General features: G+C 36.2%; 2 protein-coding genes across 2 annotated transcripts; both read right to left on the reverse strand.

The window, feature by feature from the left end:
- Positions 1–58,139: 58,139 nt before the first annotated feature.
- Positions 58,140–181,397, reverse strand: UNC13C (unc-13 homolog C). The gene is made up of 32 exons (XM_088172513.1): positions 178,421–181,397; positions 164,845–164,867; positions 164,250–164,314; positions 160,093–160,165; positions 158,855–158,860; positions 152,455–152,526; positions 147,730–147,949; positions 143,522–143,749; positions 141,468–141,609; positions 134,599–134,768; positions 133,687–133,802; positions 132,147–132,310; positions 125,562–125,712; positions 123,106–123,174; positions 121,760–121,849; positions 120,860–120,988; positions 112,021–112,154; positions 106,447–106,532; positions 92,593–92,719; positions 91,557–91,653; positions 90,981–91,124; positions 89,913–89,990; positions 87,191–87,268; positions 80,391–80,479; positions 78,035–78,184; positions 76,628–76,751; positions 74,043–74,099; positions 72,845–72,925; positions 69,158–69,305; positions 61,364–61,456; positions 60,462–60,621; positions 58,140–59,550 (listed from the first exon to the last, which is right to left on the reverse strand). The coding sequence occupies exons 1-32, from the start codon at positions 181,392–181,394 to the stop codon at positions 59,265–59,267; spliced, it is 6,624 nt and encodes a 2,207-aa protein (XP_088028639.1). The 5' UTR covers positions 181,395–181,397; the 3' UTR covers positions 58,140–59,264.
- A 12,656-nt stretch (positions 181,398–194,053) lies between these two features.
- Positions 194,054–226,337, reverse strand: LOC148222230 (protein unc-13 homolog A-like). The gene is made up of 8 exons (XM_088172807.1): positions 226,202–226,337; positions 224,921–224,950; positions 221,540–221,639; positions 218,439–218,556; positions 216,596–216,719; positions 213,114–213,228; positions 201,375–201,468; positions 194,054–194,245 (listed from the first exon to the last, which is right to left on the reverse strand). The coding sequence occupies exons 1-8, from the start codon at positions 226,221–226,223 to the stop codon at positions 194,054–194,056; spliced, it is 795 nt and encodes a 264-aa protein (XP_088028933.1). The 5' UTR covers positions 226,224–226,337.
- Between the last annotated feature and the right edge of the window lie 15,976 nt (positions 226,338–242,313).

Below are 242,313 nucleotides of genomic sequence, written 5' to 3' on the forward strand. Positions count from 1 at the left end.
GGCTCCTTCAATGCCTCCCTCTCCCTTTAGCTGCGGTGTGGAGCTGTGGCTCCTCCAGCTTGGGGAGTGACCAAAGGCGAAGTCTGGTGGCTGTGCTGTGTCTTGCTTGTCCCTGAGATGTGTCCTTTGCTGGCCATGCACTCTGCTGTGTAAGTCCTGCCGCACAGCCCAGCTTGGATCCTTCCTGTGGGCGCCGAGGCTGGGAGCAGGGACTGTGCAGCAGCGCCAGCGGCTTCTTTGTGTTGGCCACCACCAAACTGCGCCTTCTCCCCAGCGTGTTACCCACACACTGTCCTTTGGGTCTCCAGACCATACCTGGTTTAAATCCGCCCTTATTGCTGCACCGGTTTGGCAGCAAACTTTATTTACAATTTGTAATTACCTTGCAGCCTTATTACAGCAGACACCTGGTACTTGCTGCTACATTTAAGGTTGCAAAACAGTTTCCATAGTAACAGCTGTCTCTGCACACCATAATTTTGTAGCGTGTTTCCCTATTGGCTAAAAAACCTCCACAATTGCCTTCTGTCCAAGGTTTAATTTTCCCATCAATCAATTCTAAATTAATTTGAGGTGAAATAATGTATTTCTCATTAAAAAAGAAGACCCAACCCAACCCATTTTCTTCTGGGAAAAACTATTGCAAAAATAGACAGGCTGAGGACTATTAGTATTGCTTAGACTGAGAAGAAAAGTTTCACTTTAATTTAGTTTTAATGAAAGTAATATCATGGGTGTATGAGGCAGTGATTTTTTTTTTACCATATAGTTTTACTGTCTGTCCTTTTACTTGACTTGTTTGATAGCTTTAAATACTTCTATATTTTAAAAAAGTAACAGCTATCTACCTGAAAGATTAACTTTGTTTTTGACACATATTATACTTCGAATAACAGATGTCCAAAGAGTAAAAATGACCCGGTGTGTTCACGCTGTGTCCCTTTCACTCTGTGTATGTGTATTGTTAGAATCAGTCAAAGCTGAAGCCATGCTTGGAAGATTGGGAGCCTCTAGCTTTGAATTCATCCACTCTGACAGGTATTAGACCCAGGATTTGCTGCTTTAAATGTTTTTAACTTAAATTAGCAAACTGATTTTCTTCATTCTTAACTGACTCCTGAAGAAATCGACAAAACAAATCTAATTTGAAGAAAAATACTATGTTAGAACTAACATTACTTGCATTTAATAAAATGCATTGTAAACTGATATAATCTTATTACTGTTGTTTCAGATCTCATTCTATCTATGCTCAACCATTGTTTCTTAATTCTATAATTTGTGGATTTCTTTGGTTTCTCAAGCTTTATGCAAACTCTTTGGATAGTCTTTTTGGAATATTCTGCACAGTCTACTTTGTTCAGTTTGGTAGATTTAAATTAATATAAATCCCATTTAAAGCACTTGAAAGACTTAAATCACAGACATATGTAAGATCCAAATTTGGGGGGGTAGCAAAATATATTAGGAGTCAAGATAAATTTTTGTTCCTTTTTACAGTACAAATACTATAAATATAAATCTGGAAATGCATAGTTAGCACTCAGAGTTATTGACAATTTCTTCTGCATCGCCTTTGTGCCCACAGCAGCTGCAGCAGAATTCCAGACCTTCCATTCCACTTTCTGGTTGCCAGCATGACCCCAAAAGCCTTCTTATCCAACAGAAGGAGTATTTTTTCTTTGAAGAATGAAGTGCAGGTTGATTGCTTATTTGTATCTTGAGACATCAGAAGAAAATTACAGTGTTATGTTAAAATTGTATTTATTCTTTTTGTATATATGTTACAATAATTTTCAGTAATCTGAAGATATCAGTTTTATTGATGTCATGCAATAACTTCCTATTCAGGCTAAATATATTTGTATCAGTTTTTATGCTACCATAATTGTTGTGTGCTGGAGTAATTTCACGAAAATTACTTAATTATAAGTATAAAATTAAAAGCGTTAAATAGTGCAAAAAGTCTAAATACTAAAGCTGGTAACTTTAATGTCATGTGACCCTATGTTTTTCATTTAGCAATAACAAGATTATCATTGTAATTTCAATGCATTCAAAATAAGAGGCTGCAGAACTTGGGCTACAAGTCTGAGATGGTTTCAGTGTTTTTAAAAGCTGTTAAAATAATGATAGAGATTTCTGGAAGGAAATATATTTTTTAACATAGTGGTGGTTCGGGAATAAATTCTGCTTGTAAGAACACCAAAGTACATATCTACTTTTAAAAAGACAAGGGGTCCAAATCTTATTTGAAAAGTATTCAGTTTGTCATTGTCATATTCTATTCTTATTAATGAATGGTATATTTTGGACAGTTACATTGCACAGGAAATACCTACTTTTCCCATTGACATTAAAGAATATATTTTATAAAGTGTCAGAGATACTTAGTTCTATTGAAATGCAATTATTTTCACAGTTTTGAACCATACCCCTTTAAATTGGTTGTTCAGTAGCAGATTAGCACAAAGGCACATTTACATTCACGTTTTCACCCTTCTTTGCATCCTCATCCATCAAGTTCAGACCTCTGAGTTTTTATTATATTTTTATTGAAATGTTAATATGTAATGTGAGAGTGCAAAAAGCTCGAATATGTGAAAGGAAATAAATCACTGCCACCTAAAATATTATTCTGAGAAATTGAAAAGAGGACATGGATCTTTTGCTGTTTCTGTGCAGATGCTGACTGTTAGAAGCTGATGATATTACTTAGCATCTGCTGAATGTGTTTGTATCTTGAGCCTGGTGAGTTATTATTTTTTCATTATAGTGGTGTTCCTGGGTTGTTCTGTAATAGTAACATAGTTTTTGTAGACTGACACCTCAAATTATGCGGCAGTATTAAAGTATCTTTACTCTTGGTGTTTGAATAACAGAAGGAGGTCATAAAACAGATGAAAGTTGAGGTTTATGGAGACAGTTCCAGCTAGAAAGGCAAAATGATGTGTGTTAGATATTCAACAGCAGGCAGAGTGTTCCCATGAAAAGGAATATTCACGGGTGCCTTTATTAATGAGACAGGACATCAAGTTAAATGGAAAAGCAACACATTTCTCCTGAAAAAGAAATAATTTCCTGGGTGTGTAGGCAGCTTCTACAATTGCCTTTCTTTTCATTACTACATTTTCTGCAGTGTATTTCAAACACTTTTTGTAAGATGATTACTCTTGAAATGAGTGTCTCCTAACATTTGTGACTTGACACTAGTGTTTGATGTCTGAGGTTGCTTCAGAAAGTTTAAAAACTAAGAAATCCTCTCTTTTCAATCCTCCAAGCAAGCTTTTTGTTTTAAGCCAGGTAGCTTGGAGGAGTCCAGATGGACTGCACTGACACATCTGCCTTTATCAAAGTGCTGTGCAACTTTTTGAAAGGAGAGCAGACTGTTATCAGGACTGACTTGCTAGGAAAACATCAATTATTATATTTTGAGTGCTGACCGGCATTGATGATATTTGGATATGTATTGCCCAGTACAAGTTATCTATTCTAGGCTTTGCAGAATCCTGACCAGTTTCCAATTCCCCAGCCACCCCTTTTACTGCTTAGAACACTGTAATAACACTGGGAACATTTTTGTTCTTGGGATCTCCCTAGATTTTTGGGTTTGTAAAGAAATTGACAGTCGTCCAGAGAGCTTCTCAGCTGATTTTCTTTGCCTGTTGCCTTGAAACTATTTTCCAGATGCTGCCATGCATCTTCTTTCATTACAGGCCATGCAATTCTGTTCTGTTTTAAATGTAGCATAAAAAATTTAGAAGCATGTATTAATTTTGTGAATTGATATTTGTACTACCTGTATAAGGCACCTGGCATATGCCTTGCTTTCAGAATTTGTTTTTAAGAACATGTTCTTGATGTCTGTGACCCCATTGCCTCTTTGATTGATTCCTTCAATGTCTATTATCAGCCACCAGCATGATAAATATTGTAACGTGGGTATTAACCTTTTTAAAATGCTAGTACATTTTATTGATGATTAATAATTAATAACTGCCATTCTGTTATGTTTCCTTTGTTTTCAAATCTACTGCATTGCTGGCTTCCAGAAGGATTTTTTGCAGTGTTTTCAATTTGAAAGGTAGTATTCTTGGCAGGGATGTTTTTAATATTATACATACATAGAAAGGGAAAGAGGGAAAAGGTTTTGGGTGATGGCTACTTTACAATTCCTTTATTTTTTTAAATAGCTTTGTTTTTATTTCAGAAGAAAGAAGTTATAAAGTACATTGGATTAAAATAAATATTACATTAAATCAAAATAATACAAAGAAACACAAACCCCCAAAGAAGCAACTTCTCTATTAAAAGAAATATCTGAAAAATGGGCTGATTCTACAAGAAAGATTTCATTCAGGGAGAAAAGAGTAAAGTCAAGATTTTTCTTTATTTTTTATTTAAAGTTTCAACTTCCTAACTAAGCACAGAAGTTATGCATATAACTTTATATATGAAAGGTGAAGCAATCGAATAATTTGAAAGTGAAACATTATGTTTCATCTTGGAATCAGGAGGGAATTCAAGGAACTATTTGATATAGACTCTCTTTCAAGTTTATTAAATAGGATTTTTCCGTTTCAGAACTTGCACTGGAAAAAGTTCTAGCTGATGTTAAAACTATTTGCTCTATTTAAGGGTTTGTGCTTCAGCTTGGAGGTATTTAAGGCAAAGTCACCTGATTGGGAGCTAACCAGAGTTGATTTACTACATGGATTGTTGTCTTGTGTTTCGAGATCTGTAGAGAGCAGGATTTGCTAATTATATATCTTAACTTAGATTGAAAAGAAATATTTAATAATACTTCTACCAGAAATATCAGGTGAAGTTTTACAAAAAGCAATTAAGTTAGAATGACATTCTGTGCTATCAGCAAGCTGAAGTATGTGTGTGCCCATATGGCAACACCAGGCACTTATCAATATGAGGAGCACAAGCAATCTATTATTCATACTGGAAGCTCAGTTTGTTCCCAACTTTAAAATCACTCTTCTGGAAAACAACTTGGTCTTCCTGAGCTGACAGTTGTAGAGGGACTGGTATGTGTAAAAACAACGAATGGACCCATTTCTTACACATTTATTTAATTACTCCTTTTGGTCTTATGTCTCTAAAATGTACCTGGCCATACTTAAACTTGCTTACATTTAGCTTTGCACCATTAAAAAAGGTACTTGGCTTCCCTTGGCGAGTCACTCCCTGCAAACCTCCTATTTTTGTAGCTCTCTCTGCACCAGTATATCTGTCCTCATCTTCTGCCTCTGTAGTGGGTCTAGTGCTGACCAAATGCCAGTGCACCTCGTAGAATTATTTATTCATTTTCTGCTGCAAGATAAGGATTAGGAGGGTCTCAAGGGTATAAAGAGAACTTTATTAACAGAATTAAAAGAAAAATAATAAGAAATCAGAATCAACCTTCAGAACACTTATCCTCTCCCCACATCCTCTTTTCTTTCCCACTGACAACATAAAAAGACAAAACCTGGGACTTTCAATCAGTTTACCACCTCTAAAATAATCTTACTACAGTCGACTTAGGGAGAGGAGTCTCTCTTGCCATGCCATGGAGACTTCTCCACAAGAAACTGTTCTCTCGTGGTGTCAGTGTCACAGCAAATCAGCTGCCTGGGAAAGGAAAGTCTGTTCACCGTGTGAAAGTCCCTCCCATGCCTTGAAGCTTTCCCTCAGCTCCTCTCATGGGCCACTTCAACTTATTGAGGAGCTATTTTAAGGATGGGTTGTTCTAGCATAAAAGCAAAAGTTCTTTTCATCAATCTCTGGGAGCAGATTTTTTCTTCTATCCCTGGGACAAGGTTTCTCATCTCACTCATCTCACTTTGTTCAAAGTTCTCATTGGATCACATCTACTTCAAAATCTGGTCACTTCTACACTGGTACTTCTGTTCACAGCTGTAGTTAGAATGCTACATCCCCCCAGTCTCCTTTCTACTGCTCTGACAGGAAACACATTGAAATCCTCATGATAAGTTTCATATTTGCATTTTTTTAATCTTGTAAAGGAAAATTTTCTTATCCTATTGATTCCCCCCTCCTTGTTATCATTTCTTTCCTTTTCCTGTGCATTAATTCTGATACAATTTCTCACACTCTTCAAAGAATTGACCTGTGACAGGAACCCTCCACATGGTGACTGCAATGAAAAGCAACATGGATAATGCACTTAGTTTCTCTACTCAGAGTTCATCCATCTGGTTTTGGTCTAAAACCAGACCCACATCTAAATAGTATAAAACCCCTCAGGGTCAACTCATACAAAGCAAATGAAACATTTAGTTATAAAATACATGGTGGCACAATATTCCAGTCATGAATTATACCCCAAGAGAGGCTACGGATAGTCCTGTAAAAAGAAAAATGTAACTGTTTGTTGCTAAAAACTCTCTATCTTCATTCTTTGAAGTGTGTAAGTCTGGATACTTGGCTCTGCTTGGTTATTATTTTGGAAACAAGTCACCTGCAAACCATCAGTTACTAAGTTGCATAAAGGTTTACAGTGTGACAGAAACGCTGCTCCTTCTACTATTGCAAATAGCAGTTTCTGTGTTTCAGTGCTGAAAGGTTCTCTTTCAAAATACTTTTAGAAACACTGAAAGGAGAACAATCCCATTTGCTAGAAATTTTCCAAATGTAATATTTCTGAATAACTTCATGCAATTCAGAAATAGAATGGCATGTTTGTAATAGACTCAGGACAAGAAAATAATTTTTTTAAGATATTATGGGATGGGTGGAAAAAGGAGGGCTTGGTCTCTGTTTGGCATAGATATTCTCTCTGAGAAATGAGAGCATGAGGAATGCCATCTGGCCTACGGAAATCAGTCATTAAAATGATTACAGCATCAAAGAAAGCAACCTACTAACCTTTAGCAGTGTAATGAGTATCATTGATATCCCTTCAAATAGGGTGGCAAAGTGAAGGGGTTGTTAGAGCAAGAAAATTCTTGATTGTCAGAGGAACAAAACTCTCCTGTTTCATTCATGGCTCCTGATTTTCATCTGATGCAAAAATACTGGCAATGCAAAAGAGGTGCTGAGTTTCCATCCCAGCCTCCCCTTTGACGGAAATGTGTGTCTACAGCTGCAAATGTAAAACCTCCCCCAGACTTTCAGTGATCTGTTCCTTAGATAGCTGGGGGTTTTCTTGGCACTTAAAGAACTCTGTATTCTTCTCTGGAGATATCAAAATATTGACTATGACAGCAATACATACACCACAAGCTGTACAAACCGAATTTGTGTCACAACACGTGACAGAGGTGATACTCTGCCTAACCATACTGAGCATTTCCAGTTGTGGAAAAGCTTTTCTGCTCTGCTGAGAACAGAAAGTGGATGATCTGGAAATTTTTGGAAAATAATTATCATTTTTGAGTGCAAGGCTTTTAACTTAGCCCGGTGAATGTATGCCTGCCTCCCTCAGAAACGGGTGACAAACTTTAACCAAAGAGAACAAACTGATTCTGCTCATCCTACCACAGTGATGCATCTGTGCCCAGGAAGGAGTCTGACTGAATCCTTCTCTGCTATTTACCCTACCAATAGCCATTTCAACTGTGCATACAGAAAATATGGGAAGTGAACAAAACTGTTCTCACTCATTAATTTAACACTGGATTCTGGGAAATGGTTGAAGTTTTCAAGTGTGACCTTCATTTTTAGGTTGCCCATGTTTACAGCTATCTAATATTTGCCATTTGATTTTTCTGGATTCAAGAGAATTGAACACCTGCTTTTTCTGTCAATTACTACTGAAAGTAAACTCTAAATTTGTCTTGAAAAAGTACCCCTCTGAAAACCAAGTAATGAAATTTGAGACATTTTTGAAATATGACTTTTAATTTCCTGCACTTCAATGTCCCCGTCTGTGCAATGACCATCTCAGCTAAATGTTGAGGAGGCTTGTCAGCTTACTAATAAACTGGAAGAAAGTCATTAATACTGTTCTCAGATTGCACTATGAAAACTCAGGGAGTAAAAGTCCATGGTAATTCCATTTCCCCCATGGGACTCTTTTCTTGCTGCTCTGTCAGGAGAAAGACTGAATTTCTGTTGCCCTTCAATGGGCTTGCCTCCAAATCTCTCAGATATTGGGTGCTGTGCAGAAACTTAATGTCTGTGGCAGTTAAGTGCCTCAGGTGACTGTGTAATATTTGTCAGCACACCCTTAAGGGATCTGTACTGTCCACTAAAGGATCCAGTGGAAAGGATGGATATCTGCTCACGCTGCACATCTCCATCCTTTCACGGCCATCCATCAGCATGGGTGCAGACAGCAAGGAGTTTGTGTTAGCAGAGTGGCCTCTATCCATTACACAGAATCAGGGCTCTCTGTGGGGAGCTTTTCCAGGCCCACATTTGTCCCCTACAGAATGGTTGTGATGTTGGTCACGTAGCATCTACTGTGTGTCCAAAAACGTCCCACTGTGAACTTGCTGGGCTGGCTGTCAAATACATTGAACTCTTCTGATTGGAATACTTGCATTGAATAATAAATTCCTGGGTCTCTATTTACTTTTGCAGTGTCTAATCAACTCTGTGTGAGGGTGGTCATTCAGACCTCAGGTTTGTAGGAGCTACAAACCAATTCCTTCATTCTCTGTTAAATACAGGGAGTTTGCATTTTAAAAATGATCTTTTGTTTGTTGAAATTGAAATAATTTGAACTACAACTAACCTTTTTATTTTACATAATTTTCTCCCTGTGTTCTGATGAAACAGTGAGCCTGCAAAAAAAGGGTGAAATTGTTTAGCTGACCAGCCTGTGCAGGTCTGTTTTTGAATAAATTGTTCTTCTTCTTCAACAGTTGAAAGTTTGTGGGGATTTGGATGATACAAATGAAAGGCACCTTGTCCATGCACCAGAGAAGGTCACAATGCTTTGCTGGAAACTGCAGATGGAGGCAGATTGTTGTGCAATGCTGGACAGCTTCCAATGCATTTCCTTCAGTGCACCTGTGCTCCAGGTAGAGTGACCCATTCTTTGCCTACTTTTACACTGAGTTAATTTGTATGGAACTCCATTTATGAAAGATTAGGTTTTCACACTCTTGATTGATCAGTCTCAGGTCTCTCAAAAGTATTGCATTCTTGATAATGTATTTGCTCAAACTTACAATAGTTTAGTTTTTTGTTATTAATATTTTCTGATTGACAGGTTTGAATTTCTCTTATCTGAAATAGCCTGAATTTCAGATTTCTGGACTTTACAAGCCCTAATAGAAAACTGCATGGAGAAATATTTCCAGTTCTAAGATAGGATTAGAGACAGAAGAGGGAAAACAAACCTAAAAACGATTTGATTTTTTTCTATGTAAGGTTCTGACTAACTTATTTATTTTTACTTGTTCTATTTGAAGGCAGAGTATAGTACTTAGATAAATAAAATTTAAAAAAATAGCAGTAGAAGCCCTTGTCTTTTTTTTTATTACCTGTTTGCCATTATGTTATTGGCTGGAAATCAGCAATAATGGAGCAATATTGAGGGCAGTTTGATGCACATTTACCCTGTCATGTAGAGTGTCAAGTACATTTAAGTTTAGTATTAAGTATTTAGTATACTGATTCCTTGGGTTTATACAAGGTGATCCCCCCCACATTTCTTTATTGGTGACTTCTTCCATTGTCAATATCTAAGCATTGTTTATTAATTTCTGACTAAATTTCATGATCCTATCTCTATTGAGAACAGATATGCTGCAACTAGGGTACAAATGTAAAGATTACATGCTTGACCCTGCTTATGCATGTTTGGGTAAATGAGCTCCAGTGGGGTGGTGGAGCTGAACCCACCCAGTCTGACTATAATTGGTGATAAAAACCAGATAACTAGAGATATGATAATTGAGATGTGAAAACCTGTCTAGTAGAGGGACACATTTAAGTGGTTTGCCTTTGGCCTCTCTGAAAGGAAACTGCTTGAGGAAAGAAGACTGTATTCTAATAACATCAGATTTCATGAAAATAAAGAAAGCAATTTGTGTATCATGGAATAGAATGTTCTAATTCATATTCTGGGAAAACAATGCTGAATTTTAGATCCATATTTGGATCAAAATCTATCACCATCTATTTCCATCTTAAAGCCTGATTAGATACATAACCAGAGCAGCAGCAAATCTACTGATATTACAGCAGTTACTAATTTTTTATATTTGCAAAATTTCAGAATAATCTCAGGGACAATATAATGTGAAAAGAGAGGCACCATAAATGACTCAAGGTCATCATGGTAGTGCCAGTAAGGAAAAACAGACAGATGTTTTAATATTGCATTTTATACACAATTGAAAATGCTCTTGAACATCTTCTCTCATGAATACAATTCCCTTGTTTAATAACCTGTGGGCCTCCAGAAAGCAATGAGAACAGAATGGTTGTTCTGGAAATGCATTTTTAAGCAAAGTATAATGAAGTATTCTCACAGTATTTTTGTAACTGGGAAGAGCCACAAGAGAGTAGCACACGAAGATTGTTCTGACTTGCTTGTTGACTTGCTTCTCCACCCATGTCAGATTGAATGAGTAAAACAATAACACCGTAATTCTTTAAGAATTACTTCTGATTTGGATGATCAAAATAAGTTTTAAATTTTTATTTTTAATTTATAACTGTAGTTCAAACTTTAAGTTTATAAAAAAGGTTATGATGCATTGGTGTTTGCTTTATTCCATCTGTATCAGTGTGTAGCAAGTTCATTCTGAGTTTAGGCAGGAAATTGAGCCTACAGTGAAATCTCCACAGAACTTTGCATTTTATAAGTGGAAAAAGAAACTAAGTAAAAGCAAGTGCAGAGTAAGACCCTCATGAAAGAAATCTATTCTGAGGAGATCTCTGTTACCAAGTAAGGTGGCTAAAGGACATCAGTTGTAACACAAGTACTTATTGAGGGAATATCACAAATGACAGAATTTATTGACCAGGATCTTCTGCTTAGACTGCCAGTCAGCCTTGTCTAATGGTAATAAAAATGGGAGAACGAAGGCCCGAATTTAAAGGAGGCTTCAGCAAAGCCATTACAGTAGTCAATTACTTTAGGTGAAACAGAGTGATAAGAACCAAAAGAATGAATACTTGCAGGCTATTTTGATGCTTCAGAGTTGTATTTTCTTCTTTTACACGTCCTTCTCATCCAAACCCTTATTCACAGAAGACATTTTTAAGATTTTTTTCTTCATTCCTGGTTGGAATGAATCTTAATATTTATGTGAAAGATACATTTATATGCCAGAGGAAAGGTGGACTGAAACCTGCTTACAGAAGATTTATTTTCATAGCAAGATAAACCTTGTCTCTGTTTTGCAGACAAAATTAACAGAAGTTCTTTGTCTAGAAGATTCAAGTCTAGAAAAATCTCAAAGATTTTCCTTTATAATTAATGTGATGACTGTGTTGTATCTGTTATTGTATCAATAATTTATATAGTTCTGGGGTCCCACTCTATATTTTATCGTCTTTTGGGCAAAAGTAATAATTTTACAAAATGACAAACCAGTCAGACGGTTAAAAATCTAATTTTTTTTCCTATCTTAAATCACTCTGGATGCTCTGTAAGTCCAAGTTATGGCCCTTGACTCCACTGTCTCGATGCCAAGTTTGCACTTCATCTGTGCAGCCTCATTGCCCTGAGATTTTGCCTGAAAATTGTAACTGAAAAGTGCTGGATACCCAGCCTTGGCCCTGATTGTATGTGACAAGCAGGGTAGAAATGGGATTTTGCTCTAGATCTGTGAGCCAGTAAGAATAAAAACACACTACTCTTATCTTCAGCAGCACTGTGGAAATCACTGAATATTTAAAGCAGTTATACTGAATTTATAATTTTGGATTCCAAGTTTTTCTTTTAACTATTTTTTTCCCATAAGTGTTCTACTGTTGGAACACAAAAATTTTCACATTTCCAAATGGGAATAAGAAAGTCCTTCAAAGCAGGGCAGTGTCTTGACACCTGCAAAATGTGCATGCAGAGGTTTCCCTGCCCATGACAACTCAGGGGTTAGTCCAGCCCTGAAGCTGCAATGCACTTCCAAAATGGGATAATTCAAAATTACATCACCTGTCTCTTTGCACTCACACTCTTGCCTATTGGGAAACTGCATATTTTACATATTGTACAGCACAAACCCCTGGTGGTTGTGGAGGGAAGGCAGGTTAGATCACTGGCTGACCCACACACATTTTCCACTCTGAAGGTGCAGAGAGGCACTGGGATCTTAAACGAAACCCTCAGACCTGGTGCAGCCCATCCCAGGATGGAAATGCAGCTACCTGTGCTGGTTTATGGGGCACTGCTCCCACAAGTGCATCCTTTTGAAGTAACTGCTCTTTTCTACCAGAGCCACTAAATAACTATCAAATGGCATCATTCACTGTATGAAGGATACTTAAGGGAGTGGATCCTTATTCATCATACAACTTTGATTTTTAGATCATTATATATAAAGCTCATGAATCTTTACCAAACTGCATCATTCACTGAAACCCAGAATTGATTTCTTTTTTTCACCATGAGGCTTGTGCTGAACAGATCAATGTTTAAGCATGTCTGAAAAAAAGGGTCACAAATCACCTACTTTAGTGCAAACTCTTGGGATTTCAGTAGCAGGTTTTTAAAGCCTGTAGGACTAATGTTACATAAGGGGTATATCTAGTTATTATGCTGTAAAATATTTTTCTCTCCTAATATCAATGTGTGCAACTAGGAGAGATTTCATTTGTTCTATTATTTTGTTTTGGCTGAAGACATTGACTGGTTTTTATTAAAAAGAAAAACAATGGAAAAATACTTCAAACTTATTTTTTTTAATGTGGCGTTATGTATGTCCTTTATGAAATTTAGCATTTACCTTGTGTTAGTTTAATCAGTTACTTAATTTTTATTCCATTCCCTCCTAAATACTTTGCTTGGAGTCAAAGCTTTACTATATTAGATGTGATGGAAATGTGAAGGAAGAGTACAGTCTGCTTTTACCATCTGTTACTTGGTCTCGTGAATACGACTTATATGGCTCAGTTTATGCAGCATGTACAGTTCCTGTCATATTAAAAGCAGTGTTTATTATTAATTAACTACACACATGGAAGCCTTTGCCTAAAGTCCCAGAGCTACAAGTCCTTCTGGAATCATTCTTGGAAAGAGACTGTTCTCTGTGTAAGGTTGTTTTGTGTCTGTAAGGAAGAGCTGCAGGTTATAATACATTCTGGAAAGGAGAAAAAGAAATTACAATTACGTCCCTATGAATATGGACAAGCTTCATGTACAGCTGATCAATTTGTTTCTCTTCTGAGAAATGAGCTATAAAGAACAGATTTTGTAAGACATATCTACCACAGCATTCCCTACTCCAGGGTGGGAATGGCAGAGCTGCCCTTGGGTGCTGTGCTGCACGGGCTCTCCAGGCAGCTCTGCCATTGACTCTGTGAGCAAACTTCATTAGCAAACTTGTGTTTCAAGGTGCTCATAATGCATAACTTTGCTTTTTCTGGGGGGTAAATTGGGATGATGGTATCTTAATTTGATACTAGTGAACAGATTTGTAGGATTCTACATAATTTTGCAAATGATGCAGCTTACCCATTCTCTGGAATTGGAGAAGAAATTTTTAGTTGTTTTGAGATTCATCTCCAGTATTCACAAATTAGAGATTGCACTTAACTTTGTTTTGTAACTCCTCAACTGATGTCATTTTCTAGGACTGTCTTGTTTCATTTCTTAAGTTGTTATTTTATTTTACCCACGCTCCTAATAAAATAAGGTTTTACTTTCTAATAGAGCTCAAGTTACATAGAAAATCTTTAAACAATATGGATATCAAAAGTTAATTATGCAAATAATTCAAGTGCTCCACTGAGACCTTAGGAGAATCAGACTCGATTATACAGTAACAATTGAAACTTCATAGTTCTTATTTTGCTTGGTTTTAACTTGGGAAAATAATTTTTGAATGAAAATGGCAATTATTTAATATTTAGTTTTAATTTCCATACAAACATAATGTACCCAATTAGGAACTTGCAGGCTATGAATAAGCAAAATGAACTATGAACTTCACGAGTCTAAAAACTCAATAGCTTACATATTCATGAGGCTTTATTATTGTCACTGATGGATAACATTGCCCATTTAATTCACTTGCTACCTCTTTCTGTGACTCTCCAAGTCAAATCCCTTGTGATTTGCTCTGTAGGATATAGGGAGTGCTTTTCAAGTTTAATGAAGAACAGAATAACTAGCCTTTCATTTATTTGGCCCATTACAATGTCTTTCATATGGCTTATATTAGTTATTTACCAAGTACATTAACACATTTGTCCTCTGAGGATTAAGCTTAATAATTGGGAAATATGTTTTCTGCATAGTTTACAGAGTGTATAGTTTGCAGTGTATAACCTATAATTTCAGGGACTAGACTGATTATAGAGAATTACCTTCAATCCCTTGGAATAGAGAAGTATCAGTGTTTTTCTGAAGGCAGCATTAAGCATCATTGCTACCTAATGTAAACCCTGTATGTTCACAATGCTGATTGCAGGCACCACAAGTTCCAATGGATTATAGGATTCAGGTGTGAAAGTGGGATTATAGGATTCAGGTGTGAAAGTGGGATTATAGGATTCAGGTGTGAAAGTGGAGAGAGATCATTTGTAGCTGAATAGAGGTTAAAGTAGCCTGTCAACAACTTTGTATGTGTCATGATGGCAGTGAGAGGAGAGGGAATTCAGGAATGTTTGTTAGGAAGGAACTGCCTGATCCATAAGGCCAGGGAGCAATTCCATGCCCAGGGGTGAGTTACTTTTTGTTTTTTGAAAGAGAAGGGTCCTGAGAGTGGTACCAGCCTATTACTTTACTGAACGCTTTTTCTAATAATTGGGCCTGAAATAACCAGCTCCTCTGGATTGCCTGTGGGTTGGCACAATAAGAGAGACACAATTCCACTCCCTCAGAGAGTGGCTGAGGTTGGCTCATGTGAAGGTGTGCACCACCCTGCCCAGCCTGGAAACATTCTGCAGAATTTCCACATTGAAAAGTACCCATGTATGAACTTCAGGTACCCCTGGAGGGTTTTGAGTATTTCAGGTTTTGCTTCTGTTGCATAGATGCTTTTTGGATGTAGATTCACACTGTTTCCTTTAAAGCCTCTTTATTTTATGTATATTTGTCTAAATAAAACGTTAATCAGTTGATAAGTCTCTCTGACTCTCCTATTACAAAATGGCTTCACTGTGCATGAATAGATTCAGTGTAAAATTTTGAAGAGATTTAACTTGTATTTCAAATTGATATTTGAGAATAGCTGTATGTTTATTTAGATCAACAGACAAAGCAGAAGAATCACCAACTGGCAAACCAAGCACTGTTAGTTTGGTCTTCATGATACCAATTCTCCACCCCTTCCCCCAAAGTGTTGTTTCCACAGTCTGCCAAGATGAGAAATGAAATTGAAACTTAACTGGAAATGACAAAGATGCTCTTGGAGATGAAATCTGATGAAAATCCATCAGTGTGGCAGAGGGAGATTGTATTTCAGGGCAATTCACCTGTGTGTGCTAGAAGGACTCTGAGTCTGCAGAGAGTGACAAAATGCTGGGTCTATTATTTGCATATTTATATTAGAGCTGAAGCTTGCCAAATATTAAATGTCCTCCCAAATTACATTCCATGACAGAAAACCTGAAATGGGAGACAGTATGGTCTTGTGATTAGAGTGTTATTTATAATATGGTGACTTCTAGAAATCTCTGTCTGGGTATCTTGCAATAGGTGCATTTTTGTTTCAAATAGCAGTAATTAACTTCGATTAGCTATTGCTGAATATAGAACTTTCATTTGATGTGTGGTTTTTTACATAAAGATATATTCCAGTAGTGAATGGAAGGGTACTCAGAGAGTCATATTCAGCATGATAGCAATACTGATATTAAAATCACAGATTAAGGAATAATGTGGCAATTAAAATTCTGGATGCAACAAAACCGGAGAGATGTGTGTGTGTTCCTGCTCTGTGTCCTACCAGCGATTCAGATCCTTTTGCTCAGTCAGGGTTTCACTCTCACTGTTCATGGGCCTCACCTGTGTCTCCTCTGCAGGTGCAAACACAAAGAGGCACAGGTGAAAACGATCTGTGATGGAAACTCAATGAGTGTGAAGGGCTCAGGCCGGGCCCGTGAGGAGCTGTCGATGTGGCAGCGTGGCTTTGGCAGCGTTTGGGACAGGGGCTGCTTCTGCTCTGCACACAGAGAAGATCCACACGCTCCCCACTCTGGGTCCTGCTGAAGCGGGTAAGGACACTGTGTCTGCAAGAACCTGCACATACTGCACCTTTAATGTGCCTTTCCTTAAGCCCTGCTAAGTTCCCTTTGTGTTCACTTTCCAAATGTTTGCATACTCAAATCTGGTAACAAAAATAACCAATTTCATCAGAAAAAAATGACTGTAATATTTGATGATTCAGTCGATGTGTATCTGAGTAGTTTTTTAAATGTATGAATGTTATCAATAGATCAACTTAAACGTTTGCATAAATGAAGCCCCTTGATGACTGTATTTTTTTCTACCAAGTAACAAAATATTCATGTTCAAAATATTCACATTCAATTCCCTGAAAAATGTTTTTAATATTTTAAGTTGCAATGTAATCGGTAATTTGCGATCTGCCTACAGAGAGCGTCTTAATTAGTTCAAAAAGTTCATTACTCACTTATTCTGCTCTAAATTAAATGGGTTTTTATAATATGAGATATTTATATTAAATATAATGGAAACTGGGATGATGTTTAAGTAACTTAGCTTTAAAACCTAATGTGATGGGATGTGTAAGGTTACGCCTTAAAAATTGGACTCATTATTGTTTTCGTAGTTAATAATTACACTGATCCAAATGGATGTATTTTATTATAGACTTAGCGTTTCTCTAATGATTATGAGCTGAAAATTTAATCATGGCCTTTAAGCACAATATTATTGGTTTTCGGTTTTTTGAAAAAAAACCCACGATTTGAAAAGGAAAATTAAGGTGTGGTTCCTGTTCATACTGAGCAATGTTTGTGATCTCCACAGATATATTAAGTCTGTTTTATACAGGGTAGCTTTCTCCTCTATGAGAAGTAGCTCTAGATTAGACACACTATCTTGTATTTACTGCACAGATGCACTTAAAATTGTTCTTGGTTCAAACTTCACCTGGGTAACTCCAAATGGTGTCACGTTCAAATTACTTTATTTTCTTTCTTGTTTTATATCCTTTGCTTTTAGAGACTTGTCCTTTCAGAAAAAGAATCAAATATTCTGTTGGGGTCAGTTTCTGCACTCAGCTGTTAGTTAAGCAATATAGCTCAGGGCAGGTGAGTGATTTAACCAAAGACTAAATTTGATGTGATTTTCTGAGGATAGATGTTTTGTCAAGATAACAATAGAACTACTGACACCTGTATGGTTTAAAATAATCTTTCTTATGTTGTTATTCTATTCATGCTAGCATGTCCTAGCTGTCAGACATTTGAAACACCATCTTTCCAATCAGATTTTATCTATACAAAAGATCAAGTAGCAATGGTAATTACATCTCATAAGCAGTGACCAGATAGAAATCAATCTAGACACCAAAGTTTAGTGGCAGATGTGGCATCAGGGCTACAACTGTTTGGATGTGTGAGTTCATAGATGAAATAATTGTTCAAAATTCTACCAATATTACCTGATGTTCTTTGCATTTTATTTCAAAATATTTAAATATATTTCTTTTATGGAAAGACTCAAATATGCTTAAAGTGCTTTTAAAAAGTCTCCTTTTAAATAACAAACTATGTTAGTGACTGAAAAATGTAACAATAATTTTCTCCTGGATCTCACACATTTGAGAATATGCCAGCTGCAGACTAATCATTTTACAATCTGTTCTGTAATAAATAAGACATTGAGATTTAATAAAATATAACTTACTGAATGTTTCTTCCTTGGAAAGCATTTCAGACTTTTTTTAGGATTTACTTGAAATACTTAGTAGTTGCTCAGATATAATTCTGTAATATTAAGCAGGAGACGTTAAAATATATTTTCTGTACCTACAGAAACTTTATTCTTTTATTCATGCTCTGTAAATGAAAGAGAATGATATTTATAGGTCTGTAATGAGTGTCATGGGAGACTGTAAGACTAGTTTATATCTATTTCATATATCAGAAAATGCACTGTAGTTTTATGACACAATATAAAATTGAAGGACATGAACTGCTTTTTAATCTCGTGGTTGTCAAAAGTTTAGATCTTTGCTTATCAATCAAATGAGCAATAGATAGATTCCTAATTATGCTACATATCTCAGTAGGACAGAGACACAGGTATTAAGTTTCATTAAGAAAATTGTGTTTAATGTTTTGCAAATGTATATAACTGCTATGCTGAAGCACCAAATTGAGAAATTATATTTAAACTTTAAAAAGCACTGGGCACATGTGTTAAATCCTCTGTAATCCTGCCTGGGGAGGGTACAGACAGAGCTCAGTGTTTCATAAAGCAAGAACAGTATTTTCTCAGCTGATCCACCTAAATACTTCACATATAGAAAATTGAAGAGGAATTTAGTGTAATTCTAGTCTTCAACATTAAACTAAGAACACACCCCTCATTTTGAAAGTACAGATTCAAGCTGGAAAAATCTCATCTCTTCTCCCTCTGGCACAAAAATGTTCCCAATCAGACATTTTTAATGCATTGCAGTGGGAAGTGTTCAGATAGCAAGGGTGGTGATATGATCTCATTGTCCAAGAGGCTTTATTACACAAAAAAACTTTTAAAAAATTCTTGTCATTGTTTCATCTGAATATTCTCTTATCTAAACCCTACCTCTGTATCTCAGTTTAATTTCCTCAGATATTTTAGCTTTCAGTCCTCTACCCTCCTGTGTACCTGTATCATAAATGCTGATGAGCTGTATCCTTCTGGTGAGAATTTATAGAGCATTTATTGCTTTCTTCCAGCTTTCTATGGCCATCAGTGTTAATCTATTAAAATGTTGAAAGCAGTACATTGGAACATGCACTGCAAACAAAATGTAGACTAAAAGGAATGTGTGATTTTATGTGTTAGATACTTCAAATTGCTTTCATTATTTTTGGTGCATGTATGAAGTTTGAGAATTCAAAATCTTTTTATAATGCAGATATAAAACTTGTGCCAATGGATGTTACTTTGTGGGATAAGAACTCAAATCAATAATGGATTATTTGCTGCGGATATTCCATTGGATTTCATATTTAAGTATGCTTGAAAAGAAGGTAAAGTGAATGGAATGTACATGTACAGGGAGATTTACTGTTAATTTCTTTTTTATTTTAATTTTGTTTAGTGTATAAACATGATGCTGTCCAGACATAGAGGGCATGCATTTTGTGAGAGTATCCTGTTTATCTTATGCAAAAGATCTGTTCCTCTTCTAGTCAATTGCTAGAAATGCCTTCTTGCTAATGGTTGATTCCCGGTTATTTTTAAAATGCTTGACCAAGAAGACATCTTCTGGAGCTGTGTGTGCTTCAGATTAATCTTTGTATTACTCTCTGTCTCTTGGGTCAATGTTCAAGCCTTTGAAACTTGACCTGTGGAAGACACACTCCAGCAGTTTCTAAGAAAATAATCTGGTAAGAAACTCCTTTTCCATTTCAGCTGTGATCTGCTCACTGGAAATGGTCACGGACCAGAGAAATAAAAAAATGAAATTTTTTCATGGAAGTGATTAACAGAAACAAAGATTATATGTCTTTGAGCATAAGATAAATACTTTTTTTTTTTTTTGTGTAGTTTTAAAATTAAAAATGCTTTAGAAGCTTTTATTCTTAGGCAGTCTCTTGTACAATCTGCCTTTCATAGATTTATGAGCTAAATGCAAATTGATCCTTATTGCAATGAGAGGATAGGAAGAGAAAAGCTTTTTATTCTGCCGGCTCAGTGTAATGGCCAAGCAGGGTGGGCTCAGTAATTCTTCCTGGTGACATTGCAGTTGTCCTTCTCTGTTCTGTATTTAGACCCCAAGAAGCAGAAGGCTGAGCAAAGATCGTGGTAAACTATTCCTAATTAATTAAAATTATTTGAAGATTCCCTTTGGAAAGGGATAATTAAGTTCAACTTGTTCTTCACTGGTTCAAGAAAAAATGCAAATAATTCTTTGATTACTGTGACCTTTATGTTTAAACAGCCTTTTCCCCCCTGCCTTTTTATAACTGAAACATTTAGGATGTAGAAGTATCTATGCCACCCCACAGAAATGCAAGAGATCCTCAAATGATGTGGTGCATACCTAGTCATAGACATAGATAAAGCTCTATTGAATTTAAAATACAAATATAGTAAAGACATGGGCAACAGAGGAAGCTGTTACTGATTTCCATGCCTGATGCCCCACTGGTTTCTGACAAAAAGCTGATTAGAGACATCTGCTGCCCAGGGAAATCTCCTGATGTTTGCCTGGGGCAGGCTCAGGATGGTGTTGAGCTGTGTCAGCCTTTGTGCAGCACCCAGGCACTGCTAATGGATGGTGCCTGCCTGGGACAGGCTCTGCATTAACAACACTGCTGCAGCTGCTTGCAGTCACAGAAGTGTTTGTCTTCGCATTTTCCTATTGTTTGGGAAGTAATTGGGCAACAGGAGCTGGTAGAACATTTTCTTCTGAAATAAAATCCCCATCAGACGAGAGAAGTCAGCCATTTCCATTGCTGGGTGACAGTACTGGGCCGGTTATATTTGTGCACAATAGAAACAAAATAGCTGTGGCTCACAGCTCATTAGGGTTTTCCATAGCGACTTTGCCCCAGAGCGTGTCGAGTTCAGTCCTCAAGGCATAAAGTGACCAAGGCTGTCCTGAATCCTGCTTTTCCTCTCTGAGCCTGTGATGAGGTTGGGGTTTGAGCTCCCTGGGTCATGCCTGGCCCTCTGCCCAGGGAGCAGCATGGACCAGGGGTCTGCTGTGCTTCACTGGCCCTACAAGCACATTGTCATTACTGTCACCTCACCCCTGGACCTTCTGTTCCAGGAATAGTGCACTTCAGTGTTTTTAGGGCAAAATTTTCTCAGATTTGCTGGTTTCATGGATTGAAAATTGAGAGAGATTGATGCTAAATCAGAATTAAATTGTGTTTTTATGAAAAATCTATCCAAACTTTGAAGTCAGGTTTACTGACCACAGGGAAGACTCAGCTCCTGCCATCTTATAATTCAATTGGGATCAAGTTATACCATATTTGTAGTCTGAAGTACAATAAAAAAGTTTTTTTTTTTTTTTTTTTTGTCATTGCATGTATTCCTTACTAGATAAGTTTTAATTAAATGAGATGTCACCAGGTGAGCTACTCTAGTTATTTTTCTCTATCCTTATGGAGTAGTCTTTAGAAGATCTATAAATGAGAGCAAAGACTGATGTCTGTTCCCATAATGCCTTAGATTATTGTACCTCATTTATAGTCTAAAACTCAAAGATGTAGCAGGAACAAAACTGGAAATTACTTAAAAATTCACTTCCAGAGGATACTTGTTTATAGTTTTGTGTGGTTTTTTAAAATTGTAATATTTTTGTTCAGAGATACTGTGGGAGTCCTGAAACTTATTATATAAGCTTCTGAATTTGAAACATTTTAGTGGCTGTAATAGTTAAGATTGAGCTGCTTTAGGTAATTACAGTTATGACTGTATGGTATGGTTTTTCAGTCCAAACTCTTCATCAGGCTGAGTCTTGGGAATAAAATATGTCAAAATTATTCAAGATGGCTCAGTAGCAGAATGGAAGGTCCAGCAATTGCCATTAAAATGTTATGGATGTGGTTGCAAATGACAAGGGGACAACCTTGCACAAAGAAATCCAGACAGCACAGGAAAGCCTTTCCCAAAAGACTGCAATTATTTTGACAGAAGATATTATGTGCCAGATTTAAATCTCCAACTCTCAAATTGTTAAAACTTGTGTCGGAAGGGATTTTACAGTTCTTGGACAGTGGCACTTCTCGTGGTAGGGGTGACAAGTGATGGGAGCCTCCGAGTCAGAATGCAGGACTGTATGTGAGAAATTTTCCTGTGATTTGCTATTTAAGCTTGCAGTTTGATCCAAAAGGTCTTCAGTATCTTGCTGGACATAATTATTGTTTTGTAAAACTGTAGCAGAAATCACAAACTCTAGTGAGCCACATTCTGCAGCTTTGCACATTTACATTTATTCCGGTGTATGTACTCAGTTATTTTACTTTCAGCATGGTGCAAAAGCTGTCTCAATTTTGTCTTGGCTTTTCTTTTTTTTTTTTTCTGCTTTACTCTCCTCCTTTTAGAAAGGAGTTGAAGGAAGGTCAAAAGAAAATGGCCTTTTTTTCATGGTCTGTATTCCTTATTAGATAAATTTTCCTCTGAGATGTCATCAAGTGAGCTACTTCAGCGTTATTTTTCTTTATCCTTTATTAGCATTTAGATGTTCTGGTGTTTACTAATATTTAAATGATCCTTTTAGAAATGAGGAGACAGTAGAGAGATATTTTCTCTAAAAAAATACTTGAAATACCTTTTCTTTTAAAAATCTCTTTTGGGACTTTAAAGTACTTGTTTATTCTTCTATAGAACTCTTCAAGAAACTGAGATGATGTACCTTCTCTTTGAAAAGCACAATTTTTTCCTCTCTCTACCAAGTAAGAATTCCTGTGCGGGAATGTGTGCTTGAATTATGCAATATTCTGAAAGCAAAGCAGTTTATTCTGAATTTGTGAAAGTAAATAAAAACTCACAAAGTAGTTTCTTCCATTTAATCTTCTTTTTTCTGTTTCTGTCTCTTATGGGCAGTAGTTGATTATTCGATCTTTAAATTTTTTTTCTGCTTGCAATGACAAGTTTCTGTAAGGGACTTGGGTGGAACTGAGCCTGCCTGGAGAGGAGGTTATGAAGACTATAGTGGTAATAAATGAGAAGGCTCAAATTGGGACCAGCCAACCTGGCCTTAGAGGCATCTGAAGGACCTGTCCTGAGGCTGGATAGACTTTTTTGCAGCTCAGAAAACTTATAAGATTAGGAAAATCAATTCTAGAATGAAAGATGTGCCTACATGGACAGCAGGCTGACAAGAATTGCTTCTACTTCGTTTTTGTGTTCTGTTCTAATTTTCCTTTTTGTCTTTCTGTTTAAGATGACAACTCTTTTAGTTTAATTCCCATGAAACTTCTTTTTGGAGTTTAATATCCTATTGGTGCTCTTTCTGAGCTTGCTACAGGTGAAAACCTTTGCAGGTACCCTGCAAAGCCCTGAGTACCTCAGGGTCACTGTTTTTAGTAACTGCTGAGATAATTGTGCTTTTCTCAAGTTCTATATATTCTTTTCTTCTGCATGGCTTTTCTAGACTGCATGAATAGCAGTGGCACTGTAGCTGACTCTACTCTCTTCCCTTTATTGCTCATCTAGGGAAGCTCCAAACTCTGCATCCCTGATCCAGACAGCTTTTGGTAGTTTTTTTTAATAATGTTGGGAAAATATAAGCTTTGTGATCAATTGTCAAAAGCCAGCTTTGGTGTAACTTTGTAAAAGGTCATAGAGGATGATTGGTCACAAGGATATTTGGATTCAATTGTTTTACTTAATGTTGTGAACACTACACTAATGTGATAGATTTAAAATATAAAAAAATATAGGTTCATCCTGTGAGATGTTAAGCCAAATGTTTTCCAAGAGCACTGTTCTCTGCAGCTGTTCAGCCATGATCCCATTCCAGAAAACAGCAATTTTGGCTCTGAGGGCAGAATTTCTTTCCAGTGTGGGGAAATGCCCCTGGGTTAGTTTAGTAGAAGTTTGAAGCTGAAGCTCTGCTCAAGGGAGTTAATTCAGACTGTCCAGCTAATCTCCTCCACTGTTTGCTGAACTCATCTCTGATCCTACGTGCTCTCCTCCATGGCTGTCTTCAAGTCTGATTCACTTCTGCTAGAACTTGCCACACTTGGAGACAAGAGGGATGTTCAGGTAGGTTTCTATTCTATTTGATTCCAAGGTTTGTGTTTCTGGTCCTCAGGAAAGAGGAAAAAATTCTGTGTGGCTTTTAAACATACAAACCAAATACTTTGTCATAATGATCTTGTCAAAGTATGAGTTGTCACCCAAAATAACATCATCACTCTTTATTCGTTGTTTGTTTTACTTGTTGAAGATGTTTTTGTGGGAGGATTTGAGGGGTGTTTTCTCAGCTGATGAGAATGGCTGCAAAAATGTTTTACAGCTCTCCTGAGGGCATTTTCACTGCAGAGTGAAGTGTGAATCTCAATGAAGATTTATTGTTTTGAGATTCTGAACGGACATGTCCAGAGGACTCTGCAAAACTCTTCCATTTTCAGCAAGGTACAGCAAATTCAACAGCTGTAACATTATCTTGTGTCAAGTTTTCTCCAGGAGAGCTCAATGTTTGGGTGTTTGTTAAGTACATCCTTCCACACTGAGAACTCCTTCCTTCCTATTTTTTTTGCTATATATTTGTGTTGCAATTCCTTTAATGAAAGTAATGTCTTTTTATTAGTATAAATAACAGACTTATTCATTAGATCAATGTGCAGAGCTAGGTATATGAGGAGAGAGAAAATTATTTCAAAAAAATTAAATATTACCTTCACATTTTTTTTTTTGTCTAGAATTCCTAACTTTAAGCCAACATTATTCAATTGGAGAATAAAATTTGCCATTTATATGACTAAGCAGCAAATCACAAGCACAGAGTGATCTCTTCTCAAATGGCTCATAAACTGCAATTAGTTACCAGGAAATAATTCATCATACTATTACATAGTGAAAAAAACAGATAAATTCCAAGTTGTATTTTTTCATTTTAAAGTAGTGGAAGTTAAAGAGATGAAGTTTTTCTAGAAAAGCATTCATAGTGCACTGCTAGCCTAATTCAGGGCTCTGAAGGCAGGTGAACTTCTGGCTGATATGCTCAAGGGGAAAATTTTAATATGAGAGAATGAATGGTTACTAGAGGCTACATGGATATGTAATGTCAATTTTTGCTATAATTTAAAAAGTTCTGGATTTTTGAACATGATTTCCACTCCCTTGTAGTGTTTCAAGTCATGAGAAATAGTGGTTTTAGGAAAACCAATCTCCCACCTGCAGAGCAGGACAGTTTTTGAGTAATAGTTAAATAGCTGTGAGCTGCAAATCAGCATTAATCTTGAGCAGTATTGCTAAGGCTGCTGTCAGACTACTTTTTGTTCATTGACATGTTACTTGTATTATAGAATTTTTTTTTCTACTAGAAAATTGGTTATTGCTGGCAGAAATATTGGGATTATTTGGGATTCTGCTCTCATCACTTCTAAGAGTGACAAGAGCAATAGATGCACCTTTATGCCAAATCAGCAGAATTTTAAGGGTTTCCCTGAGCAGGAGACCTATTGCAGTGTTTTAAAATTATCTTTAAGTTATGTTGGTTTCTTTTCTACAAACATTATGGGAAGTTTCTACTACATTATCATCACAGCTTGTTTTCTGTAGCAAGCAAAAAGAACATTTTATATTTCACATCATGATCAGTGGCATTAGAGCTTGTACTGACTTGAATAGATCCATCTCACTTCTGTTAATCTCTAGCTGCTGTATTTGAAGCTGCATGAAGAGAAGCCATAGAGTTGTTCTGAATCTAAAATAATGCATGAATAATTAATCTCCTAGAATTCTCTGTCTGGAAAGAAGTAAAATATAAACTTCATTATTTATTGCAGCATGTTTGGTTATAGTCTGCAAGTAATAACTATAGAAAAAGATTACAGAGGAAAAGAGATGCTTTAAATAACAATAATTGATAAAATGATTATATAGAAGAGTACCTGAAACACTTCCAAAGTTGCAAAGATTTTGTTGTGAAGCATGAATTCTTACTTTTACTATTAATCAGTTTTTAGAGAGGAATGATTTTATCCTAGAGTCTTGATGAAATGTTCTAATCCTTTCTCTGAGGAAAGATGGATTTTACAGAAATTTGGCTGAGCATATTATATTCTGCTGCTATTTTGGATATACTTTTTCTGAGGTCTTTGCCCTAGAGGAGAAAACACTGTGTGTGAAGTTAATCAAGGAAGACACACTAAATAATGTTTTCTTAGGGGCTTTAATAACCACTTGTATGAATTTATTCCTACTATTAGCATATTTTTTTGAATAGTAATGTTAAGTATATAACAAATCACATAATGAAAATATACATGTTGTATATTGGACTACAAATAATGATATTTTGTATTTACTTGCATTTATTATTTACAATTATATATCAATAATTAATATGTGTGAAAATGGACACGATAGTAAGATTATACCATTATTACCAGTACAAAAAGGTCCTGAACTGGCCTGGGCAATTGGTTTCAGAAGCAGTGAAATGTTATTGTAGCAGATGGTTTAGACTGGCTTCTGGTTAATGGGGGAACTAAGAAAAGAAGTTGAAAACCCAAGATGAAAAAAGCTGTAAGATAGAAGTCACTTTTTAAAGGAAAATAATGTATTGGAGAAACAGAATAACACATTTCAGAGAAACAGACTTGGACAAATTGAGGGAATTGCTATACAGGATTTCTTGGGAAGATCAGCTGAGGGATAAAAGACTGCAATTCCTGAGGGTGACTTCATTTGCTTTTGTACCTGTCATACAATGTGGAGATGAAATAGAAATGAATGAAACAGACCATAATGGCTGCATCAGGAGCTCGTTGCTGACTCGAAGATCAAATAGAAATCATACAAAATGGGGGGGAAAGTGTGTAGGTAAGGGTGAATGCAAAGGAATGGAATGGATCTGTATGGATAGAATTGGTCAGGAATTTCTGTTAAGAAGACATACACGAAGTAACAGGCAACAGGGCTAGAGCTAGGAGGAAAGAAAGGGAGTGTATTTCCACTGCTAAACAGAAAAAGCATGAATTCTCTGATTCTGGGAAGACAAAAGTGTTTAATATATTTTTCTGCAAAAAATTTTAGTGTCTCAGTATTTATGAAGATCCATGCTAACAAGGAAATAGTTACATTGACCTAAGCTTCTAAAGCAAATGTTTTGGGATACTTCAGGGCTAAATGTTCAAGTTGGCAGGATCTGATTAAATTCTCATTTCAATACTTGGCTAAAGGGAGCTGAAGTCACATCTCTTTTATATTTATCTTTATCTTTTTGAGTGGATGCAGTGGCCTGCTCTGCAGAGATGTCAGTGGGGCATGTCCTGGTTGATCTGGCCTCTTCACACCAGGGTAAAATTGCCTTCCCTGGCTTGAGGGAAGGCTGATTTAGTGATCTTTCATATCGAGGCTTTTAAATACACCCTTCCAGTCTGTCTTTGGACATCCTCCTAGATTGAATATAGTTCAGGGAGTTCTGATTAAGTCCTGAATCTCCTTATTGGGAACAGGGGTCAATTTGTGATATTTGCTAAGCTGCCTGGCTACCTTCTGGAAATGTACTTCTTGATAGTACAGCTATTAGATAACGTTATTTATTTATTTTGTTTGCTATTTATTAAGAAGTGGAAATATTTCTTCTAGCAGTGAGCAACACTGCAGGTGTGTTAAGATTTTTACATTAAAATGAACTTGGAGAGAAGTAAAATGAAACATCCAAGTTCATGACAAGGACAGATGCAGGAATCTTCAGCAGAAGATGAATAAATTCGCTGACTCCTAAAACAATCAATCGAAGTACCAACTAAAGCAGAATCTTGTTTTCATGTAAAAGTGTCCTTTTACATAAGGACCTTTTCACAGGAAAGGTGAAGATGAATTGGAAGTTAATTGTAGCACTCCAGGGTGAGACAGAAAGAGGAATATAGACAAGCCACATTTTTAAGGTGTGTGTGTATAAAATGAGGGAAAAAAGAGGAGGCTTCAGTGTCTAAGGGGTCTGAAAAGAAGAACAGCCTGTGGTACAGCTAAGCACGTTCTCAGCTCCTGCAGATGCTTGTTCTTGTCAATTGGATGTTCCTGTGACTTTCTAACTGCATCCCAGCAGAATCTCATCACAGCTGAAGGGAAAAGTAAAAGTTGAGAGAGGGAACTAAGCTAAAAAGGGTGAAAACAAGAGTGTACATTACATTTTATGGAGAATGTATCTACAGTGAGCTATTCTATTTGCAATTCTTTTATCCCTTTTTTCTGAGCTTTCATGTTATTTATGCTAGGTGTGTATGCCTATTTATTTCTTTTTTTTTTTTTTTTTAATAAATGTTAAATGATATGGAGTTAGCTTCTAAGCTGTGGGAATGGGCCAAAGCACTTGGACCAAAGTTTGCCTTCTGCCTTCTTCCTGCTCTGCCTTCCTCATGATTCTTGATGAGAAAAATGAGGGAAATTCTTGTTTAGATGTGTTTTGCTTTTGGCTAATATTTTCCACTCGGTTTTTCTTCTGAGATCTCTCTGACATTGCTCAAGTATTTAAGCACTTCTGACTGGGTAAGGTGTAGATTATCTGTTTTCTTCTGGCAAACTAATATATGCTGGTAGAAGGGCTGCACATTGGCCTTCTCATCTGAGAGGCAATGATGGTGACAGATTGCCATTAATCACCCACACTTATAAATATTTCAGCTCAAAGGAGCTGGACTCCCTAAAATTCTTTTTTGTTATAGACAAGTTAGCTTGAAAATAGTTTCAAGTAAAAGTGATGCAGTTCTACATTAGGACTCCCATTGTGACCAAATTCCCTTGCAGTCAGTCTGTATATTTTCTTTTTCATTCATTTCTCAGTGTTCTGTGTAAAATCCAAATGTTCTCTGGATGCTGCACATAGCGTGAAATCTGCTTTGTACTGTGGTTTTGTGCCCTGCATTTGCACTTCTTAAAGTGATTTTGAGTTGTACATTCCAAACTTATTTTTCTATTTCACCAAATGAGGGTGGAATTTTCCTGTGGCAGAGTGGCTGTTGTGAACTGGGCTCTTTGGACTTGTTTTTGTGCTGAGGAGCCACATGGGTGGGCACCACAGTAGAATATACATTTTGTCTAAAATAACATGAGTAGGAGACTATTCCTTGTTAGTTGAATTAGTGAGGTCAGTGAGATTTTTTTCTACCAAGAGTAACTGTTCTTTGCATGATTTCACCTTCTTATAACCAATTATTCTGCATTTAAGAGCAACATAATTGTTTTTGGCTAAGAACTTCAGAGATTTAATGTTGAAATGAATGTTTTTACAGATAAAGTGAGACTTCCTGGAATTCGGTTTTTGCAAAAATTCAAGACCAGTAATTTAGGTTAGCAGCTTAACTGGGTATTTCCTGCAAATTGACTTAGTAATTTGCATGTGGTATTCAATAAAAGTAAGCAAATACCCCAATTCCTTTCTTCAAGACAAAACCCAGTTCCTATTTCTGCCCCCCTTCAGTACCCAAATCTGGTGTGGACTACTTATAAGTTTGGTTAGTATTTATTCAATGAATGCAAATTGGGAAAAAATATATGGGGTGAGAATCATTCCTTTCATTTCTCTTTGCATTTCTATAGAGTGATTTTTTTGTTGTTGTTGTTTATTTTGTATCTTACTCTTAGTAAGTTTTTTACCATTATATATGATTAAATAAAGGTATTTGCCCAAGAAGGATGATTTTCAGGGCAGAACAAACAAAGGGAAATAAAACTTACATGAAAATGTCTTTAATGAAATAGTCTTTGAGATAGAGGAGAAGTCCCAGTGAGATCTTGGAAATGCTACTTGGTACTGAGAGAACCTGATCAGGAGTGAAGGCATAGCAGAAAGTGAATTCTTCCCATGAGACAGCCTAGGAAATGGGGAATTTCAGAGCACTGCAGTGCATCTACAAGAATAGTATTTGTTTTTTAAGGGTGCTACGACAAGAGCAGTTGCTGTCTTCCCCTGAGAAATCATTGTAATTGCTTAATGAGTCTGACAGAGGTTTTCCACACATGCTGTGTTTCTAAAATGCCCCCATGAGAATTAAGGGCCGTTCATCTGTTGCCAATGAGCCTCAGGGTCACCTTCAGGCAGTGCATGTGTAAGGCTGGATAGAAACTACAATTCAGGAAAAAAACAAAGCCTGTTGTAATGATCTACTTTAAATTGTTCAGATATTATAGAAACTCTCCTAGAATAAGGCTAAAATGACTCCATAAAGGTCACCTAGGGGGATTTCAATAAAAATTATTTCTTAGAAGAATTTTCTCCAATCCTTCAGCATGAAAAAGAATTTGTGCCAAGAATCTGGAACAATTCCCTTTTTTTTCACAGCACCACTCACACTGGAAGATCTGCAGAGTAAATGGGAACCCATATGTTACTGCAGAATACGGTGCAAAATATTTGGTGGTTCCAGACCACCTTAATTTTATTTGTGATCAGCTGCTACAATGTTAACATTATTTGACATGCTGTGCACTATTGCCTTAGCTGTGGTGTGGAAGTATTCCATGCAGATGCCTTACAGTGAATTTTGAATATTTTTTCTTTTCTTGTTATTTCTGAATGTTTTAGAGCTAGAAATAAGATGAAAATTTGTGGTTCTTGGCATGTCAAAAAATTTGTGTCAGACCAAACCCCAAATATAAAATAAAAAGAGATATTTGAAGGGACATTTGTGTCCTTTGATTCCTAAGGCAATCTGCTCAGGGTGAAAGCCTCAGAAATGAGAAGGTCATTTTAAATGAAAATGTTCTGTTCTGCAAACACTAGGAGTTATTTTTTATAGCTCTTGAAAGTAAAGGACCCTTATGAAGTGGTTTACTTTGGGAATTCAATTGAAATCAAACCTACAGGGGAAACCTAAGGGTCATAAGCTGACAAGAAGTGAAACCAACTCCTGAACACTCAGATAGAGAACAGAATGCATTTTTCTTACTTTTAACGAGGTGGGATATTACAATTCTTCCCCATGAGTGGTGAGAAGTGCTGAAAATTAACTTAGACGTGGATGCAGGAAAGTAAATTCTGGCATTGCAAGTTGCATTTTGAATGTAGTCTATAAATTTTCTTACTCTATTCCCTGTTGCTCCCTGAACACTGCTGGGCCTTTGATGGTTAAAGGGTTATTTGCTGGTGGAAAAAAATGAAATGACAGGAAATTACTTATAGTGACTATCATCCAGGTGCCTGAATGGTCCACTGGGTTTTTAAAACTTGCTTTGGAGCTTCTAGGTGCTAAAAAAGGTTTTATTTTTAAAAGCTATGCTTTCTAATTCTAGAATATTAGATAGCAGGAACAGAAGTCTCCTCAGACTCATCAGAGTGACTTTGGTCTTTTGATCTAGAAACAAATTTGGCAAACATAGTAATAAATCTTCATTATAATTTTTAACTGTTGCCCTTAATCTGGGACAAGACTTTACAAACTATTACTCTATTATTAAATTTGTATTAGTACCTATTCATTGAATCAACGATTACTTGAAATTTCTTGCAAATATTTGAAAATGTGGAATTATAACCTAAAAAAGATGAGAGATAATTTTATAAGCTGAAACAGCCAACTGTAAAAATGTAAGTGCCAGCCTAATTTCAGATAGTGTGCTAATTTATTAATTTCAATGGAAAACTAAAGTTGCCACTTCTCAGTCTAAGGCTATGTTTATGAATACACATTAAATAATAATAAAATAAATTGCATCTGTCACAGCTTTACAACTTGCCCTGAAAGATGTATGACTTAGATTCTGTCCTCTCAACCTATCTCACCTGAATTCTCTCTGTGAGGGTCTTAATTTGATTTCTTTATTACAGTTTGTGCTGGGTTCATGCCAGCTTTGTGCTGCATCCTACCTCTAGTTTCCATCAGCCAAGGGAAGAAGTGAAAGGATAATGAATGAAGGTTATGATCTGTTGGTACAAAATCAGCCTTCTGTACTTGTGATTAAAATTATCACCTCACAGCTTTTAACTGATCTTTAATTTTTAAAAAGTTTTTTTTACCCCCTGGAGATCTGCAGTGGCTTCTGGGATTAAAAACTGTTAGTTGCCTTCTACTCTTGCTGCTTTAAGATGGTCCCCTTTATTGCCATCACTCTGATTTGTAACTGGAATAGTAATTCCTCTGTTAGGTTCTGATTGCATTGGCTGTGCTGCTTAGTTAGTGGCAATGTAAGAGAGAATAATCCAGAAAAACCACCAAACCCCAGAACAGCAATGATGGAAAATTTAGCTGCTCTGATTTGGTTGCTTTTTTGATTTTGTAAGTGGCAACTCCAAAATTCCGTTTGTGTTCAGCTCTGACTGTATTAAATTCCTGCCCGGGCTGTGCTGATGCAGTGGGGCAGGAACCCTGGAGTCTGCAGAGTGCATTTGCAAGGTGCACGATTCAAATCCGTGGTGAGGCTTTCAAGAGTCTGGCAAGATACAGATGTGTTATGTTGCAGGCATTAACATCACATGAATGACAGGTTGTAATGTGCTGTCATTCTTAATGGAGTTTGTGCTTCTCAAATTAGGGAGCCATGGGGGGCCTCAGCAAGGCCCTGCATGCTGAAGCATGAATAATGTGCTGTATTCATTCTTGCTTTCATTCAGGGCAGCCTACTTTCACAAAAAATTAATTCCTTCTGCAAGGCCAAGATACTCAACAGTTGAATCCACACTTAAACTGTGAATGTGTTTGGGTTCTGGAATAGTTAAAGCCCAGTGCAGACTTTATCTGGTACATAAAGTTGTAACTAGTCAGATCAATGCACTTTTGAAATGTATCATGTGCTGCTTAAATTGTTGTTGTATTTTCACTTGTCAGAAATCTTTTGCTTCAACTATCTTGATTTTGTTGTGACAAATCAGTCTTGGGAGCAGAAATGATGAACTTGCCTAGTAGGTCTCAAATAATTGAGCATTAATTATAAATATTTTATATTCCTAAATAAGACAAGATAGGTGTTCATATTTAAGTCATGTTGCTTTGAATCCTTTATATTATGCTGCTGTAATTTTATTATAGTTATGCATTATGCTAGTTCAATGTGGTGTTTATTTTTGTATGGAAGCTTAGTCTGTCAACAAAATTATAGGAGGATGAATGATAGCTTTACACATAAGTGTGCTTGGTTTTGTTTCTGTCATCTTCTAGCTTCCTTTCCTCAAACTTTGGACTGCTTACAGTAGTGCTCTCTAGAGGCAGAATTACTTTTTAACATCCAGTTTTAGAAGTGAGCTATATTTTTATTGCTCTGAGCTAACAGAGAAGCACAATTGCCCTAGAGGCTGTTCCAAACAACTTTGCAAGAAAAGAGACAGAAATATTTCAGGAAACAGATTATCCCTGACAAATATATACAGCTGTCTAATAGAGCAACCTCAGACCCATCCATGTCACAGGATTTTTTTGGTCTCTCTAATCTTCTTACTTTTACAGAATCCAGTTTTGTATTCCATTAGTATGCATGTGTATGTTCTAATAGTCTATAAAAATGCTGCATGACCTACTTACTGAGAACCTGGTTTTACATCCCATTAGTGGGCATGTATTTTTACAGTAACAGACTTTTAAAAACACTGTGTGACCCATTTATTCTGCTTCATTGGTAACTCCTGGTGTAGTGTGTATATACATCTCCTTTGCCATTGTTTAGGAAAATATGAGAAAACCTTGCAGTGCTGAACAAGAGTTCTGTGCTGTTTGAACTGCTTTGACATTAATATGATGCTTGAAAGCATTTGCAATATAAGAAAATGGGATGTAGATGAAACAACCTGTACTTAGAGAAGGATTAATATTGCAATGTATCCTGACCTATTTTTAAAGGAATCCTCGTTTTACTGATTTATGATCCCCTGTTGAACTCACTCATGCTTTGCTTGGTTTGGTTTTCTCTGAGATTTACGCAAGGTGTTGAACAAAAAGGAATTCCTATAAATGAAGAAAGCGTCCTTTTTTTTTTTTTTTTTTTTTTTAATCCTAATTGTAATTCCTAAATATTGCGAAGGGCCACATTTTTCTTTTTTGTTTGTAACTGCCATCTGCTTGTCACAACATGCTTTATTTTCCATGACACCCTTGATTTTCATAGACTTCTATCAAAATTCTTCCTTAATCTTGACTGAGGAGCCTTTGAGTCTAATACAAAACTATGTAATATCTTTGCTCATTTTTGTCAGCCTGCTCTGTACTTTTTATTGTTCTATTCTATTTTGAGGGCAGGGAGACCCAAAGTTGATGGTGTTTAAGATGCTTTGCCATGAAGTGCATAATGGTGTTTTGGTCTTTGTTTCTTTCTTAACACTGCCTAAGATTCAATTTACTCTTTTTTTGACTGCCATTGCATAGTAATCTCATGGTTAATTTCATGAAATTAACAATTATAGCCCCAGACCTGAAATCCATCTGAGTGTTTATCACATATATATAACTACTTTCCTATTTGTATGATGGAATGTTATTTGATTGTAGCCTGTTCTGCCATGGTGAGTACTTTGTTGGGTCTCTTTTGCTTCATACATTTTCAAGGAGGCAGACTCTTGTGGTACAGTGCCATCCTTGGAGTGTCCCCGGGGTGCCATGGATTTCCATGATCTCTGCAGAGATCCATCTGCTTTCAGACGTGCCCTGGAGTGTTTTACATCCTCAATCAGAAGCATATGGTTGTGGCTTTATAATATCCCTGTCTTTGTGTGCCTATACTGATGAGGAGATTATGCACTAGATGAGGTGGGGGACTTGGCTACTGAAGGTTAACCCTTGGAGTTCTCATCTGTCTGTGAGACAGGGGTATCCTGGCAGGATCTGAGCTCCTTACATCCACAGAGTGCCTGGCCCTGAACTGATTTACTCGTTGTCCTTCCCTACATATACCAAATAATAACTGGTTTACAGCCACAATGTAAAGATAAGTCCCAAAATTTGAAGAGGAATAGAGAGATTCTAGTGCCAGGACTAAATGTGTATAGCACGGGAGAGGAAGACAGAATGATCTAGTTCGAAGGATTTATAAAAATATGTGAACACTAGTAAGAGAGGGGACTGTAATCTTCTGGGAGTATTAAAGTGTCTTTGGTGTGAAGTTAATCCACAGAACTAATTGTATTTAATTTGGGGGTTTCACATAGTAGTTCTCAGGCTGAAGTAATTGCGTGGAGGAATTGCACAAAAGCTTGTGAACAGGTTGCTTTATTGTACCTCATCCACATCTAAATACTTTCCCTCCTATTAGAATAAAAAGGCTTATTTACTTTAAACATTACCTAGGTTCATTAATTCCAGTATTGGAATTTTTAGTGTAATGGGAAAGGTTGCTCTATCAACAGAGTGGCATTAAAAGATGAATATTGTAGCTAACATAGTTAATACATTTGATCTGCAGTTAATCACCTTCCACTAGGAGGGAATGGTACCATAATAAATAGTCTTTCTAACAACAATATGTGGCTGACAAAGGTCCTGTTTAGAAGACCTTTTACCTTGACTTTTCAATTTGGGAACTCAAAGTGTATAGAACTCAATAATTGGTTTGATTTTGAAGTTTTACATTAAAGTCTTGATGAAGTTAATTTCCTGTACATCAATAAAAGTGATGAGAAAATGCTTAGGAACTGCTGCTTTCTGAACTCCTCTTTTAGTCTGGCAAAGCATAGCACAGCTTCCCTCTTGTTACCTATAAATCATTCAAAGTACTGAACATTATATGCCATAAATAAATAGATGTGTGACCTGGAGAAAGATGCAAGATCGATTTTCAGTTTGACAAGGCACATGAGGTGAGGTAATTGATCCATTTGACATGTAGCAACATGAGAAATACATTTGGTTCCCTTAAACATTTAGGTATATGTGGCATTGTTAGTTTTAGCTTCCAAGTGCTTGCAAGTGCTTCTGCACTGAGTTCAGTCTTGGGAGACAGCTGCTGTTTTATACGAGGGGAATAAATTGAAGATGGGAGTAAGCTCTTTACTTGTGACATAGAAACACGACTGCTCAGAGACTGGTGTTTGATTATTCCACAGTAATACAAGCAAGTGTAAAAGGTAAAATGTCAATTGGGATGGTTTTACTTTTAGCCTTTATTACCTGTATTTAAGCTCCATCACTTCAGCTGGAGAACTTGGAGTACATCTAAACTTGAATGGTCTATTGTTTTCATTTGCTAATTGCCAATACATTTTAATATTATGTTTATTACATTTATCTTTTATTTTCAGAAGGTTCTCTCCGTGGTGTAAAGCTTTACTAAATGTCAGATAATGTTCCATAATATTAGCTGCTGACTAACTATAGTTCATGATGCCTAGGACTAAACAGGCAATTCTGTTGAAGAACACGTGATATCAGAATATTTTAAAGCTGTGGAAGCTCTATAAAGCATATAGACATCAACACTACTTATTGGCAAAATGACCTGTTTAGGTTTAAGAGTTACTGTGTGTAGGTTTCAGCAGAGTAGTTGGGCAATGTTTCAGTATTTCACTTGGTTCATCAATACTGGTGAATTTTTATTAGCTACTTTTAATGATCCAAATTGTACATTGCATAAGTCTGTTTATTGTTACCAAAAATGTTGCTGTTTTCATAATATAAATCAAGCATAGCATCTTATTTTGGATGCTATTGGAATAGCATCCTATTTTATTTTAAAATAAATGTTGATTTTTAAAGGTTTCTAAGAACAAAGATTTTCATAAATGAAAAGTTTAATTCTTGCCATTTCTATTGGTGATCAAAGCAGTGAGTATCTGTCTGTCTCCTGGGATTATATCTTTTGAATAAGAAATAATACGAATTAATTTGCATTACGCTGGCATGATTTGCAGTTGTAGGAAAAACCTGTTACACTGGTTGATCAAAAGACATTATTGTAGGGAGAGTGCCTGGCAGAGGAGACAGCTCTGGAACTCTGATACTGAGAGGAGGCTTGTAAACGAATCAACTTTATTTGAGGCTAAAGGACAAAACAAAGGCACACTCATCCAGCTGTTCATATCGCTTTCTATGTTATAGTTGTTCAATATGTAATGAGAAATAACAAGTCTTTCCATGTTCTGCACCTCCCCCTCACAGTGGTGCTTTTTTCAGTTTGCTATGTTGATTTTTCCAGAAAGGTGGATCTACTGTACTCCAACAGGGACAGGGATACTTATTAATCTCATTTAGGAAACCCCCTTGGTATTATAGCAGTTGTCAGAGTGGTAGAGTCACTGCAGTTATTTGTTTAATGTTTATTTTATTTCTAATCTCGACTGAAGGTGGTTCTGTATAACTCTGCAGCATAAATAAATTAAAATGGTGTGATAGCAGATTGCAATTTCAATCCACAGAAAGCTGGACAATTTTGGAGAACTTTAAGCATCTAAATTTCCTTAAAAACAAAGCAAATGAGATCTAAAAAATGTGTCTAAAATAACTGAAATAAATATTCCATTTTATTTATTATAGCGGTTCTTGAGCACCCCTGGATAGCCAAGAAGTTTTAAGAAGAGGAATGGCAATCTGAAATTTTATTAATAATTCAAGTTCTACAGGAAGAAAATATTAAGAGTATAAAGAAAGAGAACCCTACTTTTTTAAAATAAGAATTCAAAAAATTCAAAATTCAATTCTTTGCTTTACATCATGAATTACTATTCTTTGCTCTACATTTACATTTTATGAACGTGAAATTTTCATAATTTTTTATTATGTTCCATGGAACTAAATTACTGTTGTGGCTTAACCCCAGCCAGCAGCTAAGCCCCAGAGACCTGATCACTCACTTCCCACCAGTGGGCTTGGGAGAGAGCACTGTAGAGTAACCATTAGGAAATTCATGGATTCAGATGAAGGAATGGGAATGGAAAAGTTTAGTAGGGAATAGCAAAGCTGTGCACACAAGCAAAGCAAAAGAGGGAATGAATTCACTGCTGTTCAGGTGTTCAGCCCTCCCAAGGAGGGCAGGGCCATGTCACCTGCAGTGGTGACTTGGGAAGACAAGTGGCATCACCCCAAATGTGCCCCCCTTCCTCCTCCTTCCCCCTACCTTATATACTGGGCATGGTGTCAGGTGGTCTGGAGCATCCCTGTGCTCAGTGGGGTCACCTGTGCTCAGTGGGGTCACCTGTCCTGGCTGTGTCCCCTCACAGCCCCCTGTGCACCCTCACCAGCGTGGCCCTGTGAAAAGCAGGAAGGGCCTTGGCTGTGTGTGACCCTGCTGGGCAATAACAAAAACATCTCTGTGTTATCAGCCCTGTGTGCAGCACAAATCCAGAGCACAGCCCCACACCAGCCACTGCCAAGAAAGTTAACTGCAGTCAAAACCAACACTGCTACAAAGTAAACTCCTAGGAAATGTGTATTTTGTGGATGTTGGGTTTACTCTACAAATCTGCTGTGATTAGTCCTCACTGCTTGGTCATGTAGGCACAGCCAAAGCTGGGGCTAAAGTTTCATCAAATCTGATATCAAACTGAAATAATCATGTACCATGAGCACTATTACCAGCCAGAGATGCTCTTCCACAGAAAAAAACTTGTGTAAATGTGGAATGTTATGAAGATAACATATTTCACAGGAGTAGATGCCTATTGCTGATGGGTGTTTAACAATTGTGTGAGGAAGGACCAGTATCTTTAGGCTCCTTTGTGCTTTTCATGTAGCACATGGGCATCATGTGTGGCTCTCAGCAGCACCATTGGAAGCCACCTGAAATGTATAATTTGTTTCTTGCATTATCGTCAGCAGAGTTTTGCTTGAGATCCCTCCTGTAATCCAGTGTGGTTCAGAGTTTATAAGATTCACTTTTCTCTGGTCTTTGAGTAGAGTTGGACACTTGGTGTAAACATCTGTGAATATTTAAAAGCTGACATTCATCCCTGATGGATAAAGGACAAAGCAGTCAAGGACAGGAGGTAGGGATTAGACTAAATACTGAATAATGCAGCTGGGTAAAGGTAAAAGCTGGCCAAGAGACTGCAGCAAATAACAATTCCCTTCTAGAGGAGGGTAAGCATAAAAGCTGGTACTATTGCAGCAGTCCTGTGATAAAGGCACAAGGAGGTGGTAGGTTCTGTTCTCTTAGAGAAAAAATTAAGAGGACCACAGAATTTTTTGCTCTTGATTTGCATATTATATTTGTCATCAACCTGAGTAGCATTACTTTAATTTAAAATTAAATATATCTGTATAAATTACAACTCTTTGCCCAATTAAGCTTAGTGAATCTTAGTTCAAAGTTACAGAAATTTGTATTTTTAGTTAGGAAGCCAAATTGATTTTTTTTTTTTTTTTAAACAAAGGTACTGCATAATCTAGAGATTGCTGAGGTGCCTAGAATGAATTCTAGTGATAATTTATTGGTTAATGCTTCACTGTATTCGGACTATAAGTGTTCATATTTGTATAAATCCTCCACTTGCTTTTAAGAAGAAATAATTGCAATAATTGCAATTTTTTTCTGGAAAGAATCATTACTGCAAACATAATTTGAGCCACATTCACTTTAAAAAAAATTTTCTACATTTTGTTTTGTGAGAGAACTTCTTCATACCCTTTCCCAGTAATATCTTGGATATGGTTAGGCAAATGACATAGGAAAAATATGTCATCTAAAATATACAACTGGTACAATGCAAGTATTTAGTTTTGTTGTTTAGCTGAGATAAACTAATCTAACATTTTGAATGATCTCATGTGTCATCACATGATCTCTTCATTTAAAGAAGTAATTCTTTGTTTATGTAACTTCTTGAGAATGTCTAAATTTTTGGCCAGCGCTGTTGACATTCCTGCCTTTGAGAGCAATCAGATTAAAGTTTCTGGGAACCTACCCCTAAAACTCATCTCTTGGAAATGAGGAATGAGGGCATTTCAGAAATTAAAACTGCTTTAATGTGAAGTAGCTCAAGCATAGATTTTAGCATGGTTTTGCAAGTAGGAACTGTCACTTCTACCACCAACAGTGATAGCCTTTTGGAATCTTATTTCACTGTTTACTGAAAATACAGGGAGGTGTAAAATATCTTTATTATATCGTCTACAGTGTCTTCCATCTGTGAGTGCACTGCCACAGTCTTGCTCTCCATCTGTCCCTGATTCTATCATATGGTTGGCTCAGTAAAACCTATGGTTGTTTTCTTTGGAAGTCTCAAACAGAAACTGAGTGAACACAACTGAGTGAAATGTTTAAGCATATTGCTGTTATTTTAATGTTCCAAAGTTTAGCAGTAGTGATTTAGATTTTAAATGCTCTAAGTCAAATCCTGAATATAAATTGAGTTTGGATTTTTTTTTTCCCAGGGCTCTTAAAACATTTTTTGTTTAATAATCTGTGAAAAGAAAATGGATCATGCTTTACATGCTTGAATACTTTGAATCTAAACCAGCTGGGAATACCAGTTAGTAAGTTTAACAATAGTGGGGATCATGTGTTCTATAGCAAAGTATGACAAATAAGTCACTTATTCAGAAGGAATTCTGCTTGTGATTCTAGTCCATCTCCTTATTTGACCTTGTTTGTGTATTTTCAATGAAATACAGGAGTATTCAGTGAAAAAATACATATATTATATGAGTCTCACTGGAGACTCATATAACACTCGAGTTAATAACAATAAAATGTTAATAACAAATGTTTATGGAAGTGAACATGAAAATGAATGAATGTAGAAAATCTGATACTGGGTTTTCTTGACTCTGTAGCATTAGTTTTTAGTGCACAGTTCTAATTGTCAGTGAAATGTCTGGGAAGATAATTTTTCCTGCCTCTCGTGTTTCTAAAGCTGTATAGGTTAGCAGGCTATTACACCTCCCTTTCTACTATTTCCATAATGCTGCATGATGTTAAACGTTGTTTAACACATGTGGGAACTTAAAAACATGAATATATTCAGTGATCACATTTTAGGGACCAATTTAGTCTACAGATTATTTTAGGATACTAAAAAGAAGTGCTTTTTAAATCTGAAATCCAATTCATAAAGTTGTAGAGAGATAGAAATGTCTTGGATTTTCCCTTCTGGACTTGATCTAGAGTTGTTTGACTAGCATTGGCATATCATGAAGAAATAGTTTTACGCTTTTTAAAATTTTTAATAGAGCTCATTATAATGAGCTGTTTAATATAATCAGATTAGCAAAATCCAATAGCTTTGTTCCTCAACTGTATTTCTGCCTCTGTGGTCACTTCTTTCCCCTGTGCCCTGTCCTTGTTAACATAGCTCAGTGGATCGCTGTCATCTCCAGTGGATGCCTGCCAAATTTTCAGCTCAGCTACTGGCTGGTAATCTTGGCTATAAATACATCCCCCCTCTTCAGACAAGCTTGTAATAAATGAGGGAAATTACTACTTCACACAAATCTGAAATTTTAGCATGGATGTTGTGTGCTAGGTATCTAGAAACATAAAATCCCGCTTTGCAAAAAACACATCTGAAGAGCTGCTCCATCCAAACCTTATAAAAATGCCCTTATTCTGCAAGTCCTTGGGAACTGCTGGTGCTTCTGTGCTGTGGGTGGATGTTCAGCGAGGTTGACTGTCATGTGTGGGTTGTGTTTGCAGCAAGTCTAGCACAACAAAGCCTCCGACTTGACCTGTAGGGCTGTGTCTGTCAGTGGTGAGGAGCAGGGCTGTGTCGATCAACAGGCAGCAGTTACAGGCAGCGTTCGAGGAGGATTTTCCTCAGCCCACGAGCATGCAGTCATCGCTGGGAAGGCGTGCTGTGCTGCTGGAAGCACTGCTTATGCAAGTCTCGCTGGAGTGACAAGGCTTCTGGAGAGGGACTGTGAGAGCAGCAGGAGAGCTCGTTCTCTGCCCGAGGTTCTGATTAAATTCAATTCTCGAGGCAGTGCTGCTCTTTGAGCACTGTCCACTGCTGTTGGGCTTGTTATTGCAGGAAGAGATGGCCCAGAGGCAATTTGGTAATTTCTTTGTCAAATCTAGAACTGAGACCTTGCATAAATAGAACAAGTTCCACTTGAATGACACCCGGACTTGACGTCCCTGGTTCCTCTTCCATTTGGAAGCTGGCTTGCATGGCCCCAGACATCTGCCATCATTCAGAAGGGCAGTGTCAGAATACATGCTGCTGTGGGAAGAAAGGGAAAGTAGGAAAAAAATATTTTGCAATAACCTCGTGTATGTTATTTCATTCTAATGATCTGTCTGGCAAATTTGATGGGCTCCACTTCTATTAAGGAAGAAAGCAAAGAAAAAATAAGCAACTGAAAATGTGTGTTCTAGCAAACAAATTTAATTTCCTTATTGGCCATAGATACACTATGGCTTGACAACACAGATAAATATAGCCTGTGGTTGAGAGGTAGAGCTATCAGTGAAGGATAAAAATCCATTCTGATATTTAAAGTGCATGGAAATCCTGCTCTGTGTTCACCTGTACTTGTGCAGTCTAATGATCCTTTTGTTAATCCCTGAGCCAGGGACTGGATCAGAAAATTACCCTGAGAAGAAAGAAAGGTATTGCAGGAGAATGAAAGGATAAGTGGATGAAGTGTGTGTGTATATATACACACAACCCCCCCCACCCCTTATTTTCTATTTTTTTCATTTATTTTGAGCAATACTTGTTTTTGAATTTTCCCTGCACTTGTATGCTTATTCAACCTTATGTCACATCCTTGTTTGTGCTAATACAGCAAACTAATTGAGGTTAAAAATAACCTCTATCTGGAGCACATACTTACAGGCACAAAGCCACTGAGAAAAGAGTGAGAGCATCCAAATTTGTCTAGCTCCTCAGGCTAAATTCCAAATTTTGCAGAAGAATAAAGCTCAGGAAGGAAAGCTTGGGAAGATGGTCTCTGGAGAGATGAAATAAATGTTCACAGGTACTGTGAGAGAAGAGTTTTGACCAGGAGCATCTTGTAATTCAGTATTGTGTGAGCTGAGAGAAAAATATTAAATCATCAATATTAGTACACTGAAAACAAAAGGCTTTTTCTTTTTATTTATTTTTATTTTTTGTTGTTGTTTAAACACAGCACTGTTCCTTTCACCTAAGGAATGTTTTTGGTGATGATCCTAGAAGAGCCCCTGAACAGGCAGCCATCAGTAGTAAATATTTCACAACCTGATAAAGGAGTATTTGCTGAAGCTGATAGAGGCAATTGCTTATCATCGATACTTTGGATTGCTTTTCTTTAATTATTGTCTTGGAAGTGCTATTTATATATTGTTTGTTTGAGTACAAATTATGATACAGTTTAGGTGTATGAAGAAATGAAATAATTTTGTGGTAGTTTGCACGAAGTTCCATGTACAGCAATGATTAACTCTGCCTCTACTGTGCTGCTACACTGAATATTGCTCTAGTTTATCTTGAATTTTCAATATCCAGCTTTATGTTGGCTGTATCTAGAGCAGATGTTGTAACATTAAATTGAATAGTTTCCATAATAATTAATATGTAAGGTTCTATTTTTCAGAAATATTTAGTTTTATTCTTCCCTCTGCACTCCTGAGACAGACTTTGGAGAGGAGTAGGGGTCAAGAAGTTTCAGGATCTTGAGGTTGCCTCTTCTCTTTCTGTGGATATTTATGGTGATGTTTTTTTCCCCCCACATCTTTCCAGGAAGTACGTGAAGTTTGTCTGCACATTTCATCTTTTGAAATGCCTATTAGTCAGATGAACTGCCCTGTGTATAGGCCAGGAGAAGTTAAAATGAAGGTATATTTTGAAAAAAAAAAAAACCCAGAACTTGTGCTGCTTCTGACATATATATCCTTCCCACATACTGTACTAAAATAGTTATATATCACTCTTTCTGTATTTCAACTCTTGTTTATTAATATCAACACATTGGGATGCTCCAAAATGTGTTTATTTTTATAACAGCAAATCAGCATGCAGGAGAAGTAAACCATGCAACTTGGGAATTGCTTATCAGCTGTATAATGAAGATGAATGGCATGCTAAATCTTATCTGATTATGCAAAAGTAGCTTTTTATGATAGCAATGCTTTTGCTTTGTGGTTTGTAGAAAGCTGGGCATCATGCATCTGATTAATCATGTAAAATTATATTGAAATAAAGGAGAAGAGGATAAAAAGTGGTGCTGTGTATTCTGTGTCTTTTCCAAGCAGGTGGCATTTACCTGATGCTTAAAACCTTGTTTTTTGTGGGCAAACTAAGAATATAAAATGACAGTGAAATTCATAAGTTGTAGCGAGCCTAATTAAGAACTGGTTCTATTAATGTGACTTCTAGAGCAATTAAGATAATCTCTAATGGCAAATATTTGCCATTGGGTTGGTTACATCATAAATTGAATGGTAAAAAAGCACCAACAGAAAGATAGTCCTAAACTCCTAATCTTGACTTCCCTGTGGGATCTAATTGTAAAGCAAATTTGTTGATGGTATCTTCAATACTAGATTTCTGCATCCATCAGAATCCAGCTTTTATTTGCCTTGAGTCAGAAATTCAGACCTTGGAAATAAGTCTACCAAAATTCAGTTCCTGGTTTCTTGGGTCTGACTTTATTTTTTTTTTCCCCCCTCTGTGTGTGCTCTCTTATTTAGAGTTGGAAAATGCACAATAAAACTTCTTGCATAAATTTCAATTGTCCTTGAGATCTAAAACATTGTAATGAGAAATCTCAAAAGGCACAGGATGGCTCATCCTGCTGTGTTCCTGAGCCACTGTTTCTTCAAGGAGAATCATAAACCTTGGAAGATTCACAGGTGTCTTTTCTTGGGAGATTTTCAGATTGGTGCAGTTCAGAAATCCTCCTTCTGCAATTGAATGTTAGCACAGCAAACTGGGTCTGTGGAGGACAGGAATTGTTTATTGTCACAGCAGTAAGTGACAAATTGTACAGTAAGTGATTGGCACTGTTTTTTAGGGCTTAAAAGAGAGAAAAGTTTCAGAAAATAAGGGGGAACCGAGTCAGATAATATGGGTATGTCTTCTGTTCATCCCCAGACTTTCTGTGAAAATTAGAGCAATTAGACAGCAATGAATGGTAATGAAAACAAATTGTTATTGTTCAGCATCATAAAAACCCATAAAACCCCAAACCTAACCACTGATTGTGCTTTTTCATTGATGTGCCAGAATGTATCTTGCTTTTTTGGCAGGGATTTTTGTGTTGCGACACAGCAGTATTTTATGCATATTACTTTTGTCACCAGCACTAGAGCTAATCTCCTCGATGATGTCCAACTCCATCATCTCTGCATTATTACCTTGTTTATAACTGCACTGTTTCTACCATGCTGCAGAGAAGGGCGTCCTAATTTTCTTGAAATAGTGGCTGCTTGAGGATAGGAAGTTCAGGCACTTGCTGCACATTCAGTTTCTGGTGGTTGATTGAAACTAGAAGCTTTGTGCCACATTTCAGGGCTGTTCTGAAGTGATATGTGACATGAAAAGATAAGACTGGATTGTAAGAACTCAAAATGGATCTGAGTGGCTCATTGAGAGCAAGATGCCCACACTTTCCCCTCTATCACACAGTTCCTTCTTTTCCCAGCCAGCAACTCCACAAGAGCATTCAGAGTGAAGCATTTGTAACATGAAATCTCAGTCTCAGAAAGTGTTTTAATCTCAGGACTGAAATTCATTCTGTTTTCTAATGGGAAACTTCAGGCACACATAGGGAAACAATCAAGGACAGGCAGCTGAAAAGTGCCTTGGAATTGGTTCAGTCAAAGATCACTGCTTTGAAACCTATAGGAGATTCGTTCATCTCCAAGTGCTTTAATTACTTGAACTCAGGTTTCTATTGTCTTTCAAACAATATTGCTGTAGGCAGAATGTGACCTTGGTCTCTGGCAGTATTGCAGTGCCCCATGTTTCCATCTGAAGGGTGCACCCAGTTTGCCTGCTGATAACCAGGACTATGAACCTGCTGGTTTTGTGCAGCCTGAGGAGCTGTTCCCTGGGGAAGGCGTTTGCCTCACAGGGTCACGGGGAGTGAATCTCTGTCAGTGGCACGTTCAAAAAGAAACAACATCCCTTGAGCATGTGGAAAGATAAAGTATGAAGTTCCATTTGCATGGTGCAGGGGAAGAGTACTTATTCAAAATGCGGTAAACAGGACGCACCTCTGACAGATTTGCTGACAGGTCGCTGCTGAAATCCAGGTTGGAAAGTCACCTTTGTCTTTTGACATTAGTGTGAAAAGGATATAATTCCCTGCTGCTTTGGACCAAAACAGTTATCCATGCACAGAAGAGTACAAAAGGGGTATAGAAATTTAAGTGATTCTCTTACACATTTTTCATACTGCTCTTGATAAGTTTTGGTTGTCCAGAAATAGACAGTGTGTCCAGCAGCTAGGAAAGAAGTTTGTGATGGAAGCATTGTAGTTTTGTTTTGGGGAGCCTGAATGAGAGTGTTGGTTTCTTATGTGATCCCATGCCAGATGCTGATCCACCTTTTTGGATCAATTTTTGTCTATAAATAGCTGTTCTTCTTTCTAAAGCTTCCACTCTGGAGGATTTGACTTTGCAGAACTTCTCCTCAATGCTTTTAACACTTCCAGAAAGGCATCCTTCATTCTGTGGTTTTAATTGAACACTATTCATTGTAGCCTCAGTCAGTAAAGAGAAGAAAAGAAAGGTGACAGTCTGTTCTTTCCAGTATCACCTTTCTGTCTTCCACTTGATGAATGAATCAGTGTGTTTGATTTTTAAAAAATTCCCTGAATTTCATAAATGTTTAGTTTCTTTTTCTTTGAAAATGTTTTTTAGGCAAAGGTTTTTCTTGGAGTGAAGAGTGTCAAGGCAGACAAATGAAATACAGGTGAAAAAAGGCTCCTTGAAAAAGATTCAATTAAGCATCACTAGCAATAGTTCAGGCCTCGTATATAAAAAAAATTCTATCTGTATGATGTTTTCCCTTACCAGATGGAGATAGAGACATCCAGTCAACCTTCACTAAGAAATTGCTATGAACATTGAACATCTGAGCACGGAGGCTTCTCTGTGCTCCTCAGAGATTTGCCTTGCAGTTTCAGAACAACCTCTCATTGGTGTTAAAAAAACAAAAAAAAAGTTCCTCAGATGGTGCTTTTTCAGCTTGACTGTAGCTTGTAAACTTCACCTTTAAATGTCACTTCCTTTTCACATTTGCCTGTTACAGGTGGAAAAATTCCAGGATTAGTGTCTTGATTCTGATATGTTTGTGTTTTGTAGGAATGTTTCTCAGCGAAATCTGCTCTGAAATTCAGAGCATGCCTGCAAAATAACACTTCATATATGCCTGCTTCATACTTGGAAATGTGGACTCTACCCATTGATCTCAAGCTCATTGGAAGGGAAATCATGTCAGCAGTAGTGAGATGATTATGAATGTGTTTCCTGGTGTAGACAGGGGCTTGGTTAGCACTGCTAAACTCTCGATTCCAGCTGTTAGCAGGATGGCATGTGCAATTACTTGTGAGACTGACAGTCTGTATTGCCTCATTTATAGTTTTAAGAGTATGTAAAGTGCTTTGGCGCAGCTGAGCCAGAATTTAAAACCCTTGTGAAAACATGGGAATGCTGTGTTGTTGTGATTAAAGGAAACTGATGCGTGACCTAATGGCAGCTTAGCTGAGAGGAAGAAATGATGAACCCTTTTTTTTACAAAGCTAAAATCCAGCAGGAGGAGGAGCCTCATGGCTGGAGGCTATAGTGGTTGATGTGTGGTTTAGGTATTCTCTAAACAATTAGGAAGTAAGTGTTTGTGCTGCTGCATATTTAGAGAGGGTCAGGGAAATTACAACATGATTTTCTATAGGAATAATAATTAAACATAATAATTACTGAAGAAAATATCATTCTAAATTTAGAGCCTTTATAATTTCATATCTAATTTGAAGAAGAGTTGCCCATTTAAAATTATAGGCTTATAATTGGCTTCCCCTCCTTTTGAGTTAGTGTTATTACAATCTAGTAGCTAACTTAGCAAATATCTGTATATGAACAAGTAATTTGTGTAAAAATATATTAAAATAAGAATTATTAAATGTCAGTCAAGGCAATGAGAGTGCTTGGGTTTTTTCCTTTTAACTTTTTAATGTGTATCTGATAATTTTGTTGTTTTATCTCTTTTTTTTTCTCCTCTGTTTCTTAGAATGTTTGTATGAATTTCTCTTTAGCTGAGCTTGGTTTTCAGAACGTGTTTTTTCTGTGTTGAGGTGATGATGACTGCTTTTTCAAGTTCAATAGGAGTTCAGGAATGTATCCAGTTCTCCCCTTTTAATTGCTCTGGGTTATCTGCTGCAGGCTCAGCTCTTGGGGCTCCCCTGTGTTGGCCAAACTGCAGGAGCAGCTGTGAGTGCAGGCGAGGCTTCTTCCATGAATGGAATCTGGTACTTGTCACCTTCATCACAATCCAATGAGATTTGTCAGCTTTATGATTTGTGTGTCTGCTAGGAGCCATCTCAGTGTGTTTCTGACTCTTGATAATTAATGAGTTTTTGAAGGAGGGCTGTTAATACAAACACATTCAAAACAGAGCTACCTTTTTTTTTTTTTTTTTTTTGGCAGAAATACTCCTTTTCAGGCAGATGCAGAGTTCCTTCAGGGTTATTCCTGAGCATATTTTGGAACAGTATTCCTAAGTAAGTATTCTGAGTCATTATTTAGGAAAGAAATTGAGGGGTAGTCAAGACTTTAAAGCTAGCTATATACTAAATAATTAAGTACAGCTGGAAACAGGATGTTTTTAATGAATGTGTTTTGTATAGTACTTTGCTGACAAGCTTCTAACTTTCTTCCTTTCTTGGTATTTTCTTCTTTCTTCTTTCTCAAGTCCTTGGATTGACCACTTCTTGAAATTTTTAAATTTCTTCTCCAAGTTTTTAATCTAAAATAACTGTACCCAGACACCACATTACACACGCAGTCTTCTTAAAATGGGCTTAATCCACTTTGTGAAAAGACAAGTTGTGTTTCAGACATATTTTGTGAAAAAAAGCCAAACGACTTAAATAGTAGTTTGTAGCACTTATGTCAGTTCTTCAAGTGTAGAAGTTTACTACTTTGATAGTTAAAACTGGAGCTCAAATGCACCTCATTTTTGAAAAGTTTTTTTTTTGTGCTATGTGACTCTTGCCAGCTGACAGAATAACCTTGGCAGAGTGCAGCCTTTGCTTCTTTTTCATACATATTTATTCTGCTACCCTAGGATCATCCAATGGGAATTCATTGCTTCAGTAATGATTGAAGAAATCTTATTTTTAATCTAAGTAATTTTCTGTGAAGTTTAATTCATAATGGAAGAGCACCTCCTGGGTAATAACTAAAAATGATATATTTTTAATGAAAAGAATTGCCTTGAGTCCTCAGTGTCCAGCAGACTTGCCTCCCGCTCTCCAAAACTCACAGATCATCTTTACCATATAATGCTTAATATTTCATTACAATTTAATTACTGGACAGATTCAAGATTAACAATAAAAATTGTCTCGGTTGGACTTAGGGGCTTTTAGAGTTGTAGGGGAGACTCATTTCCAGTTGGTTCTCTTACACGAAGAAACACAAAATTGCTTTGGGAAGAGTTCAGGCTAATAAGACTTGCAGGCTCTGTTTTTCCAGTCTGATCACTGGCACAGATTTATCGACTCCCTGTGACTGTGTGTGGCCTTGTGGAAATGCTCAGTGATATTTCCTAATGGCCCTGAGTTCTCTGCGTTTTATGTTCCCAAATAATTTTCAGCAGCATCGTAGTTCTAGTTTGCATTGATCACCTGGCAATGAAGAGAAGCCCCCTCAGTTTGTGGCTTAGTCACTCAGAATAGCCCTGCAGAACTGATTGTGAAAACTGAACCTGCAGAGGGTGATGGGCTGGCACTCACCAGCCTGGCTCTGCTCCTGCTCCTGGCTTGGGCTCGTTGTGTGAGCTCAGGCACCAATCTCTGCTTCAGCTTCCCCTCCTTCTGCTGTGCCTGATCTACTTTGGGGCTCCCTTGTCAATAAAAATATCTACTTCTGATTGCATTTTTACACATAATAGCTGACCTATGCAAAGCATGTCTGTACCAGATGTACTATTTGTTGTTCTCTATGTTAAATGCTAAAATAAATAAACAATCCCCCCCCCCAAAAAGCCCCAAATCAAAAGCCACACTAAACCACAAACATAAGCATATAATCCTTTCTTCCTTGCCTTTTTTTTTTTCTGGAGGAAAATATTTTACACAGCTCTTTGGAACTTAATTTAAAATTCAGTGTAATCATAGATCAGACAGCATGTTAAATCTGAATTAAAATCTTGGCAGTTTTTAATTTTAAATTTGGATGCCAATTTGCACTTGCAGCTTAATGAATTTAAGTAGTTCCATGAATTTTGGAGAGTATTCAGCCTTTTGGGGTAATTAAATTTTTTCTTTTTGATATTCAGTGATGGCAAATATAGAAGTATTAGAATTTGGTGAAATAAAGTAATACTTGAAAATGATCTGAACTCTCATAAGTATTTTGAATTATTCTGTAATTTATTTGTTATACTATTCTGTATCTGGTGAAGAGCTCCTCATTCCTACAGTGTAATGAGATTTTGTTTTTGCAGAGTGCTCTTTCAGCTAGATGCCTCTAAAACACCCGGAGAATCATTATAGAGTTGTGCCACTTTAGAATTTCAAAAACGTATATCAAAAGCTTAAAAGCATTGTGGCATCTGCATAGATTGGCTTTTAAAGAATACATTAAAATTTATTAAATGTAAGTTATTTTGTAATGTCTTAGTGAAGCTGTGCACTAATTAAGTACTTGTAATCTTTTTATTCACAGTTTAGGACAAAGCATTGCTAATTGTCTTGCAGGAATTATTGATGGTGATGGTGCATGCAATGTCTTTAAGTTCCAGTGGTAGCTCTTGCATTTTTAGCTGAGAATGGGTATAAAATTACTGAATTACATCTTTCAAAAAAAGGTTATTTCTCTCCATGCTGTGTGAGAAAAATTCAAATACTTATAGACAACGTGATGTATTTTCACATGGAACAAAAATTAGTGCTTCAGAAAACATAAAGGATGTCTGCTTTTAATGGTGAAATCCCAAAAGTGCTGTTAATACTTTTCAGATTAATAGCAGAAAGAGATGAACTGAACATGTATGGACTGAATCAACAGGAAAATCAGTAAAAAGTAGAATTAATTTACATAGCTTTAAACAGTGCTAAGGCCTGATTCCTGCTATTGCTTATCAATCCTGGCAGCCTCACCAGTTGATAGAAAAGCAGATTTTATTCATGATTATTTTCTGTGGGTACATGGCATCACAGCTTAGCTGGATAAAAGTGGTAATTGTAGAAGGTTCTAGAATGAGACAAAGAGCTTCAGATTTTGCTTTTCTAATTAATTTGCCTCTTCAGTTGTGTGGTTTCTCTGTTTTTGTTTTTTTTTTCCCCGATTAGGAGCTGCCTATGACAGGTTGAGCTGTACATTTAAGGTTCATTCAGTGTGGGCTGTGCCAACAGTGCTCCCATGCCTTTGTTCATTGTAATGAGAAGCTCAGACGTTTTATTTATTACATTTACTTGTTGCTTATATCCCACAGAAAGGACTATCAGGAATTTAAGGTGTCTGCTAGTTGCACAATATAGTTGTAGTCAATTGAAGAATTTTAGCTCTCCAAAAGGTTGTGGGGTTTTGATTTGTTTGGCTATGTATATTGGATATGTAGGTACGGGAACATGATGAAATATTCATCCGTGCTGAATTTCAAATTGTAAATTAATGATTTATTTGTGTCTGAATATTGATGCCTTCACAATGAAAATGGATTTATTTTTCATATTGGTATGTTGATCTAGAAGTTTCAAGAAGTCAGCTTATTCATGGGGTTTTTTTGCTTATTATCAACAATTATAAGAGGGCAGGCTTGCTTGAAAAGTTGATTGTAGTCTTCCAACTTAGTCAATAAAGTAATTGAATCGTATCAACCAGTAAACACCCATAATTGTAGACAGAGATAGTGACAATCCCCCATGATGCGCCTTGGGTGGAAAACAAGGTGCAATGCTTAGAGCATAAATTTGCAATCTTAGGCTGCCTGAATTTAAATTCTGATGCTGTCGCTTGCCCTTTATAATTTAAACAAAAAAATGTAATATTTTAGATTTAAGTTTTTCTGTGTGTGAATGATGGGACATTGCTTGCCTCAGAAGAATATGACTGGGGTAAGTCACATAGGCTCAAAACATCATGTGAGCAATGACCTGGTGCCCCTGCAGTCTCTTCACTCACTGTTTGCTTTTACCTCTGACTGGACACAGTCAACTCACGAATGGTTTTGGGGGTGTGTATGTCCCTGTAATTTAGCCCTTTTTTTTTCCCCCCCTTGATATTATGGTATTGTCTGACTATAGTTTAAAGTAGTAAAAGTTGCTGTGCTGTGTTTGTTACTGATGACTTCAGATGCCATTTTTAATTTCTACAAAAGTGTTCTGACAGCAAACCTTTTATGAGCTTGGGGTGTGGACAGAAAGAATGGGAAAAGTCTCTTGCATCTGCTTGCCTATTATTTATTGGCTAAAGAGATGCTGAAAGTGTTCTTATAATGGAATTTCAAAATGAATCTAGAACTTTGTTCCTCCTGCTATAACTGCTTTCCAGGATAGTCTGAAGAGGTTTTCTGCTTTTTTTTCCTTTGTTTCTTTTTTATTGTTAGTCACAGTCACCTTGGTATATAAATGTGTGCTAATTATCCTCAATCAGTCTATTTAAATAATTTACAGTGTAAAGGTCTCAAAGGACTCTCTAGGTGGCAGGTCTGATTTAGAATAGCACAGTCTTTGTTACATGGGCCCTTTTCTTTCAACTCTGCCCTTCTCTCTCTGTTTTATTGAAATGACTCTTCTATTGGCTTTTAGGTATCTCTTTTTCAGTGATATTTTATTTAACACTGTCATCCAGATACAAGCTGCTACTGTAAATAATGATACTGTTCCAGATTTTCCTCCTCTGTTTGGCAAATTTTCTTCTCTGTGTTCACTTTGTTCTCTGCCCAAAAGCAGAGACTATTCTCTATCTATTCCAGTTAGCTGTGTTTGTTTCTATTAGCAAAGTCTGACGTGCTGGATTTTAAACCTGGTCTGTGTTTCAATAAGCTGATTCTAGGCATTGCATTCAGCCAGACAAGACTCTCTTAGCTGGCACTAACCTTAGCAGCTCACTTGGAGCATTTAACAAAGATTTCACCCCTTCTCACAGATTATTTAGCCAGCCAGTCTAAATAACAGCATTTGCCAAAATTACAAGCTGCTTAGGAGCATTTTTCTATTTATTTATTATTTATATTATTTTTAAAGATACTCAATTCATGCAATAAATGTTGTGTACAAATTTTATTTCCTTCTGACAGAGAAGGATATATACTCAGTTACATTCTTCATTGTTTCCATCTAATAAGTAATAAGTTATTGCTAAGTGTAAATAGCATTCTTCATTTCTATTTTTTTTTCTGCTGTGAAAAGCAGAGTAGAGCAGAGTAGTAACACAGTTAAGTTCCCTGCTGCTACTGACTCCAGCTCACTTTAGTAGTTACTGCAATGCTTTGTCTCTGCTGCTGAGTTGGGGAGAATGAAGGGCTTGACCTAATTTTGGAGTGGTCACCGTGCTGAGGAAGATCAGTCTGGCACAGGAGTTCCTCTGCAAATTAAGCAGGAAAAGCAGATAATGTTTTAAGGGCATATTGATTTATTATTGTCTCCTGGGTACAAATTCACATGTTGATACATTGATGCATCATTAGATCTAAATTGCTGTTGTTTCCCAAGCTCCTCAAGAGAATATTCCACCTTGTTGATGTTGTGTCTTGGATGTACATTATTCAGGGAAATAATATCCGCAGGCTCTGTAACTTGAACTTGTTTATGGTGGCTTCCAGGCTGGGAATATGTTTATCTTTTTGTAACAGAGGGTAGTGACATGCAGAGCACATTTGTTCAGACTCCATTCAGTACAAAAAGAGGGGAGAGACCCTCTCAGGGATCAAATTCTCTCTTGTACCTCTACTGAAATCAAAATTGACAGAAGTAACTCTTGAGCTAGACTAGAACATGACAAAAATACAGACAGATCTGCCTTTCTGTGACGTTATTGGTATCACACAGCCTTTTCTGTTTCTGCCATGAGTTAAGGAATGCAGTCTGAATCCACACTGTCTGTCAGCCCTCTTCTACATCCATTCCTTTTTTTTTCTCTTTCCTCTCTATCTTTTCCTCTGAGTATATTCCCATACAGTCCAGCTATTCTGGGTATCCAATTTGCTTGTGAAATGCTTTTTATATCTGACTGCTGTGTAATGCCTGGAAACCCTGGGTGGTTTCTATGGACAAAGCCCTGCCCCATGTTGTAAGTTAAAGTCCATCTAGCAGGCATCATACAAGGACTTTTATCTGGAGGAGGGGAATGGATTCACGCTGCTGCAGTTTTCCATTAGTGTTCTACTGTACACTGCATGTTTTTGCAATTCCTTTTCAATTTTTGTTTCTGCTAGTCAGTAATTGACATTTGTTTTCTCACTGTCATGACCTCAGGCCCAGAGGCTTAACTCACATTGCACTCAGTGCCGTCACTGGCAGGAAAAATCCTCTTGCTTAAAATGGGTAAACATGGTTGAACAAAATGTGTAGGCCCTGTTAAACCTGAATGGAACACAAGTTAGAGCTGCCTCAGTAACTGTAACTTGTGTATGTTGGGCCAGTGAAGATGGAGAGCTCTGATTTTTGCCTGAGTCTGGTCTGCTACACCTCCCCTTGTGCTTACCCCGGTGTAGGTTTGTTTCTTCCTTTGTGTATTTGGTCAAACAACAGCGTGTGTCCAGTTTACAGAGCCGAGCTGGAACAGCTCAGGAAGCTGTTTGTCCTCTCTGCCTGGAACTCCTGCTCAAAAACTCCTGCTCAAAAAGAGCAATGGCTGTTAATTTATGTGACACTCCAAGGCAATGCAGGTTGGAGCCTGGGACTGTGCTGTAGTGTGTAGAAAAAACAGAGAAATATGAAAGAGCAGACTTTACTTCCTTGGATTAACTGTTCTGAGATCTTGTATTTATTTAGTTGGAAATTAATCTGTGATGTTTTAATGGGTTTCACTGTGAAGTTTACAGTATGCCCACTTGCTATTTCATATTCTGCAGTGAATAATTCATTTTGCTCAACTGATAGTGAAGGCTTTCGGTTGTAATTGCTGGAGTCTTTGAAATACGAAACTGAATTCCTACAATGAAATCGTCACAGGCTGAGTAACTTAGGAAGTTTGTTTAGGTAAGCTGTCAGCTACAGAATCTGTTTGAAAATATACTTTTGTTCACTTGTTTACCTATTGGGTTGATCTTCAAATGAGATTTTATAGATTCATAATTTAGAAATGCATTTATAATCTGTAGTGTGTGTGCTAGCATTCATTCAGCATAGAACACCCAAGAAAAACAGATATTTTCCAGATACAAACTGTAATTTTTCTCTCAGCCAATGCTTCTAGTGGCATGTTTTTAGAATATCCCAGTTCTGCTTATTAGTCTCAGTCTAGTGTTTGTATCATATCTTGATTATAATTTTAAAATAAATTAAAATTTGTCTCCTGAAGATTCATTTCTATGAATTTTTCACAGTACAAGTCAATCACATAAATCTGGTGCCAAAATGCAAAGTGATATGAGAATACCATCAAAATAAGCATGTGTAAACAATTGAATGCTTTCCAACACTTGCCCAGCTGTATTTTACAAATAATATTTGAATCCATTTACGTTAATTTTGTCTGCTAGCTGAATCTAATTTAATACAATAACTTAATATTCTTCCCATATTTGTTCAGGTCTTTAGATTTCAAGGGATTTGTGAGAAATGTGTATTTAACTCAGACTAATACAGTAATGGTAAATTATTATTCTGTTTTCAGTATTTGTCTACAAATTTGATTTCTACAGTGACTAGCATGAGAATATCAATGAAAACTAGTAAAACAAATTGAGGGGAAAAACCCAGAAATTATTGGTCTACTATTATTATTCTTTTCTGTAAGCTTCTCAAGTAAATCACTAGAATCATGTCTACCTAAGCCAAATGGTGGCATTTGCACATGCCAGGAATTTATGCAAAGTCTCTTGATTCTTCCAGGGTACAGACAAAATAATTGGAAAAAATGTTTTGTATTTTGCTGCTGGGACTGGTTGACCCTCCTGGTGATGGCCCAATACCCATTAATTGATTATTTTGATGCAAATTTAAGTCTCCAGAAGACATAACAGGTATGAAGAACTATGTACATCCAGTTCCATCTCACAGATGTTTCTTTTGGCATTTTAGCAGTTTCCTGGGTTCAGTGTCCATATGCAGAGGAAAGACCAATTCCAGCACTGTGTTCTTAATTCACGTGTTATCTTAATGTGGCATTAAGGAAAAAAAAAAATAGGTAGGGTGTTTGAGATTCAGAATGGCTGCTAGTTTTAGTTTCTTTTATTCACACATTACTACTTCCCTTCTTTTGACAGGTATTAGCTAAAAAATGCATTAAGGAAAATGTAATTCAGTTTCTGTATTTGGCTCTTATATTTTCATCCTAGAAAACAAACTATAAAGGGCAGAAATCTTTCTCAGTCTTTATTGAACAGTTTTATGTAAAACTGTCAGTTCTGAGTATACAGGTTGACTTGAAGAGCTGTCATATGACAGATTTCTCTGAATGCATTTGCTCTTTTCAGGTACACATCAAATGGTTTCCATGTAGCAACTGCTCCTTAGAGAATGGAAATTTTTTTTTCTCAAATTGATCTTGCTGTTTTCTTCCATCTCTTTTTTTTTTTTTTCTTCCCTAAGTGCATATATGTATATTTGCTATCTTAACTCACCAATACAAATGGAATTCCATTTAGAATTTTGGTTGCATCAGTTGTCACTGAGAAGTGAAATTGCAGGAACAGCTGTCCGTTTGCTTAGGTTAGCTCAGCTGAATTAAGAATTTTCTCACAAGTTGAATTTTTTAAAATGAGGTATTTATTTCCCTAAAAGAGATTATAATAGATTTTTAAACAGCACTGGAAACTGTTCCATGTCAATCATTTTGACTACATGAAACGTGTGAGGTCCAACTGCTTGTGCTTCACCATTGCATTTGCTTTTATTTTGATTCGTAAGAATGTTTAAAATAGTCCTGTGCTGTAGAATTAATGCATTTTCCTCTTATCTTCCACATGACAAATTTTGATCTATAAATATTTCTGTGTTAAAAACAGTGAAACATTGAAGTGTACTGTGTAAAGCTGTGGATTACCAGGGATGGTTTTCCCAGCTTGCCTGATTGCTTCTGCTGTGTGCAGCTGAGGGAGACCCCTCGGAGCAGTAATTGACTGCCTTGACTGATTCTCTTGTTATTCCTTTATCCTGAATCTCGGGATAAACAGTTAAGTGGATGGTGATTACATCATGCATTAAAATGTGTGCCATTTTACAGTAGAATAAACAGCCACAGAAAAATATGATGAAAGTGCTCCAGGTAAAAAAATACCAGAAGCTGTTTACTCCAGCCTTTCTGGTTTAATTCACAGAGCCACAAATGATATATTGTGGAATTCTTTTTGCATTTTGTCCACAACGGTGTTCTATAGCAGGAACCACCTCATCTCTTGATTCTTCTTTTTTATTTGAAACTGAGTCTGCTGATGTTTCCTCACATCAAATCTTGTTAACAGTCTGTGCCTATTGTTGACACTTTGGCTACATTGCAGAAATACAATTTGGAATCTGTAATCTTAGAGGAGTGTTCTTAACTCTCTAAAGACTCTGCATAACATCCCTAAATGTCTAACTATTCTTATGACAAATCTAATTTTTAGTATTCAAGGAAGAACTTTGGGGATTTTGAAAGACCTTATAATCTCATCTAAATACCTCACAAATATCTCCTGGAAAGAACTTGGTTTGCCTGCATGGAATCACGTTTTTACAAGGCTGACATCAACATACAAACTGTGTCCTCCCTTCCCTTAGTTACTTTTTCCCTAAGCAAAGCTGAAAACTCCAACCTGTGTAATGAGAAACACTTGTGACCAAAACAATGACAAATGTGGAGCATTACACAACATTTTTTTTATGTGTGTGTATATATATATGTATACCTACCTAATTAATTGTGAGTTTTAGGACACTGACATACCAAATTTTACACTTATAAAACAGCCAGATTCCAGACAATGCAAACCATACTTTAATATATTATAAAGCTATATAGTCAGCCCACTCCATGGGCTTCACAAGCACATAAAACCAATAGTTACATAAATAATATCAAATGACAAAACTAGAAAGCAGTTTCTGCATACTTTATTTTACAATTCCTCACTAAATATATTTACAGGACACAGAGTTTGCTTTAGTGCAATACATAGTAATGTTGCATAAGTACAAACTGTTGAACTTTTCTAAAAAAAAATTAAAGAAATAAAGCACTTAACTGATGTTACAGCTAAGTATGTAAAGCAACGTCAATAACTCTGAGTGAAAATGCTAACAGCATCTTTTCTTCTCATAAACAATTTCTAGAAACAAACCACAAACCAGCATTACATATTCCAAACTACTACCCCTTGTACAGTACCATATCATTTAAAAAAATCACTTTTTTAAAGCACATATACTGTACTGTACAGCAACCTGTTTCTACAGATACTGACTTACTCTTTTAATACAAATATGATATTACCGTGGCAGTTTTGAAGAACAAAGTTATCTCAAGATATCAAACATCAGTAACAAACTCTGATAAGCACAGCTTCTTGAGAACCTGCTTTAACAGCATTTCTTCACAGTGATATTTATGAAAGGTTGGAAAAAGAGATTAGCATAAAATATTTCCATCCTTTTTCAGTTTTTATGCAAAAATCATTACTTTATATTGGTAATTATAAAATTACAAACACTTTCTATAAGTAACTGCATCTGTAGTAATGATAGAAAAAGTCATCAGTAAGACACCTAAAATGAGGCTTGCATAACATGAGAGTTTGAAGAAAACTAGGTACACCTCATTTTTAAAATAAGAGTAAGGGATGTAACTTAATTTAGAATAAGCAACACAGTTTAACAGAGATAACCTATTATCAATTAAAAAAGCTACTTATTTATTAATAAATGTTAAAAAACAATAAAATTGTGATGAGGTGAAATCAACATTTAAAAAGAGATGATGAAACACTTACTCTTAATCTTAGTTTTGGCACTTCATTGGAACAATTACTTTACCAAAGACCAAAATATGTATAAAAGATATACAGCTCCTTGACATACCTTGCAAATATAGTACATAAGTACTGGCAAACACTGAAAACATAGTTAGTTAAACATTCCCACAGATTTGCACATGCATGCACTAGTCAGACAACAGCGTTGTATTTATGTTCTTGGCGGTGACAATCTTGCATTATTTGGGTATTTTAGGCCGTTTCTTCAGCAGATCTCGTCTCTGTTTTAAGTCTTACAAATTCTTTAGCGACTTCATCATTGTTCCTTTGAGAAAGTATCCTAAGGATTGTTAAGCCAGTCTCATCCACGGCGAGGCTCCTGAGCAGGGGGTACCAGGAGGCGCAGCTGCCCCTGTCGGCGATGCCCTGCAGCTGGATCACGGTCATGCCGAGGACGCGATCCTCCCGGGCGAAGCAGTAATCCTTCACTGACAGGTGCAGCTCGTAGGCTCCTGGCTTATCTTCGTTACTCAGCAGGCTGTGTGGATTAACAATGTGAATTTAGAACAAGGAGCGCAGCTTAATTCCCCCAAGGAATTAATTCACTCTAGAAATCTTGGAAAAATTAAAGTGAGAGTGGTAGTTTAAATTTTGTAGTCCCATTTTGTTACAACAGATTATCTAATTTTAAACTTTCTATGCAGGTAAACCTTCAGATGCATTGGTGATGGAGCTTCTGTTCTCAGTAGCCTGAACAGAAACAGAATTCCTTCAATAGCTGGAACAGCAGTTACCTTTCCCTGGAAAGTACATTAAATGTTCAGCTGGCTCCCCAGCTGTCAGCACCATGACTTTAAATCAGCTTCAAAATATACAGGAAATCCCTGGCAGCAGGCATCAAAAGGGGCTTTGTGGTGAGACACAGACAGTAAAGTAATTTCCAGTCAGGGTTGGAGAATAAGGGAAGGAACATAAATTGGTTTCAGAAAAGGATGGAGAAGTACTGACTTTAAAACTCCGGGTTAGGTGAAGTTTCTTACTCATTTGAGGATTAAATGGTAACAGCATTAGATAAACAATGCTATTAACACATGAAACACCCCATACACATTTGCATAGCTCTACAGGCATGAAGGCCAGATATCTAGAAATAATAATTAATGCTTCTTTCCAAACAAATACCTAGGCCAACAGATTCCTAGGGATAGAAATAGTCACTCCTCTGCAGGGAAATTAATTGCACATTTTAACCAGGTTTTGTACGACTCAAAGCTTGGTAATTGCCATTCATCTTCATATACAACAAAGATACAAATTAGTAAACAGTTTTGAAATGGTGTCGATATATCTATGTTAGGATGGCTTTTTTTTGTTGTTAACGGTTTAAAGGCAAAAATATTTTAGGAAAATTTTCAAAAAATATGCAATTTCCAGACATAAAAGACTTACAATTGGAAAGTTTCATTGTACTTTGGTGACCAGGTGTTGCTCTTTGTCTTGGTTCCATGTTTTCTTTTCTTGTCACTTAATTTAGGACCCAATATGCAAACTTCCACAAAGGGCCGGAACATAGCTGTTGTTTGCCAATTTAGGTTATTAATTGCTACAACTATAAAGAGATAAAAGAACTGAAGTTAAATAAAATACCATTGAAAGAGTTCCAATTAATTACCCCTTATGACTTTGTATAGCAAATGAAAAGTGACCTGAGAGCTTTCCTGTACCAACATATCAATACCTGGTAAGCTTAGGAGGAGCTTTGCCCCTTCCCTGCCCAGTAATGACGTCTTAGATTACTTTTAGGTTCACAAGTATCAAATATAAATATGTGTTTCACAAATCCTTTACATTTGCAGCTTCTTTTTGTCTGCTACCTTCACTGCAATTAAAAAAAATCAGCTTATACTAATCTGAATGATCCTGTGCTTCTGAAATTCAGGTTGTGCAGAACAAATGCATTTTGTTAAAAATGCAGCTTCTTAAGGCTCGGTGCAGTCATTCACCACTCAGCTTTGTTATAGATTTTCTGAAAGTTAAATTATGTACCAGTAATTGAGAAGTATAATTTGACACTTTTTAATTTATAACTCTAGAACTTAGTATAATAACTTTAAATTATCTATACAGAGAAGCATAGACAGTACTTACTTGCCTGTCTTCTGCTGAACTTCTGCTGATATTGAGCAAGGAAAAAGTGCACTCTAATCACTGAAGTGTACTTAAAGCTTCTCAAGTACTATAATACTTATCATTTTTTACTTTAGTATTGGTATGTTTGACTTAGGATATAGTGCTAGGAGGTTTGGTCTTTATTGCTGCTTTCTTTTTAAAGTTGATTGTTTGAAACTTACCTTTCACAGTGACTTTGTGCTCACCAGTTCCAGGATGGGTAGAGATATCCACCTGTACAGATATCTCACCCACTGAATTATTAGCAGTTTGACCTGAAACAAGAATTACTGGTTAGCACATCTGGCTTTTGGATGCATCAAGAGAAACAGACAGTCAAAGGTGAGCAGTAATTTCCTTTAGAAACACTTATTTTTTGTTGTGTTTCACATTTAAGTGGGAATCAGTTACAGATACATAAATGCCACAAAAGAACTGGGTAATTGCAAATGGAAAGTGCCTTAGTGAAATAAAAAATCCTGGTCATCTGGAACTTTCCATTCTTGTCATTAGGGGTGTTTGCATCTTGAAATGAAGAAGTTGGGGGGTTTGTCAAGCTTTTCTTTTATCTCCTAAAAATCTTATTGCTCAGTGTGTATTTGGAAAGTTATTTCTATATCACTATTGATGAATCCTTTGCTGAAGGTTTTGTTTCAACAAATTACTGAAGTTCTGCACTATAGCACAGATAGAGGGGCTTAAAAATGAAAGAAGAAGGTTGAAGTGATGGCAGAGGAACCAGGTACTTATTTTTTTAAGTTTTGCTTTTGAGCACCAGAGGAGGTTGTAAGTCAGTTTGTACAGAATGAATCTTTAAAAAGATTTTAAATATTGTCTTGAAAGGTAGCTCAATATATCAAATTATAACAGTACCACATAAATTATGTTTTCTTGTTCTTTGATTGAATGACTGTGAATGTTGAATTCTGTGAACTGCACTTGCTCCCCAATGTAATCTCCTGTGAACCACATACTAAAGTAAATTGCTACCTCTGTACAACTGGCTGCTATTTCTGTGGGTAGCAGAGAAAAGATTCTATATTCCTCTTATTTATACAAAAATTCCTTACCCACTGGTTCACCATCCCTCTATATGTGAGGAGAAGCAAACATTCCTTTACAATTTTTCCAGCAGTTGATACAGGAATTAAGGAAGGGCTACAGAAAGAGGGAGGGGTGTCTAGTGCAATAATAATGGGGGAATGGATTTCCCCCCTTAAATGAGTTAATAACTAGAGTAGTTTTTTTCTGTTATCATGCATAGTGTTTTTCTTTCCTGGATTTCCTAACCAGTGGCTTTCTAGAAATGAGCTCTACAGTGATGTTTATTCATTGTTTTGATCTGTAATTGTGTTCTCTAGATGGCATGAGCATTGCAAGGTCAATTACTCATACCCCAACTGTTAGTACTTCAGAGAACAAGCCTCTTTTACCTGATTTATTAAAATGTGAGACTCAGTGATCATTTCACAAGCTCAGAATCCTTGGACATTATTGTGCATTTCCAAACTTTCAGGTGAGCTTGGCTTGGAATTATTGTGAATCTACTTTTGAAACACAGCAGTGCTTTAAAAATGCAGAGTGTCAATGTCTTACTCTATTTATAGATGCCACTTCTGAATTGCATGGAACCTGTACAAATTTTGCTGTTAGATGTATTTCATTATCAGTTAGAGGGCTTGGACCACTATCGACGTGTAAATAAGAAACTTATTAGGCATCAGCTTTTTAATTATAAGAGGTTTAGCTTCAGTGGCAGCAATTAAGTTTCTTGTATTTGGGTAATTACTTAAAGCTGTACTATATGGAAGCTCTGGTTATAAAAGAAATCTTATGGTTATAAAGAAATCCGTGCAAAACATAATCCAGTTTTATACTAAAAGCAGTTGACATTAAAATGACCCTACAGTCAGTATTGCTGAGAAAAACTTTGCAGAACACCTCAGCCAGCAGAGACAATTTCTAGTGGAGTCTAGAATATCAACTTGGTTTCTTTTAGTAATCATCCCATCCATCTTCCTCTTTCTGACCTGCTTAACAAACTAGAGATACAATTCCAGGACATTTACTATTTGCTTATAGAATCTCTTGTTGACATTCAAGAACTGGTACTTCGTTTAAAAGTCTCTGATCTATCTATTTCTGCTGTTTTGTTTTCTTTTTTGCTACCACTTCTTGTAGAGTCACAGCAGGAATTAGTGATTCTGATTGCACTATAGAAAGGTCCATTTATCCTACTACATTTAATAAGCCAATTTAGCTGACAATAAATCTCTCCATGCACTGCAGAGGATGATTGCACTTTTCTTCCTTTAGTACTGTAATATAACTCATTTGAAGGCTAAGAAACTTATAAATGATTCTGCCTTATGTTTGAAAACCCTATGGATGTTTAATTATTACTGCTTGCTCTCTAATATCTCCTTTAAATTTTATTTATTAGTGTATTTATATAATTCAAAATGCAGAATCCTCTTACTGGTGGGTCTTTAAAGTCGTCACCTGCATTTAAAGTGCAGTCATTCTTTTGAAGCAAAGTGTAAAGAAGAAAAAAATATCTCCTCTGGCCAAAGATACTTGTTCCTCAGGGACTAGAAAGGCCTAGAAATCAGGATTTTATTCCTCCGTATTTAGCACCTGGAATGGCATCAGTGTGAGAGCTCTTATAACACCGAGTTTGACAGAAGACAGACATTTTGGACCAAGGACCAAGTTAAACATTTCTTAGTCGTGATAGTCATAATCACGACACGTGCACACAGAAATTCCACTGCCGCCTATTCCTTAGTTGCTATCTTTGGAAAAGGTGAACTTGTGCACTCTGAGAAAATAGAATATGTAAATGGAAAAATGAGTCATGTATGTTTTGTAAAACAAAACAGCAACTCCCTATATTTTCTAGGATATTCCTGCTAAATAGACTCTACTAAATCAGTCTGTGTGCACAAAAGACTGCAATATGTTTCTGTGGAAGGATTCCTTTGTCTTGCTTGATCTTTTAGCAGCAAAATGTTCTAAAATGAGGAGGGCTCTGGAAACTAACTTCTAGATTTGCATGAAAAAAAGATCCCAGGAAAAATAAATGGGATTCACAGAAAATGAGTTAGCAGAAAATTTAAGAAGGTGGTGACTTGCCGTATTTTTGCCCCAAAGTAGCCAAAGATAATAAGCAAGACTCTGAAACTTTGTATGACTCTGCCAAAATTTGTGGAGGTTTTCATATGTTCCTCTCTCTCTTTTTTTTTTTTTTCTTTTAAACTCTGCATCTAACAGTTCAGGGTTTCAAGATCTTCTTTACTTCTCTGAGGAATAGAAATCCAGTTCAGAAGAAAAACAACCACCTGCAGACTATTAATCATGTGTGACATGATTTTATTACCCAAATATTAGAAAGCTGGCTGAACATTGGGAGCCAGGCCAGCTGACCAGGCACTGCTGCCTCACTGGCTGTTTCAGCACAAAGCTGCTTGTTTAAATACTGGACATGTGCTTTGGCCTTGTTTTCTAAACGGGACATAAAAATGAAAAAGTTCAACAAATACTCAAACTTTCTCAGTTTCCAGTGCTCTAGGAATTACACAAGTTATGAAATCAGCACTTTAATTCAGACAAGTATCTGTCATCTTTTGATTGATGATGCCAATAAAATACATACATTTGTCTGCTGTTGAACTGCTAATTTATTAGGAGAGAAAATATCAAGGTGACTCACTGAGTTATTTTTTACAGGAGCCTAAGACTGATTTGGAGGAAAACCTCACATGAATTTAACATTGTCATTTAATCCACAAAGAGTAAGTTAAAGCTGAATCGTTAGGAGATGGATGTAGCAAATGGTTGATAATTTTTGTTTTAGGTGATTCTGAGAAGCAAGTTCAGTTCCTGAAGGATGACTTCAGCAACCATTTATTCACCATGCTGCCATAGAAAGATTGAAAGGATTTAGGTTTGTATTTGATCAGCAGATGTAAATGATTTGTCTAAAGGATCACTTGTGATGAAATTAAGGGTGGCAGGAGAGCTGGGCTGCCTCTGTAAGCTCCTCCACTACTGTGCAAAGCCACACTACCAAAGTACTTTCCCTCCCGCTGGAATTTCTGTGGAGCCAGGCAGGGACCCGAGGCACTCAGAGCACAGCAGCAGAAGCAGGATGGTGTGGTGTGAGTGGGGGGTCCTGGTTTGAGTCCTGCCATGGAATCCCCAGCCTTTGCCTTCACCTCTGGCAGGGAAAGCCAGGGCTGCCATGGCACAGCTCAGGGGACCCCAGAGCTGCTGCTCTGTCCATGTGCTAAAGAAACTGGGGATGAGCCAGCTTTGGCCTGGGAGCTGTGTGTGCAGCTGGCCCCATCTACCCCCCTGTGGCTGTTTGTCTATGGTTTTTGTATATATTGATATATGGGCATGTGTTCTGTCCAGTGTTTACCCAGACAACACACAGGCCTCTCATTCTGTATGTATTGAATGCCCTGCTTCTAGTAGGAAGTTATTTTTAAAAATTAATATCATATAACTGTAGCTTACCTGTAGCTTATGTTTATTTTCTTGAAGATTTAGAGGAAACTGATGTAGAACTTGTTTCTAATTTAGGTCCTTTACTGTTTCATTTAAGGAACAACCAGAAATTTTGAAATGTGAAGCCTCTTGAGTGAATATTTTGTTAAGAATTTCTGCTTTACCAGCAGTCTGGTTTTATCAATGTGAACTTTAAAAATAATTATTTTTCTGCCACTATTCTGAGTGTATTTGCTTTTCTATTAGCATATGCTGGAATATTTTTATTACTTGTAATTCAACAAGTTTCTTCTTTGTTTGTTCTTATCTTTGCTGTTTGTAATAATGTGCTGATTTTGCAGCTTGTAATGCAGGTCTGGTATTTTTTTTTTCATGAAATAAGGTTGTGTAACACATGATTCTGACCTCAATTTGAAACTACAGTGGATGAAGCAGGGATTATTTCTTGAGTTAAATTCTGTCTGAAGTATGGGCTATGAGAGAACTGGAAATGCATTGTAGGATTTAAATTTCCTGATAGAATACAGGTATAGCTTTCAAAATATGACAATTAATAATACAATGGTTTTGACAAGCAAAAGAAGAAAAGGTCTTTCTTTTTCATCTATAAGAGCTGCTAAACAATTTAAGCAATTTTTATTTTCTGTAGTATGATGTCATCTATATGCTTGCTTAAACTATAGTTAATATCAGATTATTGTTTTAATGTAATTCCATATATTTATGAAATATTGAGGTTCTGCTTTGCTTGTACAATTACAGGTTGCAAAGGAACAAAGAATTGAATTTTGGCTTGGCAGTTGAAAATAATTTGTTTTCATTTTTGGTTGTGTAACTTCCTTCCCTGTGTTAGTGACTTCACAAGACAAGGATGGAGTTACTGTTAGAGAGAGCATATTTACCTAATGAGGATGAGTATTATATTTTCTTGTTTTCAGATACATCTTCCCTTTTTAGCTTTCAATTGTCTGCTGTAAGAATGAAGAAATCTGAATCAGACCAGCTGAAGCAAAGTCTTTCCTGCAGCCTTGTAAACACCCAGGCTTTGCAGTATGAGCTCTGTGTTGTGAGATGAGTATTGATTTTTCTGCTTAAGTGATACAAACTATTTTAAGTCAAACTGAAAAAATGTAGTGTTGAATCCAGCCACTATGTACTATTCTCTAATAACATTTCTGAACTGGAGCTGCTGTAAATTTCTAAGAAAAAGTATTTCTCTATATCCAACAGCTAACCATTTTAGATGCAAGAGTGGTGTTTACTTTGGAGAAATTAGTGGTAATAAATGAGAGCTAATTCAGAAAACTGTTTGAGACTCTTTTTATGCAGTTTGCTAAAATTAAAATAATATTTGTTCAGATGTTATTAGTGTTGATGTTAAACAAATATAAATATTCACAGCACTGGCTGTAGTTTATGAAATTACTGAGGATTCAAGGCATTTGCTAAACTAAATCACAGCCATTTAATTTTGATAACAGACTTGTCTGTTTTGAAAAGTCTTGAGAGTCTATAGTGGTACTTTGAAAAGAAAATGATCAGGGTAAGATTACAGCAGTTAATTTCATGATGCATTTGAAAAAGGCAGTAGGAATTGTGCTTTCAACTATTTAGTGTGGTGAAACCACCACGAGAAAAACTATGAATCCCCGAGTCAGCATTTTAGAAGTTAGGAATGGTTTTATTATGCAAATTTCTTTGTTGCCAAGATCTTCAGGAATGTGTGGACACAAAGGCTGAGAAACAAAATTCTGGTTCAAGCAATCATCTTTTTTAGAAATAGTGCAGATCATAGTGTTGGATAATTTGGTTATTCCTACTGAACGTGATCCTTCATGAATACAGGAAGTATCAAGGACCATAACACATTTCTACAGAGCATTATCACAGAATCAGAGAATCATTAAAGTTGGAAAAGACCTCCAAGATCATCAAGTCCAACCTTAGGCTGTTTGTGTGTTAACTCCCCCTTCTCATGGCAATCAGAGAAATTTTTGCTCTTCAGTTTCTTAGAAAAACTGCAGCTTAGTCTTGGTGAGAGAGAAACTATTTTAACCTGTGGGTAAAAGTAAGCCTGATTGTTATCTGATTCCTGTAGTCATTACAGGAAAACCAAGCATCCAATTCCATCTACAGTCATAGCTATTGTACAATATATGCTTTCTTTACATTTACAATATTTCTTCCATTGCTTTGAGCTTAATTATATCCAACTGTCTATTTTGATTATGGATCGGCAATGTGAAAAAAATTGGCCAAATATCAATCTGATTATATTCCAGAGAATTCCAGAATTCCCTTCTGATATGCAAACTGAGTTTTTAAATTTTAACTAAAAGCTAATGATACAGTTATAGCTGTGAGGCTGGAGATCATAGTAGATGAGGATTTAATCCTTTTAAATGAGGCATTAAAGGATAATGAAAAGTTATGAGTCACTTTTCCTTAAGTTTTATTCCCGGTGGCTACATTTCTAACAATACTGGTGTGCAAATATAGGCATGGTAATGTGTGCACAGAAATGAACACAGACCTCAGGCTGAAATCATTATGAAAATCAGAAAGTCAATTTTGTGGTTCAGGATTTATAAAAGATCATTAATGGCTATGACTTAACTATTCTTTGTCTCCTGAAGCTACAATGAAGGTATGTGTTAAAGAAAAGCAAAACACAGGGAAAAAAAAAAAACAACCAACCAACAAAAAACCCCCAAAAAGAAAAGTAAGTAACAATTTTCTGCCTGAATCCCTGTTGCTAATTTTTGTTTTTGAGAGGGGGGAAAAAATACTCTATTCCCTACATATTAGAGTTTTATAGCTATTTTCTCATTCATAATATATGAGTTATCAACAGAGATCTCAGTTTTAATATGGGAACAGCTTAGGAAATAATTCCTTGGCAATAATCTTGGGGCAAACTACAAAACTCATGTTACATGCTTTTTATATTGTGAGTAACATATTTTATATCAGAAATAAAAGCAATTGATTTCCAGCTTTACTGTCCAATTAAAACTTTCTGATTCTTATGAGCTGGAACGGGGTAATTCATTATACCAGCAAATTGTATTCTTTCCCAAAGACATGAAGTGGCAGGCAAGTCATTTTTACAAATGCTCTTTACATTCAAAAGAGATCTAGTAAAGATTAATATTATGCAAAAATGTGTAGTTTCTGGAATGAAGAAAACATTCAGCTTGGAATATAATGTAAAGTAAGCCTGGTGTTCAGGGTGCATCCAGAGCTCAGGGACTGTTCCTGCTGTGCAGCCACAGCCCCTAAAGGAACTGCCCTCAGATACGCTCCAACAGCAGCATTAGAGAAGGGATAACACCAATAACATCACATTTGTGTCAATAATCCCTAAAATACCACAGGGGGTGGAGCATGTAATCTGCAATCAATAATTTAGAACATTTAGAACATAACAGGATGCATTTCTATGTCCCTTACAGATGACTTACTCTGAGAAGTTTGTGTGGCTATAAACTTCTTTATCAAGGCGTCAGTAGTTTGTGTGTAAAGGCTGAGAGCGTATTTGAGGGACTGTAGGTCTGGGCTCTTTTCCAGGAAATTCTTTTTCAGCCCACTTCCTCCAGCATGGAAGTATTGCTAAAATGAAAAACAAATATGGTTGTTCACAGAGGAAAAAAAAGGCCTCAGTTACAGACATACAACTTTAAGTAAAATTCTTAAATGAATGTTTAGGAGTAGCAACAGGCATGTGTAGATTTATTACAGCATTTGAGATAACTGTCATCATCTCTAGTACAAAAGCTTCTTTCCAAAGGTGAAAAACAAGCATAAGGGGAAGAAAACCATATACAAAATTTTGATTTTCTTCTTCATGATCTGAAATATTCATTTGCCAAAACTGGACAAATATTTGAAGCATTCTTTTAGACTGCAGAGAGTGGAAGGAGTTTAAGTTCTTTATCTGAAAAACCTCAAAACATCACAAATCCCTCTCAAATGAAGGCCTGGTTTAAAAGCATAGAGAAAGGATATATTCCTTTTTATGGAAAAGGGAGTTTTGTAAAAAATTTCAGAGAGAATACTCCAGAGTGTGACTTTTTGAGTAGCAGTGTGAGGACTACTGTTCTACTGCCACAGATAGATTTGGAAAAACAAATATGTTTATGAATATGATGCCATGCTGACTATGTAAACTATATATATATATAAACCATATCTAAAAATGTATTATATTATGTTTTCAATCCCAAAGCTGAGTTCAGAAAAATTAGGGGTCAGATTCTTCCCTTTTCCCCCTCACAATGAAGAATTTCCCCCCAAGTTTTATACAGCATAATACACATTAGCTACAATGAAAAGATAAATGTGCTACATACCTTCACTTTGTTCAAACACCTTGCAAAGCATTTGGCAACTGCCATTACAGTTCTAGGTCTCAAGATCAATAAAGCTCCCATTAATGGCTAATCAGTAAAAATAAACAATGTTTTTCAGGAACACAATGGTTACTTGATGAGATGCAATATTGGCCCACTCAGTACAGGGAGTGTGGGGACTGCAGGCAGAACCTCCTGTCCCTGCCTTTCTGCAGAGTTGCCAAGGAAGAGATGCAATATCTCCATTCCAGCTCTCAAACACACATCTCCCCTAACTGCTGTAGCCCAGGCTTATCTGGATAGCTCAGACCTACACTCCACATCTGCCCTCTGCATTTAGTGCACACATTTCACTTTCCAGTTCTCATGATTCTGCAGGAGATGAAAAATAAATGTTTCATAATAGTTATTTACATTTCTGTATTGCTTTCTACTGACTGTTAAAGGGAAAAAAATATCTCTAGGAGCAAAATGGGATATGAAGTAATCAGACTGCAATATTTTAGATTGTTTTAATACTATGGGGACAGTTAGTATCAGTTTAAAAGGTTCTGAATAAATCTATCTTCTCATCATAACACACATATAAAATGTGTATCTTTCCAAGGAAATTATTTCATACAATAAGTTCCAAATAAATCTCTCATCTTAATTGCTCAAGAGTTTAGTCATTATTTCACTAAGAATCATAATCAATTTATAAGCAAGTGTTAAAATCTGTTAATATTTCTTGCTATTGGGACAATTTTTTTGAATTTGTGTCTCCCAGTAAAACGTTATCTGCAGCAGCAGCTACACATGGCTGAAAGCTCCATGAAAGCTAACAAACATATAATGAAACAAAGACACCTGACCCTTGTTTTCCTGAGTTTTGAAATTTTTTTTTGTTTTTCCCAAAGATGGTAAATTTTGGAAGCAAAACCAGCAGTGTGAACGTATCATTACTGCATGGAACTGAGTATAGAAAAATGAGTAAACAGGGTTTTACAGAGTCAGCTGGATCTGTTCCTTAGAGACAGAACCTTGAAATCTTTCCCCTGCTACTCCTGCTCCTCTCTGAGCAGTTTCAAGGTTTGTAGGTGACCCAAGAGGTTTGAAAGTCACGCTGACAAATGCAAGGGGCAGAGGTCAAGGGTATGGAAATCAGTGCTGGAGCCACTGCAGTCTCAGCCCAAACCTGCCAAGGGCCACACAAGCCCCTTTGGGTGCTGGATTCTCTTTGTAGAGGTCTCTGGGTGTACAGTGGCAACTAGGACAGTATTATCAATGAACATTGTCCCTGGGCTGACATAATGAGGTAGCAGAGAACTCAGTCTGAGGCCAGAAAGCCACGTCTCCTAACTGTAAATTCCAAATTAAGCTGAAAAATATTAAATAATTTTATATATATGTATATATATAAATTGCTATGGTTCTTTTTACAGAATACAAAGACTGATGCTATACTATATATATTTAAAATTAAAAAATATTCCTTTACTTTATATTTGTCAAAGGATTACTAACACCATCCACAATTAAATTATGATTATTTCTCAGTGAATTAAATGAAAGGAAAAATAAAAAAGACTGTAAGTAGAGGTACTCTTCCCTGAAAAGCCCTTCCTTAGCATAATCAGCTAACCCATTTCTGAACACACACGACATGCCATTTTTACCATTCTCCTATCCTTATCTGGGTAACCATGATTTCTGCTTTAAATAAACTGCATTTACTAAGCATTACCAAAAAATTTTATATTTTGATCATTAAACTTATGAAGTACATTCCCAAATAAATATAGCAGTCTTTTTTTTCTTGAGTTAACTCATAAAGTTTGTCTTCTTTCACTTTTTACCAGTGTAAGCCCAATTTCTGCATGATCAAGGTTATTTGTTAAGTATTTTGGAAATGATTTTGCCATATTAGCTTTTAAATACAGGCAGTTATAATGCACACAGGCATTGCCTTACAATTTGAAAAGAGGTTTCTCAGGAAGCATTCTTCAGCTCAGTTAATGAATGCTATGAATTAACTATTATAATTTAGCACACAGATATAAGGATGCTGAATTAGAAAAGGGATTTTTCCTATTTAATATTTTTCCTCCTAATCTAGATGTTTTTAGTAAAATGGCCAACACCTTTCTATCCATCTGTAAGAGTTTAACCACTGGAAATTTAGGCAAGGGTTGGAGTTTATTTTTTTCCCCAGATTCTATTTGTTTAGAATAAACATTTTGAAAGGAAAATGATTAGATTCACATACTTTACTTCACACGCTTACTTTAGGAGCATACTTACAATTTGTTCCATTTTTCGATTTGTTTCCACAACATTATTAATCCCCAATTATTTTTATTTCTGAAAGAAATGTCAATTGCACTACAAATACAAAAATGGCAATTGGTAGCCCTCTCTGTTGCTTTTTGCTTGCCTTGAAGACTTTTATTGCAAACCACTTGATCATAAGTATTTTCTCTTACTTATATCTTCAATTTTATACTTCACTAGCTGCCTCCTTACCTTCCTGATGTGCTGTCTCTTCCCAGCAGACAGGAAAATATGCTGTTATTATAGACACTGATTACTTTTAAGTTACTTACATCAAGTAATAATCCAGCCAATGTGAAAAAGACTGATAAGCAAATTAAATTATAATATGTTAATTAATAATATATTAAATATTCCTAATGACTACTTTTGACTTCAGAAAGCAAATCCATGAAGACTGTAGGGAAGTGTCCAGTCTTTTATCTAAACAGCAATCAGTCACTGTTGGGCATTCCAGCCCAGAGCAGAAAAGCACAGAAGCTGCACCTTTATAGTAAGCAGGGCCACGTCCATTATTGCACACTGCCGCAGGGTCAGGCTTTTGGCTTCCTCTCGGATCACATGGTCCTGCAAAGCAAGACAAGACTGCACTTGGTTTTGAAAGAGAGACAATATTGTGAATATCTGTTCTCTGCAAAACAAACAAACATCTGCCAAATGCCCCCCAAGGACTATGATTAACAGGGATTAATTCAGAATCCTTTCACAACAAATTATAACCCGGAGCAATGGTGTTGTTTCTTGAAAACATAGACTGAAGAGAACCAGATCCACTATTTAATACTGAGCATTACTTCTTTTCCTAAGGTGCATTATTTCTCTCTTTTGGGCGATGGGGGGAAGGTGAAATTTTAGCTTAAAATAATTATTTTAGATGATGTAGCAGTAATTAATTTTATTAATAAACCTGAAAGTTTAAGAGATGTTTGTTAATGCCGTATGTTTAAAATAAAGGGGAGTTCCTATTAGAACATGTTACACATAGAGTGACTACACTCCTGTTAAATCTTTGCCTAAATAAGCAGTCTGTGATTTACTTAGGTAATATTTTAACTCATCTAGCAAACTGAAAAGTCATTCATAGAGGGCCCCAAATACCACATTTCTGTACAAATCTGAAATAATAATGACAGAATTGACTGGCAAGCTACTGACATCAGTATCAAATGTCTCTGCTGTCCATCAAGTGGCCTCCAGCACTGAAGTGCTGAAGATTTTACTGCAGAGGTATATACTGTGTTTCAATGCTCATAAATAGCCCACAGAAAGAAAATTACTGGTATTCTCAACTTAAGGGCTTTTTCAGAGTTGGGAACTGGCTACAGAAGCAAAGATTTTTCTTTACTTTTTTTTTTTAATTTTTTTTTTAATTTTTTTAATTTATTTTTTTTATTTTTTTGGTGATGTTTAATGGTTGTAAGGCCTACTTGTGCAATATGGGAATGATGTCTTCTTGACCCATGTACTGATCACTTACCATGTAAGCATAGAGTCTTCTCTTCATAACTTGGTTTTCATGAAACTGTACAATAATTATTCACCTGTGAGTAGTTACTGCCATATTCAACTTATGATACTATATAAGAACAAGAATGAGGTATGAGGTTTGGCCTCACAGTCACTAATATTTTCTCCTTTTTTTTTGTTAGTGCAAACCCTTCACAGCTTCATCTGGCTCCATTACCTTGAGTTTTGACAGTTGTCCAAGGTCTTTGGCTGCACTGAATATCATCTGGGGCCCCTGTAATCACATTGAAAATTAAGGAAACAGACTCATAACAGCATGCTTTCTTTTTATGTCAACACAATCTTATTTTCTGCTAGGACATTGGCCAAAGTCATCGTTTTGCAAAGCTAAATAAAAGTTTCAGGTGCACAGGAGACACATTTTCATTCAGTTGATAAGGCCAAGTGGTTGAATGCCTGCAGCAAGATTCCCTCCAGTATCCTACAGCTGATACAAATATTGCACTTTCTGCTGAGAGTGGTTTTGTGTTCTCCTTGCTGCTGTCTCATTTTGTGTTTAATACTGAAAGCTAAGGCTGTGATTATTCTCAGTGTGTATCAGTGAGATGTTTGTCCATAACTGCAGCTCTCAGGTGCTGTGCTAACATGAACAATCACACTGGGAAGTGAGCAGCCCCGAGGAACCTGCAAAAGCCTGTGTAGCAGGAAACCTCAGCTAAGTAAAACACAGCACAACGATGTACTGCGAGCCAAAGCCTTTTTTGAAAGAAAAGATACTGAAGTGTTATGAAGTTAAAGCAGTATTTTACAATAGCCAAACACTGGCATGACACCAAAGGCCAATGCCTACACATTTGTCTCAGACAAACAGAATCCTACTGTAATTCCATCCTCATATCTTTTATCACTCCAATCAACATAATTACCAGTGCAGTTACATGGAGTTCAGCAAGACATAGTTCTGATTATCTGGATTTCAGAAAAAATGTTCGTCCAATTTATACTGGACTAATTTTTCATTAGACTTTCTGTTCCAAGTTTCATTTTCCAGAAATAATTTTGCTTCCTAAATGCTTCAATTGAAGAAAATGTAATCTAGAGCTACAGCTTAAATCTTCATTATTTTTTAGTAGCGAGAATGGTAAGATAAATATGTGCATATATATATATGTATATATATATATATATATAAAAAAGTGAAAAAATATACCCCGTTTCAAATGCCTGTGCCTCTCACCCTCAAACAGAAAGAAATATTCAGGGCTAGAAAATCTCTCACAGTATCCTACTTTTCAGTGATTTTCTTTAATTATGCTTTCAATAGTAAACAGAAGTACCAAAAAAATTGGAAATAGTTCATGATGCCTACCAGAAACACTCTATATAGAGGCTACCACTAAAGAAACTCACCTCTACACAGATTGTCCTATGAATAATTGGTCCTGCATAAAGCTTATAAATGCTCCTAACATGTGATAGAAAATGCAGTTACCCAATTGAAATGCTACCTATGTATTTGCAGATAAAATTTGCACAGAAAGTTTGAAAAGCAGATTAAAGATCTCAGAAATGTAAATTTGAAACTTATTGAAAGAGAAGTTGTTTCTAATTATGCATAGTTAACAAGGTCATGACAGTAAATATGAACAAATTCAGTGACTGGAGTCCTGGACACAATCAGAATAGAATTTTTAATAGTTCAGGAAATTCATTACTCTGCACGATTTATACATTTTATAGCAGAGTTTATCCTGCCTGTCCAGCAATATTCTTTCATGCATCTTCAATATATTATAATATAATTTAATGATATGCCTTTAACTTATGGGCCCTGACCAATAGCTTTTTAGCAGCTGAAGTGGTACCATGGGATGTGTAACAGCAAAGTTACCAAAGGCACACTGTGGCAACATCATGGTTATCTTGTCATAAAATGGTCAATTTATTTTAAACAAGATTGAAACCAAGAAGAATTAACAGTTATGTTATCCCAATCCCTCATTAAGAAAAACAAAACAACCACCCCCCCAAAAAAAACCCCCACCAAAACAACACCCACCAAAAAACGCAAAAAAGCAATTATGAAAAGACCTCCAAGCCAGGCTCTCTTTGTTGATCCTTTGACAGGATCCGATTTCACTGTTGCCCTCGGCTCAGCCACCAGAGTTCACATCAGGCCATGCCCCACAGGAGTCTCCTGTGCAGCTTGCAGTGTGTCTGCACAGCTCCCTTCCCTCTTCCTGCCGGGCTGGAAATGCAGCTCTGCCCAAAGAGGACCTCCTGTCAAGTCTGCTATTAAAATACCCCAAATCTTTAGTGCTATATTTGGCTTAAGCTTCCTGATGTTAATTAAGTGCTGCTTCAAGACGAGGAACGGCACAGCAGGCAGGGCTGGAGGATGGGATGGGGCATCCCTGGCTCCACAGAAATGGAGGTGATTGAATTTCTGATGTGACTAGGAAGGGCAAGGAACACTCTTCATGTTACTGTGCACAGTGGCACTGAGAAACCAGATTTTAAACCCCTTGTATGAGAGACATGACTGCATTCCTTCACATGAATGAATGAATAAAAGCTGCCCTGCGTTGGGGCAGGCAGTAAATGAAGGAGTGAAGTCTTCCTCACCACCTAAGAGCAAGCTGGCTGCACAACTCTGAGACACCAGAAACAACACACTGCAGCCCAGGAGTTATCCCTGTGGTCAAGGTACAAACAGGACAGTGTCACACCCCTTGGCAACACTGGATCAGGCACGTTATTACAATCCTTTATAGCAACTGAGAATTACTCTGCAACACTCACGGTTTGGTCTGTCAGTGGTGGAAGTACAATTTGTTTTTCTATTTTGTTTAAGACTAACTTCCAGAGCTCTTTCAAAACCCGTTTCAGAACTGTCTTCTCACAGATTTTTGCAGAGACACTTAAACTGGAATAAAACAAAACCACAAACCAGTCACCAAAACTAGCATTAAGGCTTCAGAGGTGCTCTATTATGCTTAGATTAATAGCCATTAAGATTTATATTTTCTTTACTAATAAAAATTTCTCAGTAGCTAAATTATTTTGCAATACTGTCAGTCAATATTTTTGATAAAAAGACTTGCAGATTACAAACTCATAAATCTCCAGTATCTAATTTAATGCTTAGTATATCACTGATGCATATTTATTGAAAATGCGAAATCATGATGAGTTATAAAGTTTGATGAATGATACAATTTAGCACTCCCACGCCCCTAAATTAAAGTTTTAGTACATAATTTGTTTATGTCTTAAAAATAAAGAGCAACTATCTCTCTTCTTTTGAATTTCCACTGGGACGTAGAACTGGTTGCTGACAGCTAATGCAAATTCTCAGCTACTGTTTGGAAGCATTTATTTCTATGTACTGACATGTCTGATCAATCTTGCAATCTATTACTTACAGTAGAATTAAATATTTGGAGCACCTTTTCCATCTTCATTATGAAAATTTCTGGCTGGGAAAACCCATAAGGAACCAAAGGGGTAACTTGGGCTGTAGACCTCGAGTCCAGGATCAGTGCCAGGCTGCTTGTCCTCACAGCCACTTCGAACAAAAGGCTGCTGGTGTTTGACAAGCATCAAGGACATCAATGTGCTTACAGATGTGCCTGTGCTGCACATGGCCTTTCAGAACTTGCCACTGCTGAATGATGATAGCATAAGTTATGCTTATTTACAGAGGCCAGAATGAGTTTGGAGGCTCTTCTCAAAACTTTGTATTTTACCAAATATAAAAAAACTCAAGCTGCTGTTTAGATGATGACCTGGTTTTTGGTGACACAGAAGTGCATATCAACGAGCAGTGGGACATTAGGTACAAGCCTAGAACAATTGTCAGACAATTTCAGTATGGGAATTACTTTTGTTCTTCTGTTCAGCACAATCTCCATAACACAGCCTGTGGATGAGAGACCGTGCACTGGCTCATTTTCAATGACTCAAAACATGACAAGACATGGAAAGACAAGCCTGTAACTTATGTAAAAATTGCTCAGTGTAAGTAAGCAGGTTAGGCATGGGATTCTGCACACAGTGAATACTAGAAATATTAAAAATACTATAGAGTGCTTCCAGGTATCAACGGTGCTTCAGAGTAAAACCAAGTGTGCCTGACTGCAGCATCCAGTTCCCAGTCTGCCACACAAACCACTCTCCCTGCCACACAAACCAGTTTGCCACACTCACGTTTTGTCCAGAGAATCCATGAGAGGTCGAAGCACAATCTCAGCATCAATGGCTGCGCTGTTCTTATTGGCTGCTGCATTCCCATTTCCTCTCATTTGATTCAGTTCATTGCTCATTTGTCTTACACAATCTTCAATAACAAACTGGAAACTACAGGATGAAAAAAAAAAAGGGAGAATGAAAGAATTCCGGGAGAGAAAACAATAATGATGATTTTGGACCAGGTGGATGATGGTGCAACAGGACTTCAATATTTTCTGCAATGACACGATGTTCAAAATTGAAGATAGTGTGGTGTTACAGTCTGAAAATAAGTCCTACTGAGGATCATAGCTCATATAAGTAATTCATGCCATGTTTTTTCTTTTCCCTGCCTTGCTTCCATTCTGCCACAATTTTCATACCCTTGTAGGTGTGCCAAATATTTATTTTCTGAAAGCAAAATATGTATCAGAATCTATAGGTTAGATGGGATTGACTACCAGCTAGGAACAACTTCTGAAGATTTTATTTTTGGTCTGAAAGACCGATACAAACAGGTGATGATTTTTCTCTTGATGGTTAATAGGAACCAAGCTTTAATGTTATTCTTGAGGTAAAATAAAAAAACTGCAACTGATTCTGCCTTTTTGGGCTCAATTGGACTTTTGCCAGATTTCACAGTCAGTGCTATCAGAAGGTTTGTTACTTCTTTGCAACTACACAGAGTTAAAACATTTGGATTGTTTAAGATATCCTTCTTCAAAAAACCCCCTTGCTTAGAAGTACTCAGACTCTTTCTCCTGGGAGGAATCCTTTTCACTTCAAGGTGACTGTGAACTCATCCTTCCTCCTCAAGTTTGTACCTGCTCAGCTTTTCTGAAAACTGTTCTGTTTCCTAACTGATCTGGTTGAGTGCCTGACAGTCTTAAAGTGCTATTGATGTGATAATCTTTGGATAACATATTGACACAAAGCAGAACAGCAATTAATCAGTCATCAGGTGAGAGGTAGGAAGAGTCTCTGCACACACAGTAACTTGGTTTATGGGTTCATTTGTGATGGATTGAAATGGTTTAGGATTAGTTTATGAACAGCAATGCAAAACAGAGGTCAAAAAATATACAAGGCCTGTTTAGGTAAAAAGATAAATTGGCAAAACTTGAGGAAAGTGAAAGAGAATTTACTGTGAAACAAAAGAAGCAATCAGTTGTTCCAGTGACATGGCTAAAAAGAGAATGCAAACCTCCATGTGAAATCACTGGAAAAGTCAGAAATGTTTCCAAATGCAATTGGAAGTACACTTACCTACACACTTTAAAGCCCTAGATAAAAACAACATGAGGCAGCTAGTGGAATTGCTCATGGAAATTCTTGGGACCTGTTCCTCCAACAAAAGCCAAAACAATGCAGTTCCTCTCTTGACATTAGACATCTTTCCAACATTGTTAACCTCACAGACCCAAGCAGTAAACTGACCCATGAGGAATGTTCTAGCTATCTGGAGCATATCCTACACTGAGTTATTCTGGGTTTGCTGCTGCAGAAACCTAGTTGGCTCATTCAGAAAGAAGCCCTGGAAAGAAATAATATTCATGCACTGTCAATGATCCGAGAAGTAGAGCCTGGGAGCAAAAGTACAGCAAGACTATACAGCAAACTCTGCACACTGAAATATGCAGACTGTCCCCCCACACCGCCCATCCATGCATTAAATAAGCAAATACAGACTTTGCTTAATGAGCACCACTACAGCACTAATCCCTCTTTCTTAGATTTCCTTCTAATTTGAAGCAAAAGTTACTTGCTACTTATACCACAAGCACTGCAGGCACAGCACCATACTCATTCAGGACCGCAGTGTGCACTCTGATTAATGAAAGGTTTTGAGAGTAAGGCTCAGTAGACAATTTTTGAAGAGCCACAGGCAAGCAAATGACCCAAGAATGCCATTCACAATGACCACTTGAAGCAGGCTAAACGCAGGCAGACATCCCTGGTTGAAGCAGGCCACTTGGAAAAAGCTGTCAGTCTCAGGAAGTAACATAAACATGGTCACAGAGGAAAGTTTAACACAGCATCAGGCAAGAAAAAAGCAGGGTTTTTAGTTTTGTTTTCCAACAAGCAGAACAAAAGCCATCAGCCTCACTTCTGTAACATGTTCATGCCCACAAACAAAATTCAGTTGTCTTTACAGCGAGGTTGCTGTTACTTGTTTTGGAGCCTAAACACATACACACACAAATGCACACCACTCCATCAGGGCAGAAGCAAGCCATGCCTCAGGACATCCAAATAACCACCCAGACTTCATCAAAAGGGAGATTTTTTTGAGCAGGAATATTCCTCTAGGTTTGCAGTAAAATGGGTTTGTTACCTTGCAGCATACGTTACACTGAGTTCATCCAATACATTGCTAAGTTTCACCTGAAGTTCTTTTAGAACAACACTAGCTTCAGGATCCAACTGCAAAGAGATAAATAACATTATATTTGATTTATAAACTAGGTTTCTGAGGTTTCCATTACAATCAATGAACTAGGAATTATGTTCAAAGATACACTACACTATGGAAAACCAAATGTGGAAACACCTGTTGTGACACAGAATTGCTTTAGTAGGCCTTGAAATACAATTACCATTTTAAAAAATGGAAAAATCTTTGATTACAGTATGGAATATTTATATTGTTAGAAATCAAAACTGTGCCACTGAAAAAATAACTTTCTGTGGGATTGTGGAAACTGTGTTGGCAGTCACAAGGAGAGAACTACAATTATCAGGTCAGTGGTATTCAACAAGGCACACCAAGAGAAGGATGAAGGAAAAGTCAGTGCTCATGTTAACAGTAATGCAGATGCCTTCATATTTTTATTATTTTTGTACATTTCACTACTATTGGTATTTTGTTTTGCGATTTGCACTGAAGTTGTTTCCATATTTCATATGTTTCCATAATGCAATGTAAAATTAGAGCAGCCAGTACTGAAAAAGATGGCTTAAAGACTGTCATGCCAATTCTACTGACAGAGTATGTGGGAAGGGACTCTACCAAATTTCAGTACTGCTGTTTCTAAAAGCCATTAGGGCATACAAAATTCAAGCACAGAGTAACACATTCTGACGCTCTGATACAGGTTTTCTAAACATAGGAAAAAAGTTAATGCAGGAGAGAAATATATTTTTACATTTACAGGAATGAGGATCCATGCCTAGATATTTAATCAAAAAGGTACCCTATTGATATTGATCAGTAAACTTGTTTATTTGCTATGGATTCTTTTTCAAATAAAAAAATATTTTTTTTCTCTCCCTGATCTTTTGTACTCAGGAAAAATAGTTACAGCCCATGCTGGGATATGATAGATGATCACCAGGATCAACAGCTGAATGTGAATTAATAGCTGATGTTCCAGATCTTTCAGCTGTCTACATCAAAGTGTTAAGGAATGATTTTCAATGATAACCCTTAATTTGTGGACTCTGTTCTGCAGGAAGGTCAGGTACAGATCTTCTGACAATTTCAGAGGACACTGCACATTTAGAATACTTAATCAGGGCTGTTTCTACTTGTGATTTTCTATTTTTCAACTGCATGAGTAGTGTTCAGCACTTATTTTTCCTCTGGTGCTTCAGAGCACTGTGGTGGAGCAGGTCAGTTCTTTTAATCACACTTCAGAGACAAGAGGAAGTTGTTGCAGCACACTGGGTAATTTACATGAGACTAGACAGGAATTCTACAGCAAAGCAAACTGAAATAGATGCAATGATCTATTGTGTTTTAATCTTAGACCATCCTTTATCGCCTTAGAGGTTATGTGTGTTAAAATCATAGAAAATGCAAGATCTTCACTACAGGTTTTGACAAGAACCTGAAATAGGTGACAAGGGGGAATTACCACACATCCTTTAGGAGATACTCAATCGTGTGTAGCACTCTTCTAATCTGAGAAGCTCACTCATATTTTACTTATTACTCTAAGTACTTACTGTGACTACTTACTGATTTAATTTTGAATTACTTTGCATTGAGAGAACTTCTGTTGCTTCTGTATGTCTTAGTGTCCCTGGCAGATACACTTTGAGACAGTTCATACACTTAAAGTGATTGCTTTCCTTCATGTGAAGAGCAGGAATTAAAAAGCTAATTTTACTGCAATGTCTATATTCGTAAACAAATTAAGACTTCACTATCAAAGGCAAAGATTTTTCCAGAAAATGCATTTCACTAGGGAATTATACTGTCTCCTTTGCAGGGATACATACAAACCCCAGATTTACGACCACTAGAATATAAACATTTAAAAAACACTGAAACACAAGCATTCACACTGAACACGGTACATGTCAAGGAAAACACAAAATACCAGGCAAGCAGAAGACTCAGAATTTCTTAGCAGATCATGCACAAACTAGAGAATCACCTTGTTACTGGGCCTACAGAGGTCAATGGGGTTACTTTCTATCAGAGGTGGTTGTGATTACCAGAAAACACAATGCATAGGCTAAATTCACCTGGAATTGAACTTAGTCTGGCCAAACTAGGATTAAATGCTAATGCCAGATTGTGGACATTACACACATTATAGAAGGGTGCATGCAACTATTAAACATTTTAGAGGCTTTGTGCTCACAAATTGCATGAACAAGTTTGTGTGTGCACAGCTGGAGGCATCTGGCGGACCCCCAGCCCTGTGTGTACACATGCTCATGCTCATCGATGCGGTGGCACGGGGAGGAGTGTGACACAAAGAGGTATGCGGGCTGCCCGGCCAGGGCTCCACGCCTGGCCATGGTGGCATCACTAACAAGATGTCAGCAGGATTTTTAAAGCCTACTTCTCTTTATTGGAAAATATGATTTGAGTGTCTCACCAAAACTAAAATGTGCACTTTTCATTTATTTTATCATGTGCATTCTATGTGCTAATGATTGTCCTCAGGCATCATCCAAATATGCCATAGCATGACCTGCTTCTTCTTCCTGATATGGCAGAGCCTGGATGGAAGCATGAAGTGAGGCAATGCTGCTCAGCACCTGAGATGATGTCACAGAGGGAGATACAGACGTGAAAATGAAGAATTTATGGTACTGGGAACTTCTCTTTTTCTCTTCAAGTCTCGTTTGCTTCATGGAGTTTGACGAAGAAGGAATGAAAACTAACAAACTTCTCTGAATGTAATTCAGAAAAATAAAAGGAAAAGGCTCTACTTGAGCAGATTATTTTTGGGAAAAAACCCCAACAAATCAACAATAAAACACAGTTATGAGTGTCATTAGTCTACCATATCTAATTTAAGCACCAAAAGAAAAAAGACAATGCATTTGTCCCGTGGACAAACGTATTCTGGATTCCTTTTACAGTTCCCAGCATATGTGGACTAGCCTTATAATACATCGGGGTAGATTGCTCAGGTTTCCAAACTGGATTTTTTAAAGGAGCAAGCTTATTTAATTAATAATGTATAAATCTTACTTTTCTATCAATTCCTAATGTTCTTGGCTTTTCTAGGCTCATATTTCTGTTATTTTACCATGTTTTTAAATAGCAGAATTAATTTTTACCCACAAGGGAATATACTCATAAATTTGTTGGCACACTACGTAAGCTCTGCTGATTATGTATTATCAAAGAGATAATTAGAAGTTTGACTTTTTCTGAATGCTACACAAAAACTGAGAACACATTTGCTGAACAGCTGAAAAAATACACATCGTAGTTTCCAAATTCTGCCTGTCTAAAACTGAATTTTTTTATACAGACAAGACTTGGAAAACAGTTAAAAATCTGATCAATTTGGCTACTTTCAATATGTTAGATTGAGGTATTCCCTGCTGCAATTTAATGTGTGCTAGTATGGACATAATCTTGGTAACTGCAAATTTGGTGGTGTTTCTGCAGGAAACTACAGAGATGCAAATTACTTTTGCATGAGTTAAATGGAACCTCTCTAATCTGAGTTCCATTTATCTGCAATTTCACAGGTCTAATTACTTATAGTTTCCTATTGGGACAGCCTGGTTACTTCAGTTTAGAAAATAGTTTTACATATTTTCTGTATATCTAGCAAAGATACAGGTGCTTATCAGCTCCACCACTTTAGTGGTTCTTTCTGTCTCTGACAGACATCACCCTCCCTCCACCCACACCCTTGGGACAGTGAGATGGGAGATGTTTGGCTCTGAGTGCACTGAAAAGCACTTGGGGCTCTATACAAGATGTAGAGATGGACACTTCAGAACGATTCTGCTGGAGTCCAGTCCTCTGTCACCCCATTGAAGTCTTTAAGGCCACATATAGATTCCTATAGGAGTTCCTAAGCTTTATATGTAAATTTGGAGCTGAATTTACCAAAGTGGGAATATGATTTATCTGCAGTTAATATAATGTCATACATAAACAACGTCCTTTTGCTTTACACCTTGTTTTTGATCCTAATTACTGTAACTCATTTCTGCCATGTTCTGTCATCTGGTGTAAAGCAACACAAACATTGGCTTATCTTCTTTCTCTTTTATCAGCTTGTCAGACAGGAAAAAAATATTTAGTGTAAATGTATGCATTCCCTTTGGATGAAAAAACAGCAGATAAACCAAATTTCTATTATGATGATGTGTACTCATGTTTTTGGAGTCGATTTAAAAAAACCCAAACAAACAGTGGCTTGGATGCACTTAACTACTCTTTCTCAGGGCAGACTGTTCTCACTGATATGATTTGTAAGTACCTTCCCTGCTTTGCTGCAGCAGAAGAGGACAGTTAATAAAGAAGCTCATCTTGTTCAGACTATTTTATTTTAATGGTGGGGGATCTTAGAAACCAGTTTTTTCTCTATTTATAGAGCTCCCTGCCTGCAATGTGCAATAAGCCTACTCTGAACAGAGGGACTGCTGCTTGATTGTGGTTATTCTGACTGCACAGTTTGAAAGACATACTGCTCACAGTGTGACACTGAGGAGATTAACAGCATTTAATTTTTCTTAGAATTAGTTTTGCTTCAACTGAAATAGGTCTCATTATTTTGCTGAAAATCATCTGACTTTTATGCCCTCCACAAGTGAAATATTAAACTGGTTTTTTCCCTTCAAGGAAACTGCTTACAGATTTTATTGCTGGCTTTGTTTCTTATAAGTACCAGTTCAGTGAGCCAAATTGGCCATTAGCAGTTGTGCCTTTGGAATAGCGAGGGGAATAAGTATTCCAATTGGAGGACAAACATTTTAGTGGCATTTTGATATGGGTGAAGAGAAATTGAACATGAATGTACTTTTCTTCAAGAAATTGCCCTAAAAGTCTGAATGTATTTTTAAGATCTTTTCTCTTAGACTGTGACTCAGAGATGCACTCAAGGCACCTAATGAAGGGATTATAGAAAAAATTATCCAAATTGTCTCTGTGGGTTGTGTGTTGCATCATATTTGTAGGAAATTCTGCTTTGATACTGTAACGACCTTAATAATTCATTCTCATTAACATCAAAAGGAAACCAAAAAGGATGAGAAGTCATCAGAACTTTTGAGAGAAAATTGCTATGAAAAATTCCTAACTTAAAAAAAATGTTATAGAAGGCATTAGGAGCAAATGAAAAGACTAATATTTTCTTGCAGAAAAGGGACATTTTAGGGATTCAAGCAAATATTCTGGTTGAAAATAATTTGAAAGAAATAGACATAAAATGTGACTCAGCTTTCCTCTGCCCTTGTCATTATCCCGATTTATGGACATTTACCTGTTTTCATGAATCATGACATTCAAAATTAAGATTGGATTCAAGACCTAATACAAAAGTACTTTGCACAGAACATAAAAGCATGGAGGACAAGATTGCTTGTAATATTCAGAAAAGGAAAAGGGTATAATAGGAACCACAAAACCAGCCACTTCTGCATGATGAATATCTATTTTCAAAGTTTGGTAAGAAATTTGCAGTGACAAGGCTGCAGAAGTTTATTTCCTGTTATCTGGAGCAGGAAATATTTTTGCTGTGGCAGCTTCAAGGAGCTGTTCCTGGCTCAGCAGAATCTCCACTCCCTGGAGTGGCTCTGTAGGTGCATCTGGAGGCTGCAATTCCTTGCATGGCACAGAGGATCCATCTCACCTCTGCAGGGTCACACTGAGGATGTGGAAATGTGAAATGCTGTGTTTTCCAGTTTTCTATAGTGTGGCCACATTAGATCAAAGTTTTGTGAATCTATCAAGCTACAGCCTCAAGAAAAAAGAGGATGATGTATGCATAACTTATTTTTAAAAGCCAGCTACTGATAAAATTGGTAGGATAGTCATGTTCTAAACATTGCTTCTCAACAAGTAGACAGGATTTTTTCTATGGCTTGAAGATACGTTAATTTCTTCATGATGTTTCAGAACAGTAAAAGACTACAGTCAGGAAGGTATTGAAGCACTGTTTATGTCCTTTTACTGTTGGACAGGACTTCAGGCACTTTTAAATCTTCTGAAATGAAAAAGGGGGTAAAGCTGAGGGTGTTGTGAACTGTTGAATAACAGCTCTTGGTGAAATGGTATCTTGAATATAAGCAGACCCTTAGATACTGAAAAGTGCACTTAAAATATTTTATAGATTTTTTAAAAACTCTGAAAGGCTTTACACTATCTGCCTGGTAAAACTTTTCAGTTTAGTGTCAACTGAATGCCCAAGCATAGCTCTTTTTGATTTTAGATCATAGGGAATTACACAAATGCATCAATGGAAATAAGTAGAAAATGTGACTGTTCTTAGCCTTAAAAAAGTATGGTCAGGAATAATAAAAGATGCTTACTATCACAAACCTCATAAGAGAATCTCTCTCCTTCTTTCTTCTGCTCAGTGGATTGCAAGTCAAAGGCATTAGACAAAGACAATGACACATTACAGACAAAACGTACCAATACATAGAAAGCAAAGTATACTCCAATACAAACATTAAAATAAAGCTGCCACTACAGATTGCAACACAAAACACCCAGTGCTGATAGAACATTACAGATCATTAGCATGTGTCTGTGAAATAGCATTATGTCATTCCAGTATTGTCAGGACAGTAAATAGGTCTTGTAGACTTTTTAAAAACATTTTGATTTTCTTTGCAAGTAGAAGTAAAAACTTTGACTAGGTTGCAAACATGGTGCTAATGATCTCTAAGGAACTCTGAATGAACCAGGAAACAGATGCAACTCACCTCCTTCCCTCCCATGGACTCAAACATTTTCTCAAGCTGGACTCTTAATTGCTGAATGTTGTTCATCAAGATACAGGCCTACAGAGAGAGCATGAAATGTGAGATCGTGCACCACCAATTCTTCAGCAGCCCTACATTAATAGAATTATAGAACCATTAAGGCTGGATTTCTAAGACCATCTTCATCTATACAGCTGTGTTTTTAGAGGAACTTCCTGTCCACTGCTTTCCCCTTTACTGACCCTTCCCTCTGCCTGCTCACTAAGAGCAGAGCTGCCCCACAGGGAACTGGACACCATCTCCCACTCAGCTGGACAGGTTTCAGATCTCAGAATTTCACATCCTGACCTATCCCAGGTAGTTTCTAGTCATACCTAATACAGTTACATCTGGTGCATTAATGCAAGTAGCACATCATCAGTCTGTGGAGAGCAGAGGCCACAGTGATCAAAGTGCTTTGGGAGTGACAATAGGCTGCAGGAAAGGAGCTGCCACACTGCTTGCTAGACCCAGTCTTTGCAGAAAACTGTGACAACACTGTAACCCAAATAATGGCTCCTGCTTAAGTATTTGAATAAATCAAGTGGCAGTTCCGTTAATAACAGAATATTTTAAAAATATGCATTTTTGCATTACTTGAAAAGCTGGTGAATAAATTAGACAATAGAACTCTGCAATCATATTACTTCAGTCTAGAAATGTTGCTGTTTAAGCTAATTTTTAAAGGCTGAACACTGCAAAAGACAGCAATTTCTATATTCATAGAAGGTTACAAGTAAAATGTTAATAAAATTAAGGAGCTAGTTACAGAAATCATGGAAGAAAGAATCTATTACTAGAATCTTGAGTACTTAGATGATATTATATGCTGGTTTGTTATGGTGCAGATGAAGGAATCAAAAAATACTAAAAGAACCGTGGCTGGCCAAGGCCAGTGTGTTCTAGTGCATGACTGGATTAATTTAGACACTGAGGAAAGGCATTTCAATAAAACACATATACTTTTTTCAGACAAAATGTGGTGATGAAATGATTACAGTGATTGATACTGATTTGTACCTTTCTAGTTAATAGCATATTCCAATGTAGACCTGAAACATGATGGGATGAATAACATGATTTAGCTTTAATTATTAATACATTACTCTCACAGGAATTTGGTGTCAGGGTACTTCTCAAATGAAGAATTAAAAAAGAAATTTGGTCTAACTTCTTACCAGTCAGATTATTCCTTCCCAGTGAAGCAGGCTGCTCATCCTCCTACAGAATACAGCTGCCTTTGTACAGCTGAAATGACACTTCTCTGCTCACCTCTTGAAAAATCCACAAATCCCACTTCTACCTACCTTCTATTAATTTACAATCACTAAGATTCTATCCTCCTTTCCTGTACTACCTCCTAACTTCTAACAAATTAATTACTTTGGAAATTATCTGCAATATCACAAATCAATAATTATGAGAACTATGATTTGTGATGGGGGTATAAGTAGCTGAATATAGCATCTTTAGCAGAGGGGTGGAAGGAGATGATCTTTAAGATCCCTTCCAACTCAAGCCATTCTTTCATTCATAATGAGATTAATTTCATCTAAAGCCTTAATAAAATAGGTATAAGAGGATGACTTCAGAAATTATTAACTTCAACAATTAAAAAAATCCCATTGGATAGGCCAAAAGACTATACAAACAGCTAGACTTGGTGATTCAATGCTTTATTAGAGCTCATTTCTTCTAGAAATCAGTGAGCTTTATTTGATATTAACATTAAATTCATAGGAACCCCCAATATATTATAGTTAGCTACAATAGGCATATTTCTAAATTCTATTATTGTGTGTGTGTTGGTGACCTCTAGACCATCACATACAGAGCACTGGCAGATGTCAAGCACAGGGATGTGACACAAGGACAGCTGAGATGTGTGACAGGCTAAGGGCTGTACCATTAAAGGTAAACAGTCTGAGGATGGGGCTGCAGTTATTGATCTAACTGCACATTGGTACAGCTGAGCAAAACACTACTGAATACAGCAGACATTGTGCTAAAAGCTGCCTGCCATGGGAGAACTAGCTTTGATTGAACATCAATGATATTGAAAAGCCAGGTCCCAAGAATGCTTTTTCTTGGTCTTATTAAAGTATTGAAAATGTTTCCATTTGCTCAACTACATCTTTAGTGCCCCTATCTCATTTATTTCTGAGTCCATGGCAATCTGGTCCATCATTATGAACTCCCATGTAAGCAGTGAGGCAACAAAAGAGCACAATTTTCTTCTCCCCTCTGCACAGTGAGTGGCAGCGGAAACCTCTGCACATGTTCCCTGCACAGGGAACAGTGATCTTAGGAACTCTCCAATGCACAAACTGATTCAGAGAGGCAAGGCAATGCAAAGTGAAAGCCCTAAACAAAGATATTTCCTTCTGTTTGAGAAGAAAGATGCAGATACATTCACCATATTCACCACGGTATTAGGCTGTTTCCATGGCATGTTTGTAGTCATCTTGTAATTATTTTATAACTTTGATACTGAAATTATTAACTAGAATTCTTAACTAATTTCACTTATTGCAGCTTTTACAAATCACTGTAAGCAGCTATGAAAACATGCTTCCTCCATTCATGTCTTTTCATATAAAGACGTGATTACATTTTCAAAAAGTACAGTAAGTCATTTAAAGGTAATTTCTGAGGCAAAAAAAAGCCCCAGCTTCTTACTCACCACATTTTCTTTATCACAATAGGAGCTGAAGTAACTTGAAATAATTGCAGCATACTGAACAAGTACTTTGTTGATAGTCTAGAAGAGGAGAAGACTTTTTAAAATTATGAATTTCATAATGTAAACCAAAAATACTAAAAGAAGAGGTTTGTATAAATGATAGGTTTTACAGGTGCTTACACACATAGTATATTATCTATTTTAGATATACTATAAACAATCCTGTGATCACATTTTCGAATCCCTGCACAGCAGATGGTGGGTAGTTCTTAATGTAAAGCAATCTTCTAGCAGAGATAGTTTAATTTTAGCAGTACTGTTTTTGAGAAACACTGGGAACTCTACTCCTTGCAACGTACTACATAATTAATGGAACAGTAGCAAGCTCAAAAAATCCTCCAGGGTGTCAATACGTAGACTAGAAATATAATGGAAATATAAGACAAAAGGAGCACTGTTCAAAGCCTGGCAATGTGAGTTACCTTACAATAATCATGTAAATAAGAACTCTGCAAATGGAGAATTGTTGCAATGAAAGAAAATAATTAAACGTAAGTGTGAACTTTTCTAAAGCCAGCAGGACTATAATGGAAATTCAGAGCTTGTGAGGAAATGTAACTATCCAAATGGAAAGCTGGCAGAGTTGAGTTTATCAAGCAGCAGGTGAATAACCACCACCTCAGGACTTCAAACAAAAATACTTTATTGCCACACCTTGAATTTTTCTTTCACTTGCACTGCCTAACTAGTTAATTGCATTTCACTGAATGGATCCATTAATGGAACTGCAATCAATTCTTAGCAAGATAACAACTGATGCATACATGTATGTATAAAATACATAAATGTGAAATCTCAGAGAGGACAGAACTTCTCAAACTGGTAAACCATTTTGACAAAGTAGACAAAACCCAGCCTTAAGCCACAGACAGCATGTCTTTCTGAGGATCCCCATCAGAGAGAAAACACTGATTCTAAAAAGCAGTGGAATCACTTAGCTTTTAAGTACGTGGCAACACAGTGTCATTCTCTGTGAAGCTTAGTTGAGATGCATTGACTTTAATTTACCTTTGCAAATCTTCTCATTAAATGAGATAGTGCTTCTGGATTAGGGCACTCCAATTTCCTAATAATCTCAAAGCTTTGATTGAGCTGTGTGAAGACATCAACCACAGAACAAGAGAAGAGGGCATGATCTGATGTTTGCTGAAACTAGAGAGAAACATTCAAATGTTAATATTTGTTCAAAGATCAAAACTGTATTCATTGATTTTTATACTTGAAATTTCTCCTAGTCATAAAAAGTAGTAAAGGAAAAAAAGTCTTCCTGCTAATACTAAGACATGTTGCTTTTCAATTTTCTGATACTTTTGCACTTTTTAAAAATAAACCCAGAATTATCATTCATTACATAATTATCACATCATAGGTTAATGAAATGATACCATAGAATAAATTCTGTGGGGATTTAGGCAGAGAGAATTAAAGGGAATTAGAACAGGAATTTCTCTATAAGGTATCTTCCAAAAACTGTTGTCTCCTGAAGTCTAAGAAGGATGTTGTGTGACCAAAAGTACTTCTCGTTTTGTAATAATATGTCTTAATACTTTATTTATTCTCTTCTTTTAAAAAGTAAAGGCTCACCCCATCTTTTTTGTCTCTTTCTAGTGCTCCATGCAGAAATTCCATTGAGACATCTTCATTTTCGTCCAGCCACTGTATGACAAATGGTTCAAACCACCTGAAAATTAAAAGCAATTTTGAAAAGTAAAGTAGGTAAATTTCATAAAGATCCCAAGAGAAGAGATGTCATACTACTCAGAAGTTTGGCACCTTGTGTTTTTATATCTGTTCTAATTGCTAAAGATTCCAACAACCCTGGAAAAACTTTTGTCACCAAATGCTGCAGCTGTCAAAAGCTTCAGCATATTTCAGGCTTCAGTTGCACAATACTCTCAGTGGTGCACCCTGATGATGTAAAATTAGCAGTAGTAAATTCTCTACCAGTGAAGCATGGCAGGTCTATGTCTTCTATCAATATTGGCTCTTTGGTAACATTTATTTTTTATTTGTATATGAAATAATTTGTATATGACTTTGTTTTAGTAAAAATAAACTGCGGTGTTTCTTTTCTTTTATTAAAAAAAAAGAAAATAATAACAGGCTTCAAACCACCTCAACAAACAGCAGACTTGCAGAAGATTAAGGATAGCTCATATACAAGGACAGGACTGAATCTATTTATTGCAGGGAGAAAGGTGAAAACAAAATCAGCAGCTGAGTATTAACCTGATCCAATAAGAACAATTTCAATGGTATATCCTGTTAGCATTACAGCTTTATCCAAATTTGATTATAAAACAAATGCAGGGAGCTACAACTAATAGTGCTGCTGTTCCCACATCTCATTCCTTCCTCAGACATTTTCTCACCAAAGAATTTTGTCATCTCTGAAGACCTGGAGTTACAACAACTGTAGAAGCCTATGAAATAGCTAATTGCACATTTAACACCTTGACTATTTCACTTGACAGAATGAAGAATTAAAGAGAAAGAGGTGCAAAAAGTAGTTGTTGGGGCTACACACTTTGTGTACAAGATACACCTAAGCATAAATATTTGACCAAAATAAACCTTGCATGAAGCCCAGACTCAGAAGCCTTCCCAAAACACCACTTACAGAGAGTATTCAGGCACTGCATCCTTGAAAGCAGAGAGTTCTCGCACATATTCATTATAAAACCATTTCACTTTGAAGTGCAAATTCATATAATCTGTGCTTTTGCATAATCGCTGCTTTTCATGTTCTGTAATAGAAGGAGAGGAAATAAAAGCACTTAATAGCATTCTAACAGTAAATAACATCCTTGTGTCTCAGTGCACCAGTGACATAATAATAATACAGGACTTGCATTTTAAAGCATAATTGATTTGATTTTTCTAGAGGTAGTAATATCCACAGTTTCAATTTTCAGGATCTGAGTACCCTTAGGAAAAACAAAACAAACCAAAGACCAAAACCAAACTGCAAATTAGGCTTTTCCCCTCTCTTCACTGCAGTGACAAAAAACCCACAAATTTGCTGACTTCCCATTCTTTAGATCCTTCTTTGGCTGTTATAAAATGGTTAAGAAGCTTTTGAGTGTCAAGTTAGAAAAGACAACCATAGCTGTGTAGTAGTCAGAGAAGTAACAGCTATAAATGCCAGTCCTGCATTCATCAGAGCTAAGAATAAGAAAGAGAAAATGCCACAGCTCGACAGCCAGCTGATTTATGGCACAAGTAGAAAAGATGTATTAATAAAGTGTTTTTGAAATTTTTCAAATTAACTTCACCTTCTCCGTGTCCTCCTGTTTTCCATATACTGAATATACAGATGGAGGTAGATGGCAGAAGTCATGGAGCCACCTGTAACCATTTTCTGCATTTTTGAAGTCTGATTTAATTTTCTTGGAACGAATGTCCATCTTTCTTCCAGGATTTTGATGCTTGTTTTGGCTTGTATGCTATGCTCTGCATTGTTCACCCAGCTACTGAAGACCTGGGCAGCTCCATTCCTTCTCTCCCTTAGCTAACAGGCACTTTATCCTTGCTCAAATATTTCATTTCCTTCTCCCTCAGCATGAAACTAGGGATCCACAAGTTTTGGGCAGAATAATCATACCTCTGTTTACTGCTCACTGCTTCCTAAAATCTCCACAGATGTCATCTGTTGAGGTGTCATGTCACTTGCACATTCTTCCCTAAGCAAAGAGTAATTTCTTTCCCCAGCTCCCTTAAAAAAATGACCTAATACAGGTGCCAGCAGGAATGATGTTCTTGTGTAAATATTATGTATTAAGAACTTACCAGCTTCAAACCTCCTTTTTGCTCCTTATTTCTGCTTGCTTTGTAACACAGCGTTATACAAATCTCATACATTTGGATGGGAACCTAATTTTCTGTAACAGCAAGAGCATCCCATCCTGTGTCATACACTTGAATACATTGGATTCCCTGCCAGTGAGAATGCACTGTGACACATTCTGTGTTTTCATGTCTAGCCAGGTACATTAGAAGGAAATGTTTAGTTTTATTATTCTGCCACATCAGCACTCCAGTAGTACACCATGCCATCTGACAAGTTTCAGATGCATTTTATTATGCAGCGAGTTACTAAGTTTTGTGCAAATCAGCTTATGAAGTGCCCCTGTGGGCTTTTATTGCCTTTTTAGCATTGCAGTAACATTTCACCTTCACTGCCTTTCCATCACACTCAAGAAAAATCAGTAAATCAGTTTCTGTCTAAATATTCCATTTATTCATCTTCATGCTACTTGAGAGTACTACAAACTCTCCCCATCTCAGTATCATTGTTAAACTAGCATTAAACAGGACCACAGAGAGAAAGATGGTGCCTTCTCTCATGGCTCTGAGGAATCTTTTTTTTTAGGTAGCAGGTTTTTCCACAAACTGTTACAGAAAGCTAGATGACAAAACTTTTTCTCTATAAAAGGTATTCTTACAAGGTAGACCAGTCTTTCACTGAGAATAATTATGTTATTGCTATGAAATTCACTGCACATCTACTGCAAGTCATTGTTAAAAATCTATCCTAGATTGCATCCCAAAAGAGTGGAATTTTCCGAAATGAATAGCACTTTTTATTCAATCAAGCTTTGCATAAATGGATTGTTAGATCACACAATGAAACTTGAGAATGTTTGCTATACTATCAGAAACCAAGGAAATGTTTATTTCAATTTTAGAAATGAGTTATTGCCACTAATTGGCAAACTTGTCCAGGAGGGTACAACTTACACATGCCATTCACTGATATTTTCTTTTTAAGATTTATAACACATTAAAGATGAGCACAAAAGTAATTAATGAATAATTGAACTTTTTTCTGCAGGCTGTTATGTCTTGTAGAGAATATTTAAAGAGTCTCCCAGGATATTATTTCTAGTTACATATAAGGGAAAAATGCATCCAGAATTCCTGACATGAGAACACTTCATCATCAAACATCAACAAACACTTCCCATGACCTAGGGAGTAATTTAGCATCCATGCATTTCACCTCTCCAGTTCATATCAACCAAAGAATGGAGCAAACAGGTGCCCATATGAGTCAGCAGTGACAATTTTAAATGGATAATAGATGGGCTTATCCATGGTAACCATGGATTTTGGTTACAAAGTACAGCAACATCACTGTAGGTGCTCTGAATTTGGATTAGGACCAATAGATTGCTTCCTTAATTTCAGAAAAACTTGCACAAGATAATATAAATGTGGGTAAGTACAGGATATCTGGAAGCATTTTAGATATCTGTGTCTGTTTTTCTGGAGGGAAAGCCAGTGCCATGTTTCCCTATACAGACATATCCATTTTGGGCTTTCTGGAAGACAGATGTAGTAGCTGCACAATACAACTCTTTGTTAAAAAGTTCACTCTTATTTTGCAAAATGATTGTACTACTGAGTGAGTCTGGAACTAAACCTGTCAGGTGTGTCCAAACCTGCTCTCTGGTGAGATGATGACAGAAATATCTGAAATTCTCGTAACTGATTCTAGGAAAGGAGATCTCCAGTACAGCAAACCTAATGCTGATAATGTTTTTTATTTTGTGCTGCTTCTTTTCTGACACATTCCTTGTAGTGCAGCATCGTATTTTTATAAGCATCTACTCCTCTAATAAGCTTCATAAAGAGGTCATGTTCAGTTCCCATGCTGGCATATTGTGTACTACTGTGTCATGCATCAATGAAAAAATGCTGATAAGATTATTGTAAAATGTAACATCTCTAAACTTTAGTTGTGTGTATGGGGCACTTTAGCTGCTTTGAGGAATTGCAGTTCCAGTAAGTGTAACCTTTCAATATTTTTGATATCACTTGGGGGAATATCTCCTCAGGGGTGATGCTGTAATGCACATGTGCTTCCACAGGCTTGCAGCTACAAACCCTGACTGCAACCACCATGAAAACTGCAGGGAATTGTTCCATCTCACTGGCACAAATCACAGAGATGGGAACCCGCTTAAGACCTCCAGTAAGCAACAGCACTGAAGGAAAAAAATAAAGTCTGCTCCAATGTTATTTGTATGACCAAGAATGAAGAGAGATTTTTTAAAAGCTAGTACAGGGAATGCATTAATATATGCAAAAGAACTTGGTGTGTGATGAAATCAGCACAGACCTGGTGTATCTGGCATGTAATTTACTTGCAGGCAGCAGTTCTTTTAGAGAAAAATTTATAAAGAAACATAATGGAAAGGACTATAATCCAAGGTACTTTCCTCACAGGCCTTGACCAAACAACAGTATACTTGAATCATATTTGCTTATTTGCTCATTATTCCAGCAATTGCTCAAGAAAGCTGAGATGATTTTCTTAAAGCAACAAATAAAAGTCATAATGATGACTTACTAAGCTGAAATATCTACATGACACTAAAGACAATGTCATTTCACAAACTGGAATAGAGTCTTGTTCACTACAGAATCCTTTTCTCATTTTAACCTTGAGGTAATAACATCACTCTGAGTTTCCATGTAATTTTTGATGTGTATTAGTTGCTAAAAAAGGAAAAAATGGTACTCTAACAACCTTCATAAAAGATGAACATGTTAAATATTCAGATAATCAAACTGATACTTTGTTCAACTCTGATTTTCCTTATTTGTGTACAAAAACTCAGAGCAAATTTTTTTCTACAGCAGTTTCCAAGCCAATATTTTTTGTAAAAACGTATAGTTAAGCTGCTTGAAGGATTCTAATAAGATGGTTTTAAAGTATATTTCAAATCTTTATGAACAAACTACAAGGAAATTAGTCTGTGAAAAATGAACAAATTGGCTACACACACAAATATATTTACCTAAAAAAAAAGTGTCCCATTTTCAGGCTTTATAGATAATGTTTCTGGGATTAGTAACTACTATAAAGGATATTTATGTGTAGCAAATGAATTTCATCACAACCAGCTGGTTTGTCTGACAATGCATTCTATTACTCTACAGTTTATTAAACAGAAATGGTTGAGACTAAGCATATGGAATTTGTGTTTGGATTAGCTGGAAATTTTCCCATCAAAACTCAGCTATTATTTTCAACCATTGTGACATAATTTCATATTATTTGCAATAATTACTTACCAATCTTTCTAGAGACTACCAGCTGCTATCTATTTCTTCCAGAAGTGCTGTTTCAGAAAACCTGCTATTTTCAAACTTGCAGTCATATAATTGGGAAGGGAAATTGGGAACACAGAACTGAATACAGCTAGAGGATGAAAAGCTCTGGTAAGGAATGATATGGGCAGGGTATGAATTGGTATTCCTCCCTCTGAATCACTGTGGAAATGTTACACCAAATGATGCACCTATGTTTTGGATAAAAGTAGAAGTTAATGTTCAATGCACGTGATCCCAGTGCAAGTTCCCCACAACACAGGAGCAGATGCTGTGGCTCAGCCTCTTTTAATGTGGGCATTATGCTTATTGTGCTCTAGATTTAATTCCTCTACTGTTGAAAGAAACCTAAAGCCTCTGATTGTATGACTGTAACAGCATACAGGCCACAAATGAAAAGAAATTTAACTCAAAAGTCCATCGTTGATTTAGAAGGAAACATTACATTCTACTAGAATCTTGTCCCAGGATTCTTGTACTTTGCTAAAGGCAATGAAAATCACTGGTTATTAACTGAAATAGACAGTAGAACACAACTAATTGATAATTATATATAATTTACATTGATTTTTATAATGCGAAATACTACTGACCTTTCTGAAAGGGCTCTTTGTGTCAAGATGAATGTAATAAACCAAAAACTGAAAAACTTCTGTCACTACCTCCTTTTTGGATTATATTTATCTCTAATCCTCCTCTTTCCTTTAAAAAATGTATTGTATCTTTCACAACAGACTTCTAGACAGTCAATCTTTTCTCTGCATTTACTTGGAAATTTTCATCAAAATGTCTTTGGATGGGTCACAAACATAATGGACTGCACCTGGAACATTTCTGGGGGGTGATGAAGCTGTGCAAATGGGAAACTGAAGAAAAAAGAGATCAAGTACACTTGTTAAGGCAACATGCATAAATTAAGAAAGGCCATAGATCTTCTTCAAAGATGTCATTTTTCCTCCCTGGACAGGGGAGCTACTGGAGAGGGTCCAGTGGAGGCCCCAAAGATGGTCAGGGCTCTGGAACATCTCTCTTATGAAGAGAGACTTAGGAGGGGAGCTGGGCCTGTTTAGTCTGGAGAAGAAAAGACTCAGGGGGATCTTATTAATGCATATAAATATCTCTAAGGAGGGTGCCAAGGATGGTGCCAGACTTTGTGGTGCTGCCCAGCAACAAGACAAGACAAGAAGCAATGGTCACCTCCTCCAGGTGACCCTGCCTTAGGGGGGTTAGGCTGGATGATCTCCACAGGTGCTTGCCAACCCTAACAATTCTGTGATTCTGCAACAGAGATTGGGGAAGGAAGATGGATTCTCTAATTCTGAATGGAAAGGAAAAATGGATTCACTTTTTTTTGTCTTCTTACCTGAAATGGAAGAGTCTAATCAATCCCTGGCTTAATGCAGTGCACTGTAAGAGCTGATGTGACATTGCCCTTTACATTCAATGAGAAGCTCTCAAAGCAAGAGGCCATTTGCTCAGTGCTCTGCTTTGCCTGACATTTCACAGCAGGTGCACGAGAGTTCAGGGTCACCTGCTTGGTGTTGGAAAAGGCAGAGCTGTCCATGGTTCCCTGGGGGAGGTGAAATGGGAACTTCAAGGGCATCAAATACCAGTGTCATATACTACTCAAGAGAGGCAACATGTAAGATCACAAGGGATGTATGAACCTGATCCAAACTACTCTATCTTTTTTCTATAAATATTGCATTTCCCATTTTTTACCCACTGTGTTACATTGCCTAAATGTTTCAGATTACTTAGGCAATTTAACTTTGATATCTTATTAACATTACTCAGTTGCTTTTTTTAGTGCTTATTTGTAGTCCTTATTACTCCTATTAGTCTCATGAATGAATCACTATTTCCAAAGCCAAACATTTCCACAAAAGTTCCAGAAAAGTGGATGGTTTATCACCCATAGGGCAATGCAAGATGTGTAGCTTGATTTTGCATAAACTTGCTGTTTTGCTTGCTGCCAAGAAAAGAAAAATGCCAGGAATACAAATAAATGAATAAGATCAATTTCAGTATAAATTTCACCCTTCAATATCTTATCAGGTTGAAATTTACATACCATGATACTAAATAGATAATATTCAAAGAATAAACATTTGGAGATGAAATTATGTCTTTGGATACACATGGCTGCTATTGAATACAAAAAGGAAATAAGCACTTGCTTCCACTGAGTGAAATAACCTGAACTGTGCTTTTTTCACTGTTGGTGGAATGCTTGCTTTGTATATTTATTGGCCATGAAATGCATAAGGAAATGGAAGCTATGAATGAAGCAGACGAAATAGTCCATCCTATCTGATATGAGAGCTATTATGATAATTAAAGCCTGGGTTCTGAAGAATATGATTGAAATTTCAAATACTTCATACTGACATTTCAACATCTATTCAAAGTAATAAAAAAAGAAAGTAATGAAAGTAATAAATGTAATAAAAGAAGAAAAGCAATGCTAATATAGGAATTCAATTTAATATTGATTAAACTTTCTTAAAACTCTAATATGTATAAAAATTGCAAAGCAAAGAGAGAATATATGCCCCATCTTTGGAAGTGCTCAAGACAGTTTGGACTGGGCCCTGAGTAACCTGCTCTAGTGGGTGGCATCCCTGCCCATGGCATGGGGGAATGGAACTGGATGATCTTTAAGGTCCCCTTGAACACAAATCATTCCATATTTTTGTGATTTGATGGTATAATGATTGAATCTGGTACAGAAAACAGAATAAAGGTAACAAAGAGCACATCAATGGCACTGGAACTTAACTGCTGAATACTCAACTTTGTATCGTCAATGTAATTTTTGTGATAGTTGGTTTCTTCCATTTACTTATTCCTTAATTTAAAAAAAAGAGTATCTTTCCATGAAGACCTGAGTCTCTGCTTTTTGCCTCATCACTAGTATGCAAAGTGAGCATAAAACCTTATTTAATAAGCATGCTTGCATTTAACAAGCAATTAGTAGAATGGAGTACAAACCAGGAAGAATCTGGCAGGAAGATAAATGTGAGGCTGCAACATACTTGTGTTCTATCTGGCTCTGCCTGCAAAGGCAAAACCAGAGAGGTGTTCTCTAATTCTTACCCAGCAAATTGCACTTAAGGCTTATTAAAAGATAATGTGGAAACAAGCAGTTTTAACAGATTTATCCTATTCTCCTGGAGGGGAAGCAGTATCAAATGTTTAATTTCGAACTAATGCACTTGTCCATAAGAGGAAATTGACCTCAGATTCTATAGGAGAAAAAGACAAGTGAATCTCCATAAGTGGAACAGTCCTGAAAGCAAAAGACTGACTAAGAAAACAGAGACTAGAAGAAGAACAGCGACTGTGTGAGGAAAGCTTTAAGTAAAAATGGGCAAGATTAAAGAGAGAAGAGGTTGCTTGTTATTTTTAATTTTCTTTAACTCAAAAATGTATTCTAGTTGATAAAGAAAGCTATTTCTTTTCCAGAAAGCTGTTATGAGTTACTGTTTCTCAATGAAAGAAGTCTAAAGTATAAGGGGATTCACTGTGTGATTAGCTGACAGAATGCAGGCAGAGGTGCAGCACCTACATTCCACTGCTGCTGTGTGAGAATCATGCAGCTCCACTCTGACAGAGACAAGAAGAAACCCTTTGGTAAAATAAAAGATGAAAGTTTTCCCCAACCAGCAGATGCAGATCTGCACTAAACACTGCTGCTCCTTTAAGGGACTGTCTGAGGGGACAAAGTCACATATTTGCTTAGAAGTTTTGTTTGTTTGAGGCGTTTTTCTTTCTCAGCTATAAAATTAGTTCAGACAAAAGATAAAAGTCTAAATTTTGTAAAAACATGAGATGGAATAAAGTGGTATCATCTTAGTGGTAAAGAACTCTAATCAAGGACAAGAAAAAAGAAGCAGCAAAATATTCTTCTGGGTTGAGATCCCTACAAACTCTGGAGGAGGTCTTGCCTGCCCCTGCTGCTACAGGTCATATACAGCCCATCCAGCTGAACAGAACACTTCTCCCTTCAGCTCACTCATCTGTGGAAAGGGCAGGGCATGTGAGCTATAAATAACCCATAACTATTAATCAATGTAGGGTTCATTTACAGCACCATTTACACTCATAACCTATCCAGCAGGGTGGTACCAGTATAAGCTCACTAACAAAAAATTGCCTTTGTCACAATTTTTTTATAATAGGTGATTGCCTGAGTAAGAGCTAAGAAAATTGTTTAAGAGCAAGAGTAATAGTCATTGGTTAGAAAAAGAATAAATAAGGCCAGAGCTATCATTCTTAGATCTATAGGACAATATACACTGCTAGACTGAGTGACAAATTTAAGACTGAGCAATGAAGTCAGGCATACACTGATGCACTACATTTTTTCTAGTAAATCCGGCACCGTGAAGATACCTACAGTCAGACATAGAGAAGCTTGAGCTTATTAAGATTACTGTAGACTTGTACTGCAGTACTGCTCGTTGTTCTGATGCTGGTTCAATGTCTTAAATCCAAGAAAATGGGTTAGAGAACAAGGAAATTATAGATATAGCAGTCCCAGATGCAAGGTTGTGCCATACCAGAGATCTCGGAGGTAGTTCCAAGCAAGATGACACATTGCTACAGCACAATATGAAGCCATGAAGAAGTATTAACTCAGCCCCTGGGAGAAGATTTATCCACTTCATCTGTCTTAATTACTGGGTCTAATTAACTCCAACAAAATAGTGCCATTTGGCATGGTTATGGTGCTTTTTAGGCAAGCCTGGAGAGCTCTGCTTTGCCCTTGACAGGTGGATTCTCATACTCACAAAGCTCAGCCCCTCAGGATGTACAGAGTGCACCTGCTGTTACTAACATCCTTGTCTGTTAGGGTGAATAAAGAACATTTCTAACTCCCCTCTTCCTCTAATCATGGCAATATTCTGTCTTATCTGCCAAAGGAAGGTTTAACTCTAACTGTAATCTCCTTGATTTTGCCTTTACAGACTGTCTGGGTTGCCACAGAGGACTCTTAATTCCTCAGGTGTCTGAAAAGATAAGCATGGAATGCATTTGTTGAAAAGTGCCAATGCAGAAATGAGACTGACTAAAATAAAAAGGTTTTATATTTTGATAGCGATGACATCCTGCATTCTTGTGGATGCTACTATCTTCTTGTCCTGTACAAAACCTCAGACTCACCTTCCCTCACTGCTGTAGCCTCCCTATAAACCAAGACTCTATTCCATCTTGAGGGAAACTTTGCAAATTGTGAATTTGGAGTGAAAATAGACTTGAAATCTGCTACCAAATGGCATGGCCTTTCTCTGGGCAGCATCGGCCTTTTTGGCTTTTTTCTATGCTGTCTCTGTGCTCAGCATCAACTCCCAGACCTGCCTCTTCTCTTTCAAATCACTTTATCAGTTTCTGTTACAGAAGAACTATCTGTCAAAAACAGGAAAATAGTATTTTCTTAAGCACTGAAGACAACAGCAAACTTGAAAAGCAAACCTACATTAAATGCATAAAATGGTGGAAGGACTATCTTCCTCTCCTATTTTTAAAAGGCCTTCAGAATCTTAGCTCTGCAGAATGGAGACTGCTTATTGCTGTATTTACACCACAGTCAACTAATTCCTGGCCTGATTCTGGTCTTGACTTCTGGCCACTACCAGAATTAGATTATCATAATAACAGCAATTAGGATGTTCTCTTTCTAACAGTCTGGATAGTTTCAGCCATTTGATCTGACCTATTCAAAAGTTAGAGATATGAAAGATCTGAAAAAAGACATTTCTGAGGACAAAGATTTAAAAATAGATACTTTGCAATTGCATGTCTAATTTCAGCTTATTACTCTCTCATCATCTTTTAACCTTTGCATCTTCATACTTGTGAAGGAAAAGATTTTCTACTATATGAAGTCAGTAATAAATCATATGCACTGGTGAAATTCTCTCTGTTCTCATTTCTTTTCAGCATAAATATGGAATAATTGGGGGATCAGACAGTACAAAAATATTACTATCCTGTAAGATCAGATGTTAGTGTAAACTAAATGCCAAACAACAATCTATAATGTATCATGCAAACTACTGACACTTCATGCATAACCTGCAAAGAAGAAAAACACCCCAAAGAGACCAAATCTAATGAAGACAATTCTCAAAGAGAAACATATCTTTGTCATGCAAAATCTATACATGAAAATAATCCATTAGACCAGAAAAAAAGAAATATAACTGGTGTGAACTCAATTTGTTAAAGTTTGCCTAAAAACTTTAACACTATGCAAAGGTCAAACATTTTAATTAACTTAAATTGGAGCAAAATCTAGAATGACATTATGAATGCAATACCAGATTTTAGTACAGTTTCGTTTCCAAGGCATGCCAGCTTGGCACAGTGTAGCCCTGATCTTGGCAGCTGTGCAGACCTGAACTGTGCTTTGGGATGTCCTTTCCTCCCTCACCAAAAAAACAAGTTGTTCTCCCAATGCCAATTTACTGCCTTGGTACTCAGAGACATGGCTTTGCTCTTCTTTAGCCAAAGGCCACTGCCATGGCAGCTGCTGTCCCCTCTGACCTCTCCATGCCACAGCCGCAGCCTCCTTGCTGGAGTGTCCTAGCAAGGACCAAGGGAGAAGAGAAGGCAGAAGGTGTGTGGTGCCAGCTGATGCCCTTCACAGGGCTGCTGGGGTGTTCTACACATCCCCTGAGCAGATCCAGGAGGGATACAGCTGTACACAGACAGGAGAGAGCCTCAACAGCCATTCTGATCTGCACTCAGGAGAAAGGAAAAGGAATGGAAAGTGGATGCTCCAGTGTTTGCTGGAGTGTCTTCCTCTTCCCTGAATTTAAGCTGATGGATGTGGCTGGATGTATTTGTGAATACATAAAGTGGGTAAAACCAGAAACAGGATCTCGGATGAGCTAATCAAATTTTTTTTATCACATGAGAAATCCTTTTGCAAACAATGCTGGACCAGTTCATTGCTCCTTGATTGGATGCAGAAAGGAATCAACTTCGTACCGCACAAGATGCTGCTTCAGAAGATTAATACTAAATTGGAGTAGGGAAAGATTGCAATCACAGCCCTGGACACTAGGTATGAACAGATGGTAGCCTATGTTAATAACTTGGAAGGCGAGAGTGACATAGCAGAATGCAATGCATTTTAATGAACTCCATTAAGACCAGGAGGACCAACTGTGAACATATTTAAGAGCTTGCTTCTAATCTTATGGAATTTAAAGAAAAAAATATGATTGCCAGCAACACCTGAGTTAAACCCAGTTTGCAGAATATCTATGGAAAGAATCAATAATCCAAATCCCAGGAAAGCTGGGTAGAGGATCAACATACTGATCTATATTTTGTGACTAGATCCATTGAGGTTCCTGCTTAGGAATGAAATCGTAGAAGGTGAAATGGTGTACATTTATAATAATTTATACTAATCTAAAAATAATAACTTATACTAATCTCAATTTTCTTTAATTGTTATTTATATGCAGGAACTGTTTCACTAATGATTCTGGGAGCAGCTTAGAATTCCTAATGCCGACAATGGCATTTCCTCTCCTCAGAAAGTCAGTATCCACAGCAACACAGAAATGAGACCATATTCAGGGACTGGTCTGAAATATAAAAATTCAAATGCTTTCTACATCTCTCTCTGCAGAATAAGGATTAATAGTAACATTAATATTTATTTTAAAGTCCTGATTCAGTCCAAACATCCACACTTTATATATTGTATAATTAACTCTTTCTTATGAGCTTCTCGTTCTATTCTTTACAACCAAGAAACAAACCACAGCTTGATCTGATGCTGTCTTTTGAGTGACCAGTGTGCTCTAATGAACAAATAGTGAGTGACATTTTGTGAATTATTTTGTTGCAGTGCAGAATGTTTATGGTTGGATGGCTAAAGCACTACAAGCTCTGGGTGCTCAGGGATGTCTGTGTGCAGAGTATAACCACATCCCCAAGGTTATGAAGTCATGGAAATTGGTGGCTATTAGAAATCCTCAGTAATCTGTGCTATCTGTAAGGGAATCACAGCACTGAGTTACTGAACAGGAGTTTTCTGATAGCTGTTCCTGACTGACAGCCTCTCCAGATAGAAGGTTGTTTCACAGGGGAAACCAGGAATATACTTTAATATAAAACAGTGGCTTTCACTTGGTCACCATGTTTCTCAGCTCTTGGAAGCTTTTGCCTTCACTGATCACTCTTAAAGGATGATCTCCTGCCTGACATCTCTTCTCAAACTTGTACTTCTGATTCATTCTGACATGACTACAGAATAGGACTGTGAAACAATAGTTTGAATATCTCTTCTCCTACCCACATGTAAGATGTCTCATGTCTTCTGTTGTCATTGTACATATTTTAATTACCTTCCTTATTTTCTCCTCTTTTTCCTCTTCTGTGCTTACTATGGAAGTTTCACATTCAAATAACACAATTAACAAAATAAAGTAACACAACAGCAGATGAACAAAACAGTTCTTCCACCAATACCCATTCTAGCCACTCATCTTTTCTCTTTCTTTATCATCATGAAAATCTGCTATGTCATCAAAGCACCACCACACTGATATTATCACATTAGACATTCTTGAGAGAATAACATAGACGTGTACCTTCATGTATCTGGGTTTTAAAATCCTTTATGCCTGTTGAATTGCATTGTTTTTTTAATCTAATGTATGTTTTTTCTCACCCTTTTCAGACTTGCTCTGTAGTTAGTAGCAGACTTGACTAAAGACAATGGCAGTTTCATGCAGGTATTTTTACTTGGTTTGCTGCAATAACCACATTTTATTGTGTATTTGAAGCCATTAGTTGGAGACAATCTTCTATACAGAAAAAACCCACACATTTTAACAATGGTTAACCACAATATCTTAAGAGAGAAAATGAAACTGCATTTGATTTTGCTGGAACTAGAATGAATACATCCTGCTTTTGAACACAAAAAGATTTAATTATAAATATGTGCTTTCTCTATAATTTCATTCTGCAAACGTTCCTTATGGGCAAGTTAGCAATTTTCAGCTAGTGAGAAAAATTAGAGTGTCTACAATGCTCTCTAGCAAGCACATGTGTGTCTCTTTGGACACTGAATATTTTATCAGATCTAAGAAGCAGCATTTCAAGTCACAATTCTTTTGTGTTCTTCTTTCACAGATAACTTCATATATTCACAGTGCAATGATTTGATTACTTATAACCCTCTTTTTCACTAATTTACAAAGGATCTTAGACAAGTACACCAGACAGCTCTAATCACACACAGAAATCTGATGCCAGGTATTACTTGCAGTGGAAATCAGTCTTGGTGAACTCACTAGTGTAATTAATAGCTTGTTCTAATTACCTTCCAGAGCATATTTCATGTCCTGGGCAAACAGAGTCCACATGATTTCAGCACTGATTTTTCCCATGTTCAGCTCTTGAGGGAACCTGCAATCAATCACATTGCATCAGTTCACCTGCTGCTAGGAATGATGCTTACAGCAGCACAGCAAAAAGGCAAATATTTCCACAAAATAAATTCCCTAGTATGCACTTATCATATTTTATGTTTTGTAACAATTAAATAAACCATCCAACCTTCAAATAAAAGCTTCCCTTACATGACATGTTAAATCAAGAAACATTCATCTATCTTGCAGATGATTTCTCAACTTTGTATAAATCAGATGCCTTATGAAGAACATGAGACAGTTGGCTGGGAAGTTTAGCAGCTGCAGGTTTTCCTTAATTCCCTTGTGACACTGGAAAAAAGTGAAGCTGTCTGTGAAGCTGTAGTGGTTTATATACTCACAGAATCCAATTCACTGAAGACTTCCACTTTGACTGATGTATGGATAAAATAATAAAGAATATAACATGTAGTGAAATGCAGATTTTGATTCAAAATTTTAGTCTTGGTCTCATGCTTTGTGTCATCTTTGAGAAACGGTCCTTTTTAGATACTTTCTGCTGCTATCAATTAAGTATTTTTACACAATTTTTTCATAGATGCCAGCTACTTCTTATTCAATGCAAAAGAAAGGCCTTAATCTTTGAGTTACCATTTTCACTGCTAGCAACTAGCAAAAGCTGGCATTTTAGTGATCAACACCATGTTTTATGTCACAGCTTTTGTCTTAAAAAAAAGGCTTGTCTTTAATGCAGCTATGGAACTGACATTAATATGAGCCATTCTCAGGAAACAGAGGCAGAGCCAAGCAGGTCAGGCAAATGAAGAGCAAAAAGTAGAACACAGAATCTCCCAGTGGGGTAAAGCAGTTGTTTAAAGCCCAGGGGTGCAGTGAGAGCCACAAATACACCCACAGTTCACCAGGAATATATAAAAAAAGAGAATCTGTTAATGAGGAAATACACAGATCTGTGTGGCTTTTGTGTTGGAGTTATTACACTTCATACTAGCAGAGAATTGGATCCAAAGTATTTTGACCTTTTAGTAAAGCACCAATCAAATTCAGAAAATATTCTGTAATAATTGCTGAAAAAATGTAAGAATTTTTAAGGGTCTTGTTGACATAGAAAGAATGAGAATTATGTGCAACTTTAAAGTGGTAGCAGTATGATCTAAGTAATATATTCATTTTAGAGACCTATTTGACCCTGATCATATCTGCAAAGAAAAAGTATTTAAACAGCTGATTAGCTCTGCTGCTTTAATAGGAAGTAGTTGCTCCGTTTACTGAGCCCTCTACATGCTAATGACTGCTCAGTTAAAGAACTTCATATTAATTCTGTTAACACAAAATTAATTTCTGTTCAAAAGCTGAAATGTATTTCAGCTGTCTTAATTTCTTTACCTCCAGTCCACTCTGAGTTCTCTCTTCGCACCAGACTTGAACTTTGACAGTGTTGCTCTGAGGAAGTATTTAACAGTTGATTTAATATTGACACTGTCTTTTGTGCATATTGCAAGGCTGGCCATAAGGCAAGGCTGGGTCTGATAAAAATGCACTTGTTTGGTTAGTGATAAACAGATTTGTCCATGGATTTTAACTTGTGTGAGTACAGGCACACAAACTGCAATTATCAATGTTGTTTAAATTAGTTCAACACATCCCACCTGGCTTCAGTTAGGTGAAGTCTAAAACTGCTGACAGTTTTTATACTTCTGACAGACTGGTGGGCATTGCATAGCTGTCAGTCATGGGCATGAGGGAACTACCAGAGCTATCCTTGCAATTTACTATATATGAGAAGATGACATAGCTAATGCACAACAGAAGCACACGACACATTCCACACGCTAAAGATAAATGGTAACAGAAGCAGCTGTCTTATTAAAGGGAAGGGGTAATCAAAAGTTAAATACTAAAACGTCTGTATAACTATGGCATTTTGTATTATTTGTATTTTATCACCTTATTTTTTTCGTAAGAAAACTTTTTCAAACTACTTCAAATTTTGATCCCTAAGGAGCAAAATATTAGAGAAATTTCCCATGCAAATCTCTACACATTACATTTTCTAATCTTTTTAAAAGCCACGTATTTTTACATTTCTCAGTGAAGCAAAAGGACAAGCAGCAGAGTGCTCTGTCAATCATTTAGCTTGCTCTTGCTACAGTTATTTCTGACCCCCATTGGCCATAATTTACCCCATTTCTATGTAATTCTTGGAACTATATAAAATCTCAGTTTATCCAGAAGAGTTATGTTGCCCATACATGACCATATAAAAAAATAATAAATTGCATATAGAAGACAGCCACTTAGGTCTTGGGCAAGACAGATACTGTACATAATCGATATAACTAACCTGGTGTGTCAGTGTTTCATTGTTACATGGGAAGACACCCGGGGTATGGTGAAAGAATGAGAACAGCTTTGTTACACAGGATAATGTTCACAAGTTCAATGCAAGAAGTGATATTAACATGCTTCCACAGAATAAAGTGTAATTGATAATGAGGGCTATCACTGGTCAAGACACAAAACCTATCAGCCACACTTTCCATCATGAAGGAAACATTCTAAAGTTGGGCTGACACAGTCCAATTCACGATACAGTGTACTCTGATTTTTTCACTTCCTTCCGTAATTTTTTCTTCCACTGACCTATGTTTCATAACTCACTGACATGTAGGTTACAGTTATGATGTTTCTACACTATAAGTTACTACCCCCAATTTTTCAGTTATTAAACATCTTAGCTCCTGAAGCATGGGGGAATCTGCTCCTGCAGATTTCATGTATCAGTCCTTTCTGTAGTGTGTGGAACACAATGGGAACACAGAAAAAACAGGTCCTAATATTGCAATGATCTAAGGATCAGTAAAGAACAAATTTAAAAGTCCCACTAGAACTGTCTCGTTTCTTAAATTTATACTACAGTGACAACTTGATTGTTCTGAGTTTATGTGCAAAAAAACCAAAAAAAAAGCGCAGAGGCCTGAAGTTTAGATCTTATTACCAAAATACAGGAGCATATTTGAGTTGAAGATTTTGTTTTGGATTTGATGTTCCTTTTATTAGAATAAATATTTTATTTTGATAGCAATTTCTCACAGCACATACCATGCATATTTAGAAGTGCCAGGAAGCCCTGGATTAGCCTATGAATCAGGTTTCAAACACATTTTACATTGTTTAACTACTAGAATGAGGATTTTAATACCAGACCACATTTTCCCCTCAAATATGTCAAGTTTCTCATGTCGTGTAAGAACTGCAGGTTGCCCCCACACTCCCACCTGGTGGTCTGGTCTGCTCTGTCAGTGGCTGCAATGCTTGCTGAGGCCATCATGTCATGTTTCATCTGGAATTATAATCTGATAGAGTTCAAACCACTCCATGACAGCACAATTTTTGCCTCCAAGGTAGATATAAAAATAGGGTTTCCAAAACTGGTTGAGGAGTAGAATTCTGAACAATATTATACAATTGTTAAAACTTTTATCAGAATGCTCTACTGGGGATCTTCAGTTACCTCATTTCTAAAATAGGATTCAAATGGATGCAGGCCTGAATAGTCCACTGAGACTCTGCATGGCCATATATTTCTCATAAGGAGTCACATTTTTTTAGTATTCTTGTGTATTCAACTCACATTTCCCATTCATCCATTTTAACCCATTTTCTTTTCTGGGGGGAAGAGGCTGTCTTATTTTTTTCTCAACAGTTTTTACATGCTGGTTTTGTGTTAGGAGAAGCTTTAAAGAAAAAAAAAGTATCTAAAGCAACTCTGAACATTTTTTCAAGTGCTTTTCCTGCTACAACCCCTTCATCTTTTGCTTCTGATCTCTCCTACTTCTAAAAGACGTATTATTCCCTATGTTCACTCTTTCACTCACAAAACAACACCAAAAACGGGAGAGAAGTCAGACACATGAGCTCTCTCCCTTAATCTGTCCCAATTCCGTCCACTCCTGATTCTCTTTTCACATTTTACACAATCATTCATCTGTACTTTAGGGAACCTCCTAATCCCCTTAGAAGAACTCTGTTCCTTATGCCTTTACTTTCTCCCTTATATTTGTATAAAAATACAGCTAGAAAAGTTTTTAGGATAATCAACCTGCTATTACCCTTTTTAAATTTCAATGAAGAGACTGAAATGAATCACATATATGTATTTGTCTCAATTAGATATTTTACAATGACTCTATTATTTATACAGCCTGTCAGACAAAAGCCTGAGCTTTCATTAATGGAGAAACTCAACATTACATCATAAAAATGGAGTAAACAGGAAAAGTGTTTTCTTTCCTGAACAGGGTAAGAACTTATTCCATAAGGTGAGTGCAACAGACGACTGAAGAAAGAAATGCTTATTATCCAGGACTGAAACGATACTTTATTTATTTCAAGTAAAGGAAGGAGTCAGAAGTCTATGAAATATCTTTCAGCTTCTGGTTATCACCAGGCAGTTTCTTTGTCACTTTGACTGTGGGGCTATAAATAGAATGGTACCATTTACCAACAGACAAGCACAACTCAGTGTACAGAGTGCCTTCTAGTATTTACACTATTTTGGCTAAAAAACCCAGATTGCTCCTGCTCCACTTCAGAGCATTCAATCAAATGCACTTGCAGAAACTTCTATCAATTGTTTAGTCATAATACAGATATACTTTTCAATGTTAACTTTTGCTAAGTCATTACAGCCAGATTATGTCCAGATTTTTTGCAATCTCTCTGTAAAATGGCTCCAAAGAGCTAAGAGAGCTAAAACATTTCCCCAGGGCCTCATCACATCACTTTTCAATTAGTGCAAGGCCTGTTTCTCCAGCTGTAACATGTGAAACTCCTTTGCACTCTTTCTATATATTTCATGTTCAAACCCCAGCACTGCCTTCTTTTCCTGTGTTTATCAATTGTTTCTCTCCTTTCTACTCATGTATCACAATTAAGTTATTTGTCTTGTCTTGGTTACTGATGTAACCCTCCCTCATCTGCTATATCTTCAATTCTGAGAAGTCAAGTTCCATCTCCAGGATACTGCTCTCCACTTTATATATTTTCAGTCTGGCCAGCCAATTATAAATTCAGAGAGGGTCTTTTTGTGAAGTTCACTTTTTTTTACAATTACATGCCTAAAAATCATACTTAAAAGAGTTTCAGCATGATTAGAACACCATGTGTGCCACGATGCTCTCATACCATCAATACCATCACACGGAAAATTCCCTTCACTGAAATGTCATTGACATTTCTTTTCTATCCATTTATCTCACTTATAGAATATTTTGCTAAAGTTTTGAGATGACTCATATACCACCTATCTTTAATGTTCCTAAAGCAAAAGATTTTCTTTCCATTATCAGAGCACTAAATTTTTATCAAAATATGTCAGAGCTACATTCTGTATAAAAATCTCCTCCTAGATTCTTTTTAATACAACTTCTGATTCAGGTGTATTTCTTATCTTTATTTTAATAAATCCATGATTCTTAATTTTTGTGCAGAAAGTAATTACTTACTGGTTCAAGACTGGTGTATATGCTGTTTTATCTTCATCTATAATGGTGACCATTAGAGTAATCAGCTGTGCCCAGAAATCCAAATTCTTTGTTGTTGGTCCCTGTTCTTCTTTAGGAATTTCTTGTTTCTTACTCTGTTAAAACAAGATTGAATATATTTTTACTAGAGAAAATACTACGGGAGTTCCACCTATAGATTATTCCTTGACTGGGAAGAGTGACATATTAAGAATCTTTAGAAATTTTGGACCAAGACTGGCTAACCAACAGAGCAGAACATATGAAAAACTTTACTTGGCTATGCACAAATATAAAGAACCATAGTGCAAAGATTGTCATGTCAGCAAAGGAGATCAATAGAGACTTGGTTTTTAGTGCATGCTCACACTGTAATTAGACACATTATTAAATTCTTTGCTGTGCTGAGACTCAGCACAGGTAGAATCGCTTGTTGAGGCAGAACTTTTATACTCAACACAATAAAGACTGAAAAAAAATCAATGCTGAGGAGTGTTTAATGCTTTGTTTTAAATTATATGCTGAAGGTATTCAGCCTAACAGCTGCTTATGATGTATGGTCTAAATGAAGAAGCAGTTGACTTTTACTTTATTGAGAATTTTATATTCTTTAATTTCACTAAAATGTGCATTTACAGATAGACTTTGTCTCTACAGTCTTTATTTATGAGCTCTTAACCTACAATTTCCTAGGCAAAAATATTTTGCATTCTTTTGCTTGGCAGAAGGATCAGATTCCTTATCAACATCCAATAAATAACTTCATTGTAGGGACCTAAATATAAAAAGGAATATTTTTAATTTTGTATGAACACATACATGAGTAATTTCTGCCACACAGAGCTATGTCTGCACATGCTAGCTAGGTCTACACATGCTCTTCTACACTGCTGTGTGAGACTGAAAGGGGTCTCAGCTAGTTAGTCAGAAAATAAACTTGTCTATGATCCTGCAAGTTTAAACATATATTCCCTGTACGTCTCATTCCTAGTCCAACTATGACCACTTCAATCAACCTAGTGACTTTGTGAATATGCCTAACACTATATTAGAGTTGCAGTGAATTAATTAAATGTTATTTTAACCTCAATTAACTTTTCTCTATGAATAGCATTTAAAGTGGTAGAAAGGAAATTTCAACAACACCTATTTGAAACTCTCTTTGTGGCCACTGTGGAATATTTTAGACAAGTATTATTAATCACACTGCTAAATACTCAGTTGAACTACAAAGGGTACCACCTCAGTGTCTAAAGCAACAGAAATAAAGCTCAGAAGCAGGTGGGTCTGGTGTCACCAACAATTAACAACTGTGTATGCAAATGAGAGAGCTCTTCAAAACAGAAATGAACACTAGAGCATTAACGTCACTCACAAGGGCTTTCCCTGGTATACATTATATTTTGACTAAAAAGGTCTTGCTTCTATATCAAAGATGTATGTCCAATAGACCATTTTTTTTTCTCAGAAGCTTGTTAAATCTAATCAACTGAAAGACAGCTGTAGAAGCCAAAGACACCTCATACCTAGCTCATCATCTTACCCAAGAACTGTATTTCACAGCAAGTGACATATACAGCTGAGACTGCTTTTCATGGCTCTGGATGTGAAGCACAGAATGCAAAATTCTGTTCTTCAACACAGATAGCAAAAAGTAACTAATTTACAAAGTAATAGCTGCACAAGGAGGTCCTTCCTACAAAAATTATCTGGAAAAGAAATCTCTTTAAATCTCTACGACCTTTTCAAATGGCCCAGAGAAAGTATTTTTAAAAAAACCCACAAAGATGTAGTTTCATGCCCTGAAAAGAAAGTGCATACTCTGCCCATCCCTGGTTGTTATTTCCATTTTATCCTAAAATCTACCTAGTGTGTTAGAAATGCTCAGAATCTTTCAAGCTCTTTTTACCTTATTATTGTCAGCACTATTATTTGCTTTATGTACAGCAGATACCTTTGTAGAAGCATTATAGAATTAGGGAATACTCCAAGTTGGAAGGGGTCCACAAGGACCAGAGTCCAGCTCCTGGATTCCTGCACAGGGCAATGCCCAAAACCACACGGTGTGTTTGACAGCCCTTCCCCAGCTCTGACAGACTTGGTGCAGTGCTGTTGTAATGAGGTAAAACAGTGGTGGAAATTTGAATTCAATCTAGAATTTTTTTCACTCTTCTTATACCCATTTGAAAGAAACTGTCAGTGTAAAAGCATTAACTAAATAGCTGATATACCTCATTAGTGCCACGCTGGCACAAATACAATGAGAAGATGTAGGAGACCCTAAATACCACTTGTAATTGTAGAGGATGATAACAATGAGATTTAAAAAAAAAAAAATAACTGAAAAGGTCAAGAGGAACATAAATTCTTGATATAGAAAGATGACAAAATGATTAATTAAACTGATGCTATTAGTGGTTCTTAATTTTAAAATAAATTATTTTGTGAGGTTTCCTGTTTTCTTTTTTTTGTTTGATATAGCTCTGAACAAGCTCAAATCACAGACTGCCCTTCCAGTAACCAAGAGACCTTTCCAAACACTGATATGAAGGAAAGTTTGCCAATTAGCAGAATCACTTACTTTTCCACGAGCTTGTTCACATAGGAAAGGCTGTGTAAAATATCTTGACCTCCTGTAACATCACTTTGGATGGCAATGCTGCCCACATGCACAGCACCATGAAATGCCATAAGATGTCCTGTACTTAAAAGCCCAATAAGTGACTGGCCAAAGGCACAACAATGATATTCCTAAGGGGCTTCTGCTGGCAGATCAAACAAGCAATAAGAGCAGATGATACGTCACCAACAGGAGTCAGATTAATTGATTTGGGTACTTCTTGTCTTTAGGATCACCCTAGAGTGGTAGCAAACCCCTTATGAGAAAAGGGTCATTAAAGAGAACTCATATTATTCACTTAAGAGTCACAGATACAGTAAGTGCTGGAGACTCTCTGTGGGTTTTTTTAATGCAACATCTAAAGTAGGTGATAACTGAGTCTTTTGCCACAGAAAACATCAAGATCAGAAAGAGGAAGTAGGAGCAATTTTTCATAGGATATGAATAAAAATAAATTATTTGCACTGAATCATGTTTTGCTCATTCTCTTTTATGTCAATTTCCTGGTCACCTGAATTCATATGCAAGCAATGGATCATGCAGCATAGAGCCTCCAAAATCATTACTGGTCTTTTGATATTATCTTAAAGAAAAAAATAAAATGTAGAGGGCGTTTTCCAAGTTTAATGGAAAAAAAAGGCTAAACTGTTGACAAGCAAGCATTTTGTACTCTGGGAAAGTGGTTGAGAGTGGAGAAAGCAATCTCAGACACAGTGTGAAGCAAGATTAAAATCTACATCTATACTACCCTGAGACAAATCTGTAAAGACTGGTCTGAGAAACAGAGGGCTTTCAACTTCTCTCATCACTGATTTTACCTGATTGTAAGATGAATGTCTGCTTTAATTTTCTCTGGTTTTATTTTGTTATGTTCTGCACAACCAATACCCATTATTATCTGTGTGACTTTGATAAATTGAATCCTATAATATCAGAAAGTTATCTATTGCTGTCTGCTGCAAGCCCTAAGCTAGGATTCAGAATACAATATTTTCTATATAAATAATGATAAAGTGGGAACTCAGTGGACACCAACACAGTAGCCTTGATCAGCACAAGGCTACAGAGGACAATTTTATAGACCAGTCTTAGATATTGAAATAATAATTTTAAGAATTCTTCCATATTTGAAATTGCATATTGATTACTTATATTGCGTATGTTACATATAATATTATTTAATGTCAAATCACCAGAAAATATACAATATGCACTATGTATATAATATACATAGAATCTTATATAATTTTAAATGATTTTTTAATCTCTAAAAGAACGAAAATTTGGCTTTACAGAATTTACTCAAGAGAGGCTAAAGCCAGAAACCACTTGCAGACATGCATTCAAAACCTGTGAGGGATTTCCCTGTGCAGTGCTGTTGCACAGTAACTGGCTCCTCAACTGTTATTTGAAACTGAAACCCTATTTGAAGAATCATCATAGAATCACAGAATGGTTTGGGTTGGAAGTGATGTCAAAGATCATCTTTTTCCACCCTCCTGCTGTGGGCAGGGACACCTTCCACTAGACCAGGTTGCTCAGAGTCCCATTCAAACTGGCCTTGAACACTTCCAGGGATGGGGCAGCCACACCTTCTCCAGGCAACTTTGCTTTATGTATGCTCCAGTACCGACTGAAGTGGAACAGAACTCTTTTGGATTAATTTTCACTGACAATTGTCAGCCTTTGTCTTCAAGGACTGGCATGTGAAAGGAGGTGGTTTAACTAGTCTATCTGCTCAGGGCAGGGTAACATGCATAGCTGCTCTGCAGTGGTCAGCCAAGTGATACTGTGGTTTTGATGTGACCCACCCACCCAGAAGTGCTCTGCTTCTGCAGGGAATAGGTGGAGGAAGACCAAAGTGAGCCCCTCATGTATTGCAAGCTCTTTGACTTTCTAACCAGTATTCTCAGAAAAGCTGCTAAGAAGAAATTATATCTGTAAGATTTGGTCTTCCTCTGACAGTATTCTCAGAATGTGATTGGAAATACCATAGCACGAAAGGCATCCTTCTGTTCTGAGGCAATTTACCAATTTGTTTTCTATTACTGTGGTTAACACGCTACCCCATCAAACAAAATGCTGCAATACAAGGAGAGATCTCTAAGTACCCTTTGCATGCCAGATTTGAACAAGTCAGAACCTTTTCAGTGCAGCTAAAGCAATATGTAAATATAACAGAGGGCCCCACAAGAAGTATTACTTGGCACTGAAATTTGCATGCTGGAAAAATAGGACTCTCTGTAGCAAACAGCTTTTGCTACTGAACTTTATTTCCAACTTCATATTTCCGAATGCGTCTGAAAAACACAGATCACAGTCATGCTTCAAATCTTGTAGTATTTCTATAGGAAATTAATAACCTAACGATTTTTTTGTTGTTGTTTATACTAAAGAGAAAAAACTACACCTTCCCAAACCACTATGAGGCTTGGATTCCCAAATCCCAAATGGAAAAGTGACCATGGACTCACAGCTAAGTAAAGCAAAATGAAGCCAGCTCCCAAAGCACAGGCTCATCCATGATTCCCAGAGCTGGGATGTTTTTAGTACATTACCAACCCAACCCAAGGTGCTGTATCCCTGCAAGAGATAAATGGCAAGGGCAGAGTACTGTGCTGCTGCAGCTGTACAACACCTGGCTCCTGAAAGAGTCAATTGTTTGCTACCTCTTGTCTGCACCAAGGTGTGCTGCGACAACATTCAGAGCTGAGTAAAGACTCAAGTAAAGGTCCCTAACATCAGGTAGGGAGCTATATCAGGACTATTCTGATGAGCTGGTGTCAAATATAAAGTACTCCAGTGTTTTTATTCCAGTATATTGGTGCTATCACTCATGAAATTATTCGTACTGATCAAGAGCTCTTGAAATAACATGAAGGGTCCTGTCTGCATTTCATTGGTATCACTCAGTGGAGAAGACTGCAAAAAGAATTACTGAAGGGACTTCAGTCACAGTGAGCACCAGCCAGGATTTCAAAATTTGTTTTCTCAAGAAAACAGAAAGAGTGATGTATCTGTAAATTGAGCCAGAAAACTATCAAAGTGCTTCCTAAACTACTTCTCCAGGGTATTTTTTTTAACATAGGGCAGCTAAGCACTTCACTCATATAACTGTTAATTAAAAAGAGAAAACACCACATGTGCGGTGTAAGGAGCTAGATAGTTTTTCATCAGAGGGCTTTATCTCCAATAACGAGGATAGCAATATACATGTCAGTGAGACTGTCAAGCTATAACGTTTTACTGTCTGTGGCAGTCATTGGTTTTTGCCATCAGCTGTTCTTTGTGTTCTGGTATGGAACTGTAGTATGACATTTTTGCATACTGTGAGCATTTGCAATGCTTCACTCCAGGAAATATCCTCAGGGGCGATATTTTGCTGCAAGACATTAGCTTTTTAATGGTGATTGTCTGCCTGTCACAAAGGTAGAGAGTAATAAAAAGAGGAATTGGAGACTGCTGAGCATATTTTGTGATTTACTTTTCCCATTTATAGTGGCAAATATCCAAAACCTCCAGTTTGAGCCCCTCAATTTTAACAGTCATTGCTCTATTTTCACCCCAAACTTAAACAATCCCACACAATCAGACCTGAAGCATATTTTCTAGAAATACTGTGGGAGGCATTTCTAAGAATTTTAGGTTGCAGCCAAAAGCAACTGCATAAGGTGGTTATGAGTTACCCACAGATACACACCCTGAGCATGCAGGGGCCTCAGCAGGACAACAGCTGCCAGTCCTTCCCCTGAGCGAGAGCAGGTCCTGACTTACATAAGAACCATTTCTTGTTGCTTTGGGGTTCATCAGTTTCAGTTCTCAGTACTCACAGCTCAAAGCTCAGCTGTGCAGCTGAAACGTGAACCTCCTGTGCTGCAGAAGAGGGATGAGCTCCCTCCTCTGAGAGGAGGAGACCTCACCTGATGGGGAGCCCAGCAGAGAAGAAGGGAACAGCCACTCAGGAAGGCTGAAGAGTGGAACCTGGTCTAATCTGAGGGGCTTGGATATGAAGCTAATGAAATGTTAATTACAATATTGGTTACTGCTTCATTATTATAACAGTGGTACCCAAGCTAATCACCTTAATTCACTGGAAAACCTGCCAAGCTATAGGTTCAAACAAGCTGCATGCTTAAGTGTTCCTAAAACCAAATGCACTTTTGGATATATTGATAGGAAAACATAAGAGGATCATGCTGAGCAAAGTCTCCTAGTACAATTCAAGAGCTGATGTAGAATTCAGGTAGTCATTTGAATTAATTTTACTCATTTCTCTATTAAAGCTAGACCAGTTATATTTCTCAGAATAGTCTCCTACTTCCTGCGAAAGAAAGTTTTACTGTCTGGCATCAAGATTATATGTGATTGTTGCTTGAATTTTTTGTTTGACTGTTGATGTGATTTGCTGTTAGAAATAAATTATTTCGAATGCAATCTATTTATTTTGAATTTTGCTTTTTACGCTGCTTCATTTAAGTTTCTTGCATTGCTTGGTGATTGTAATTGTACAGACAATTTTCTGCTTAAAGTTTCCATAAAAAAACTGCCCCTGCTGGAAATCCCCTTGCTGGAAAGAGAACCCAAGAGCTGCAGAAATACAGTGAACTCAGTTTTCCAGCTGAGTGAATACTTGAGGATTTTTTTAAAAAAAATTTTATTTCAGGACTTATTTCTCCGTCATTAAGTAGAGTTGTATGAGAGAAAAATATAATAACAACATTGCCTGCTCTGCCTCAAATATAATTTGGAGAGAACACTTACTTAAGCAAGTTTTACATTCTCTATCAAGCAGGAAAGCTCTAATATCCCTGAACTTTAAAATCATATTTTAAAATAGACAGGCTAGATGACTGTATGGATCCACATTAAAAAGTTGTGAATTTTTTGAATACAGATAAGCTTTTGCAGTTGTCACAGTGCTTTGCAGAGGTAGGACTTTATCACTTTCAGCTGTTTACTGACGACTAGAATCTACTGATAAACTGCAGACTTATGTAATACTCAGTCTAGCTGCACTTCATATTATATTTACCAGACAAGATCAAATTGCTGCAGAGTAAACATTAGGGAGAAAACAGAGCAGTTTATGACGTAAATGGATGTGATGCCTGAAGCTGCTCCTTCCACTAATTTATACTCCTACTCAGCTTACAATATAATCTGTTGTAGGATAAACACACATCAGCACTAAGTGTGGAGTGCTTATTGGTGCTGGTGAGAAATTCTTACATTAAAAGCTACAGTTAAGTTTTCTCATACAACAGGAATCCAACATGACAAAATAAATTCTCATTTCAGAAATATTGAATAGATAGCAATTATCACCTTTCCTAAAACACAGGAATTCATATTCTGGATTCAAGTGAAATATGCTTTCAAATACATTTCATTTGAAGCCTTATATCATTAGTATGAGTGTTCTCATTAATTACATACACACAAAAAACAAGTGCATTTGCCAAAGAACTTAGTTAATCCTGTTCAAGGCTGAAATAGTCACAGAACTGCCATATTTTCAGTGTACCATCCAGAAAGCAAATACAAGGTACAGAGGTAATATGATAAAGAAGTGTTGGTCCTTTAAGACAAAAATTAATTCTAACATTACTTATAGAATGACAATATTATATAAAAAATTAAAAAGTATTCTCAAGGATTTTGCATGACATTTGGAACACAACAAATGCTATAATTATTTTGCATTGACAATTGAACCTGATAGACAAATATTCAGAAATGTTTCAGAATTATCCTCTGCTTTCTTAAAGCAGTTACTAAGGCTTGGATCCAAGTATGCATCATAGATATTAAAATCTAAGGCTGGAAAGATTATATAATTTCCAGCAAATTAATTTTTTTTTCTAAAGCTGCAGAAGTAAAATGTTAGATTTTAAATAACTATTTTCCTGTTACACGTCTTAAATGAACAGTAATCAATCAAATGTCATCTTCCCCAAACCACTGGAAAATTTCACAGTCATGTCCAACTTGATGACTACATTAAGAATTAATGTATACATTCTGAAACTCATGTTAAACATTTTAGAGTTCACAGATGTCTATGGGTGTATTTATGGTATGTTGCTCCTCCATGCATAAATATAATGAAAATCTGAGTGCTTTGGAGGCTTTCTATTTACTAAAGGCAAACTAAGAGTAATGAATGAGCAATAGCTCAAAACAAGTTCATTTTGACCTTACCTGATCCACTAATTGGGTGTAGAGATCATAGCAATTATCAAAAATGTATTTATAAGTTGAATCCAGGCAGGCTTTTACACAGTCCTTCACCACAGTACTGGCTCGAGGAGGGCTCTGCAATTCCAGGACCTAATTAAATATTTCATAAATGGGAGAATGTCAGAATTAGATTGAGCACAAAAAATCCAAGTGTTGAATGTAGTTCTGTTATACAGGATGAAAAGTGTTCAGATAAAACAATGATAAAAATAATTAAAATTGTGTTAAATTAAGGTGCATTTAGTTCAAAGATGCATTAAAACATGCAAGTAGATTTTATCACTGTTTTATTTGAATTAAAATATTTATATGATGAAAGTGGCATGTGTGCCCACAAATTTATATCTTTACATCTTATGGTTTACTTATTTTAGAAGTTTTTTTTATTATTTAGGAAATAATATAGTATAATTATGTACCTTCCTTGGAATAAGAATATCAGCCAAAGAACAGTTATGTAGTAAAGCAAAGGGTTCATCTCTTTACTCCATTTCAGGATACATTAATTCAAACTTTAACTTAGGGGATTATTTTAATTCTCTTTATGTAGTTGCCTAATGCAATGGAATCACATGCTATTATGACAAAGGTTGCTTTGTGTTTCTCTTTTTTCATTCAGTAATACTAATGTGAACCATTAAAAAAATATTTCATGCTTGACCACTTAGATCTCAACCTTTGGGGAGATTAAGGCAAATAGTTATCAGATCTATTTTATTTTATCAGTAGAAAATCATTATTCTATACAACTCCTAAGGAGTTCAGCTAAGTATGCTTTAAGTGACTTCACTTTAAACTAATTAAAAATATAAATATTTTGTTTTCTTCAGGAAATTTAGTTGTGCAAGTAAAAGACAATACCTTCATCCGAAAAAAAGTAATGCTGGTAAGCAGGTCCACAGTTGATTTCAGATCTTGGAGTCTTTCAGAATTGCTGGCAGGAAAATTGTCCTAGTGAATCAGGAAAAGAGGAATCATGCAAAATTTGAGTTACAGGTAAAATCCTTGAACAACTAGTCAAAAACCCTCTAAGAAAACATAAGGTGCTGGCTTGCTTGGAAGCATAAGAGATGTTCACGTTACCCCAATTCTGCCTGTGAGGGAGTTAATGATGAGTATCCCTTGGACATGAGTAGGAACACCTTTGATAATGCTCCTGCACTTGTAATATAAACAATTTAAAATATTGTGATATTTTGAAAACGTGAATGGAATAAAAAATGTTACAAGAAGTCTGGAAACTGTTGCTAATGAAAAGAATTTATGGATTTGGCACATACATTACTTGTAGGCATAAATGCAGAAGTAAGATTAATGTAGAAATGATAAATTTTTGCTATGATCTCTGGGTTAACAGAGTGATGTGAAGTAGTGTTATTTAAATAACTTCCTACTAATGAAGTATCAGCCTCATGCTACAAAATTATCTGGATAGCATTCTTCAAAATTAAAACATTTTAGCATGAACATATCTACTTCACGAAGAATGTGATCTTAGAAACTAAGTATGTGCAACTTCCACTCTCTCTAATGCCTTGGAATTGTTTTAAATATTCCCTTTCTCCTCCAGTTCTGGAGAGCAGGCCAGATGGACAGACAAATCCTTGACTTGGAGGCTGCCACTCCTAGAAGCTGCACGGAGAGGCACAGTGATGAAACCCTAACTTAGATATTGTCCAAAAGTTTCATGATCCGGTGGACTGGAGAAGGAGTTCAGAACCAAATGGTAACTGGCAGGTACCCAGTGCCTGCTGTCCTGAAAGGCTGGCTTTGGAGCATGGCTCACTGGAAGGAGAGTCCATGAGGCAGAAATGAAACTTTCCTACCACACAGAAAAACAAGGAGACAAGACTCTTTCAACATTACCAGGATCTTAGCATGCAAGTTGTAGCAAAGATGTCAGGCTCTCAGAAGAAATACAGCAGTAACTGCACTTTGCACTACCTGAGTCAGTGAAGGTGATTCCCAGATTAATTAACTTAAGACTAGTTATAGACCAATTTAATCAAAATAGTAGTTGAATACTACGTTTTCTTGAATATGTGCTAATCCCTTGACCTGGTCTTAGCTTTTGGAAAGAAAATACTAAGTTTTTTCTTTTTGTCAAATTGGAAAAATATTGGTGTTAAACAGCTTAAATTCTGTAAATTTTTTTCCAAAGGATTTGGGGTCCCATGTTGACTCTAGATAGAATACATTGTACATACCCTGTATTTGGATAAATCAATCCTCAGAGAATTGTGCAATTGATCCAGCAACTTTATGAACTTTTCTCTCTGTAAGAAGAAAACAAGAATATGTTGTAGTAGAATTTGCAGGTTCCTGTAATTGTTGGGATTTTAGAAAACTTATTCCCACTCTTAACTTATCTGAAAATAAATTTATTTTCCATAATTTCATATACAAGAGATGGTTTGAAATACCTATCTTTCAAGACCAAGCAATGCATCTTCTTTTGCTTTATTTTCCCTTTCTATCTGTATTGTATACCTGATATGCATTACAAACTGTGCAGCTGTGCAATATATTAGTGAGGTCACAAAGATTTTGTAATGCAACATTTTCCTGTCTTATATTTGCCTTGCAACTGATTGAACTCTTGAAGACAGCACCTCTCCATTCCTTTACTAAGTAAGAAATGATGCCCATTTACAACAAAATTTAGTGCAAAAGTATGATTGAAAATTGTACTTCTGAAACAGTGGCTTTTGTAGGAATAAGTTAAGCAATACTAATACAATGAAATTATATTTTTCCCTTTCAAATGCGAAGATTAACTTGTTATCTTGATAGATGAAGGAGCAGTGCAAGTATTTTGCTGTGAGACTTCCAGCTGAGTTGTGCCATTCTCAAGTAATACTAATGAGTTTTTAATTACCACGTTAGAACATATTCCATAGTCTACTGCACAAAACTGTGAAATCTCAGCCTGTGTGAAAGCAGCAGAGTTCTGGAAGAAGCAGGAGCTGATGGCTCTAAGGATGCACTTGTATCTGCACCATCCCTCAAATGTGATGATGGGTAATTTGACAATAGAGCCTTTGTGCACTGTCTCTCATCAATGGAGTTCTAACCCACACCAAACCCTGCTAATTTGGCATAGCTCCCTTAAGGGATCAATCAAAAGAGAACTTTTTTGTCATGTTATAAATCTCTACTGGAATATTCAGCCAGCCAAATCATTCCCAGCTGTAGCTTGAGGACTTGAATTTGAGATGTTCTTTTTGATGAACGATGTGCTGCTATTCACTAAAAAATGCCTTTTGACCCAGGAGAGAAGAATAATCTAATATTTTGCCTATAAGTCAATTGTTTGAAAAAAGAGCTCCAAATCTCTATTAGTGATGCCTACTACTCCTTTTCCATCCATCTGTTGAACCATGAATTGGATTGGAATTGTGTCAAAGGCAAACTGGCATTAACATCAGAGAAAGGACTGATCTCTGCCCAGTCTGAGGACAAAAGTAGTTCTGATCATTAGAAAAATGGGGAAAAAGGATAAAAAAAATACAGCAAAACTATTCTAAATTTCAAAAGTTGCATCAAAGGTCTAATAAAGCTTGAACATTGAAAGAGAAGACTTTTTTCAACAAAGATATTAAATAATTCTTGGTTTACTCATCCAAATGTATAATTTCATAATTTTGTCTTGAAAATATGAAATTCATAATTCCTCTATTATTTTAAATACTGGAGAAGAGTACTAGTGCCTCTAACACTACTTCAAATAAAATTTTAAATTTTAAATTTCAATTTTTATTTAATAAATTTTAATTACAATTAATATTTTATTTCATGCCAATAAATGGTATTTTTAGGAAAACTGTTACATCAAATATAGCTTTGATATCAGCTCTACAAATAAAATTCCTCCTAAAAAAGAAAAAAGAGGAAAGAATAAATGCATTTTTCATCATAAGATTGTGTTTATACTCTCTGCATCATGTGTAACGCTAGAGCTATGAAGGCAACCTCTTTGAATTATTGCTCTGCCTTCCTGCTTTCAATTCCTCTGAGAGTAGAAGAAAGAAATCAGAATAAGGGCTGAATGTATGTTTATCTATTATCGTGTTCAAAGACTGGAAAGTCCATGCTGTGAGATACTTATCCACAGAAGAAAATTTAGCAATAGCAAAAGAAGTATTACCACATCCTAAAATACTACTATTCCTCCTAAAATTCCTGATACCTAAATCCAGGACTCAGAAAATGCACCAGCAAAAGTTTCAGCAAAATTAAGAGGGTCCATTATTATGGATGTGTGTGAGAAGAGCAGCGTTTATGGCTACATCCATTAGGTTAACCTGAGTCCACTGATGACACAGCCCAAGAAAGGAATTGCATCCAATACTTGCAAACTAACGCAGTTAGCAGTTTGCAAGGCCCACTGCAATAAAACAGAAACCTGTTTGTTGGAGATTTTAGTGCAGTGAATGTGTGCCAGTGCTTTCTACCCTCTACACCTCACAAGGAGCTGAATAGCATCTTCTCTGGCTTTTATGACAATTGATTTTAAAGACTCAGAGTAAAATTTTCAAAATCTAACAACAACCCTTATTCTTTAAAATGAGCAATTAAAAAAAAATTAAACGTAGCAGTTAATATGGAATATACTAGGAAAAAGAAAGGACTAGAATTCTATTAAAAATGAAAATCTACTTACCCCAAAGTTAGTAGCAGCAAAGCGATCTGAGGCAGATACATTAGTTGCTGCTGTTGTATGAGCATAGAAAGCATTTATATTGGCCAACAATGTACTCATAACTGCTGGAACACCAGGGCACATGTATTTAGAAGAGAGACAGGAAAAGTGCCTGCAATTCAAACAAACTAGCAATTATTAAAGATGGCAGGGAATCTGCTTCTTCTCCCATTATAATTTCTTTCTAACTCTAATAATGTAGCTGTCAGGCTACCTCATGGAAAATTGTACAGATGCATATAAGGAAAATCCAGACATATTTGATATAACTGCCACTTGTTGCACACTGATCTTTTCAACCTGGCCACATTAGATTCACATCCAGTTCTTACCCTCTTAATCCTAAACACAAAAACATGACTTAACTATTTTAATTGCTCTTGAGCAAAACGTTCATTATTAAAAAGCAAACTCTAACTCATCATGGAAAGTCACAGAAATCTATAGTAGAAGAAGATTTAATTGTTGCCAACAAAAAGACTCAAACTAGCATTTTAGTGTGGCTTTTATTTTACCCTACATTATTAATGTAGGGTGCTTCAAGCAGCTTCCGGATTCACCTTGACTTGAATTAGGCCATAATTGAAACTGTTCCACTTCAATCCAGGCCAGTAAAATTTAGGTAATCAGTCTGTTAAACCTGAAACAGCCAAAACCAGAAGTGCAAAGTAGCAGCACTGTTTACTTGTTTAATGAAACAGGAGATGCCTGCTGCTAGCATATGAAGAGCTTGTAACACAACAAAACATGAGAGGTATAAATTAATGAAAGATCTGACCCATGGGGACAGTGAACATCATCATTGCAAACATAAATTCCTAAATTCAAGATTTATAATTATCTCCAGGAGGGAGATAAAGGGATAAAGACTAAATGTACACAAATAGGAAAGAGAATGAGGGAGATTAGGAGAAGATGGTGGTAAAAATGGATGTACAGTCAAACAGAAGAGGATTAAGAAATTCCAATCAGTATCCATATGACTGAAGGTCCTGATTGCACCACATGCTCCTCTTAGCTGGAGTCTCTGGCTCCTCTCTCCTGTTCCTCCTCAGGAGCATAAGGCAGAGCAGTGTGCTGGGCCTGAACCACCTGGGCACTATGCCTTCCAAGAAAAAAAATTAACACAAGGTACAATTGAACCCTTCTGCTGAATTTAAGCCAAATACCCTTAACTGTTGTCACTGCCCAAATCATCTTTCAAGGCATCATTCAAGATTATTTTCCTGTAGGGGCAACATAGCCCCTACAGGAAAATAGCATGAAGTGCTATCATCTGCATTTTACATCACTGAGATAAACTGCTCAAAGCTACACAGAAACCAATCACCTGGGCCAGGACTTGAACCCAGCATTTCCAGCTATGTGCCCACGGAATAGAACTACCAAACCTTTAATTCACTGCCTGTATTTTCAAGAAGTGCTTTTGAAGACTGATACGTGAATTCAGCAAACGAACAACACAGTTCTCTACCCCTTAGAAAAATCTTTCATTATGTGTCACGTGTTTTCTGTCAAGTAGAAGAATAATACTTTCCTTTGTAATAAAATACAATAGTGATGTCAGGTGGTTCTCAACAATAAAGGCAACGTTTAAAGCTAATAGAAGTATCTCCTTATCTATGAGTAAGTTTGGGAAATATATGTAGGTATGATCAGAAACCGTTTCCAAAAGACTGACAAAATAATTAATACTTTTACTGACGATCTTTAATTTCCAAATTAATTAATTTCTGAGATTGTTTCAATTGCCTTCAGGGAAAACATGGCAGATCATGGAATGTTGTTTGGGTCACCATTTTAAGGTGTTTTCTGCAGGTTCCTCTAATCATTTCACAATGACCTACCCATGACCTGTACTGAACTCTTATCTTGAAAACAGACCCAAACTGTACCAATTTTTTACACAGAAAATTTAAAGTAATTGGAATAATTTATGCCCTTATTGTATCACTGCACTGTTTCACCTGTAATGTGCTTAGTGAAAATTATGATAAGGCATCTGTGACATATTTTTGTTTCTCACCATCAATTAATTAAAATCTCTAATGTTCACAGAACCTATTAAGTACACAATATGGGTCATGACTCTGAGAGTGCAGATAACTCAGGTTATCAGCTACTTGCAAGATACCTGGATTCCTTCTTGCCAAAATGAATAAATCAAAGTAAGCCCCTGTCCTTTTATTGCAGGTCTTTGAAAACAGCAGCCAATAGCATGATTTGTTAACAATTTGTAGTGGGCACATGATGTCACAGCAACCATTGGTAATTCTCACATATTTTAGAGCAAGGTTGCACTGGTTAAGCTACAGTGGTGTCTGAAACCAGGCCTGCTCGCTCCAACTTTCTTACAATGCAATTTCCTGACCAACAGACAGTGCCTGGGAATTTTCTGATATTTCTGCTAGCATGATGTAGAGAAGAAAGAAGTCTAATTGATGTGCTGTACTCATCAGTAAGCAAACGCTATCAATAAAAAATTAGTTTAATGGGCGATCTGTGTGCTTTTTGTAATGCTGCCACATTAATTGAAAACTAGCAGGAGAACAAGATGACATGGTTAGTGCTCATTAACCTGCTGGAATGGGAGTGATTTTGCTGATTGAGAATCATTAGGTTCTACCTGTGGTGACTCTTGCCAGTAAGAAGTAAAGATCTTAATAGAGCTTTTATTGCACTTGACTCTATTACACAGTAAATTCAGGATATTATGTGCAATTTCAGCGTCTAGTCAAACACTGTTTAAATACGTGCTCAGATTTTTGCCTTCTAAAGAGAAATAAATTATGTTTAAAGATGAATGACAGGAAAAAAGTTGGTTTTTCTTCACTGCAGTGTGTGACTTAATATATGTAGGTAAATAAAGTTCCAGTATGATTCCTTCTAGACATTGAATTTACAACATAAACTGCCATCAATCACCACAGTCATCAAAATACAGGCCAGCTGGATCACTGTGCTGTTTTTCTACTTTTTCTTCCTGTTTTCTGTGATACTTATTTTCCTCCCTATCATCTCACACAGTCATGCTTGTACTTCTGGGAGTTATACATACCAGTTGTGTGGCTAACAGTGTCTGTTTGGCTGCTATCCATCACAAAAAGCAAAAAAATTCTCATCTGAACCATGTAAGAATGGCTGTAATTGTCTTGCTTTTCTTTTCCTAATACAGACTCCACGAGGAGTGGAAGAATAAAATAATCGTAAGAAAGAAGAGTGGATTATGTAACCTATACAGTCAAGACTTCAAAGACCTGCAATTACTGCAACAGAATCAGTTTTTGCTGTATTTTGATTTGGGTCAATGGCTGTTTTTCTATTCACATGAATTCCACATGTGGTAGCTTAAAGCAGATTCCTTGCTCAGGAACTGTGCAGTTGTAATCCGTATCTTGAGAGTAAAACACCCCTTCTAAGTCAGCATCTATAGGGAAAAAGTGTCTACATTTATCTCATAAAAATGTGGGGATGTTCCTATCTCCAGCAAGAGGTGCACCCAAATTCATTCTCTTTCTAATCTTGGTGAGAAATGTCTCACTGGGGACAATGACAGACAGGTATCCCCCCATGTGGTATCTTCTGGGCTGATTCCCACATTCCAGTATGAGTATATTCACTGTGTTTGGAAAAACAAGACTAAATTTTTGAAATATCATTTCTGTGCTCTAAAAGAATAGATATAAATAAATATTGAGGGCCAGAAGGAAATCTTCAGGGTTTATTAAGGGATCATAGATGACAAAGCCATCATCCTGAACCAGAAATTATAAGTAAGTGGGATTGTTTATTGCTGTAGTGGAACAGGATGCCAAATCACTTTAGACAGGGATACTTTAGAGAAATTTAGTCAGGTTTATGTTGTGTAGAAATGCAGAAAGGCATATATTCCTACTCCAGCATATGCCATCTATCCACACTTAAAAGGGTCCAGACTGACTATCATTAAGTGGCACTGAAACTATATATAATAGCTAACCTTAAAACAAATGTGAACACTAAAAATTACATTCAGGCAAAAAGAACACCTCATTAGCAGCATCCTAAAACTCACGTAGCCTGATGAAGTGCAGATGCTCTCTGGGGTCTGGATCCTGGGGTGTTAAAGCTTAGTTAGTTTTGCATTTACAAACACAAACATTTTAATTTCCAACGTTATCATGAGACATGCAGTAGAAGTACTCTGCAACTAGATTCTCAAACAAAAAATGCTTACACAATATTCCTCTGGGCAAAGTGATTACATTCAAATTCTCTCTATGTTGTATAGTAGAAAATTGCTTTTGTTTTAGTAGGAGATCTTTGTTACCAAATGCAATCTGATAATTCTATTTTCCAAATCAAGAAGCTGTACATTTTCTTCCAGCCACTAAAATTGTTCCAGAAGAAAAAGGTAATCTCATAAAAAGAAATAAAACCAGCAGATAATAGTCCAAAACAAAATTCCTCATGACAAATAGACTTAGTGCCTTCACTACTCTTCTCCCCGAAGTCTGAATGCTCTGAGACGCGTCTGCAGATGAATCAGCAAAATAACATATATGAATATATATTCTTCTCCAAGTATTACTTGGGATTACATTCATCACTGATTTCATTCCTGACTTAAACAGGCTGGGGCTATCCCCTCAAAAAGGCAGTGCTCATTATTGACATTCAACATTTTAAAATATAAAAGGATATGGGTCTGTGGGCAATGAAATCTTAGCTTTCATTTCTTGTGACTACCAATATTGAATTCTCTTTTTTATTACATCTGCCTTCAGATACCTGGTTTGCAGTCAACAACATTGAGGAAAATTGTGGGGAAAGGTATAGAAGAAAGCAAGAACAAAAAGAGGAGGTAAAATAGGTCAATTAACGTAAAATGGCTTGGTTAGAATTTTTTGAGTGAGTACTCCTGAAAAATATATTGGAGTACTTGGCCAGCTCCATGTGAGATGTACAGACTTTTCATGAATATCTGTAAGCTATGTTATTTACTGAGAGGAAAAAAAAAGCATTTTCTTTATATAAAAATATAACCTGTCAATTTCTACCGCTTTTAAGTAAAAAAGATTTAATATACTCACATCAGTTATACTGCTATTTTTGCAATGCTGACTTTTGCAACAACTGAATTTCTAAAACCAGTTTCAAAATTTTTTGGAAAATTTTGCAGTACTTGAATACATCAAGAGATGAAGAAAAACAAAATGAAAAATAAATTACTGTTAAGATTGTCTGTCAAATATGCAGCCATGTTATATTAAGATAACTACTGGGGCTGTAGCTAAGACAAAACTAATGCTAAATCCACCCTTTCTTATGCAAATCACTAATAACAGCCCTCCTTTGGCATTAATAGCTCTTAACAATTTATTTCTGGTCAAACCTTGAATTAATTTTGATACACACAGCAGGAACAACTCTATGACTAACATTTTGGTAAAAATGCCATATCATTTTAAGTCAAATTATAAAATTACAATACCAGGATAAGTTAATAAATAACATAACAATCACACAGAGCTACAGAGAAACTAAACGCAGAAACACAAATACTCATGAAAGTCAACACATGAATTCCTCCACATGTAGTTTAAATATAAAACAGAGGAACTCTCAAGTTTCATTAATTATTCTGTGCAATGCTGTATAAATTCCTTGAAGGAAGATCATTAAAAATGTGTCTAGTAAAAATACATTCCCTGTCCTTCTATTAGATGAACAGTACAATAGTTCACAGACAGATACATAAAGTGAAAGACAAGTTCATTGCAATAGCAGGTGGTGTCATTATATTCTGCAATAAAAAGAAAACTTCCAATTTTTATGTACCTTCGTACTTATTATAAGACTCTTCTTTTTAGGAGGTAGAGATGCAAAAAAGTGAGAGATATTCTGATTAAAAATTTCAAAATATCAGGTTTCTATAAGAAAAAAGTCCGTATTTTTTATTTAGAGGACTCATTTGGAGTCCTCTGTTTTTCTTCAGCTCCAGCAGAATATAGTCCTTTTCACTAGAAAAACTTTTGCTGTATAAATTGAGAATACATGACAGATCTCTCATGTCTCCAGGCCTCTGAACTATATGGTGCTGTGTTCTAAAGTGTTCAGACATCTACTTCAGAATGGACAGTGTAGTAATAGGTCTCAGTACTGTTAAAAAATGGCTTGCACAAATCATTTACATATAATATAGAACCTCACTATGGCCATTGTTGTTATTCTTTAGTCCTGGAAAAGACTACAGAGCTTGTGAAACCTTGTTCCCGTTGCATCTGGAACACTGGAAGTCTTTCTGAACTGTGCTATATATCAGTATCATAAGGATTAAGGAATGCATTAGCAGTAATACCAGTAACAGCTTATAAAATGCTCGTATCTTAAAGCCATTGCAGATGAGAAGCACTTCATTGAGAATCAGATGGACAAAAATTATTAGAATTTTAAGTCAGGAATGGGAAAGGAATGGTGAATGAAAACATGAAGGCTTAAAATTTGTTACTTCCGTCAATCACATTGTTGACAGCAGAGCAGAAAGCCAGCCATGATAATACTTACGTCATAGCTTGATAAATATATTCAATTCCATAGCGCATTGCAAACTCATCCACAATTTCTTGTGCAGCATCATCAAAGTAAACCTTCCAGGCCTCATCCCCCTTCACTTCGGGGATTTTCACCACTCCATTAGACTTCACTTCCGTCAAGTAATGGAAGAGATTCTAAAGGTAAGAAATGTTTCAAACATGAAATTTTGGCTTTTAAGAAGCATTCTGAAAACATATCCTACGTATAGTCACCAGTATGTTAATTGTTAGCCCATTTTTAATTGTCTGTTTTTCCAAAGACTGGCTCAAACTAGTCAGCAGGCTTGTGATTCAGCACGTTGTATCTCCTCAATATAAAGTCCTGTCGGTTAACGGGCACAGAAAGACTGCAACATAAAATAGTGCAGAAACTTCTCTTTTATATGCCCTTGCTAATGAATGAAATCGTGATGTTGTAATACTTATTAGTGTTTCAGTTTTAATTGCATCTGTGACCAATAAATTTCAAATTCATTATTGAAGTCCATAAGTTACAGGGAGCTGCAGGTGCCTCTCAAGATGTGCAAGGTGTGCAATAAAACTTAGGTTTAGTTCCCTTGGGAGCAAAGCTAGCATCTGACATTCATGGCATAGAAAGCTTCTCAGATTGCCTGGCTCCATATGTATCCACAAATTCCACATGTATCCACAAAATCCAACAGATTTTGTTTCCTATTTTCAGTGACTGAAAAAAAAACCACTAAAACTTCAAAATACGTATGGTTTTTCTAATTAGTCCATAATTGTCTCTTGGATGATATTAAAGAATTTGAATATTGTCATTTACTTCATAGGTTCAACATTTGCAATTTCAGCTCAAAGTCTATCAGCCCGAATTCCCTTAATAGCTGATTTTACAAAAAGTGAACAATGGGATTTTGTGTTTACATGCAAATGGTGAACTTTCAGCCATATATTAGCTATCAGATTTCAGAAACTACTTGTATTTCCAGAATAGAATTTCTACATGGATCACTATTTGAAGGAAGACAAATCAATTACAAAGAAAATCTTTCAGAAGACACACCTATTTGTCAGTGATGATTATTTTCAATGTTGACAAAAGCAAACTAGATGAAAGGAACATTATATTTGTTAATATCTGTGTTTCTCCTTTTTCTCACTCTCCAAAATATAAATTACTGAAAAACAAAATAAATTCTTTACAGTATACTTCTGTAACATATAAAAATGTTTATATATTCCTGATGTTAGCAATCATGTATCAAAGTGCTAAATCAAAAAACAGAGAGCGTTTATCTGGCTCAACCTCTTTTCCTAACACCTCCTGGCAGGAACGATCTGTTTGCTGGTCTTATGTTGTTCCACCCCAGCCTCTGAACCTGATACTTTCTCAGCAATAAATAATGGGAAATCTAAAATAAACTTGTCCTGAGGTACAGCATCAGTTATTTGTTTCAGTGTTGTAATGTTCTGCAGCCTTTTTTCCTTACACATGCCACACCTGAACAGTAATTTCTGTACTGTATACTATAACTTCTCCAACGTACCTCATGTAGACAGGTGTACTGCACATGATAGGGAGCAACTTTCTCCTCTCCTTCAATTTCAACATTGATTTTCAGTCTAATGGCACCAGAGACAGCTGATTTATCGGTTCGCTTTTCTGAAGAGTGGAAAAACAATACATTAGTAACTACCAAGAACACAGGTGTCATATGAAAAGCTTTCATAAATCATTCTAGTTTAATCTTTTTAAAGTCAGGGAGTCCTGCTGTTGAAAATGAGAATGTTTTTTAGTACTTCACACATGGTGCAGGCCATAAAATAGAATATATATGATGTAGAAAATCTTATTTTATCTCCCATATTCAAACAAGGCTACACAGCTATTTATTTACTACTTTCCCCTTTTCAATTGAAATTACTTTAATTTTCTACCTGATATCTGTACTAATTATTATCATTTCCTTTAGTTATGAAGACTTTACCAATAACCTACACTACTCTGTCTGAGTGTCATGGTAGGTGCCACCAAAGCTGCTCTATCACTTCCCTTCTTCTCTGGACAGGGAATAGAAAATCTAATGAAAGCCTCAGGTCAAGAGAAGGATAGGGGACAGATCACTCACCAATTACTTCCACGGCCAAAACCAGACTTGACTTAGAGGAAAATCAATTTGTTACCAGTTAAATCAGAGTAGGATAATGAAAAATAAACCTTCCCCTCACCCATCCCTTCTTCACAGGTTTACTTCACTCCTGATTTTCTCTACCCCTTCCCTGCCAGGGCACAGGGACATGGACAGTGGGGGTTCTATCTTTCACTTTCAAATCAACCTGCAATGTTTAATATTTTAAAAGTCATACATTGGTACCAAAGCTACATATTTTGAAGTCACAAAGTTAAAGACAGTAAGACTCTACCTACATTTGTTTTAAAGAATCAGTAAGAATCATACCTAAATTATACCATACATCCATTTCTCCACTCAGTGTTCTTACTTCAATAATGGTTTGCCCAAGGAAGTCATCTGATTCCTTTTTGAAATGCTGTTTTACTCTAGACTTGATATCATCATCTTCATCCCATACTCTTACTTTTATTCTATCTGTAGAGTTATGACATTCACTGGAAAAACAAAAATAAAACACAAAATGTGAGTGATATATTCACTATATTACTCTGTAGTGCTGCCTAATTAAACTCAATCTCCACACACTTGCTTTACTGCACCAAATGTCAAAGCACAACCAACCCACAACATCCAGAGGAATAAAAGGCCATTCCAGACTGCCGGGGACAAAACTACAATTGCTACATTTATGAGAATTACTACATATAAAGAGAATAACTTTATTGAATTACATGTACATAGAGATTGCATTTATGAATGTCAATGACTGCTCATCAAAATTTTTAATTGGAAATTCATACTTCTTGATGCTATTATTTAACAAATATCTTAGGAAAGATACAGGTCAGGTTTAGGTCAGGTTTATTTGTTTAGGGATGCCACGTAGTACATACAGTAAAGTACCAAAGTAATAGTCTGGAATAATACAAAGAGTGACAACATAAAAATTAAAGAATGTTTCTAGTGTGTGTCAGGAAGCTTTTGTTAAAAACCAAGAAGTATGCACAAACATCCCAGCAAGAAAAGAAAAACAACCAGAAAAACCCAGGAAAATAAGTAGCTGCCTTTTTAAAAAAAGATACATTAATGTTCTTTGTGACCTCCATTCCCTGGTAAGAAGAAAGAGTAGGGACCATGCCATGTTCTAAAAAATTTATTGTAACTTTAAGTGGCTTACTAACCCCTCCTGGGTTGAGTGGATTTGAGAAACTGCTGGATGCATGAGGGAATGAGGTGGCTTCACTTGCAATCTGCAGAGTACACAGTGGATAAAAAATTTTTACTCCCAGATGCACCCTGCATGTATTTGCACAGAAATAGAAAAGCAACTCTATTGCTGCTTATTCCTATAAGGCACAATGAGGACTGTTTGCTATTTGTTAGTGATGGCTTTTGATCACTTGATTGGGATGTCCCAGCACTGACAGCAGAGGTTTGGGTTAGTGAAAATCTTTCTGCTGACATTTGACTAGTACAGAGCTGGCATCCATTAAATCCATCCTGTACTCCTGCATCCATATGATGTATGTTTTTTATTTACATTCACTAATGCTACAGAAATATTTATATATTACGTATCTTTTTTTATCTTTAAATATTACTTTGAAGCATAGTAGCAAATTTTCATCTTCAGCAGGGCCTTAACTTTGACACCTGATTAAGAGTTTTTAGTTGAATTCTATTCCAAGCATATCACTGCTTAGTGATCTGTCTCTGTTTTCAGTGTTAAAACACTAATATTCCAACTTATCTTCCAAGAAGCACCCCTCAGGGGTATTCTAAGAATTAATTAGTGGTGGTAATGGGCTTTGGAAGTATAAAGTGCTGTAAATGGTATTATTACTGTCAAGGCCAATCTGATACTAAAAATGGCATGCACAGCTTTTACTCTGCCACACTGTGACATCATTCAGTATCACAGAAATCCTTGTGTCTGTCTGTATCCCAGATTTCAACTTTGCAGATAATTCTGGTAATTAAAATGCACATTTTTCTGTGATTAGCAAAACTAATAAAGTGCAACTTCCTTTCATCTTATGACTGGCTTCCCTGACATCCAACCAACCACAATCACCTATTGAATCTTCTGCCAAGTGGGAGTTTTCATAAATTACCCCTTCATGTGAACTCCTGCTATCTGTTATGGGGTGAGCTCATACTGAGGACAGTTAGGCTCTCATGTCTCTGACCACATATTTTCATAGAACATGACAGATATACTATTTGGCAATCTATGAAATGTCTCTGACTGATCACAAAATTCAAAAGCTGTTGGCAAGGACATACAAAATATAGAAAGATAGAGATGGATCAAATAAAAATCACTGCCTTAAGAAACTAGGCTAAACACAGAAACCATTTAATTCTCCTGAAACGTAGCTCTAAGTTACTGCTTTACATAGCTAAAGTCCGAATTGCATTTAGCTGTGTACCCAACAGAAATAATTGACAGGGGATTTCCATAGTGACATAGGCAGATCTGTTACTGGTGACGTATTTGTGACCCTCATCACCATATACCTGTGCTTTTAATAGAAATCTTATTCCTGCTTTGATTCTCTGGCAGATGCTGCATATAAAAAGTCACTGTGTACTTCAGCACAAACATATTTTTCTTCTCCTGAGACGACACAAATTTCCCTCTGATATATACTTAGCTGATTGAGAAATATTTATTCAGATAGTCAGAATGATGTACTATTCCCTGATGTCCTCAGCGTTCTTTTCTCCTTTAATCTTAGGTTAGTGAAATATGGTGAGACCCAGCACAACCAATGTGTTAACTCATCTTCACCTTTGTGTCGAAACTTCAGCACAAAGCCAGCTCTGCTACATTTGCAATGTTTCTGTACAAGACCGCAAAAATAACACGGATTTGTGTTTAAAAACTGAAAAGTGGATGAGCAAATATTTCCTCCTGGCCTGCCCTGTAGCAGTGTGACTGCAGGCAGATTTACTGCTGAAGTACAGAGTTGTCTCTGAATGATCCTACTTACCTGGCCAGACTCGGGAACAGCCCTATGTCATGATATGCACGTTGTGCTTTAGTCACTGCTAACATCTGTCCAGAAGCTCTGCGTGGAATTCCTACTTTTGTTTACTCCAGGAAAATCAGCCCAGGGAATTAAAGGCTAGACAACATATGCTAGTTTCAGTGTTCCTCTTCTAGCCACTCTGCTTTATATGCTCAGTAAAAGCACGCACAGAAGTGTGATACAGGAAGATGAGAAAGGAATTTCTCTCTAGCACACAGAGAATTGAAGGTACTGATGGTTCTGAAAACTAGAGAAGTTGTAGTCTACTCAGAGATGCAAGACAGAAGAGACAGTTTTAATAATTTACCAACAATCTGGTGACACTACATAACTTCTGCATTTCCAGAATGCCACACAGACATGAAATAATCCTCACAGAATTCCAGCTCGTTCTAATGGCTAGAGTAATAAAACTGTAATAATAAAGTATCTTTACAACAGTATCCAATATAAATTTAATATTAGATGCACTGGCATGACCTGATTGTACATCTCCTCTGAGAGATCTGCACCCAGTGTTAAAATGACAACTGACACTGTGCTACCTTCAGTAAGTTCAGGAAGCCACTTATTGCTATTATTACCCCTCATGTTTATTATTATTGCCATTACTGCAAGGCAGAACCAGAGCCATTCCATTGCTATGTCCTCTTTGTTCTTAGGTGCTCACAGACAGCTCCATGGTCCCTCAGGGTATCTCTTCTAGAACTTCATTAGCCCCACTGTTGGCAAACCTTTTCTGAAGTCTGATTTAAACCTCTCTAAATGTAATTTGTGGCTATTACTTCTTGTTCTACTATAACAGTAAGCATGGAAAATAGATTATTCCTTTCCTCTTTGCAGGAGAAAGGATGTGTTTAAAGACATCCTTACCTCCACTACTTGTCTCTTCTCTAGTCTGGACAGTCCCAATTCTTTAGCAGTGTTGTCACAGGCCATGCTTTCTGATAAAGTAGAATGAGACTAATTATGCTTTTTCTTGCATTATTTTACTCTGTCATAATAAAAAGAGAGTTGTATAAAATTAATCTGGATTGACAGCAGTTTGAAAAAAAGACAGACCATGCATGCTGTACTCTGAAACTGAAAAACATTATCACTGAACAAACAATTAAGAATTGCTTCTTAGAGGTGTTCTGCTCGATTTGGGCTGAGGCTGTGAGATACACAGCCTCATGTAATTTTAATTAGCAGAATGTGTCTCAGAAAATTGGCTGATTATTAAAGAATTTTTAAAATGGATGAGTCTAGATAACTAATGGATAGGTTTTATTACTCAATTGGTTTTATATAATACAATTCTCTGTTATATATTTTTACTTAGGAGGCAGTACTTGAGCTATTTCAACAATTCTGGCAGAACTGTGTTTAAATATCACTGGAAACTGGAGCAGCATTTAAGCAGTTATCTAATCATATTTTTTAAAAGTCAGTTCAGGTGATCAAGAATACATAAAATAACAGTTGAAAGGGACTTTGGTGAAGTCCTCGTGGCCCCGACAGTAAATATTTTTTAAATGAATCCACTAATAATTTATTTCAGAATAAATAATGTGCAAGTGCTACGCTTTAAAGTAACTCTAAAGAAAGAATATCTACAGCTGGATGACTGAAATCAGTTTGGGCAAATGTTTTCATGCACTGAAGGTAGCAATATAAATACAATGAACATATTTGTTAGGGCCCTTATGCTCTCTCAGAGACAGCCACAGTAGGAAAAATAAATAATGTAAAATAATCACCCAGTTATTTCAAAGACTTCTGTATTATACAATTGTATCTGAGGTATTTATGAATGGTCAGAGGAAATGTGGTACCTGCAAAGTCAGCAGGGTAATTAGGAGACGTGTGCTAGCCTAGACAGCACTGCCAGAAAAAACAGATTTCTGTATTTGAGTAAGCAATTGTCAAAAATAGTCAAGAAAAGAATGAGAGTAGACTTCTATTATAGTGTATCAATCGAAAGGTTTCTACAAAGCTGAAAACGATTCAGCCAAAATACATCTTCCTGTAATAAAAAAAAAAAAAAAGAAAATGCAGTTCCTTTTGCTGTATCAGATGCCACACTCAACCAGAAAGAGAAGGCAGCAGCTGCAGGACTCCTCCTTTGATCTGGCATTGAAAAAACTCTCCTATCACTGATGTTTCATTGAAAAAGCCCCCCAAACTTCTTCTATCTCATTTCTAATAATGCCAGGAGAAAGGATCAAAGCCCTTAGCACCTATATTACATTCACTAAATGAACATCTGCTGGCCTATTTACTTCTCTACCTTGTGCACCAAAAAGCTCTACTTTAGTAATGCTTGATGAGGTCTCCTGTTCAAATCCATGTCGGTGTCCCATGGTCATTAGCAGAGGGTCAGACTACATTTTGTTACAAACATTCTCTCACTGTTACCGTGCAATCATATCTGGGTTATGTGTGGTTCTAAGAACTAGAACACTGCCCTTACTCCAGGTGCTATGACAGAGCAAATGCACAGTGGGGAGCCAATGTTTTTTCCAAGTCCTTGTTTTGGAACAGATGGGAAACATAAAAACATGTTTTGGTATAAGGAGTAACTATAAGATCGTAAGATTTTTGAGACATCTTATTTCTACATTTTATAATTTAAAAGTTATAATGATGGTTAATATTCAATTTTAAACAGGATTTAAATATCAATTACCACTAATAGAGCCTAATTTAAACAATACTTCCTGAGTCCTTTAAATAGTTATATTGATTCACTTTAGATTTAATCTTCTGATTAAACATTTATAGTTTATTTAATCAATTTAGAAATTCTCACATACTTTCAGTTGAAATCCAAAGCATTAAATAAGTCAGGGAGATTATTTCAGAAAGCACATATGCTATAAAAATGTTGGAAAATGTATGCAGTGCAAAGCAGTTGCTCAGGAAGTTCATGCTATAGTAAGGCTTGGGAGGGGGGTAGAAGTATTATTCCTAGGGCAGGAGATGATAGTAATACCTAGTGTTGGGAAAAAAAGTAGAATATCTTCAAGTTTCCAGGGATTTTATTGTAGTTCTGTTCACATCTTTGAGAAACTACATTCAACAAGCTTCCTATGAAATTTGCTGAATTGCTCATCTAGTTTTTGACATTACGCATTTTCTACAATTAAAAGGCAAGAAAGTAATTAATCTACTTTTGGTCACTCAATGAGGTATGACACTTCAACTGTTACCCGAGTAACACAGTTACCTCACAAAGACAATGCTTTCTGGATAGATGAAGCTTATTGTTTCCTAAGCTAGAAGTTTCTAGGTGGCTGCTTTCTCTGAATTACCTATTAATTTCTAGTACAAGTGTTTGAAACTGTGAATGGAATGTCATATATTGTTTAATGCAGCTGGATTCTCTAGTACCTTTTCCAGACAAACAGAAGCATCATCTTGGACCAAAACTCTTTCAAACTTTACAGAAACAACAACCTCCTCCTCAATAAGGTAGCAGATTTTGGTCAAAAACCAGGGAAGGTAACCTGTCATGTTTTGACATTGCACCTTCTCAAAGAAAACAGGGCTCTATTTCAAATGCCTGAATGTCACAGAAATTGTTTGCACAGTTTAGTAGATAGGAATAGCGACAAGCTCTTCCCTCTTTATAGGAAGAAAAAGATGAGAATAAACTAAACAATGCCATCATACCATACTCTCCACATCTGACTTTCAGACAACACTCAGTCTTCTAAAAGTATGGACATTACAAACACACCAACCCTGAGCCTGGAGCACACCAGTTACTACCAAATTCCCCAATTACAACTCAAAGAATCAGTGTCAAATAAAAACAGTTTACCTTGTGTGGTCAGTATCTGCACATAAGAAAGCATTTCTAATGACAATACTTGTTTGGTATGTAAGGCTGAAGCATGAAAACTGTTACTTAAGTTCCCTTAAAGATTAGAATAATTAGAGACCACCAACAGATCTCAAAACAGATTTAATCATAAGCTACATGATCACTATAAGATAGAGCCACAATAAATTTTGATGCTCTCTCCATTCAGATCTCTCTAATTTCACAATGCTATGAATATGCATAGTACAAAACCATATTTTTAAATTAATTCAATATTTCACTTGGTAGAGTTACATTATCTAAATGTAGATTTAAAAAACCATATCAACAGCGTTTTCTATACTTACAAATAGAATTTTTCATCCCATACTGGATTCAAGTTTCCAAAAATAGTTTTTGTTCTTCGCTTGTTTTTGCCAACTTGCACAGTAACATATGGGTCACTTGAGCCAGTTTTGTCCTTAGCCTGTAAGCCCTGAGCACAAAGAACTGCAATAAAAAGAGAAAAATGTGTTTTAGGCCTCAGCACCTTTATTGCCAAGAAGTAAATGTGAGTGACAACAGCAACAGGAAACAAAGGCCTCAAAATGAGGGATCATGAAAGAAAGGTTTCTAGATTATTTTCCCAATGTCTGGAGATTGACAAGGTTTGTCTAACTATCCTTCTGGACTCTATCATATTTTAAAATATAGTTTAATAGAGTAATAAGTATAAAGATTCACTACTGAGCATCAAACAAATACTTTTCACGCATAATTCAAATACTTTCCTCCAATTTTGGTTTAATCAAAATAGCAAGGAATATAGTATTGTATTCCTTGTCTTGAGTCTGATAGTTCCCTAAAATTCCCTGCCCCCCAATAAACAAATAAAAATTTCCAAAATTTCTCCAATGATCCAAACGAATGTTTCCAAAGTAAAACCTCCAATAATATAGAAAATATGCCCTGTGGCTTATGGAATTTAACATGAGGGGCAAGGCTATCATTTGCCATTTGTTCACTTCAGAGATAATTTTTAGAATACTTTCTATGCTGTCACAGAGGGTGACAGTTCAGATCAATTATCAACTGTTTATGTATTTGCTATCCTTTCTGAGAGTTTATGTGGGTATACAGTCAATGGATATGAATTGGGTGGCAAATATAAACACATACAATTTGATTTTCCATCATAATTCATAAAAGTGGAAATCTCAGGAGAAAGTAGAACTGTCAAAGAGCAGCCTACCAAAGCCAGAGAATTGCAGCTAAAACACTCACTCTGGCTCTTACCATTGAGCAACAGTTGGCTTTGTTATTTTGCAGATATTATTTAAATCATCTCATTGGTAATATTTAGTTAACATTCTCTAATGTCAATCATTTTGGATAACAAAGCTCCCTTGACATGCTCAGAAAAATGATTACCTAAAAATGGCACTTTGCTCAGCAGATCAGCTCTTGGTGTGGGTTCAATGGTATGTGCTGACTTCAGTAAAAGAAGTAAAATTCTGCTATTCTTTAACACATCCAATTTCTGAAAACACTCTTAGAAATGAAATAGCATATTTTGTCTTCTCTGTTCACTTTAAATCCACAGGGAAACTTTCAGAAGGCAAGATACTTTTAGAAGTATCCCTCTCCTATTTATGCAGCAGAATTAAAGGACAGCCTATCGAAAGTCTCCAAGGATTAAATTGTATGTATTATACTGGCCTGAACACAAGACAGCCTTCAGCATTCTTTAGAGGTAGAACTAAAAATAAACATATGAATTAAATATGTCCCTAGTGCTTAGTGACAGTCCCAAAATTCCACAATTATTCTTTTGAGTTTCATGCACCACCTCTCAACCTTCAGAATAGCCTCCATTTATGCTGAGGTTTTAATTCAAAACTGAAATGTCAAAGTCAGAGGACCCGGAAATCTTCATGAGCAGCCAGGCTAATGCAATTGGAAGCCATCTGGAATATGTTTGGAGCAAGCAGAATTATGCAACATCAGCATCACCAAAATGGAACATACTCTTAGTCAAGCAATGCGAATGGATAATAAGTTTCAAACCAATGAGATCTGGAATTGCAAGCTGAAGTGGTTTTTTTAATCACTCAAAGCCTTTTTTTTGGTGAACTTTAACTCTTGCAGTTGGTGGCAAAAAACTCATCATTAGCATAGGAGATAATGTAGGAGCTATTGGAGACAGATTATTTTTACTTGTCTTCCTTCCCAGAGCAGTACAATATAAAATGGTTTTGCCAGCTTAAAACTCAACTCTTGCAGTTGGCATCCTGTAAATTCAACTGCTTGTAGATGCACCAAGTATGCAATTGAACATACATTCCAGCTCTACTTATAAAAAATCTTGCTCCTGACCCAGGGAAATAGGAAAGAAAGAGCTCTTAGAACAGAAGAAAATTACCTGTGATAGTTATTTTTGCTGACCATTTGGATGTTCCATCCAAAACGCTTTGTTTTGCTGCTTTTGTATATTGTACAAAATCTTCTTTAGAAATATTAAACATTTCCTGGATAACTTCAAACACCTCTGGTCTATTTTTCTCTCTAATCTTCATTCTTTCCTTCATAGCACTAATAATATTCTGTGTTTTGTCTTCTGCACCATGTTTGGAACTTTTCTCAGCTGCTCCTGAAATGTGAGAAAAGGTCACAATTGTTACTGAAAATTAACTTTGTTCTTTTTCCCCTCCAGGGTCTCGAGTCAACTCTTGGTACATCAGTACATGGAGGAGATCTTTGTTTCACCTGAATAATAACTCATATATATGCTTTGTGATATCTAAAATTATCGGCTGATTTAGTTCAACATGAGGGGTTAATATTCAGCTACCATCATAACATTATTTATTAAACCAATGCTATTTAGTACCAATCAGTACTGTGGAAATATCTCAACATGTGTACTGAGCAGTAAGCACAAATTTGTGATCTCAAAACTCGATCATTAGACACCACATCTATGGAGACTTTTTGGAAAGGAGAGCCTGCTCAGGAAAATAATATATCACAGGTATGGAACAGAGAGGTTCCCCTCTCCAACAAAATGGTCATTACTGATAATTTCAGCGAGTATATGAGGATGGTAGAAGAGGTCAATGGATATTTGAGAGAATCTGTGAGAATCTGTGTGAGAATACTTTAGACTGTATTAGCCTGTGGTCAGAAAAACCAGCCTGTCAGGCAGAAAAACTTAGGTAATTTTTCTGAGACATCAAAACCACTACAATGTTTATTGGTTCAAATTAAAAAAAAAAAAAGATTTTAAGGAGACTGAGTTGTTGCAGATCTTATTCACAGTTCTTTTCAGAAGTGCTCTGGAGAGATTTCTCTCTCTAACAATTGCAACTGATCTCAAAGGCCCTTTAAAAATAAAAGGGAAGTTCACATTATAAAATGTCCTTTTCTGTCAGAGGAAAAGGTTTCTAATCAGTGTGTCTACCATATACTCTTGAAAAAACCCCAAAAATCTACCTTGTATTTGAGTGTGAGAAAAGAAACATCAGACTTGTATGATCAGAATGGTAGGAAGCAAAAATTTAAATTCCTGCAGGCTACTTCAACTCTTGACGAAATTAACATATAAAGCAAGATAGAAAAATACTAAAAAAATTATAATCAATGACACACTGCCACTTGCTATAGGCATTGCTGAATTTTGGCTCATATTGTTAAGCACTACTCAAAGGCTTGTGGCACTGAATATTAGAATCATCATTATCATTAGCAGCAGTAAGTGCTTCACTCTTCTAAAAAGTTGTGTAAACATCATGCAACTAGTCAACCTCAAATCCTGGGAAGATTAAAGTATTATTGTTCCCTTCAGAGGGTTAGTAAAATTAAAACAAAATAGTTTTGAACAATTTGTTATGCAATTATAATTCAGATATTTCAACACTGAAGAAGCATGGAGTTCCATCTTTACAATACCATCAAACACCAATATGTTCTTTTGAAAGAATTTTTGTTGAACCACTCAGCTTGTAATGGCTAAAGAAGGAATTTCAACTCTACAGAGCTGGAAAGGGTCATCTTTCAGCACAAAATTTCAGTGAAGTCCTACAAACCAAATATTATATGCTTCCCTTTCTTCAATTTTCAATGTATTTGAAGGTTTCTTAGCACATTGGAGGAGAACTGAAATCTATATATAGAGAGAGATGTAAAGTGGGGAGGCATAATGTTATAAGATTGGAGAAGTGTGTGTTGAAATACCAGATACCAGGCATCTCAAAAGGCTGAAGTATATGTCTTCTTCAAGGGGTTTTTCATGGCTACTGAATCTTGAGAAATCTTGAAAATCTCTTGGTCAGAGTACTTTTCTTTTTTAATATAGAAGACCAAAATTCTAATGATTAAAGATTATCCAGACTGAAAAATTAGGAATTAGTAGAAATAGAATTATGTGCTACTATGAAACAAAATACCAGTTTAAAAATTCTCTAGTGATTTTATTACAAAAGAGATGATTGCTGAGCTGCCTGGAAACCATGACAGGTCATTCTCAGAAGACGCAGGAGGGAACTTTTTTCATTTTCTCTTATTTTCTGCCCTTCCTTAGAAAGTACAAATGCAACAACACAACTGAACAATAAACCCTGGCCACAACCTGAATGGCAATAACATATTCCTGTTAGAAACCTTGCTGATTTTTGAGACAGCACAGATAAAACTGAAATATGTGTTAAAATACAACTTCCTTTAAGTAAATATCTTTCTCTTTATACTCATTGATCGTAACTAGTTTTACATCCCCTACTTGCTGACAACCTCTACTGCTGTCTATCAACAACTCTTCGTGCAGTATTGATCAAACTAATTAAGACAATAGTGCAACTTACATTGCACACGAAGTTAACAAGCTACTTTTGCCCTAGGGACTGATACAAACTCAACATAATTGAAATCAATTCTAATTTAATATTGCACCTAGTAATAGAAAGGGATACCTTATAGAAGATGAGAGAGCTAATGAAAGTGTCACTGTTTTTTTTCTAAATCTAATTTAGAACAATTTTATATATTGACCCTAAAAATCTTGAGATGTGAATTCATTTCTACAGTCTACGTTAGCAATCATTATATATTAACAACAATAAACCACAGAAGTCTGAAGGCCAATATATCCTATTGATTATGAGATGGGCAAAAGGATGACTATGATAAAAATAACTACATTGCACTTTATGACACTGTTAGCATCAGCTTTCTCAGAAATAGAGATTTAACCAACTGGTCAATTCATTTTTCATTTTCCAATGGAAAACAAGGGACATGAAATTTTCAAAGTAGTATACTATGAACGCTAAACAATTAATCTGTTGCAAAAAATATGACAGGATGCTCAGAAACATTTGCATACTAATGAGAAGAGTGGAATCCCTTAGGCATGTTAAATATTTTATCTGCAATTTGCTGCCTAGAGGTTTTGCTCTTTTAAAACTCAGTTGTTCAATGTTTTCAAACTGTTCATACCACAGATGTCTGCCAATCTTATTTATTTTTTGTATCCTCTCAGACTTATCGTCCATATATACCTGCAAAAATTCATCAAATGCATCACGGTGCTCTGAACGATTTTTTAAATGTTGTTTTTTGAAGTGGGGCTGGTGATATGGGCCAGGGGACAACAGCCCAGTTTCAGCCACAGTGCAGAATCACAGTTAAGCACAGTTAGGAAGTTTGATTAGAAATTCATCACTGATTTATTCTCCATGGGGTCAGTTGCTCTGGGAAATTGTAATTAATTCCTGAGCAGTACAAATCTTGAGCATGCATCCCTCATGACAGCTCTTCACACAGAGAACACAGTGAAAAGAAAGAAAAACTGAGTGAAATATCTATGCAGCTTTCCTACATGTAGAAGCTCTGGAACATATCAACACTGAACAGTGCTAAAACAACTCCAGAGTATGGAAGCCCATTCCATTCCAAAATCAGAATATCATAAAACTTAAAGGTCTTGATTTTCTATTGCTTAGAATCTTGTATAATAATTGTCTTGTAGTTTAAGAATAATTTAAATACACCTGATATATTTTCACAGGAGAATGCATGGTGGCTGAAACCAAGCTGAGCAAGGAAAAAACAAAGGAAAGGTTGTTTTGCCTTAATTCTAGTGCCAAATGGCTTACAGAATAATTTTTCCCCCCTTACACATACAGGATTTAGTATTTTGAATGGACAAAATCCTACTTACTGTTCTATATTTTTGACTATTATATAGCACATCAATATGACTACTGTAAGTAGCAGGAATATTTATTAATATTTCCTTTGACGATTTTTGTGTTTTGAGTTAAGTAAAACAAAGAGGGTTTATGTGAAGTAATAAATTGCTCCAGATATTGCCATAGGCAGTGGAAAGTAAATAATTCACTGATATTAGCAAGAATGATTTCGTAAATGCCCAGCAACATTAGACAGATTTCAAGGACAAAAGCATAACTAACAGTAGGTTTTCCATAAAGCTTCTGGCTAGCTTCTCAGCTGAGGAGCATCAACACACCTTCACTGATTTGGGGTGGTTTGGTCCTTCATTTCAGCTGAGCATGCACACAAAATCAAAAGGTGTGAATTAATACAACAGTTCAGCTGTCATTAAATACTCACTCTGCAAACAGTCAGCGTTTAGGAGGTCTTGGCACTTGTCATGGCATTTGACACCACATTCGGTGCATCTCATGCCTTGTCTGGCTATGCCCCAAAGGAGGCCTTCACATTCATAACAGTATGTGGGAGTTGTAGCTGTCCAGATTTCAAAGTTATGAGGTGTAGTTGATGATATTGGATAGATCAAAGCCTGCAGGGTCTTCTTGAAGACGTGTATTTTCTGTTCGGCAAGAAAAAAAATACTTCAGCTGTATTGTTTAACACCAGTGAACTGTTTCTAAACCATATGCCATTTACACTTAAAATGTGTATATCAGAATATACACAGAAGTATAAATAATTTGCAAAATACTGATTTACTCATTTTGCTTTATACTTTGAAAAGAACTCTGCATGACTGTTTTGTCTGATTACACAAACAGCAGAGTTAGGTTGGAATCAACTTATTCAATTAACACAGTATTATATATATCTTGTTATATCTTGAGGCAGAAATTAAATAAATAAATAAATAAATAAACAAAACCAGCATTACATTCATTGAGGCATCCTGAGTAGCTACCTAATATTAATTCCGTTAATTTAAATACTTCCTATAGGGACTTAGACACATTGCATAAAATGACTTTTGATTATATTCAACACGATCTTCTAATACCAAGTGTATATATAATCTCATCAAATAAAAGCAAGCCAAATATAGGGTTCCATTTTATCTGTATTCCTATAATAGCATACTTATTACTTCATCTTTAAGCTTCAAGTTGCTTTTTACTATAGACAAGAATGATCCATACTCTCAAAAATCCAAACCCATTTCTTGGACTGTTTTGAGTTAAGACCCATGACTAGATAGTTCTACTACAAGAGCTCTTATTGGCTTTTTACTGATTAGAATTGTAACAACCTCAGTCTCAGCTCCTTACGGCTTAGTAAGATGAAAACAAAGCAGTCCCTGTAGTTTTGCACACAAGACCTTGGCTTATATGGGCACATATAAGTTTGTTTATTTGAGCTTTTTTTCAGGCACCCCAATGTTCCAGGTCCAGGCAATTGACTGGGAATAAAAAGAGCTCAGCAGCCTGTAGGCAGCACTTAGCACCAAGCTTAGGTTGTTTGTGTCTTTTTTAGGGGGCGGGTGTTTGCTAAACTCACGTGTGACTGCCATGAATGGATTAGAAGTTCTAGATTCATTCCCTTATAAATGAAGAATTGTTTATTTTAGAAAGAAGAAACTGTATCATAAAACATATCACGGTGGGCTATTTCTGAAAGTCTGTCTGTCCGTTCCTGTCCTGCTCTGGTGTGGATATTATTAAGGTGCCTCTAATGCTGGCTATATAGCTGTAGCAAGGGAATAAGATTTTGGAATTTGTGCTGTCTACATTTGTTTTTAACATCGCTGCCACAGTTCTGACAGTATAGGAAGCAAGGCAAACTTACTCAGTTAAGCATTTGTTAACATTCCCTTATCTTTAATATTCAGCTGTGGTAATTGCATGCCAAATGGAAGATATTAACCTGTCTGAAAATATGTTGACATATTATTGGAGTTATGTACCTGCATCTCTACTCAAACTTGTGAAATATTCTATTAATAATAGATTGTCTGATAAAAGTAAAATATTCTTTTGTTGTGCATATATGGATAATGTTGCACAGAGTCATCAATCAAAGGACTTTTGCTACCATGGGAAAAACAGTACCATGTAGCCATAGGGTAGCCATTGATTCATAGGGTCAAGCATTAAAATAACAAAATATTAGGTAGCTTAGGCTGCAACAGCTCTTATTGAAGTTAGTAGTTACTGCAGAAAACAATATCCATCCTGAGAAGCCTGGCCAGAGACATTTCATGGGCATTTGGCCTGAGCACATCTGAGAACACTGTAGAACAGAACTAAGAAAAAACACCTGATTACTAAAAACATACAAAGACTAAAAACATATTGCTCTCCAGGGTGCTTCTTAGCTTATCCTAATAACTGCCCTGAAAGCAAGCAAAGGTGTGCACCAGTTTGATTTGGCAGACCCTAAGAACTGTACAGTAATGGCCACCTAACTCTGGAGAACACATTTTTGTACATTACTCCACTTTTGCCTTTCATGTTACAGGAACCAGAAAGGAAACTTTAAAGCAACCTAAAGTGAATTTGTACAGTTTGCTGAGGAATCATGTTTCTCAGAAACCACTGATTACACTCCCACTCCTGAGCTCATCTAGCCTCAGTACAAATCCTGCCCTTTCACCCTGTCCAGCTTCAATATTTTTCACATTATAAATACTTCCGGAATTTTGCCAGAAACTTTAAATATTTCTGAAATGTCAGTAAGTAATAAAATTTACCCTCAACAGGCCTTAAAAAAACCATTTGAAGGTAAATGAAATTTTCAGCTGAAAGACACAATTTGTAGATTGGTTTTGCTGCTGAACATGTTCATTCCCCTGTTGTTAATAAAGCAAATTGCAAAGGAGAACTTTATTTCTCTTACTGTCTAGAGGCTTTCAATCCTATTACTCTTCTCTGTTTAAATGTTTTTGTTATGTGAATTACAAAGCATAACTACATGGCACTAATAACTTCCAATATAACTATATAACTAATAACTGGTTTGGCAACATTTAGCACTACTAATGTATAGGAGAATTATTTAGTTATCTGCTTAATCCTCTCAAGGGAAATTTACTTGTGTCATATATTACCTGAAATACTTGTTGATGTCATTGATGTATAATTTTCAAAAATGTGCAGCTCTGTCTTTGTTCAACAAAGCAATAAAATGGGTGCTCAACTGAAAGCATTACACTGCTTAAAATGTCTTTGAATCTGTGCTTGAGAACACACAAACTCACTGTGCCATGATTGTGTGGTACCAGAAGGATAGCAGTGACAGGTGGCAAAGCTCAAAGCCTTAACCTCGGGGTGTAATTTTTTGAGTAGGTGGCACTTCAGTTTTAATAAAAGGCATTAGTTCAAAGAATTTTCATACTGAATCTAATCAGCCAAATAACCCACACCCACCAGAGTCACTAATACTCCCTCTAGAAAAACTTGAGGGAGGGTAAAAACTAGAAAAGCCTTAATCAGAGGAATAACTTGCCCAAAGGGGATGTTTCTTCCTTAACTTTTATTGGTGACTCCATTTCTTCATCTGCATTTCACATCTTCATTTTGTGGAGAGTATCTGGAGAATTCTTTTATGCCTGAAAATGCCTGTCCTTTTCGTTTTCAAATCTTTCTACCCAGTGTAATGATGCCCTAGGTTATTAAGTTTGGCTTACTACCTAGAAAAGTAGAAAAGTAGTGCTTTTCCCTTTGTCTAAATATCTTGTAAGAGGTTTTACTGGCTTACCTTTATATTTGTCTGTGAAAGAGCACTCCCTGCCCCTTGGTGTGTGTAGTGAGGGCTGGCATAGGACTGGCATCTCACATTCACCTCTACTCTGAATCAGCTTTTTACATTTTCCCATCAAATGAACTTTCATGTGTCTAAATTACATTTGCTGTCTGCCTTTGGACTCACATTTTTATGTCAAGATTTCTTAAGAAGGAACTATTTCTGGTACACAGGTTTTTTCATATGGCACAGTTCAAATGGAGGCCAAATAATATAGAGGTGTAAAAATACATACAAATGAATTTTCCCTTCCATTTCTCCTGAATCAGAGTTCAGAAGTTTCTCTGGTTGACAGCGAGCACTAGAGATATGTTTGCACTGAGCTGTTCACTGGGATTTGCTACCTTTTTTTTTTCCTCCTGAACAGGACCATTTATGTAAGAATCTGTAAGTGCAAATTATTCTTTCTTGTCCTGCCTTTGTAGGCAATTAATATTATCTCCAAAACTTGCAACTTTAGCCCTTCAAAGTCAGAACCTGAGAGGAGGCATGTAAATAAATAGATGAAGCTGTAGTTATTTTCCATAAAAGGTAGTTATCCTTATATATAATATTGTTTGTTCAGTAAACATCTTTTAGTAAAGTACATGGAGTATTTTAGGGCCTTTTACTGAACTCATCTATTTTGGTACAAAGTATAACAAAGCTGAAAAATGTCTTTATTTTGTAGCACTTGGATGCCATAAGTTCTTCCTCTATAATTTTCCCTCAGCCTTAAACTCCTTAAGACCCCATAGTTTTCCGTTCTATTAACCTTTGTTGCTATTTTGAGATAGCAGAATAAAACAACTGCTACCTCTACTGGAAGAACATTTCAAACAACAGCTGTTTTCTACCTCAGCAATCTATCCCTGAGCACCACCAAATCATAACTTTATGATTACCATATAAGCACAGAAAGTTCACAATCAACCAGGTGAGATTGATGGATGTCAATTTTGTCCTACATGTTCCAGTCCCCAGAACACTCTGTCAGTATTTCCTGTTCTCTCATTCTTCTGCTATGGACCTTAAGAACAGTGTAAGAAAAATTCAACTCTTCATTTTTCTTCAGAATAGGGTGTATTTTAGAAGGTTATGTATGCACTAGCAATTTCAGGAACACAAAATGGGCCTGTATTTCTTCAAATTATTGCTTTTTTTTCAGTTCAGCCATATCAGGCAGCAAATTCTGCACAGGTTCCCTGGAAGTTCCTACACAATAAATGGAATACACTCCATTTCATCCAGTTTGGAGTGTGTAAGGCTGAAATAATTTTTAGGGATCTTTAAACAAAAATTTCTCTTTTACTTAAAAGTCTTAAACCTGTCATTGGAAACACTTACCATTTCATCAGTGTTTATGGAGGTCCGGATGAGCATGGCCATGGAAATACCAGATTTTCGAGCTGCAAGTGTCTGTTTAAAGCAAATGCAAAAGAGTTACCAATTACACAAGTAACACCAGCTGTTGAATCTAATGGAAGGCAAATAATACTTTAAACTACTGGATGTAAACTAAACTGTAGAAGATACAAAACCTATTAGTTAACGTATGCAGCTCAAAATTTTTAGGGTTTCAGTACATAATGGAAGTATACTTTCCATCATTGTTACTGTTTCTTTCAGCAGTGTCCAGCTGAACTGCCATTTCTAATACAAATCCTGGTATTCAGAGATTTGTGACTCAGGTTTTTTAAACCACAGGCTGTCACTGTTTTTCTGCTTTGCCAACCAAATTAATGTAGTACAAGGATAGGCATCCTGCCCTAATTTGGAAGCTGCCTGCAGCAACATGGAAGATCATTTTGCAGTAGTCTTATGGTTCAAGTTGTCAGTCTGGATAATTTTTGTAACTCACTGAGCATTTTTAAACTCTGTGTATGTATATAAAATGCTACTTAAATAAACAGACCTCAAGAAATATTAAAGTATTATTTTCCTTAAAGGCAATATTAATTAAATACTATGGATAGCTATATGGAGAAATACTCTGGTTATTTGAGACAGGATCTGTATCAATCTGTCCTCATTTGGTCACATGATGTTAGTGGTATACAGACAACTTCTGGTTCTGAAGATAATGCACTCAGTTGCAGAGATGAACTCTTTTGCTGTAGTGGTACATAAAAAGGGACTGAAAATAAAGTAATTTTAATACACAATAAAAAAGGAAATTTTATATTCCTAATTGCAACACTCCAGAAATTTAAACGAGTCCTTGAGAATTAACTAGTGAGTATGATGATCAGAAAGGCCCCTGGGAGAATGAGTTCTGTGTGTTTTACAAATAATATTTCAAATCTGAATATCACTTCTGCTATCAATAATCCTTTGGCCTGACAGAAACAGATGAGATTTATTCCATTGTGTACAATATCAACCATAACACTGTTATATTACTGGACTGCACCTGCAGTGTTGCTTTCACTCCTCCTTTCTCTTACTCTAAATCATTCCAAGTGTGTTTGTACACTTGTGCCTTATCTCTGTTCTTCTGTCATCCACTATCTGCTTTGTCATGCTTTGCTGCCCTCACAGTCTAGCACTGTATGGATCAATTATACCACCCACTAACCATAAGTCTGTTGCCTTTGTTGTGAGGATGCAGATTTTCATCTAACTGTGAAGTGGGTCTCTATAGTTCATCATTATAGAAATATTACAGCAAAATTTTAAATGATACTTTCTACTTGACATTCTTATTTTTGTGAAATGCATGCTGGGCCAGAAGAAATTTAGGCTTACATCAGCAAAGGAACTGCACCATTAATCCCTGGATGAAGAGACAATTCCAATTTCTTCCAATTATATAATTTTAAACACTGGTATATTTAAAATGGATTTCTATTTATTTATTTATAAGACTGTTCAATTTTAATTTTAAATGTTCACTTTCCCTGATTCAATTTTCAATAAGTTTCTCTTGATAATAATTAAACTTGGAGACTGACAAAGAATTATTAATCTTGTGAAACCAATTATAGGGTGAGAAATCATCCTTGGCTTAGTAGCATTCAATTAATCTCTCTCCTATTAAAAAGAACCCTCCTTTCTTTTTTTTTCCACTTTTAAATGCAGCAATTTACCAACTCTATGCCATTAATTTGCTGCCAGATTCTCCATTCTGTTATTATTAAGTAAATAATTGTTTACTTCTCTGTGACCATCCTTTCATTCTATTTTTGTGAACGTGGGAAATTCCATGGGTGTATGCCAGTGAGATTGACAAAGTCACAGGAAAGATTAAACAGTGTTCAGGCTTTGTTTTTTCACTCTTTTTGTGTCAAAACCCAATGCTACAAGACCCACATATCAAAGTTAAAAATGGCAAATAAAAACTCTTTTGGATCATTAAGAGGAAAATAAACAATTTTCATAACCAGCAGAGTTTTTGGTATTAAAACAATGCACTTGAAAAGCATCAGCCTTTCGATCCCTCTTGAAGCACAGGTTTTTTCTCAAAGTCTTGCCAAGCACCCATGTAGATTTACTTGCCTGCACTATGCTAGTTTTATGCTTTTTATGTCCCTTACACGTAGGAAGGGATTTGACCCTTTTAGGTCTCAATTGCACAATCCTAGCCATTCCAAGCAATAGAGCAATGTGAACGACTTGGCAGGACAGAAGCACAAAGGGCATAAGAACATTAACCTCAAATATAGGGCAGTGGCTGCTGCTGTGCTCTGTCCTCCAGCAATACCAAAGAACATGAGCCAGCAGAACTGCAGATTCATGCTATCACTGTAAGTCAATAAACAGATACTATTTCTTGTGACAAAAAATATGGGGAAGCAATTTTGACCTGTCACATGTCCTTCAAGCTCAGTTCTCCCAAGGGGTGCCCTTGGAATCGTGGAGCTTTACTATTTTGCTTCTTAAACAGAAATGTGTCTAAAATTATAGTACAGTGCCCTATTTAAAATAACAAAACCTAATAGGAAACAGATAATTAGGCTGTTCTAATAAAGTGTTTGTTGTGTTGGAAGAACATGATATCTAGAGAGATTTGTGACAAACCAGTAAGTTTAACAGTCAGATGAATTACATTTACAGGGATTTTGGTGGAAAAAAACCCACAAAGATTATTTCCATTTATGTACCACTGTCAGAACAAACTACATCTTCAAGAGAAAGCCCACAAAATGCTTCTGTTCTAAAACACTGAAGCTGGTGATAATTCAACAGCATGAAGCATTGAACACATAGCAGTGTCACTTCTTAAGTATGGAATGAAACAAGGAGGAGTGAGCATTTTGGAAAGAGAAAGGGGAAAAACCTGCCACATTTATCTATGGGAAACAAGGTGACAGGTTATGAACATAACAAGAAAACTTCTTCCCCTATTGCCTCTCTGTTTTCAAGTAGCAGCAAGAAAGAAAGGTAAGTGCAGCTCATCAGCTGGAACTTCCTGGAAGTCTAAAATGCCAGGGTATCAAAAGAATATTGACAGCAACAGGAACCTTCAGTGTTTCATCCCTCTCCTTTAACAGGACACAGAACTTGTCAGCAGTTCATACTTGTTTACCCTCTCAAACTGATGTCCAGATACTACCTCATGTCTTTCCTTAGGTAAAAATTTGACCTGCAGAGCATAAAAAACCTAAGTGCTGTTGAATTATGAACATATGAAAAAAATTATCAAAACTAAAAAGCCTAGCAAAAACCTCAAACAATAGAGAAGATGATAAAGCAGATCATTGCCTATTTAATTTTTAATTTGTTTTGCAACTCTCTAATACAGGATTTAAAATAAATTAGTCTCCTTTACGCTCAAGGCCTTCTAGATTACCTAATAACTTGTATCTACACTGTCTAATTTATTACCTCCAAATTTGCCTTAGCAGCTTAAATACATAAATTGATACAATTAGAAGTCATTCTAGCAAAAACATTGAAAAACGGTGACTAAGTAAAAGCAAATTAGACTCAATCTACAATTACATGTTAAATGATCAATTGTGTTGAGGAAAAAAAAAAAGAAGTACTCTATCACAATGAAATAGGCAAGCTGTGTCTTGCACAGCTAAAATAGCACAGAGGAACAGTCAGGCTCCTGTTACTTCATGACTATTGGTTGTGCCATGCAATACTCATTCCTCTGGTCTTACAGAGGGTTTCCGTTTTCTTGACCATCTTTTCTTGTTTCCTTTAAAAAAATCTACAGCCTGCTATAGCAGGAAGAAAAAAAGCTGAAGACAAACCATTTTTATCACTTTACAGATGTTGACATTATTTTTAATGTGATGTAAAAGTTACCCACTAGAGGTGAATGCAATGAAATTTCACCATTTACAGCATTTAAAACCTGCACAAATTTAAAACTGTTTATTTTTGAGCAACTACGAGTATATCACTCCAGGGATCTCAACTTTATTATTTGGGAAGACAGATTTGTAACGTTTCTTGGGGTGCTGGGGTGGAGGGGAGTAGGAAGGAGGAAAAAATAACTTGAAAGGAAGTAAGTCACTGAGAGAAATTACTTAGCCCTGTCCCAAAATTTTTCAAAATAAAAGGTTGATGTCTAATCGTGAAATAGTCAACAGAACTGCAGTATTAAGCCCAGAAAACAGATTTCGAAAAAATGGCAATTCATCTCCACTGCACAATCATTACTGGACATAACTGTAATATCATCTGCTTTTTCTTCCTATCTGTAGCACAGACACAAAAGCATGATCTGTCCAGGCTCAAAGATAATGATATTGTTATGATTTCAATTTAGTAGACTTAGAAAGCCCTCACAAATATACAAATACTTACTATTTCATGATTTATCTGCTTAATGTAAGAATATTTTATTAGGAATATAACTGAATTTGCATATCAATGATTAAAGGAGTTAAGAAAATGGACTGCTGATAGCAGAATTAATGAAAAATAGTCCAGGTATTTAGCTGACAACATACAAAAGCAGAGAATATGACATCTGCAATTTAAATTAATCTCTTTTTATATGAATCTTTAATTTACCATATTTTAATTCCAGCCTCTATAAATGTTGGGGTTTTTTTTGTGGAGACACTTGCAGAAAAAAGTTCCAATGCATTATCATTTTAGCTGAAACAGGCAGTTGTTTCATCTGGTGTGCTCACTTCAACAGACTGCTTTACAACAGCAGCAAAGATTCACAAATTATTCTTGTGCTCTTATAATCAAATAATAAAGCTAGGGAGCAATACAGTCTTTATTGATCAAAAGAAGAAATTTGCCTGATTACAGTATAAAATCACCTTTAAACTGAATAAACACAAGAATTTTCTAGAGTCTTCATAACATTCAAAATAATGACTGGCATTAACAGAAGCAGACAGTAAAATAGAGCTACCTTTGGCTATGGCTGGGCAGATCACACCTATTTGGCCCCTGTGAGTTAAAAACTTCTAACCTCCACTGTAATTATTGATATTTCTCTCCCTGGTTGTTCTCACCTCAACTCAAGCTCTAAGTAATCCAAACGAGAATAACCTTTTGAAAAAGCAGAAGTTGCAGCAATTCCAAGTGCACTGGACTATTTTTCCTGGCTCCACAATAAACAGAGATCTGTTCATGCTGTCTGTATTATTACTGCACTTGAACCATCACTTCTTGCACACTCTCTCTCCTGTACCAGACATATTCCACTGCAAGTCTAATAATGACCCGTGACTGCAGCAGAGAATTGTTCCTGCAGGTGGATTTTGACTGCCTTATCCTCTCTAATGACTGAATCTCAAATAAGCAGAGAGTCCCAATGCATTAGCATACAAAACCTTTTCAGCAGTTTAGAAGGGGAGAGCACCCAAAGGAGGGCAGTGAGGATGGTGAAGGGTCTGGAGGTGAAGCTGTGTGAGGAGTGGCTGAGGCACTTGGTCTGTTCAGAGGAGGAGACTGAGGGGAGACCTCAGTGCAGGTACAGCTTCCTCCTGAGAGGAAGAGGAGGGGCAGGCACTGAGCTCTGCTCTCTGGTGACAGTGACAGGACACAGGGAATGGCCTGAAGTTGAGTCAGGGGGTTTAGGTTGGGTATCAGGGAAAGGTTCTTCCCCCAGAGGGTGGCTGGGCACTGGAACAGCTCCCCAGGGCAGTGGGCACAGCACCAGAGTTCCAGGAGTGTCTGGACTCCCAGGCACGGGGTGTAACTCTTGGCAATGGTTCTATGCAGGGCTGGGAATTGGACCTGATGATCCTTGTGGGTCTCTTTCACCTCAACATATTCTCATTATGTGCTGAAATTTGGATTTTTAAAAATGTGAATTAGTGGAAACAAATGGGAGTCAGAGATATCATCTCAAGAAAATATACATAACATACAGAATTTTGATAAACGTTATATTGAGATAAAATGCTGAAAGCATGAAAATAATGGAGTGAAACTGGAAGTGCAGAGGGACTAGAAAAATAAAGAAAAATATATTTGATTGATACAAGAGAATTTAAAAGTAAAGAACACTTTGAACTTCTCTTTCTCTAGGTATCTAAGACTTTCCAGTACCACAGGGGAAGCTTCATGCTTGAGACCTAAGCATTGTGCATGTATCATCAGAAAAGATATTTGGAATACATTGATAACATTTTAACATAAACATTTTCTAACAGTTTTGGCATGATGCAGAGAACACATTCACATAAGGCACCACTTACATTATTATTAAATTCTTGGTCATAAAATAATTTTTAAACTTTCCAATAGAAGGTCATAATAAAACACAAGATTAATGGAATCCATAACAGTTACTATGAACATTTATAAATATAAAAGTACTTACCATAGCCTTAAAAATCCAGACAAGATAGGAAAGAAATTATAAACAATATTAATTTGTCAGATTTATTGCACAAAAAAAAGAAATTATATTTTAGTCAGCGTCTCAAGAGTCTAGCACTCATTTCTAACAATATTATTTCTGTTTTTCTGAAACAGTCATAAGTAAGCATAAAAAAGGTTCAATTACATTTATTTTGATGTCTGAGCTATACCTTTCTGTAAGCACTTCCAACATTAAGAATAAAGCAAAGTATCATTTAACATGCATTAAAGTGTCATAGCAGGACAATAGACTTTACTCGTTTAATACAACTAATAGTGGAGTGGCTGCTGTCAAAAAGATGATTTAAATGAATGCAGGCTCTACTATGTTGTACAGTGTAACTTTTCATCAATTTCAGAAGGAATTCTCTTTTAAAATGGTTGCTGTACTTTCTCTTTTTGACTGCTGACAGTGTGGTGGATCACCACAAAGCAACTGAACACAGAAACTGAGAAAACATTGAGCAATAATTGGCAAAGGCTGATCTTTTAATGACAACAATAGTAATCATTCACTTAGCCTAACACCCAATCACTTCTTTACAGTGAGAAATTGGTTTGGGGGCTCACCATCATCAGATACTAAATATATATTTTATTGAATTATGAATTCTATACGATAGGAAAAGAAAAAGAGAAATGTGAATAGCACTTGAAATTCTCTGGAGCAGAGAGACTACTTAATCTTGTTTAGACGGGAAGTCAGAATAAATCTCAAAGGAGCTGCCATTATTTTCCACTTTGAAAATTCTTTTCTTGAATTTTTCTTGTTTCTGACTGTTAAAACCCCTGATAATCTCACCTTGTACCTAAAATATATAATAATCTTTAAAATATTAATAGTGAAAAGGGCTGTTTTTAAAAGGAACTCTCTCTCTCTCTTTCAGTATCAAAATAAATCAGAGAAAAATATCCCAAACACTTGATAGCATCTCTGTGAAAACGAGTAGATTCTCACTGCATGAAATGCACATTACTCGATTACACAAGTAATACCTAAATATCCAATGAGATATTCAGACTTATCTAGTCCATTATAACAACTGCCTCATTGACTTTTACTGCCCTCAATCCATTCTCTCAAGGCTCCTTTTTCCAATAAAACAATTGTTGCAAACTGTCATTCAGATGCACAATACAAATTACAAGAGAGACCTACACAACTGGCAAACAAATCAAGTTTCAGAAGTTGCTCACCACATCTCGAACAATGGGAAAAGATTTCTTCCTTCGCAGGTCTGGCATGCTGTCAATTCCATACAGTCCACGACTGCAGAAGATACAAAGGGAAGCAAGAAAATAAAAGCATAGAGCTTACACGACTACATCCTTAAGAACTGCTTGTAATATTTCTATTTATAGTTAAAAATCAAAATTAACAGTTATCAGCTAAAGGCAAGTGCTCCAATTGAAAAACCCGTGTGAGTGTTCTTGGTGCTTTTTCTTCTGGCATACACCCAAAGCAGAGGAGCTAAAAGGTTACTTAATACCTCCTAAAACATTTTACCATTGATTTAGAAATTATAAGAGCTTTCCATCATAAGTTCTTGAATATCTGGTAGTTGAGATGCAGCTTGACATTACATATTGAACACAATTGATGTCAATGAATATTGTTGTATTATATTTGATACAAAGTTTAAAATATCTAGCTAAATATACAATCACATTTCAAATAACTCCATGTGACTGTGGAAAACAGAAATTGCACATTTTTAAAAATTCCACGGTGACCATCATTATTTTCTTTTGCCTGGCTTGAGCTTTTTCATTGAGCACATGATTAAATCGCAGTTAGATCTCACATACAACTTGGAAACAACAGCAGAGTAACTTGGAGTCACTTCAAAGAATAAATGGCTGATACACCAACAGAATTTAAAAGAATACATATTGATCTGGATAACAAATTGGCCTCATTCTCTCTGACTCTTCCAAGTAATTAACACAGGTATCCTCCTGAACTTTTTCCAGATCTCTATATACCTTGTCAGTTCTAATTTAGAGATACTTGGAAATTCTCGGAGAAGCTGGAATATCAGATTTTTCAAGACCCAATATTTTCCTTTCCATGGTCATTTGTTTGGCACTCCCACAAATACCCTTTTAAGTTTCTTATATTTCTCTCTATTTCTATGTATATAAAATTACATTCACAACGAGTTTATAATCTGAAAGCCCTAAATTTATTTATGCATGTTACAGTTATTGTGTGAAAAGAGATATAACTGAATTAGTGAAGAATTTTTTACTTCCTTCTGATGCACCTGCACCATTCTCTAAGAAAGGGAAAAGAATTCATAATCTGTTTATGCAATTCCTTTATATTTTCACACAACCATTTTTCCATGACAGGTTGTGATACTAGAATTTTTTTCAATAGCATAAAGATCAAAGTAGACCCAAATTGCAGCTTCCAGACATACTTGTGAACCTAGCAAAAGTGTGATAGAAATAAAATAACATTTTTGAGGTTGTAAAAAGTAAATGTACAGAGACCAAGAAATAAACTCGGGGCTTTTTGCTACTCGGGAGCAGTTCCACCAGCAGTAAATAAAACTTATAGTGTATAAGGCATTCTAATGCTCACATAGAGGCAATATCTGTAAAAGGATTTCCATCTATTATTCTGCTCTGTAACATAAAACTATGACTAAAATGGAGGTTCTTGCTAAACTCCTTTTACTCGTCATCAAGAAATAACATAGCAAGGGAAAAACTTTTCATGTTAATGGAGGTTATACATTGAATTCTCTACTCCCCTACTTACTTCCAATTATAACCCAACAATAACTTTACATAGAAGATGATAAAGTGGAATCATAAGAATTTGATGAAAGTTGTCATTCAAGGCAAGGAAAAAAACCTGTCATATAGACAGACTATTTTTTGGTGCTTCTGGAAATATTGTGCCTAACATTAATCTGTTTGAATTTTTCAGAGAATTCAAGAAAAAGAAATTTGTTTCACCATAGAGAACTGAAGGAAAGGAGGAATCATCTGCAAGCAGCACCATCTGTGTATCATTAGCAAATTTCAGAATGGATTAGGCCATGTGGTAAAATTATCAGTCTCTGACTACTCATGAAGCAAGCAGGAAATTAATACAAGAGCAAGTCTCTGGAAAATGTAAAACAGTACTATCCAGGATCCATATACATGATGAGAACTCTAGCTGACATACTTTCACCTTTAAAAAAATATGGAAATAATGAGCTCTAAAGTGTCTCATTTTCAAGGAAGTGAAGAAAAATAAAATGAAGATGATATTATGTGATATTGGTATGGAAAACCAGAATAGGTGGTGCCTTTGCCTTTTAGCAGAGAAGTTGCATGAGAAGCCCCAGAAAAGCTGTCTTTGGTCTTTGCCTTTACTTTCTGGCCTTGGGCTTTTCTCTCATTTCATGCAACCAAGTGAAGATCATTGCAGAGAATGGAGAGCTGCAGCTCCTGCCGTGGACTTGGGAGGTGCTGGTGCATGAGGTGGGTGCACAGCATTGTGCTGTGACAGAGAGGGAAAAGCAAGGCAGAAGAGAATCAGCTGGGGTGGTTTTGCATAGATAAAGCATGACAACAATGGCTGTGAGGGAAGCAATCTCCTCCCTCACTTCAAATGGCAACACCTTTTGGAGAGAGTTAGAGGGAGTCATAGCTAACTGCAGTCAGTTGTGCTGGCAGTAAAAAGACTGAGGGATCCTAGAAATTAGCATTAGTTCTTGCACGAAGGAGTGGGAAGTGTGATTAAAACAGAGCCACAAATGTCTTTGAAATGACAGCTTTCTTTGCCTGAATGAGAAGTTAAATGAAAATTGCATAACTGCTTTCAGCGAGGCCTAGTGAAACAGAGGCTTGAATAAAGATACTGTGGACAGCAAAGCAAGGGGAGGACAGGTCTAAACTTTGTCAGCAAAAGTTTAATCTAAAAACAGGAGCTATTATTGAGCTACTGTCAGCCATTTGAAGTAGTGGTTAGAGGATATCTGCACAAGGCTTTGACACAGTTTCTTCTCAGAGGATTCAATATTTGAATTTATTCACCTGTGAATGGAAGAGAGGGCATAAAAAGAGCAGCTTCAGTCTGTATAGTCCTTGTCAGTGGCAAGGACTCTCCATACACTTATGAGATTGCTTTTTGTGTGCAACCCACAAAAACCAGGAAGGTCCACATCTATTAAGAAACTGTAATTAACCAACTGATTTGAGAAAGTAGTACATACAGCAAAACAGTATGGTCACATGCAGCTTTCTACAGGCACAGATACAATACTTGACTGTCAGTACCTGCATTCAGATTGTGCTTGTAAAATTCTGTCCTTAACTACACAACAAGCAGGTGTTAAAATGTTTCTCCTCTGGTTTGCATTTGGTGACTAACCCTGCACTATGTCACACGTGTCCTCACATTCTCACAGCAACTCTGAAAGTTCTAAGGGCTGCAAAGGCAGGAGTACAACACTCTGGGGCGTGGCAAACTATATGAAAACTACCTACACCATTAAAAAGTTGCAGATTACTCATAAATTTGTTTAAAGTTTAGCAATAACTACAAACGTTACCCTAAGTATACCTTCCATAGAAGACTGTGCACAGTATTAAGCAAATTAATGCCATAACTACCTTTTAGCAATACTCCTCAAAATATGACTCTAAACAGGAAAAACTTCATAGTGTCAATTGTGTAGCATTTCAAACATAAAAGCAGAAGATGAATGATCAATTTAATCTCATCACTTCATAATAAATTGTAATTATACTAAAAAGTACTAACTGAGAGCACCAACGAGAGGATTATATCCCTTTTAATTAGGTAACTGATATAACTGATTAGTTTTATCAAAAGCTTTTATTTCTTTACCTTCCCTGAATAATAAGAAAGTATTCAAAATAAGAAAGAATCCCTAGAACTGGATGCAAGATAACTTCATTTGGAGATGATGTACAGGTTTCTACCACATTCACTCTCAGCCACTGGAAGATCTTCTCCCTTGACCTTTTAATTTCAAGAACCAGAGTGATATTACATTGCTAGAATTGTATTACTATACATTTACCAGAATGAAGACAAAATTGTGCTATAGCTTCATAGGACACTTTATATGCAAAGAGATAAAAAAAATCTCTAACTGACCTCAGCATCAGAATTTTAATTATTTTTAATTTAATTTTTAATTATTAAGTATTATTTTCTCGAAAAGTAAGGAATTAAAAAAATTAAAAGGCGAAGACATACACAATGAAACTATCTTCCTTTTAATATAATTTCTTAAAACAAAAAGCTTCGAAAAAATACTATAATGCTATAAGATTAATTTGCAGATACAAATAACAAAATTCTCAGTCATAATTTTACTTACCCAGCAAATGCTTGGACCGCATAAAGCTTGGAAGCATCCAAGGAACTTGCACTTACTAACCGAGCCTTTAATAGAGACAAAAAAAAAGTCCGGTTGCATGGTTGCTTTTAGTAAGTTTTGGACAAAATTTAGCTGCATCAAACATATAAGACATATGAAAATGTTTAGCAGGGTCAGCTCCAGGCCACAGCTAGACTAACTGTTCCTTTAGGAAATATTTTGGTAGCATTCAGCATTTAGTGACACACAATGGAAGAACCCATGGGAAGGCAGAGGTGTTGCTTCCCAAATACTGTTGCCCTTTAAATCCTGTAGTGAATGCAGGGTAGTTGATAATTGGAGGCAAAAATCAGATATCGTGTTTGCCAGTAGCAGACCCCTGTGTTGGCAATTACAGTAAGCACAACAGTGAGGGTTACCCTGTGTATAAATGCAACACATTGTCATACAATCAAAGGAGAACAAAAGAGTGGAAAGCTGGGAAAAAAACCATGCAGATTTCACAACTAAAATGAAGGAACAAAACAGGTCAAATAAGTCACAAACAAACATCAACAAAATACATGATCCCTATAGCAAACAGGTGATTTTAAACCTTTTCATCCACAGAATCGCTATCTGAAAGAGAATTGGGAAGAAGGGGAATATAGGTTAGAAAAAACAGTCTCTGAAAAAAATCTTATGCTATAAAATCTGTCAGTGTTTTAATCTGTTAATGTAGAGCAGAATCCAAGTAACCCCTGTGCTTAGCTGTGTGATTGTAGCAAGATCACTGTCACTACATTTTAAACAAGCATAAAGATGTTCTTGGTAGATAAGAACCACTCCCACTTATGAAGGACTGTGTTGATAGCATATAATTCACATACTATACCCCATCTCCATGTGATTTTTAATTTTATTGGTTTTTTTAAATCTATTTTTAAAAATAATGAATATATATTTAATATAGTTGCAGTGTTCAAATAAATAATGCTCTATTTTCAAGGAAAAGTGTTTCTAAGGATATAAACACCACATTCCCCACCCCAACTCCTGAACTGTAACTTTTCTATCACATCTACTCATAAAACGACAGAAATTACTCCCCAAATGCCAACAGAACTACAATTGTGAAAGTATGTTATTTCATATATATATATGTATCTAATTCTAAATTGCTTAATGAAAGAGCACAATGTGACAATTTACAACCAGACAGAAAATATTTGCTGACAGAAAAAATTACCCTTATTTTTTTGTCTTGTCACATTTGCACATTATAGTACAGTGCACACATGAAACAGTATTGTTTTAATTGTCACCTTACTGATCTTCCCACTTCCCCCCAAAGGGAGTGCTCAAGGACCCTTTAATAGTTTGGATATTCTCAAGATGTTTTGGAGATATCTTGGGTTACATACACTACAAAATAACACTTTACACCTTAAACATGTGCCACATTTAATTTTTTAAACCAGTTGATATACAGGAAAAATCACATTCAAACACATAAATCCCAAATATACTGGCAACTGTAAAGCTGCATAACGTAGAGTAGTCACTAAATCAAGGAACTAAAAGGCTCTCTTCTGCCACTAATTTTAGAAGTTGCTTACATGATCAAAGCATTTGGCTGACTAGATTTATGAAAACGAGCTTACTCTTTAAATATCCTATTTAAAAAAAATTATTTGTGAATGCATTTGTCTCACAACACCAGATATTATTGGCTACTCTTTCAAGCATATAAAGAATATTTGGACAACAATATGATCTGGCTTCCACACTCCAAAATCATTACAGCACTTTGCAAGCCGGGTGAGAGCACGGCCAGGAGGAAATAGGTGACTGAAAGCTGGGCTGGCCATGGAAACAGGATGGGGTTTGCTTTTATGAGCCCTAAAGAAAAGATGAGTTAAAAGCAGAGGGCTGGAGCAGCATCTGGACATCGATGAGAGGAAAGGTATGACAGCATGTACCAACAGGGTAGGAGAGACAAAGGCACCAATTCCCAAACTTGTAAAAAAGCAAGCGTCCAAAAGGTGAAGAAAAATCTGGGACTGAGGGAAGTTTTAAGGCAGACACTACTTGTAATTTAAGAAGCCTCATCACAATCTGTTCATGCAACCTGCATCTGCTTTCTAGATTATCTCAGTTTAGCAAAATTGGTAATACTGACAAATAAAGGCACAGAATAAATCTCAATATTATTTATGTGGAATGCACTTCTTAAGTAGTTTGCAGATACTTAGCTATCAGATGCCAAAAGAATCTTACTAATTCTTTGTTTAATTCACTTGTTTAAAAAGTTATATTAAAAATTGTTGAGACATAGAATGGAACTTTTCAGAGCATGAGAGATAGATATATAAAATTTTCTTTAGCTCCCTTGGTTTTAGCCAACTTAATCTAATTTCACTATATTCATTTCCTTTACTGTAACCTCATTTTGCCTAAATTTAGTGAGGAGGGTGAGAATCAAAATTAGGAAGGAGGAAAGGTGTGTTTTGGTTTAACTTGCTTTTCTTTGCAGTCGCTACATATAAAGAAAAATGCACCCATCTAATGGTCTCTTTTCTCAACAGAAATTACATAAAGAGGACAACTGATTCAAATTTCCAAAAAAAAGATATCTTAAAAATATCTCTGCTTTGTAACAAATGAGTGCATCTTCAGAGACAAAATTAATTTGAAATCTCCATTGTTTACTGCTTCTTCTGAACTCACCATGAGTGAAATAATCTGAACTGTGGAAGTGTTCTCTGTGTGTATGAGAGCACCAAATCAGGAAGTGGACAGAGTCACCAAGCAATTCACTTTAGTAGTCGTTAGGCTACTGGAATAGACAGCAACATTCCTTGACGTAGATAAGAAATGAACTGTGATTATGTAAGAGACCACTGAATGTATTTTTAAATCAAGGATTCAAGGCTAGGCATCTCATATTATATTGTTGAATGGCAATGATTTACTTAAAAGAGCTTATCTTCATACAACTCACTTCTGTCATTCACACATTCAAAATACTAACCTAAAAAAGTAATGAGTGCACGTAGGAGCAGTGGAAACACTGGTTCATATAGCTAACTCTCCTTACTTTAATTAGGTGTTTCTCCTTAAATTTTTCTTTTAACTGAAAATTCACTACATTTTGAAATACCAGTAATAGCCTTCATATTGTGTGTCTGTACCACAGGCCATTTTAGATAAGAGGAAGGCGTTTTTTTACTAGGATTATAGGAAAAATCATTTTGCTCCTTAATTGTTGCTATTTCAGCTCAGTGTAGTCCAGAATGATGAAGAGCAGGGTGGTCATCTATCTATATACTACTGAAAATGAATTTTTTACTAGTGTAAAATATTGAAGACAAAAGGAAAATGCTCACAAACCCTTTTTATTTTTAAGGCACTTAATTATATTTAATTAGATACCTAAGCAGAAAACTAGATAAAGTTAGTCTTTACATTTCCTTTAATAAGTTCCAGGTATTAAAAAGCTGTAGAATACTCAGCATATCCACTAAATCTTGTCTTCTGTTGAAAGGGGTTTTCATATGGGGATGGCTGGGGAATGAAGTGAAAGGGGCTTGTCATTTTTTCAGTTCCCTCAAATAAGCCCCCTGATTATTTTCTATCCACCTATCAGTTTAAATGTAGGCAAAGGAAAATTTCCAACAAGTGTTTATTAATGCTGCATAATTACTATTCAAACTTGGTATGAAAATTAACAGGTATTAGAAAAGTTTAACTTTACATTGTTATCAACTGTATTCAGATTGTCACGGTCCAATTTATTAATTCTATTAGCAATGTTGCCATCCGTAACTCCTCACACAAAACAGATATTAATCATACAAGACAACCAGTTTCAATACTCTAATTTCTGAGGAAAAAGAAAATCTATAAAGAATGCTGAAAAGGCAGAATCTTTCTGCATGAAAAATATGTTAGCAATGAAGATATGGAAGTCAACACAGACCTTTGCTTTTGTAGCTTGTGACTCCATCAGAAATACAACTGTTTCTATCAGTCAGCAGAGGTATTTCTATCTAAGAGGTTCAGGTGATTCTGCCCCCCTGTCATAACCCTTCTTCAAAAGTCTTGTGTCATTTCATTTCTGCACTTTTCTGAGCAGCAGAACATTGTCCCAATACACTCTTTTCTTTAATGATGGCAAAAACTCAGTTCTCCACTCCCTGCCATAGAACAAGAAATGTAACAAGGTTCTAAAAATCTTAACTGTTAGGATCAAAATTAATCAAAACATTGATTTGCCACTCCTGTAAGTGTGCATTATAGCACAACACCAAATAGGAAAAAGAATTAAAGCTCATTATTCTCTCAAAGTACTGTTTCAATATTTAATTCTGCAAAATGGCTGCAAGAGCTTCAAACTGACTGATAATTACATTGTTTCTAGAAGCAAAGCCTTCAGACAAAATACTTGCTGGAATTAGATAACAATAGAGCTGTTCCATGAAAATAACATGTGTAAAGTACCCACAGGTAGAAGTAGTTTGAAGTCTGAGTTGGACAATTTTAATTAGCATGTATTGCCAAGAAAGGGAAATAACAGATGAAAACCAGGTTTGAATAGAAGCAGGACATTAAAGAAGTAGATTGGCCAAAACAATGACACAAATTAAGCCATGCTAAAATAATAAATGCTGCACCCAGAAGCAGAGCATTACACTCTGTAAGCCCAGAGGATGTCGTATTGCTGAAGCTTATTCTAGGGAGATGGCATATAATGCTTGAAAGATATTAAAGCTAGCACATCATAAGAGATGAGTGATGCTTGTCTGACAAAGAGAAGGTCAAACTTGAATAAAGCTTGGTTGACAGGAGAAATACAAGAATCGCTGCTAGCACTTTACCAGCAGTGATGTAGAAAAATTACTAGCGGATACATGGAGAGTCAAAACAGGAGGTCAGTTTGGTGAAGATGAAAACTGCATTTGTGTCTCTATTCATAAAGTGGTCTGCAAACCTGAAACAAAAGGACATGCTTTAAAAACAGCTCTAGTGTTTAGAAATTGAGTCTCATTAGACTTCTAATGGCTCTGTTTTCCATTGTTTTTCAACAGCTAGTAGACACTTCTACCAAATTCTAAAACTAGTCTCTAAACCAGTAAGCTATAGACTGTCAAAAGAACTATTTGATTACAGAATGTGGTGAACTCAAAAAACTACCGCTCTCTTGAAGACTGGGCTCCCTTGACAATTTCTGGCTTGTTAGGGTGATGGTAGGAAATAAAAGTCAACATGCATTTTAAGTATTCTCTTCTGACTCCAGAAAGCATTAAAATTGTAAGGCATACATTATCCAAAAATGATGAAAAGGTATATTTTATCTCCCTCAATACATGTGATAACAGTACATGCAATTAATTAATTATTTCCTGTGAAAACAAACAGATAATTGATTATTGCGAATCTTTCTGCATCACACAGCTAACAATACCACAAAGTGTTTGACTTGGACTACTGTATCATGGTCTGAGTTGCAAACTGAAGCCCGATTGGTTTACTTCCAAAGAAATCCAAGCAAACAGCCCCTTGGTTGGACAACAAATGTGAGAGTAGTTCCTCTGGACTCTAGCAAACAAAAAATCACCTTCCTTGGTTCTTGCATTGAACATTAGGATTGCACTGAGACATGCAAGATGGTTTATGTGCCAGCACAGACAGAAGTGACAGCAGGGCAGGGATGCTCAGTGGCAGCCTGGGACAGAGGGGTGAGCTGCTCTCCACCTTGGCCACAAAGAACACGTGTGCTATAGCAAAGAGCTGAGAGCCAGAAGAGTGGAGCAGAAGGTCAAAGCAGTAGGTGACAAAGACACAAGCACTCACAGAAAAATGTTTCAGATGCATTCACTTCACACCACTTCTATTTTTGGTCCTGATGACTGAAAGCCCATTAACTGAGCACATCAGAAGTGATCTGGAAGAGCAACATCTGGCTTGGTTGCATTAGTAAAACACAGATCCCACTCAGCCATTCCAGTCATCAAATGTGGCTAATTGGGAAGACAAAGATTTGCTTCAAAAGTGTACCCCTGTTGTAAAATAAAATGCTAATGATGGCACACCCATCACACCCATAAATTATATAAATATGCTACTGTTAAAGAGCAAGAATAACATGTACATCTAGGATCAGGAACAAAGGATTGGAACATAGTGTCTGGGCAGCAGTCACATATTTCACAGGGCATGATATTCACAGCTGCTGTTGGCATGAACTCCTGTAGAGTTGTTTCCACTTCTGAGATAAGGTTTAGGAACTATCTAAAATAGTCTCAAATGCTTTAAATTTTATTTTCAGAACCTCCAAACTAGAAGGCTGAAAAGTTTAGATAAGTTGAACTAATTTCAAGACTTACAGTAGTGAAAGAAAAATGAATCAATGTATACAAAATAAATATACAAAATTTAAAAAATGACATCAAGCTAGTATCACTTACTGAGATAAGACAAAGATATCAGATTTTCTTCTGTTGATAAGAAACTAGATTAACAGATACAAGAGAAGAAAAATACTTGAAATAATACGATTAGCATGAAACCATTAAAAATGGCTATTTACTGTTATCTTTTATGCTATAGGTAAACTCAGAATCAAATTACAGTTTGTTTTGCCTCTGCTTGAAGTAATAAGTTGGAATAATTATACCAAAACACCAAAGAATGTCACAGATGTTAAGAACTATAGACTGGTACACTGGAATTCAAAAGATGACTTTTGGTACTACTGGACTTTTTTTGCTTGATGGGGCATGCATAAATCCTTCTGAATTGCTCAATCCCTTTTTATAGTTAATAGAAAAAGGCATGTCTCCTTGTCCTTTACTTCCATGTTTTTTTAGAAAAAGAAAATTTCACCCAACATGCCTCTAAAAGTTCCTAAGGAAAATTCCACTGCCTTATGTTTGCAGTACCCTCCTTGCCTTATGGATGCAGAAGAGCATCAGCTCCATCCTGATTGTGCTAAATGAAACAGGAAGAGCTACAGGAGAAGATTAAAAAGTGCTTCCGTTTATACTCATCTATTTTATAAATATTCTTCACTCCTGGTTTATTTTTACATTCAATAATAGTAGTACATCCATCATATCTGTCTGTCCTTATTCCATCTTGGTATATATGCAGCTGAAGGACAGCAATTCCTTTGGTGAGGCTGCAGTTGCACTGGTGATACCCAGAGCTATACATAGTTTATGGGTCTGTGACAGCATTGACAAATCACTTGCTGCTGCTCCAATAATCTACTCCAGAGAAGCTACTCAAATGTCAGTCAGCAGATTGCTCTTTGCCACTACTTATTTAGCAAAAAGAGATTACAATATTTTCTCTGGTATTTTTTTTCTAGCTAACTTGTATCCTTGTATCTTTTGCACATCATGTTCTTTATCATAGCATCCAAGACATTTTTAAATGGCTCTGTCATCAACACAACCATAAGTCTTGATTTTCAGGTTTTCTAAAACTTCTTATCTTGCAAGCTATCTTAAGAATACTCTCAGCTTCTCAAGGAAACAATCCTCATGGTTAACAAAGTTCTGTATCAACAATTTTACATCAGCAATAACTGGAGAGGTTTCAGGTATTTCCTTCTATTTAGAGTTTCTGAGAGACAACTGTATATGTGTTCCACTGATCACCTGGAAAAAGTCTGGTATCTGTCCCATGGAAGAAGTCTGAATTTCCCTTTTACACCAAATTAGAGACTCTCTTACACACTGTTGTAATATTCTACTTCACCAATATGCTGGAGGAAGACTTGACCCTATTTATGGATTCATGTTTTCCAAGTCATTACATTTTTTAAATGCATGTCTACATACCCTGATGCTTTAACAAGATTCCTTTTATCTCAAAGCTGCATTCAAAACTTATGCAGTGTTATTTCTACTTCTAAACCACAATGATCTAAAGAAAATGCTTAAATATTTTGGAAATAAATTATTTTTTTAAATCTTGATGATTCAATATTGTGTTCATCTTCCCAGAAAAACCAGTATAAAAAGCCCTTGGAACTGATATTCATGGTCGGCTTTCCTCTTAGCTCTAGCAGCTTTAAATCTGTTTAAGGTCAAAAAGAGCAGACAAACTGCATTAATATTAATCAATCTACATTAATTCTAAACTCAGTGAAAATACTGTTAAATGGCCTCCTGTTTTTGTAAGGAGTAGAGTCGCAGAGACTTTCTTCATTTACAAAGGAAACTAGCAGTTTTAACAAATCACTTTTCTTAAAAAGATAAATCATTCTCTAAACAAAAGAGGTTTGGATGGTCTGCTTTGTTGAGTTTTGCTTGGTTTGTCAACTTGTTTTTATTAAACAGCCAAAATACGGATTTCTGGTAAATCTCACTGATTAAGGATGTCGGGGGTGGGGATGTTGTGGTTTGTTGTTGGGTTTTTTTGTTTGTTGTTTGGTTGGGTTTTTGGTTTTGTCTGGGTTTGTTTGCTGGTTGGTTTTTTTTGGGTTTTTTTTATGCTTAAAAAATAGGTGTAGTTATTCTAGGAAAAGACATCTGATAACAGTAGAATTTTTTGAATCTGAGACTGTTACACAAATGTTGTGACACACATTTCCCTGATGCAATGCACACCGATTTAGCAGGAGTTACTATGCTAAATTAAATTGTTGCTCTTCAATCTCTTTGTTTACTATCCTGTTTACAAAGACATCCAGTATTATAATCTAAGATATTCTGATAAGAACAAATGCTGTAACTACAGAATTAAAACACAATAAGCCAGAAGAATGCTATTATGTTTCCTAGAAGATATATTAAACAGGTTTTTAAATAATTCTTTCACTCAGTTAACTACTGGGAAAAAAGTACAGCAAGCAACTGATACAGAACATCCTCTCATGAAGCCTCAACTTTAGAGTAGGTGGTGAATGTAACTACTTGCTTTTTCTTCACAGACAAAAAGATGGATGCATCATCTTTATGACTAACTGATTAGATTTCCTGTCATATTTTTTCAAAAGCAACCTGTCTACTAATCTATTAATCTCAAACTGGACAGACTGGCATTTTCAGCTTTAAGTCTCTGATATAACTTTTCTCCATCAAAGGACAGTAGGGAAATAGGAAGGGAAGGGTATAAAGACTGATGCCTTACTCCAGTGAAACCAGTAGCAAGAAAATAATGCATACACTCTCCTGTGCACAAAAAAAGCATACGAAGCTGAGTCATATCAATATACATTGGTTCATCAGCACCATCCTGATTGAATTCATGGAGTGGTTAATAATTCTTTAGAAAACTATTTTACCTCCTTTAATATTAGTGGAGGATTTTCAGAGTGCACACACACGTGTGAAAAAGCAATTGTGGCTAACCAGGGTGCAGGAATATTATATTTATCAGTTTCTACTCACATCATCTGAAAATGTATTTTGTATCCTCTACATCCTGTATAGCTTCTTATTGTACCACCTCCCCACCCCCCCCCTAAAGAAAGATTTAAAGACATCCATAATTTCATTTACCTGAAGAAAAGACAGACACAAACATGGTGTTGAGAAAGAAAACCAAGACAGCTTTAAAAAAACCCCGGATTATTACATTTCTGTGGTTCATTATCATTCTCTATACAGCACCAAAATAGATTCCTCTATTTGCAGTAATCTTGTTTCCTCAGTACCACACATCTATTAAAACGTATAGCAAGAGTAACCATTTCTTCCCCAGCCTCCTTACACAACACATCTGTTCCACTGTGACCATCTTCTGATGTAAACAGAGAAGGGAAGTTACACAGATGAAAACTTTATGGAATCTGCCTTTTTACATTATTCATATATGAAGAGAAGGGCAATAGATTAATCATCTTCTGTTGAAAAGTATTCTGTCCCCAAATCCATCTCTTTATAGATGATACATTAGGTGAATATATATTCATTTTCCTTAAACATTGCAGATGAACTGTATCAGCCACACGGAATACACAATCAGTCTTTATATTAATGATGTAATTTAGCACTCTTGTGAAAAAAACCCAAACAAACCATGAATAAATGAGATGTGGGGAAAAAAACAAACAAAACCTTGTAGCACTAAATACTGTGGCTCCATTGTTTTGAAACAGAACAAAAAATCTGCTGCTACTTTTTATTAAATAATTAATTTATTATGAGTGTTTCTGTCTGGACTATTCTTTCCCAATGATGCAAAGATTAATTGCGTTCATTCAGTCACTTGTTTTCCCCCATAAGACTGTGCCTGGAATTAGAAAGAGGCAAAAATACACTGAGCTGAGCCCAGGAAAAGCATTTCAAGGAGATCACATTAAAAAATATTTCATCCATTACAAGGTGATGCTAAACTTCCAGGCAAATTAAAGTGTGGCCACAACTCAGTTTCAAGCCTTCTGGGGGGGATTCTGGGTTTACAGTAATACCCACCCCAACTGTATAAAGTAAGGCTATCAACTGAAAGCTGCACTAGTTCAAGACAGTTTAGATTTAATTTTTATTTATTTTTTAAAATAAAATATTGAAGCAATAAGATGTAATGAGAAAAGAATGTGCTTAGATTTCAAAGAATCCCCAAAACATGAAAAACTGTAACTTTCATTGTAACAAAAACAGACTGATCAAAAAGGGCAAAAGATAACTTATGAACAATGTCTTTTATATTGTCTTATGAACAAGACTGACTGGCATTAGCTGTTAGAACAAGCATCTCAGTTTGGCATAACACACTCAGATATACATGTTCTATCTTTATTAATTGCTTCAGCATTTGAAGCACTAAACTAAAATTCTGCCATCCGTCTAGGACATCCTTCCCTTCCCCAGTCTGCACCAGCAGTCTGAGAAGAAACTTCGTTTTTACAGAAACCCCCCCACAAACCGAACACACCTCAACATATTTTAATTAGTCAATGTAGTCACTCCAAACAATTAAGAAATAAAATGGGATATATACTTTTCATTTCTCTTTGTACAAACAGTGGTCCTTTCTTAAAGCCCACTTCCTAATAGAGTTAGGTAGATTGTGTACAGAGGAACTCTTTAATATAAAAAAAGCAATTTAACTTCTAATAGGCTTTTTATTTCTCCATTACATTCACCACCAAAAAGTAAGGAATTTTCATGACCAAGGGAAGGTTTTATTTATCCTATTTCCATCTGAATGGCTATAAAATGACTGATTAATTTACTAAACAATACCAGATCAAGAAATGATCAATGCTGTGAAAATCACAAGTCCAAATCCAAGACTTATATTCACATAACAAAAGCAGTACAACACCATTAACTATAGCTGTCAGTTACAAGTAACTGTGCATCTATGCAAGTATATTAAAAACAAACATAGTAAAAAAGTCCGAGTACAAGACAGGGTTGGGTTCACTTCTAAAGCCTTTACTCTTTGAAAAATTCAGCTAAGGCAATTCCAGCTAACAGTCTTCACTAAAAGGCCAGAAAAGCTGTCTAAATAAGAAAAGAAGTACTTGTTTCAAAAAACAAACAAACAAACAAACATAGTTTTATAGGCAGACTTTGAAATATGCATTCAAATAAGCCTACCTATTTTACTGGCAGCTTTTCTTAACATGGAACCAAATGACCACACCACCAGGGCAGTGAGGTAATAAATTACTGGTTCCTTTGGTTTCAGATGTTAGCATAAACAAAGTAAGAGTGTATTCATACTCATCTCTAAGTTCTGTTCAGTCTGACACCACGAAGTGAAATATAAATCCTTCCTATAAAACAGTAGAAACACTTCTGTCCACTGTTAAAGAGGTAAATCCAATCCCTGTTCCCTGTCCTCTTGAGCTAGCACTGCACCCATGTATAGAGTTGGATGAGATCACCCATCTTGACATCATAAACAATCTACAGGTTACTCTGTGTCTGAAAATTCAGACAAATGATGACCAAGATCTTCAACAACTGGATCAAGAAGCTACTGCTCACATGCTATCATTCATAGAAAGAGTCTTTGTTATCATTGAAAGCAACTGAGAAGAGTGCATGCAACTCTGGTTTCTTTCATCAGGAAAAAAAAAAATCATGCTTATGCTAAGGCACTTGTAAAAGATAAGATAGGGATGGAATGGAAGAAGTCACTAGGGAAAAAGAAAGCTAGAAAGTAAGTGAGGACTGGAACAATGGACAAAAGCATAAGTCATTCTCAATTACAGTGTACAAAGAAGCAAACAACCAGGCAGCATTTCTTTGATTTTTTCAAGCCATCAATCAACCCCACCATTAATATACATGCATCAACGCAATGTCTCCATATCCTTACAGAACTTAAATCTGAGGATTACTCATGCACTGCTCATGTCTCCTCTCATTTGTACAACCTCGTCATTCCAGTGTGCCTCCGAAAACATTTTTAATAAATAATACATATGCAATCAGCCCAGAGTGTATTTTTTCCTCCAGCTAGTGACAGAGAATAGGACTATCTTATGGGGTTCTTGTGTGTTAACAAATTATTTATGTACCAAAGATGTATTGACCTTACCTTATGCATTACTGGAATGTAAATCATATCATTCTAAAGCCTTCTTTTGTCTTAAATTGGAGAACTAACACTACTGTATTATACAGTTCTATCTCTGCTTGGACAGATTGTTTTCTAACAACTCCTGCTTACATGGAGGGAAGAAACAATTAATTGAAGAATGGGTTATATTTTGGTTATATAAGAAGTTTAATTCAAAGAACTTGTTCTCTTTCTAGCACTTTTCCATCTAAAATAAGAAATCTGAAGTTGACTGTGAATCAGTTACAGGGGTGAGAGAGTAAAAAAAAAAATCATAAAAGTAATGTAAACCCTAAAACAGCTATTAGTCACTTTAAAAAAAAGTTAAAATGAATGTGGTTCCGTTCTCCCATGCCTCATAAAATCAGGAAAAAGTAATGAAAATCCCCATTATTGATAGCTGTTCATTCCTATACATATCACCTAGTATCTAACAGAGTACTGAAGAAAAACACCTGCAAAATACAAGTATTCACTCGAGTGTCATTACTTAAATGTAAAAGAGACTTTAAAGTGAACTCTACTACTATCAATGGTTAAATGCTTTTGTAACTGACTTTTAAGTTGACTATCCATATACTGTAAAAGTAGCTGTTCATGTACAAAAGAAACACTACAGTAGCTCAAACTCATTACTATTGAATATGATTTTTGGCTAAAGGCACAGTTTTTCATCTTTAAAATGAATGTATCAGATGATTATTTTTCCAAGGCAGATAAAGGAAAGATTCAGTCAAGGTGACAATTACCATCTGGCTGGCTACAGTCATTATGATGCTCACAATTAAACGCACATGCAATATTACAATGAATGTTATTAGAATTACCGTTAATGTTTACATTGAATATCACCATATTTCTATATTAGTAATATATTATTTTGTATATTACTAGTAACTACTTTGCATTATTTAAGCTATATATACGACTGTCTGCTTTGAAGCCTGATAATATGAAATATAAAAATCAGTGTCAAAGCCTTCTATGAACTTAATTCCATACTAAAGGAACTTCTTCAGACATGGATGACACATTTACACTCTTGTGTTTCTTCCACACCCTTCTCACCCCATTTTGGGGGATTGACTACTTCTCTGAGAGCTTGTTAGGACTACAAATAAGGACAGAATCAAAGTAAGAACAGACATAAAATCAGTTTAGATTTACTTCCACTCTTATAAGTACATAACAAGTTATGGGTTGCATAGGGGGTAGAGAACACTGTCCATCAGGATGGATACAGAACCAACCATGCCTTGAAAACTGTTGAAGAAAGCAAGAGTGTAATATCTGAACACTGTATTACTCCTATTAATACATTTATAAAACTTTGAGAAAACCAAGAACAGTGTACTATTTAGTTTTTTCTTGAAAACTTAAGTCTTCTGAAATTTAATTTTCAAGTTCCTGAAATTCAAGAAATACAGCTACTTACAAGCATGTCTGACTAAACATATTCAGAAAACTGTTTCAAAACAAACTTGTGAAATTTAATCTTTTGATTTCTATGGAACTATTTCACCCTCTAAACAAAACCAGATATAAGCAGCATTTTTGCTGCTGAATTCAATGGGAGCAAGAAAAGGTATGATACAAAAATCAATGTCCAACTCTAATGAGAACAATGTTTTACTTGAAAGAAAGTATTAAAACACTATTACCTCCAGCAAGGATCTTCTCCTCCAAATCATTCATTTGTTTCTTGTATGCTTTTAAAGCAGCTTCTTTAAATGATGGTCGTATTCTTTTCTTCTTAGGAATTTCAGTAACTTCAGTAATCATCTCTGGGACATTCTGATTTTCATCCTCTCTTATTTCTACTTCAGGAGCCATGTCACTTTCAACTTCCAATATCTCTTCACTGATCACACTGTCAAACTGTGCATCATATTGTTCCTCTGGTAGCATTGCATATGGAGTTTCATATAAAGACTGGTCTAGTTCATACTCTTGGACCTGCTCACTAGTTTCACTACTATTAGTTCTATTTTCTAGTTTAGCAAGGACTTGTTCCATTACTTCTACATAGTCTGTTTCATTCTCACCAGATGGTTCAACTAATTCTTCCTCATACTCTGCTTTGTAGCAATAAGGCTCAGCATAAACATCAGAATCCAGCGTTGTACTTGATTCGTTTGCAGTAGACTGAGATAATGTTCTAAACCTTCCCATAAAAGATGAGCCACTGTCTTCATACCCACTTAAACTTTGTGTACTTTTATTCCAGACTACTTCTAAAGCTGACTTAGCACGCTGAAGTGTAGATCCAAATTTAGGAAAGCTGAAAGTCTTATCAGAAAGATCTATGCTTAATCGGCTGTGCCATGATTTAGGGGCAGTTTCCTCTGAGTCGTCACTTGGGAGTTCACTTTGACTTCGGTACATCATAGGCAATCTGTTTTGATTCTGATAAGAGGAGATAGAATTTGTTTCCTGATAATCATCATATTGACCAGTCCACTGACTTTGTGTTTCACTGTCAAGACCTGGACACGATGGAGAAGTACCATCTAGTGTGAAATCATAGCTTTCAGTATCATACTGGAGGTCAGAACTTTGTCCCTTTCCAAAATCTGTCTGTTGGTCTGAAGGGCTGCTCATATCATACACAAAAACTTCCTGCGTGGACGAGTCGAGGCCCAAATCTGCCTCTTGTTCCAACTGATTCCAGTTTTTCCATGGGGAAAGATCATCCTGTAAAGAAAGCTGACTATCATCATAATGGTTTATGTCTCCAGATACACAGATTACTCCATTGCTTACTCCACTGTCAACAGTTTCTATGTTCCCTGCTTCATTTTGCTCTGGATACTGTTGCATATCTTGGACAAAAGTCTGTTCCTGGGAACTGCCATACCAGTTTAGAGAATCATCTTGCCTTCGCTGCCAAAGTTCCCGATCAGAGGAAGACAACAATGAACTGCCATTTGTTCTGCTAAAATACTGGTTTTCTGAAAAATCCTCAGAGTAAGACTGACACAATTTTGAGAAATCTGATTCTGAACGGCTTAGCTTTGGCGTTGCAAAGTCATTTTGTAAATGCCATAAAGGAGTCACATCTGAATAATAGGTCTTTGATTGTTTTTCCATAGTGTCAAACTCTGGTGACTGATTGTCATAACTTCTTCTGTGTGAAAAGGTGCTATGGTCAGCAGTTCTATCAAGGTCTTTAGTGTCTGGGGACTCAGTAGTCCCCTTTGTAGCGCTTGTTTTTATCTGATGTGCTGATTTAGATATTTTTGCATAACTGTTCTTATTTATATCTGATTCCAAGTCTTTATCACTGTCAGGTGACTCCCAGTCATGCATCTTAGATTTTGTCTCCATGGTTAAAAGTTTCATGTCCATGCTTTCATATGTCTGAGATGAAGTTAGTCCTCTTTCTTTTTTATCTTTTATTTCATGGGAAAAGAGATCTGTAGAAATTCCAATGCCAGTTCCCTTAAGTTTATAAGACTTTTTCAAAATCAAATCTCTCTGTTGTGATGACTCAAAGTAAACAAGAATGGGTCTTGGCTTTGCATTTGGACAGTCTCTTTGCTGGCCAAGCCTTTGGGCAAACTCAATTTTAATAGTGCTTTGTGCCTCTGAGAATCCCATTTTTTCCATTAATATTTTGTAAACTATGCTTTCAGCTTTTTCAAACTGCTCTTCAGGCACATTTAGAAACCTAAGACTTGCTTTGTTTCCGGGATGGCCGATCTGCTTAATGTAGTCATGTATGTCCCGAGTTTCTCTTCTGGACTGTACAAATCCAGTTCGCAATTGTTCAATTTCATTTTGCACAACTTCCACACTACTAGAAATTTCATCAATTGATTGTTTCAGAGCATTAACATGCCCTCTTAATTCAGAGAGTTCTGTTTCAATTTGACTTATTCCCTGAAGCTCTTTAAAGATCATTTCCATAACATCATGGGTTTGGCTAATACAACCTGTCGAACTAAAGCCAGGTTCAAGAGTGTTTGATTTCTGATGACGGCCAGTTCTGTCCAGAGATTTACTTCTTAAACCCCAAGTTTTCCTCCATGAACTTAGCTCTGAGTCTGATGAAACACATTCTTGGCTCTTTTTCCATTTTCTTAATTTTCTTAAGGCTCCCAGCTTCAGTGTATGTAAAGTGCGTTCTCCATCTGAACTTCCATCGGAGGCTGCGAGGCTGCTCAGGCTTTTCCTGTTGCGTCTCACAGGCATTGTGTGGGATAAGTATTCGTTTTTCTTGCTATTAGTTTTTGCTTCACTTAATGACTCAGAACATGAACTATCATTTGAAGACAGGTCTTGAACTATATCTTCATTATTAGTGTTTGCTACAAAAATATGCCTTTGCAGTCCATTGGCAATAGCAACTCTGTAACTGAATGTTGGAGAAAGTGAAAATTCTCTATTGCTTTCCTCTTCTTCAGTTGATAGGTTGCGAGCAGATGGGCACTTGGCAATCTTTTTAACTGTGCTTTTTAAAGTATTTGAAAATTTTGGATTTTTTGTTTGTCCAATCTGAGTTAAGTCTTGTTCCTTTTTGCTCTGACAACTCTCTTTCCTTTTTGTACTATTTCCCGATTTCTTTGTAAACATTCCTTTGCAAATCTTATATAAATAAGATGAGATCAGGCTCTTGAAGAGGGCAGAAACCATGGAGTGCAATTTATTTTAAGCTGTTTCCACAAAACACAATTTTTGATCCAGAGAAGTATTTGTATCTCCAAAAGGATCATTGGCAAATATTTCAGTGGAGACTATAGCCATAAAAACTGCTGATATTCTGGAATAATGTGACACAAAAATAAAAAAATCACACAACTGCTTGTTCAAAACAAAATCCTGAAGATGTTTTGTATGTCTTGCAAAATCTCACTCTGTTGCACATGGCTTCTTGAAGTGTCTAAAAAGGAGGGAACGACATTACAATGGCTGCCAAGCAAAATTATCATTCAATAATACTGATAATGTTTTAACTAGGTTACAATGAAAACACAGACAATTTCCCATGATTGCCTGAATAGATTTTTTTCATGAATAATTGAAGCTGAAAACAGTTCTAGGCAATATTGTTAACAACAATTAATAAGCTATATTTATTTCCAGGCTTCATCCAGTTTAATTCTCTGACTTTAACAGAGATATTCAGTTTAAGTGTTCTCTGCTTTTTTTCAGAGTACTGGCATTTCAATTTAGATCCATATGAGGCATGGCAGTGATCAAAAAAACTGACAGGGTAACAAATGGTTATTAGCTAGTAAAACAGAAGTAGACAGTTCTCTCTTGCTTCATCTTTTGGAACAAAGTAGGATTCAGATACAAGTGAGTATTGTATGCATGAAGTGCTGTTCTATCTTGAAATTGAATTATGTACGTGACTATGGGTTTTGAAAGAGTTGCTTTGCTATGAGACTACCATGCTATGATAAGCCAGGACTCAAAAGTAGGCTTATCTTCTTGGTTTCTCTTCTTTAAGAACTAAAAGGAAAATAACTCATAGGACATAACAGAAAATAATGACAGCTAATGGAAATTCTCAATCAGGTTATTAAATCTGCCTTTTTCTGGGAACAGAAAAAAAACCGAACCTACACAAAACATGGTTTACAAGTTGCAGGACATAAACTGGTGCCATTACAACAGGAAAGCTATTTGATCTAAAAGAAGCTGAAAAGCTTCCATGAAGCATCTGGAAGTTTCTGTTTCATAAAACAAAAGCTTATATTCCATAGAAATGTAGTCAATACATTTTAAACACGTAAATGTATCCTTTTATATAGCATATAATTCACCTCCCAGTTTCATACCTGCAGAATAAAAACAAGGCAACCAGCTCAGAAAAATGCAGCTCTGAAAAACCCATCAAAGAAGAAGTTCTTAAAATGGCAGTTTTGGTTTCTAAAGCAGCTAAAAATTCTTTGGCAGAATAAGAAGTCTGTTTAGATACAGGGTATGTAAAGGGTTAAAAATTCCTCCGTGGTATCTTAAGCAGAGTAGAGAATATGAACTGTCCTTGTCTGCAAACACCCTGGCACTTTTATGAAACATCATGGACCACTGACACACCTCAAGATGTGGTCTTTGCACTGCTTAATTTGTCTTCATTGACCTTATTGTTATGCTGTATATATTTATTCACTACATATATAAACACACGTAATGGTAAATAATAAACCCCTGATAAATATTGCAGCAGCAAAATGCACTGTGCTGCATAGAGCACAGGCAAAGCTGCTAAAACCCTGGTTAGCTTCTGGAATCCTGGTACAGAGGATGTAAACAGACTCATTTCTTTTCCTGTTTTAACAAAATTAGGATGCAGAGTGAGCAGAAGAATAGAAAACATTCTTCAGAAAACACTCTTCACTCTTCCCAAAGTGGCTATTTATTATTTCATAAAAAGGTGAAATATCTGTGGGACATGAATAATGTTTTTAACATATACACATCAGCTTAGTCCTTGCCACTTCTTTTTCTCATAGGCTTATGCCTGAGGTATCTAGAGTGAATTAAGATCAAGCAATATTTGGAAGCAAAAGAATGCTCCATGAGACTGCATGCAATTTTCAAGGAATGCAAATGAAATCTCTCAGAATACCGAGAAATCTTCACTAAAGCCAAGGCTGCCTTGTTTTCACGTATTATTAATAGAGAAAGGAACCATCTTGGGACACTTTTCAATGTCAAAGGCATGTTTCTGGATGTAGAAACACTTGTTAACCATTCAGCGCTTACACTGAATGCTTGTAACCGTTTATTGAACAAGATTTGAAGTGTGATTGCCTACCTACTCTGCCCACATAGCCGAGGATTTTTAAATGCCCTCTTATATAAACTTCACTTAGATGACTTGGACATTCTTCAAATGACTTTAAATCAAGAATGTAGAAACAAGCCAGAAGGCTTGTTTCCTGTCTCAGTCTAAAAAGCATCAAGAAATAATGAAGTTATCAGTGGAATTTGGAACACTTCCATTCACTTCAAATAAGGTTTAATGCTTCTCTGTAAATGAATCTTGATTTCATATATACGTGTTTGTTTTATTCAGTGTCTAACCAATGCTTTTTATCAGAGATAACTGAAAGTATTACAAATAGCTGAACATTCAGCACTGAATTTATTTCAATCCAGTTTCTGACAATGCCATAGTGAATTAAAGGCTGTACTGTTACAAACACAGGGAGATCTGCTAAATGGAGCAGATTTATGTTCTCTCATGCGAGTTCTATTCCATCTCAGCTGTATTAGTCATATGATCTGTTAATCAGTTTACAGCCTACCACCGCTCTGTCAAAAACTCATTTTCTACAATAGCGTGTCTACACATGGAATCAAGTTTGAGTCATTACAGGTCTCATCCATTTTTCTGCAAAGATTTGCAGGTTGTTCTTAATGTTTTAAATCAACGTAAGGTTAAAACTCTGTAAGATAAGGAACAGTCTTTCAAGAAGCATGTAGAACTAAGTCAATTATTTGAATGAGCTGCAATTTGTCATTTGGAGAATTTCTTGTTTTATCCAGGTCTCCTGATAAGCCATTATGACCTCATTCTCAAAATTCTCACTTCTTTGTTTATTGAATGAAAGCAATTTTTGTGATGAAGTTCAAAATCACTGGGTTAACCCATTCTAAGCATAAGGAATCATGTTGAAATGTTACAGCAGTGAGGTATGGACTTTATGATAGACGGTAATAGAGCAGGAAACTGGAAAGTGTTATGGTTTGTGAGACTAGAACTAAAATAAATTATTAATGGAGTCCTTCTATAAAGAAAGGACAAACTGACACTTCCATTAACTTTTGACCCATACCACATCTGAAAATAGTTTTGTTGGTCAACCCGATGGTAAACAGATAATGTGGTTTCAAACCAATTTAGCTGGATTTTTTAATAACAAAGCATTGTCAAAATGAAAATGTCAGTTGGAAGCATCATTTATAAAGGATCTTATTTCAAGTCTAAAACTAATGTGTCAGGTAGAAGGGGGGAGGAGTGGGCCGAGTTAAAAATGATAGCTTTTAAAATAATGCAGAGTATTTTAGTTATATATCTGAACACCAGACCCCCATTTCAAAAAATTATTTTAACAAATCCAGCTCTTTATTTTTATAAATATTTTATATATAGTATATATATATTTATATTATATATACTATGTATTTATATTTTTTAAATTTAAAAAAAAGTGAATAATCTTAAAAATGTATTTTCAGTATTTAAATAGAATAGCTAGATCACTGCTCAGCTTCTATTCAGACCCTGGTAAATGAAACTACAGAGCAGCAGGTCTCTCCACTAAGAGGTACCTTTTTGGATGCAGATTGTTCTCTTACAAGGCAAGAAACAAGCAGAACCATAGCTTTGCTTAACCTTCACACTATTAATCAATTACAAGGGGTCTGTGCATATTGAAAGAGAGGAAGGCAAGAAGATGAGACTGAAGTGCAGTTGGTCTCTATAAAATACCCTATGACAGTTCATGTTCACAACACCAAGATGGTAGGGGGAACCACAACCAAGAAGTCTTCATCTGCATCTATTACTGCTAAAATAGTCACTGGAGTCTATAGACAGAAATATATTCCTGTGATATGCAAAATATTCCACAGAAATTAAATAATCAAACATAACAAAAAAAAGTATAAACAGTCTACCCTGCATCTGCAGAAACTAAGGCTAAGATGGGTTCTTTTACCCTCAGGAACATGAATAACAGAATTCAGATATACAGATTTATTAATTATGGTCTTTTACTAGTCTTATGCTTGCCTGGGAATAAGGTTTTCTTGACATAAGTGTATTTGCCCTCAGTTCAGGTCTGCTGGGTGAAACCTATGCTCCCTTCCTTTTGACATGTGTTAGGATGTACACTCCACAGTGCTTCATTAATTTACTATAGCAGGAGCATTATACTGACAATCATCGCAGATGACCTGATTCAGAAGAACTTAATTTAGAGTACTTATCTGCTCCTTTATATTCTTCCTAAATCCTCCTTGTAGTCTTAACTACTGACATTTTTAATGTGTATAATTTGTGAGTCTCTTAAGGTAAAATGACACCTTAACACTGCATACACTATGTGGATGACCTGCCTGAAGACCCTGGTAAAGGCAGGGAGAAAAGACCTGCTTTCTCTTTTGGGTAATTACTCTTTGTTCCAATAATTCCTCAGGTTTTCACAGCAGCAGACTTTTGCCCTATCCCTGCAGCCCCTCCAACATTCATACAAGAGCATGGAGTGCTATCAGCACTCTCACCCTTTGGCTAGAAAGCTTTTCCTATTCTTCTTCAAAATTGTTTGGAAAGTTTACCATATCTGCTTATTCACCTGGTGATAGCTCTTTATGGATACTGCTATTTATGCATATCTAACCACCCACAGAACATGTTGCCTTCCCTATTGATGAGAATGTAAAAAGTAAAACTAACCACCAAAACTGCTGATTCAAACCCCAGTGTTAAGAGCCTACAATCTGCTCATTTTTAAACCTATAAGGCCTACTGCTGTCCTGAGGTGGTTGCACATAGATTCATGGGGTACACTACAGAATCCTATCTAAAAAATGTAACAGTCATATTGCAATGCAGTTGTCATTCATATCTGTTACATATCTCTTCTGTCAGCATAAAACTTAATAGAGTTTAAGGAAAAGAGTTGGAAACAGGAAATGCTTAAACCTGACTGGCTCATTGTGAATTAGAACATCTAACCCAGAAGTCACATATAGAACTTTGTGCATTAGTGAATTAACTCAGTAGTTAAACAATTGCTATTAAACTACTTAGTAACATACAGAAATACATCATCTTCAGATTCGTCTAGAAGAAAATGTAAATTCCTAGCAAGCTAGGATGAGTAATTTTTCTGGAGAGAAAAGTCATCCTCACAGCTTCCCTACTATTATGACCACTGCGGGAAAAGAGAGGATTTTTTTTATTCAGTAAAAGATGTTTTTTTGTTTTTTTTCTACAATTACTGTTGAAGACACATTGAAGGAAACCCCACTATTTTACATTATATTACTTTTTTAGTTACACTATTCTCTACACCTTTGTATTTGCAATATTTGCATTTTTCTCTACAAAGTTTTGTTAAGGCAACTGATGCTGCTGCAATTCAGTTATTTATGAACTACTAATAAGATTATTGAAGGCGTTTAGAACACTCTTTCCTTAGAAACAAATCTATAGTGTGGTATTTACACTACAAACATGAAAACTTGTATTTGAAGCAACTGTTGTTAAAGGTCAATGGCCTTGACTAGACCAAAAACAAAGGAAGAGACATACTAAGTACAGTAGATAATACTGAGACACAAAAAGCTATGGAATAGATTCTGAAGGTAAAACGTGGCCCATCTGGAGAGCAGTAGCTAATTTAGGCCACTTATTTGTGCACACAAGAATAAGACACTGCAGATTATTTGGAAAACAGCTTCAATATTATTTGACTAAATGTACTGCCTTCTTTCTCTTTAATGATTCTATTTTTTTCCTTGACTTTTTCAACTAAAAAAAAAAGGAAAAAGTATGCTGTAGTGTATAAACAAGGTGGTAATGACCTTTTGCCCCTCTTACAGCTGTATACATAATATATGCTGTCCTATATAAAAACTTGGTTTTAGTCAATACTCAGCTCCAAAACTGATAAGATTGAGACAATTTCACCAACTAAGTAATTTCTTTTTAAATGCAGACTACAAAAGGAATGGAAAACATGTGGATGGAAAAGTTATTTGCTAGCAATATGGAGATTACTGTATTACCAAGTCATTACCAGACATATTAGCTCAGTTAGACTATTACCTGCTTGCTTATTGTGTCAGATTACCATAAATAAAAGAGCTGCTATATAATATCAGAATCTATTTAGTGCCTATTAAAAAACAGAAAGTATCAACATACATTTTGACTTAATCTCAGTTCTGTCCCTAATTTTGCCCGTGTTTTAATAGAGCGTCTTTTAAACATTACACCCTGTAAAACCCAAGTGATTTATTTACACTAAAGCATAACATATATGTAGGGACTGTATTTATAATATACGGAGTATATTCAAAGTTTCTTTTAATACTAACATTTCAAAAATTTCAGCAACTTTTCAGGATAGTAATTCCGTCAGAAAATATAATTTAAAAAACCAAACGAAAAATCCCCTCAATTTTCTTTCAGGTAAGAATTTTAATCCTCCAACTGTGCTGGCCTGAGCCTTGGAATGGGCACTGCCCTGAATTAGATGTCTCTTGAAAAGAGTTCACCATGAACTCTGTGACCACGTCTGGACTACATCACTCTACAGCTTTGATTTTTTTTTTCTTTCTTTAAGATTTGGGGGGATTTTTTTTTTTTTACTACTTACAAAAATTCTCAGTGAAATGTTTACAGAAAGAGAACAACTTCATATGGGCAAAGTAATCCCTCTGGATTCCATTCCTCTGCACATAGAGATTCTACATATTTTCCAAAATCTAGTAGACAATAGTTACATCAAACTTTTAGAACAAAAAGTTATGAAAAGCAAAGTTTTTGATGAAGTTGTCATTCATTTGATAAATGGTAGCAATCATCTATGATGTTTGCATTTGAAAAATCCCACAAGAACAAATGACTACAAGTACTGTTGACAACAACATACACTAGGATGAGTAGGCACACAGAAACAAAAACCATGCTTAATACCTGAAATGACATTCATTGATAAGGATGGTAGATATTAAACATCTTTCTAAATTTGCTTCAAAAATTAAAGAATAAAATAAATAAATAATTAAATAATTAAAACTTTATTTTAAAAAACACTTCTGCTGTCTTTGCTTCAATATACTGATAACTGTAATACTCAGATTTGTATCTGAAAGCAAGAACCTCTGCTACCAATCTAAGTGAATGACATAAATGGGAAAAAAACCCAGTGTAACAACCTTCTTAGGGTGCCAAAGAATTTTTATGCTTCAGAGCTGTAATGGTCTCATAAGGCAGAAGCTATTATGCTAAATTCTTCCTGGATTTTCACAATACAATTTAAAGGAAAATTTGGAATTTTCAGTCCTCATTGATGCTTTTGTGAATTGGGAGATATTCTGAGCTATGAGTATTCTCCTACTGTGTAACACTCTGGAATCCCAGCACTTTACCTGAGATTTCCTAAGTGTTTTCACAGCAATATACAGTCATTATGGTAATGTGCTGACATCACTGCAGGATCAAGCAAATGGTATAGTGACAGAAAACCTTGTACAACTCTCCAAGTTGTGTATATTCCCCTGAAAGACCCATCATCTGTCTTGCATCATGGCTTTTTCCTTTGAGATGACAGCTAATCTTAATTCATAATCATAATTTATATTATTATATCCCTTACAAAAGGAATTTTTGATGAATAAAACATGCTTTAAACCTTAAATTTGACTTTTCATTCTTGTTAGTGTTTTAGACTTAACAGCATTCTCTTGCTGCTTTTCTCACTATGTTGATTAAATGATAAGATTTAGCATTGACTTTTACATCATTTGTATATGTCAAGTAACCTTACATTTTCAATTGCCAGATCATAGTTGTGCATTACGCTAAAGAAAAGCAGCTATTTTATATAATCACCCACAGGGAACAAGTTTAGTGTCACTCTCTCTGTGAAAATTAGCTACAACTTTACAGACAGTTTATTTTCACATCAGAAAGCAATTGATGCTACACACCAAGGAATGTTTTTAAGGTATAACCGTTCCTGTCAGTCAGGGGTTAATAACAGTATTAAGACGCTGGAACTAATATTAAACCCTTTTGGATCAACATGTTATTAAAAAAAAAAAATCCTACTTCTAACTAAGCTGCATTGAAATCAGAAATGCAACAGAACGTTTTAAGATACATCAAGACTAATGAACAATCAAATCAGTATTAAGTGTTTTAATACATTTTTAATAGACATTATAAGACAACTATCAGTGTCCTTAGTTTAAGGGCACATAGTTTTGTGTTCTATTTCACTTATTACACATCACTTGAAAGAAAATATTAATAAGAAAGTGCAAAAGAAGCCAGGTGACTAAAGAAAGGTAGGGGCTAATGAATATAGTCATAATTTTATATCTGCATAATTCTTTCTCTTAAAGCAAAATGAACCATCAGTCTCATAGTAAGAAATTAGTTTCAGCTACTATTGGCCTCTGAAATGGCAGAAGGAAAAATACTGATGTTATCTTCTTGAACCTAAAATGATGGACAAAAACGTATGAAATACTTATGGTGGTTTTTAGGTTGTGGTGCGGAGGAGGTACATAACAGAGGGTATTCTAAGACCTAGATTTAGCTGAGGAACAGAATGAAGCATGTAGTCTAAGCAGGCTGCCTCTTCAAAAGAAAGCTGCAGGGTGTTCATCTTGGAGATTAATCAAGACCCAGAAATGCATAAGGATCCGTAAAGCTCAATTTATTACTAATCCTGTCACAAATTAGGAGAAAAGTATTGACATAAAGAAGCAAAATATACTACATTTTCACCGTGTATTCATATAATTTGTTTCTATTTTTATATCAATTTAAACATACCAACTCATTGAAAAATCCAACGCAATACTATCTTACTCAACTTATACTGTGAAGTTACCATTCTTACAAAATAACCTCCCCCAGTTTTTAATGAAGTGTTAATTCCAGAAGCCTAGACAGTTTCATCAACATTATAGCACTAGAAAGCAAATCAGTTACAAATCAATGCATTGCATTAGCAAGAACAGTGGGAGGTACATTCAGAATGAAAATAAGCAAAGGAAACAAAGGAAACAGAAAACTGTAGGTAGACTAGACAAAAATAGAAAGAGCATACATACCTGGATTAAATTCTTCTTAAAAATAAAATACAAATTACATACCAACATCTTTATATTATTTTCCATTTATGTAGAAACACTGTATACAAATCCATTACTATTTTGTCGTTCTTCCTTCAGCCTTAAATGATAAAATACGAGGCTGCTTCCCAGTGATTCAAGTCAAGTGCAGTCAGGCATGCTGCTAGTCTGCAACGGTATCTGTTCTAAATTCCACGGTATTCCCTAGGCAGCATTAAATGGGGATTTTTTTTCGCCCTCTCCCATTTCTTTCCCCTCCTACAACTTGTGCTAACAGCGAAGAGTAATCTTGATATTAGCTACTAATTCATCCTGCAACTCAGGGTTGTTTCTCCTCCGTAATAGCAGAGCAGGAGTCAGTGTCCTACTCCGGTTCAAAAACAACACGACCACGAGAGAACAGTAATCATCCTGGTGCTTTACGTGCCGGGAACTTCCCCCGCTGCTGTTTTCTGCTGCCAGCGCTCCCGAATGCAGCACCCGCTGCAATAGGCACAGCCCCGCTGCGTGGCAGCAGCCCCTGTGCTCGCAGAGCCGCTCACAGCTCTCGGAGCAGGAAGAGCCCAGGCAGAGAGCCGGGGGAGCTGCCAGGTGCGCATCCGTGCCCGCAGGGGTGACAGCGGCAGAGAGGAGCTCTTGCCTGGCACGGCCCTGTTCCACCCTAACCCTTTATTTGGCTGTCTGACGTGACCCGGAGAAATGACTGCGTAGCTATTTGTTACAGCAGTGCTGTCATCAACAGCTGATAATTTTTTGTAATGAATCTGATAAATACCCAACATAACTACTATCATTCCATGATGATTTAAGGGTGCTCTACATAATAAGAAATGTATCACTCACTTTCCATGAAAAGCACTTGTACACCCCCAATTAACACCTAGGCAGTAGGGCTCAGTAATTTATTTACTGCAATTCAAATAGCAGAATGGACTACTATTGTGCATGCAGTTAGTAAATTATCCTGCACAGAAGACACCAGGTTTTTTTCAAATGTTCACGTGTTTAGTAGTGTAACACTACATGCAGTCTTAAATATATTGAAAATACATCTAAAACTGACAGATGAAGAACTACAGAAATGCATCCAGAATGAGCCTGTATAAAACCATTCTACAAAGAGTACACATAGCTGAAGTGTAAATGTTTCACTAAAGGTGTGCAGGCATAAACCCACAGGTATGTGATTATCCTTTTTAATCTAGACAGCATGACTGGAATGCCATACTTAATCCTGAAGTATCTTTTCCATACGAAAATTAAACCCTCAAAGTTTGGATGGTCTGTAAGAACTGACGTTTGTAACAAGAAGCTTGTAATTCAGTTTCTTCAAATGATACCTTGAGTAAAAGGCAGCACTCAAGAGTGCTTAAGAATTTCTAGTAATAGTTACAATTTATTGGTTGTAACTTTCGCTTTCCTTGTTTTTCACAGTCCTTGTACTATTGTTAGTACTGTCATCCTGGGACACTGTTTTACATACAAAAAAGTTCTAGAAAAGTTCTAGAATCAGATCACTTACGTACAGTTGTAAATTAATATTTTGGATTTTTGCATATCATTGTAAATATAATTATGGACCATTATATTTATTTTCTCTTGCTGACATAAATGCAACCTATAAACACACCATTAATTAGATTTATAGTTAAGAACCAGATGAATGCATGCTTGATTATCAAATCTTACTGTAGTTATTAGCCTGCAGCCATTACTTAATATTCTGTCTAAATTGAATCAAACTTGTTCTTTAAAACTGCCATATTGCATGTCAACAAAACATACAATAAAACTTTCTTGTAAGTTCACAATAGGTAATATTCCACTGATATCAGTCAGTGCTATAGTCCTAGCTACACAAGATGCCATAATAAAGCCTCTCAAAATCAACAGAACTGCTCATGTAAGGAGGAAAAATGGAAAAAACGGGCAGCCTAGTCAAGCATGCCCACCCATAGTAGTCACACACTTAGAAATAAGTATCAGTTTCAGCAAGATTAAACAAATGGCCTTAAGACTACAGACAGCAAAACCAGTAAATATCCGAATTGTTTTGGAAAAACATAAGTTTTTGTCATTTAATAAAAAAATGTGTTTGCCAATAAGATTAAGTCAGAATGCTTGGATTAATGTTGCCATCTTCAAGGAAGTTCCTAAGTGTTGACCTTGTTTATACTCCTCTATTGTGTTACCACATGCTGAATATTTCAGCTGACAGTGGAACTTATTCAACTTATTTGATAATCCATCACAAGTAGGACACTTTACCAGATGCATTATTCAATTGATATTTCAGAAGAAAATAAAAAAGCAAACATCAATCCAAAGACCTTCAGAACCCATTATGGCTTATCTTCCCTGGAGTTAAGATTCTGTGTAGTACTTCTCCAAGCCAGAGATATGGCAACTTTGCTTGCAATGATACTGCCCAATTAAGAATGAAATTTCATGTATAGATATGTACTAATTACTTACAAGTGAAGTTACTCAAGTTCATAACAAAGTTATGTTGTACCTCTGTTCACACACTTCTCACCCAGATAAGATGTTGGTGACTTTCTAGAGTAAGTCTATGAGCAGTTGTTTTAATTCTGTACAATAGCTGAAGTTTTCACAGTTCTGGAAGCCCAGATAGTTGTAAGTCCATTCCTGGAATGAAACTCCTGTGTATCTGGAGAAAACATCCACAACAGTTTTCTAAACACCAGCACAAAGGAGCAATTTGCATGTGGGCCCTATGCATTGCAGTGGTTACTTGGCAGTAACCTGACATGATGATGAAGCTGGCCTTGAAGAACTCTCAGGATTCACACTGATTTACTCTATTTCCCAAACAGAGCATTAAAGAAGTAACTTCCACAGAAGGAAAAGAAGAAATACATGTATTTACATGTACATATACAGTATGCATAGAGTTGTTGCAACTTGTCACACAATTCCAGCCAAGCCCTGTAGCTTAATGGAGAAAAACTATGAAAACCCGCCCAAAGAAAACACTATAACCACCAATCCCAGACAAAAAACCCCAAACCCCAATGGGCAGTAATAAGCCTGCATGGAGAAAACAGCTATTCTTTGTGCCTACATCCAGGATTACTTGATCATGACTTTCAGAGATGATTCTTTGAATTCTTAGTAATAAAAGTCTGTCCACTGAAAATACTTCAGTAGTTTCTATCATTACTTCTGTGTAATAAATCCAGCATTAAATAACATATTTTAGATATTATTTGACTATTTCTAGCGCTTAATACTTTCATTGAATGGCGACAGTCGTAAACTGATAGAACGACTTTGAAGTAATTGGTATTTCATGACGGATTTCAGCCTGAAAGTTGGAAAAGCTGTCACATAACTAAGCTATCTTTCTCCCGCACATCACCTCCCCAGTTTGCTTAAGGGACGGCTATTTCTCGCCATTTATCAAAGAAGGGCAGTAACTGTCGGCTCCCGGCCGTCAGTCACAGCTCCGCGATGTCGCCGCCGTGCCCGAGTGAAGCGGAGCGCGCCCCGCGCGCCCCCTGCCGGCCCCGCCGCTGCCCGCAACCCGCCCGAGCGCCCGGCAGAGGCTGCGGCAGGAGCCCTTCTCCAGGTGAGGGGTGGTCTTCTCCACAATGATTATCTTTCTTTACTGTGAAGCTCAGTGTTTCCTTCTGAAAAGGAGGGTTTACGATAAGAAGGGGAAACAGGAAATAACTGCTCTTGTGTTTCATAATGCACCTGTGAGCTTTTTTTCCCCACATTAAAACTTCCAGGCTTTTTAAAAACTGATTTCTAAGTTTAGAAAATGATGGAGTTTGAATTCTATTAAGTGAAATAAAATCACATTTAAGTTTCTTTTTTTAATAGCAATTAAGGGAATGGCAATCAATGTAAAACCACAACTGCTTCTTGCCAGCTGAAATTTAATCAAAATTTGCCCCTCTGATTTGACAGGATCATAAGTTGAAAAGCAAATATATGGTCAAAAGTTCAATAACTGAACAAATCAAGAAACACCAATATTTTGAGATTTATTTTACCCAGGAGGGAAAAGTGAGCTTTTTCCCCCATTCAGATTTATCAAGCCCCCAAAGAAATGTAATGTATTTGAAGGGATAACTTAAGAACAATATATGTTACTTCTGAAATTTAATTCCCCATTGTGTTCTTTCTTTGTGACTATTTTGTTCATTGTTCTTCTCTAGGAGTGTATTCATTCTAGAAGCTGTTTTAGTGTTTTGTCTAGGAAAGTAGAATCCTTGCTAAAACATGTTTGAAATGAAACATCTGACTCAGTTGCTACTTTTCATGAGGGGACCAAGTTTTAGGTTGCCTTTATCTCAAGCATCAAGGTTTCTCACTCTTACCCTCTGGTTCTCTGCCCCATCCCACTGAGGGGGAAGAAAAGAGCAGCTCTGTGGGGTTTAGTTGCTGGCTGGGATTAAATTGCAGTAACAGGGTAAAGCTCATTGAAGCAGAAGTGACAGAGTGGAAGAGTTACAGCATCCTCATTTGATACAACCCTCAGTCATACACTTAAGTATATACCCAGCAGTACTACTAAAGGTGCTAGTTAAGAGCCACCTCAAGATTTGTCAAAAGTGCCAACAGCATAGGAAGATGTAGAAAAAGAGTGCACTACCAAACTAAAAAAAAAAAAAAAAAGAATTGGTAGTGAATTAAAACATTCAATGCTGCCAATTTGAAAATATGAAAAGAGAGCAGATCACAAGAAAGACCCATAGTGATGAAATAGGAACTCTAAGGCACATGCTGCAAGGATTTGAGAAAATGAGTGATTGCAACAATTGTGAAGTTACATCTTTTATAATAAACCTGGAAGCGAGGTAATTTACTCTCCTGGATCGTTTTTCTCTAGGCCTTCTCCCTCTAGCTGCTACTTAGATGCCATCAATATAATTCATTAACTTTTCAGCACATGACCTGCCATTCCTTGTGTTAGGATTCAGAGTTCATCCGTGCTCCATTCTTGGCTGCTCTCAGCTCTCTCTCCTATCCTAGATCTCCCACTGAAATGATTGATGGTTATCCCAGTATTTCTCTCTCCTCACCCTAGGGCTTCTTTCCCTTTCTTGCACTGAGAGGTTTTCTGCCAATCCTTATAACTGGCAATCCCAATTCTCTCTAATGTGATGGTTTCTTGCCTTCACAATCCTATTTATTGTCCCTAAATTCCAAAAGAAAGCTTTTGCCTCCACAGAATGGTGCCCATAAAGAGCAACTCAGTTGATTCTTATTAACTGGTTTATGTGAAACATCCATTATCACTTGTAAACTTTCTCTGAGAACCCTGTTGAGTTTCATTTCAGCATTCCCTCAAATGCTCACAAAACATTCAATAATTCATTTACAAATATGCACCAGGAGTTGTATAATTCTATAACACATTGAATTTGCCACAGGTTACCAATAAAACCAGTAATAAATAATTTAACATCAGTCCAAAAACAATCTGCAAAATGCTAAAACATGGTTACTTGAAACAGTAGGAAGAGAAAAAAAATGCTTCAATGCTGCCCTTTTGAGCTCTGAAACAAAGGAGAGAACTGAAGTTTAATTGTGGAAAAGAGCTTGTTACATTCCTGTTTGTTGATTTTCTATAACAATGGTTAAAAGGAGAAGCTTAGATTCCTTATCCTTTATTGTGAATCATTGTATCTCACTTGTTTTTTTAAGAGAAAAGCAGTGATAATTCTTTTTTTGACCTTGCCTAACAGAATCCTCAAATAATGATATAGAATCTCATAAAGGTTTCTCCCAGGGTCGATAACACTTAATACCTTCAATTAATTGAAGAAAGCAATTTTCAACTTTCACATCAATTTAAGGCAAGAAGGGCAGGGATTAAATCATAGAATATCTAAACTCACAATACCATAGGAAGACCTAAGTTAAAATAAGTCTTCAAGTAAGTTAACTATAACTCTGTTCAGATAAAAAGACATCTCCATCTTCAGATAAAAAGACATTTTATTTTCTTCACACTTATATCAAATTTCAAAACATTTTCTCCCTGAGAAACTTTCAGAGGATGTCATTCCAGAAGGGGAAAACATTATCTGAAATGATAGGAAACAGAAGAAATGAAACCAGTTTGTTCAGAATTGATAGGTAACACAATTCTGAACTTCTGCCTTTATCAGTGTATCTCCTTTTGTCAAAATAAACTTTCTAAATATCACTTTTTGAAAGCCTTAAAAGCAACTGTGAAATGATCTTTGGACTGCAGGCCCAATTCCCGACACTGGCCATTCTACCTTCTCCATATAAACTCAAAATTCAGACACAAGAGAGTCAAAATGATTTATATTACAGAAGTAGGATTGCTCAATATAATCCATCAGTAATTTTCTTCAGATATTATAGATACTAAAAAAATGTGATTTATAAAGCAAAGACATCCCAGAAAGTCCTTTAACTTATCAGGTATATTTTGAACTTCCTCATGCACCAATTAACATTCAAATCATTGTTAAAATATCTGCAGCTTGGCAAATATGCTCTAATGCTGAACTCACATAATTGAAAGGAAAGTGCACTTCATTTCTGTTTTCAAATTGTCAGTTTGTCACTTTTTGTTTAAATATTTAATCTTTGAAATAAATTCACAAAAATAAAAAAGCAGCTTCTTTGCTGACAGTAATTTCACCCAATCAAAATGCTGAGTGCTTCTTGCACATAGTAATTATTTTTTTGTTGAATCAGGATGCAAAATACCTATTATTAATAAAGTATGAAAAGCAAATACTAATTTGTTTCCACTTCAAGACATGCTTGCATTACTTGGAATACAAGGTGAAAAATTTTTCAACTGAAAGATTGTTTTAAAAAAATATATTTCTTTGGGCCTATTGAAATCTTTTAAAGAGAAGTTTGACATTAATCTCATAGCTCCATGGCCCCTAAAAAAAGAATGATTTCTGCTTTCCCAGCCTTAAAAACCTACTGCTGTCATTGTGTGGTATCTGCTTTAGTATTAGTTTATCAAGTTTTCTTTCTAAATAAGACAGTAAATCAATAGAGCTGACAAAATGAAGCTGCTGATAACTTCTCTATTAGTGAGTGTTCTCATACTGAGCATCATCACTGTATCCATCATGCAATTCACCACAAAGCACAAAGAACAGCATTACAACAATCCACAGTGAATATTTAATTCTACCTAATATTCTTAAAAGTTTGGAGCATACCAATATATTTAATTTATTGAGTAATTAGTGATCTATGGATGTGTTGTCCTCATTGTGCAGTTAGGAATAAGTCAGGAAGGTTTACCAAGGCAGATGTGTGCCACTCTCACTACTGATCTCCAGATTATAAAACCAGACAAAATAGAGCCACTATGTTACTGGGTTTTTTGTCTCCAACACTCACTATTGTCAATAAATACAATTGTGGAATGATACAAACTTACATGAGCAGTGTTCTGCTTCATGTTAGCCTTAGGAATGAATGTTGTGTGTTTGCTAAAAAGCATATCCATCTCAGAGAGGTGACATTTATTTATTTGAATATATTTCAGCAGCAAAACAGTCTTTACTTCACTAAGGATTAGTAGCTAGAGACATAATCAAAGTGACATATACAACTGGGGTAGGAGGGGAGAGAGGGGAAAACACATTTGATTGTACTCATGGCTGACGCTGAGTTAAAAGAAAAAAAACTCTCCTAGTGCATCTTTTCATAATTGTTGTCAGTACTCCACAGCATTTATTTCAAAGCTGTTAGAAAACTAAGGCAAATTAAAAAAGCCTCACTGTTCACTGCTCCTAGAACACAGTGAACATGAAACTGAGAACCAGCCACTGGGACCGGATTATTTTAAAAGAATTGTAGTTTCGATTTTTTTTTAATCAATTAACAGAAGCACAATTAGAGGACCCTATCTAGCTTTTCATTGTCTTTTAAAAAGTACTAATTGCTGATATTAAGTCTTACCTCAAATTCTTAATTCCTCTTCCCTCTCAAAGAGGGGAAGGATTTCCCTAAAGCTGTTACCTTACCACTGTTAGATCTTTATATAACTGCAAGAAGGCATAGCTATTACTATTTCAAATATGTACCAAGGCAATTTATTATCTACAAAGAAACATTCTCCAAAACAATTTGGCATTATTCCTGTCTAGTCAATGTTTGAGTAAATATTCATCAGCTCCAATGCCTCTGGTGAACCACTGGGCTGTCATCTCATATTTGATCAGACCAGCCTAATTCAATTTTATATTTCCATAGATTATCATTAAAAGCACACATTCCAAATATCATTACTGGAATCTAAGCCACCAATAAATTTTCTATTACAGTAAGAATTCATGCTTGAAGGCTATCAACCTGAGAAACTAAACTCCCCCTCTCCCTGTTCCAACCTAAACCCACTTCCCTAAACCTCCAAGAACAGTTTAAAAAAAGCCCCAAAATTTTTTACTCCTTCTCAAATTTTTAAAAGCTTCCAGGGATCGATTCCTTATCTAGGCCTGCTTTGATGCCTAAAAATCTCCTTCATGATTACTAAAGGTTGTTATTTTTCCAGCTCCTTATGGAGAGGGATAGTTCCCTCCAAGTGGTAGTAGTATCTTACAGCAGTTACCTACGTATAGAGATTGCTTTCTGTTGCAAACTACTTCATTTATCAGTTTGCACGCCTTCATTATGAGGCTCTGTGAGTATTGTATCTTCTACAAAACATGTCAGGATTGTTTAGTCTTCTGATCTTATTGTGCTGCATAGGGTTTCTCGTTATTGATGGCCTTTTATAGCTCCAATAATACTTGCATGTGTAAAGTTTATTTTGATTAAGCATTGACAGAGATTCATCCTTCATGCCTCTCAGAGTTTCGGGGCAAACGCTGGCACTTAATGTCACATCAATTGTGCTAAATCAGTGATGAGATAATACCAATGTACTGTTTCTGAAAACCAGTTTGTCTTCAGAAAGAAAAGACAAAGCAAAAAGTCCAAGGCAGCCCACAAGGTTGAAGCACAAAGGACTAAAGATATAGCTGTATTTCAGGGACAATAATTTTATCAAAAGAAAAACCTTATGGAAATTAATTTGTAATGAAATAAAATGAAATAGTAACTCAGGGATTAAATGACCTTTTGAATATTTATAGACAATTTCCTCTTCAAAAAGAATTTCACATGAGGTATATGTTTACATCTCCCATTTACCTGATCTTAAATCCTTAAATTAAATTCTTGCCACCATCTTTCAGCCCCATACTGATGCTAGATTAGCTGCTGAGCAATCTGCTCTTATTTCAGTGCACCAAGATATTTTGACTACTTTGCTACAAAAAACAATTTAATGGCACAGTGACAGCCCAAGATTCCAGCTCATGCATATTAACTTGCTTACTTTACCATCTTCTAATTCCTGACCTCAAAGTTACTTTGAAGAACAGCAGTGGGAAGAAGTGCAATTCTAATATTCCTTTATTCAAATACTTTTTAACATCTGAACGAAATTCAGCTGATTCATCAAGTCAAAGTTGCTGACTGTATGGCATTAGTTATTTGGGTTTAAGCTCAGAAATAAGTACCCCACTGACTAGGCAATTAAGCACACACCGAAGGAAAACTCTTCATAGAAGAATTTATCTTAAGGCTATTGCAACCTCTGTCTGCAAGAAAAAACTGGACTATTTGATTTGTCTGACCATTGTGTTTGATTAGAGACCAGGATTCTTCCTGCCTGTCTCCTTCAGAGAGCTACCATTCAGCAGAAAAAAAAAGGAAAATATCAAACCAGTGCTAGAATTGGATGCAGAAGCTGAGTTTACATGAATCAGATAAGTACTCTTCCCACAACACGCCAGTATAAACAGATTTCCCCCCACTGCTCTTTTCACACAGGCACAGTCTATGAATTATCATAAAGACAAGAGAATTCAGTAAAAATGAAATAAGACTTGGTCCTCAAAAGAGCAGGAAAAACCACCTCAAAATGAACAGATGAAGGTGCATTTTACATGGGGTTTGACTCATATTTACACTAAACAAGTTCGGCTGTGCCATAAAAGCACAGAAGCAGTATTTTACAGCACGCTACCCGAGAATAAGTAGTATTTTCAAAAGGCTTACACACAAATGAAACAGGAAGTCCACGATTCTTCATTTTCTTGTAGGTTACTATACAGACCAAAGACATAATTGCCATGTTTCTCAGAAGTTATCAACAATAGTTTTGCACTACTCAAGGCCAGAAGACTGGGCAAAAACTACTGACATCTGAATTCCCAAGCACTGATATGAGGTAGTGGTTCACACAGTTTAACAACAACAGTGATAAAGCAAATACTGGTCTGTTTATGTGGTCAGTAATGATATCAAGTGATCATATTAATTTCCCTTAATCATCACATCTAATAAAGAAATCTGTGTTGAGGCAGTGGTATCATCAGTAGAATTTACAATTTTTTTTCTAGGAAAAAATGTTCTTTAAACTATTTTTATTAAATATCAATGATTTTCCTCAGTATCAAAAATTATTTTGAAAAAGATGCCTGATATTATGGTATCCGGATTAATGTGCAACACCTGTAAGATAGCCAAACTCCAATCACTCCTCTGAGACTAAAGAAAGTCTCACAATCTCATCCTCTTTGTGTTTCAAAATAAAAAAAAAAATCCTGAGGTGAGGAAACTGCACAGATTTAAGAACCAATGGAAGGAATTGCCCCAACTACCAAAAACTTGGCAGTCACATCCTTAGGTCCTACTTCATGTGAACTCAAATTCTCCTTGACACTGAGAAAATTTTTAAAATTACAGTGATACATCAGTAGTTTTAAGAGTAGTTCTTACCTTCTGAATAGCCCTGGCCCATCTTGCTTTTGCAAAATTACCTCCGTTATCTTGGTCTGTATTTCCCCTGGAGAAAAAGAGGGGAAGAAAAAAATGCATTCAGAACAGAAAAGTATGAAAATAAGTAATTAAAAGAAATCTGATTAATCTATGGATGAGTGTGAAAGTCAGATCCATCACTAACTCACAATATCACCTTTGCATTACAGAATGTTTTGTTAAAGCTAAGAGTTTAGTGGCTTGAAAAGACACGATCCTTGTTCCTCATGTTATCAAGGTATAAAAGAACATTAGCAAAGGAATACATTTCCCAATTGTAGAGGCTCATGAATCAGGATTACAAGGTCTTTAACATCAAATGGCAGGAGGAGAGGCAGAAAACAACAACAAAATCCAAACCATCAAGGCAGTGAAAAAAAAGGAAACCTTTGAATTTCCACAGTAAAGGCATAGCCTCATGAGACAGAGACACTGTCACTAAGTCTTTGCCTACTGCACCATAGGAGTTATTAAGAAGTCACATAACATAAAACCACTACTCCCTCCCTCCCAAAAAAGTACCACCAAACAAAAACTAACATTTACTCCAATCTTTGAAATGCAATCTTGCATATTTGGTTGCCCTCTCACAGAAGTTGCACACTTGCATAGGCCAATTAGGGCTCATTATGCAGCTATTTCACCACACCTGTGAAGAATGTTGGTTTAAACTGAAAAATACTAATTCCATGAATGGCTGTTAAGCACAGGTTAAAATAATTACTGTAGACTCCACCACTGCTGCAAGATTTTAAGTAATTCAAAAGCCACTACCTTGTAGAATATCAGTTAAGTTGCAAAATAAAAAGTATACAGTAAAATTATACACATAAAATTTACAGAGGACGTAGAAGCCTGTTTTTGTAAAACAAAAACTTTTTGTAAAGTTTTTGCAATATACTTGTATTATATTTCAGTGCCATCCCTTGATCTACACATTACTGTTTAATTATCTTAGACTTTTGGAACAGTGCTCTTTTATTTGAGGAGTAAAATGTTCCCTCTGATATGCACAGCTGAGTGCTCATGATGCAAACTAAGTATGAAGAGACTTGTCTTCCCCTGCCCTCATCTCTGAGGCTGCATATTTGCAGGTCCAGCCTTTTCCTCTTCACAGCTGTTTTTTTGTTTTCAGGTAAATCAAGTGATACTAGTAATTGGTCCACCCCATCCTGCAGTTGTTAACTAGACTGGAAATACTGGGTAATAATTAACCACAGGTACTACCAGGGTAATTAACCTCAAGGTCAGATGGAGATTGGGTTGAGAGTGCTGATTCGAAGAGAAACAGCTTTCTCTGCCTTAACTAAAAGTAAGTAGGGAAAAGAGTATTCTTAAGTTTCGAGGTATAATGTACAGAGGGGGAAAAAACTCTGGTTTAACTGGTTTGCAGTACTTTTAGGAAGTCACCAATGTGTGATCAGACTGCTGAGCACAGCACACTTCTTGTGCCACTTCGAAACTCAGCACAGACAGACACAGCAAGAAGCAGATTCTGCCTGTTCACTTCCTGCTGAAACAGTGATGGGTCCAGTTTGGACAAATGGTTGTAAATTTTCTATTCAGATCTAGTGAAACAGTTACCTGGCAGAAAACACTATCAATACTGAACAAAGCTTGTGATGACATGTGCTTTCCAGGAATTCTGGGTAACAAAGCCACCAGATACTGCTGGTATCTGTCCTACTAACCAGTCCTACTAACTGAACTGAGCACAAGAAACATACGTGCCAGGCAAATGCATTACTATAGTTTTTTGAAACTACATAAGCAATAAGATATTAGGGAACTTCACACAAGCATTAAGCCAGAAAACAAGGGAATCATATCTGATAATCAGAAGAGCATAATATCACCAGTGACTGAACAACAAAAAAATTAAAACCAAATGACAAATGCCTTAAGAGTGCCTGAAAACCACACTGATTCACCACCTCTACAACATAACGCCCAGCTGTGATCTCTGATGCCATGCAGGCCACAAGAACAACAAGACCAGAAGTACAAGTGACACCTCAGGAGAGGTACAGCAATACTCAGACCTGGTGAGCTCAGCAGGCAAGCCAGGTCAAAGTTTTGATGCACGATGCATCAAACTCAGTGGGCTTTCACATCTCTTAGCCAAAAGGATCAAAATAACCCATCTTGTCACAGTGATTTACCAACCAATGACAGGTATGTGCAAAGGAATGCACAGGCTAATGATAAACACAAGGGCTCTTCAGTCTGGTTTATTAAAAACCAAGGATTTTTAATAGAAAAAAATAGAAAAAAAAAATAGAAAAAGTCACATTGGTGCTTTTATTTAATAGATGTTTTCCCTCTTAATTTTGCTGGCCAAATACATTAAAATTACTCTAGCATTGCAGTGATGATTTGCATTTTCATGGCATCTCATGTAAAATTAATCTCACTATAGACTTCATTGTAAGGCAGTTAATTATAGAGCAGTTGCAGTGTGGCCACATACAGACAAAAAAATGACATCTTCTGAATGCTTATGTTTTTGTAATAGGCAATCCTGAACATCTGCATTTGTTTCTAAGTATTCATCACTAATGTCAATTTCACCAGCTTTGAATGTAACTGGAAACAAACTATGGCAGAGAAATTGAAATGATTACACTCTATTATCACATTTTTTATTTGGCAATTCCACTCCCCACTGGCAACAGTCAGGCTGAAACCAACATCATGTGCTTAAATCAATCTCCAATGGACATATCAAGCAGACTTATACTTGGATAGTACACTACCACAAAAATGTTTGGGGTTTTTTTCTCCTTTAAATGTGCTTTTCACAATATTCCAGTAATGCTTATTCTTGTGCAAATATGAGATAAGGCCGATAATTTTGATTTTTATTCTGCATTCTTTTATTGTTCAGGAAAGGGATTGAAAAGAATAAAGAAAGAGGAATAACAGCTTCTCTGTTTTTAAGAGTAGCACTTTCAAATGTATCACCTCCAGTGCTGTAACTCCTGAAACATGCACAATTTAACATTCATTGGCAGTAAGTTTGTAACATGCTCCAAACTTTTTTTGTGGGTATTTACATGCTTGTTATTCACTTAGACTGCAGCAGCACAAGGTCTTTGGGAATATCTCTGTTGGTGCAGTTGCTACCACTGTCTTACACAGCAGGCCAAAGCCACACTAGCAAAATTACCTGGGCTACAAAAGCCTGTCCTTGTTCCAGCACCAGTCATTAGCTGAAGCTGATTGCACTGAAATAGTTTTCAGCTGAAAACAAGATGTTTTAAATCACTAGCTTTCAAGTCAATTCATGCACTTGGTACAAGGACACACTATTCTTCTTGGAAAATATGTCTGGGATATGTAACTGTAGAAATGGTATCTCATCAAGGACTATTGGGCTATAAAACTATAACTCAATTTTAAATTTTTCATAGGCCCAATTATACAGTATAGATAAAAGAATAATTAGAATTAAAAAGCTGTGCAATAAGTAGCAGTTTAGTAAAACATTAAGAACTGTAGGCAGTACTCATCCATCTTAGCTATAATCACATTTAAAGGAAATTAATGATGTGGTGGAATTGCAAAAGAAAATTAAGTGATCTAGGCATTCCACAGTTAACTATACCACAGCAAGACTTTTTTTAAGTCTTGCATAGATTAATAGAATTTAGATTACCCAACTGCCTCGGTTAGCTATTTTTGTGTGTTATTGGCAAAAGAAGGCAGAGTTTCCTCCAAGATAGTTTTCTGATAGTACTAAATCTATGTCCCTACCTAGATCCCCTTTTGCAGATATTCAAGTTGCTCTTGAAAATTTTGCTTCTAAACTAACAGAGTAGAGATCAAAACTTACTATAGGTCAGTAAGCAGTTACTCATCCCTACAATAAAATTCTAGTTTTAAATCCGAGTACATATTTTTCTTTTCCATTTGCTTTCCAATTGTCTAAAATAGAAAGTTTCAGTAGCTGTATTATCATCTTCAATCACACATTTATATTACTGCTGGCTTTCACTTCAGATAGTTTACAGTTCTGAGTTCTTGGTGGTTTTTAAAACTAAAATTACAAGTTCTTAGTTTCTTTGAGACAAGGTACTAAATTTCATCAGTCTGTATTTTGAGGAAAACATTACTACAATAATGAAATAACATTTTCTGATTTCTTAGACATAACCTTGTTTAAATGCCTGAAATACATAATACACCAATAACATCTGTTTTCTAGCCATTCAGATTCAAAAATTTAGCAATGCATGAACAGGAACTAATACATATTAGTACATATCTGCTTTAGTTCAGTTTTTCCTCCAGCACTCTTTTACAGGTTACTTACCTAATCATTAAGAACTTAAGTCTTTTATACGAACTAAATTTTTTGACTCACCTATAGAGCAAATGAATAAAGTCTGAAGCTTTATTTATCCTTATAACAGAACACACATTTTTTCCCATTTCAAATTTTTCCTCCAGTTCTTCACAAGATTCTCATAGGCACAATTCACAACGACGTTATCTTCATGTCTTCCTGAAGAAAGAGGCCTGTCCCTGCTTGCTTTGAGAAATACCCCTGAGCCAAGTCTGCACAGCTGCTAAAGATAAGCCATCAATTACTGCAGCCTGACCACCACTCCCCTTCCTGGGCACAATTAACTATTTGGTGCAAGGACAGCACCTTCCTCTCCCATTGTCTTTTGACTCCTCAGATGGGTCTGAAGTCCGATCATAGCGGGACTTATTGATGGGATGCTGCTGCCTTTGCTCACACTGTTTGAGGAAGTCCCAGCTTGCCTTAACAATTATTTCCAGTAATGTTATTTTAGTGTTCTGACTTACAGTAGGACCAAAAAAAATTGTTTTGTTTTTTTTTTTTTCATCACAGATAGAGGCATAGCAAGCTCCTCTGTGTAGCTGAGAATGAGTACTGGAAAAGGAAACAATAACAGGCTTCTATATTCTAGGCCACTTCAAACGTTCAGACTTCAAAATATATGTGGAAGCATTTTGGAATCAACACGGTGGGATTTTCTTGTCATCTGATGAACTATTATTCTCAAACTTTACTATGTCCTTTCTTGAAAGTTTGGTTTGTAAGACTGGGTGGCATCCTGTTTTCATTATGTGGGAGGAATTTATTCAATTTAATTAAACCTTGTTCTAAAGAATCACCACAACTGCAGGTCTGGTGTTAAAAGGTGTGCAAACAGAGATGTACAGTAGTCTATACCTAAGCTTTTAAAATTGCAATTCTTACCACTCAGGGCTATGAACTGGATTGTAACTGTCATTCAGATCTAGCAAAACTACAGCTTGTGATACTGATCTTGTACACTTAATACAGTGCCAGTAGATAATAGCTCATATTTCCCCTACATTGCCATAGAACAACAGCTTTGAAGAAAGATTCTACTTTTTAGGGCCTGCCAAGACAGAAAATCAGCATTTTACAAAGTAACTTCCAGGTTTTTCTGATGGATATAAAGATAATACAAGGCAGTGCTGCTACCTGATAAACCCCCACAAGATTCATTTTCTCTTTAGTGCTGCAGTAGCAACATTAGTGATTTCCAAACTGCAGGATGTTTTATCTGAACAAAAGGAGCATGCAATTAGAAGCTGATTGACAAGACCAAAGGCTATGGCAGGAGACAGGTGACACAAGGAAACATGTTGATGTGAATAAGACATTATCAAGACATTGTTCTGCTGTCCAGTGAAGGTGCAGCTTTTAATCAATCTTGAATCTGTCAAAGTGTCATCTTGGATTGTTCCCAGAAAGCAAACAATGTCTATCTGACACTTAAGGAAACTTTATGAATTTCTCCAGATTTTGCCTGGATTTCCCACTATGTAACTATTTTTTAGTCTCCAAGTTCTTACTTATTTCAATGCTGTACCATTAAAACAATTTATTTTTCTTCTAATACACCCAACTCAAAAAATAACAATGTGGATATTTTTTTTCCCCCAAATATATACTGGAAAGACATATTTCCTCAATCAACTAAACTCAATTTTCTCCTACATAATCTCTCTATTCATAACCAATGCCTAATATTCCAATTTTATTAAAAAGCTGTCAAAATCAGTATTATAAAGGTATTTGATTGTGTATAAATGCAATAAGCAAACAAAATTAATTGCTATGCAAGTATAGTAAACTAATTCCAATGAAGTTTACCTTGCTTCTGAATCTAATGGTATCTTTCAAGGTAGCAGTGTAGGGGTGAAATATGACACAGTGATAGGAGCCAAATCAAACTTTTCATAAACTTTTGCTGCTTTTCCCATGGCAACTGTCTTTTCTACTGTTGTGTAGCTCTTTATGCAGAGTTCTTATACCCCCACATGAAATGGCTGTTGTTTTTAGAGATCAAGTCATACAGAGAGAGGGAATTTCTCTGCAGAAAAACTGACACCTGATAACTATTTTAGCTTTTCTACAAATGAACAAATTGTCTAGTAGTTTCAAGGGAATACTTGTGCAGAGATTGAATCTTTTCAATCTTCTACACGCCCCTACAAGTATTAATTAAATAAACTAGTTCCCAGAAGCCAACAATGTTACCTTAAAAATTTGCTATTACATAAGGTCTAAGTAAAATGTGTTAACTTTTATAGCAAGTAAACCTTTGGGAACTCAAGATAACTGCATAGCAGTAACAGACTTAATACAGTTACACGGTATCAGAAACCTGTAAGAAGGCACAGAACTTAATTAATCTATGTAAAAGAAAACTTCAAAACCTTTCCTGTTCCTTTCAAGCCTAAAGAATTTATCATGAATGATGTTACATTATACAGAATCTCACGGAGAGTCATAATGATTTCTCATTTATTATGAAAAGTTGCCAAGATAACAAACAATATAAAACTACGAATATTAATAAGGGAGTCAATTAAAGCTCAGTATCAGTACACATCAAGATGCAAAAAAATCATCAGAACATCCCAATAACTACAAACAAAACAGACACTTGTGAAAAGACTGAAAGTAAAGAAGCCCATAACATCTGATTGCTGGGAGAAACAAAACACTAAAGACTGGTGGGGATGGATACTGGAAGAAACCAAGAGTAATCTCTGCTACGTGACAAAGATATTTGTGTTTTATTTTAATGTGTAATCTATTTTATAATTGGGTTTTGTAGGTTATTTCATATATACAGCAGGATGTAAAACTTGGCTGAATCTTTTGTGCTAGATACTACACCTCCTCTACTGGAAGTTTTTCCAAGACAGTCTCATTCTGAGACTGGAATACTGGCTCAAGCATAGCTCTGCCTATGTACCCACTGAGCAGGACCCCCAGTCTTGGACTCATTTCCAGGCCTGAGTTTGACCCTGCTGTGCTGTTCTGGACCTGCCTGGTGCTTAGTGCTGTGCCCTGCCCTGGCTGCACCACTGGCCCTGAGCTCCAGCAGTTGCCAGTTTGGCCTTGGACCTGTCCCATCAGCACAGGCTTTTACACTGTTTTTTGACCCTTTGAAACTTTTTTTAACTGGTCTTTTAAAGTACTACTTTTAATGCAAGCAAGAGCAATACTTTTAGGCCACGGAAGATTTGAAGGAAACAAATTTGAGAAAAGCAAGAGAATGGAACTGAAATAAGAAAGGGCAACAGCGCAGGAAGGATCATCAATGAGCATGTGAGTTTGCGTGACAGATGAGAATTAAGCCTGGGGTACAGTGGAATGAACTCTCAGCACTGTGCTGGTACACAAAGGGCTTAATTTTACATAAGATTCTTACTGAAAATATCTGCCTTACTGTAATTATATAAATTAATAACAACATTTATTTACAGTTTTAAATGACTGATTTATTATACAAGACTAAAGATCATCTAAAGCTGAATACCTTCCTACCCACACTGCTTTGTGTAACTCAAGCAGAACAAAGCTGTCCAAGAAGCCAAAGAGCTTTGAGGAATGCTCTTTAATATGTGAAAATAGCTCAGACTCAGAGAAGTCTTTTGGTTCATGGCTTTTGATGTAAACAGTCTTTTTACCTTGCTTTTGGAACACACAAGTGTTACATGAGTTAAAATAGCTTCAGTTTAGAGAACAGCCCACAAATAATAATTAATTATGCCAACTTCTTTTTATATTTTGAAAGTAATCTGCCAGTTCTGACAGCCGGGAACCAGGGAATGTTCACAGACAAAAGCTTTGCATGTGATAGACATCTTTTGTTAAATGCCTCTTTATTTTCTTCTTATGGACCTTATTTCTTTTTGGCAGTAAATATGAAGCAATAATATGTTATAGAAGATCAGTTATGCTTACCTATTCTGTAATTTAAATTTGAGGAATCTCTCGTTGAATGATCACAACAGAAAAAAAGTACTTGTTCAAACACTACCTGTTTAAACTGATGGCTATGCATGGAAATATGGCTTTAGTTTAAGGAGTTCATAACCTGTAGCCAAGAGGTGGAGGTGGAAATTTTCATGGTTTAGAAATAATTTTATGCTTGTCTATCATTTTTTCTGTTATCTAGGCATGAATAATGAAACAGATTACTGGAAAAATGGCTGTAAACTGATCACCTCAGCAATTTAGACCTTAGCAATTGTTTGCTTCTCTCTGTATGGAAAACCAGGAAAGATTAATTACATTTTTAAGATGCCATTAAATGCTCATGATGTTTCAAGCATTAAGAAACTTTCAATACTATCACATTGAAGCTTTCTTTTCATTTTTAACCCATTTGAAAATAAATATGCATTTTACTGTCACAGATCACTGTTTTAGTTAATATCAGCTTAATGAATATTAAAATCAACTCTGCTAGTGGCTGCAGGTCATGAAGTCCAATTTTAGTAATATATCTCCTTTTAACACTGCAGTTACAGTCATCCAAACCATTAGAAAAGAGGAAGCACTGTTGAAGCCAAACACTTCAGAACAAGACACTCAACCCCAAATTTGTCACTACAATCTATATAGGTAGAGCATAGTTTTGTGGGCAGCATATCCCTCCTTCTCTTCCTGTGTAGGCATAAATGGCAGCTACTCATGTGGCCTACATAGGTAGAAAGGAATAAATATATGTGGTTTGTTTTCCATTTAATTAATAGATTTTTAGTTGATTTTTTAAAATGTAATAAAATATTTTTTTCTCCTAGTTCAGTGATTGATTTACAGTTCTACAGAGACAAGTATCACTGGACAAATCATATTCTCTTAAAAACAAAGATCCTTGTCCCTGTTACTGTATTTCCTTAGGTTTGGGGGTTTTTTGGTTAGTTTTTTAAAGAAATATTTACTCCACTTTGCTTGTTTTGGAAATGCCCTTAATCAATTTTATGCCATTCATTTTAGTTTATGATTGACAGGTATATCTGTACATTTCTGGCTATTCTGGATATACAGCAACATTATTTTTACCTCATTGGTGCCACAGAGATTAATAATGAAATCGTTATTCCTACAAGTAGTAGCATTCACCACTGGATACTAATAATGCATAAAGAGTGAACTGACTGATTTATCCTATGGCTACTATGGAGAGGTGGAATAAAGTATACAATAAATGGCTGATTTTTAAAAATTCACAGTGATTCATTCATTAATTACAATATTTGGAGAAAAGCTCAGACAATTCCTGGGTTTTTTTGGTTTTTTTTACTAGTATTTTCCCCTTCTTTGTCTGTCTTTTTTTTAAACCTCTAGGAAAAAATAAACTGCTCCAATAAGAGGTCACTTAATAATTTACCGCATCCTTCAAATTTTGATTTAGTGAGTTTCTGCTTTATGGAAAAATGTTACTCAGTTACACTTAATTAGTCATCAGTCCACACCTAAAGTCAGCAGCCATAAACACCACTTATGTACATAACCAAAGAACTGACAAATAAATATCAGTCTAAAAAAACACTTAAGAAAGAAATTTGGATTCTATTAATACTTAAATATTTACAGGACAGTTAATTTTGGTGTTTAATACAGCTATTCAAAATATAGTTTCATCCACTTCCCTAATTTTTCAGATTTTGAGTACAAATGCAGTTATTTAGAATAAATTCACATCTCTATCCTTAAGTTTTATACCAATCATATATCTGCTCAGGACCTTTGAAAATACGTATTATTAGAGAAAAGAACTTCTCATCTAAAAATAATAGTTTAGTGCTGACCCTCAATTTAGTACTTATAAAGTTCATTTAATTTCAATAAAATTATTTGGTACAAAGGGGTAAAGGAAAGAATTTCTTAGTCAAATTGGGTTAACTTCTTTCAGTTTAGCTTAACCTGCTCAGAGGCTCAGATCTCTGTTGAAAATGACACGTCAGCACAGATGATATGCTAATGACTGGACATGTGCTTAGAAAAATATAGAGAAACAGCTCTTGAGTGCTTCCATTACTGACAGTTCTCACCCTGAGGAAGCACTTGTACTTCTCTGTAAATATCCTGCAAGGACTGACTAGGAAATGTAAACAGGCTAAGGCTGACAGGCACCCAAGCAGTTCTGTGGCACTTTGCCCATGTGCAGTCTCTAACTGTATCCCTGAGTTTGAGCTTTTTGTACTCTCTTATTTCCTGATTTTGTGTAGAAGTTACATGCACCAGGACTCTGCTTTTTTAGAGTATATGAAAAGGTTATTTAAGTGCATCAAGATGTTATTGCCTCAGAGAATACATAACTTAATAATGGAATAGTTTTCATTGTATTTTCTCTCATCTATCTAATTTTCTAATACCACTGCTGTTAGACATGATTTAAACAGGATCCAAGTGCCTGACACACCAAATATTCTTGCTGCCTTTCCCAAGAGCCTGTTCTACCCCTCATCAACACAGAACACCTTTTGGAGTGTCAGCTGCTCACAGTGTCTTTCCTGCACTGCTATAGATAAAGGACACTATGAATGAAATGTAATACAGCCTGTGACAGCTGCTATGAAAGCCAAAATGAACAGTAGAGGGAACTTTTTTTCTCACCAGTTTGCCTTTCAGAAGAATTGAAGTGATTATTCCAACACAGACAAAGCTCTCCCTGCTCTCACCACTGCTGAGTGGTGTTCTTAGAGGCCGACAGGGCTCCCTCCTGAGCATTCAACTCTACTCAGCAGAAGGTGATGGCAGAGAAATAATACAGTTGTCTCCACCTTATTCCTTGCCCCTTCCACCATTATGCATCATCATGTTCCACATTCAGAGAATCAGAAAGACAGCAATTACCTCCCTCCCACACCCTTTTTTTTTTCCACTGCATTATTGTTTGTTCAAAAGAAAAGGACAGAAAATATTCATTCTCTTCTGGAAAACTTCCAGAATTGCAGGCAGCCTGTCTAGGTAAATACATTAACATCAAAAAAGGAATCAAATGTCTCTCCTACTTTCCAGATGAAATGTAATAAAATAGTTACAATATCCAAGTCATGTCAGGACTTGCTTCCCTTCCTTTCTTAATCTTTCTAGAAGTCACCATGGAATAGCTGAACCCCATGTAGACACATGTCCAGGGGTGAGAACAGGACAGGTGCACTTGTAGTTGTTGTAAAAGAACATAGAAAAGCGAATAAATACCTGCAATTTCTTTACAAGTTTAAGAAACTTGCAGTCATATTCTTGCTTAAAATAATTTTGGATGTATCTTGTTGACATTCAGACATTTAAAAAAAAAAAAAATCTAAAAAAAAAAACCCCCCGATATCACACATGTCTGATGTGACAAGGTAAAATACCTGAGTTTGCTTTCCATGGATGACTGGCTGTCATTTGTATCTTGATGTGAATGTCTTGTATGTTGGAGGGATGTCTCTCTGTGCCAACCTCTGCAATCTAAATCTGTGGGTGTATCTGTAGAGAAGCAAAAAGCTGCTAGAAATCTTTCAGCCCATTTTACTTCTAAAAGAAGTACACATAAAAATAATTATCTTAATTCATTAAATCTATAATAATAGCAAATTATCAAATCAATTGCAAACGTAATGATTCAATCACTTATTACAAGAAAAGCAAAAAGAGTTCCAAGATGATCTTCTGATTGGTGCTCTAAAAACTTTCAGAGGCCTAAACCAGTTACCTTCTTATAGAAAGTTCATTTTACAGTTTAAAAAATTATTGCTGGATTAGGAAGAAAATTGATCTTTTAAAATTTTCCGGTCCAACTTGCCATGTATTTCTTGCAGCTCCATGCACAGCATTCTGAAATCTGTTCTTTTTTGTTTGATTGAATTTTGGTTCTATGGGGGATTTTGTGTATGTGCTTTATGTAGCAAATCAGGCTCTATTTTAATCCTACATGCTAGGCATAGAGCTGAGGTGCTTTTTTTCCCCAAGTTCTAGGCTCTTGGGAGAAATGTGACAAGTCTGCAACTGCAGAACATTTTGCCCTAGAAATCATCCTACTGGCTTTAGTGTGAGGAAAGGGTTCATGATCTGAGCCCGATTGTGAGAAGTTTTCTTCCATGATGATGGTAAGAATTTGTGTGCCCATCTCTTCCATTGTTAAAGCTTTGCCTACAGATTGGGAATGATGCTTTGATTTATTTTCCAGCACAGTGTTTACCAATACCAGGTAAGCTGCCAGAAATTTATGTCATATCTTTTACTCAAACTAAATGCAACACTTGTGAAACAATCAAAAGATGAATGTAGTACTTTTGAAAACGGGATCTTTTAGTTTTCCTACTGCAAATGTTAATGCAAACGTTTAAATTATAATTGAATTATTACACTAACTAAAGTGGTCTGTACTTAGAATTCTATACTTTGATGCATGAGTTCTCACAATCAGTCTATGATGATTTTTCAGGACCTTGGTTTTTTCTGATCAAAGTTGTATCAGAACAATGAATTTTCTCATTTGCTAATCCTTTGGTGTATCAGTGCATTAATATGGTGACTAATGCAGAAATGGGGATTAAATCTCATCATTTCTATTTTGTTCTTGTTACTTCATTTGCTAATTAATGTCTGTGAAAAATGTGATCATGAGTTGGATTGAAACCAAGCCTAGGACGTGAGTTCTGCATGGTCTTTTCCAAAATTATTAATGAGGTAAAAGTTCTGTTGACTTTCAGTAGGCTACTTGGCAAAATGACATCTTTGCTCCCAAAACACACAAACGATTTTCCAAATTACAGCTATTACCAATTACTTCAGTAAAATTATCTTTAATTTCTTTATCTTATACTCTTTATGTAAGGTATAACAATGTCAAGGAGCAATCTCTAATACTGAATTCAAGGAAAAAAGTAAGACATGTCCTTTAAATTGTCTTCTGTTATCTCATTAAAAAAAAACCCCAAAAATTTGAAGGAAAATTATCTTATTTCATAAACTCCTGATTACCCTTTAAAAACTTTGACTTTCAGAGACATGAAAAATGTTTGTAATTAAACTGTAGTGTTTATCTAAAGTCAGTATTTTATTACTGTGACTTTGCTTGCAGAATTTTAAATATAGTAGGTCTTCATTTTACTTAGCAGCCTTTCAGTGAAGCTCAGTCTAGCTGGCAATGGTGAAATGCCAATTTATTGCTACCACAACTGACATTAGATGATACTTCTAGAAAAAGCACTGAACTACTGATGAAAACACATTTCCATGTTATTACATGCAGGATTTCAAGTCCAAATGAAGTCATATTATTAAAGCAGCATGGGAGGCTCTTATATTTCTTCCCATTATCTGGCATTCTCAAATGAATATCTTTCAGGAATTGTCAAAAGTAACTGCAATCTTCTACCTTTCCAGTGTAATTTGTCATAATAAAGAGGCTGTGCTGATTCCAACAGTCAATAGATTCTCAGGTGCTCACAGCTGAGCTGAGTCATTCAATAGGATAAGCAATGAAAATGCCCTTGTCAAACCCCAGGGAGATAATCCTGGCTATCTCAATAGCCAAGACATAATACTGTTGAATTCTTTCCTGTATGAAGAAAACTACAGTGTAAGAGTGACCTCTACAGGATTTTCACAGTGCTCCATGACTGCAGTCCCAGGGCCTGTCTTAGGAACTTTTTCAAATGTATTTGTTTGAAATCAGAATACAAACTTCAATATACAAACCAACACTCTCTCCAAGTAGCAGCCTGTAATCACCAGCAATCTGAATTTACATTTTATAAACACAGTATTAGAGTTCCTATACAAGGTTACACCAGGTTTCTAGACAGGAGAATGATGTAAGGACATAGTTAAAACATTCTGCTAATTCAACATACCACAAAGCAAACAAAAGCCAGAATCCAACTAGGGCAGAGCTTATATTTTAATTTTTTTTTTTTGGCCAAGTAGTAAAAAATAAGTAATTTTTGAAGGAAAGGAAAAGGTAAAAGGAAAAAGGAAATGGAAAAGGGAAAAGGGAAGAAAAGAAGTAGGCCATGTTTTAGCTTATAAGAAACTAAAATAGTCCACAGTCACTCTGTGAAAAGATATGTATTCCACCTGATGTATTAACATGAGTGTAGTCATGCAGACTACACCCTAAAACAATTTACCAAGGTTAATCAAAGATAATGCATTTTAAATAAAAATTAGATAATCAAAGAGCATATTCTTGGTATAACTTCTAGTTCTCCTTTTCATATAGTTTATTATCCACACTTCACTTTTTTTACTTTATTCTTGCACAAACTTTAGGATTAATCTTTTCAGACACAGTTCATTAGACCATTTAAAGAGTAAAATGGTAAGCTAAATTGTTAAGCTAAATTATGTTTGTGACCTTATTTGGAGCTAGACAATGTCATATACATGGATTGATAATCTTACTAAAGTCAATCTCTTTGTATTGTATCTCTTTCTATTATTTTATATCAAAGGCAGACAACCTTTGCTAGGAAGGTAAAAAGTGCTGTCAAGGCCTGGATTTTACTAAAACTTACATTGTGCACTGGTCAAAGCTGATGTGCTGCAGAGCTGTAACACACAGGCTCTAGTACTGGCCCTGAAGGAGGATCCTCCTTTTCTAGCTCTGCAATCCACACATGGATCACCATCAGCTACTGAAACTCATCCAGCTCCTTGTTTCATGTGGTTCTTACTTATCCAGAAAGTTACCAGTACCAATTGTGAAAATGCTCCAGTGATGACTAGGTATTTAGGATTCTATAGAAAAATTGCTATTTGTTGTTGTATTTCAGGAACTTAGATGAAATTACAGGAACTCAGAGAGAAATAGAATAGCTGGAATGCTGGACCTTAATCTGTAACTCACCAAATGGCAATGCAAAGTAGACATCTAGTAAGATCTCATGAGAAGTTGGAGTCTTTGTGCCTTGAATCTCACTTCCATTTTTTATTACTTCAGAATGCAATCTCCACCAGGAACCTGGGCCTTCCTAGGAAGAAGAAGTTACAGAAATGACCTGGGCAGGGTTCATAGCATTATCCACTTTTTACTGAATGAAGCTTCCCCTAAGTCAATGGGAACTTCTTTATAACACCATTTTACTATTTTCCAGCTTTTGATGTACTACTTAGGATTTTAAGTTTTCTCAGTCATCAAATTCAAAATATAGTATTTGCAAAACAATATAGACAAATAGATATTAAGGTTGTCAGATGATTAAGACAAATAACAAATATGAATGTTGAAAATTATTCTTATCAACTGAGATTTTCCAGTTCACCTTTGAACTTGTGCCAAACAAGTACACTCTAGCAAGACCGAAACAATCTATCTAAGTTAATAACCAAGCCAAAAGAGAGCTTCTAAAGTAACACTCCCTAGTAGGTTATTTCTGAGTTATAAAGCCCAGAACAGAACTGCAAGGTTAAGACCAGGATGATAAATAACTAGGAATGTTCCACAGTGGACTAATTATAAATGAAGGTTTAGTGGATATGAAGAAATTAAGAAACAATCTCTTATCTTGTATTTTTGTTTGTTTAAAGTTTTAGTATTTGTAAATAAGCCACAACCTTTGTGTCAGCAACTTGTAACTCAGCAACAGCTTGGGCAGCAGAGCAGAACAACTTGCCCTAAGGGTTGAAATGGCACTTGGCAGCTGAGATAGAGAGCAACTTCTAATTTAAGAAGGAATTACTTTCTTCTCTGCTTCCATTTTCTGAGAAGAATCATTGAAATGTCAGTTCAATGTATATATTAATATTTATTAGTTCCTGTAAAGAAATGGCTATAGAGTCTGAGGAGAGATACTGCGTGAAGTTATTCTCTGATTTTCTTACCTTTATCCCATCTTCAATTGCCTTTTTAAATAATTTTAGAAATATTAAAGAAGGCAAACAATTTATTTGCAAAGATTAAATTCACCTTCTCTAATTCATAGTTACTTCTTTAAAAATAGCCTCCATGGACTATGCATATAAAAGTATATTTATGATTGGGAAAATCGTGGATTATTAGAATAAAGTATCTCTTACCTTTTCCAAATTTAGAAAATTTTGCAGCAATTGCAGTTTCCTTCAGTATTTCCACACTCCCAGAAACCTTTTTTCTTTATTTTATAAAAATGAGCTCCCTACTGAAAGCAAGTATGGTCATTCTGACTATGGTGACTATGGTGGATACATAATTCCTGTATTGACCCAATTTCCCCACTCATCCTTTCCTATGTCCCCATTGTACTATTAATTTCTTCTGTAGCACCAGAGGGCACATTTCTGTTTTCTTCTTTGAGACAATGGTCAATTCCCATGAAAAAGAGAACAACAGTATTTTTCCCATTTTAATAGATATTTACCCAAGGCCACAAAACGAAGAGCCAGACCATGGAACTTGATCTAAAAATCTTTCACTCAAATCATATAAACCAAACCATCCCTGTCTTCCTAATTGTTCCCGAGTGCTGCTGAACCCTAACTCGCTTTCTATGTTATACCTGGCCCAGGATCTGAGCCATTTCTCCAGGGCATATGGCTGATGCATATCAGTTGTCACTTTGAGAGCCACATTATGCCTTAATATTTCAACTGAAGCGAAGGAGTTAGAAATATACATTGATCACAAATGTTGTTACAGTATTTGGGTAGTCCAAGAATGGGAAATTTATTGAATTTTACTCAGTGTTTTATATTTCCACAGAAAGTCAACTTACATCTGTTGCATATTCCACAGTGGCAAGGGGAATCCATAAAACTCCTAAAATGCTATCCCAGAGCAAGCCTTTCTTCCACAGCTCTATAATGAAGCCCTTTCCATCAGCACTGATTTCACTATAAAGAATGAATACAGAAATCATTAAACTGAAAATGTAATCTCAATTGCTCAGCAATCTATAATAGTAATTTATTATTAAGTTATAATCTTACAGCAGATAGAGAGGTGGAGGTTTTGCAGTAAACTAGCAGGATGAACAAGCCAAAATTCAAGTCTTATATTTCAGGATTGCCCTTACAAAATTATGAGGATAGTTCTGCTGGAACAATGGGAAAACCTCTCCCAACTTCAAAAGTTGCAGATCCAGACTCTATTTTAGTTGTAATTATAGAAGACATGCATTTTATGGTTTTGAGCAAAAAAATACCAAACCACAACCTTATTTTGTAAGAATTTAAAATCAAATATTACCAGGCAATATCACACCCCATGACATTGAATTAACAGGAATGTCATTTCCTCAGGGAATGTTCCCCATTACATACCATTCTGTAAATATGAACAATATAATAAAGTAGTATTAGTGTCTCTGCTGTGACTCATTGCATGTAATCTCCATTAACTTTAAGTAGTAAAACTTATCTTCAACTTATTTGTGTTTATTTTCCTGAAGTCATCAGGAAAAGAACAAATGAAGTCAGAGAATGGCAAAGGGTGCCTCTTCTGAGACAGCTACTTGTATCAACCCATTGCTCTCAAAAACTATTCTGCATCAATGCCTGATTTTCTGCTGCACTTGTTTAGCACAATTGAATTGATATATTCTTGGAATTTTTTAAATTTTTGTTTTATTCAGCTCTTTACGAATTGAAGATTTTTATCTTCTAGTATTTTTGGACCACAACCTTCAAACTGACAACTGAACAGTGCAACTGCAGATTGAAAGGTAAGGCAATATGCAACTTCTAATATATCTGCATGTACAGGAACACAGTTTTTACCAGCAGACTTGGAGTGAGAGTCCTTAAGATAATAAACCATAGTGTAAGTATTAAAATCTAGATAAACTTATTTGTAAATGCTCATTATTATTCCCTTTTCAAAGTCTGCTGTGTTGTATAGATGATTAGGCAGCAGATGGAGCTACAGCAACCTCGTAATGTAATTGCTACAAAAATGGTTTCGTGTTCTTTGGTAATTAGTACACTGCAAATGAAAAAAATAATCCTAATAAATTGTAATTGGTCATTTTGATGATGGCGTGGAACATTCATTTACATATAATATGATCAACAGCATTAAAACAATAGCAAATCACACGTTTTAAATAATAGTATAACATTCCTCAGGAAAATTTAGAGGTTAGGTTACACACATTCACTTTAAAATATTTTTAATTGCCTCCTGCCCAAAAGGTAAGACAGGGCAATTGTTGAAGTTCAATCAATCTACTTCCTGAGAAACTTTTACAGTGTCATCCAATGCATGCCAAATGGTTTATAAAACTATTATGTCTAAATCAGTGAAGTTCTGAAATAATCATCACAGCAGAGTATTATTGTAGAGCAATGATTCCTCTCCACTGAAATACAACTAACTTTTCTACAAGTGAAAGCTGCAGTATAAGAACAGTGTTTAAAAAGCTCAGCTATTGGTAATAACTTTCCTTAACATTTTCAAAGCCAGATGGGATTCTCCTCTTTGGATAATTGAGGCTGTGCCTCTGAACAGTCTTTGGAGAAGCCTGGTGACCAGAGAGCTGGGGAGGAATTAGCCCCTGATTAAGATTAGTTCGATGTGGCCAGAAGTCAGATTTTTTGATTACTTCTTTAATATGTCATTATATCTGAAGAAAATGGCATGTAAAGAAAGTACATATGTCAATCTAATGTTCTTCAGCTACTCAGAGTCTCCAGCTAAGCAAGACAGCAGTTTGCTACAGCTGTCAAGAAATCAGTTGCATGAAACCAAAATAATATTCCCAAATCAAGCACTATCTTCAGAAAAAACCTGTGATGAAGTTAAGGCCCTAAAAGGAGATTAAGAACAATGTGTATTACGTGAAATAACCAGGAAGGAAAATTGGAGAAGCTTTTAGAAGTTCCATTTTAAATACAGAATAAAGTGAAATTAGGGAAGAGTGAGTTATTTCAATCAAAATGTCAGTTTCAGCATACAATCAAAATATATTTATACATTTTGATAACCAGAAAGTATGGCAAAATTATGCAAAACAACTCATTCTTTCAACAAAATATGGAAATATTTGGATAAGAAAAAACTAAAATTGTAAAAAGGATAGTCTTCATAAAAAAATCACTGAAGCAAATTAAATGTTTAATTCTGTAAACATATTTCGACCATCTCTAGACCTCAAGAATAAAATTTTTGTTTCCACAACAAGGATGTGATCACAGAGAAAGACTTGTGCAAGGAAAAAGGAGGGACCAAAAATGTTGGAGATGGATATACTAACTCAGAATCTAATGGGATTATTTATTTATTGGGTTTAACTGCTTTGGAAGTGACAGTTGAAAGCATGTTTCCTCAGAATGTCAGCCAGTGTAAAAGTGTTTGGACTCTGACCTGTGAGGTGTACATAAGGCTCTGCAGAAGAGAGAGCAATAACAACTGAATAACAAGAAGGAGAGTGAAGTGGGAAAAGATCTGCAGACAGAAGTGAGAATCAGTATAAGTCAATGATAAATAAATTACCTAAAGTGGCAGTTAAGTAGATAAATTAACGTATAAAATAAGAATAATTCATAATGAAACTGAGCAAACAAAAATCAAGTTGTGTGAGGATCAGTTTGAGTTCTTTATTGTCTCATTCCCTGTATTCCTAAACCATTATATAAAATTAAATCTGGAGACAAATTCTTCCCCTTGTTGGCTGCTGGGCTTGATCTGCCATGTGCCTTGCAAAATTAACTTTAGTTGTGTTCCCTAGAGATAGTCTGGCACCTTTTCTCCTCGCTGGATACTTGTTCTTTGCTTTTGTGCTCTGTACATGACCTCACATGCACTAAATTATTCTACACTATAAAAATACAGCAAAGATAGAAATAAATCAATTTATAAGAATTCCCTTTTACTTACAACATGAAGTCTTGTTCCCAGCAAGGCTCCCTTCCTCTTCTATCTATTGTAGTGCTTTTTAAATTTTGAACTTTTAAAACAATGTACGTTTTGGATGTATCTGAAAAACAAATAACCAGCACATTAAACCCCAACTTTAGTTCCTTCCAGAAAATGAAAACACAACCATATGGCAGCAAGGGTTTAACTCATACTTCATACACACCTCCACTCAGAGGTGTGGGTCAAATATGTGGATGTGAACAAGGAAATTCTTATTAGTTTTAGTAGGATTATGACAGGAAAATCTCTGCCCATGACAGGTGGGAGAGAACATAATCCTAAATGTGAGTATTTTAAAGATCAGCTTCCAGACAGAGTTTTACTGTTTTTCAGTTTCTCTGGCAGCTCTCACAAGAAACCAGTACACGCTCCTTTTCTACAAATTAGGATTTTTCTTTTGCCTTTTAATTGAGACAATAATATTGGGACTGGCTAATGGGCTTTTATGTCCAATTAAGGCAAGGCTATAGACTTGCAACATGTAATTCAGTCTCTGTGCCTGGATCGAGTTCTCTGCATAGATGCAGCAGCAAAATGGTTTCAGATGCAGTCTCAAATGAACTCACAGATTTTTATAAATGCCTCTGTAAAGGCACAGTGTGAATATTCATAAAATTAGACCTACTAGGCAAAAAGAATGAAATTTTTTAAATTTCAAAGTGCTTGGAAGTATCACTGACAGAAAAAAAGCGAAAGAACTGAGGGAAAGTTCTATCCTGTAGGGCCTGACACAGGAATCTAAGGTTGCAAAGGCACATGAATATGGCTTTTTATTTGCATGCATATACACATCCTTCACTACCCTCCAGAATCCTAGGCAAGGATCAACATGGACACGACTGAAAAAAAATCTTATTTTTTTAATACAACCGCTGACAAAATACATACATATACAAGACAAAGCCAAGAACAGAAGTTTTGAACTGTCTGTAACCACAGGTCAATCAAACACTTGGAGCTGGAGGGAAGCTGTCACTATCTACAATAGATCACTGAATAGGCTGTTTCAAATTACACTGCACTTAACAAAAGGTGTGAAGGAGAAACGTTGGCTGTGTACAACCTGGATGTGGATCTTATTGATTAGGACTGATTATAATATTTGACCAAAGGACTAAAGATATCATGTAACGGAAATTTTTTTTTAATTAAGAAAGTCAACAGCGGCCAATGTTATCTATTTATTTTCTGTAACTCAGTACACCAGTCTTCTCAAACATGACTTGTTTTTAATACTGAAAAAATGTGACAAAGTCAATACGAATTTAGAAGTCGGGTGACTTATTTGTGAGAAATGGCATCAACAAGGCATGGTTCACACACCACCATTTTGTGTAACTGAAGCAAATAAAACAAAAAAAAAAAGCTAAATCTTTTGTAGTTGCAAAACTTTTTTAATGTTGGGAGAACTTGCAACTCAAAGTTTGAGAAATTTTTAAAAGTACTCTAAATTGCTTGGCTGAAACCTACAATGTTTAACTTCAACCATTTAGATCACCCATGTAAATTAAAACTACAATACCAACTTCCCTCATAACGAAAAGGTATTTCCTTTAAATGAAGCCATAAATTACAAGGTAGAAACTTAAACCCATAATTTTAGTGGTAGTCTGTTTTATTGTTGTATTATTTCATATTCAGCTCTAATTTTTCCCATGTCAAAGTTTCATGTTACTGTGTGCCACACTGGATGATCAAACCTAATCACCTGGTATCCTTTTACAGCTCCTTTTCTAGCATGAAAAATAAAACATCTCTTGACTGCCTGCATTATAGTCTTGTCTGAAACCCTCTTATCTGCTTTTTAAAAATAGCTGTTTCTCCAGTAGTTCCTTGGCCTCTTTGGCTCCTCTCTGGATCTAAATCTTACTCTTCAGTGCTTTTTGACTAATTCACCCTCTTTAAATGTCATGAGTTGTGTCAAATAAGAAAATGTAGACACTCTGCCTTTTAAATAACTGAATATGTAACCTTGAAGAATAATACCGTGAAGGGTGAATATTATTACAATACCCTGGCAGTGGGAAGGAGCTATCAATTTTGCTAAATGATAAGAAGTTTTGTTTCCACAAAGCCATTACTGCAGCTTCCAACCCTTTACCTGTCAAACACAGGAGGCAAGTAATGCAATTTTTGTGGAAAGAAAAAAGGCAGGATATCCATCTGCTCATATCTTCAGCTTTCAACCCAAAACAGGGCAGAGCAGCTTACACAATGGAGAAAATAAACAACAAGAGAATCACAGAATTGTGAGAAACATGGGCATTTCAAGACTGCTCTCATTCACCACCTACAGAATTGTTCTGCCCAAGGAAACATGACCAACTATCAGAGAATATACCACCAAATTTTATTGCCATTACTTATGGCATTAAAAAGACTTCAATAGCATTTAAAGGAAAATTAGAGTTACTTATATTCTATCAAATTATTTTGATAATCATGTTCTGTAAATCATCAGCTCTTGAGTAATAACAAAATATAATATTATGACATGTTTCTGATTTCATTAGGACTTCAACGAAAGAGAAAAGACTTTTCAGTCTATACTTTGCACACATATTTAATGGCCTGTTGTTAGAAAAACTAGCAGTTCTACATTTAGGAGACCTTTTTTTAATCCAGATAACTTTAAACCACTTGAATTTGCTTACATCTATTAGCCAGACATTTAGTGGCAATTTTTGCTGCACTGATTAAGTTGTATGTCAGCTTCTCCTGAGAACTAGTCATTACAAATGCCTTGAAGGCCTTGGATTTACAGTCAACCTGTGTGTGACAAACCTCTGGCTGTTTGGACTTTCTTTTCCACCATGGCTAAATCTTGGTCCTGGAGACAGAGGTGTGCAGACCTGAGCAGCTTGGTTTTGCTCATATTTATTGCCTAGGGTACACATGTGCTCACTATAACTGTCCATCAGTGTCTCCTCTCTGTATTTCTGCACTGGGAAAATTCAGACACCATCTCCTCCCTATCCTTGCTAAGCTAAAGTACTGTAGTCTCCTAATTAAAAAAGAAATTCTATTGACCAATGACACATTCAGGTCATCAAATTATGTAAAATTTTGCTTTAGTGGAAATATATGTTAAATATCACTAGTTTGTGAGACAATGGTATTTCATAACTTAAAATTACAAATTCTCTCAGCTCACAACTATGGTTGATAACTCGATCTTTAAAATAAATGCATAGTTCTTTACACATTTATTTTGTACTGTACTGTTGATCCAATGTGTCAAAGTAGCCCCAAACTTAAATGATTCTTCAGTGTGATACAGAATCCTATGCCTAAGAAAGAAAAATGTAAAGCAGAAATTGAAGGGGGAACCAAACTTACCAGATGTTTTATCCAGCCTCCCTTTTTTCACTGTATTAAAAAACAAACAAACAAAATTATTACTTTCAGATAATACCTTAACACTGTTTTCCAGTAAGTTTTATGAAAACTAAAATCTAAGGGATTTATGTGACATAAAAAAAACTCAACCAAAAATGAAACCAAATAATCTTTAAAAAGTCTCACTATGGGAAGATAATATGATTGCTTGGAATACTTTGGGAAAGAAAACGTGAAAACTCTTTCTACTTTACAGGAACTTACTAAATACAGAGAGAAGAATGGAGGTCAGGTGTCCAGGAAGGGTATTATACTTATTATTCAACACCTCGTAATGCTAGTTCTAAATTCTTCCCAAAAATAGTCCCAGAAGACTGACTGACTGTATATAATCTAAAATGACTTCTATCATTTCACAATTAATCCTTTACTACAGTGTACTTATCCTGTTAAAAAGGACATACTTGAGTAAACACCTTACCAAATAAAAAGTGAACATTTCAAATCCTAATTTTGCTCAACAATCTAAAGTTCCACTCTATGGTACCTCTTCCATTAATGAAAAATGCTCTGAAGCTAACAGGATTATGATTCAGGTAGTCATAGGTATGAACATTTAACCTGGTCATAATTTTGTATCTGTGGCTGACTAATAAAGTTCAGTAAATTTAGACTTCTGAACAATATTAAATATTCTTTCAATTTCCCTGCCATGTCAATACATGAACCACATCTCAGTTTAATTTGAATGAAACATCACTGCAGTCCTACAATAATTAAGCCTGCTCTATGAATATATTAATGTATACATCATATACTTTACTGCTATACTTTAACAAAATTATGCGTCCACAACTTTACAATGGAAAGGTTCCCAACACATTGCCATTGTTTTACAATATCCTTTCCAATTTTCTTAAGCTCCTGTAACTTCCTCTTACTTATTCTTGCTTTCATCTCTCCCTAAATATCCCTAAGAATTCTATGGAACTGCACCATATTTGGAAATGTCTGTCAGCCTAATAACTCCATCATGTCTCACACCAGGAAACTTTCACTTTCAGCACAAATGCTGAGGGGCCTAAGCAACAAACAATGGCCAAACACTGCAGTAATTCAACTGCACTGTGAGATTTACATAGTTCCCTTGAAGGAGGTACTGCAAGGAATATTCTCATCAACATCAATGAGCAACGCACAACTCCACTCTGCAGCTGCTTCTTACAGCTGCGTACTAAATACTTGTCACATGGATGAAGGAGCTCAATAAGAAAAACCTACCTTTTACAGAGAGGAGTTCCATTCCAGCGGAAGAATATTTTACAGACCATACATTGAAATTCAGGGTTTTTTTATACAAAAGGAAAATAAATAGTTTGGCTGGAATTAAATTACTCTTCTGCTGCTGCTCCCTCACTGCATGTGTGTTTCACTTTTGCAGCACGCTCCTCCCATGGCTCACACTGAGGGAAGCCAATCAACTGATGGAGCACAGATGACAAATTGCTTCTCCCTGTTTACACACAGACATGGAAGAGGAAAGAAGAAATATTACAACTATTTCCTTACCCTCCTTTCCTCGGCTTCTATCTGCTGTATGCAGCTGTCTCCAGTCTAAACACATTTCCGAATGCCATCTTTTCCAGAAGTAACAAATTCAGTGCAACTATTTTATTAAGAACATTCTTTTGGAGCTCTTAAGCTTTGATTTTTATACTTGCAAAGCAACCGATTTGGAATACAGAAAGTTTAAGGCTTATTTTACTATAGAGCCACAGATAACACTTAATCTATAGCTAACCATAAGTCATTTTATAATATATTATAAATAAATACTGCACAAAAAATTGAATTTTATTATACTTCATGAATTTCTAATTGTTGCAGCACTTAATAAGCTAATAAACATTCTAAATGAAATCCTAAAACATTTTAGAACAATATTCAAATTATTATACTCAACAACACTGAAATGATTACTTTTGTTCAGATCATACTGTACTTTTTTTTGTTTTTGTTTCTGATTGTGATTAACAATATATGTATTTACACATAGACAGAATATTTTACCTTGTAAATGTTTGAGTCTCCATCATATTAGAATTGAAGGCTGAGGTCTTGAATTCAAGTAGGGGAGTGTCCTGGGATCAGAGGGGACTTCAGGAGTGGCTGTCTGCAGTTTGAAGAAACTGGGTCTGGAAGATGGCCCACCTCAAAATGAGGTGAGAGCTGAGATTGTTTAGCTGGGCTGTGAGAAAGCTTGGGGAGGTGGGGTGGGTTTAATCAGTATTTATAAAAACCTGATGAGAGGTATAAACAAGACTGACTCTTCTGATTGTTATCTAGTAACAGATGAACAGGCCAGGTGCACAAACAGAAACTCACAGAAACAGAAAACTCTTCTTTTTTTACTGTGAGAAGAGTTTAACACTAAAATAGTTTGTCCAGAAAGGATGTGGAGTTTTTTTGCTCTTGGAGATACCTGAAATATGACTGAACCGAATCCTGAGCAACCTGCTCTTGCTGACCCTGTTTAAAGCAGGGATTTTGGACTAGATGATATTGAGTTTCCTTCCTTGTGATTATGTGATAGTCCACAAGGTCAAACTCTTAAGTGTGACATTGAGGTAAATTTAATTCAGGAGATCGTGAAAGCCTACAGTCCCTACACATAATGTGTGCAGCTTTTTGCCCTCCATAGAAGTGTCATAAGAAGTACTTATGTTGTTTCAGGCTCCTGCTACAATGCCATTATGTGAAGTTGTTAAACTGTTACATTTTGGTCTTGTGTTTTAGATTAATATGTTTGCATATCTCTCTTGTGAGTTCTGTTCTGAACAAGCCTCCCACAGCAGACTGATAGTCTCAGAGACAGGTTTCCACCTTATGCAAACAATGGAGTTCTAGTGAAGTTTACAAAGCTAGTCTGGTACACACAGGATGAGACACTGATCCCAAGGGTGCATTTCGATCACATGAAAAAAAATATTGGAACAAAAACCTAATCACTGCTTAGGAAGGTTTATTAAGTAGAGTTCATAGTAAGCCTTAGCATGAATCAAACTTACACAGCTGCATCTCTGTATCCATCTGGAACTGCACAAACTTGGCTCTCCTTCCTTTCTTCCATGCCCATTTGCAGATATCAGAACCCAACATATGGAATGCTGATTTTTTCCTTGAATCCTTGGATTGCAGCTGTCACTTTGGCCATTGTTGTTCATTTACTCTCCTCTGTCATGCCATTATTGTTTTTTACATGAGCAATTCAGAAAGATGTTATGATTTTATGGTAAGAAACATGAAGAGAATACCTAAGCATAGGCAGAAGGTCACTGTGGACTGGGAACAGGGCATGTGCAAATGCTCTTTCATTTGGAAAAAGCATTTATTATATTTAACAAAAGAATAGTGAAGAGCACTGAGCTGGAACAAGCTATCAAGATGGTGTTTGGCTAAAGGGCATAAGAATAGAAGCTGCAGGACAAAATCCATGCTTCAGTACCTCAAGTACTTACCCTATTACTCAGCCATGCTTTCCCCCTTTCAATATTACAGTTATTATTTGATGCCCGATATAACAAATCAGTCCTATATGCTGATTTCAGTTAAAAGGTCCCAACGTCACAGACCTATATGCAGAATCGAGAATGTAGAAAGAAATTTGGAAAAAAAAAAAGAAGCAAAGTTAATTGTTTACATTGTATTTTTAAACTAAACTGTTCTAAAACTGCTTATAGTTTCAGTTCACTCTATTCCAAAGAAGAGAGTAATTGGGTACAATGCTGTTATTGAGGATGTGTCACAAGATACCTGACACTGAGTGATCTGCTTCCATGAAAGCTATGTAGTTATTTTTCAATTCAAATTTTCAGCTGATATAAGGAGAATACGGTTCTTTCAATGAGCTTTTTTTCTACTGAGAATCTGCCTCTTTTTAACTTCTTCCTTTATATGAATCCATACTGCACATATTAGCAAATTAAAGATGGCCAGCATCTATCAGTTAACTCATCAAAAGCAAGGAGATTTCACTCTGATGATTCACCTATTTGGCATTAAAACTACATATTGTTCTTTTCAGGAAGTTCCTCCTCTACCGGATACTTGTAATGCAATGACTAAGGTCATGAACTCATAGATTCTAATATACTATTTTGCAAAAGGAAAATAGAGCACATTTGAATACTGATTGCAAAAGAATGTGGAAGACAACATCCCAACTTTGCATAGGAAAATGAAAACATAGATTATTATTGTTTAAAGATATGTCAGTTATAGAAAAGAATATTATTTTAAAGATGCTGGTGAGAAAAAAAAAAAAATCTAAATTTCAGTTGTTATTACTGAGTGTAGAACCAGTCTCCTTGCATCCCCTACATTTTTGTATAAGACCATCTTGAAACTGTCTTTTCTTGGCTAATTTTATGCTTACCCATGTTTGGTTTCAAAATTATGGCTCTGGAACACCAACATTTTAACTATCTTTTTCAGAAATTCTTCCCTTAAGGAGAAAGAAAATCTGCTCCTTTGCAAATTAATTCAGAGAGCGAATTTTTCAGCTGATCAACATTCATCAGAACCTCCTTAACACTTGCTCATGAAGAAATATGCCAGTCACCTGAGAGGAGCAGGACATGAAGTGGTTTTTTGCATTCCTCTTGAAGCCAGTCATTGGCTTAAAATGAGAACTATTGGGAGAAGATTTTTGTCTAGTACGAGGAAAAAATGACGTGCTCTTCTGATCAAATGCAAAGATAATTCGCTATATTATCATTATGTGCTGCCTATCACATAATGATAGAAACTTGAAACCCACGAACAGGAATTCAACCAGCAAAGAAAGAAGAATTAAAAAAAAAAAAAAAAAATCACTTTTCCTGGGCAGTTAATTTCTACCTTTCAAAAATATAGATTCTGCATTCCCAAGTGTATGCTATAATTTTCAGTAAACTTCATAAATGATAAAAGATAGAAATAATGAACTCTGTAACAAAATACGCTATCAAGAGATACATCATCAAAGTGACAGGATAAGCAGAAAATCAATCAGTTGATTTCTGACCCTGAAATACCATGAGCAATATTGAAGATAGGAACTACAAATTAGATCAGTTTTGTCCTTGCCTCCAAAAGATAGGCACAACTATGGTTAGGGATAATCGGTGATGTATTCTGGGCTTTACAAGAATCACCTTGATAAATGAGTTCAAAGCACTCCATTGACCCTTTTCCAAGAAGAAACAAATGAACGACCCTCCTTCAAAATGTTCGATGTTATTAAATATCAAGAATATGAATTTTATTGAAGTATCTGTTATTAATCTCCAAAACTGTAGTGAAGTCAAGCTGCAGCAATAAAAAATCTTAAAGTTTTAACACAAACAAAAATACAAGATTCATATTCTACCTGTCATATTTGTGATAGTGACAGGAGCTAGTAGACAGACTAAAAATAGACTTATCTCACAGGCTTGTTCCTATATTACAGAAAAGTAGTATTCAAACTAAAAATAAGTGCCACAAATTTAAAATTTTGCATGATTGAATACTTAGAGGCACTGAGAAGACAATATAATTTTTATTTTGATCCTAAACTTTAAAAATAGATTATTCATTTATTAACCTTAGGGGTATTGTGTACAAATTTTGCATGTCACTTCATGTCTCCTTCCTTGATTTCAATTTCAAAAAGACTCAGAAAACCACCACTTATCTGTCTTTTGCAAATAATGTTGAAATTAACATCTGTACAGTGATTTTGGATCTTCTAATCAAGAATGCATTGAAAAGAAAGAGAAACATTTTTAATATTTTGCATAAATAGAAACTGAATATGTACAAACCAGTCATTGTACCACTACACTAACCGGGCAGGGGATCACATACATTACGTGATTATGGTTCTTAAATTTGGGTACAGTTCTGCCCCCGCTGTGACCCCTTGTCTCTTCAATGGTGCAGTCATCTGGACCACTGACCTCCCATGGCCCAGAAAGCACTGACCCCTTTGTGCAGCAAGACAGCTCAGAAAAATTGACCTTAAATAATGCAAGGAAATCTAAATCTTGTAAAAATTTGTTCGCTTTTTTACAGTCTATTTCAAGTTAACCAAGATTTTCTAAAGTTTTTATTTTGCTGTTAGCATTGCTACTCGTATGATTTATGTAAAAATCTTGCTGTCACACAAAAATTAAACTTTACTTGTATTAATAAAAAAGGAATAAGTTTCAAAAGAATCTTGGCTCATCAGAGGCCAAATCAAACATTCGTGCTCTGTAGCTGATTGTCACTTTTTTCCCTACGAAAGGAAATGTTTCCCAGTCTCTTTCATTGCTGTTCCATGTGTCCTTACATAGCCTTAGTTACCTTCTTTACTGCTTTTATTTTACATTTAGGGACACCTAGTGGCTCCTGTCTGATTTGCTCGGGAAAGCAGCAATAATTTCGTATTTCCAGATGAACTCCGTGGGTTTCCAGATCTTACTTATCTATTAAACCATAGCATAGTAAACAGTTCACAAAAGAAATTACAAAAACACGGAACTGTATTTCATAGTACACATGAAAAGTTTGAGACAACAACAAAAATTATCCCTTTTTTCATTCTTTTTGAAATTCATACCCAGGGAGTAAACATGTCTGTTTTTTAATACCTTAGAAAATATACCTTAATTATGTGTCCCCAGAAACTTCAATTTTATACATCTTCTGCACTAGATTTATTACTTTGGCCTCTGTATCTTGTCCTAAATATACGTCTCAAATAGATGTCATTTTTCATTGTTCCATGTATGTTTGTATACACATACATTCCTTTGAACTTTTGATTTAATGGAGTGCTTGAACCTAACCAGGCCTCTCGGTGTCAGTAGTATTGTTCTAAATGTGAAAAAAAGGTGGCAAAAAAAAAAAAGCTCTGTACCCATATTTTTAAGATCCTAATCCTCTCTTCAGCCCACTTTAAAATATTTGTCTTAAAAAAAAAAAAAAAAGCCATGAAACAATAGCAAAAATTAAAAAATCTGAGGTTTCTTTATTTCCTGTATTGGTTAAATAAATACACAGGAAGTGTTTAAGTTAATATTTTTAAAGTATCTATAATATCCCAGCCTTTTCAGCCTATTCTTTAAAAAAACACTTTATACCCTAAAACCACTTTAAATACATACCTACAAGAAATCCAAGTACTTCCCATCTCGTTTCTATAGGAAAAAAAAATAGATAATCGCTTTCCCTTGGATTCGCATGTTCCACAAAAGTATTAAACAAGGAACTCCAACAAACAAGTATATATGGTCTTACACAATCAAGAATTCTGGAAAAGGCGTGGTCATGAACCTTATAATGAGAAATTTTAAAATTGGAAAAAGCTGTTACAAAAATTCCCTTATATTTTTCCCACTTTCCACACTTTTCTTTAGAAAAGCACAAAGAATTAATAATAAATCCATTTTATACATACAATCTTGCAAGGCAAAAGTGCGAAGTGAGGAATTATAGCAAGGAAAAAGCGCACAAGAATATTTACGAGAAGTTCAAAACAAGGAGGTTACGACCTCCAAATGCCGTTAAACTTTAATTCACCAGTAAGTCACGAAGGAATTGGGGTTTTACCTCCTCCCTGTTTGCACTTTGCTCCCTCTCGTGGCTAAAATTGAGAATGACAATCCTTGGTATTTACAATAAATAAGCAAACCCGTACTTATTACTCATATTTTAAAATTAATAACGTTGTGAAACTACCCCTTCGGATCTAGTGTCTACAGTTTTATCATTTTCGGGAAAATCTCAAACAAAAGCTACACTTTGTAAATACAATAAGAAAATTATTAAGATGTTGAATTCTGTATTACCACTGCCTGGCTTTATTCCCACAATGTAACAAGTACAGGCTTATCTCACCTTTTTATCTGACAGCAATTTGTGAAATTACATTTATTCTCATAAAGGTTTGCTGATTTAATCAACAGCATTGTCCACAAGTCTAGCCAATGGTGAACATACCAATAGCTTATCTTTGCAAAACAATACCTCCATTGACATGAAATGTGACATTTTTCATCAATATTTCATCGCATTATACATAAGATAATAAACAAATTCTCACTACTTGACAACTATCCCGTAATGCAATGTAAGCTAATGCTGTTTCATATTTCAGTACGTGACAGCTGCCAACAATGTTGTTAATTACTAATTGCTCTTATTCATCTCAGAAACATGCCTTGATTGCTAATTGAGGCCAGATAAATATTTCAGTTTATTGAAATTGCTTTGCTGCCCATTCAGATAAAGAGGAAAAGTCTTTAAAAGATGATGAAGAAAAGAAAACTAGAGAAATTAATTATTGAGTGAAGACAAAAATAAAAGCAGACACTGAAATTAATATATAATCTGAATGATTAATAAAATAGTGAGAAAACATTATTTTTGTCAGAAGTATCAATGTACCTATACAACCCCAGATCATAAGAAACAGGCCCAGCTTTTCACATTTGTATAGGACTTTTTGAAAGCTGTGAAGTGCTTTTCATTATTAGTTGTCCAAGCTTTCCACAATGGAAGTAAATATAATTTTTTGTTAAATTATTAATGGGAAAAGTAAACCACTGATGGGCAAATCTGCTGTACAGTGTTTCCCAAGTAGATGAACACTCAAGTCTCCAGTGCAACATTGCATTTCTGAATCAATCAGTAGTTCATCAAGCCAAAATAAAGCTTCTTTAACAAAAGAATCTGAAAAATACCTTACAAAACCAAACTTCATTTTATGCATTCTGTTACAAATAATTATATTTGGATAAAATGAGATGATGTGGCGTGCAGACCAAAAATAAAGAAAAGAACTACAGTTAGAATGCAAGCTTTCTGTACCAGACTATGAATGCAATGCCCAATACAGCCAGCAACTCATGCCTGATTCAGAAAACTGACTTGGGGAAAGAAGTCTGACTTTCTTCAGAAGAAATTTTTCCCATGCCCACTCTGTTCCCTGTCTCCATTTTGTGCATGTATTTGTCTCTCAACTGCCCCTGCCCAGTGCTGATTGACTGGATTTCAATTCAAGATAATTCTGTAAATATCACAAGTTATTCACAGAAGTTGAGTCAAGGTAATTCTTATAGATTGTTTGCATATGCAAACCCAGCAGATATCACAGCAGGTAGGACTTTGATGAGTCTGTTCAGTCTTCCCATAATGCAGGCTCTTCCCAAAACCAGGGAAATACAGAAGAATACCTCATCTTTGCAATTTTATCTTCCTCTATGAATCTTGCCTTTGCCACAACATTTTTAACTTCATGTGTATGTATAAAGTGCTTACATGAAAAAATATTGAACACTATAAAATAATTAAAGGAAAAAATCTTTAACCTCATCTAATTACTTTTCCTGCTACTGCTATGGCCTATAGGGGATTTCTCAGTGGCATAACAGCACCATTCAGTGACTCTCTTTGCTCAAGGAAATAATGAGATGGCTAAACCAGGGATATTGAGAAAGGGACATGGCAAAGCAGTATTTCACAGTATTCCTATAATTGGTTCACCCTCATACTCAACAAAAGTTGTGACCAATGTCACGTTAAAATCTTATCTACCTATAAGTCACACATTTTTTTTACAGAACCAAATTATTATTTTTTAAAGAATAGTGCAGTGTGAACAGTACAATTTTCAGCAAAAGTCTTCTACTGATTGCCTGAAGGTAGCCTACAAGGAAGCTGTGGGGACTTTTGACAAGGGTATGTAGTGCCAGGATAAGGGGGAATGAGGGAAGGTTTAGATTGGACATTAGAAATTCTTTTCTGTGAGGGTGGTGAAACACCAGAAGAGGCTGCCAAGAGAAGCTGTGGATGCCCCAGCCCTGAAAGGATTCAAGGCCCAGTTGAAAGGGGCTCTGAGCAACCTGGTTTAATGGAAGGGATCCTTGCCCATGACAGGGGCTTGGAACTAGATGGGCTTTAGGGTCCCTTCCAACCCCAACCATTCTAGAATTGCATGAAATATATTCCTGTGGTATTAATGTGTACGACTTTTATGGAGTGACTTGTTTTGCCAAGACAACAAATACAATGCTGAAAGACAAAATAGAAATCACACAGTTTTGTGGCCCTGTCTGAGCATAAGATGCAATTAAGGTCTTTGGTGTGACCTTCCCTTTGTGCCAAATTGTGCTAAAATGTATGACAGTTTTTGTTATGGAAGTCTCCATGTATCAATGATTAAGCAGAAACTGTCAAAATAATTTATTTAGGTTCACAGGCAGAATTCACAATTCACATGAAGTGTCATAAAGCAGAAGCAATATCTAGTTTATCTGTTAGGTTACTTAGCCTCATACAATTATTTCACTTTCTTGATAGCATTTTTTGACTACAAAAACTTTACCTGAGGTTACTGCTATTGATTTTAAAGGGCTACTGTTCACCTTTTCTGAGAAAAATAGTATTAAGTTTCCCAAAGTAAGTTGACTTGTATCATCTCATTTTGCTTTCAATATGACTGTTACTAAAGTAAGCAAGCCCAGAAAAAGAGGTACCTTTATAAATTTTCACCTGACATACCATGTTTCAGTGTTCAGTACTTGGCCTGATGCAGTTTAATCAAATGTTACCCTTTACATTTAAGTTCAATTTTCAGGACTTATAACTCGTCTACATAAAATGATTCATATGGTGATCTAAGAAGTCTCAAAGTTTTTTATTTTATTGTATTAAAAATATTTTAAATTGTAAACGCTGGAAGTGCTAGGAAAAAAAGTTGGCAAGCAATATGTTTCAACAAATTACAAACTTTACATGCTTTTGTCTGTATTTATTGCATTCACTTACCTATAAAACATAGTCTGTTGATACAGACTGTAATCACATTAGCACATTTGAGAACATTACTATTTAAGTCAAGACAGATCTTGGGGAAATAATCTTGGGATAAATCTGAATTCAATGATACTAAAGTAAAAACATTGCATGCTTTAGCTACTACATTCATTATATTAAAATAGGAAAACCATAGGCAATAAAAATACAGTTAAATGTCTTGACATCCTCCCAACTCCCCATGGATTTTAAGCAAATAAATGTAAGAAGACATGATTTTAGAGAACAGAATTATTTTTTACATAATGAGTTTCACGATGTTGTTTGCAGCCCTAGATGTGACTGCGATTAAGTATTTCTGTAGTTAAGATGAACTCACCTGTGCACTGCGGAGCCCATTCAGCTCCGCTTCTCATAAGAATCTGCAGCAGACCTAAACTTCTCTGGGACTGACCTTCTAACAAACGAGACTGAACGCACATCACGTTCCACGTTCTCAGGGTAATCATTCAGTGCAGTTTATTAATTATTTTCAAACAGAAACACCTGAGCTTAAAAGACGCATCCTCTCCGATGCACAGCCCTCATGGCGCAGGTGCGCCCGCAGCCCGCCGGGTGACGGCCCTGGGGCTGCCACAGCTGCTGCTGGTCCCACACCTTCGGGAAACCACGGCCCACCCGCGAAAATGTTCTTTTCACTGTGCTTAAGGCAGGGCGAGCAGACGAGAAGCTTCCCGTGCTTTATTGCCCCGTGGGGCAGCTTAGAGGGGCGGGCTGGGCCCCGCTGCCCGTCCCGCCGTAGGAGGGGTGCGGGCCCGTGAGAAGAGCGCTGGGGCTGCAGCCTGGCTTTTCCCTACGTACTTTTCCTTTTTCTCCAGCCCATGTTTCCCCCTGCCCGTTTCGCCCGGAGCAGCGGCGGTAGCGCCTTCGCTCGCCGGGAGCTCGCCGGGCTGAGGGCGGCGGTGCCGCTGGGCAGCTCCAGCCGGATCCGGCCCGCGCCGCCCGTGCCCGGTGTTGCCGCTGCCGAGCGGGATAAAACCTGTCCCGGCTGCCTCCCCGGCCCTCAGAGCCCTCGCTGCCCCGTGCGCGGAGCCTGGGAGCCGCTGCAGGTAAGGGCAGCTCCCGGCGCTCCCCTCATCGCCCCGCTCCGTCCCCGGGGCTGCCGCCCTCAGTCCCGCAGCCGGCTGGCCATGCCCGGGGCCACCCTAAGGCTCCGCTTCCTTAGGTCAGGTTTGGCAACTGTGGGTTCCCCAGAGCTGTTTTGGTGGGTAAGAAGTCCTTTTATCCGGTGCAATGTTTATTCTTTCTTGCTTTGGTGAATTTCATGCGTTTCTGCGAAGTTTTGTTGGTCTGCTGCACGTGTAGCATCAGCTTTGTCACTTTCAGCTCTGGTATGTGATGTTAGATGTCTATTACTTCTGTTTTCAGGGTAGTTTAGTGAATTACATGGAATCCCTCAATTGTCTCGGCATGTATCTGTTCACTGGATTTACTGGAGAAAACTAGTAGTGTGGGAACACAGTGCAAAATATTAGCTCCTTGAAGTCTGAAAATGGTTTTGTGCTGTGTTGATGATTCGTTATTGAGTGTTCCTTATTGGGTAGATGCAAAGCATTAGCATACCAAATTTTTTCTTTTTTTTTTTTTTTTTTTTTTTTTTTTCAACAGTCCCATTTTCTCTTGCAAGTAGCTCTGGTTAAAGGGTGGGAATTTTCTGTGGTTTTTTTTTTCTCAATTAATTAGGATGGCTCACTTAGAGACTTGGGCCATATCTGTCATGATTGCTTTCCTAGTTGGTGCTAGAAAAAGTAGTATTTGTCCTAATATATCATGAAATTTTCATGTCAGTGCTGTGCCTGGTACAGAACTATGATCGTTTTGGGTTTAGTCATTGCAAAAATGGCTGTTGTGGTGAGGTAGGTCTGCTCAAAAGGTATGTGTCAGTAGGATCGATTATATGACAATAACAGGTTTTTCTCATTAAAGACTTTTCAGTCTAGAATTCAAAGTTCACTGTAAAGCAAATTGCAATCCATGCATTGCAATGGAATGAATAAGTTTTGGACTTCAATCCTGCTTCATAATAAGCAGTGTCTTTTTACTGAGGCAGGTTAGACTGTGCATATAACAAGTCATTCAGAGCTGTTTACACTAAACAGCTGCATGCCCTGTAGCAGAGAACACTGCAGAGAAGTCTCTTTGTTAATTGAGAGTGCCCAAAGAACAAAACTGGAAAAAAAAGTAGCTTGTCAGAGTTTAGAAATCCTTGCTGTGATGCAATTGCTTGTACCACTGATTAATGATTATTACATGACAATCAAAAAAACAAGGGCTAGTGAGCTGTTCTGGTTGTTTTATTTTCACCATCTGATTCCAATTTTGTTTGTTATTTAAACATCCCAGAGTACAGTGTAGCTGAACCAAAAATATCACCTTTGTATGATCAACAGGGTTTTTTGTCTTAAATGAATTCAAGGTCACTTAAGGAAGACAAAATTATTGACTTAAAACTTTGATTCATATTCTCTGCCTGTCAGTTTGAGATCCTTGTAAATTTTGGTTTTAGCTGTCATGTGTCTTGACTTTATCAGATGTTTTTTTGTGTTAAAAATAGCGTAAATAAAGATGACTTTTGTAATTATGGATAGTTCATTACAGAATTTGTGATATTTTATAAAAGTGCAAGTCAATCAAAGCTCTTGTTGTTTACAAGTGAATTTGCTTACATCTGTGGAATATTTTGACACAGACTTGAAGTATATTGCTCTCTACATTTTCCACGTTCTGAAGGCCATAAACTTGGAGATGACATTACCTTAGTAATGTCCTTTGATTCATATGGGACTATGTTGGGATCATTGACTCTTTAAAGGGCACGAATGTGTTTCTGCTCAAAAAACAATTTATAATTAAGAAAATCTAAGGAGCTGTTCCTTTACTAGCATAAGGATGGAGCACTGTCTTGCAGGGAAAACTGTTATTTTCACTAAACCCAGGCATGACTGAATGTGTATAAAAGCGAGGGTAAAATCTTTGAGTAAGATGCAATTTCATAGAAATCAAAGCTTACATTCTGCAGAGACTGATGGCCCTTTCTGTCACATGTGCTTTCCTGTAAGAATTGATGTGTGATTGTCCTGAAACCTGATGGAAAGTCTGCTGCTGCAAAGCATTTCACCATTTGGATGTAACTCCACTGGAGATGACTTAAAGTGATCCTTTTTCTATGCTCGATGCTTCAGAAGTGACAAATAACTTCACATGTGTGCAGCTCTGCATAGTGCCTAAGCAAGGTTTCCTTTCCCAGCCATATCCATTCTTGTAGTTAATAAGACATTCAGACACCACATTTTAGACAGTAAAAGTAAATGTTTGTTTTTTCTAAGAGAAGATGTCTTTTATGGCTACACACACACTTGCATAATATGTATTTTTTTTATTACCTTAGTTTATGTCCTTGATAAATGGGATTTAAAACCAAGTTTGCTATCTTACGTGCATGAATTGTTGTCTAATGTGTTTAAACAGCTATTATGTTGCTGAACTCTTTAATGACCATTGAAGAAAGTGGAAATTTATATTTTTGGACACAATTTTGATTTATCTACTTAGCAAAAAAGCATGTTGTGATATTTTTCTGGGAAGCTTAATATAATTTAACAGTTTATGAGGTAAAAAAAAGAACTTCAAGGAAGTGAAGATTGTTTTACTCTATCTTATTGCCGTGTGAAAAGCACAAATGTTGAGTTACTATGTTTTCACTGCCCCATTTTCCAGCTTAGGTGCAACATAAACTATCTTAATTAATATTGTGTCACCAAAAGGTTTTGAGACGGCCAATTGAATTCTGCCAAGATAGAGTCTTTTGATGAAAACATATCTTTATTGATTGTAGAAGAAGAAAATCATTCTTAAAATGAAATCCAGAGAAAAAAAATCATATCCCTCAGAGAAAATTTCTGAGTGGCAGGTTGAGATTAACATCATAAAATTGAATTTGTGCTGCAAACCTTTGATGTAATCAGCAGCTGGGAGATGGTATTGCCCTTACTGTGCTCCTTCTGATTGTGGTGAATTATTGTGTGGAATGAAATAAGTGTTTCTTGTGTCACTCGTTCAAGAAATACAAACAAGGTATTACCAGGTGCTTCTTGCTAGTTAAAATGGGTTGTATCGATTGCAGGTCCCAGTGCCCTGCTCCCCTGGACTGCAGGAGCAGGGCGTCCCCATCCCCGGGGAGGTGTGGGTGTCACTCAGCAGCGACTCCAGCCCTTTAGGGTGTGGCCCAACAGCTCTTGAGGAAAGTCCCATCACATCTCTTGCCAGAGAGGGTGTGCGACATCCTTAAGGAGAGTGCAACATTTACATCATGAGACAAAGTTGTGGAAGCAGGATAGAATGGACCAATAGACTGCAAAGCTACTTTTAAGAAAAATGATTAGCTTTTTACTAAGAGTAAAACTAATATTGATGGAACTTTGTTTTCTTGGGTAGGAACGAAGAGGATGTGTCAGATAAAACTAAAGGACAGGATCAGGAGAACGAGATAGATTAGAAAGACAAAAAACATAGGAACTGGTTGTGAAAAAATTTAGGCTCTGCCTAAATTTTACTTCCCAAGTTTCCTTTATTCGTCCTTTACAAGGATGAATATAATGGGGTGTGCTTGGGGGGGAACTTTTTGAATCCAATGCAAACAGCTAAATTCTGCTAATATCTTAATATTTTCAGGACTTTGATCAAATTTCTGTACTGGTTTGTTTTGTGCCCGCATAGATTGCCAGACATTTAAGTGGACTTGTAAGAAAGTGCCCATCTATTGACAGCTTGGAATGTGTAGGAAATGTGAAAGAAGCATGGCTATAAATTAAAAAAATGTTGCTTTGGGAGCTTAACTGTTACCTGTAAAATGATATTTTGTTGTAAGAAGTCTTTCTCCTTCTATAACTAAACTATAAATTTGCATTTGGTACGTTTTTTATGGGTTATAGTGATGAGAAAGAAGTTTGTCATGACCCGCATTTTATAAAGTGACGTGTTTGAGATTAGGTCCCTGGGGGGAATTTTAGCTCCTCATTTTAAGGACTTTGGTATATATATGTTTATCAGAAGTGTTATTTCATTGAAAGATCAGGGTATGTATTTTCTTTATCAAGAAATACCATTCTTACAACTGTAGCAAATAATTTAGCATCTTGAGGATGTGTCATACAGTAATGGTTCCTTTAGGCTTGTGAGCAAGCACTGGAAATGCAAGGACCAATAGGGAATGTGTCCTGCAGTCTTCAGTGGGGCTAAACAGAACCCAGATTTCTCACTTCAGATCACTGTGAGTGAATGGGTGTGCACACTCCTGGGAGACCTCAGCCACTCTGTCCCTCTAACCCTTTATGTTCCCAGGCCATTGGCTTTGAGATTATAATTTTTATTTTGAGAAAAAGCAGCTCAGGAAAGGGATGTGTGCCTGAGGTTAAGCAGTAATTATGTAGCAGTGATTGGAAGATTGAGATGAGCCCAATAGAGAAGCTAACAATTGTTTCATTTTGTTTTAAGGTCAGCAGAGGAGTCAAAGTCAAGATACTCAGTATATATGGGAAAGGTGTATGTCACGTTATGATGGCGCTGATTCTTTGTGGTGTAATCTGACCTTTTTCATTCTCGTCAGTTCATGACCAGTCCTAGCCAAAAAAGCTGAGTGATGAGGAAAAGACCTTGCATAAATATCTGCTTAGTAAAGAATTCAAGGTCAGACCTTTGGCTTTTTTTTCTTAAAGCTTTTCATTAGACTTTGAAATATCTCATGGCTCCTGTAGAATAAGAGGTGGTTTACTCAGCTTTCCAAGTTAAGCTTTAATACCACACAAATGGTCCAAAGTTACTAAAGTAGAACAACCGAAGTCCTTGAAGTCTGTGAAAATTTGGACATTTTTCCAAGTAAGCAGTGGTTTGTGGTGTTGTTTCAGTGTGAAAAGAAACTAGAGCTGGCACAAGTTAGTGGTGAGATGGGCTGGTACTGTTTTAATTAAAACAAGAGCTTTCAGTAATGAGAGCACTCTTTGGCAGTTTGGTTATCAGGGTAGCACAAATAAGCTCATTAGGCTGTAAGCAGGGAGATAGGGGCAGTAAGACTGAGAAACGTGATTCCAAGTTGAATTATGGGTTAATACTGCAAATCAGACATGCTTCAGTGGGCAGAGCTGGAGGAATTTGACATGTGCTGATAAGCTACATGTAGCTCTGCTATGCCTAGGGCAATATTTGACTTTGTGAAAACCGCTTTTACCTTTTTAAAAGGAACAGTCTGGTAAATATCTGTTCACTTTACTTCAAAAAAGTTTGCTTTAGGTACCATTGGTATCACTAAAAAATTTGGTAAAGCTAAGTATTGCCAGACCAAATGTGTCCATGTGGCTATGCAGTATTTCTAGTGAAGTCATGCTACACTAAGAAACAAAAGTATCATTCAAACTGCTTGTGCATCAAAATATCTTAATCTAAGAAAACCAAGAAGCAAGTGGAAAAAAAAGGACTGTGTTAATAAAACAATTAATACACCTTCTGTTTTCCTT

The sequence above is a fragment of the Sturnus vulgaris genome, chromosome 13 (genome assembly GCF_052056855.1).
Source record: "Sturnus vulgaris isolate bStuVul1 chromosome 13, bStuVul1.hap1, whole genome shotgun sequence".
Classification (NCBI taxonomy): Eukaryota; Metazoa; Chordata; class Aves; order Passeriformes; family Sturnidae; genus Sturnus; species Sturnus vulgaris.

Excerpts from the sequence above, each read along its gene's own strand:
- UNC13C (XM_088172513.1), bottom strand. The coding sequence starts at position 181,394 with ATGGTTTCTGCCCTCTTCAAGAGCCTGATCTCATCTTATTTATATAAG. Across the intron at positions 164,868-178,420 it reads GGAGAAGATCCTTGCTGGAG|ATAGCGATTCTGTGGATGAA; the intron begins GTAATAGTGTTT and ends ATTCTCTTTCAG. Across the intron at positions 160,166-164,249 it reads GCGGTCCAAGCATTTGCTGG|TCGTGGACTGTATGGAATTG; the intron begins GTAAGTAAAATT and ends TATCTTCTGCAG.
- LOC148222230 (XM_088172807.1), bottom strand. The coding sequence starts at position 226,223 with ATGGAACTCCTCTCTGTAAAAG. Across the intron at positions 221,640-224,920 it reads GAGGCTGGATAAAACATCTG|ATACATCCAAAACGTACATT; the intron begins GTAAGTTTGGTT and ends TTTGTTTTTCAG. Across the intron at positions 194,246-201,374 it reads CTACTCTTAAAACTACTGAT|AAGGAAACACTGAGCTTCAC; the intron begins GTATCACTGTAA and ends CCTCCTTTTCAG.